This window comes from Nothoprocta perdicaria, unplaced genomic scaffold, assembly GCF_003342845.1.
Source record: "Nothoprocta perdicaria isolate Ctin4 unplaced genomic scaffold, notPer1 scaffold_49, whole genome shotgun sequence".
Lineage (NCBI taxonomy): Eukaryota > Metazoa > Chordata > Aves > Tinamiformes > Tinamidae > Nothoprocta > Nothoprocta perdicaria.
Genome location: NW_020455743.1, coordinates 2,176,802 through 2,465,159, shown reverse-complemented (window position 1 = coordinate 2,465,159; position 288,358 = coordinate 2,176,802). Strand labels below are relative to the sequence as shown.

General features: G+C 35.8%; 1 protein-coding gene across 1 annotated transcript; it reads left to right on the top strand.

The window, feature by feature from the left end:
• The first annotated feature begins 50,207 nt into the window (after positions 1-50,207).
• On the top strand, positions 50,208-240,600 carry LOC112954168 (dystrophin-like). Its single transcript, XM_026047309.1, has 11 exons — positions 50,208-50,460; positions 53,493-53,554; positions 142,006-142,098; positions 142,729-142,806; positions 145,739-145,831; positions 151,769-151,941; positions 161,186-161,304; positions 208,963-209,144; positions 234,938-235,126; positions 235,512-235,693; positions 240,432-240,600. Exons 1-11 carry the CDS (start codon positions 50,208-50,210, stop codon positions 240,598-240,600), a joined length of 1,593 nt encoding a protein of 530 aa, XP_025903094.1.
• Positions 240,601-288,358: the final 47,758 nt, after the last annotated feature.

Sequence of the window (288,358 nt, the reverse complement as noted above, 5' to 3'; positions counted from 1 at the left end):
AGTTTACACTGACTGTTGTAAATGGTACTGTGTATGGAAAAATTTCTTCATGTAGCACTTTGCTGGATTATTTTTTTAAGCCATTAAGTTAAGCCATTTGGAAGGTGCTGAAGGCAGTGTGATGAAGGACAATATTCAGTTCTGACCAAAATGGCTAGCAGTCCTATGCTAAAACATGATATATCTGGGTATATATGAGAGTATGTATATGATGTGTGTGTGTGTGTGTATATATATATATATATATATGGTCTTATATATATGATGTATATATAAGAGTGTGTATATAATGTTGAACAAAGTAAAGGTCTTAAATATAGATAGCCCTGAGGATGTTAAAAATGTTGATAGAGTTATTTCTACTTAATGTATGCTTAAAAGAGTTAATAACTTTTGAAAAAAATGAAAAGAATTTGTACCTGGTTTTGTCAGGTACCTGATGGTACAAGTCACTTCTCTTGTGGCAGATGAGTGGAGTCTCATTAATGCTCATTGCAGGAATAGTTATTCCTGCTAAAAAAAAAAAAAAAAAAGAGTATTCACTTTAAGCCTTCTAGGAGGTTTTCTACTTCAGTTTGTTTAAGAGTTAATTTTGTATGCCTAGCTAAATGTAGCAATGATGGATTGAAGGCAGAGTTTCTGAGGAAAACATCTTGTCTTTCTGCAGTATATTCCCCACCCACAAGAATAGGATGTCCATCTCATGAAATTCAATTTTAAAGTAAAGATTACCTGGCATGTTAAAGTCAGCAGTTCAGATGGTTATAGATGGTTAGGTCATAAATGCAGGTGCACTCAGTGCAGAACTTAGGTGGAAGGATAATACGTTGTTACTAGTCTTTCAGAGGTTATAATAAAAAGGTCAGGCTATCATTTTATTGTTAAAAAGTAATAGAGACAGTCAAGGTTGATTCTCAGTACTTTTTTTCCTTCAATGCAGATTCTATATGTATGCAAAAATGTACTTAAGACATTTGATTCCATAAAAAGAGAACAAAAGTGTATTTTTATGGTCTTGTTAAACACAACAAAGGCTAGAGCTGACAATAGATTGTTTTGAAGACTTTACTTTGGGTCAAGGGTAGGAACAAGCTTTCTGAAAAGCTTGATTTCCCATAGATAAAATTTAATCTCTGACAGAATCAGGGAAGTGTCATTGTTGAGTGGGTAGCAGGGGGGAAGTGGTGAGTAAGCAATTTTCTTGCAGTAAATGGAACATAAAAATAATCAGAATAAATAATTGGAGAGTTACTTGTCTAACTATTTCCATTTCTAACTATTTCCATAAAGGAAAAGATAAGAAATTTGAAAATAAAAACAATAGCTTCTTTTTATTATTATTTTATTTTATTTTATTTTATTTTATTTTATTTTATTTTATTTTATTTTATTTTATTTATTTAATTTTGTGATGTCCATGTTCAGGCAAGCTGTCATACCACCAGTTTTATAACTATAGTAGTGAAAGAAAACATAAGTTCTGTTTTATACATTATTGACAATGTAAATGCTTCAGGCAGAAGCTATTCTTCTTATGTATTTTATATTGCCTAGAATAGTAGACACCAAGTCCCCTAGGTGCTAGTCGTAAACACAAACATTATGAATAATATAACATATACTTTGAAAAAGATTTACCATTTCAGAATGGCAATCAGATAAACTGAAAAGGTTAGGATAGGTCTTGAAAACTTGGCTAAAATATGTGAAACGAGTGTATAGTTTCCCAGGATGGTAACTGGGGAAATTGGCTGTGAAACATCTGCTGACTACTTCAAGTAATATCTTAATATCTGTTTATTTGCTAAGGTGATTTTTTGTCATTAATTTATGTTCATTTTACTCACTCACTATTGATAATCTTCATTAAAATTTTCCTGACAAAAAACTATTGCGTGGCCATGCATAGCTTTGAATGAAGACATGGCTTCTCTTTAATAAAAAGTTGCACTTGTAATTCTTTTTTTGTAATGGCAGTGTAGCAATATATTCAGGATGTGTCACTGCTAAGAATCACAGTCAATGGAAAATCTTTTGCCACTCACTTTTGCAGAGTCAAGGCAGAGTCTGCCAGTACCTTTACTCTTATTCTTTTTTTTTTATCTCCTTACATTGGTCCAGCAAAAACTGTTGATTTTGAAAACACAAATGTAAAACCTCTTTCTTCATTCAGGATTTTCTTCTCAGAAGGTAGTGTTAGGTCACTATGTTAGGAACTATGTTTAGAGACAGGTTTGTGGGTTAATCTCTATAACATCACTTTTTTTTTTTTAATACATGATTCCAGACAGAAATAAAACATTGAGAAAATACATATACCTCAGTGAAGAAATGAAGGCCAATGACTGTTGTTATTTTTATATGTTATTATTTAATCTGATAATATACTCAGATATTCTGAAATGATTGGGATTAAGCAAACTGCTCCCCACTGGTAGTATTATTTCTGACCTAGTGAAAACTGAAGGAGCACATATGTATTAGGAGGAGGCTATACATTTATTTGTTTGGTATGATTAATGTATATGTCACCTATAGAAAGGAAGAATTCATAATCACTGATGGTAAAATGCAGAATCTCTTAGCTCTGGTCAGCAGTGATTTGCAGACTATTTGTGGTTGCAACTCCTATCCTAAATGATTTATATCCAATCTGAATATAATTACCTTCTAGATGCCTCATATTTATTGGCCCTCCTAGTTTCATAACTTCATCAAAAATATATTTCAAAATCATTCCTCTTTCAGTTTTGATCTTTGCTTTGTGCCACCTCTCACGCAGGCTGCAGTTAGCATATGGTTCTTTTTCCCAAGCCTAGATCTATCCTGAGCTTTAGGCTCAGGATACCCATGCTGGAGATCCACAGTGGGCTGTGCTCCCAATTGTTCCCCTTTCCTGTGGATGTGCTCCCTGATCATGTGGGGAGCCCTGGTCTGGTGTACAGATGAGCAGGGCACCCCGAAGATCTGGTCCCCACTTGGGACAGGCTCAGTCTGCCAGCAGGGCCGACGGGGCAGCGGCCAGGCATGCATGGACCTCCAAAGCAATAGCAGTGCAGAAATCCTCGAGGCTTGGTCAAACTTTTCCACCCACAGCAAAACCTGGCACTCATCAGATCCTGGGAACTGCCCAGAAACAGAATTAAATTTCGTGTCAGTGATGAGAAGAAAATGAATTACTTTATCCTTCATCTTCAGAGAGGCGAAACTAAATCTTCTTGGAGTCAGCTTGCTCAGATCTAGCAGAGAATTGAAGACCTAGCAGACATATCAAGTTACTTTATTTCTGTGGTTTTCTTTTGACCACAGTGCTGATTTCTCTGAGCAGCAAGTTCCTCAGCTTACTAAAGCCATATTTCACCATCCTGATGAAATGTCCACAATTTCAGAGAGTGCTTTCCCATGTAAAATAATTCAAAACTTAGTAGTATGTTGCCACGTGGCTGTCACGGGTTTCAGCAGAGGTCTGTGGTGAAAGGAGACCAGCCCCGCAACAAGCAGTATTCTGAAGGGTGTCATGGAGATCACCATGGGGTTAATTTGCAATTGTGACATAATGGTGCCCTTGGAACATCTACATTTAAAATCTCAAGTATTTATGAGCTGAGAAAAAAAAAAATGTTTCTTTTGTTTTGGAATTATGTTGCTTTCTTTGAAATTTAAACCAAGTTCTTGGTTGTGATGCAACTCCTGAATTTGTGTAGATTGCTGGCCTTTTTTTTCACTTGAGCTGGATTTATGCAACTTGTTCCTAATGTTGACCTTTTTGCAAAAGCAGTTAGGAAGAGGTAAGACTCCTGTTGTCATCACTGGAATTATGAAAATACTTGTGAGGAATTGGTATTGAGAAGCAGTAAATTTTACGCCATGTGACAACACAGTAGATGTTCGGGTGATTTGTAGTAAAAGAGATGCCAAGTAATCTAATGTATTTCATGAAAGAAGTGTGAGTACTTTAAAAATGATGGAACACGGTTTTGGCTGTAAGAATTTATTTTCCCTTCAGCAGTAAAGAGAAAGAGAACTTACTTGGAGATGTAGGAGGGAAAATAAGTAAAGCTACAGCTTTAGTAGCATAGCAAAACTATGTTATGAACATGAGCCAGTAGTGCAACATCTCGGTGCAGAAGGTCAGCCATATAGCGGGCTGCTTTCCATGCTTTTGAGATCCCATCTGGAGTGCTGTGTCCGGTTTTGGGATTCCCAGCAGATGCTGATGCACTGGAATATGTCCAACATATAGCTGGCAGGGATGGTTGTGGGCTGAAGCATTTGAAGTCGAGGAGCTGGGTTTATTCAGCCTTCGGAAGGGAGGCTCAGGGGAGAGTGATCTTACTGATGTCTACAAGTACCTGGTTTGTAGAGAAGACAGAGCTGGGCAATTCTTAGAGATGCCTGGCAATGGAACAAAAGGGAAGGGAAGAAAAAAAAAAGTCCACCACAAGGGGAATCAGTCAGTGGAATAGACTCTGGGGTCACTGTCCTTGAACACTTCCAAACTGTGAAGGGATTGTGGCCCTTAGCAATCTTATTTAGTTGACCCTGCTAAGAGAAGGGTTGGGCCAAATACTTTGAGACTTCTAGCCTCAACTATTCTGTGATACTTTGAACAGATTTCATATAAAATCTTAAAATAGCACAATTCTTGTTTATATATATATATAAAGTGAAAGAACATTCCTAGAGCAAAGAATGTGTTCTTTTGCTGTTTTAGGAATCAGAGATCCATATATGGTCTGAGTAAATAAAACTGAGAAAAAAATCAAACTGAAAAACAAATAGCTCTGGCTAATATTCTGGCTAGGATATTTTTAAATTATTTTCTTGAAAGAAACCATTGATGTTTGAATCCCAGACAAATTTTCCAGCAGATTCTTCCAGATATTTGGAAGAATAGGCAAGTGTAAAGAATTGAGAACTGAGTGTGTGACCATGTGCAGTAAATCTTTATGTGCAAGGGCAGACATCTGTATTATGTTGAACCTTAGGAGTTTAACCCAGATCAGTGTCTTGAGCTGAGCAACATGCAAATATTGTGTAAGAGCAGTGATTTGAAAAAACTGTTACTAAAGTCTTCATCTTTTAATTTTGGTTTCTTAGCAGCTGGTCCTTAGGCTGCCTAATTGCATTATAATGGTTTTATGCTGCACCAGATGCTAAAGGGATAACATTTTCTTTCCTGGATAGAAATGCAGTCTGTATTATGCTTGGAATTCTGCTTCGTGGTTGTCCTTGTGCTTGCCTATGCCACAGACAAACCACAGGAACTCAGTTCGGATTTCCATTAAATAAACACAAGTTCTTTGAAGTTCTATGAGATATAGAAATAAAGATCTAGATAATTGACATAATTTTAATAATATTTTAATTTATAAGTGGAAATAATTTTATTAATGTCTTTATATGTGTTTAAACCTTTCTTTAAAAAGCAGAAATGATGATTTATCTCCTTTCAGAGCTAGTGTTTGCAGTAATGTTTTGTTTCCTTTCATATTTATCCATCTTTATTAAATTCCTTATATCTGCCTTACTACACTCGTGCAGTGATCTAATTTGTTATGCTGCATGGAATAAAGTTTTATGAGAAGGAAGCAATCAGTCGTTATGGCTAATTGCAGGGGCAATCATAATTCATGAAGACTAGGATCGTATTATGTGTTTCCACAGCCATCCTTGCCAGCTTCTTAGTAAAAAGAGATATTTTAAAAAATTAAATAAAATAGAGGTGTGAATGCTGTTGCACTTTCTGTTACAGGACAGATATGTTACCACAATTTGTCTTAATATATGATTGTTCTATCTGCTGTGAGTAGGAACGAAGTAACATTGTAATAGTATGCTTACAGCTTGAAAGAAATCTCTAAATTTGAAAATAGAAAAGTAATTTTTTGCTAAATGTGATTCTTATGTTAATAATCACCTACTATTAAAAGAATGTAAGTAGATAGCATTGCAGCCATCTTAAATGTTTTATAATTTATTACATAGACCAGGCAAAATGTGATTTATTAATAATTGTATAGTTATAGTATTGCTTTCTTTTGTGTAGAAGTAATATACTGGAATAATTGATAATTACATTTAAAAGGACAAAAGGACAGAGCTTATTATGGAAGTATTTTTGCTTGTTCGTCCATATGCATCCATCTGGGCTATCAACCTAAATAAGACAGAGAATTTTAACTACTTCCTGTAAGCGTAATTTATTGCTTATAAAAGAGCATCACTTTCTTAAGAAAAAAAATAAAAGTTTTTTTAATGTTTACTTTTAAAATATCTCCTGACAAAAGAAGATGCTTTTGGCTTTCAAGACTAGTGGGTATTAGACACATACTGAACACTTATGAAAGAATTTCCTGGCAGTGGCTCAGTGGCTGTGTGCTTCAGCTTTTATCCAGTGGTTTTCAGGTCAGGTCAAGTACTAGCCAAACCTTTATTGAAATGTAAGCTTATCAGGGAAGCTAAAGACAAAGTGATGATTAGCTATTCTCCCTGCAAGTCTGCCCCCAATTATTTTGGACAGGAAATAACCACCTGTTTTTGTAAACAATTGAACAATTGGGATCTGTGGTCACAGAAGTGACAAAATAGTCCATTTAAGGCCATTATTACATAATTATTTACTTGCTTTTCTCTCTCTCTCCTTTTTTTTTTTTTTTTTTTTTTTTTTTAAAGCATGGCAGAAATTCAGTTCTGTAGTTTCACAAATTTAAAGAGCGCATGACCCCTTTAAAAAATGCTTTTACTAGCTGAATTGGAAATGTTGACCAAATCATCTTACGAGAACCAAAGCTGATCTGTGTGTGGGTCAGAGTCATGTTGAGGTTTTACAGTTAAATTTCAGCTTCTGATTAAGACACCTAAATGTAAGCATTGAAATGCATGTTATTCCACTGTAGTCAGTGGAGATCTTCTATCATTTAGTTACCCCAGGTCAGGTGTTTTGCATTGGTTTAAGCACCTTGAAATGTCCTGCCTGGCATCCAGCTGCTACTCTAGCAGGATGAGAGACTCCCTCTAGTGCCATGTCTCCCAAGCAGAGGTCTCTTGGATCTTGACTCACCACAAAGTGAGTCAAGTGCTCTGTTTGGCACTATAACCACTAGTCAGTACAGGCTGAAAAATCTGGAGAGAAACTTTAAAATGGGAACTTTATGGTTGTTCAGCTCTCTCATTCTGCCATTTGGGACACTGTAGCTTGCCCTGTTTGGCTTCCAAATGCTGATATAGAAGACAGCATCTCACAACTATCACATCTGCCAGTACTGTTAACCTGTCCGAGACATCCCAATAGCATGAAGTGCTTATGTTGGGCCAATGGTCTTTTTAAGCAGTTATTTCCTAGACTGTAATGAGATTTTAGATATCTCTTAGATCCTAGATCTATCTTAGATCTCTCTTTTAATCTCAAATTGAATCCCACTCTTTGAAGTTTCTTTTCTTCAGTTTTGAGGAAAACATTTTTCTTGTATTTGTTTTTGTGTGTCTGGAAATTCACACACATTCAGGCTTAATTTGTGATACAGTTTTCAATCTCTCATTTTGCAAATCAGAAAAAAACAAAGGCAGGAGAGCAAAAAGGCCAAAAAGTGGGAAATGAACAAGAGGCAAGCAAAAGTTGCATAAATCTTTGCATTCATGAATATCAGGGAGAAAGAATCTCTGAATAGATGGAAACTTTTGAATACTAGTAAAATGGAAATAGTTTCAATAATGTGTCTTACATCTTCTGAGCAATAAAAACAATTTAACTATGGTTTCTCACTACAGTGACTAGCCTACAGTTAAATACTATGAATAGCCCTCATCCCTCATGAATGAGAATTCCCTCCTGCTATTAGTAACTGTCAACATGCATGATTGTTTCTGCACTAAAAGTCTAGGTAGAGTTCCTCATTAATTAGTTTGTGTACAAACATGACTCTACCTCTACCCGTGAGAGAAATGGCATCCCATTTCAGATAGAGCCAGTGAAGATCTGACTACCGTAGATGAACCTTCACTACAGTCTCATCGTATGACCTTTGTCAACATCCCAGGCTTCATTACTCACACAAGGTTGTTCCCCTAGATTTACAGAGAGAGCTTCAGACACTTGTTCTTTTGCTTTCTTACTCTTCAGTTCATTTTCTTCCATGTGCATTCTGCTTTCCACCGTTCCACATATTGCCTCACTAAGGAGTGAAAAGTCACACTGGTGCATAAATGTATATACTAATATACAGCTAGTTTTGAAATCCAAGTTGCCAAATAGCAGAAGAACCAGTGACTTTTTCAAATTTAAATTTAAAGATTTAAAGATTGGTATATCACAGCATTGGTATATCAAAATATCCATTGAATTTTTATATAGGTAGACAAAGTGGAGGGTTTTGTTTGTTTGCGTTTTTTTTTTTTTGTTTGTTTGTTTGTTTTGTTGTTGTTGTTGTTGTTGTTATTGCATCTAGGACAATGAGTATTTCCTCCTGGAAGAGTAAATAGTTTGCTTGGAACATGTACAAACACAGTGTCATAGTTCTTATTTCAATGTTTTCTTCAGATAATGATTGCCTGTCACTGCTGTTTGAAAGGTTACCTTGGGAGAAGGAGATGCTGTTTGGTAGCTTTCAGCTGCATTGTGCTCAGTTTTAAGAGTCATCAAGTGGTTTAGTGCTGGAGCTTCCCTGAACTTACAAGCATATAAAATTAGCTTGATGTTAGATTGTGAGATTGTAAAGGAATGAGTCCTTGGTTCTGGGAAGAGCATTAGTGACTTTTTTTTGTTCTCAAGCCTATTTAAAACAATATTATACTGCAAATTGTGGCATTACATAAGGCTGATGGGGATCAATATATTACATCAAGCCACATGGGGTTCTGTGGTGCCTCCAGGGACAGCCCAGAAGAAGGATTTGGAGGTTACGGGTCCCTCGGGTCCTTTTTTTTTAATAAAACAACTATCTAATCAAAAGAGTTTGATCCAAAAGCTACTGCAGTTCAAGTGAAAGCCTTAAAGAGCTTGATTCTAAAAAGGGGAACTTGGCAGAGGAGATGTAAGAATATAGCAAAACAAGTTATTGTGAATCATTATTTTATGGATCGACCTCAGTTCTGAGTATATTTGTTCCGATGATTTTTCCAAGAGTTACTTGCTGTTCAGACGGCAGATGGATTCATCCTTGTCATGTCGCCTGAGAAGCCAAGGGTCTAGAAGCTTCTAGAGGCTTTTAGGTTAGCAAGATGCTGTGGTTAACAACATCTCTTTCATCAATGAGAGTCTTCAGATAACTTTTAACTGGGTTTTGCCTGTGTCCGAGCTGGAGAAAGACCTGAATGTCGTTTCTCATTCCTGCTTTGACCTTTCTTTGGATTTGGATCCATGGAGCCTGGTTCAAAGACATCCACTTTTGTCATGCAAACCAAGTTGGGAGAAAAATGGTCAATGCCTTATTGACCACAGAATGGTTTGGTCCACTTGATTTATTTGCTTGCCTCTATGTCCTTGTGTGAAGAGGCTGTTGACAGCAAGATGTGTAGGGCTGTCTGTTAACCTTTCTATACGGTGTGCTAATCCTTCTATTTGTCTCCATCACAGTAACACTTGTGTTGTGCAAAGATTCACCTAGATGCATCCTCATTAACTCAATGACAGAATAGTAAAGTAGACCAGAACAATCCCTCAACAGATTGAGGCAGATGATCTGTATAATGTGGAACTTCAAATTGCTCCAACTTCCCCAAGAATAACAAGAGCATCTGACATCCTTTGCCCATCCTTTGCTTGGAGTGGGGGATACCATATGCCAAAGCAGTTTAGCAATTTAGCAGATATGTGTTGTCAGGAAGACAAGAAGACTTTTGTTGGGTGTGGGGAGGGAAGGTATTTTGTTTTATTTTTGTGAAACTGGGTGGCAAAGAGAAACACTGTGGTCTATGGGGTTCATTGCAGTAGTGGAGAGGGTCTGCTCCTCCCTGGCATTGTAATCCCTGGTGGGAGAAATAAGGGGTAGTTGCTGTTACTTGGGTTGGAACAACTCTGAGCGCTGAGCAAACAGCCCTTCAAGGCCAGACTTCAGGCATGTCTGGACTGAGTTAAATTCTCCTGAGGCAACTTAAACACATAGATGAGGAGATTGTTGGCTGCCCTGATTCCCTCACTATCATGTTGCATCCCATTCATTGGATGGTAGGTAATGTGAGGTACTGTGAAGTGGTAAGAATGAGCTTGTATATTCATTCTTCCTTAAAGTACAAGTTTTGTACATACCGCAGGACCAGATCCAACCATGTTGTACATGGTGATGCTACACCAATAGGGATGCCATACTGTATCTCAGGCTGTATTTCTCAGTGCTTATGAAGTGTGAAGATATGCTAAGAAGATTGCAACCTCACAAGCCCACCTCCTTTCAATGGAGCTTTTAGATCAGGCCTCTCAGCATGCTTTGGGCATCAGCATTCTGTCAGTACAAGGAGGAACATGCACCAAATTTACACTCTCTTTAGAGTCCTTTCAATTAACTGGATACTGTAAAGAAGAGTTATGAAAAGTTATGCTTTTTGGCTGGACTGGTTATTTATCATCTTAAAAGTCTAGTTGCAAAAATTTTAGAAGTTGTAATTCCATTAATAAAAAGCCGTTTTCTTGAATGTCTTGAACTGTTATAGCTTAGCTATTGAATTTGATAGATTTATAAGCAAACATATTTTCATTCTAGAGGTCCATTCATCTGCATTTTACTAGAAGATTTACTATGTCAAGTAACTTTCAGTGTGTGAGGAAATACCTATCAAAATGGGCTAGCAACTTTTCAGCTACATTCATGGGAAATATGAACTCATCCATTTTGCTCAAATTGTTATTACATTGTGGAAGTGTATGACATTGTGCTAAGTTATTTCTCCCTTCAAAATTTAGAATGATCTAAGTAAATATCTCCATAAATCCAGGTATCATAAAAAGTCAGTTTGACAGCCCAAATTTTGTGTTAATTTGGGAAAGATAAAAAAGTCTCAAATTACGTAGTACAGGAAACTAAATTATTTTCCTTCTTAATTGTAGTTGTAATTGTGTATCCTTTTTCATTTGTGTATTATAATTTTCTTAATTATTATGATATGTTATTATATGTTATCTGTCAGCAGTTACCCTTAGAACTTTTATTTGGAAAAAATGCTATTCTAGTTGCCTGACTCTTGAAGAGGTTTTATAAAATGCTATCAAAAGATGTAGTATGCAGCCCTTTGTGAGATGATGGATTTGTTGTTTGTCAATTACGTACACAAGTGGTGTCTGAGTAACATGATGAATGGAGCTGACATATTCGAAGTCGAGCTTCTCAACTTGGCCATAAGGAGTTAACAGTATGAAGCACTTTTATGCAGATTGTAAATTGGCTGTAGCTAATTCTCCTGTCTTCAGCACTTGATGTAGTATCAATTAGCAAATATAGGTTTTAATGCTTCCTTTAATATTCATGATTCTTAATTGCCTTTGTTAATTGAGAAGAAACACTCCAGTGTAGACTGCTTGACAGGTAAGAATTATTATCTGCTGTTTGTATTGGCAGATGTCCAGAGAAAAGTAGGTTACTGATACATAAGTACATGCAAAAATCTTACCCAAGAATCTATGCTTTTGGCTGGGAGTTTCCCTGTCCTTATCTCTTTGATAGAACATCCGAATAACCTAGTTTCAGGAATCAGATGTGCAGATTATTTTATAGCAAGGAAGAGCTGTAAGGAGAACCAGTTTTAGATCTGTAAACATAGAGGTAATTTATGCAATTTTAAGGGTTGAAGAAATGACTAAAAGCAAAGGAGATGATAGTATTATTCATGGTGAAACTTCTCTGATCAAGGTATTAATATGTTTTCTTTCCCAAATATGTCAAGTTTGTTTTGTATATGTGTTTGGCTTGTATGCTTATATCCTTGGAATATGTCTCACGCTCAGGTCTTTCGATTTCTGTGCTGTACATGCAGTTTGGCTGTATTATGCTTTCTTTATGGTATTGCAAATTGGCCTGTATTATTTCGTATGTCCTTATAACTATTCAACTGTTTTCAAGACATTTGCAAGAGCCTTCTTTCATTTTCAACCAGCTTGAGCTATTGCTTTGTTGTATGTTTAATAAGCAAACAGAGATGACTTAGAAGTAGGGACTATGAAAGAAAGACAAGACTCTTGCTTTAAATCAAAAGCACTTGAGTGCCAGCTGCAAAAATGATTTAGGAGATGCTCACTGAAAACTAATTGGATTTAAGTTTATGTGTTTGCCTTGCAAAGAGGTCTTAAGATCTTGATTTATTTAAATGCTTTCATACATTCTGTCTCAACTCAATAATGCTAAAAATGTAGTGAAAGTATTATATAGTATGTGTAGTAAGGCACGATTAAGCTCGTGATGAGGAATGCTTATAAATGAGGCTTTCGGTCATTATTTGTATCTTGACTGAGAAGAGTGGTCATTCTATATGCTGTTAGTAAAAGAAATGGCTTCATTTTTTAATGTTAATTAAAATTAAAGTGGTTTTTTTTTTTGGTTTGTTTTTTTTTTTTTTTGTTGAGAGCTGTGAAATAATTGAACTGGAAGCAGGTTGCAGGAGACTTGCCAGTTGATTTTATTGTCTCTGGTTTGGCTTCCTGCCTGATAAAAGTAAGTAAGTTGCACATGTAATTTCCCATTCACTCCTCTTGGGGTTAGCACATGGAAATCACAGCAGCGTTGCAAGCAGTGGTCGGCTTTGCTCCATGTGGACTTCCAAGATGTAACGGTGGGAATGTTGTTCCCAGCTTGGCAGCCACTTGGTGGGCTTCTGTGGAGGATACTGGAGTGGGAGTCTCATGCTTTATATGGCAAGAGCTGTGGAAAAAAAAAATCATTTTCAGCTGTCACATAGCAGTTTTGTGTTAATATCAATACTCACTGTTGCAGTTAGGTGTGTTGGGAGCATCTCTTGAGTAGCTACTCCTGTGTTATGGCACTTCTTGATATTTGGAGATGAGGCAAGGAGTGATTCTGCTGTATTCTCGCATCAGAACAGTTTAGAGTGCTCCAGCTTCTGTGATTGTTTGGATGATGCAGAGCATAAAAGAGACTGATTAATAGAAAAGTTCAATAGCAGCAGTAATGGACGCTTTCCTGCAGCCTTTCCAAGGGTAACTATCATCTGATTGCTGGGAAAAGTAGCCTAATTACGAGAGGGCTACTCAGCTGTCAGCTCTGAAGGGACGTTTGGAAAGACCGGAGATCACGGCTGCTCCTTCTCACATACTGGTGACTGTGCTTGCATAACAGCTTGCCCAGCTTCAAGATTGTAGAGGTTTTTGTGTTAGGAAATCATGTCTGAAAAAAAAATATATTTTTAGGCATTGCATTGTTTCCAGTAGTGACAAAATACAGTATGGCTGGAGAGCAGCATTTGCAAGCAAGAAACTGTGTATCATGCTGTAGAGTTTCTTCTGCTTATAGTATTTCTTTTTTATTTAAATGATTTTGTTTTGATGCACTACTATATATTATTCCTCCTCAAGGAGCACCTGTTGTGTTAGTGATCATACAGCATGAAATGATGTATCTGTCCAGGGAGATTATGGATGTATTTCCAGTGAAAGATTGTCCTGTGTATGCAGGAATTTCAGCCTGCTAGCTATACGCCCTGTGCACTCACAGTTGGTTACAGTGGTAAGGATCATCTGTAATTGGAAATGTGTGACTTAGAGAAAAAAGGATATTGAGGGCATCATAGTGTCAGGATTACCTGGAAGTGCTTCAGCCTTTGAAAATATGCCTCTCTTTACCCCCTTGAGAATTTTCTAAGTTCTTCCAGAATCTGTCCTTTTCCAGCATCAGAATCTCATGAAACCCTCACAAAATAACCCCAACCTCCCTCGCAGAATTATTGTGTCATATCTGTGGAACTTGTGCTTATTTATGGAAGGGAGAAATAACAGTTGGGTTAATGTAATTCTAAAAATTTGGATGTTTGGGTCCCTGTAGCCTGTCTTTTGCTGGAATTCTTTTGGCTTTTTTTTTTTTTTCTTTTTTTTCCCCCCCGGGTATATTTGTTAATCCAGTGTTCTGGCATATTACAAATCAGAAATTTTTTTTTTTTTCTTTTTTTTTCCATTTGCATCATTCAGTCAGGCCTAATGTTCCAGGTTTGAAAGCTGTTATAAAAGTTACCTTTGCCCTCAAGATTTCTGCCAGTGATTCTGGTAGACCATGACTGGTTTATCTAAACCTTCAGTTTAGAGTTCATGTTTTTAAAGACACCTGGCTGTACTTTTAAAGATACTTCAAAGTATATCCTTAAAGATACTTCTTCCTTTGATACATGAACAGGCCTTATTTTTATCAAAAGTCAATATCTGGAAAAACATGATTTTAAAAGTAGTGAAGTTATAGTTAAAATTATAAGAGGTAAGTTTTACAAGACTTTTTTAGAACTGCCTTTTTCCTCTGGAGAGTTTTATGGATTCTCTAAGACTTTTCAGTATGTTAGACTGTGTATATTGATTAAATCAAGATTATTAGGGCTGCGTAAGGCTTACAACTATGGAATTTTCAAGTGATTAAACAAAAGGTATTTTACATGACATTTCCTCTAAATGTTTAGTAGTTCTTCTGGCTTTTTGTTCTGAGCTGCTGGGAGTTTATTTTGCTTTAGCAAGATGTGCTCATTCTTGTTTGTTGCCAGCTTGGTATTAGAGCAGAACAGCTTCACAAATGTCCTTTTAAACTATCTCAAAACCCACTGCCACAATCAGCATCTAGTCTTTCCCAACACGTTCATATACCTGACGGTTTGTCATTTTATTACTTGGCACACCAAAATCAAATGACTTTCTCAGTGACAAAAATTAATTATCCAGAAATCATTCCTGAAATCACTTGTTTCCATTTCTGTTCCTCCTACCAACAGCTTCCCTAAGCAGCTAAATTTCTAAAGAGGCCAATTCCTTTTTACTGATGTATGTACAATTGCCAGTAGCCTTCTGTGGTCAGTAGTGTATGTTTCAATAGCATATTAAAAGTTTAATGATTTCCTGTGGATCTCTCTGGAGAATTATTCTGATAGGATTGTGCTATATAATATTAAAATCTTAGAGAAGAGATCTAATCTTCTTCCTAAAGACAAATCTAGAAAATTGATTCATTGATTCAGATAAGGGCTCAATTTTCAAAACAAATCAAAATACTTTCCTATTTGTAACTGCTAGTTGTTACTTCATTTGGAGTAAAGACAGACCAGTTTATATTCCAGTTGTTAACTAAATAAAATGATAAAACGTAAAAGAGCAATAAATACTCAGATGCCCTAAAAGTTGATTAGTTTTAAAGACCTTAAAATTGAAGGTCAGATGGAATGGGCAAATTGTTTTGAGATTATTTGGGAATGCATTGGCTTTTTTTTTTTAAGATAATTTCAGTAATTAATACCCCAAGATTTGAGTAATGAATACCATACATACAGAAGACATTTAAGTTATGATGTAAAAAGATGTAAAAGTTTTAGCATTGCTTATGAACCACTCTACTTCTGGTTGCGAGGTTGAATTGTGTGAGATAACTAAAATGATGTAACATTCACGGTTACTATGGATAAAATATTTATTATTATTGCTATTAAAGCAGCAGTTACAAACAAACCAGAAAAGTTGTTGTATTTTATTAAAGCAGAAATGGTTGATATGGTATATTATCTAATTGTTCCCTGTTATGAAAATATCAAGTGGAAACCAGATCTGCTCATTATTTAAATAGTAATGTTTCTGAATACTGCTTTTTTTGTGTGCAGTTGAATCACTTTATAGCATAAATATTTGTGTAGCAGGATTTATTTATAGTTCTGAGTGTAGGCTAGATTCAATAAGAAATGGTTGGGAAAATGCCTTCACAAAGAGAAGCCCTGTAAGAATCTGGGTACAGAAATGGTCAGAATTTAATTTATCTCAAGAAAAATTACTTTTATTTTGTTCATTAGTCATCAGAAAAACAGTAAGAATTTTCTGAGCTTTATTTGCAAACAGAGAAGACCATGTTGTATAGACTTTTTGGTAGCTCACCAGGCTTCTTTTTTTTTCTTTTTTGCCTCTTCTGAACCCCAATCGTAAGCCTCAGCCTTTGCCACCCAATCCTAACATTGTGGCAGCAGAATTTTCTGGTGCAGATCTTCTCTCTCTTCTGTTTGGAAGTCCATTATTTCCCAGGAAAAACATAAATATCTACTTGGCTAAAGAGAAAGAGACAGAGAGATGGGTTTTGTTGTCTGAAGCTTAGGGATTTCCCTGGGGTGGAGATGGCTCTAGCTCAGGTGCCCACTCAGAATCAGTCTAAGCACACTGCCTTGAAGTTCCTGTCATTGAGCAAAGAATTACCTTATCTTTATAGAAATGGTATCAAAACAAGCTAGCCTCCAACCATTTCTGTGAGTGAATGAATTGTCATGCTCTGACATGCAAATATCAAAAATATGGGCATAAATTTTTAATTGTCTCTAGATGTGGATCACAGTGAATCTGCAATTAAACACAAGCTGTCAGTGCAATCCTGTCAGTAAAATTTGTAATCCCTATGTGTATAGACAAGGAAATTGTCAGAAGAAGCTGAGAGATGTTTGATACTGTGAATACCAAGGATGAAGGAATTCACCCACCATCTGCTCTGCCAGTTGCATCTCATCCAAACCTGCAAAGCAGCTTTTGCATTGTGTTCTATGACAGTCCTGAAGGGTTCCTGGCAGGAAATCGGATGCAATGAGGTTAATTTACCGACAGCCAGCTTCTTGCTTCTTTCTTTGCTAAAAAATTCTCACAGACCTCAGTGGTGATTTACTATTTGGTGACAGGTATCCAGTAAGTGTTTGAGGGAAAGGGCTTGTCCGTGTCATTAGGCTGGGGATGTTGTCGTGATGTCCTTTTCCAGGAGGAGATATCCAAGTTTCTCTGTTACATGACGGACCTCTTCTGGCCCCAAGGTGTCAGGGTGGAGGGAGGCATATGCCAGCACCGGCACCTCCTGTATGGAGATATTTCTTCCCACCACACTCCAAGGGTGTCTGGTGTAGGGAACACAGTGGCTGTCTGGTTTCTAAGGGATATAGTAGAGGAGGCAAGTGACAGAAAGAATGAACTGAAGAAAAGACTTCAGATGAGGTCCTTTCAAAGTAAAAGGAAGCCCAAATACTTAGTTCACATTATGTGGACGGACAAAGTTCTAGATTGTACTGTATTTCTCCCCTAGAAAAGAAAAGCAGAAGAAAAGGAATGGAGACAAATTCTAAACACATAAGCGATGAATAAAGCATGCATTTTTTTTTTGTTAAATACAAAGATAATTAACCGCTGAAACAGATGACCAAGTTAGATTTTCTACTGTTCACTGTTTTCAAATCAATAACAATACCTTCTGAATGTTACATTTTAGACAAACATTTTTTGACTCACTTTATGGATAAGTAGGTGAAACTTAATGATTTGTGAAGAGGTTGTATTAAATGACAGAATGGTCCCATCTGGCTTTGAGCTCTATTTAATGAGAGAATTACATTAATAGACACAGAAACTATCAAATTGAATGCTGGTTCTTGTTCAAAATATCTATTAAATTTTGTAACAGGGAAAAAAAAACACTACTCCACTATTTCACTCCTCTTTTGAGGTTTTTGCACTTGTTGGTTTTAACCTTAATACAGCTTCCTGTTCCATTAGTTAGAAAATATTACTCAGGATAATGTCAAATTGTGGTTCTTTTTTTCTAAATTGTAATTATGGACTAAGATTTTAGGCTAGGTTACATGAAACTTTCCATTGCAAGTTTTTGTTTGCAAAGCTGTGCTGAGGGTAAGCTAAAATTTTCTAGATTACTTGGCTGCTTCATGTTGATTATTTTTGCATGGTTATTTTGAGGCTTCATCTAAAATGTTTCAGCCATTTCCCAGAATAAGAGGACGAAAAAAAATGTTTCCCTGTGGTGGCAGAAAAGACAACCCTGACATTTTCTCAATGAAGTGGTTGCATTCCCTGGGAAAAGAGAGTCCATGGAGGAAATGATGTAAAGGAGGAAGGCTGCACTTACTAAACAAAGCTCTGTTCAAATTTGGTGGTGATCTTCTCTGCAATCCTGATACTGCTTTAATGTAATCTTTACAAATAATATCCAAGATTTTAATCTTAGTTAACATAGGAAATTAAAAAAAGGATAGAGCATATTACAGTAACCATAAATCACTCTTGGGTAGGCCTGAAGCATGGAGCGATATTGGGGTGTAATGTTGGATGGTTGGTTCTGCTTAGTATTGGTAGCTGTTAATAATGCTGGTGGGAGGAAGTGAAGTACATTTTGCTGATTCACTGGGACAAGAAGATGACTGCTAGCTTCTGCTCCTCGGATAACAAGGGGAAGAAATACAAATAAAACAAAGCATAAGGACATAAGCAAAGGAATAATTGGAGGGGGCCTGCGCTAGCTTGACTGTTATTTTGTTACTAATTTCTTTAGCAGGCAGGCTGATAGCCAAAAAGAGGAGTGAGGTTTACACTGCTTGATTTTACACTGCTACGTCAGGATGTGGAAAATTATTTACACAACAGAAGGTAGACTTTTAATTAAATAAAGTCTACTAGCTGTGCTTATTGGCTCTCTTAGAAGAAATGATGGCATTACTTCAGGAACATCTACTGAGTGAATGAGTTATAACTAAATATTTAATTTGATTTCAAGTAACTCAGACTCTTGTAAATGCCTTTAAAGGAGATGGACAGTGTACTGCGGTCCAAATCTCTTGAATTTATCAGATTTATTGTTCTGGATTTCATAGTTTCTATTTCCCAGACACTTGCCATCAGCTGTCTCATGGAAATAATATGCACCTTGTAGCTCTCCTGTGTCTTGGAGACAACGATTCTGCCCTCTTGTCTCTGACATCTTCCCTGCAGCCTCTTGGGGAGCATTTTCCATCTCAGGAAAGGGTAAGGACAGAAAGTGAGAAACCCAAGCCTGGAGTTTGGTAACAGTTTTGTCTCAATGCCATCTATTCTTCAAACTGAGTAGTTTTAAAGTTCTGCAAAGTATGAGGTTTTTTTCACTGGCTTGGATGAATTATGAGTTTGTAGAGCATGTGGGTTTTGATGTAGAAGTCACTTAAGTTTCCACTGAGAAGAAAGAATAGTTTCTAACTGATTTGTGATTGGAGCTGGTGTCTTCTGAGTTTTTGTAGGGTTATGAGTATTGAGTGTGACAATATGGAAGATACTTTGAAGCTGAAGGTTAAGTTTGAATTCTTAAACAAACTAAAGCTGTGATGCTTAGTGCAACACTTGGTTTTAAAATTATTCTAATGCATGAAGTAAAAATTCAGAAATAGTTCAGATAACTCCAGTGTTTGGGGCTTTTTTGAGGATTGTTTTGGCAAATGGTGGAATATTGACCAGATTAAAACCTCTGTGGATGGCCCAGCAGGGATGGAGGCAGCAGTGAGAACATGCCTAGTTTGCATAGAATTAGGTTTCGGAAAGGAAAAAAAAAAAAAACACACAGTGTGTCAGAATGGACACAGGTCCTTGAAACAACAGCCACATTATACGTTCTCTAGATGTTAGGAAACCCAACACGCGTGAAACAGAGACACCTGTGTCTACAGTGGTTTTCTCTGCCCATCCTCAGTCTAACTGGAAAGCCTATAGGGAGGCACAGTTTTATGTTTTTATGATGGTTCTTACACTATTTTCATGTTCTTTATATTCTATATTTATGTATAAGCTGGCTATATCCTGGTTTTCCATAAATCATAACACATCTTTGTCAGTTATAATCAAGGCTATTGGGTGGTTGTGCCAACTTTGAGTTTAAAACAGTATTTTTTAGAACAATCTTTGAGTAATTATAGAGAGAGAGAGAAAAAAAAAAAAAAGAGAGAGAGACAAATGCAGGCTCTGGTCCCTTTGCTATTGCAGTGTTATTTTCCATGAAACTAAGAGTGTGTGTGAAGTGGACTGTTCTTGATTCCTAGACCTTTATACACGATTTAAGAGATTAAGGAGGTAAAAGAATGAGGGGACATTAATAATATAGGTATTACATTTTAATATAGATGGATTTAAGTGTGATATTACCAGCTTTTGGAATGCATAGGTCTGTGCAAAATAGATCCAATAGCCTCTTCTCTTTTCCATCCTGAAATGTTATCTCAAGCTGGGAGGTAAAAACAGTGTGGCACTGTTTCCCTCAATAATTTTATCTCTATCTCATACCAATTAGATATAGGTCAATGATTAGACTGTAAACGTAATCCATCTACAGAGTTGCTCAAATTTACCTCTTTGCATTTCTGATAAACCTGTAATTGAGAATACGAGGTGATTGTTTTAATGGCTGGTGAGTCATTTATGTTAAACACTAGAAAGAAATTATAGCATTTTTAGTGTTCATAATGTCTGTGCTCTTTTATCCTTGATAACTCTGAATTGATTAAAGGGACCCTATGGATTTTTTTTAATAGAGGCAGATGTAACATTAGTCCACTGTGTAATGTGCGCATATAATACTGTCTAAAGTGAGAAGTCCGTGTTTTTATATGCATGCAGCATACTCTGTGTCAAATTTTAGTAGGTTATTTTTAGTAATGACTGGTATGATTTTCTGCTATTAGATATTATATTGCTTTTTGGTTGGGGTTTCAGGGTGTTAACCCTCATCACCTGGCAGAAACTTTGTTGTGGTGGCTGTACTGACTATTTATTCCATAAGTTTTACCCAAGATTTTCATCTCCCACTCAAATAGTAACATGAGTGGCACAGAAGGATATTTTGGCCTAGTAGGGTGTGTGCTGTGGTGGTGGGCAAGGGATTCACTTGTCGGGTTGCTTTGAAGAAGTTGTGACTGAGAGCACTGTGTTAATATAAGCTGTTGGTACTAAAATCAGTAATTAGAACTGGTGGAAGTGATGCAAAGCCATGTGAAATTCAAAATGTAATTTGATACATGAATATTTTTAAGCAAATGGGAGTGTATGCTTACTTTGGGTTATGTTGGGTTATGTGGGTTATGAAGGAGGACCCGAGTAACTACAGGCCGGTGAGCCTCACCTCCATCCCCGGGAAAGTGATGGAGCAGCTCATCCTGGCTGCTGTCTTCAGCCACATGGAGGAGAAGAAGGTGCTCAGGAGTAGCCAGCATGGATTCACCAAGGGGAAATCCTGCTTGACTAAACTGATCACCTTCTACGAAGGAATATCTAGCTGGATAGATGAGGGCAGAGCGGTAGATGTGGTCTATCTGGATTTGAGCAAGGCTTTTGAAACTGTCCCTCACAGCATTCTCCTGGGCAAGCTCCAAAGGTATAGGATAGATGAGTGGACGGGGAGGTGGATTAGGAATTGGCTTAATGGCAGGGTGCAGAGAGTGGTTGTCAATGGTGCGGAGTCCAGCTGGAGACCTGTACTTAGTGGTGTCCCCCAGGGGTCAGTTCTCGGTCCGGTCCTGTTCAACTTATTCATTAACGACCTACATGAAGGGCTGGAGTGCTCCCTCAGCAAGTTTGCAGATGATACCAAACTGGGTGGAGTAGCTGATAGCCCTGAGGGCTGTGCTGCCATCCAGAGGGACCTGGACAGACTGGAGAGTTGGGCAAAAAGGAACCTCATGAGGTTCAATAAGGACAAGTGCAGGGTCCTGCACCTGGGGAGGAATAACCCCAGGCACCAGGACAGATTAGGGGTCGACCTGCTGGAGAGCAGCCCCACAGAGAGGGACCTCGGTGTCGTGGTGGATGACAAGATGACCATGAGGCAGCAGTGTGCCCTGGTGGCCAAGAAGGCCAATGGGATCCTGGGGTACATTAAGAAGAGCGTCTCCAGCAGGTCGAGGGAGGTGACCGTCCCCCTCTACTCAGCCCTGATGAGGCCACATCTGGAGACTGTGTCCAGTTCTGGGCTCCCCAGTACAAGAGGGATGTAGAGCTGCTGGAGAGAGTCCAGCGCAGGGCTACGAGGATGATCAGGGGCCTGGAACATCTGCCATATGAGCAAAGGCTGAGAGAGCTGGGTCTGTTCATCCTGGAGAAGAGAAAGCCGAGGGGGGACCTGATCAGTGTGTATAAATACCTCAAGGGAGGCAGTGAGGAGGAGGAGGCCTCTTTTCAGTGGTGGACAGTGATAGGACTAGAGGAAATGGCTTCAAACTGAAGCATCAGAAGTTCCACAGGAACTTAAGGAAGCATTTCTTCACTGTGAGGGTGACAAAGCACTGGAACAAGCTGCCCAGAGAGGTTGTGGAGTTTCCTTCTTTGGAGATCTTTAAAACCTGCTTGGATGCAGCCCTGTGCCACGTGCTCTAGGTGACCCTGCATGAGCAGGGGGGTTGGACTCAATGACCTCTGAGGTCCCTTCCAACCTTGGGCATTCTGTGGTTCTATGTTCACTCTATGCAGTGATTTGTTGCAGTGGTAAAGGAAATGGAGATTTTATAATGAACCGGCAAGACCTTATTTGCTTAAAATAGCTTTATGCTTTCCCTGTGGCTTGGTAAAAAACATAATACAGGTTTTTATATGTGATACTATATGTTGAAGTCTACAGGACTATTTTCTTAGAACACAGTTAAGGGAAGGGTGTTATTTGCCCTATGGTGAAAATAGTGCACAACAGCTTTATTGGAAAATGTCCACCCTTGGCTCTGAAAAGCCTGCTCAAGCCGAGAGCTGCCAGGCAGGAATTGAGGTGGTCCTGCAGTGGCTCTGGGAGAGGCCCTGCGGCTGCTCCGGGCACGGCAGCTGCTCCGCTCTGCCCTGAAGGCCTCAGCGGCAGCTAACGGGCCAGGCTGGCGGGACACAGGCCCTTGTCCGTCTGTCCACCCTCAGCTCCACTCCAAGGGCACCATCCCCCAAGGCACTGAGCCACAGCTCCGCTCGTTGCATTGGAGCCTGGTTAAAATAAATGATTAAAAAAAAATCACCATTTGAAACTCCTTTTTCTTTTCTGTCTCCCAATAAATGCCTTTAAATTCCAGTATCTGTTTAAATCAGAGATCTTTGTTTTCATTTTAGTAGACAGTTATGAGTGACAGCTGTTTACCGTGAGAATGTCAGGCCTTTTATTTTATTTTTTTTTCCTTCCCCCAATTCTTGTTGAAAGAGAAAGAATCCAGGCTCTGTTTTAATCATAGTTTCTTTTGCTTGCAGTCAGTAATTGTTACCTCGCTGCAGTGTTTTTGAGTGGAGACAAGTAGGGAAACTAAACTATCTGTTAAGCTGAATTGCTTTTCTGAAGTGAGTTCATAGACACATAAGCATTTTGTATGTAAATAACAAGCTGTTCATTATGAGATTTTAAGATGATATTCTCCATATATATGATGGATTTCATTAATATAATGGATTTGAATATGCAAAATAATGCATATATGAGAATGATATTGGAGGGAATGTATACTTTATAAAAATTTCTGTTCTTTCTAGCAATGACTAGCAACATTAAGGAGTAAAGCTGTAGGTCTGGGTTGCAGCTGTATCCTTCTGTCTGTCTACTAGCATCTGTGGGTCACACTTTTGGTACTTGCAGCAATCTGTGTTTGTGATAAAGACAGGTTCATAATGAAAATGCTAATTTCCTGTCTGTTACTTAAATGCTGTCTCTGAATTTGGATAAAACACTTAATATCTTTATGCCTCAGTTCTTCTAGCCATTCTTTCAGTCCATTTCTTTTACTAATATTCTGGGAATTGCATATTGAGATGCAATACTGTGTACAGTACAAGCAGTATCTGACTCTGCAGGTGTATGCGTGCACATACCAAAGTGCAAATTGCAGTTGGATCATCTACATACACTGTAATGTAAAACAAAATTTTGAGTTAGGAGTTGTGAGACAAATAAAAGATATGATGAACACTGCACTTCTGTTAGCTGTAAGTAGAAAAAACTAATTGAGAAGAATGGGATAGTTAATCTTCAATTAAGAAGAATAATGAGAAAAATTTTGCCTTGGCAGGTTCTAGCATCACAACTGAGCTATATTAAAAAGTTGTAGGGTTATCCAGTATTAAAACAACTGGCTCGCCTGACTCACCTTTGTCATCTTCTCTATTCTTGGTCTTAGGGGCAATTCTCATACTGCAAGGATGTTATGCGCTTGATAGAAAAGGCAAATTACCAATTTGGGTGTTATTCTTCTCCCTGGCCTTCTGTAATTATTGCCATTAAATAGCCAAGGTAGTACTGAGATCAATCACTTACTCCCAGAAGCAGTATAGGTAAGACTTTCATCTAGTTCTTTTTTATTTTTTTTTGGGGGGGGGAAAGCTGTAACAGAAATTTAAAAAGAAAAAACATAGAACTTTAGCATGAGGGAAAAATAAAGCAAAACAAAACACAGTAGTTTGAATCCAGGGGAAGAAATGGGAGCTTCCCACCATCTGCAATTTAAAGAACATGAGTTTTTTTTTAGAAAAGGGTAACTTGTGGATATATATGTACATGCATGCATGCACATACACATACACACACCTTTTTATATAAAGAGAAAAATATAACCACTGATATAGCATACACAGTTTATTCTAGTTCCCTGATACAAGCAAGCAAACCTGTATAGTTCCCTGATACAAGCAAGCAAACTCAGCTACAAGCTGAGTACTGAAAGTACCCCGTGATCTGATGAAAGTGAACCATTTATGGCTGAAAAAATGGTGAAAAAAATTGTTCACTGTTTACACTGATATTTAAAGTATGAAGTAATCATGAAAACCAAGGGGAAACTGTCTCTTGAAAATTATCTCTATAATATCTCCATAATTTCCTTTGTTTGTTTGTTTTGTTTTTTTTCTTTTTTGCAGTAGAAGCCAAAATAGGAGTAGTAATACAAACTTTGACCAGTGATTTTTTTTTTTTTCTAATGAAAAAGATTAGAGCTACTTTTCCATGATGCTTCTTTGCAGCTGGCAATGCTGCTTACACCCGGAAAAGCGTGCTGTCGCTAAAAGTTGATTGCCATTCATAAAGGTGGACGTAAACTTAAGGACTTTCTCTTTTTCAATCCAGCAGCTATTGCTGCTGACCGCTGATACAAGTTTCTCCCACAGAGAATGATGGCTGATGTGAATGCTAGTTGGAGAAGGCTACTATGCAGTGGAAGGAAGTGACTTCTCTTAGAGAAAGTCCATTTACACATAGCATTTAAGAAAATTGACTTTTCTAAGACACCTAGTGTGGCAGTAATTTCCTGACAAACAGATTTATTAGTAGAGTTGAGGTGTGCAAAATCATGGCCTGTGTATTTTTCTGAATGAATAGTACTTAGAACATCCTTTATGTATTAAATTAAGGGCCTCTTAATCTTTGACATCGTTGTTCCTTGAAAATCCCTGAACAAATTAAAACTGCATGATTGATACACTTTCAGGTAAAACACCAGGTCTTCTGCTTATAAATCAAAGACTTTCTAGGCAGAAATTAATGTGAGTATTGAAAATCGAAGTAAATAAATTTGCAAGCTCCAATAGATATTCTTGAAACCCCCAGATGTATTTAATATATTATACTTCTACTTTCCACATGTATATTTGCAGCAGCATGAGTAAACTCTGAGGATAACATGCTAATGAGTCTAGGAGGTTGTCTTGATGTGACACTATGAAATAAAACCAGTGTTTGAAAGCATTCATCATATACAGTCCTTTCAAATTTGGCCATTCCAACTAACACCTGTTATTGATTACTTAAATATGCCTAACTGTAAAACAGAACAGTACTAGTAGTGAAGCCAGTTAATTATTTGAGAGAAGTTTGTCTTATGTTTGTAATAAGTTTCTTTAGCAGGACCCCTGCAGCATTAAAAGCTGCTATATTCATTATGAGCAAGGGCTGTGTTCTCTGGTTAGAACATTCTTTCACGAACATGTGTTCCTTAGTTTTTGTTTTGTTTTTGCTTCATCAACATTTCCTTTCAGTTCGAAGTAAAAATTAATATTCTGAAAAAACACCATCTAAGTTCTTTGGAGGAATCAATTAAAAGTTGCACACCAAAGTTACCTTGATATCCTGTCCATTCTTGTCTCCATCCTAATGATCTTTTTTCTCTTTTGAATACACATATTCATGTCAGCTGGCACTTATTCAAATTTTGTCAGTGCCAAACAAATTCTCTGAGTTCTATACACATTATATATATTATGGAGTAATATTACATTTTGTTTCTTGATTACCTTTTTTTTTTTTTTTGATATGTTTTTGTCACCCTAGTAAGAAGAAGTGGCCGAAGAAAGTTGTTGACATAGCAAGGGAGGGAGTACAAATGACAACTGTACATTGACCAAGTGGGCTGTGTAGTCTGACCATGTTTGTGCTGGTTTCTTTGCCAATTAATTTCTTCCTATCATTACTCTGGATTTTCTCACTTTAAAAATATTTGTTACTTATGTTGGGGAAGCTTGGAATCTATTAAATCTTTACCAAGCAAAATTATAAATAGTTGCAGTTAGATTGCTGGGTAGTCACCGTTAAAATATTTTAATATTCACAGGAACAATTTAAATTGATTTGGAGAAGATGCTGGGCATTGAGTTTTATATGGGAATATCACAAGTGACAAGCTCTCCCTAATGAATTGCTGCAAAAGAAAAGTACCACCTGTCTGACATTACTCTGGACTTAGTTAATTATCCTGTATCACTTGCGACAACTGCAGAAAAAAAAAAGCTGATGCTTCTGACCTCTCTTATGAAGAGATCCTTCCATCCTGATGTTGCTTTAATCAAATAGTACAAGGTCTCAGCATTACTAGACCATAACTGCCAATCAACAGGATTGTATCCTGTATCACAGGTCCAGATTCTCTCCATCCCTGTTGCTTTGCTTTCAGTCCCTAAAAAAAGTGTGAAAAAAAATCTTTATTTTTTACAATAACTTTTTGAAAAGAATATTTTAGTGGAACTCTTAAATAAGCATACAAAGCATCATGTTTCATTTTTTTTTCTTGTTGGCTTGTAAAATAAATGGAAAAATAACTTTAAAAACTGGCCCATATAAGAGAAAGATGAGGCAAGATAATAACTTATAGTTCTAATTGCTCAATATTTTTCCTAATTTTTGAACAAAATTACTTCTGATCACAATTTTAACCTTTTTTTTCTCAGTGCATTTACAACTACTTGTTTTTTTTTTGCATAATTGAAAAATATCTCTCACCATGAAATGTTTCTTATAAAAGTATAAATGATTCTGTGATGAACTGAATAATTAATTGAGTCTAACTATATTTGAAATGGTTGGAAGAGAGTCCATGTGTGTCTATGGCAACTTTCTCTTCGGTAACTTTTCTTTTTAATGTCAAAATTCAAGGAAGTCTGTAGTTAACTAAATTAGGCTAAATTTGAAAGATCCCTTCAATGTATTTCTTATAGATAATTTAAGATGGCCTTGAGTTTTGAAGTCAGTAGCTAGGAAATACTATACGTGTGCAACTTTTATTTATTACCATTGCTTTTGTGCATTATAATATATCCGTTCAGTACTCTGTGACATATGGGTGCTCATTCTTATTATGATCCCAGAGTTTCACAGACATCAGTCGATCTCTTTTCTCATGCTGCTGAGAAGGTGACCTGGCATTAATACACCTGCCTCATATAGAGGAGAAGCCAAGGGACAGGGCTATTAAAGTTAGGAGTATTCATTAAATTTGGATTTCTTAGAGGCAGATGCAGTTTGGTTTTATAGACTAGAGAGTGTTGGATGCCCTTTGGTCTCTTCTGAACCCAGAGCCTTGATTTTATTTTAGGGTGCAGTTTCTGAGCGCTTGTGCTATGGATGGGTGGTTTTCATTTGTGTAGTGGCGGGTTTTCTTTTTAAGAAGCCTGAGGAAGTTCTTTGTCCCCAGGAGCGGAGCGGGGCCAACATGCACTTGCATCAGCTCAGCCTGCAGTTTGTGCTCCTTGAATTGAATTCCCAGGAATTTGTTGCTCTCAGTAGACTACCCACTGGAGCAGAGCAAAATGTGTCCCTGAGGGTATTTGACACAAGTATTTGACAACTCAGGAACAGGCTATCACTCCATTTTGCTAATTAATGACTCTCTTGATTTCTCTTCTGCATTCTGTTGCCCTTCCCCCTTTCCACCCACCCAGCCTTCCTCGTTGCTGGTCTCCATGACCATTAGCTGGCCAGGTCAGGCTCTGCTCTCCAAGATCATCTTCCAACAGCTCCAGTTCCCTTCCATGGATTAAATGTTAATTCAATTCATTTTCATTAAAACTTTTTTTTTCCCTAAAAAAAAATTCTGTCAATTTTTCATTTTCTTTTTTTTTTCTATTTCTGTTTTGTTTTCCCTTGCCTCTATGCCAAGACATATTTTTCGTTCTGTTCTCTCGTTTTTCAGAATATTTATCCGTAGGTTCCCTTCCAGGATTGCTTTCTCCTTTCATTCCTCCCCATTATTTTGTGTTTGATGGAAGTGCTGGCAGAGGGAAATAGCAGAATAGTGTTTTCATTTTCTATGTCCATTGTCATCAGAGCCAACATAAACTACGAAAAAGTAAAAAGATATGTTCTGTCCTTGCCATGGTGCACATGCACAGTGCATGTGCAACATTCAGTGTCTCCTGAAGACACCATCTTCATGTTCTTCTCATGATCACAATTTCTCCACTATTTCCTCCGTCTCCCCTTATGGGGACAAGAAGGAACATATCCTAGCCAGGCACACTAAATTCTCCACTCCAAGGACTCATTAAAGCTTCTCAGGAAAATACTTGGATTTTTTTTTTTTTCCAGGAGAAAATAAAGTTTTCCTTAGGCTGACTCTCAAAAACGGCTAATCTACTTTCAAGTGTAAATTTTAAAAATTAAAGCAAAAACAATAAAAGGAAAAAAATGAGTATAAAACTTTCAAACTGAATACACCATACTTGATAAAGGGGTGGAGTGGAAACCTCATAATGGGAGTATCAAAGATTTCTAAATAGTTTTTATACAATATCAACCCTGTTTATATTAATCATAGTTTGGGGCATTTATAGCTTTACCAAGAAGGATCTTAGCATCCTTCACAGATACAAATAAATTAAGATGAATATCAGTGGCTTTCCATTTAGAAATGGAAAGAAAAGTACAGAATTTAAATGGCTTAACTTGTACTTTGTGGCAGAACAGAATTCGGATGTTTTGATTACTGGTTCTTGTTGCTTGGTTGTGTTTTAACTAAAAGAACAATCCATTTTTTATAGTAAATGTATTCCATTCCAGTTAGTTATAATTTCACACCAATCAAAAGGCAGTTTTAAAACCATCTTGTATGCTGCTTCTGGATGCAAGTTCTTATTAAATCAGTAGTTTTGGCCTCTCACGTGGATCTTTCTATCACCTCTGGGATCATTTCAAGCACAGAGTGTGCAACTTGACACAGTACAGTTTCCATGTTGCATATGCTTTCTCCAAAACGGTGGGTTTAATACAGAAATTTGAATGCACATGGGTATTTTATCTCTTGCAGTGGGGTGAGGTACTGATATGCATAAACACCTTTTAATTCAAGCTCTTTGCTCTATATTGCCAAAATATTAGCCAGAAACAACTATTGCATCAGGAGCACCGAAAAAAAAAAAAAAATCAATCACCTTATCTTTATAGTTCATGTATAATTTGACAAAAAATACATGAATGTAGTTCAGGTTAGGGGAGAAGAATCTACTTTTGCATTTAAACAGTTAATACAATATGGTGTTTGTAATGCATCACGCTCATTTGCATGATGATGGCATTAGCATAGACTTTGCAGTAGGTATTCCATGCCTTACTGTTCCTCTTTTCTCCTTCTTTAGTTTCTGTTTTCAGAATACAGAACTGTTTTCCACAAAACAACTATGTTCAATACTGAAAGCCACTTTATAGTGAGAGACACTTAGTGGAAATATAAATTAGTTAAATGAATAGCTTAGAAAAATACTCTGTTTTCACCTTAGCATTTTTCTGGTTTTTTTTTCTTATGTATCTATTAGCATGCAATAACAATTTTAGAGTTTTTATATTTTTTTTTTCCTGATGAGTTTATGCTAGGCAAGCAGTGAGAAGAGATGATGGAACTGCTCCTTTTGTTTTCATTTAAGAGTTATACAGGCTTAGATTACAGTTGCCTTTAAATGGGGAGCAAAGCAGCCTATATATTTAACTGGTTTCTGCAGACCATCTTGGAGTAGGCTTTCTGGGAGCGAACTTGCTTGGTGAAGTGGCTGCTCAGCTATTACTTATTTTTCAGAAATCATTAAAGCTGCTGTCCTTCCAATTAGGTAGTAACGAGGTTCTCCTCCCAACAGCAGGTGTTGAGCTATAATTGGCCATTAGGAAGCCCTGTTTTGCTTGGGGACTTTTGAGAGGGTAACAAAGCCATTTTGTAGCAGTACAAGTTCGTATTACAGCTAGGGAAGAGCTCCAAAACAGGTCAGCCTGGTCACATAGGTGGTGACATTTTTTTCCCCCTAAGCTGAACCAAATAACTTCCTTGACTTCAGTGCTTTATTTCAGTGTAAAATGCTCATTTGTATAAAGATATTGGGAAAGCTGATTAGCATGTAAATAAATTATTTTTGCTCTAAAAATAATTGAGTGCTTTATTCTCTGTTTTTGTAATTAAAAAAAAAAATGCAGAACTGTGTGCACTGTGATTGCCTGTTGTGAGTAAAAAGCTTAGTCCATTGGTTATTGTTAGTATTTAAGCTGAAAAAGAAGTGCAGTTTCACAGTTAAAAAGATCACCTGTTGCATTTTATTCTTCTTCTAGTTTGTTATTAATTTCCAAAGACTGTTCAGGATTTTATTCATGTAGCTATAATAAATTTATGGAGTGGAAGTAGCAAATGAGAGCTACTTTTCAGAAGGCTCAGGCAGGATGCTGTTATATATATCCTGATGCCCTTGGTGTATACGATTTGGAGAAACAATGTTGTGCTGTGACTTGCATTAAAATTGTTTTTTTTTTTTTTTTATAATCATAGAAGTGATGGATTTTCAGCTGTATATGTCTGAGCATTATTTTTAAGTATCATTCATTGTTTTTAAAGGTGCACAAAGCCTTTGCTTTAGGTAGTAGCTATCTCCAGATGAGCTTTATATGCAGGTAGTTTTCAGAACTGCTTGATTTCTGTGGAGGGTTGCCTCTCATTCCTCTAGAAGGCTGGCCCAATTTCTGTGGCCAGTAGTGGGACAGGATCTGATTGTATTTTGTTCTTGCTGTAGAATCTGAAACGATGACAGAGTACTGAATTTTGAGGATAAATAGTGATGAAATCTGGCTAAAAAAAATAAATAAAAGTTGCTGGATGTTTTGTTTCATCATTTGGACTTTTTTCCCTTTCCATTTCAAAGACTGGAGAAAAGTTTGACAGAACTAGATTAAGTAATGAGTGCACTAATGCTTAAGAGCTGCTTGCTGGTGCCCACAATGTTGTGGCAATCTTGGCACACTCTTTCTCCTTGGTCCTCCTCAGTGTCTCCTGGTCTAATCCATGGTGGCATCACTGCTTCATGGGCACTGCAGGTAGGATTGGAGCTAGGGTACATGTGTGGCACCAATTGGTAGAGCAAGTTTGGAGGCATTGGGTTTTGTAGGCAGCGTGAAAAGCTATAAATTAACTGTATTCCATATTGGAAGGGGCTGGGGGTTTGGTAGTCCCTGGCAGGTGCTACTCTGGCATGGATTCCGTAGTATTACAGAGCATGAGGAGAGGTGGTTTTTGTTCCTTTAGTGAGGTTCTTCAGTGTGAGAGCATTGTTGAGGCTGTGTAAATACTACACAGAAAATTAATCCCTTCTTCATACCGAACATTCTGAATGATGTCTTCAGTTATCCAATAATCCTTTGATGACACTAATCACAATGATAATTCAGTAAATAAAACTTCTTTCGTACGTTCTGCTGTGGGATTGTACTAACACTCATTTAGTTGAGGAATATGCATATCTAATTAAATGTATTCAGCAGATGAAGCAAAAATTACTAGTCTCATTAATATATTTTTAAATTTCCGAATTTGGTATGCATCTATCATGTTCAATGCTTTGTGCCTTCATGCACTGGCAGCCTTAAATAGCTTCAGCTGAGCCATGCCTAAAAGAAGAATAATGGATGTTTCTTTACTTCACAATACAAATAAAATTTGAGCGTGACTTCTACAATTCCAGTGCAAATATAATTTGTAATTGCTGAAAGAGATGGAATATTTTCCAGTCTGAGATAACATGTAAAAACTGTGGGCAGCATTAGAGGAAGAATAAATCTTGTGGGAAAAAAAAAACAAAATCTATGTGGAAGAAAATAAAAATGGCTGCAGAAAAAAAAATGCAATTAAGAATGTTTAAAAATATCTTTAAAAAACTTTAAAAATCACATGAGTTCATTCGTTTTCCTACACAATGAAGGCATTATTTGTCAATACAATTCTGAATTTTGTTGATAACTGTCTTTTATGGAAACCTGCACTGGCTAGAGATTTGAACATATGTGTTTAATGGAATACGAGTGTGTTGAGGTTCTGGGAAATGACTTGTTATTGTATAGACTAGTCATTAATGTAATGCTATAGAAAAGCCAACAGTTTTTCTCTTTCACGTCTTGCTTCATATACTATACTGAAAAATTGTATAGAATGTTAGTATTATGTTTGAATGTTTCAAAAAAAGACTGTTTTTTTTCAAAAGAAGCTGAATTAAGAATCCAGTTCATTTCAATCCAGTCATATTTGTAGAAGAATCCTTTAGATGGAAGGTTTTTGTATCAACCTCTGAAACTGTTTTTTTTGTTTGTTTGGTTGGTTGGTTGGTTTGGTTTGTTTTTTCCTGTTCTTTTTTTAAGGTCTTTTACCCTTGAATTCGGACATGAGAAGCATTTTTTTTTTTTTTTTAATTAGGAATAGATGACTTCATGTGAATGATTTCTCCTTTTACAATCTCCTGTGCTGAAGTTCTAGTAATTCTCTCTGTAAAGTTGGATTTTATGCGTTTCTTGAATCTTTTTCCCCTTTCCAACAGAGTTAAAATGGCTTCAGTTTTATTCTGTAGGTGTTGCACTTTTACTCATGCAGAAATATCATTGGAGGACCTGCAAATGTATTGTTGATATGTAACCATTATAGGTAATTTTTAACATGATACAAGACAATGAGAAGCTGCAGACCGACCTTTTTCATATCAAGTCTCCAAGTTCCACTAATTACACTGAATATCAATTCTAATTAGCCCTGAAAAAGGAAGCACTTTGGGAATTGGGTAGAAAGGCACCATAATTACCTTGCATACTCTGATACAGACCTGCAAAAGGGAACTAAGCAGCAGAGAGACGCTGCTCTGGCAATCTGCATGCTAAGAATGCATAATTTTAGCAATCACGGGCCTGAATTGCTGGGAGGGAAAGGTTACAGAGAGCCAAAGCAATCTAGTCGTCAATGCTTTATATTTTCTTTTCATGCTTTAGATTGCTTGACTTGTGAGATACAAGCTGCCCAAGTTTTAGTGTAACAAGCAACAGACAGCATGTGTGTAATCAACCTGTTTGGGGTTTTGTCATTTCAGAGAATCGCCCTGTGCACCTCTGTGGGAATACGGGGTCACATGTGGTAGGACAGCTTATGAGATTACTGCATTACAGATTTATGCACTGCTCTTGAAATGTGTATGAAAATCCATTTCCCCCTAATCTTGACCCATCCTGTGGGCTTTGAAAGATTACCTTTCCTCAGTGGAAAAGGCCTCAAGAGCTGACGAGAGCACAGGAGAATGTTTTATCTATATTTCCTGCAGAAATGCAGACTTTGTGCCTTTCCTCCAGACAAAAGCATGCTGGAGGATAGGAGTCCCTTTAAAAACAGACCTTTGCCTTGGGCAGAGAACTGACTCAGTGGGACTACTTGTGTGCTTGAAGTGAAGTATGTGTGTAAATTGTTCAAAGCAGCAGAACCATAGGCATTTAGGTCCCAGTAAAAGCTCCAACTTTCTTATGACTTTTTCATATTTCCCCTTTTGTAAGGGGAATTAATTTGAACTATATAAAAAAATATTTTATAGCATTTTGTAGTGATCATCAGCTCCGAGCATCTTAGGTTTATTTGTGCAGGAGGGGTAATGTCAGGATGAGTTTATGGTATATCTGGGTCTTTCTTGCTATTGAGTCATTTATTCTTGTTTCTGGATTCCTTCGGGCACCAGGGGCTCCAGCCGAAGCAAGAGCTTGCAGAATTTTGAGATCCGCATATTTTTCATAAGAAGTCCCCAGCATTCTAACCAAAAATCTTTTTAGTGTAATTTAAACATTGGTAAGAAAAGTACATGCATGGGTCTTGTGGACATTTAAATACTTTAATACAATTTCTCATGTGAATGCTTGTTAAGACATTTAATTTTTAGGTATTTAAATGTCATGAAGGCAAGAAGTGGGTGTTTTTCAATATGTAAGAAATACTGCCATTCAAGTCAAAAATATATCAGTGACTGCAATACTTTTGCACACAAACAACATTTTTATATTCTAAGGAATTCACTGAAATAGATACTATATAAACTGGAGTTTGAGAATATGGATGAAAAGTGATCATCTCTAAGCAGTAGAAACTTATTTTTACGACTGTAACCACACTAAATATAATCACAAAAGTTTATTTCTCAATAGACCACAGCTATCCAAACCTTTAAATTCTTTTAAATAAAAAGTAATATATAAATATTGGTAAAATTACATGAAAACAATTTCATTTGTACATTTTTATCCTAACAATAAATAATATCAATAAAGACAAGAGATTGAATTGGCACTGCTAACTACTTCCAACCACTGAAAGTTGGGAAAAAAATGAGCTGTAATGGATGCTAATGGAAAAGATAAGGCTGCCTAATAAATAATGCATTTCCAAAAATGACAAACTGAATTTTTTTTGAGACCGACTTGCTTTTCAAGGCTGTCTCAAATGTAAACTTAGATTTTTTTTTTTTTTTTTTTTAGACAATGGCCACTTTTTTATATATGTAATTTGACAGAATAGTTGCAACTGAAATCACATCTTGTAGTCCAAAATATTTTTAATTATATATCAGGGTTGTGTATTAGTCCATTTGAAATATTTCTGTTGAACGCCTGTAGACCTAACAGAACAGATGGTTGAGTAGCTTCATAATTTTCAATCTTCTTCTAATGAAGATGTCATATGTTTATTGATGATAGAGTAGCTAAGTGTTAGTGGTGCCTCATATCTACATATTTGTTGTTGTAAATCAGTGCAGTAAATTAATCTAAACTGTCATTAAGAACAAATGATGATTCTTAATTTTTGAAGGTATTGCATGACAGATTTTCATACCACCTTGATGTTATTCACTTGTTTTCACTAAGATGGTTTCAGATGTATTGCAAACAAAGTTGGAGAAGATAGAAATTTGTAAGAATAAATTTTCTATCCATTTGCAAATGCAGGCTATAAAGTCTTATTTAATGGAAATGTTTTATACTTAGGAAAAATAGGAAGTTAGTAAGTAATGGGTTAAGAAGTTACTATTTTTGGCACTATACATCTGCTTAAAATTCTCTACTTATCTTTTGGAGGCCTCTGTTTATGCATAGATTACAAAATTCTTCAACACATTCATCATCCACAATTACTCAAATTTCAGTGAATAATTATTAACACACTGATGAGGATTTGCAAATATTTGTAGTTCTCAATTCATATTTTAAAATTAACTGTACTAATTCCTCATCTACAAATCAATTTTGAACTAGAGTAATATATATTTCCAATTATGTTTTCAGAGCTCTACTTTTTCAGCTATAGATTTTGTAGTTTTAGTTTTACACTGTTAGCTAAAAACTCGAAATATTCCTCTCATGAATGATTTTTTTTTTTCTTTAGTTTATTCCATCAGGAACATTTCTAATGAAAAACCTTGAGTACCTACATGTTAGCAAAACAAGTGTGTCTTTGAATTTGGAATGAAAATTTGCAGTATGTGGCTCAGTAGGACAGGTACTTGAATACTTGCATTGCAGCTCTCCGTGCTGCCCTTTGCAGTCTTGGAGTAAAGGTCAACTCCTTGTAGATCTCAGGCAAGTTTGATGGTTTATGTGAGTTTGTCACCCTTGTAAGCCAAGCTTTTGACTTGCATCGCTAATGACAAATTAAAAAAAAAAAAAAAAAAAAGCAACCAAAGACAGAATTACTCATGGCTGGATACTGTCTTCACTTCTAGGTGTCTTATGGAAAACACGTGCAACTGCACAGCAGCTGCTCTGTTGCTGCCCTCATCTCCCCACAAGCCTTACTTTCTGCTTGCAGGAAAGCTGTACTAGACCAGAGTGTTGTCTTGCCCTAGCCCTCTTTCTGCAAGCTGTAGGAACCACTGCTAGAACCATTAGCCAGAATCAGTGTCTAATGCATTGAGCTTAGAGAAAGTTTAGCTGGGCGTAGTAAGATGGACCAAAGCAAAAGCTCTCCTTAGCAATCCTGATGCATATATGCATGTGGGGGAGATGCATATGTGTTCTTGCACATATTGGTTAGCACCTTTAAAATCTGTGCCTCTAAAATATATATCATATTGGTACCATTTCTTAATATAAGATTTCAGAAAGAGTCCTTAATTGTATACAGTAATAGGCACTGTGTGCCTATGTGCATGTATGCCTAACAGACAGAAACTTTGATTTTGTTTCTGTTAGTGATTCTTGTGTCTGTTCAGTTTCTTTATCCTTTCGGCAGTGGAAGTAACAGTCATGCCTCACTGAAAGTTTGTGCTGTCTTCTGCTGCTGTTAGTTGTTGTTAGTGCAGCCATAGATGTCTGTTCTAACCTGATCTAAGACTCATGCTTATTGTCTTTGTATATAAAGCATATGGAAATTAATTATATTGCTTTCCTACTTTGCTGATTAGAAAATAGAGTATTACAAAAATAAAGTTATGGTATTTTAAATTTATTTCACCTACTTACAATATCGAGAAACAAGACTATTTAAAAAATTTTCTTTTGTTTTTTTTGTAAGGAGCTTGTTTAATACTTCATTCTCATAGTAATAAATATCGAACAGACTGAGCAGTTCCATTGTGTTAATTAAAAAGCAACAACAGTACTCTTTATTCAAACATAGATAACATTTAAATCAATACATGATTTTCCTACTTGCCATAAAAGAGCAAATTGTATTTCTAGCAAGTAGTCTCTTTAATGGCAGTTCTGATGGATTCACCTTTGATGAGTGGTACTTCCACTTATTTAATGAATGGAAATAGAGAATAAAAGTTACACCCTTGTTTAATTTTTAAGTAAACAAACATCTATTGCTTCATTTCTCCCATCAATGCAAAAGCATTTTCCTCTGCTGCATAGGATGGAACGTGTTTCAGAAATGGTTCTGTAAAGGGAGTTTTGGGACAGGTCACCAAATGTCTGCTGCCTGTCAGCAATACAAGGAGTTCAACAACGTCTGCAGGACACCGTCCCATCCAGAGTATAGGTCATCCTGTAAGATTAAGGCTGTTTAGCCCAGCTTGACTGTAAATGCATTGTGAGGAATGTTTAACTACACCAAAAAAAAAAAAAAAAAAAAGAAAGAAAGAAAAGAAAGAGAAGACACACACAATGGCTCACTGCTGCACATCGCATCATAGTTAATATCCTGTATTATTTCATGGTGTAAAATTTTGGCATTGATTTTGGTGGTTTTGGTCAGCAGTAACTCCATTGCTTTGGCACTTCCAGGAACAGCAGCTTTTCAGGGGCAGAAAGCTGCAAAATGTAAAGAAAGGTGCAGAGTTTTCACTGAAGTGGTTTAGGAGGTGGAGAGTGAATCCATAAAATATTCATGAACTGCTGCAAGCTATTAGCTAAATTATGTTAACGTTTCCACAGAATTGCTGCTGGGATTACACTTGCAAAGTAACCCCAGAGTCCTGGCTGTTTGACTTCAGTGCTTGATAGATTTGTTGATAGGTGGCTAATTTACCACAGTCCTGCATTAATTCAGCAAAGCCATCATGAGTACAGATCTAAACGGGTAGGCTGGAGTTTCTATGCCTGTTTCCTATAGGTGTAATGCAGAGAAACACAGATGTGCTAGTTGGCTGCTCTGATTGTGGACAGGTGTTTCCCGAAAAGTAGTCAGTAGTAGGAAAGGTCCACGAGAGAGATGAATAACAAAGCTCATAGTTCATAGTGCAGACCAGCTCCCAGAAATGTGCTTCAAACGTTTTAAATGTCAAGCCTACTTGCAGTTTGGTAAGTAAGATGACAGCTAATGATAACATTAACAAAGAGAACTGTCATCAAATAGGCAGTATGAAATGGAAAACCCAGTGCTTACACGTATAGGTTAATATTCCTTGATTAAATCATGGATTAAGGGACAAAAATCACATAGAATAGTCACTTCTCTGTCATTAGAATTGAAAATGATCTTCATAAATATTAAGAAGAGGAAAGATACTTTGCGCTTGAAAGGTTTAATAAAAGTAATCAAAAATCATGGCAAGTACGTGCCACTTTTGGAAGTATACAGAAAGCTGCATTAGCATATGAGTAATACAGAGACTTGTGGCTTCAACACTTGTACAAATGAAAATCATGTATTTGGTTATTTTGTTTCTATCGCACTTCTGGTCAGTCATAGATCCCTGATACACCTGAAGGTCAAAACTACTCACAAAAATAACTTTACTGCTTAAAAGGAAAAATATGCCCGTTTAAAGGGCTTCTCTTGTCACACACTTAAGAAGCATTTTGTTTGATAGAAATAGCACAAGATTTGAATATAGATGCATCTGAGAATTACTTTTTTTTTTTAATGTTTGTAATTTGCTTCTGGATGCGGGTGTCTTTGTTTTAATAGCCTTCTGACTATGCATAGAATGTCAGTGTTAATTAATGCTCAGTTTGTCTAGCTGGATTCCAGTTTTTATAGAACCATAATAATTCCCCTCCAGTTTTTCGTCCTTATATCATTTCACAGAATATGTGAGATTAATATACATAACACTTAGAATGTTTTTGACAAAAAATATAAGAATTAAACTTATAAAGTGCTTATATTTCTCACAAAGCTCACGGGAAAAATCAAAGGCAGCTTTGGAGTATTTTTCTCTGCTAGTCTCCCTGCAATCGTAGTAATTGTTGCATTACTTAAGGAATCACAACATGCAGAACAATTTTTAAGGATGCAAAGTTCTGTTGAAAAGTACTAAAACAGAGAAAACTATTAAGCTTTACAGACTGTAATGGGATATAATTCCATCATTTGCTTTTTTCTCAGCACTTGTATTCTAGTTGCTGCAGGTATTTTAATCAGTACTGCTTATGCTGCCAAGACTGTAGTCCTCCCAAGTGGCACAGGCATCATTTCGAGCAGTGGCACTGCTTTCTTCCCCTCCTTCCAACCAGGAAGGCTGTATGTTTGCCAAAGAACTGTGAGATCTGAAAAGTATCTTTTTTATATATTTTTTTCCTCAACTCCATGCAGTATATATGTATTTATGTGTTTGTTTATTGCTCCAAATATACAGCAGGTTCCTCCGTGTGCGTATGTTTTAGCAGAGCAATAAACTTCTGTGGAGTGCTGCGGGGAATATCTTGACAGTAACAGTAAATTGAAAAGCAAGTGTATTTTGATCTTTTCTTAAAAATAAAAAGTAGCCAATACCTTTAAATACTTTCCTTCAACCAAGTATATTTAAATAAGTCAGTAGCTGAAAGGAATTTGTTACTTTGTTACCTTGGGCTATCAACATTTTCAGTTTTGAAAATACTTAAAAAGTTCTGATGACAAACTGTTGCATGCATTTACTGCATGTTTTGTTTTGGTAATCCTCATTGAAATTATGCTCAGGCCTCAAATAAGGTTTACATGGTACAAGCCAATAAAAAGACTGAGAAATACCACAGAAAATATAATGAAGAACATTAAGCCAATAAAAAGAAGAGCAGTGAGTCAGTATTTCTGTGACTAATCAATTATTCACTGTTCTTTGTTGGGTTTTGTCTCAAAATTTCACTGATTCTTCTGATAGTGTGTAAATATTTAGAAAGCTGTGTCTTTGTGTTAAAACACTTCTATAGGAACAATATTGAAATACTAAGTCATATTTACATGTACTATAACAACACTTCTTTTTCTTTTAAAACTCAGAGAAGATTCTATATTTTTTTCCTGATGATAATTTAAGCCATATTATAATACAGTCATATTTTTAAAATCTTGTATTCATCTTGCTTCCTTCTTCTCTGCTCCCAAATAATAGTTTTTCCAATATATTTTGCTCTTAGCAGTGGAAATTATTTTCTCCCAAACATACTGATCTTCTGGGGAAAATGAGAAATGATCTTGAAATTCTTTCTGCATTTAGTTAGTAGCAAGACTAACTTTCCTAGTCCAAGCATTCAGTCTGTTTTCAGGGTATTTCCTTAGGTGTTATATAAAACATAACAGTAGGCAAATATATGTGTTTTATTATGTTACTGAATATTTGCATGCTTAATGCAATGTGGGGAAAAAAAGCTTAAAAGATGTCTAAGCTTTCTTCATATTATGGGTATGAGGTAGGGTTTCAAGAGAAATAATTCAGAAGGAAGAGTTTTTATGCACAGTGGTCCCTTTAGATATTGGAGTAATTTAATATGGAGAACTGTATATTCCCAGAGTCCTTTCTCCATTCCAGACTGAACTATGAACAGAGAAAAAATGTTCATTACTTGAAATACACTCTAGCTTCATTTTAATAGGAAAATAAAGTAGAAATGAAGAGATTTTTAAGAGTGTCATTTACATTGATGAATATATGATGGTCATGTCAATTTGACCTCTGTAAGTTGTTTCTCATTCGTTAGAAAATTTTTCCATGATAATTTTTTTTTACTCTAGTTTCCTGCAGTAAAAATTTCTACTACTTCTGTTATAAGAATGGCAGTATTTTGAGTTTCCAAAGCTAGTGTTTGGTTAAAAACTCTCTGGATTCTGCTTGAATGTCATAGAAAGACTGTGTTTGATGGATGATTAGATATCCAAGGACTTAACCTTTGCATGTCATTGTCATCAAGCTGATGATCCTGATGAAAAATGCCTGACAATTAGTCATGAAGAAGTGCTAAAATAACATAGGCCTTATTATTTCTGTGATTGCTAAATTGTTTGTTAGGCCTTACCCATTATTAGTGGGGTATCCAGCTTGCTCTTCACTTCCCCAAATTCCTAAATATGTGATGTTCTTTTTGTTCTTGGGCTGGGTTGTACAAAGAACAGTTCTGGTGGCGGGGGGGGGGAGCAAAGGACGTGAGTACTCGAACAGGAGCAAAGCACAAAAGTCTATCTAATATTCTTAACCCCAGTTTGCACTGAATTGGCCCAAAGATGTATCTGGTAGTAATATGGAACAAGAGTCCCTTATGTGATGAACCTCTCAGCTTCTGGGTATCAGCAGTTACTGCTGGAGCTGAGGACTGCCTTGGGATAATGGAGTTTATATGCATCTGATCACCTTTCCTCCACTCTTTTATCTCTTTTCTTCTTTTTTTTTTTTTTTTTTTTTTTTTTTTTTTTTTTTTTTTTTTTTTTTTTTTTTTTTTTTCTTTTTTTTTTTTTTTTTTTTTTACTTTTGGCCTCAACATTTTGTACCATAGTGTTCTACAGTGCAAATGGGAAAGATAAAGGAAGGTCTATGGAAAGACAAATTAGGGGGTCTTAATATCACAGGAGGATTTTAGGGAAAAAAAGGGTATTCTGTTCAGTATGGACAGAGAAAGAAGTAGTACATTATTCTTGCAGTGGACATATTGAACTTTTGGGGAAATTTATTTGTAAAAGGATGCATAGTGCTTTGTGAACTTATTGTTTAAATAATGGGTAAAGAAGCATTTCATTTGATCCGTTTTAAGCCAACATGTTCTTATATCAGCAAATTTTCCCTAGACCCTGTACTGCAAATGTTTAACAGAAATTCCACGTGTAGGTTATTTGCTTCCTGCATGCTTTTTAGCTGTTCCTTTCAGAGCTGTTTTAGGTATAAGATATTGTGCTTTGTCCCTGTGTCTAGATGAATTTGGACAACTCTGTGTCTAACCAGAACTGAGTATTCAGAGTTAACAGATGCTTGATGTACTGGTGCCAAGCACATGGGTTCCAGATAGGATTTCTTAGTATTTTTGGTTACTCCTTCAGTCTACTTAAAAATAGTCTGTGAGCAGTGTCTGCAGAGTTGCAAACCATATGCTCCTGTATGTGTATTTATGACTTTGTTATGCAATACGTAGCAAAGTATGTTGTTTTAGTGCTACTGTTGAGTTAAAATATTCATGACTGAGACCTACGCTCAACTGAGCAAAAACCCCACATCTCCCCTGTTAATCCTAGGCTGCCTAGTTCTGCATGCATTCCTTGATAGAGTTAATGTTGGACCAGAGAGCGAGTTTGCAGACTGTATAACTGAGTAGACAAAGGTGGCCTGTCATCTAAAGAGCCTCTCTTGTCTGCCGTGACATAATGCAGTGCGTGGTCCATAGCAGATTCCATTTATTCCCACTAGAGTCCTAAAAGGAAGAGCTGGAAGGATCAGTGGCTCTGGGAACAGTGCTGAATTCTAAGTTTAGCACATTTGATCTGCAAAAATTCTGAAAAGTATTTTCTTTGTAATGCTGATCATCATATTTGTGATGAGGAGAGTAAAACTAATTTCTGTTGTGTTCTCATTTTTCAAAAAAAAATAGTAGCCAAAGGAGGGAGCAAAAATCCCTCACATACTCACATTTCTGAGTATTGACATTTAATGCAGCTCTTTCTCTTTTTGTGAGCAGATAAATATTCACTCACTAACTAAAACTATTAGAAGAAAAATGAGGAGCTTCAAAAAGAAGCTGTAGGAAGAACTGCTCCCAGTCCATAGTGAATATGATGGCCAGTGGTGAAGTGTTGTTTGCAAGTGGTTTAGAAATTCAGTAACTTTTTCTCTCTTTTCTTTTTCTTTTTTTTCTCTTTCCTCCTTTCTAGGGGAACTTAAAATTGTGTGTTGAGGAGGGAGGGGAAATGTTTAGCAGGCTTTGTGATCCAACATTTCTATCCACTACCGATATTCAGACTGCGTAACTGGTGTGATCTGTCACGATCATGAAGTAGTAGCCGTTTTCTCAAAGGTGGGGCAAGCATACCTAGTATACCGGTTTGTTAAATACTCATTCCTATTTGTGCAAATTAAAGCTGCTTCATAGTCACTTGAATAAACTGAGCTCATGTGAAAGGTGTAGAACTAGCTGGGACACTGGAAGAGCTGCAGAGGAATTTAGTTCAGTAGTTTGCCCGCATGTTTATTTTTTAATCATTTCATCTTGCTCCTCGGATATCCTTTCTTTTGTCTCCTTGGGAGAAGGGAATGCTTGGAGATGACAAGAGAACACTAAGAAACCTTGACAACGTACAGTCTGTAATAGCTTGCTGTGAATGAAATAAATTGCTCTAATTTAGACACATTCATCATTAGCTGCAAATAAGGTTAAAAAAGGAGTGGAAAACACCGAGTGCTTACCTTTAATTTATACAGCTATTCTTAGAAGCCCATTTCCTTTTCTTTCAAGGTTCTGCAGGTGGTGAATAATATGGTGTGAAGCTTAACTGAGGGCCAGAAAGTGTTACCATGTCCGCTGTAGTGACAGTGTCTTCAGGGGAAGAACAGGGTTCATCTGTTGTAAACAAGTTCATATTAACACGTTGGTCTCATTAAAAGCAAACTTCTCTCATACAAATCTCAGTGGCAGCTTATACTAATTAACTACGGCACTAATTAGGTCACATGAAATAAAGTAGACAGCAGTCACTCAAGCAGACTAGAACAGCCTGTTCCCTAATTGGTTTTGATACAGGAATCGGAAGCGACTTGAAATACGACTGATGAACATTAGCTACCAATGTGTGGTTAGTTTAATGAATATTCTCATACGAATGGAAATAAATGTTGCTCCTCGATGTATTGGCATCCGTAGCAGGAAGACAGCTACGCACATGTGGCTTTGTGTTCCCAGTGCATTTTGCAGGTTTGGGACTACGTAAGGCATGCCTGACTTCTTTTGGAAAAAAATTTGGAAAAATTGTATGAAAACATATAAAAATTAAAGAGCTTCCAGTTTTGCAAGGATGTATCACTAGGTGGCATTTCTTGAAAACAGTGCATTAATTTTATTTTTACATAGGAAGCTGGTATGAGATACTGGGTAATATTTTCATAATTTGGACTCTGATTACCTATTTGAAACCCTGCTGCTTAAATTAAATTCAGATTAATTTGTTATTAGCAGGTGCTAAGATATTAGCACATTATCATTCAGAAAGTTGTGGCCTCTTATTTTCCCTTTTTGATGTGTCTGCCTCTGCCTGATTTGTGAATACGCCTAGCTTGCCTTGGTCCCTTGTCTTTTCGTGTTATTAGACAAAATAAGAATCTTGATAATAAAAACCTCCAGTTATGGAAAACTATGAGTCTAACACCACTCATTTATCTGCTCTGCTTTCTGAACAAAACAAGAATGCTTGGATATTTTTTCCATAAAGCTAAAAATATGAACATGCTGGGTACTTTAGTTACATAACCGTTTTTTTTTTTTTTAATTATATTTTTCTAGCACAATAATACTCCCACACATTGTTTCTGTGACAACTTACTTCAGGGCTGGCAGCTGATCCACCAAAGGGTGATCAGCCCTCCCAAATTAGCAAATGAAAGGAGCAGAGGGAGGGGAAAAAAAAAAAAAAAAGCAAGCAAACAAACAAAACTCCGTGTTAGCAGCTAGGGGATTCTGCTTCCCCTTGGGGTTAGTTTTGGCAGTTCTCAGATGGTCAGTGCAGGGGAGTGCCAGTATTTAACGCTGTGCTATCACAGCAGGTGCTGTTTTTCATCCAGCCCTAGCGCAGTGCAGGGTCAGAATGATTTTATTCCTTGTTAGCTGATGAGGATTTCCATGGTGCTTGCTGCAGATGGGGGCTGTCAGAAGGACTAGGGGCTGCTGTTGCTGTGCGGCTTGGCTGGGCCGATCACCCCCCTTCCCTTCTGTTTCTCTTCCCTCTCTTCTGCTAGTTCGGCCAGTTTTCTGTGGGAAGGGTTAAAAATAAGCTAATATATCCAAGACGTACTCATTTGTTTATCATATCTAGCCAGTCCTTCAAGCACAGTATACTTGCTTCTTTAAAACATGACTTAGACTCTACTCTTTAGTCAAGGTCGAGCTAACAACCGAAGTTGGGCTCAGCAGCAGCTTATTTGCTTATGCTACTTCCCCAGTCCCAGAGCCGATGTCATCCGTGCTAAGTGACCTTTCTAATCCACAGCTGCCTTGGGGAGATGAGAGGGCCAAAGTATCATCTATCAGCTGTGGTGAAAACTGCAGCTTTGGGTTGCTGAGTTCTAGTAGGTTTTATGTACAGTTTCAGAAAAGTCTGTGTAGCTAAAGGTACAGCTGTTGTCACGCTACAGCAACAGGATGTAACTCAAGGATCTGTAAATAGGGATAGAAATTATTTTTTATTTTCAAAAGAATCTGTCAAAGGGAAATGCTAAAATATTTCCCCCAAGTGTACTCATTTGGCAAGATGAGGTGAGTATCTGTCAAGAACCGCCAACATTTCTTGCACTTTTTGGCAACACTGATAACCATCTCCATATTTCCTAAGTGAATTAAGAATGGTCTGTAGCAATAAATAGACTTAGCTTGCAAACACATTTTGTTTTGCTGCTATGAAATAGGAAGTGCCTTTAGATCATTTTTATGAGTATTTTTTCAAGATACTCAGAAGTACTGGCAACATTTTTTTTGGTGTGTGACTTTAAAAAAGCTGCTAGTTCATTTGTAAGATATTCTGCAAGATACAGTGGTTTTCTTGCTCATTTTATATAGTGCTGTGGGAATTATAGCTTAATAAAGTAGGGAGCTTAGCCTAAGCAGATGATGTGGTATAGCACAGAGCATGGCGCTCGGAAGATCTCGCGATATTATGGGAAGTTAGGAGCATAATTAATACACGTAGCTTATGAATAATGAAGCATACTATACAAGGCAAGAAGTAGAAATTAGCCTCCTGCTAAGTGGGGGAGCGGGGGAGCTTCCACATTTTACTGGAGTATATATGTAGACTGAGCAATGCAATAAACGCCATTTACTGCATCCTCATATTGGTGTCTGTGCCCTGGGGTGAGGACAACCCCAGGCCAGTCCAGCTAACGAACGAGGCCTACCGACGCCCTTCGGCAACTAGTGCTTTTAAACATTATAGAGATTTGAGTGAAAGAAAGCGTGTAACACCATGTACAATAGGTACATATATAGATAAGAATAGGTAAGATGGTAAGATACATGTACAGTATTCAACCAATACTCTAGCTGTGATGACAGTATCCTAAACTAGCATGTGCTTCTACTGACTTTACTAGGCCTAGTTTTCACATGTCAATGCATGTGGGTGATATTGAAAAAGAGACGATAAAAGGAGCATTGTTCATACAAAGCTGAATATCCAAATGAATAATTTAATGTATCCACAAAAAGATAACTTTATGACATGGACTAAACTTGCCCTTCCTTTTTAATCATCAAATTCAGTATTATTTTTATTACAGTGGAGAGATTTTTCTTTGGGAAAACATTCCTAGATCTGAAATAACTGCTGGTTATAAAATAATAAAGGGAAACCAATAAACAAGGAAAGCCAAGCTTGTGTTCGCAGCGCTGTCAATAGCTAGGAGACTAGGATATTTTTGGAAGAGTGTGAGTCAAGCCATCTGTGGTTTCTCTACTTCTTTTGCAAGCTGAACAGCTAAGTCACCAACTTAACCAACTTTGCTGACCCAAAAGCAAACCATGACCAGCCCCTGAAGGCCTCTAGGAAGGTTTCTGACCTACTAGCAGCTCAGCCACTTGCCCCATGGCAAATCCATCGCCGTGACCACTGCAATTGCTTCCTGAATAGTGTGGCTGTGCTAGAGCACAGAGGGACTAGACCAGCTTGTGGTTACTGTTACCACTGTTACTAGCATATGAATCACAGTGGAATATCCCAAATTGTGTATGCTTGTAAAGTTCTGGAAATGTGAACCAAAATGCCGAGGTTTTGCTTTGTGGTGGCTTTTTGTTGTTTTTTGGTGTTTCTTTTGGAATTGTACTTCAGCTGTTGTATTGAGAGCTGCACCTGTTGCTTTTTATTTAGAAAAAAGGGCTGAGAAATGTTTTGTGGGCTTTTTTTGTTTGTTTTACACAGCAATATTTACAGAATTTGCAGAAAATCTCATGAAATTCTCTGCACCTCAGCAGATCTTTACATTTCACAACTATCTCTTACAGGTGTAGGGCTTGTTTATACCTCCCTGGAGCAGCCTGGTCCTTGTGAGTGCAAGGCTTGCCACATGTGCTAGACACTCTTCAAAGCCACTCCTTCCCCCTATGTGATCTACCAGGCACTGGCTACTGTCTGATGTTCCTGATGTTCTGTGCCTTGTCGGTTTGTCTTTCCAGAAAGAAAGAAGTGTTCATCTCCTCTTACTAACCCACCTTTGATTCTCATTCCCCATACTTTTTCCCCGCCTTTTTTTCCCCACTAAAACTGGAGATGAGTGTTCTGCACCCTATATGTACTGCGCTGTTACCAATGCATTTTCTCTTCTATTCACTTTTTTTTTCCCCCCCCTACCCTTTGGCTTCCTACTTCTTAGAAGTAGGCTTCCTGGTCCTCAGAAGCCCTCAGTGCTTTTCTCTATATAGCTAATTGGGTTAAGCTGCTCAGAAGACTGTGACCTTATTTAAACAGCTGTAATTCCTTAAAGATTGAAAAAAGAACAGAGAAGTCTGGGAGGAATTTTCCTTAAACTTTTATAATGAGAGAACAGTTCCAGCTAACATAATGAAATGAGAAAAAAATATAAGGTTTTCTCAGACTGAATTGTAATCTAGGGCTATGGCGTTGGTAGGAGACCTGTGTGGTCACACAGATGCGCCTCCTTCTGTCTCCCAAGCAGCAAATTTAGTCTTTATCTTTGAATTTCTGTGCTTGCAGAAGGGGAGGAGCTGAGCTGAGATTAATTTTATTTAGTATGGTAATACCCATGCATATTTTCTACAATTTCACTTGGATTTTACTGAGTGTCCTTAAAAGATAATGATATCATACTATTCCTGGGAGGACTAGGTTAGGCATATATATATATATAAAATATATATATGTGTGTGTGTGTATAAAATAAAAAGGGTATCCCACATGCTGTAGCCTGACATTTGTTCTCAGCTTCAAATGATGATGATTTGACTGATGTTCCACAGTAAAATCAGGAGAGAGAGTTCATGGAACCGGGAGCCTTAAGAGAATTCAGAGAAAGTCAACAGGCTGCTCATCACTATATTTATGGAAGACGGACAATGACTTGCATGTTATATATTGCCTTACATAAGCAATAGACTGGAAATCATTGGCTGTCTTTCAAAGCAGTCCATTGTGCTTTCTGTCAGCCTGTGAATGTCTTGGATGACCTCAACGACACAAAATCAAAGCTAGTCCACTCAAATAGCACTCAGTCATTGTACTGCATTGATTTCCTCTTTCCCCCTCAGATAAGCAAGAATGGCAAAAGAACATTTCTCAGCAGTTGTAGTTACTGGCAGAACATTGTAACAATGTGCTGGTAAATCTCTAAGAAAGTGAGTCAATGGGACCAGAGTATCAATAATGTGACTTTCTGCGGCCTCTTTTGTTCCTCTGCACCCACCATTGCTGGCACTTGCTCGAAGACTGAAGCAAATCCTGGCCTTTTCTCAAGCTGCTTTGTTTGGCTGCTGGAAAATCAAATAGCAATTTTGATGGTCTTATTTTCTAAACCGCCATGTTCAAATGAACCTACAGTTGCTCTGAAAGAAGGAATTGCCACCTGCCTTGTCACTATTGTTTCAAAGTTTCCAGCTGGGATGCGGACATTCCTCTTTGCCCTTATTCTTCCTTTTTTTTTTTTTTTTTTTTTTTTTTTTTTTTTTTTTTTATGATTCCTGGTGAACAGGTATCCTGGTGGATAGGTATGTAGTAGCTGTTTGACCCAGCCAAAGACCACTCTGGTAACAGGCCAAGGCGAGCCTCCTCATTTCCTGCTTGTGTTCCATCTCATGATGGAAGTGCTTCCCTAAAAAGCCCTAAAAAGGCATCAAGTCTTGAACCGCAAACTAACCTCACCTCACTGCCTGTCTCTGCAGTGACTGAAATATTCTGCTTCTATTATGCCGTCTGTACTGCCATCTTAAAGACACTTTTTGTTTGTTTCAAATTAAAGCTAATAATTAAGAACACAGCTCGTTTCCCCTATCCTTAGTGTCTCAGCACGTTTATTGAATGTTCTCCATGTTTTCAAGAACATCTTTTCTTACTCTAGTAATTGAGGTGACTTCCTGAACCACTTGCAACAGAAACCACCATCTGTGGAATGAGAAATTCGGATGCTGAGGCAAACATACTTTTTGTCTTACAATCTGTAAGTGGAAGGTAGTATTTTTTTCAAGTGTGTTAGGAAGAGAGACAGAAGATTCTCCAGAAAAGTAGGGAAGGGTGCACAGAAGAATAGGACCTTCCTTTCCCTACACCCTGTTGTCTGTGGGAGAGTGGCTTATTTCATAAAAATGGACTAATGTGCTTTGTATATAAACCATATGTGGCAGAACTTAGTACATTTCAAATATTTGTCAGCTTACATTGTTTAATGCTTTGTATTATTTTTTAACATGGCTGTATGCTTTCTGTGCTTTCAGAATACCCTGTAGTCCACTAGGTTTTTAAAAGTTTTTTTTATTAATTTTGCAATTATATGCATAATGTGGGGTATTGCAGAGTGTTAGTTCATTTTTGGAAAGAAAGTGTAGCTTAAAAAAGGAGGTAAGCACACAATGCTTTTCTTCTGTGGAAAATACAAGGAAGACTCATCCGAATGATAGGGTGAAGAGAGAAAACACTTCATTAAGTGTCAGGGCGAGTTGTGTGGTAACCACTTGCCATTAATAGCAGTATCTTTGTTCATCTGAGTCCTGATTGCGCGCTCCTAAGCATTCTCCAGCAACCCACTTGTGTCTCCATTAGCCTTGTCACCTGATTGCAACTTAGCGCTGGCCTTTGGCAGCTGATTAGCTCGCTCCATTAGGGCTGCCCTCTCCCTTCCCTCCACCTAACTTCATGTGAACTGTCGACTCCGATAGTGCTGCTTCTCAAGTGAGATGGCCGGTTTGCTAATTCAAGAGGTTCGCCTTCGCAAGTCGCAAACCCGGAGGGTCATCCTGTCTGAGAAACGCTTGCCCTGCACGCTGCCAAAGCGTTGCTGTCAGCGCTTGTCTCCTGCACCCACACAAATGCCACTGCACGTCCACGTCTTGCATGTCATCCATCAAGCTGAGCAAGCAGGACATCTTAACAAGCAAGCAAACAAACAGACACCACAAAATCTGCTTAATGTAGAGAAATCAATACCATGTATGAGCAAAAGGTTTGTTCTCCTCTAGAGGAGGCTGCTACTTCCGAGACGCTGGGCTATAAACTTGTCCAAGCAAGCGTCTGGAACTCAGCACTGTTAGGAATGAGCTCTGCATGGAAGGTAGCACCAGTGTGATAGCTCAGTATCTGCAAGGTGGCAGAGCATTAGTGAACTCAGAAAAAGTTTCAAAGAAATTCAGATTGCTGCCTTAAATCTAATTTTCCTCTGGAAACCCATATTTTTTATTAGCTCCATGGACTGTAATTAATCTCTGATTAGCAGCTCAGTATCTTGCATCTTCATGTGGAAAACTAACAACGTAACTGAATATCCTATACAGTAGCCTGGGGTGGAAAAGATATTGAATTTGGACATTAGAGGTGGGTGTTTTTTTGCTTCTTTCCCTTTATCTCCTAAATCCCATATGTTCTCCTCCACCATTTTAAGATTTTGTTGGGAATTTTATTCAGAGATGATTTACTAGAAATAGTTACTTAAATATCTAATGTACTATATTATGTTGCTGAAGAATATTGCAATAGAACATCACATTAAATGTATACGAGGCACCAGCACTGTGTATCTGTCCTTTCCCGTGTAGGTGCCTGGAAGAAATTAAAACTTACATAAAAGCAGAAAAGAAGGTGATACTGGAGGAAAAGTAAAATCTTAAACAGAGATTTAGCATCATTTATTATCAGAAGCTTATGTCTTCTTCATGTGCTTTTGCATTTTGATGGACTTCTGGCTTTTCAAATATCACTTTCCTCCAAGGAAGCAGCAAGCAGCATTATTTGGGATAGAAAGCAATAGAATAGGGAGAACTCTAGAAAGTTTATTGTAGCAAATGCTGCTGTAATATTGATGGAATGCATATATATGCCTTTATCATCTCTGGCTTTTATGACATGTTTCCAACAGTATGATGCTATATTCCCAAAATAAATGGGCAAAAGCAGTTGCAGATTCATTTTATCTTCTGCACACCATGTAGTGCCAAGCATCTTCAGATGTATACTTTTAGACATGTGAGAAGAAATAGCTCTTGTATTAATTTGTCCCATGAGACACTGGTAAACTTCGAGCAGAAATAATATGTAAGGGTTTTTTAGTCCAAATAAAATGTCACCCTATATTAAATTCACAAATAATTGTGCAGATTTCTAATTGATTCTTAATTAATTCTTAAAATTAGTGTATATATAAATAGAAAGTTGGTCATTTTTTAAGCATGCACTATATATCTCTGATAAGCAAAAAGAAATTATTCAGTGGATTTGGATATTGCAGAGGGCATTGACGTTAGAAATTTTAAAGATTCCTCCATTCTGTCTTTGAAACTCTGCTTTTTTATGTTCTAAGATTTTAAGAATATTGAAAAGAATAATATGACTAGAATTCCTTTCACATATTAGTAAAAGCACTGCCTTTCTTAATTTGTTTTTATTCTACATTTATTTGTAATAAGGCTCTATTGACATATAATACTGTTTCACTTCATACTTCTCTGTGTACTAAATATTTGCCACTCAACAACAGGCTGTTAATTTGCTCTTGGAGAAAAAAAAAACAGAATATGCTAATGATAACAACAAATGGCACTGATTTTCTAAAAAAAAAGTAAAAATGTAAAGATAAATTGAAAATGCCATCTTAAATTCACTTTCAATTTCCTTGTCAAAAGCCTCAGTGCCTTGAAGACCTATTGCAAATCTTTTCAGTCATGATCATCTGAAACCAATTAAAACATGTTTCTTCCTGCATGCAAAAGCTTTTGTAACCAAATAGTGACTGTGCAATATCTTATTATTAATTCTTCACTAGCATACTGTATTGTTGCAAATGAAAAACATTCTGCAGGAAAAAAAAAATTTACTGATGAGGTGAGGTTTTAAGAACAGAAATTATACTTGTATGACAAGGTTTTGCCTTACCATGTCTCTTAGGAGGGGAGGTGAGAAAGGAGGAAGGTGAGAAAGCAGAGTGCATTATTAATGCTGCGCATTTCTTACGTAATTCATCTATACTTGTCTTTCAAATTCATCTGAATCCATTAAAATTATTAATTGCTAAATATTTCAGATGGGAATTTAATATCCCTTTTTATTCAAGAAGCATGGAAGATTTTATTTTAAATCAAATGACTGATAGCATTGACTGGACTTTATTAAGTAAGCATTTTGCAGTCCTGTTTGCATTTGCCCCTGTGTTAGTTTGGTTTGACATTGCCACACAAAGTGATTAGATTTTCTGTTATTTCAGGGATGATGCCTAACAGATCTTTTTGAGAAAGTGGTTATTAGGTTCTAAGATGAAGATATCTTGCATTTTCCCCCTAAAAGGTGTATGAATTCTACCTCTGTGTCCAATTTCAGTCTGTATCAAGACAACATTCATTATTTATATACAGAAATTATATTCTGAAATAATTAATTTCCCTCTAGAATCCTGTTTGTATTAAAAAATTGAGAAAAACTTGGATGTATTGCCATCAAACATGTGGCTTTGTTTTTTATTTTGCTTGTTTGTTTTGCTTTTTGTTTTTTGTTTTCTGTTCTTTTGTTTTCCACTGGAGGATGTGTATGCCACAAATTATAAAAAAGCTGAAAGACAGAAAAGGGAAGAAGAGGAAAGACAAGGAATGCGGCTACCAATGAAGACCTAGTATTGTGGTTAAAAAGGCTTTACCTTGATAATGCATTTCTGATAACTGCATGCAATTAAAAGTCTTAGCAGATTATTTTATATACTCTTGTAACATGTTACTTTCCAGGAAAGGAGTAAGAATCCCACAGAATGAATAAGATGAGCCAAGGACATTAGAGCTCATTTTCAAACCATTTTTGTGAAAGGGAAGCTGTGGGCTTTTAATGATATTTCTGCTAAAGACAAAATACACCCAAATAGGTGCCCTGCTTGAGTTCAAATTAGCAGTAGTGGCTTCACTGCAATCAAGACTGGTGCTTTAATCCATGATACTGTAATGTTTTGTTCATTAATTCTAATGAAGTGCTTTACTTTTTTCTGGCAGATGAACGAGAAGATGTTCAAAAGAAAACATTCACAAAATGGATAAACGCACAGTTTGCTAAGGTAATTAAATACATTTTTCATCTATAAATCTGTTTTGTATATTTTCCCGAATGTCTATGTTCTGAGGTTTAATGTTCAAAATAATAGTTGTTTAGGTGTTGCTTAAGGCAGTTGACTGAATTATTAAGAAAAAAGCATATGTCCTATTGCCTTGAATTCAGTAGAAATTTAAATGTAACGGTCGAGCCTCTTCTTGGCCAGCTGTCTGCCTAGGCTTACTTTGCTTTTCCTCAAACTGGTAACACAAATATGTTAGTATTTATTTATAAATACTCCTTTATTATGTTCCCAGTGCACAGAGGGTTTTCTTCGGTTGAGCCTGTCATATTTCTAATTGCAGTCACAAATTTAACAAAATGATCTAAACTAGAGGGAGAGAGGTAAGGTAAAAGATGAGAGATACGATCAAGTCAGCAAGGGATGAAAATCTATTGTAATAAAATTCTGCAGTGGTTGTATCTGTGAACACTTGGAGAATGGTAAAGACCTCAAATATACCACAGAAAAGGACAACTAGCTTATTTATTTAAAGGAAACCCCTCCCCCCCAGCAATACCCATTGACTTTGTTTTTGAGATCAAATTATTAATTTGAATAAGCATTTTTCAAGTTCCTACAGGATAATTACCAACCTGTATTTGCCAGTAGTAAAATAAATCAACCCAGTAATCTGTCATTTTATGTGCTGGAGAATAATTGACCTACTAACTAGACAATAATGAAATAGTAGGTGTAGTATGTGATGTTTTTTGGACATACTTTTGATAATGTCTGATCTGATTTTCCTCATTAAAAGGAGGAATGTGACTACTATAATGTTGGAAAACATGCTTGGTAGTGAATCAGTCAAACCCGGGGGTCCCACAGGTTTTTTGTATGGATGTTGAGTATTTCCTAATAGTGACTGAAATGATTTAGAGAGGACACTTTATTGTGTGTGTTCAGCATCTGTGCAGGATAGATGGCCAGGAGTTTGGAGGGCAGGAACATGATGAAATATGAGGGAGTGATCTTATATTGATGAATGAAATGTGAAACAAGTGCGGAGTATTATATTTAGAAGTGAAATCCATCTCTGTTTATAGTTATGGAATTGGTTTTCATTAATGGGCTACTCCTGGGTAGTAAATTTTTGTCATTATTAGCTTTGTAAAGTATTAAACAAATAGCTTTCGTTACAGAACAGGTTTGCATTTACAGGTTTGCATTTACAGGTTTGCAGGGTCCGAGAGGTACTGTCTTTAGAGGATTATCCTCAGTGGTCTTTATTGAGACAGAGGAATATATTATATCACTCATTTCTCTTGCATTTCTTCCCTGAAAATTCAGTGTTCAGAATAAGTTTGGAAAAAATACTCAACTTTGTAAGCTACTTTCCCATTACTAGCAATATGCAAATAGTGGTTTTCATGTCAGTAATACTATACTTGTTATTAAATTAATTTTGTAATTTAGAGATGATTGGTATAGCCCAAGAACCTGTATCTATTCATTACTGGTGAAAGAGAATCTACTTATTCAGGTTGCAGGCCCAGAGGTAAATAGCAGATCTTTTTCTGCCCATTCCTGTCCTGGCACTGTGCCTTTGGACTCCAGTGCTTTGAGCTCAGCCATAAACTTCTACTAACTCCTTAATACGGAATCTGTAACGAACTCACAAGCACATCACCTTGGAGGCTTTCTGTCTGCGATATGCAAACCCTAGGAAACCTCTGCGCTGATGCCATGGAGCTTGTGATGGGGTATCTAGGTAAGGCCAACAGATCTGTCAGCAAGCTGACAATTGCATTGGGTAAAGTACTACCTCTTTCCAAACTTTCTTGGTGAGCCGGCTGGGGAGGCTCTAAACTGAGAAGCTTACCAAAAATGTAATTGCAGGTCTCTGAGCAACAGTTCCTCCAAAGAGCAAGGTGCTCTGTAATTTTTCCTCTTTTTACTAGGCAGAAGGCAAGCTATGCAGAAAATCTGTGGTTTGGAGATTAGGATATGTGACTTGTCTAAATAAGCAATTCATCATTGTCAGTAATGTGGGCTAAACTTGGACTTTTAGTGTTTGTGAGATAAACCCCTAAGTAAATCAAAGCTATAAAAGAAATTGGAGAATGTAATCTGAGCCTTTTGTTGTTTCCCTGTACTAAAAATTAGACACCTTGTTCATGTGTTATTTTATTTAATGATACTTATTTACTCTCTAGATGGTATGCAATAACTTGAAATACAAAGCAACTTGCACAATCTGGAGCATATTGCTTTAATATCACTTTGTTTAGGAAGAGTTCTTTTTTGTATGTCCTCAAAAGAGGTTTATTTATAAAGCCATGAAGTTCTGCAGGGTGTATATAATGGTAGCAAGGGAACGTGTTGTAACCTGGTTCTTAATAACAGAACTATAATTAGAGCACTCAGAAGACATGTAGCTTGTCCTAGATATGATAGCTGTTGCTCACCTCTCAGCTTTTTTTTTTTTTTAATTTGAAATGATTTTACATATGAAACATGGAATCATAGCTGTATATTTTGGGATAATAGGGAGCTATACAATACGAACACATGAAGAGAGGGGTACAGTTGTGGGCGGCAGGGAAAGAAAAAGAAACAAAAAATGTAGATAGTGTTTATTTTGTTTCCTTCTTATGATAAGGGTATCTCAAAATACTGGCATTTTAATGTAAGTAATTGAGTAATAAAAGTATCTGTCATGGGAGCTAGAGATAGAGCAAGCAGCTAAGTGAGATAAGTTTTTGGCAGCTTGAATTTTAGATTATACCCTTGTGGCTAAGTATGGTTTTGAACTGATGTTCAACAGCTTAACTAGTAAGTGGGTTCCATAAAAGAACACTAGTTTGTGAATGATTTTGCTACATTTTAATCTGTAGTATCAAAAAGCAAACATTCATAAAATTACTTTAAATTAAGAGTTTTAAAGTAATTGTCCACATTTCTGCAACAAAATAGCAGAAAATTACAGTTCATTGTCAAAGAAGACATTATATATGACAGGGCACTTTTCATGAAAAACTGAAGTTTTCAATGAGATTGAAGCAAGAGATAATAATGAAAAAAAAACAGATTGGAAGGAAGGTGTAATTTTGACAGTTTCTGGATCTCAGGCTTTGATTTTCCTTTTATTTATTATTGGAAAAAATACAGAATATGAAAATAGTAAATTTAAAGATACCGGTGCTTAATCATTCAGTTTCATGGAAAACCAAAGCCATTCAGTAATCTTTTTAATGGAAAATTCAAATTATGAAAAGGGATGATGGCAATTTTTAAAAGGAAGGAGGGAGCTGGGTGGTGCTTGTGAAATTACATTCCCACTCTGGTAGTAATTTTTAAAGAAACAGATTGAAGTGAAAGGTTTTGCCATAGGTTTACAATGTAATTTAAGACATAGGTAGGTAGTAGAATATTAGCAAAATGAATGACACATTTTTTATTTATTTATGCTAATAAAGTTGGTTGAATAGCAGCTAGATGTTTCAGGCAGTAGATTTATGCAAGGATAACAGGAATGCAGAAGGGGACATGTCATACTACTTCATGTGATCTAATTTGATAGTTGTCAAAATAACTTTTTAATAACTTCATAATTACATACTGTTTATATGTAGCTTATATGATAAGGTGAGGTCACAGTCTTCATGTGCTTCATGTGTTGTTGGGTTCATGGACAACCCAAGGTTATTCAACTCTCCCACTTTAGGCTTTAGTAGCCTCTTTGGATTGTAGTTTAAATACCTTCTGCATATCATAAAATGAAAACTGCTGACGCAAATGAAGTGTTTACTGACCTTTGGACAAGGTACATCAAATATTTGAGGTACAGAGAGGCTGTGCTACCAAGGGTTTGACATCTGATAGAGAAATTTGCACTTCTTTTGCTCACACACCTGTTCTGCTTCCTGTGCTCGCACTCACTGTGCTGTCTAGGGCATCAAATTAAATAAATAAATTAATAAACAATTCTCAGGACAAAGTGAAGAGAGTCCAAAGAGATGGGAACTCTAGGATAAGAACCTGGAAGAGCTTTGTGGAGAAGGCAGTTTGGTTTGGTTAGTCAAATCTTTTGGATATCTAGCCTCTACAAAAATGTGTTAGCCATTCTGAATAAGGTACTTCAGATTTCAGCAGTCACATCTATTTCTTTAGCCACATTTTGGAATATTGGACTATAATTAGTAAGCAAGAAAGGGAGCAGGGAATGAGAGGAGACCCCTAAAACATAGTTAAAATGTTCAGTGTTAGTCAAAGCTACTGTCTTGGCAATTAACCTATATCTCAAATGGAGACTGCTGCTTAGCTGGCTAAGTGGTGAGTAGGAAAACTGCAATTAAGTCCTATACTAACAGGTTCACGTCACTGTTCCCAGGCTTCACTGATATCTGCTGGTATATCTTCTAAGAGCAAAAAAAGCAGAGTAAAAAATGCATATACATTTTCAAGAAAAGAGCAGAAAACATCCACAACTGGCACATAATAAGAGCAATCAGTAGGGTACGCTGGTGTCGCAAGATTTCAATATTTAAGAATTAAGATCTAGATAGCACAGCAACACTGGCTTTGCTGGATAGACTTTAATCTCATCACAGGTTCAGAGAAGTTCTTTCAGCTGTGGTGCTCTAGCTGCTAACACTGAATTTGGTTCATACGCAAAAGCCTGTGAAGGCAACAAAAGTAAATAAATCTTTGCAGAGCTCCACGTTGCTAGAAGTAGCCTGAAACTATGCCCAGGCAAAAGCATATGCATCTAGCCCAGTGTTTATACTGCTTTTTGAACCACTACCTGGCACTACAGCATAACTGTATCCTCAATTTGTGTTACTCAACCCTTCTGGAAGAGCCTTTCAGTGAACATGTGAAACCCCACTGAACTCTTCCTACAGTATTTGGCTGAGATCTTTACATCATCTGGTAGAGTAACCTTTCTGGTTAGGGCTAGAACTGGGAGAGGCAAGAGGTCTTTAAACATATTTTTTGTTTTTACTAAATATTGGGCTCATTTGAACTGGTCCTTATTTACAAGAGAAAAAAAAATGGGAAAAAAAAAAACATATTCCTTTAAGATAAAAGGTGAAAAAAGTTACTGAGAAATTTCTCTGAAGACAGTAATATTGGTCAAAGTAAGTATGAAGGCATGTTGACTTTGCTCCAAGGGTGAAAGGATAGTACAACTGAGCAAGCAGCATTCACTAAGAGCCTATATTTTACCAGTCATGAAGTAACATACATTGTAACTTTACTGCTGGAACTGAATGTTCACACTACAGCTTGCTACTAAAACCTCTAGTTTTGTGTTCACATCCATTTTTTTTGTTTGTGTCAGTAGCGTTATGCTGAATTTCACAAGTGATGAAATTCTGCTGCTTTTACCTAGGATGTGTTAATTTGACTTGAAATCAGCTTTTCTATTCTGAACATAGAAACTCTAAGGACCAACTTCACCTACGTTATTTCAAACTTTATTAAACATAAACCTGAAAAGCATTTCTAAGTTTTACATTGCTTTACAGGAAGAATTTGATTGTATATGTTAATAGCCAAGAAGAAAACAGTGCATCACAAATTATATATAGGTCAAGGGACAAAGTGGCTACAAACATGAGAGATAAAGCTAGCCATCTTTTATATATCTACCTCTTAGCCAAGGACACCAGCTCCAGGACAAACAACAGATTGAGTGTTAAGTAAAATCTTGAAATTGTATCCATGGTGATATCCTTATCAAGTCTTTAATGGCTGCATACTGCATATTAAAAGTACATATTAAACATTTGCTGTTTACTTAATCCATTAACTAAACATTGATAAACTCTTTTTGAGCAGCCTCAGATTTTTTTTTTTCAAGAAAAGTTTCATTAAATCGTACTTTTCCAATTGCAGCTATGAATAAACTCATAGTTGATAATACTTACATGTTGGTAAGACACCAAGCTTCATATGCATCCATCCTAAGTAATTAATCTGTTTTGTCTCTTCCTCTGGTGCCAACATTTTTAAGTGTTTTTCACTGTAAAAGTTTTGAGAGAATCATTTTACGAAGGTGGGAGCCAAATGACTTTTCTCTGTTACCACATGGCAAATGGCCAGAGCTCTCACTGAAGATTAATAATGCTTAACTTTGATTTCTGGCTCTTTGGATCTGCACTCCCCCTAGGATGCTTACTGTTTTAAAATAGTAATGATGTTCCTGATGCCAATAATCTCTTTAGAATATGTCTTGCAAGAGCACACCAAAGGCCCATCAGGTCTATTTTGTGTCATTAAAGTAAAATTCTTTTGATCTTTTTTTCAAGCCAAATGCTATTTAAAAATATAAAAAACACATTACACTGTTAAGCATTAAATTATTTTTTTTTTTTAATATCTCAAGTATAAGTATACTTGGAGGAGAGGCAAGGACCAGGCAACACATATACTCGGAATTATTTTCACTGGTGTATAGTAAATTACCCAGTAGGTCTCCATATTCTACTTCTTTTTTTTTTTTTTTTTTTTCTCATGAGGCAATGAATTGGTACAAATGAGCGTGAATATTTATTATGTTTTAAGTAATTTGCTTTGGAAGAAAAAATAGTTTTGTTTCTATATAGTTTTTTTATGGTAATGCCAATGGAAATGCTGTCATTGATACTACTCAGAATTTTGTTCTAGAACTTCTGCTAATCAACGGATACATTTGTTGAGGTTTTGTGTGGCTGAGAGAATGAATTACCAGGAAGAAAAATTAAGCACAGCTTAGAGGCATAAATATCTTTATACATTAGATTTTGTGCTTAACATGAAATCTGTGTGTAAGCGTCTAAATTTATAAACTTGTTTCCAAAATCGCTTTTCATCTCATGAGTAAAATACCTAGGGCATGTCCTTTTTGTAAAGGATTTTTAGTCACAGCAATTCAGTAATTATCAATAGTACAGGTAAATCCAGATTAATAAATAAATATGTTAATTAATATGTCCTAAAATTTCTTTTCTCAGATTCTGATTTAAAATAAGAAAAATCAGTGACATTGTCCAAATTACAGAAGTGTTAAGCAGAATTTTAAATCTAACATTTATTTCTTAAATTATAGATTTTAATATTCAAATATGAAAAGTAAAACACTAAATACATAAGACTATGCTAGAGCAGTCTATGGGATGGTATAAATAGTAGTTAGCTCCTCATTAAAGAGGATTTAAGAGAAGATTTGCATACTGGCCAAGAGGAACAGTAAATTAAAAAAAAAAAAAAAAAAAAAGAAACAGTTGCAGTTTCCCTACTTTCATAAATCATTTTGAAATAGTGTTCATAAATTTTATTTCTATAGAAACTTATGACACCAGTTAGGTAATCACTACAAAATTTTCTATTATGCCTTATGACAGTTTATAGGAGAGTCAGGTTATTTTCAGCAAGAATAATATAATCCTTCATAGCCTTAAAATAAAAAGGAAATATTGTCCTGATATTTACCCCGGCTAGATGAAGATGGTTGAGTGCTGGCAGGGATTAAAACAGAGGATTAATCCTTTGACTCTTAACTGTGAGAGCAGGGAACACCACAAACTCACAGTTGTCACAGTGCAGCACGACAAAAGCAAAATGCCATTGAAGAGGGAAGTCTTCTCTGTTTCCTCTGTTCTTGCAACATCAGGAGTGCAAGCTACATGACCCGCTCCTGTAGTCACACAGCTGGAGATGCCTTTAAAGCCATCAGTCCTCGTCCTTTTCATTGGAAACCAAAAAAGTACACAAATCTGTTTGCTTGTGCTTCAAAGCCACAAATATAGAGGTTTGAAGTAAACAAAAAGCTCAGAGGGCTATATCTGTATTTTTCTTGGTCATATTTTTTTACTGTAGCTTGTATTATGTTTGTGTGATAGGATAGGATTCTTGTCCAATTTTTGTCCATTCTTTTATCTATTTTTCTATTGCTCTGAGACCTCATAATTAGTCTCTTTTTTTTCCCCTAAAATGTCTAAATGACCACAATTAAAAAAAAAATATTGAAAAGCATTTTTCCTCTTTCCTTTGAAGCTTCTCCTTCCACTTCATTATCTCCATAGTTTTGGCTAGCTCACAGAGCTCGGTTTATTTGCCATGTCAGACGATCCCTCAGTTGCAAGTAAGGCACAGCTCTGGCTGCTGACAGAGCTTTCTGTTATGGAGCTGTTGCTGCTGCAGTCTACACACTGAAGATTATGTAGTATTTTTCACAGTATCCTTTCTTTGCATGCATTATGTTACTTTTCAGAATCAAAATTTAAGAATTAAAGTGTTTTCTGTTATACATGACTTCTCTTCCCCAAAACATTCAAGCAGATTCTTTAAAACAGTGGCATCTGCTTGGCCATACAGCTTCACCTTTAGAAAGATCTGAGTAATTACAGATGACATTTTAAACATTTTAGAAATAACATACTGTCCCAGACCTGTAATTTGAAAGTTCAGAGCACATTAGTAGAATTGAGAAGCTTTACTGAAATATACACATTTTTATTATGTGAAAATTTGTTGTCTTTTCTATATTTTCTATATTTTCTATAGCTTCTTCATGCAGAATAACAAAAGCTTTCACGCAGAAGCATTAGACACGCTAAGCAAGCAAAGTAATGACTAGCGATAGCCATAGAGGACTCTGGACTTGCATTTGTAATAGGTCTTAGTGAGAAATAAAACAGTCAATTGAGGTCCACTGAGCTTTTACAGCTTCTCAGAGCTGGACTTTTATCTCACAGTCCTTTATTCAACTCCTTATCTGTTTATATATATTTTTTGCACTTAAGTCAAAAAAAAATCTTCTAAAGAATATTTTATACATGCTGTTTTCTTCAAGTTATTGTGTAATATCTTGTGGGGGGGGAGAGAAATAGGAGCAAGCTAAATATAGCACTACAATATTGGTCTCAGTGGTGCATATGTCTAGCTTGCAAATTTGTAAACATTTACAAATTTGCATGATTGTTGCTGGCAGTAGACATCATCATTTCCGTGCTCAGAATTCATTACCAGTACATCTGATCATCTCCAAAACCTCCAAAGTAACACTCTTCATACAGGCAAATAAAACTTCAATGGGTTTACGCTACATTTAGGCTCAAAGTTCAAACTTGAAGGAGAAGGAAAAAAAAAACACTTTCAAGATACCAATTTTTCCAAAAGTCCTCTTGTTTAAACATTTTGAAGCTTGAGGAAATCGTATTACCAATTCCCCGCTGTTAGCAGTACAAGCATCACAGGCCTGAAGTTTAGTGGAGAGAGAAGAAGGGAGTGTACACATGCGAGCATGTACACTTAGCAGTGGCTCTGCTACCTCTTGGGAGCTTTCTACATGATTGAAGCAGATCCAGCTCCTCTGCTTGTGTTGGTGCTACCTAATATTAGAGTGGGCATATCTTGATTTCTCCAAGTAATGCACCTGTTGCTGGCTGAGCTGCATGTCTACTGCAGGAATAGGATGTCCAGTACTGCCCTCTCTTGCCCATGTACACCAGCTGAAAACTCCCTTCATCTGAAATATCCCTCAGGTACACATAGATGGCTTCAAATCTGGAAGTGTGGCTACCCTTTCTACGTGTTTATTTATTTATTTGTTTATTTTTTTCAAGCATATTGCAAAAAGATCTCACAGACACAGAGTCAAAATACTTAATTTGAGGGAGACTGTGCTCAGGTTACAAATTATATCTTTTGTTTCAGTATCAGTGACTGAGGTCCTATAAACATTCTTGCATATCACTTTATTCATTAGACCCTGTTACTTTATTCATTAGGCCCTATTATTGTGTACAAAGACTTTCCATACCTTCAAAGGTATGGACCATTGATGGTCATGATTTTGATGGTCCTGATCCATATCAAGCTGAACTTTTCTTGAGGTCAATTAATTTCTTTAAGCTATAAGTCTGCCTTTGGTCCTCGGCATATACGTCAGCATAAAGACAGAAAAACAACATTATGAAAGATGAACCTATGGAAGATGGACATTGGTAGAAATAGGGAATAACCTGCATGACCTTGCATATCTGCCTATTACATATCAAGGGGCTGATTTAGACCGTGGAAGCAATTCTGTGCCAAAAAATGTTTGTAGCTGCTTTCCTTTGTTCTTTCTCTGAATGTGAATACCAGATGTTTTTGAAAGAAAAAGCTGTATCTATGTACTCCATATCTGCAATTATTTCTCAACAGCAGTATTAAATTTGGTATAGGCACCCTATTACATTTTTGCTTAGAGATTTAATTATTTTGTGTGTGTGTGTGTGTGTGTGTGTGTGTGTGTGTGTGTGTGTTTTTAAATACATTTCTTGTGCTTTAGAAGAGATACCTAATTTGTAAGGTGTGCTTCTCCCTCCTGCCTCCTCTTTTAGTATCCTAGTCCAATAAATATTGATATTCACATCATTGTTAAGACTTTCATTTTTTTTTTGAAGATCCACATGACAGAGAGTTATTACACCAAGCAGCCATTTTTCTTTTTTATCTTGCTGTTCACAATGTGTTTGATTGATTTGCCAATTTAAGCCCATTGCATTTACTACCTGTTAATATCAGTTATTAGCTATTATATAAAGCTATTGGCTGGAAATACCAGCATATGCTGATAACTTACAGGATGCTTTTAGTTTGCACATGTATTTAGTATTATTTCTGTTGAAAACAGGATTTTAGAGCAATGCAAAAAATCTTTTTCTTCACTCTGTTATGATTAAAAAGAATGGGAATTAGTGAAAATACTAAGATATTAGTAATACTAGAATCTTTCCCACAAAAAAATTGTGATTACACAATTATTCCTCAAAAATATTAAACTGAATTACCAGTTCCAACTTGAGTATTGGAATCTGTTCAAAGTTTTGAGAATTTAAAAGGTAAGTACTGCTGTCAAAAAGGCACATGAAATGACTCCTTTGCATCTTTTCCATTTTGCTGCCTTTTTTTAAGCCACCAAAGAAAGCACTCTGCAATGCTTTTTCTAAAACCAGAGTTCTGTATGTTCCTAGGACTGAGTTACTATGTTCTAGATTAAGAAAAAATGCAAATGTGTTGATATTCTTTTTCTTTTCTCTAAACTCCTTGATGATGTACACAACTGCTTTTTAAGTTGAGACGAGCTATCTTTCCTCAGAAGGAAATGTTGGAATTTGGTAGAAAGAAACTAGACAGGAGATAAAGATACTGGCATCAGGTATAAGGAACATAGTAGATCAAATTGATAGGAATAGGGTTATATCATAGCACGTTATATCCATTTAAATAACATACCAGATATTAAAATGCCATGTCCAACTCTAGCATTATCAGAGGCTTGTTCTCCGTACTACTCTGATAGCAGTGACTCTAAAATGCTAAGGAAGGTCAGAGAAATTGCCCTGAAAGATTCAATGGTTATTTGACAGATTTTGTAAATGCCATGTATAAAAACAGAGTCAAGCTGTAGATTTTTAAATACCGTGAGCTGTTCTTAAAGCAGCTAGTCAGAAATTGCATGAGAGGAATAGCCACCTTTGATTCAGTCCAGAGCAATACACAACACTATTGCACTCCTGAGGGTTTCTGTTGAAGATGTGTGTTCAAAAGCAGTCTCCTCATAGAAGGAAAGAAAATGAAATCCATGCAGTAACATTTGACTTCAAAAACAAAAGTTAGCAGAAAAGAGGTTGATTAAAATGGGACTAAAAAGAAGCATTTAGCTGTGCTGAACCCTGGAAAAAACAGATTAGAGGCCTGATGTAAACATGTATCACCTATCAAAAAGGTGTATCACCTATCAAAATGGAAAGCCTACCTCTGTTTAACAACCAATTTGGTAGGATAAATAGGGCAGTAAATGTATACTGACCTCCAGACATGAGCTGCAAAGTCATGAGAGTTCTAATAAACATGAGAGTTCAAATAAAATAAAAAAAAAACAGGCTTTTATAAGAACTAATTAAAACAATGTAGGTAATTCATGACCTACAGGGATACGAAATATACGGAAAAGCCAATTATGTGATTACAAAAGGAAAAAGAAATATAGAAATCAAGATTAAAGATTATTTCAAGGAAACATTATCAGGAAAGTAAACTAGAAGGGCCTAAGTGCATTAAGTTTCAGGAACGATATGGTCATTTGTATATAGGAACCTCTGTGTGAATGTTACTTGTCAAAGGATAGTAGCCAATGTCAGACCCTCCTTTTTGTTATTGCAACAAAATAAAATACCTTAATTTATATGAAGTTATTAGGTATGGTTTTACCAATTTGTCTCACATGCTTTAGAATACTGAATACTTTATGCTCCTGTGCTTTTGGATAGTTCAAACATGTTGCTTGAGGGAAAGCCCCAATACATCGCTTTCTATTTTCTGATCTTGTAACTTCTGCTTAGATCACCTTAAAGCTAAGTTGACCTTAGCTGTCTGCACTAATCATTCGCACAGGATATATTAGTATTCATAGTCTTATCCTTATCTTATCTATATATTATATTAGCAGCAAGGTACTTAGGTAAGTTAGAATTAAATGTATCTATGGAGGAAGTTAGAAATAACAGAATGATCTTGAAAAAGTGTGAGTTAATTGCAAAAGAGTCAGAAAAAAAATTGTCTCTGCAAAGTGGTAATTAAAACAATCAGGGAGTCTAAAAAAGTATTTTATTTATTTTAACTTGTATCAGAGCAATGGAGCATGCTGATGATGTTAACATTTTTAAGGTGCCCAGTATATACTCGGAGAATTATAGATTCTTAAGTCTATATCTGGCAAATACAGTGGAAATTATTAGATGTATGAGTAAATTTGATATAATGGAGAAGATTTAATACAGTTTTGAAAGAAAGAAGTTATATCTCACAGTTGCATTAATTCTTCAAAAGAGTCAGCAGGAATGCAGGTATGTGACTAGATTACTGTGAAGGTTTTGGCAAAATTTTCTCATAAAAAAAGCTGTTTGAAAAGACAAGAACATGAACAAATGAAGTCAGCTTGCACAGTGGAGAGAGATTAGCAGTGACTTGCTTGCAGATTTATACCGAGATTATTTTTGTTCCAAAAATGTGGTAAGGGAGGGTGGCAGAACTACTGATAACTGAATTATTCAGGTCAGATGAAAACAACCACAAGGACTTGCAGAAGGGCAACATGATATTGAGTAGGTAAGTGATTAAATGGCCTATGATATTCATTATTGAAAAAGAAGAGGAAACCCTAATACACAAAGCTTAGGTTCTTTTTCACTTGTGCAGACTATGATATGCCCTGAATGGATGTTATCACTCTGAGCTGTCTACAAGGAGCCACAGATCTTTTTCTACAAAGTTTAAAAAGAAATTTCACTTAGTTTTTAATTCTTCATTCAAAAAAGTTCAAATAATTTCAGAAGTGGAAAAAAAATTAAGAATTGCTTAGAAGATAACAGAAAATGTAAAACTATCACTGTGACAGTCTATCTTGAACATTCTGAGCGCCATGGAGCCTTGGCCTGTGAAATTCTTAGCCATAATTTCACAAATGTAATGAATTATACTGAAGAAATATGATTTTGCACTTGTCCTTTTCTTACAGTCTTAAGAATTCTGTATTGGCCAGCGTCAGAGACAGAGGAACTTAAGAGCCCTTGGTTTGCCCAAAATAGTGATTCTTTCATTATCCTCTTAATGTAATTTCATGCTAATTATGCATTAGAATACTTAAGAAGAGTTTTTCACTTTTAAGAAAGTGATGTTTTCTTCCCCATTGTGAGATACTAATGACATTATATTTAGTATAACTTTAAAATGATCCTGATAGCCATGAAAATACTAATTCAAAAGCTGAGTATAGGTTGAGATTCCATTAGGAGTTGTACTTTTGGATGTGCAGGGAAATTTAGTGAATGGAGAATCCAAAGTGGGTACTTGATGGACAGATCTACTTGGTTTTACCCCATACTAAGGACCAGCTTTAAATTACCTGGCCTAGTCTGTGGTGATTTATCAGCTGGCCAAGTCCTAGGGATGCTGGCGCATGACCTCCTGTGCTCCATAATCTCCCTATGCCTTTCTACCCACTTCAAACATATTGCCCCCTGCATCACCTCTCACTGCAGAAATGGAAAACAAAATGTTTAATGCAAGGCTTGGCTTTGCTTCAGACGCAAACTGAGAACAGCTCTGCATGCTCTAGGAGGGAGAGCTCTAGTCAACTGTGTGTGATCAATCACACTCCACAAATTATGCTCTAGAACAAAAAGCCTGGCAGTATCAAGCAAAAATGTAAAGGTATGGTAGCACTGGATAGAGTATGTTATTGACAAGAGATGGTAGAAATGATACAGTGCTAAAAGCTGATAAATGAAACAGCAAAAGTGAAACACATCATGGACTTGTGATAATTTTCATCACTTAAAAATGATAAATCATTAGATGGAAATGTAAGGTGATGGAAATGCAGAAAGCAAGATAGCTGATGCTTAGCGTAGAGAAAGAAAAGGGTACAATTCTGACATGTGTCCGAGCCTGCATTAAATTGTCAGTTCAAAATCAGTTTTCTTTTGTAGTTTTCCTTCATCCAATACTGTAGAAATTAAGGGTGGAACCCAAAATGATTCTTATTTGTTTCCAGAGAATACTAGAAATGCATGTTCCTGTTCAAACAGCAGTACCAGCATGCTGATTACATTGCTTTGGAGCTTTATTGTATGGCCCCTGATTAATTATCTCCAAATACTAGATGGTCACAAAAGTGCATCGAACTTTGTCCTCCCTGGGATTCTGAGATGGTGAAGTTGCCTTTTGGAATCTTAGAATTAACAGTATCATTTGTACTTAAGCGTGATGTTGAACATGACTCAAAAAGACCTGCTCTTGTCAGTGACCTAAGCCATGCAAAGCTATTCAGCCAGATTTCCTCATTGAGTCAAGAGAGGGTAGTAGTGTAAAATAAGCTTTGTTTTTTTTCCCTTGTGTTTTTCTGGTTAACTGAAGATGTATTTGGCTTGTGGGGGAAAAAAAAAAAAAAAGGTAGGTGAGAAAGGTCAAATAGGTTATAGGCATCTTTTAAAGCTTATATTTCCTAGTCCTGTAAAACTATGAACAAAATGCTCAGTAATAAAAATATCCTCTTTGTATTATTCCTTTATCTTTAAAGAAAAAGAACATATTTAATAGCTTTCCCTACTTCTCTTTAGTTGGAATATCATTTTAACCTCTTCAGAATAGCTAGGTCACTTAGGCCATACAGCTATTTTTAGCTCTTTGGTTGTTTTCTACTCCTGGAAATTAATTTTTTTTTCCTTGCTTTATAGGCTGTGCATATTTGAAGTCTCCAAGAGTAAAGATTATTGGATCACTGAACGATCCATGTTCATAATTATTGTAGGTTTTGCTCACCCCCCACCCTTATCTTTCCTAGAAGGAGGATATCAGAGAGTAACAATTGTCTGGAAAAATGGTTCTGTGTTGGTACAGGTCTTCCCTGGTGTACAGAGTTAGGACAAACTGTGATGAATCTCTGTGCCTTCCTTCCTAGCAATATGTCTTCTTGCTTGCATAGGCTGCAAAGGCATAATGCAGTGATGACTGTCTTGGGGGTATGAACTTTGATAAACTGGTTGATGGGGCAGAAAACAGATTTTTGTCCTGGGCTGGCTCATCCTATAGCTACAAATTGAAATGACAGTTCCATGTGGAGTTGAACTGGTTGTAAGGCAGCGTTGCTACCTTTGGTTTTGATTATTAGGTAGAGCTGTAAAACAGAGACATCAGAGCTTGGGTGTGTAATGTTGGTTAAAACAGTGTGAAATTTAGCTAATTAGTCTTACTAAGAGTCTTGTATAATGAATAGAAGAAAGAAGTGAACATATTTAAAAGGATGATTCAGAATTGGTTAGTCTGAATGTTTATCAAAGCAATGGCAATGAAAAGAAATAGAAGTAAAAGTCTTCTGTTACTGTTCGCCAGTGAAGARTGCTTTTTTTTTGGAAGTAATCATCTGATTGCTTGTGTTACTAATGAATATGCTGGTGGAAGAACTTGATATTGTGTATTCATGAATTTGGCTTTAATTATAAATAAAAAATGTATAAATAATATAACATCATTAGCTCTATACAAATCTTTCAATAAATGTTAATGTTTTAATTCAAAATAACACTAACATATACTTCATATAAACATAATGTCAATCATCAGTTACATGTCATGTTTACTGAATGGTATTGAGCTAATCTGTTCCAGTAACTGCATTTTTAACAACTGGTACATATACAATTTTATCTTATATTACAGTTTTGTACCCAAACAAATATGAACCCAAATTCATACTGTCACACTGTCAGAAGAGGAAGAACCCATTGGATATTTGGTCTTCTTTCACACATGTACAATGGTGTTCCTCAAATATTTTGATATTGACTTTTGCCTATGGTGAAACCCTATTTCGAGACCTATACTTTCACATGAAACGTATTTAGTAAACTCAAACTAGGTGTTTTGAGCTATCCAACAAATTAACTGGAGTTGCTGGATTTTGCTTTTCTTTATGTCATAAGAAGCATCCATAAGAAAGATATGAAGATGGTTGGATGGTCCAGGCACAGATATGAAAGATAATTTTTCTTAAGTAGTATTGAAAAGAGAAGTCTACTAACATAAAAAATGAATGATTGCAGAATAAATATTGTTTTATATAAAAAGGCTACATTTAAAGTGAAACCACCTATAAATCCCTAAAACTCGGGCTGAAATATTAGAGAAGCTCAGGAGGAACATTGGTATTAGGCATAACATAAAACTATGCTTTTGATATTTTTTGTGACTTTTTAAAGTCTTTTTCTATTTTATTATAGCTCTTGAATGAATTTAGCCATTGTGCTTCTAAAGCACAACTTGTTTTTGTTTTAAGTTTGCCTGGAGTTTAAAACGAATAAAAATGACTGAAAAGCAGAAGGAAGATCAGTTCCGCAAGAGTGGTGAATCAAAATGAATTACTGTAGCAAGGAAATCTCTTAAGAAAATTTTAAAGAAAACTGTCATTTGATATATGTTCAAGGACCCCAGAAGTTGGTATATTTTCCTTTTAATCTTCAGGTATCTGACTGAGGCTAGCTCTATGTATTACTAGCAAGGTTTAAAAAAGGAGAGGATCCTGTGGCCAGTAGCTTATGATACCTGCCCCTCTGGCAAAAGGAGATCTATAAATGCAAGAAAAAGTCCAATTTATTTGCTGTGTGTATTGTCAGTTAAGCTAAGGATATTGCTAATTGTTCTTCATTTGATGTTTGGTATTTATGAATACATGATAGCCATAAAGACCATGTGAACCCTCTTGCTGCTCTGCCTTTACTTCTAAGCAGACATCTTCAAGTGTTTAGAGGGTTGGCAGTTGAGCTGTAAAATCTGGTATTTCTAGCAATTGCATTGCTAATAGACTTGCTAAGTCTATATGCCTGTACAAAGGATGGATGCACTAGAATATTACCAATTGATATAAGGTCTGGAGAGACGTGTCACAGTCTCTGAATTGTTTATTTGTTGGTAAAGTCATTATTAGGGCAATGTGGAAAACTACCTCATCCCAATACCATGCTAGTCGCTGGATGTAAAGCAATTGACTCCCAGCAAATTATTAAATCCCATGCTATAAAACTCTGCATGTGAAGAGACTGACTTATGAATTGTGAATCTTGGATTCATGTGATAGAAGCAGCAAAGTGTTCAATAAAATACTTTCCTAATAATTGGCTAATAGTTTTGCTCCCACATACCGTGGGATGTATTGTATTTTCTGATACAAAATATATTTGCTATCCTTACCTAAATTTTTGTAAATTATGTAATTATGTACATTACTCACATATATGTTTGTGACACATCTATGCAATATTCTTCATCTACACAAAGGGGAAGCTATACAGCTGAAAATATCCATCATACTAAAACCAGAGACTGGTATCCTGATATCTTGATAGGAGATCGTATATAAGTTTCACAAGCAATTTCTCTGTTGGGAAAAAATGTTATTCTCCGTGTGCCTCCATTGTATGCAGTACTGTACAAACATGTTTTTTCCATCTCCTTGAAGCCAGTACTACTTATTTTATTCAATCTTTTATTAAGTCCTGTATTCATATAGTGCAGGAATTTAAGCTTCATCTTAATGGAGCTAAATACCTTAAATTGAGACGGGCATTTTCAAAATTTTGAGTAATATTCATGTGGAGTTGAGGTGACCACTAACACCCTTAGGCAAATACAATGACAGAAGATACGTGAGGTCTGGAACTCCTAAAGAATCCTAGCAGGAAATTTGTTTTGGTTTATCTCTTTTGGAAGTGTGGCAAGAGGTGTGAGAGAAAAAATGGGTTGTTTGTCTTCAGAGGAAAATGAAGTCTGTTCCTGCCAATTCCAGAAAGAATCAATATGCCTGTCCCAAGAGTTTGGCAATTAGAACAAAACATGAGATTAAGATCATAATAAAGAGAATTAAAGTAATGGGAAGTGATTTGACTCACTTCAATTAAACCATAAATTTGAAATATTCTTGCCTCAATCCAATAGTTCGGAAGGATTCAAAAGCTCTGAAAGGTCTATTTTTCTTTGTTTTTGTGGATTCTTTTTGCTACGTAGATTTTAATGGATTGCCTCTCACCTGTCTCAAATCTAAACTGCAGGTCTTTGCTTTCAAGTATTTTTCAAGTTTTTGCCCTGAACAAGAAAAAAAGTTGAATCCTGCTTGTGATTTAACCCATTCTGTCGTGTTCACCACTCATATGTTAAATTTCTGTTCTCTGCTTTTTTTCTCTGCTATATTTCAGAAGAGCTCCACATACATACAGTCCCCTCTGTTGTCATTCTTCTAACCTTTCTTAAAAACATCTTTTTTTTTTCTTCTTTTAATGTAATTCCTGCAGGTATATATGCTATAGTTTTTGGAGATGCTGTTACTCATTTTTCTTATTTTTCTCTTGCAATCTGTTGCAGCCCTGTACACTGCTACTTCTTTTATTAATACTCAGGTAGTGAATTCTCTAGATCAACAACTGTCAGGTGTTTTTCAATCCTTCTGTGTTTATACAGTGCTTAGCTCAGTAGGGTTCTGATCCAAGATTGACTCTTAAGTACTAAAGAAATACCAATTATAATTTTAAATTGGATATCAGTGCTATTATATGAGTTGCAGTTGAAGTTATAAATACTGACCTTGGTACCTTGCTTGACTTTGTCTCAGATAATATTCTCCTCAGCAAGCTAGGAATATATGGGCTAAGTGAAATAAGTATGCAAAACTTGCTTTCCAAGCCAGTTATGTTGCACAGTTGAACTAGAAAGGATATATCGATGAGATATATTTAGAGATTTTTTCTGTCGTTTTCGTTAGTGTTTATAACAGTGGATCAGAGAATACCAATATTAAATGGCAATGAACTTAAAGAGATTGTGGCAACTTGCAATTTGGAGGGTAGGATAAGCTTTGGAATCACTATAATGTGTTTTGAGAGGCTTCTCTAAATATATATGCTCTAAATATATATGCTCTAAATAAAATACATAAATATGCATACATATAAACATTTGCTTTCACACAAATACATATTCTGTATTACAGAATCACCGAGTGGTTGAGGTTGGAGAGGATTTCTAGCGTTCATCTGATCCAACCCCCCTGCTCCAGCAGGGATACCTGGAGCATGTGGCATCAGATCCTGCCTCTCCCTGTCCCTACTAGAGCTGAGTAGAGGGGCAGAATCACCTCCCTTGACTTGCTGGCAACACTTCTGATGCAGGCCAGGATCCCATTGGCCTTCTTGGCCACAAGGGCTCATTGCTGCCTCGTGATTAACATGGTGTCAACCAGGACGCCCAAATCCCTCTCCATGGAGCTGCTCTCCAGCAGGTCAACCCCTAACCTGTAATGATATCTGGGGTTATTCCTTCCCAGGTGCAGGACCCTGCACTTATCCTTGTTGACCTCATGAGGTTCCTCTCTGTCCAACTCACCAGCCTATCCAGTTCCCTCTAAATGGCACAGAATTCTGGAGTGTTGTCCACTCCACTCAGTTTGCAAAACTTTCTCATCTTGCCAACCTGCATCTGCAAACTTGCTCTGGATGCACACTGTCCCCTCATCTAAGTCATCTATCAACAAGCTGACCAGCACTGGACCCAGTACGGACCCCTGGGGGACACCACCGGCCACAGACCTCCAAATGAACTCAGCCCCATTTGTAACCATCCTCTGAGCTCTGCCATCCCATCAGTTCTCAATCCACCTCACTGTCCCCTCATCTAACCCACATTTCCTGAGCTTCCTCATTAGGATGTTACGGGAGGCAGTGTTAAAAGCCTACTGAAGTCAAGGTAAACAACATCCATGTCTCTCTCTCCATCTGTCCATCCAGTCATTCCACTGTAGAAGTCTATCAGGTTCATTGATAATAAAACACCTTTTCTTTTTTTCTCTCTCCTCAAAAGTGTTATGACTTCAAGTAGAAATGTTTGTTGTACTTGACGAAACGTGACTTTCAGGAGGGGAACAGTATGGAAAGTCAGAGATCCATGGTAGATACACATATGGCATATTAAAGACTTTACTCAAATTCTAAGTTAATGAAATATCCTTCATTACTGCTGAGGAGTTCGGCACAAGGAAACTTGTGAGTACCATGTGAATACCAGTTATATCAGTATTAACCCTCAATAGAGATTGCGTATTCATGGATATCCATCAATCATGGTAAGCAAAAGCTATAGAATTACACATATGCAGCCTGTTACTTCTCTGCTGTTTTTTTGTTTTGTTTTCTTTTTTTTAAGTCTTGTGGAGGCTTTGTGGTAGTGAAGTTGTCGCTGGAGCAGATACTCCAGATAGTTCAGTCTGGGTACGTTTTCATGGATGGCAGCAAAGCTGAGCACCTAAATGCAGTACATTAGGAACCCCTGCACCGAGTTAAAGGTCACTGGAAGGATAGTTGCTGATTTGATTTTAGCTCTGTGGGATCATGTTCATAACAGCTTCTCTGATGTGGCTTTGCCTTTTGGACAGGAACATTTTGTCAGCCAGCGTGCAGTCAGCTCAACGTTCATCAGGATGCCCCTGAATTCAGAATGAGACAATTGCTTCCTGTGGGTCTTCCCTGGAGATTTCTCTTTGATGTGTGTTAGAAACGAATTGTGTGTTGAATGCCAGTTTTTAAACCTTCAAGAAATTTGTTGGTTGTGAATCAAATTCTTACGAATGGGCTGCAGGGCAAATTGACCTAAGTGAGGAGACTGCATGATAAACCAAGCGTTCTTTAAGCTGCCTGTTTTATTTAGCTCTTGGAAAGAAAAGGACGGACAGGCAGAAGAGGGACATGGCAACTTGTAAAAATAAAAACTCACCATGCAAAACCTCAGCAATTTCCTACCTCAAAGGACAAAGTAAGTAAAAATGGTTAGAAGCAGTCTGTTTTAACTCTCTACAAGACTACTTTATAAAGAGAGGAAAAAAAAGAGTTAATATAAATCTTTTAATTTTTTTAAGAGTTCTCTTTGCTAACTAGGTACTGTAATACTCTGCAATACAGACTTCATTCATTGTTCTATGGCAAAGACTTAGCTGTTTAATTTTACAGAATCACGGAATGTTAAGGTTGGAAGGGGCCTCTAGAGATCCTCTAGTCCAACCCTTCCACTACAGCCCGGACACCTAGAGCATGTGGCATAGAGCAGCATCCAGGTGGGTTTCAAAGATCTCCAGAGAAGGAGACTCCACAACCTCCCTGGGCAGCCTGTGCCAGAGCTCTGGCACCCTCACAGTGAAGAAGTTCTTCTTCACATGCAGATGGAACTGCCTGTGTTTCAAYTTGTACCCATTTCCCCTTGTCCTGTCACTGGCCACCACTGAGAAGAGCTTGGCCCCTTCCTCCCTACATTCTCCTCCCTACATTCTTATACATATTAATCAGATCTCTTCTCTGTCTTCTCTAGGCTAAATAGGCCCAGTTTGCTTATTCTTTCCTCATAAAATAGATGTTGCACTCCCTTAATCATCTTTGTTGCCTCCCTCTTATACTGGGGAGCCCAGAACTGCCCTCAATACTCCAGGTGAGGCCTCACCAGAGCTGAGGAGAGGGGCAGGATCCCCTCCCTCGACCTGCTGGCAACACTCCTCCTGATGCAGCCAGGATCCCATTGGTGTTAGCTACAAGGGCGTATTGCTGACTCGTGATTAACTTTCAGGTATGCCATTCAGATGATCTGACAGGAAAAAGTGAAAAACAGGCATTAGGAAATATACAAAGTTTTGTTTATCGTTTAGACTTTATTTTTTGAAAGAAGAAAAGGCCAATGGTGAGCGGCTAGAGGAGAGGCAGGACCTTGACAGCACAGCACTCTGGTATCCTCGGTCTATCACAAATATGGCCTGAATGGAGACATAATATTGGTTTGTAACAGAGAATGAAGACTAGGGAAAGGAGGCAGGAAGAAATTGAAATTGCACAGTTGCTTGCAGTAAAAAGTAAGATTCGTCACAGGTGAATAGACTTACCTAAGATACAGTTTTGATTAAAGATCATTTACTGTTTTGCTCATAAATCTGATGATACCCCTTTTATTATGGCTGAAGGAAATGTGTGGGCAGAAGATTTAGTAACATAGCATTTTACAACTGTTTTACTGTATTGGCTTACAATGACAAGCACAACTACTTTGCCTTCAGCTCAGACATCTGTCTGATAGTTTTAATCTCTATGAGTTGTAAAAACCTATTATTCTGATGGTATGTGTACCGCCAAACAATCCAATTGGTGGCAAACAGACATCCTATTTTTGGGATAAAATTGATACTACCTCTTCCAACATAACTCTTTATGAAAACTCCAACAGGCATGTCTCCCTTTTTTTTTAGGCCTGTGGAGGTAGGATACTGTACAGACTGTCCTCGTTGACAGGGACCAGTATTTTCCTAAGAGATTTCCTAGCTGTCTTTTAGCAACTTTGCAGGTGAGACGGGTTCCTGTAGCAAAGGGGCTGTGATAAATTCTATTCTGCTACGATGATACCTTCTAATTTTTGGATGGTTCATGGCTGGAAACCTAGCATAGGTATATGGGATAGCTTATGCTATTATTAATTACTGAGAGACAAGGAATTGGTTAATACATATATTGTTTGCTATGGAGAGATTATTGTAGTGAGAGGCTATGTAGTTGAAGAAATTTGCTGTGTATCATCGGAGAGGGATCCTGTTTGGGATGCAGTCTTCCTAGAAAGCAGTGTATTGCGGCCCCTCCTTTGGGCTGTTGTTCAGGCTTCTTTAACAACAAAGAAGCTGTACAAGAAAGATCTATACAATGCTAAAGTATTAAAGTAAATGTGTATGGGCTACTACACAAATATGGAGTGTTTATTAGTCCATGTAGAAGGACCTTCCTGCAGTAGGTCTTTCCTGGCCAGGCAGGCACCGCTTATGAGGAGAGTCAACCGATCTCTGCAGCTCCATCTGCAGGAAGCTCCATCTGAACATGAGGCAAACCTTTACTGTGAGGTGACAGCAGGGAAACAAGCTGCCCAGGGAGACTGTGGAATCTCCTTCTCTGCCTGGAGAGACTGTGGAGCCATCTTGCTGTAGACTTTATCTTACCACTTTTCTAGCAGGGTGAACCAAGGTGGTTTGCAGAGCAGTGTCATTTGGGGGCTGCCATGTACAGCCTCAATACCCAGGTGCTTACATTCATGGAAGGGGTAGAGGAATATTGAGAAGCTTCATTCATGGAAGGGGTAGAGGGATATTGAGAAGCTTGTGGCAGGCGATACAGGTGACTATGCCCTTGCTGCTGATTAATTTGTCTTCGAGTTATTTCTAGAATATTTTGTCTCTTGTTAGACATCACAGGATTCTTCTAAAACACAAATATTTAAGTATGTAAGACTGAGAAGTATTTCCGGAACATTGTTGATAAAAGTAAAGCCTAAGATCTGTGATGCTTTTGCTGACCCAAGGTGTGCTGTGTCCCACTCCTATCTGAGTCTAAAGGACAGAACAGAACATAGGTGAAATATTTTTCCTTCACCAATCCCAATGAAAGTACCCTCTAAATATGCTGTATGAAATGCTCAGGTCAAAGCACGTTCTTGATTTTGCTTAAAGAAGACGTGATACCTCATAATACTGTCTTGTCTTACAGAGACTCAGATCCCACTCTTTTACTTCTTGCTTTACTATTTGGACTCAAAACTAGCCCAAGATCAAAGGGTATGAATTTCTGCAAAGTTTTCATCTTTGCATAGATTTTGCTTTTCATTATCTCTATATAATCTGTAGCTTACTGTTTTTCAGAAAGGTTGATATTCATATTCGTCCCCCTTTCATTATTATCTCAAAACTTTCTTGTTTAGGTAATTCCATTTGACAAGGGTCAAAGAAAATCTAGGAGTTTTTCCCAACAGGGGTCAGAACTGCCATGAAGCAAATCTTGCCATCTTCTCTGTTGCTGTAGAAGATACTGGAGACAAGAACTAGTGTGGGTCTGTGTGGCAGGAAGATTAGGAAATTTGGAGTTAAAAAAAAAACTTCTGAAAATGATATTCAGAGTTAGATTCAAACAGAATTGCAACATATGGTTGTAAAGAAAATGCCAAGAAAACTTTGTTTTTTTTTCTCTTATGGCAATGATTTTTTTCCTGACCTATTGCAGAAATGCCAAGATTAATTTGTAGGCAAATGCCATTTGGGAGATGGTTTTTACCCTTTTTGCCTTTGTAATACCTGTTTTTAGAAAGTTTTGTCTTCATATTGTTTGAGATCCCTTTCTCATGGCAATATTTGTGTTAAAAACTTTTCCCCTTCATTTCTTTCGATCACAGCTAGCTTTGCTATAACATTTAAACTGTGACTAACACTTCTTGTTAGCACTTAGTCCTTTAAATGATACTTTAAAATGGTTTAAAGCAGTGTTTTAAATTGAACAAGGCCTTAGAGCCACTCTGTAGGACTGTATCATTAACCTGTAATTGTACAGTGCATGAAGTACTATGTTTTCATTACTAAGGAAAAAAAAAAAAAAAGAAAAGAAAAAGGAGTGACCTTGTAATTGACTCCAATATTTAACATTTTCATCTGAGCTTTAACACCATTAGAAATAACTGCTTCCATTGACCACAGAAGGAGCCAAAGAAGCAATGTACTGTAGTCAAATCTAATTCAGTTTCACGCTAACAAAGTTAATAATAATTGGTGATTTAACAAATCAAAGGCCTCAGTTAAATAAAAGGCAAGACTGATGCTTCTTTTTCTTTTGTAGATGCCCAACCATGCATTTTAAAACATACTGTGCTGAATTTTGATTCTCACATCAGGATATCTAACTATTGCCTTAAATATTAACCTATGCCATCTAAAGAGTGAGCTAATTGAGTATGGGGAATGTTCTTTTTTGTGAGGAAGCCCTGTTCTATGCAGCAGTTGTCAAGCAAATACTCAAGATCTTTTTTCCCTGTATTTGCCTAGAGTATATTTTCCTACAAAGACTGTGAGTACTAAATAATCATCGAGCCCCATAGTCTTTTTTTCATGTTTATAGGCAGCTTGAAAAGCCTGCTGTTCCTCCCATTCATCTGGTATCGGTACCATCAGGCACAGGGAAGGCAGGGCACGCTCTCCGAAACAGCTGTCATTTCGAGAAGCTTGGGACTCATGAAAGCAATAAATAATGATGACTTTGCTGGTGTGACTAAGGATTCTGTATCGTGTGAAAGATGTGTTTCACTTAAAACCAAGAAGCTTGGCAGATAGACTTAGGAATTGCTAAGGCACAAACAAAAAGCAAATATGGTGTTTTGAGGTGGTCTCCGTGCAAACTGAGCTCTTCCACAGTTACGTACGTTCTTAAAGAGGTAAGGAAAACATATTAGGAACGTTATTCCAATAGCAAAAGCTTTTTTTGTTTTTGTTTTTGTTTTCTACAAAATAAGTAAGGCGAGATCTGTTTGCTTTCATCTCCCATTCCAGAAAATTTACACTTTTTAAAGCTTTTGGGTTGAGTAAAAAAAAAAAAATCTGCAGTGCTGAGATGAAGTCGCAAAGTCGCAGAGTTAATTTCTGTAATATATTCAGGGTATCTCCAGCTTGGAAAACTTATCTGTAAATATATCATCCAGAGAGAACAGCAGCTGAATAATCTACAAATGTTTCTCTTCCTTATTTTTCTGTATCGCGTGTGTGCTTTCAATTCCAACAGTCAGGAGATGAGAGAGGAACAATCCTCAGAAAAATCTATTTGTGTGGGCATTTTTATTGATCATGAAATGGGAGTTTAGCAGCCACAGAATCTTCCAGTGAAAACCTTTAATAAATGCTTGTTTTCTTGCTGGAGTAAAGCATAAGCTTTTCTTTTTTTCTTTCTTTTTTTTTTTTTTTTTTTTAAATCAAAGACATCTAAGTCATGTTGTTTTCCCTTGAGTGGGCTTGTGACTCAGTTTCTGTTTCCCCAGGCCTGATCTTGCTGTTCTCAGTCATCCCGTAAAGCTTTAGAAAGGGCAAGCTGTCACCTGGGCTGAAAGGGGCTCACTAGGGCAAGAACTAATGCCAGTTCTCGAGTGGCTTAAAAGAGGAAAGCAAGTGCTAAAAAATGCTCCCAGATACTCCTAGTAATTTGAAGGGGGCTTGTGTCTGCCTTCTGGGCAGTGAGCTAGAGCAAATTTGGGTCATCAATAATCCAGGTACCGAGAAAGGATACTTGCATTTTGCACATCTTTAAAATCAGCATGTTATCTTGCTCCCTATTGTTTGTATTTTTAAACTGTTAATTAAATCCACTGACATTGCAGCTGTTTGGTATCGCTGATATTTGAAAATAATTAGATTGCTAATATTTTTATGATCTCATTAAGGAACTTTTCACACTGAACTGAAATACGCTTCATTTGAAAGGCAAGATAGTATATTCAAGTCATGAATGTTTATTGTAATTAAAACAAGTCTTTTATAGTTCAGGCTTTGCTTTGAGTTTTTGGATCATATAAGAAACAAAGTATTTCAGAGTCAGATTTTTTTTTCTTCTACATAGTTCTGTGATGATTCATTCTCACAGAGATTCACAAATGTCATAAACAGCCTGAGGCCAAGCCCTTTAAAAGTTTGCCTAGCTCTGAACAAGTATACCACCACACAGCTGAATGGAGGTTATACCATCTAAATACTGGCCAACTTTAGCATTAAGAGACAGCATACATTTGCACAGTTTTTAAGAGTTTCTGTCTTAATGTGGCAGATGCTAAAACTACTAGTTTGAAAAAACATCCTAAAAAACATTTGTATTGATGTTTGCAATTGCATGTTGTTTTTTTTTCTTTTTCTTAAATGAGGATTTTTGTCTGTTTAATGTGTTGTGTGTGATAAATCTTCCTTACGTTATGAATAGCTTTCCGCTCCAAGACTGTTGTTTCCTACTGAGATTCTTCCATGGTGCCACAATCTAAAATCTATGCATTCACATTTCATTAGCAAAGAAATCCTGCATGCGAATGAGACTGAGCTCATGAGTCCACATGAGCTACCATGTGGACCACAACTTTTCTGTTTCATCCTATTTTTGTTGATAACAAATGTAGAAAAGGTGCTTGAGAGTAAAGTGGTAAATCACAGTAGTAGCCTACTAATGTGGTGCTGAATAATGACTGAAAATAAGAAAGAAAAAAAGAGAGAAATATAGTGATTCATTTCACTTACCTGAATTTGCAAAGGTGGGATTTTGCAGTTCTAAATATCTCATATTTAGAAAAGACCAAGCATTGCAATCAGTAAATATTACTATTGGATGTCTACTGTGAAAAGTAGCAGATAATTGTCATTTTGTTATGCAGAGTCTTTGCTGCTTTTCTCCTTTCCCGAATGCTGTCCCTTGTGATTCTCATAATACTTGAAAGAAGGCTGTGTATGCCAAGCCAGCAAGCCACCCTAAAGCCATATCCCACCAGGGTGCAGAGCAGAGCCTGCTTGTAAGGAGAGATTCCAGTGAACTGTTCCGTGGAGACAAACATGGGGTGCTCTGTGTGATTTTACTGTTGTATTTGTCATCTCCATGCATTTTGTGCAACACCTTATTAAAGGACTGGCCTAAGTGCAAGACCCTGGGCAGACTCTCACCTGGAAAAAGAGTGGAGATGCAGACTGCAACAAGAACTGAAGATCTGAGTAAACTCGATGCTGGGAAACAAAGCTACGTGACTGTATCACAATACATTTCCTGTTTTGGGGGCACCCCCTTTAGAAGTGCCCTGAAGATGATATTTAGAAAAGCTAAGCAGGATCTAATGGAATAAAACATGCAGCTTTTGAGGAAGAATTCAACATGTTACTCTGAAGTGCAGAATTTCTTTGACTAACATGATGTGAATGGCATTTAGCTTTGGTTAATATGCATTTAAATACAGATGTTCTAAATGTTGGTACTATTGGAAAAGATCTCTAGGGAGCAATAATAGTGCAGAAAAAAAATCAATTTCAAGAACTGACCATAATGACTATAGACAATGTAATGAATAGCAAACGTTTTTCATATATAAACCCACTAAGATTATAGAAATGAGGATCATCTGGGCAAAACCCATAAAATAAAACATGCTATAGAATAACTTCATAAATTAATTAATGAACCTTTTGTAAGCAAACTGCAGTGAGTTCGACCCTAATGGTTTTGCAAATATAAGGTTTTCTTTGGATGACAATCTGCAGCAATTTGTAGTGGATTAATTTGTGATGAACAGAAGTGTCTCTGTTTTTAAGCTGTAAATCAGATAATACTGTATTTTGCTTGGTTGTATAAAAATATTAGTGCTTCCATAATTGTGTAAGATGCTATATGGCACATAATTATATATAGTAAACTTCATTAGGCACATGCCATAAGGACAAAAAAAAGTAGTTTACAGTACTTCCAAAATTATATATACTAAGTGGGTGAGAAAACCAACCAGTTGAATATGTTAAATCTGTAATTTATACAAATTTATACATTAATTTGTATGAAAACACTTATTGTGTCTACACATTAATTCTACAAGAACTGAGGGAAACAAAAATCTTGGCTCTGCAGACTTGAAGCACTTGTTAAGTACTCATATTTCATGGTTTTTAAAAGGCATTTTTAATAGAGAAATACAATAGACAATATTATAACTTAGATGTCCTTGTTCCTATAGTTCAATCAAATTGTTGTTCGACACAGAGAGTAATAGCAGTTGTACTGCAAATCCTTTTCCCTGCCCTTCGCTTAGGAAGGTCATATGTTTACAGCACAAGAAAAAGAAAGAAATCAGCTGTCTGCATCCCCTGTATCCAAATGCCATGACATCAGTTTATCGCATGTACTGGCTCATAAGAATAAGTGAGGAAATTGTTTTCTTAGGTGGAGCACAGCTTGAGCTGTATCATGGGATTCAAAAATACTTTTCACTGTTGCTTTTTGTTTTCATCTGCTCTCAACTTGGGAGTGTCACCGTGTGAGTTTTTAAATTAAATTAAATTTGCAAAGTGCTGTTTCAAGGAGGTTTGTTAAAGGGGAGAAATGGAGCACTTTGAAATTCTGAAATTCTAGAATTAAAGCTGCCAGAGCAATCTTAACATTGGCCTCGTGCTCCTGTGCTATCATACAGCTTTTAATTACAAGGTCACATACTGTTCCCTGCCCTCCCTGGAGTTGCATTTCATTCAGCACGCAGGAGGGATAATGCTCGGTTAATGAGCGGCTGCCCTCAAGACTGGGATTTATCCTCCTTGTTCTGTGTGTTACTGTAGGTTTTATTTACTGCGCACTATTCAAAGTACGGTCTGATGACCAAATTATTCATTTCCTTAAGCACTTTTCCATGGTTCTTATCACTGTAGGTTTTGAGTAGTTCATAAGTGTTAGAAGTTTGGGGTTTTTTTCCTTTTTTTTTTTTTATTTACAGTACTGCTGTCAGTGTGGAGACAGTATTTCAGGTGAACAGTGGAAGTACTAAAAAGAAACACTCTAAAAGTCTCACTAATTTCGAGTGCTGAGGCTGTAACAAGTTGTGTCTGATTTTTCAGAATACTTTTTTATTACAAACCGCTTTATCTGTTCAGGGCAGAGATCTTTGCCTCAATTGAGCTGCCTCAATTACAGCTATGGGTTTTTGGGATTTCTTCAAATTCAGTACCCAAAAGATGAAGAGTACATGACAGTCACCCTTAGAGGTCTGGTTTAAATGATATAAATAATGTGCTGGATAGAATCCAGTGCTTAGGGCAGCACTGTCTATAGGAATATTGTTTCATTTCTCATCTGCTGCATGGCTGCCATTCTCAGCAACAGTTCAGAGAGGGGCACTATGGAAACAACTGCACTATATATCCTGATTAATATATCCAATTGGATGCCAGTGCCCATTCATTTAATGGGAAGATGCTGTGACGTAAAGTATGTATGTTGCTTAGGACTGCAACATGATGGATGCATTATCATGGATGCTGATCTGGGGCGGTAAAGGTTTTCCATGGCATGCAGAGTTGAAACAAAAACACTGACAAGAAAGGGAAGTGAAATAATCCAGGGCAAGTCTCACTAGCGCTTTGATACGTGGAAGTGGGGCTATGTGTATACAGGAAGATAGACTTCTAGTGGTTGAGCAAACCAAAATTGCATGAGATGGTGCAGGTACAGGGGCAGTCTGATCCTCTGTACCCATCAGGACGGGGAGGTCCACTCCCAATTTCCAGACTTCCCAGAGATCTTGGGTCTATGGACTCTCTTCTGGTCATTCCTAAATTCCAGATGGCTTTTTTATCCTTTTTCTTTTCCCAAAGTTCTTGCCTTACCATGCTCCTTGACCATGTCTTCTTTTCCTTCTTTCTTATTTTATGCAAGCAATTGAAAGATAATTTCTGTTCTACAGAGGTATTTGCAGAGGCTTTCCGCTCCTAGTTTTCTGCCTTGTTCTATTCTCATCCAAAACTGCATGTGGGGAGGAGGGAAAGAATGGGAAAAAAAAAATCAAAGATAATTCTTAAGATCCTGGAATTTTGGACCACTTAGTTTCTTTGTGTTGCTGGCAGGGCGTCGATGAGTTTTTGAGACATTCAGCTCAAAATATATTAACTCTATATTTAAAAACTATAATAAGTTTTTAAAAATGATAATTTTGAACCTATGCTGGGTAGATTTTTCTGCCCAGATATTTGGGCAGATATTTGTGTGTTAAATTTTTAAAGTTTACTTTAAAAGCACCTTTGAGTTTAGATTACTGTGGATTCTGTAAACTCCCATTTTAGCTTTGAATAGTTCTTTTTCATAGGTATCAGCTGCCTTGGAATTAGAAGAAAAGGTAGCCTCTTACAGCGGTAATCTTGAGACCTCAGATGACCTTGCGTGATGCTTCTGTCTATTGCCTTCAGTTTTATGAAATGTTGCAATTTTGAAATCTGAGCTTGCTCAGCTCATAACCTTGAGACTCTGCGTGCTTTGGATTTGGTTTTCTACACTAAGGTGTCTAGATCCCAAATACTGAAAGCTTATCTGTAAAAGAGGTAGAAAGTTCCCTAGTTAAAAAGGGGGGGAAAAAAAAAAGAACAGATGGGAAGACACCCACAACAGCTAGGGCTTGTCATGCAGCTGGCCAAAACACAATCTATCTGGGATCTGGGAAAAATGGTTTTTCCTTAGTTGCCATATAGCTCATTGGCAAGCTTCCTTTGTAGCTGTGTTGACAGATCTAAAACTGCCTCTCTCTTTTATCACATGATCTAGCTGCTGCCAAATTCTCCACTCTTTCTTGTTCCAGTGAACATCATCATGCTTTACTGATATCTGAATGAGAAAAATCCACTGGAATAAACATACCTTAAGTTGTGCATGAATTTGTCCAGATGTTCACTGTGGGTTGGGCACATAGCAAGGTTTTTTTCCGATTTATTCCTTTTAAATATTTTGCATTTCTACTGCAAATTTGCTTTGTTATGGACAGCAAAGAATGGTCTCCACATGCACTTTGCATAACATATTTTGCCATATGCGAGCATTAAACTTCAAGTAGGATGCAGGAAGTTTCCAAGCTTTTAGTGTTTTTACCAATTGAAATGCAAGTTGCAGTGTGGATCTTATGAAAAGGCCAGATGACTAATTGGAAACTAGAAAATCTGTGGTTTAGCCATAATGGAATGAACGACAGTATGAGGTTTTGGTTGGGAGAGGTTTGAAAGCTGAGTGAAGAAGAGGGAATGAATGCAGGAGAGCAAAGAGCTCAACTGAGGGGTGGCAACTGGGCATTGCTGGCCATCTTTCACTGTCATTAAGGTACTTGCACATACAGTCACCCAGCTGGTTTGTCTCGCACTTAGCTAAGCAGCAGCTTGTTTATGAGACCAGAAAATGATAACAGCAACCAAATATTGGCAAAAGCACAGCTTGAAAGTTGCATTCCTGTAGTGCAGCGTACAGAACCTGGGCAATAGCACTCCATAAGCAGGATAACTTACACCACCTCTTTTTGTGACATTGATAGTCACAGAAATCCTTGGACTGGGATGCCCTTCTATGTAATTTCTCAGTCTTGTCACACTTTCTACTTCTTAAGTGGTATGGAACAGCTTTGCAATAACTCCAATTAAAAAAAAAATAAAGAAAGAAACAGAATCTTGTTCTGATTCCTTTTCTGTAATTGGAAAATTTAGAATTAAAATAATCTTTTATTTTTTATGTTTGTTTGCTTGCAGTTGCAGCTTTCTTCTGCTGCTAACTGTGTTAATCTGGGTATATTATCTTTCCCATACTATTGGTAAATCCACACATTGTAAGGGGAAATAAAGAAAAACTTACTTGTCTTAGTTACTGAAAGAGCAAGAGATGGACCAGGAGATGCAGTAAGAAGAGGAATGGAAGAGAACAGGATGCTAAGTGAAGCAATACTTAAGTAGACAGAGACTGGGATTTGAAGAGGGGGAAGAAAAATGATATGGATTGTCTCAGATCCAGGAAAACTGAACTGACTATTCAGGCAATTGAGGCATGAAGATGATGAGAACAGTAGCTTAATGAAGAGATTTGGAAGGTGACTGGGAAAAAGAAGTTGAGGGAAAGTGTATTTAATGAGAAATGGACTTTCATTAATTAGTAAATTAGTGCTGTTTGTAACTCTATGTCATACAGCCCAGGGTAGCAGCTCCTGAGGTCTTTCCAGGAGTCTGGAAAGTGGATTTCATGGTAAGAGAGTGAATGGAGATGGAGAAGTGATATGGAGTAGCTAGCTGCAATCTAGAGAACATTTTGGAGAGTCTTTTCATGATCGGTATACATACTACTTAAAACTGGGATCTTATGCTGGACACTCCTTTAAGAGGAACCTCATTTCCTGTCTCCCTCCTCCTCCTCTAATGATGAAGTTAGCTTTTGATAACATGTTCTTTCATTCTTATTGGTCTGTTTGAAAGCCTATATTAAAATCAATTGGAGTGTGGATTATTTCCCAGATAATCTACCTTTCATGCATGTGTTTGTTTTCTGTATCTAGGTTCAAATTGCCTTTGGCTCATATAGGCATTCTTATTTCTCTAGTACAATGCAACTGGAACACTTGAGATAACTTCTGAATAATTGGTACATTATTCACCATTTTAAAGCATTTTGGCATCCCTCATTCAACAGGGCTACAGTATGAAGAAGTATTTATATATTTAGTAACACTAAAAATACATTTGATTAGCATTAATAATGAGCAAAGAATATTGGCCCTAAAGGCAGTTGAATGGAAAATATTTTAAAGATCTTGTGTAGGTGGAACTCTGTATTCTAATTCTAGTTTAGAAAAATACTCCAGTATTTTATTGGAATTCATGGGTGACAGATGCAAAACATAAAAATAAAACCAAGCTTGCTTCAGTAACTTTAACACATCAGTCTTAGAGTTGTTTGCCCTGAAGTTACCTTTTAAATTATATTGCAGATTTTCATTTAAATGTTATAATGTGAAAAATAAATGACAATAATGAATATTTCACAAGACTTATGCAATTGAAAAACAGTCATATGAAGTACACAATTTTTTTTTGTTTTGGCCTTACTAACAGGGGTAATTGTTTCCCCTTGAGTACAAGCGATGCTGCTGTTAACATAACCCAGTGTGGTGGTGACAGCCTTTGTTGCCAGCTGGCTCCTGTCCAGCTTGCAGCCCAGTAGGGCCTCCCTAGGTGCTTTTCCACAGAGCTGCTCCCCAGGCAGTCTGTGTAACTGCACAAGCTTCTTCCTTCCCAGGACTTCACATTTTCCTTTGTTGAATGTTGCAGAACTCCTGTTGGCCCATTCCTCCAAACCTCCTAAGACCTTGAGGTCTTTCTTAATGGCAGCTTTGTCCAAGAGTTTATCAGCTACCAATTTAGTATTCAGGTCATTGATAAAGACAGAGATATTAATGAGAGCAAGTCTCAGAACAGACCCTTGAGGAAGTCCAGTTCTGCCTGACCTCCTGGTAGTATATGAGCCATTAACTACTACCACATAAGCCTTAACATCCTTTTCTGTGGATCCAGACTAACCACCTGGATACAGGGATGCTCTGGGAGACAGTGTTTAGAATTTAGTGTTTAGTGCCTTTTCTGGTCAAGGCAGCCAATATCCATTGCATTCTCATTCACAGTTTTAGTCATTTCATATAGAAGGCAATTAAGTTGGCCGAGCATAATTTACCCTCAGTAAATCATTTTCTCAGAAATGATTTCCAAAAAGGACTTTGTCCATGATGGTCTTGGAGTCCAAAGAGAGGCTGATCATCCTGTTGCCCCTACATTACCCTTTTTGTGCTTGTTGGTTGCAGCGTTTGTTTTTCTCCAGTCACTGCATCTTCCTTGAGCTCCAGGCTTCTAAGAGAAAGTTTTTGCAAGGACATCAGTTCCTCCTGGGACCCTTGGATGCAGTCCAACTGGCTCTGCAGAGTTTAGTCAGTGGAGATTTCTCAAGAGAACCAAAACCTCATCTTCTTCCACTGCTAGTAGCTCTTGAACCCTTGAGGCAGAGAGTCTTAGAAGACCTTTGTGAAGAACATGCAAGGAAGGTGAAGAACAAGGCAAAGAAGGCATTGAGAACTTCAGCCTCATCTGTGTCTGCTGTCAATCATTTCCTTGGCCATTATTTTTTAATAGTAATATGGGAGAACAAGCACTTCTTGTTACCTTTGACATGTCTTGCCTGTTTCAGCTCTAGTTGAGCTTTACGTTTCCTAATCCAACACAACCTTTCTATGTTCCTCTTTTGTAGCTTGCCCTAGCTCCTGTATGTGTCCTTTTTGCACTTTTTGCACTGGAATTCATTCACTGTTCAGCCAAGCTAGGCTCCTGATATTTCAGTTCATTTGCTGGAGCATTAGGTTTGATTGCCCTTGTGCATGAAGGAATTCTTTAAAGACTTTAAAGAGTCCCTTTGCCCTTCAGAGCCGCCTCCCAGAGGATGCCTGAATAAGCTCTAGAAATGATCCAGATTTATTTGAACTACTTCTTCAAGTGCAAGGCAGTTCCCTCTCACCCTCCTTCTCTGCCTGCCCTTCCTATCCATCCATCACAACACTCCAGCTGTGTGTGCTGTCCCACTTCATCACAGCCTGCCAATGATGCCACAGCTTTGTGTCTGTGTATATGTAAAGTTCTACCTCTTTCTGGTTTCCCAGCCTTTATGCATTTCAGCCTAGGTACTTTGAACTTATTCCATCTTTTCTGAGAGCTCATTCTCTCACATCACCCAGTCCAGGTGCTCACCACACCTGACATCCATTTCTCTTTAAAATGCAAGCTATTGTCATCATCCTTTGATACACCTCAATCAATGTTCTTGTGAACAAATTCAGCTGAAAATGAAAGCAACCAGTAACAGCAGTCATATTTTATTGCATCTTCAGGCTGCATTTTGATGGTGATAAGTTTGAGCAGATAAGCTGATACAGCAGTTCTGGACCAATTTAACAGTTCTGTATGAAAGCACTGAGAATCTCTGCAGATACCTGTTATATGCTATTGGAAACTAGTTTAGTTTAGGCTACTCTAGTTAAATGTGAAAATACTATTACAAGTAACTTTTACTTTTATTCACTCTTGAATAATGTCTTTGGTCTGATCTGAATTAAAATGTTACAGAAAAATAAAAATTCAATTATTCAGTTGTGATTAAACACACTCACTCAGAAGCACTATCACGGTTTGAGGGACTGTAGTTTGAACTCATAATCAACTCTCCTTTTACTCTTTTAAATTTGCTTAATCAAAAATTGACTGCATTTGTTAAGAAATTTATGTCACAAGAAACATCTACTTTCCAATTGTTGACTAATTAATTAGTTACATTTTATGTTCTGCTATGGTCAGTTCCCACATTACTTAAAATTTTCTGTCAACATTATATTAGAAAATATTTAAATATTTTTTACTAAATAATGATCTTTAAAAGACCTCTACTTTCACTTCTGTGACCTTTATAATAGCTATATATCCCTTCGGTGTGTATTTAATAATTCTAGAGCACTCAGGAGTCTTGCCGAGTTCACTAGGACTTGTGGCCTTTCTGACATGATCTCAGATACAATTAAGGATCATGACCAGATTTTTTTTCAGATTAGGAATGTGAAAGAAACAATAATAAGAAGAAAAGATTTTGTCCCTTTCTTCTCAGTATTTGCCTTAAAAAAAACGTGTTTCTACAGTTTAGTAGTAATGATAAAGAAATTTATGAACTGATTTAACATGTGCTGCTATCTAATCTAGCACTTAAAATTTTCTATTCAATTATTCTTTACAGTGTACGAGGATTCACAAGGAAAGCTCAAAGGATTTGCACTGTTTCATGTAATTTCATTAAAATCATTAATTATACTTTCAAAGTTTATTTCCATCTCTAGAAAATCACTATGATACAAATAATTTACTCATAGTTACTTTTTTGTTCTTTATGACTCATCTGAAAGATACATCTAATTATGTTATTATTGTTTTTTCCTATTTTTTCTTAATTTCCCTTTTGAAATAGTGGTAGTAAGTAGGAGTACACTTAATTATTCAATAGTAATGTAAAAACAGCTTTCAGTTTAATTTCTACTACATATCGGTCAAAATGCCAGGTAACATGGCTTGACCAGAAGTAACAGAGAAAATAAATTTCAGAAAAATTTCACAAAGTCATTTCCTGCCATTCAAAACATTATATTCTTTGGTAATCTATTTTGTCTTTGTGTGTATTAGGCTTGAGTTAAATGTTCCACATTTTCACAGTGAGAATTGTCATCAGTAAAACAGAGCTAAGACAATCACATAGTTGCATCATTTCAGGAATTAGACTTCAAAGAAAAGCAGCTTGCCAATGCTCATACTAATAGTCAACTGCAAGAACTGGTAAAAGTAGTAGGTGATTTAAGGCTATGCATTTCAGAGACAAGACTCTAATGCTGAGAGTGCCAAGTTGCTCTCTAGTCTAGAAACTCTTCAACCTTTAAAGGCCATGAATCTCTTCTCAATACAAACCATTTATTTAAATTGTTTACAGGAACTATTATATAGTTTTAGCATTAGTCTTTCTTCTTTTCTATCTATATCAAACTCTGTTTAAAGGGTGGGATTTCTTAAACTAGCTTTTCTAATTATGAAGATTATGATAATTAGCAGTGGAAATAACCTTTGAGATGTACACTTTTTTTGTGTGTGCAAATTAAATGTTAGTGTCAGATAAAAGATTTCAATTTACATTGCTGAAAGACTGAATGCTTGTATACCTTTTTGTATATTTACAAATGTACAGTATGCTGTATACATACATGCAATCATCTGCAAATTAAAAACTCAGGTAAATTTCCAGTAAAGAAGGCATAGACAGCTTGTGCAGCCGGAGGTGTTAAATATGGTTTCTGTGCCAGAGCTATGTCATGGAGTGGAGTCTGCAGCTGCTATGTAATGAAACTTAAGAAGAATGACTTGGACTGATGTTGCTGATTGACCATGGCACCTTCCTGGAAATCTAGATTATACCCCAGACCTAAAATAGACCCAGGATTCCTGAAAGAAAAAAGAAATCTAATCTGTTTGTGAACTCTTGTCAGAGCTCCCTTGTTCATTTTTCATGATATGCAGTACATTTGTTGTCCATTGGTTATTTGAGTATTTTGGTGTGCAAAGATCTAGGAAAGCTGATGTCAGCAATAGTGAAGGAGTTATATGTCTCCAAACATGATAGCTGAGATCTGAAAACCCTGCTGGCATCACACATGTGAAAAATCTTTAAAATTGAACAGGGGATATTGATGTTCTTGATGTTGTTCTCCACATCTGATTATGATGTTCTCAAGAAGAAGAGACCATAAGTATGTGTTTAGGGCTAGTCATACCTCAAAGATACTGTTGGTAGAGTATCATATGATATGGAAATACTTGAGTGGGCACCACTCCCACATTCAGAAAATAAATAAATTGCTTTATGTGACTGTACTTGCTGACAATGAGATTGCATGTGTTGTGTGCTTCTTTGACCTGGAAGTAGTCCTGAGACAGTGACAGCATCATTTAACAGTCTGACTTAATGCAAATCTCAAAATATAATAATATAATGTAATAATAATGTAATTGTGACAGATTTATTATTATTTATTTTATGGTGTTTTTCCTATTAAGTCTGAGATGGAGTAGACATATGCCATTTCTTTAACCATTGAAATGTAAAAAACTCAAAAAGGCAACTAGAAACTATTTAACTGTGCACAAAAATAGTATCTACCAATTTTAAAAACATGAGAAGCCAATAAAGAACATCTTGGAAGTGTTTTGTAGGTGTAACAGGAATTTCTTCTTCTAGAGCTGCACAAAGGGCATATACCTGAGAAACAGTGCCATAGAAATATCCTCTATTGACAGCAGCAACAGTAGCAGAGAGTAGTATACTCTTTCCTTTCATGCATATCACTAAAGGAATGTTGTATTTGTGAGTAGAATGAAATAACTACACTAAGACTTTTGGGTTACCCCATATATCTTTAGGTGGGACAGAATTCAATATTTTTGATATTCTCATATTTTGATTTCAAGAACTGTGCTAGTTAATAAATAAATTTGTTTCTATTGGATTTTTATTCACTTCTGAAGGGCAAGAAAGGGAATTAATATTTAAATGGAAAAGTAAAATAATTTATAGAAACCTAAATAGCATACTTCAAAATAGGGAAAGTCAATCCACATTCTTAATGAGGGTTTAAATAAAATTTCTTAATAAAAACAGGGAAGATTCCCTTCCCCCTCCCCCTTAGTTAATTATATCTGAAATAGGAAGTGTGAAAATGTTGCCATGAAATGATTAGACTACTGGAAGGAAGCAGCAGGAACCAAAAGTATATAATTATCTGTATGTCAATTTTCAGAGAACCCTTACCACTAATATATTAGAAAAAGGGTTTTTTTTTTTGCCATAAACTGTCATAGAGAAAAGAGAAACTTGGACAAGTTTACTACTTTAAATTCAACCTCTTTGTAACCGCTGAGGTTATGTCACCATTTAGCAGAATTCCAAGAGAGCAAAGCATGTTATGACAGAGGTAATGAAAGCTACCAAATAGTAAGGATACTGTCATTACATATTAAAATCTGGTGAACTGGAATAGGAAGTATTATCTTTGTAGTATTGCATTTATATTATACTCCATGTCTTCTATATCAGTGAATTCAGTCATAGCCATTGAAAATGCTAACTAATAAGCATTTTTGTGAGCATGAGGTAGCATACTGAAATCCAATTAATTCACATACCTACTAATATTCTTACACAAGTGTGATTGGATAATAACAAAATGATATGATCTTCCTGAAGGAGATAGTGTCTAAGTACTAGTCTTTGAAGGAATTAGTTAAGTTCAGAATGGTTTAAGAAGAGGCTTTATGTGTTTTCCTTGTGTGACATCATTAGAGATATTGAATAATCAATCATTGGATGATAAAGTACCATCAAAGCCCTTGATGGTGAATTTTAGCTGTTAGTCTAGTGATGTTTGGGATATAACAGTAAGTTATATGATTATTGGAGCCAAATAAACTTCTGTGCATAAACAAGCTGGACATTAAGAACACTATTCTTTATGGAAAGTTTGTGACAAAACTGACCTTAAATATTTTAGTTTTGAGTAAGATTTTGCTTTGCAAGTGGACTTGGCAGCATGTTGATAAGCTGTCTGAAAAGAATAAAAATAACATGAGACATTGTAATGACTCTGCCACATACAAGGATGTCATGAATATTCAGTCTTCAGGTTGTGAAAAATTGAATAATTTTTTGTACGGCTAAGCCACACAACCTTCATCCTAATCTATTGTCTTTCATCTTAACCAGTTTGGACCTTTTACATATTGACTAATACTTTCCCATAGTATGTATACCCATATTTAATTGCTTAATGATAAAGCAGTTTTTCAGTTTACAAATATTAACAAATTAGACACTTCTGGTTGCTTACAAGTAAATTTTTATACTGTTTGGATATATTTTTATTATGTAAATTTTCTGAGAGATGTATAATTTTAAAACATTCTTTTTATCCACTTTTCAAATTTGTCATAGTTTTTTTTCTTATATTTTGTTATATCTGCAGTACATTTGGTAATGTACCATTGACTGAATGCTTGTAAAATTTCTATTTTCATGATATCAAGCAGTGTTCATTTCACGAAACTTTATTTCTCTCTCCATGTGCAAAAGCTTTAAAAAAACCTTTGTGACGGAAGTGATCCATACATATGCAAAAGCAAGTATGCGTCCCAGGCACTCGCATGACCCGGTGGGCTTTTTTTTTTAGCTTGGCTGTTTCATGTTTTTGTAGCATTTATACAATGCTAAAACCATCTTAATAATGAAAAGTGATAAAATTAATGCTAAAAATCCATGTTGTACAATACTGTTGAAATTCATTTGAAGTTAAATTGAAATTATTTTTTCAAAATATAATGATAGAAATATAATAAATAATTTCAAAATATTTGAAGTTAATTTCAAATATCACCCATTTTAATCACATCAAATAAAATGCTTTCCTATTTCCAAAAATAGCTACAAATTCTTGTTATATTCTGGTTGAAAACCTAGTAAGGATATTGCTTTCTCTCCTAATTTAGTTCTGAAAACTTTCTTTTTTCCCTGTGTACTGTTTCCCATTCCCAGAATGAGAATAATTTAGGTTGGAAGTTCCCTCTAGAGGTCATCTTGGCCAGCTGTCTGCTCACAGCAGGGCCAACCTCAAAGTTCCTTCTTACTTCAAAGTTAGATCATGCTGCTCCGGGTCATATCCAGCCAAGTTTGGAATAGATAAAAGATTTTCAATAAATGTTCCTCCTTTTACTTTCTAATGATGATTGCTGTTGTTGTCATTTTAATTATTTTTTGGGGTTTTGGTAGTTTATTTTTAAGGACAATGGCACATGAGTAGAGGTAATTTATTGTTTTTATTGTTTATAGTGGAATTTCTCTGAAAGTTTTCATTGGATTTCCCATGGTAACTGATAATGAAACACAAAAATCAGAAGCAATGAACCCTGGTCAGTGCAATCTTAGTCTGTTATTACATAAATAAAAGCTGGAAATGAGAAGTACTTTTGCTTCAAATGTTAAACAGTATGTTTTTTCAGGCAGCCAAAACAAAAGTAACTAAGTACCTTAACCCGTAGCTAAATTGTTCCTTGAAAATAGGGTTACTAATCTAAATATTTTTTTTTAATTCCATGAGCATCTCATAAAATAGAGACCTATTACAAATAATGAATTTGCTAAATATCAGCTATGTTTGAAAAATAGCAGATATGCTAATTTAATATCAAAATCATATTGGAAAAATGTTAATTTGCATTTTTAGTTTTCTTAATTCAGTTGAGCAGCAGGTAGTTCATGTCAAATACAGGTGAAGATAGACCCAGACTTTTGAGACATGTGCAGTGGCAGAATGAGAGTCTACAAGGACAAGTTGAAACATGAGAAATTCTGATTAAAAATAAAGAAAAAAGTCTTCTCAATGAACACAGTCAAACATTAGAACATGTTGCCCAGAGAGATGGTGGAATCTCCATCCTTGGAACTATTCATCTTCATTGGACACTGCCCCGACCAGTCTTTTCTTACACTGATGTTGGTCCAGCTTTGGGCAGGATTTAGTACAGATGGCTTCTGAAGCTCCCTTCCAGTGTAAATTATTTTATGATTATATGAAACTTTCTCTGAAGATTTTGAAAACTTTCAAGTGTTTCCATGTCAAGCACTTCCTGACCCAGAGGTAGTTTCTGTGTATATTGTAATCCTCAAGAGATTTGTCTTCCTTTAGCCCTATCCCGCTTTCCCTTGCAGTTTTTTAGCTCCCATGGTGACCTGCAACAAGGAATTCAACATCTTAAATGCACATTGTTTGAAGTACCCCATTGTGTTTGATTTTAAGCCTGCTGCTTAATATTTCTTTCTGGTGCTTGGGCTTCTTGCAATAGAACAAGCAGAAAAAACATCATATCTTCCTGCTCCATATTCCTCCCTTTTGGTTTCCTTTCTTCCTGACTGAGGAGTCCTGCCTTACATATTTGTTCCCCTACTATTGATCATCTGTTTGTTGGATTGATCTTTTTTCCTACTTTCTAATCCATCCTCCTTGACATGGAGGAGACTAGAGCTTCTTAGAGTATTTGGTAAAGCAAGTCTTACTGTGAAGTTAAAAAGTAAGGTTCTAGGTTCTTCTGACTTCCTTGTTCCAAATTTGCCTTTGTGGCAGTATTGAGTTCACATATTCATAGCATTATGTATCACAATTCTTGGATATAATCAGCTCAGTTTATATCTTTACATGTGAAATTAAATTTTTTTATATGCATCAAAGAACAAAATTGCATAATGATTTGAATGAAGATAGGATTCTTAAGTAGACAGAAAGACAGATGGAGCAATTTGAAAACCATGTTGACGAAAACTACTTAAACCCAGATAAAGTTGTGCCTGTTCACCTATAAAAAGATTAATACTGAGCAATTGTAACACTGTCACATCTTCTCCATGTTTTTTTAGAGTAAATTCTCAAGTTGGAAATATTGGTTTGCTTCCTTGCTTTTTTGTTTTAAGTAGTACTTGACCTCAACTTAGGCAAATTTAAGTAATTTATTTTCTGTGTGAACTGTATGATGCTTCATCTTTTTCAGAGCTTGTAAGATATCATTGGAAGAGCAATATATCCCATTTAAATGTAATTATCTGTTCTTCAAGTTCTTTTCCATCAAGATTTAGCATTTTATAAGAACCTTTTCTCTTCTAACTTAGTATTTATATATTCCTTTTTGAAAGAAACATGAAAAAATAATACTCATAATTTTCAGAGTATTTTTTCTATATTCTTTTTTATCACTTCTGAATTCTATTCTGAGATTTAGTTCAGTGGGTACAGACAGATGCACTGTGCTTGCTAATTATCATCTGTCATTGGAAAATATATTGAATAAATGATGATATTGGAAATAATGTAGTGTTATAGCTTAGAAGTTTGAGGACAATAAAGCAAAATCGTGTTTGAAATTGAGTACCAATTAGAAAATAAAAATATTCATAGGCTGAATACAACAAATATAATGTATTTAAACTGAAATAAAGTCTTTTGCCATTTATGTTATTAAATGCCTTCATGAATTTGTTAAATATAACATGGGAAAAGAATTTAAGTTTTAAAACCTAAAGGAATTTTCTAAGTTTGTCTCCTCCATTGACAGATTGAAGTGTAAAACTATTCCTTTTATACCTAAGTTAAAATGCTATCTGAAAAGAAATACTTTTGTATAAGTTATGTACTGTACTTGTACTCCTTTCAGATCTAAATTCCATTTACATAAGGGTTATTCCTGCCCTTAAAAGGCAGACATGCTATGCAAAAGTACTGAGGATAATGGGGATTGAGAATCTCCCTAAATTGAGAATAAGTCAGAAGAGAATTTTATTTCTTTTTTCTTACCATTTCTTTATTTCTGCTCAAAGGTACAGGAAAGTTATCCTAGCCAGTCTTATTGTTGAGTGCATCAATATGCGTTTATGGTAATTAAAGCAGACTTCCCCAGAATTGTTTGCAAAAGAATATTCAGGCATTCAAACAACGTCTTCATTGGAGGTGCTATAATTTCTGCTTGCATACTTTTGCAAAAAGAAAGATTAGAAAATTGACCTTGCTTAGCAATTTTGTAATGTGTGATGATAGGTGTGATGATGTCTAGTACATTTTTATGGTTGCCAGACACTTCAGGGAAGTAAAATTTTCATAGTCACTTTTAGCAGTTCTGAAAAAAAAATCAGAGAGGGTTATCTGTGTTTTGGTAGCTTGGAAAATTTTCATGTCAGGTAGATAATACCAATTTAGATATTTCAAATAGAATTTTATATTCTAGATTTTGTTTTTATTTTCAACTTCATTGATTAGTCATCCATAGTTTTCTTAAGTGTTTGAAAGCCTGATAGAGGTAGTAAATTTGATTTATAAATTTGATAAATTTGATAAAAAATATCTTTCATTTCAATATTCCCTAAAAATTACAATCAATGATAATCTGAGATGATTTCTGAATAGTAAACCTTTCTTAAAAATAACGAAACTTAATCACAGAATAGTTTGGGGTTGGATATACTTCTGGAGATCACCTGGACCAACCACCCTGCTCAAGCAGGTTCAGCTAGAATGGACTGCCCAGGACTCTGTCTAGTCAGGTTTTGAAGGTAGAGACTCTGCAGCCTGTTGATTGTAATGTTTCACCATTTTTACTGTAAAAGGGTGCTGTCCTATGTTCAGGTGAAATTTCCTGTGCGTCAGTTTGCACCCATTGCCTCTCGTCACTGGGCTCCGCTGAGAAGAGTCAGGAAACATTCTGAGTCAATGCTCAGATACATCTAGTTCCCGTTGGAAAAGAACCTTAAATACAGGAATATAATTGTGTGTTTTCATAACATTGAAAGCAGTCGGCTAGATTTTACAATGTATCATTGTTAAGTTTCAAAATAATTTTATGGAGAACTCGTGTTGCTAGAAAATATAAAGCAATCAGGAAAAGAAGTGTATGCTTTGTAACAAGTAATGAGAGTAAAACAGTCAATTGACTTGCACTTGGAAATATAATACATTTCAAGCAGCAAAACAGGAATGTTTGAAAGCATATATGAATGTAAAAGGTTGGTTGATATTTTTCATGTAATTGGAGGTCTGGTCAGAAGTGACAGAAGTAACATCTAATTAGTGCTTAACAAAAGGAATGTGTCTGCAGATATGTAAGTAATAAGTAGCACCTTAAAGCATAGTAGAAAGAATAGGTTTTACTGTGCTGGACACTCATGCATCAAAGTGTATTATCAGTTAGGTCACCTTGAAATCCATGTTCTTTTTTTAATAAATGAAAGTTTGGATTATATGCTAAATTACTATAAATAGATACATGCAATGTAGGATAGGACAGGGGAGGGGACATTATTCCAGGGGAAAACACAGCATCTAGGGGCTCAGAGAATTTCAAGCATCCAAAATAAAATAACTTAGCTTTGGCAAATATACACCCAGGAACAGTTGTATGTACATTTTAATTTTGATCTATTTATTATCTTACAAGAAAAAACATTGTCAAATGTGTGTATAATGATACACGTTATAATTATTTTTTAAAAATGTGACTTTTTGGCAGGACTTTCCATTGAGCAAACAAGCCAGATTTTATTTGGAACAAGCTATGGATTTTATTTTCAGATTAATTTGAAATTAATTTGAGCAAAATCTAGCAATTTGAAATTTACTGTTTTTCAGCCAATAAGATTGACTTGTTTAGGGGACTGAATCTCAAGTATAAACAATGAGGGTCTGTGTTGTAGGTTTCAGTCAGCTTGGTCTAAAGTAGCTTCCTTATTCTCTATGGTCATTTTGGAGGACTTCTGGAGGACATTTTTTTTTCACCAGGAGAATCCGAAATAATTAGTAATATGGAGATCAAAGGACAACAGTGTCAATTAGCCATGACTGGCAGCAAACAAGACTTTGTAATCCCAATATCGTTCTGCATGGCTATTATAAATGTGTTATATGCAATTAATTGGCAAGTTTCAAATTATTTTGGCTGTATATGTGGCATGAAAGTGTTATATTTCCTTCAGAAGAAGTTCAGCTTCTTCTGAAAAGTTGCTGTTAAAAGACAACGATTAATGTGTGAGGCTGAGGATCATGAAGGAACATTTTAGTTTGACTGAGATTTATGTCAGAGTCTGTGGGCTGATTTCTATTATTCATTTTACGATTAAAATGCAAATTACTTATAAGAAATCTTTTTGTAATTTAATTATCAAAAACAAGCTTTTGTATGCTTGTGCACAGCGAGTTGAAACTATATGGCTTAGGTGAAGGAGAATGGCTTTTCAGTGTCATGGTGTGAGTTGTTTGTGGCAATTGGTGTAAGCCAGGGATAGCTCAGTCCCTAGTCTTTTATCCCATTTTATTTTTCTAAATGCTGGATAAGAGTCTCATTGTACATACTTCTAGTCCTAGTTGTTAGAATCCTTTTAGTTCAAAATTCAGTCTGGTGAATGCCAGGGGCATGGGAAGTAAGCATTTTGTGGAAAATTACCATAAAATAAACTGTTATTGTGAGGACAGATATGGGGGTAAATAACCCCAGAATTATTTTTTAGTTTCATCAATACAGTTGAGCTCAGAAGGTCTAACAACAACATTTTAGCTTAGAACTTGTGATGTTTAACTGGTAGATGTGAAAGACTAGGCAGAAAATGTATTCAAGTTGGCTTCAAGAAGGATATAGAGGCCTCTTTCACTGTGCTATATTTATTGCATAGTATGTGATGAAGTACTGTGAAGTTTAAAGTAACACTTCTGACACGGCTGTGTATTGTGGTGCCATGCTCAAACTGTTGTCTGTCCTACAGCTTGCAGTCTTTTACAGTCTCCAGAATTGGCATGGCTACAAAGTCATGGCTATGCAGGCCACAAAGATGTCAGTAGTTTAAGAGACTGTTGGTATAGAGTTCGAATCCCAAGCAGTGCTGTGCAATAGTTTCAGGGCATTTTAAAACAAGTACCTCTAAAAACAAGTACCTCTAAAACTGACATATAGTCATAGCTTCAGAATCTGAATATGTTGATTTTTTAATCAATCTTTTTAAATAGGATAATTTATTCATAGTTCTAGATTCTGTGCAGTGAAACATAATGTGGATGAATGTCAAACAGTAGCTTCAAAGTTCCAGCATTTTCAGCTCCCTGTTTTGTCCATTTGTGCATGCTGCACATTTAGTGTGCTGTGTGCCACTGGTTTGTTTGTAGCTGCAGTCACATCATTCAGTAGCAGTTTGTGCCTGAGTGGTAGTTTATTTTGAAAAGCAATAGTCTGATATGGTCCATTTCTCTCGCTGTGAAAGTAGAATTGCTTTATATCTACCATTTGTATAATCATCACATCATTGTATTTTAAGTCTGTTGTACTTCGGGGAAGTTAAAGGAGCTAATAGTAGTGGCTGAATTTAAACAGGTATTTATTAAAAATATAATGGGATATTCTAGGAACCCTGTCTCATTTTCAATTTATAAAGTTTAAGATCCTTCACAGACAACACTGAGCTAGTATAACAAATCAAGCCATACTTGTTAGAGTACATCCTAGAGTATTAAATTTTGAATAGAACCTCTAACATACTATAATTTATGAGGATAAAGTTTTGGGTTTTTTTTTTTTTTTTTTTTCTGTGTATTGTTACAGAAATGATCAAAACAAGATCTGTTTTTTTTTTTTTTCTTGCTTAAGGGAGAATTTGAGTAAGATTTATTTTTTATACAGATTCAAGATACAGACTTCTTGAAATAGTTAAATTAAGAACCAATAGCAGACACCAAATTTTGGACTGGAGCAAATAAAGCTTTTTGCTTTTCTCCTTCAAATTCTTACAGTTTATTTCCTAAACTAGGTATATCAAATTAGCAAATCTTTAAAAAGAATCTGACAGGCAAATTGCACAAGAAATGGGAGAATAAACAGCGGCTACCTAACCAAGCCGTTTTTATGTTTTTTTACTATGTTCATCATCAAACCTAAGAGCTCACAGTTTTTTACAGTCCCCAAACAGCAATTTTATGGAGGTGGTAGTGTTTATATAGCCTACATGTGAGAGGGGAAATTGTTTTTCTGCTTCTCTGTACAGACAGTACATAGCTGACATATTCAGTTTCACCAAGGGAATCTTTAGTTTTAACAAAACATTAAGTGAGTCTTTCACAATTAGTTTTTCACATTTATCAGAAATTGCTTAAAAAAGCCATTCTAACCATGATGACTGTCTCAATTTTTTTTTCTGCTATGAAAAGCCACTTTACTTAAAAGTAAATTTTCAGGAATCTTTTATTTTTCTTTCTTCTTGGAATATAGTCATGAAACTGTGACATCACTGCGGTTTCCATAGCAGCACCCGATGAGGTGTTACAACAGAAGTCGTTGAGCTACAGGACCAAAGGATGGCCCTGCAGAGGCAAGGAGACTGTAACACTTTAGTAGCTGTATAAATTACTGCATAGATAGAGCAAACATTGTGAACTTTCAGTGCTAAAGATACCTTTTGTTATTGTTTAATAAACTGGTTTTGCCAAGTCAGGCAGGTTTACCAGCCAGACTGTCTTTGTCAGTGGGTCATGGTCGGTTCTTTCCTTTTCTTTACCTTGTAGTAGACACTTATACTCTGGGTGCTGCCTTCTTTCCATCATGTTTTATAGGCCAGGGGCCTTGGCACAAGTGAGGGGGCTACTTGTTGCTGCTCTGGTACTGCTCTTTCCATAGCGATAAGTTGTAACATTGGTACTTTCAGGGAGGCAAAGGAGGTGCTATTTATGAATCAGCGATGCAGACACGACTGTAGATATACATGATGAAGTATTACGAAGTTTACAGCAACACACTGACAATCTGACAGTCTGTCTGGGTATTTTGGTGGCTCTCTACAAGCATGTTTTCTCCTCAGCATTTCTCGTTATATAATGCCAAAACAAGCATATATTTATAGCAATTGCTCAGAGTAGGAGGAAAGGGAGGGCTGAACGGTTATTTTTCCTTTAATGCACATAATTAATATGCATCTGCAGACTACCAGTTGCACTCAGAGTAGCAGCCACAGGTGTGGACATCACAGATCATTAACTAAGCGCTATTACCTTATTTTTGCTGCATCCAGGTTTATTCTAACTATTCCCATGTGGGAAGGTGGGGCCAGGAAACCCACAGACATACATGGACCCACATTTCGAAATTCTGTTTAATTTACTGCAATGAAACAGTAAAAGATAATATTGGTGTGAGCATTGAGCTGCAGTTGCAAAGTGTGTCGGATAACAAGTCAAAAAGCTGTTCCCTTCCTCTATCAAAGGGGAGGGGGGACCTGCATTGGTTAAGTAGTGGTATTAAGTAGTCATATTGATAAGGGATGGCATCCTTTTTAGACTGGAAACACAGCATTTTAGGTAGTTACACATTTACTATCTTTCCTTAACACTACAGTGCAAGCCTTAAGTTTCCAAGCTTGAATTGTAAGAATGGTTTTATTATCGACCTTGTGCAGACTGGCCTGTTACAGACTCACTAATGTTATATTTTGGGTGAACAATCTCCAGGCATATAACTGCAGTGTTTTTGATTGACTGTTTCCTACTGCAGTTTATGATTACTTGCAAAGAGTCACTCACGGTGGAATTATCTGCTCATTCTTTGTCAGTTGTTCCCTGAGTTGCAATAACCCCGCAGCTGACAACAAAATTAATATCTTTCCATGTCAACAGAGAAGCTTCATGCCTCATGTTTTCTCTTCCAGAGTTCACACAACCTGCTCTCCAATTTACATGGGTTTTTATTTGTGTGATTCGCTTTTTCATCACCCTGTGGTTCTCAAATTCCTCTTTTGTGGTTTAAGGAGAACTGTTACAATTTCACCCTTTAAGCATGAATTCTTCCCATTTATTGTTGGAAAGGTGGATTCTGGAACCATACTAGTAATTAACTCGAAGATTTCTCTCCACTGACTTAGACATTAGACCGAATGGAGAGAAATAAAATAAATACAATTACCTAAGAAAGAATATGCATATTTTTCAATTAATTAAATTCTCCTGGAATTATTAACAGATATATATAGACATGCATGACATATATATATATAATCTAAAATCTGTATATTATAACATGTATTACATTGTATATAATAACAAATGCATATGAAATTACTGAGATTAGTAATAGAACATGTTGCCATATTGTCAATGGCAGTTCCCAGACAACATCAAAAGTGTTTTCCACCTCTTCCTCCATATTTGTTAAATCAAATGTTTTGACTTGCAAGAAGTTGCCTAAAGGCAAGTACTTCTGTTGATTTCATGAAAATGGACAAGAAAATAAATTTGCAATTGCTCAGGCGTGTAAGTGAGCTAATTTACCCTGATTTCTTGAAACTAATTAAAGGTAGAACAATGCAGTTAGATTAAGGTTGCAATTTAGAACAAAATGAGCAATAAGCTGGTTCAAATGATCTAAGATGCTTATTAGTAAAACAGATAACCAATTTTATTTAAGAGGCTACCCATAGGAAAAAGAAATGGCAGTTTTCCATTGAGATTCCTGAGGAAGGAGTCGGCTTCTTTTCAGTTTGAGACCCCTGTCAATATTTTAATCAAGAAAGCTGAAAGACCTTTCTGATGAAGAATGTAGTTTTTCCTAGGGTATAGCTGTTCATACACTACAAGTAAATTAAATACCACCTGGAAGAGATGGCCCAAAGGATAGAATACTGCTGTATACTTACTTGAGTCACTCCTCTTTAGCTTTACCTTCAAGAATATTCATGTTACTTTTTCTTGTTTCATAGATATTATTAGCCTCTTGTTTAGCTTTTCATTTTCCTCTTGTTCATACAATGGTGTGACCATATGTCAGTAATGGAATGTAATAATATTTTTTCAAACATAAACACCATTAAACCTTGTGTTCAGTTGTGTAAACCTTGTGTTCAGTTTTGAAGCATCTAGGAACTAAAGTCAATGAATTGCTGGTCAGTGCACCTGTATGATTCAGCCCTATGCATGGTAGATCCATTTTTCCTTTTAATGAATTGCTTCTTATTATTACTTCTTAAGGAAAGCTTATCAGATTTAGAGTTCATTACCCAACCTCAAAAAGTGGCTGCTGTGGCCCAAATCCCTAGTGTGTGGCACAAACTCTTGGTAGTAGTCAGCGTTTACACCTTGAGTTACTATGAAAGAAAACTAAATTTAATGATTACTATTCTTAAAAAAAAAAAAAGAAAGAAAAAGAAACGGAAGAATAAACTATAGATGTACAAAAGACATAGACTAAATGATGATGTAGAGCAGGCAAAGTAGTAAACATGTATGAATCATTACAACATATCAACTTTTTAGCCAGTGGCTTACAAAAACATTTGCATTAAGTTCATATCAGAATCTGTTAAAGCGTGTTTATAATTTGATTGCAAGCTTTTTCATTGCAAGTTTTCTGCTGTAACAATTAAATAAAACCAGAACATGCTGCAGTGAAACAACCGTGAAGTACTGTGTTGTGCAACTTGAACACTAAATACCCAAAAGAGATGAGAAAGGAAGAAAGCAGTTCTTCCTTCCACCAAAAATATGTAGTTTTAAGCCTCTGGCCACTGACAGCTAACTGGTTTTATGCTTTGGTCTTGAAAAATTGAAAGCCCTTTGCAGGTAGAATTTTCTTAACATTAGTTATTCTGTTTTCTCATCTGAAATTTGATTATTAAAATCCAGAGCATTAGAGTGGTGAAAAGTATTTTATGATGAAGATATTTTTGTAGGAATGCATGTTTCTAAGCTAAGCAAAAATATAAATGTACAGTATAAAAATATAAATCTCCTGGGATTGAAAAAAATGAACTGAAAGCTGTTGCCAAAGCTTACAAAAACAACTTCAATGCAGGAGGTTATTTTGTTGTCAGCAAAAGAATCTTTCATTCAATGTGTTATATAATGTTGTCCTGATAAAATTGGTCATCCAAGTAGACATTACATTTTAATATACTAGTGGGGAAGGAACAGTAATTTCCTTAAAAGAATAGGTTCTTTCAATGTGTCTTTATTTATAAATCTTAATTTCTCTTTGACTTTTATCTTCCTACTCTGTTGCCAGCAAATTGTTCTAAAATACCGTATTTCTAATAGTATAATGTATAAAATATGGCCAGAGAAATATTTGAAAATATACATTAATAGCGTTTTCCCTTACTGAATTTCCAGTTAAGAAAGGATCATGCATGCCCTTACCATGGGTTACTTTTCAGTGTATAGCTATCACTGTCTACTTATATAAAACACATACAACCAAGATATAATTATTTAATTTAATACCATTAATACTGTTATCTCTAACTTCTTATTATGAACTGCTCTGTCAAACACATCCATTTGTATTTTCTTTGCTGTATTGGTCTTGCCATAACCAATCATAATTCATGTACTGTAGAATCTGCAAGATTTCAACATTTTTTCACAAATATACTGTTGCCTATGTGTATGTTTGTACCTTTTTCCCTTGTAGAAGTAGGCCACAGTTGGTGGCAATGGCTAGGGAATGACATACTATCCAGAGTATTACCCTAACTAATGCCCTAACTCTTAATATTTCATTGGAAGTATTGAGTGGAGAAATATATAGTAAAATTAAAGAAAATATAGGATAAAAGGAAAAAAGGACAAGCATCCAATTTGTGTCTTCTTTTACTTACAGACTTTGAGATTTGTCCCAAAAGTTAATTTAAACTATTTTTTTAATAGTCAATATCATTTTAAAGACATGATGGTGATTGCATAGTCTCATATTATGAGCTGCTTGAGCACTTGTTTAAATATTTATCTTATGAAATCATTTTCATAAATTATAATAAGTGGAGCTACAAAACTTGGGCATTGTCTCTTTAGAAAAAAATATGTTTTATTCCTTCTCCTAAGGAATTTGTTTAGTTCTTAATGATGTTGCTCTTTTCTTTGGAAAAATGGAGCAAGCAGAGAAGTGAACTTTATAAAAATTAAAAGCATTACTAGTTGCTTGCTCCATGGATATTATTGTTATTTTCAGTAGATATATCCTTGCAGAGATTAAACACTGTCTTGCTTGTTCTAACTGGCTGGAAAATCAGCTTCTACTGTTGAGTGCACCTTGATCTGACTTTTGCTGATTGCTGTAAGTGAAGAGGAATCATGAGAGGGATAAAGAGCCCTGAAAGGGTCTATTCTGTATGCTCATTTCTACTTCATACATCACTCTGCAACATCTCTGCATTGTGTATGTTTTTGGAGAGTATAAGGAAAAGTGGATGGACACTCACAGACTTTGCAGATGTTTTATGTTTTGTATCAGCAGTTTACCCATTTCTTTCTGTCCTTGCTACTAAAGACCATTACTGCTTTCATATTGACACATATTGAAGGCCAAATTAAATTATGTGTAATTATCTGTAAATATGATCACTACAAGTGTTTTTTCCTGCCAAAAATATTGCTATAATTTAACATTGAGTTTGACCTGAAATGCTAATAACATGCTTTTAGAGAAAAGCAACAACAAAAAAACTCTAACACATAAGCCATAATTTACTCCCTTAACATTTACAAATTGAAATATTTTAAGATTGTTTAAATTTTATTTTTTGATGCCTTTTTGTGGGTTTTATTAGATAGCATTAGTGATCTTATATTACATATGATGTCAATAGCTTTATTGAAAGAGGTTTTTATATTTTCTATGTGTGTGTGGTCAATACATAAAACTTTCTGCTTCACCTGTACCAAACCTATATCTTATAAAAAGTGTAATACTTTTTGCACTTTGGGACACTCTATCCATGCATTCTTTGTTTACAGTTGCTGCGTGTTCATTGAGGCAATCTTGTACTTCATTACATGTTTATAGAAGTGACAGAATTTTCCTCCTGACTGGGGACTTTAAATGTCCTTGTAGTATAACTGCAAAAAAAAAAAAAAAAAAAAAAAAAANAAAAAAAAAAAAAAAAAAAAAGTGAGAGACAAAAGCCAAAAGGAGGGAACCGACAGCAAGCAGTGGTGTAGCTGGTGCATTCATACATATTAAAGCAGTTACGTATGAAAAGGGAGTGAAAAAGAAGAAAAAGATCAAATGCCATGATAATTTGTAGGAGAGAGGCAAGACAATTTTCTTGCAATGACGGAGCTGCTAGAATATCTTCTTTGTTAATATAACTGATGCACTTAAATAGGCAAGAATTAGCACTGTGGAAATAATCACAGCTAGATAAATTGTTGAAGCCTATATTTTCTTGTAGCTTAGCCAGTTTCATTAACTCCCATGAAGTTACAGTTCTTTGGAGCAGACCTAGATGAGAAGTTAGTTGCAAGAGCCACATGGCAAAATTCCCGCGTCTGCTGTGTTATGCATGAGCCATGCTCATTTGGCCCTCACCGTGTGCTCCTGCGCACAGGAGCCGCTGCCCTTCAGAGGCTGGCAGCCTCCACCGCGATGGCTCTTCACGCTTCCTCAGCCTCATCTGCACAAATCCCCAGCGTGGCAGAGAGATGCTGAGGTTAAGCATCAAAGGGATGCTCAGCTCCTTGGGAAAGAATAAGCTTCTTGGGAAGGAATGAGCAAACTCAAGTAAAGGTATGTGGCCTCCGAGCCCCAGCCTTGTGCTGATCCCATCATGCAACCGATGCCACCATCACCCCCCAAATGTCACAAGTCTGGCACAATACACAATGGAAATGCCTTTTTTTTCTTTTTTTCTTTTTTCTTTTTTTAAACATTACTGGTCATATGAAGTGACAAGCAATGAACTAGAGAAAGTTAGGATGTTTTAGCAGAAAATAAAGTGAAAAAGTAACAGCGTAATTGTGAAAAGACCCTAAACTCTGATTAAGAGCAGGAAAAGATCTCCGTAAAAATTTCAGTTAGCATTGACTGGATTGATTCTTCAATAAAGGAAATTCTTGTGATACTGCTTGCTTTTCCTGCTTTCCTGTATACGATATCATATGAAGTTTTGTGGATTTTTGTTAAGTATTAATATTACCTATATTAAGTGTGTCACCATGTTATTAAATATAAATTAATCACTTAGCATGAGTATCAGTGTCCTTGTTAATCAGATGACAGCTTTTTAATGCTTTTTTTTCCAATTAGGGACCCACTAACATTCATCAGTGTTGTTAACTAACTAACGGAACTAACTAACTGAAGTTAGGTGCCTTCAGACACATTGTGACTGTTTAGGAACTGAGGTTTTGTCAACAGCAACCGTCATTTTCTTTTTTTTTTTTTTTTTTTTTTTGTGTCAAGGTTGCTATTCTTAACTTGTTTGAACACAAAAATGGATCCTTGTGGTGTGAATGTTTAAGCATATTTTTACGTGGTTCTAAACTCTTCTATGTGGATAAAATCTACTTGCAAATAACAATATATGATCCTTTATATAAATTATATAAATTATAAATAAAGACAATGCACTTTGTTAAATCCACCTCATAATAAAAGCAACATAGTGTTTGTATAAGACCAATATTGGGCTAATACATCTGCTTCTCTCTATGCATTTTGGAACTAAGAGCTTTTCTTTATACTGTCTGTGAATTAGCCCAGTGAAAACCTCATAAACATGAGCTTCAGAAATAACTTTAGAAAGGAGTGAAGGAAAGCTAATGTGTATGAACTAGATGTAAGTGCTGAACTGCGAAAGTGATTGTGACCATTGCGTTTGAGTCATGAAAATTGATTATGTTTAATGAACCATTGCCTCTGAATTCTTTGAGAGCAGCTTAGAAGACTTCCAACATCAGAGCCTTTCACTTCAGGCTACAAATCTGAAGAATTCTCTAACATGAAAGTGTCAAGAAACTTACAACAGAACTGATAAAATTAGGTGTAATAATTCGAGAGTGGTACATCTACTCTTTCCAGGCAAAATTGTTGGTGTTCAACAGAGTTCTGAAATTACTGACTGCTAGGTGTATTGTGCAATGTACAATTTAAATAGACCATGGGATAGTAAATGAGATGCTAAGTTTTTTTTTTTTTTTAATAGCTCCAGTTATGAATGAAGAAGTCAATGGAAGAAGTAAAATAGTTTCTTTGACTCCTAGAAAGGCAAGCGAAACTGTAATGAAAACTTGAGTTAGTAAATTAATGAAAAAAATACGATTAAAGAAGAGGCAATACAGTTTTAGGAGATGGAAGTCATACCTCATTACTGTTAAAATTATGTGAAGGATTAGCTTTTTGGATAGCATGGTCCTAACTGTTGAGTATATGTCTTCATTAATGTTTGCTTTGGAGCACTTTAATTTATGGAGTTTCTTAGCTGTACTCATTTACTGTTTCTTTCTTCAGTTCAAAGAGTGGTTTTAGTGTATTTGAAATAGATTTTGTTTGAAGCGTATGTGAAGATCTAGATACCAGCCAATACACTTGCCTCCCAGGTGGAAAAGGGACTAACCAGTGTTAGCTCTCAGAGACAGTTTCAGTCTATGTTTGTAGTAGGCTCCTTAAGTCACTGGATAATCAGAAATAAAATTTCAGAACCACATGTTTAGGGAACACAGCTTTAAACTCCTGATCTTTTCTTTGTCAATTATTTGGTAAAATAGCCATAGCTTTGGCATACTTTCATAAACAGTTTCTTAAACTGTCAGCATAATCTCTTCTCCGGGAAAACTGTTACTTCAAAACAATTTAGAACAAGTAATTTTAATATTTAAAATATAATCTTGGCACAGGAGGCAATCACTGTACTTTTGCTAAATAGTGCCCATGGTAGTGTTGCTTGTTTCTGAATAAAACATAGGGGTCAGAATTCGGAAATATGTAGGTTGCAATGTAATTTTGTTATGTCATTAAAGATGCCATTGCTTTGGTTGCCGTTGGTTTCTGTGATGTAACATATTCCAGCTTTGCATTGTGATTCATTTAATTCTCTATGCTTTATATAGCTTTAATATTCTTATTAAACAAGTAGCTATGAGCATCTGCTATTTTTAAAACCCCAAATAAAGCAAAAGTGATCATATAATAAAATACACTGTATACAGCGTCTTCTGTACATCGTCTCTACCTTGGTTTTGGCAGAAAGTAGTTGACAGAAATTTATAGAATTCACTGAATTGCTTTACTGTCCTGTACTGACAAACATACGGCTCTTGATCTTTCTGTTGCTTTTCTTCCAATTCTCAGCTATTAAATTTGTCTCTTCCCTAGAAAAATAATAAGCTAGCTGATATAAGGGGAAATATATATATATTTGTGGGTTCTCCTAGCTGAATTTCCTATAAACAATTTACTTGGTGATCCCTTCTCTCCTACACAGAAATAATCTGTAGGAAATGAAATGTGACGGCCCCAAAATGGATGCAGAGCATAATCTAATGTGTAACATAACTCTTTATTGAGCAGATGTCTTTAGTGACAACCAAAAACCCTCCACTTTCATTACAGAGCTCTGTGTTGCTACGGATTGTTACTTCTTTTTTCTCCCCTCTTTGCAGCAGGACTCATTGAAAAGCAGTGTTTTATAAAACTTCCCAAATGTCAAAGCAGAGCAAAGTGCAGATACAAGGCCCTTCTTCAAAAACGGGTACCTGCATTCTGACCTCAAGAGCACTGCAGATGCCGCGTGGGTTGTTGGTAAAGCCCTTAAAGTGCATGGGAGAGCAAGAGTGAATGAAACTTACTTCCAGTGACAATATTGAACATAGCAGATGACAGGATGAAGCACATGCAAATAAAACTTTCCATAATGGTCAAGAACTGCGACCTGATGGCTACCTGTAAAGATGCCAGCTAGCTTCTGTAATCCAGGATAGAGATACTTCGACCTTAAAGTATTACTCTGAATACAAGCAAATATCAATATCAAAGAGTGTTTACCACAGATACTTCACTTTCAGTGCAAATGTATCTGAAAATAGTTATCTCCCCCTGCCCTGAAAAATGTCTTTTTTAAGAAAGTAGTGCTGAATATATGTGGCGACAGTATGGTACTGCTTTTTGATAATGCAGGCTTTAAATATATAACAATACAAATTGCAGACTTAAGAAATTACTAAGTTTTATTGAGTAGATGTGTTGTCTTCCATGTGACATTGTCAGATATGTTTTTCAGATTTCTCACAGTTATAGAGCTTTCCTATTTTTTTTCCAGTTTAACCGTGTAAGTTCGCTATAATGGGTACTGAATTTGGAGATTCACGGATGGATGTAGCTGCAGACCAGATGTGTGCCTGTGGCTGGGGGCAGGGGGATCATGAGGGAGATGAAAAGTCTCTCTCCTACTACATGTTCTATATTGCACAGTCCAAATGAAGAACAGAAGACAATAGCACCCTTAGAATTTCTCGTAAATCTGCCTTTCGGATTCCCATAATAGTCTTATTAGTAAAAAATCCATTGGTAATTCATTTTTTTAATTCCTACTTGATATTTTCCTATATATAAAGTTATGTTTCACACAGTTTCTCAGCCATGTAGGAGCCAGATATAGGTTGCGGTCTTATTCCCTGCGAATCCTAAATACTTTTTAATATCCCTGTATTTCTCACTGTTATCCTCCATATTATGCATATGAAAAATTCATCTCTATTTCCTTAGTTTATGACTTTGCTGTATTGAGATGCATATTTGTCCAATGAGTTCCTAATAACAACAAGCTAGACTGGGAGAATACCTGGAGGCTAAAATTAAGACCAAAATGTAATAGAGGATTTTAATTGTATTTTATATTGGATTTTAGTATTAGATTTAAACTGGCTTATTATTGGCTTGCACTCCATAAAAAAAAAAAAAAAGTGTATTCTATCTACAGCAATTTTATGATCTTTTCAAAAGCAATTCTAGTTGATATGCTAAACCATAAACAACCTTCAAAAGCTTCCTGCCTTTGGTGGCACAGCACAATCAAATCGTCTGATTTTCTGTCAGAACAGAATTTATGGTAAGAAAATTCTTGGCAAAATATCCAGGAAATTTGTCTTTGGCTGTGCCTCATGTAAGGAACTAGCATGTAGAGTAACTGTTGATTTATCTGTCTGGACAAAGATTCTTTTGTTACTGTTAAGAAACGTAGTCCCCTAGGAAACCTCTTAATTTACCTTGTCTGTGGTTAACAGAGGGACGTAGGCACTCTGTACAGAGCTGCAAACATTTTCAGAAGATTTTTCATGCAGAAAGCAATTTATAGAGGCTAATATATCATAGGTTTCCAATAAGAAGCACTCTTGATCAAGAAGAATTTGATCTGGCTATAAAAATGTTTAATATAATAGTTTGATTTTGGAGACACATTCACAAATACCTTTTAAATGTATATCTTTGCACATAAGTATCTTATTATATGAGAATGTTATTTGACAGTACATTTTTAACCTACTTTTATCCATATATAAAATAAACAAGAGTAACTTGCTGCAGCATTGAGAGACATACCTATATGGCATACTGATGACGCATCTAAGGAAATCACTCACATTTACGATATCTATTGTAGTGAAAAGTCATCCCAGAAAGCTTTGGAGTTTATGGTTCAGCACTTGCCTATTGGAAAATAAACAAATAATATAACATATCTATTTTGTTCATTAGACTTTGACAAAGGCACCAAATTCTTCTATAGAGCAGTTTTGCAATTAATTGCCTTGTCAGAAAGTCTAAAATATAAGCTTATTATTTTATAATTTGACAAGCCTAAATACTGACTTTTTCTATAATATGGGGTCATCTCTGCAGCACTTCAGACCCCTTTTTTGAAGAATTAAATATAAATAGCTATGATTGTTTTTTCAAAGTGCTTTTTGTTTTGCTTCTAGTGCTGTGCATTTTAAATGAAGCATATTAAGTAAGTCTATTATGTTGCATACATTTTTGCTGACATACTCAAGTTTAAATCACTGTCTTTTTGACTGTTCCTGAGGATTTCTCTTTATCAAGCAAAATACAAGTCTGAAGAGTCTGATCTCTAGTATTGTGTTTAGGGGAAGGCTTAAAGGAACTGTAGTTGTTAGCCTAAAAAAGTATGCTCTTTGAAAGTCAGGCTGCTTTTACCTTCATGGAATCTTGAGTAGAATGTCTTCCTTAAATGTTAAGGAATTAAAAAAAAAAAAAAGTTTGATGTTTCATCCCCCCAAATATGCATTTTTTTATCCCAAATACATCTTGAATACTCAGATTCATTCCATTGGCATGATCATGTTTTCACACAAAGCTTAACCATGTTACATCCAAAGGTTCATTAGTTCTAATTCTATATAAAGGTAAAAAAAAGTTTCTGAGGCTGTTTCTAAGCTTTTAACATTCTTCTGGTATAGCTTTCTCTCTGGCAAATGTCTTTTTTTTTATGTTGATATAGGAAAGTGTTCTTCTTGAGTGATTCTAATAATAGTTATAAAAAGTGTAGTTTTGTTGAAATAACAACATTGGTTCTCAGTGCTTCCCTGGGCGTAGGTATGAAATCCAGGTTTATGATTCCGTATATCCGTTGTCTATGCTTTCTGTTTCCACAAGACAAGGAAAGGATAATTTGTTCTTACATCAGCAAATCACTTGTACTGTAAACAAGCCCTGAGTGAGGGTGTCTTTACTGGTTTCTCAGTGATTAGTGTACTTTTTTTGTGATCAGTAGTATCTACTAATCGAATACAGACAATTTATGTATTTGTAAAATATAATTTTGTCAGATATATTAATTATATTAAATCTGTATCCTTAAATATAGATCCATTTTTCTGTTTTGTATTCTTTATTGCCAAGGCACAAGTCACCTCTCAGGTGCTATTGATAGCTTAGCATTTGAGCAGACTGGTATAATGGCAGCTTTTTTACTAGGTGGTGTTCTGTCATTATTGGTTTTTTTTTTCAGAGAGCTCTAATTATAATCCAGACATTTCAACTGCTGTGGGTGGAAACTTGGCAGGTGGAATATTACTGTGGGACCAATTTACTCTTCCAATTTTTGAAAATATTGGTTTAGATGCATTTGTTAAATTGTGGAAATGCCAGTCTATCTTGGGGTATTTTAATAGCATATTATTAAAGACCCTGTAAAATTAAGAGGGAGTACTTAGTATCTCATCTGCATAATCAGCACTGGCAAATCAATGAAAAACTGGAGATTACTGAGGAGGTATGGCGTGAGGGTCTCCATTAAAAGGTAACTTTTCTTCAAGTCCCCAGGAAGAATAATAAAACTATTTCTTTCCATATGTAGCTCAAATAGCCAGTAAAGAAAAGACTAATTTGTGGTTCTTGCAGCTTAGGTCTTTCCATGAGCAAAGGTAAAGAAAATTGTCATCAGAAAAGTCTTTTTTTTTCCAGCTCTCCAAGTCAGCGGGCTCTTGTAAAACACTCATTGCTGAATCTTTCATTAAAATGAAATATATATATAAAATATACACAGAAGGTTTGTCTTACAGTGGAGAAGATGGCATTTTCTAAGTCTAAATGACTTATTCTTCTGATACATTGAATGCTTGTTGTAAGGATATATTGATATGGATACTATATTTCATGGAATATTTGGAAATAAGCTTTCTGCGGTAAAATTCTGCAGTAGAAATAAGGAATAAAAAGGAACTAGGTAGTTTTGTTTTCTTTATCCTCAGTAACTTGCAACATTAGAGTAAGTTCTGAAGATGATTCTGGTACAAAAATAGAGAAGAAATAAAATGCTTAGTGGCAATTACTGCTGCATCAACAATCAGCCTCCCTCAGAGCAAGCTAGAGCATCTGCTGCAGCTTTGGGCCACTGAATCTGGGGCCTCCTGTACCTAAGTACCTGTGTTGGAGAAGGTCTGTTTTCCTTGAGGCTTTCATGAGCCTTTTTATACTTCCATTAAAACAAAATCTTGTCTGTAGCGCACATTTTACTTATTACTTACTTTTCCAACATGATCAAATGAGACTATCTGGGAGTTATTAGAGTGGGGAGGGCCTTTGCATATGTGTCAGGAAGCAGTCCTTTTACTAACAGATCTTCCATAGGTTTCCCAGAAATCTTCACCCAATTTTTTTTTTATTCTGCGACTTCTTTAAAGTATCACTGTGCCTTCAGCAAGGCACCTGAAGCTTAGATGTGTTTCCAGCACAAATCCTTGAGTTTTACCGTTACTGCAGTCTATAAAAGCAGTGTCAGTGGTGTGCTTGCTCGCTGATTGTCTATGACCTCTACCAACACCAATGACATGTCTTATTAAAAGAAATCCTACTGATTCCATTCTTTTGGAGATGCCACATACGTTTCCACTGAGATTTTTCCATTAAAATATGAAAGAACTCTAACATTTGAATTTACAAAGCTGAATCCTTGTATCCAGGCTACACAGTTTTGCAAAGCAGTTTCAGGAATCATTACTTCATTAAGAACCTTCACAATGTAAAGCACTGACACAGTCCAATCTAAATACTTCAGAGGCATATCAATTTGTGTTAAGACTAAGGTTAAACCCTTCAAATAGCTTTTCCTATTTTCTCATAAAAAGAAATTCAATCTAGAAGGCCAGATTTAAGCCTAGGAAACAAGACTTGAAAGATACAGGCTTTCACTGCTTTCACTGCACTTCAGCCACATTTTTTGCATACTAGATTACAATGTGATTAGAGAACAGCTGTATTCCACTCACTGATGTGCTCTTTTGAAAGACAGCATTTCTGCCTGATGTGGTTATGCTGGGTTTAATGTTTTAATTTGCAAAAATAAAATAAATTGAAAAAGAATATATTTTTTTTGCCTCATGTCTCTGCATAGCCATATTGTTGTATTTTTTATGAAAAGTGAAAAACTTTATGTAAAAATGACAAAGACTGTGCTCTTGCTTTCCTGAAGCCATTTCTTTTCATATCTCTTGAGTTTACTCACTAGGCCATGCTATACTGAGGACAGAACTGTCTTTACATTCTAAAAAGTTTTTGTTGATCTTTGAACTTGTTTAGTAAGAAAAAAACTATACAAGTGAAAAATCAGAAGAAATACAGAGGATTTAAAGAACAAAAGTTGTCAAACTGACTTGAAATTCTTCACATTTCTTGTCCTATCTGTGTTTCAAAAAAATCCTTCAGATTGCCATGAATTACTCTGTATCTATTGTAGTTCCTGTTATTTCTCAACAATAGAAAAAAGCCTGTAAATAAATCAGCCATTGAGTTCTGTTTCTCTAACAGAAAGGTTTCTGTTTAAAGGTTTCTTTAACACCTGATTTTTAATGTTTTATTTTCTCTTTTTAAAGAATAAAAAAAAAAAAAAAAAAAAACCACATATTGTCTTGGGAAAGGTTTACTGTTTAATTAGCTTTTCAGATTAAGATGCTTGAAATAGTCCAATCTGACAACAAATGCAGTGAACAGTTGCAAGTTGAGGGACATTTTTAAGATACTTTCCTAAGAAACTTGGTCACCTTCATGAGTGATATTTGACTATTCCGTGAGCAATATTTGGAGCCACTCTCCATCATCTTCAAGAGGCCATGGAGAGCAGGAGGTGCCAGAGGACTGGAAGAAATCCAATATCACTCCAGTCTTCAAAAAAGGCAAGAGGGAGGAGCTGGGAAACTATAGGCTGACCAGCCTCACCTCCATCCCTGGAAAGGTGATGGAGCAGCTCATCCTAAAGAGCATCTCTAGGCATATGAAGGAAAAGAAGGTGATCAGGAGTAGTCAGCATGCATTCATCAAGGGGAAGTCATGTTTGACGAACCTAGAAGCCCTCTATGATGGGATGACAGGCTGGCTGGACGAGGGGAGAGCCGTGGATGTTGTCTACCTTGACTTCAGCAAGGCTTTCAACACCGTCTCTCATAATATCCTCATACGGAAGCTCCAGGAGAGTGGACTAGATGAGTGCACGGTGCGGTGGATCAAGGGCTGGCTGGATGGCAGAGCTCAGAGGGTGGTGATAAATGGGACCGAGTCCAGTTGGAGGCCTGTGGCCAGTGGTGTCCCCCAGGGGTCAGTGCTGGCCCCGGTGCTGTTTAGCTTGTTCATCAATGTCTTGGACGAGGGCACAGAGTGCACCCTGAGCAAGTATGCAGACAATACCAAGCTGGGTGGAGTGGCCAACACTCCGGAGGGCTGTGCTGCCATTCAGAGGGACCTGGACAGGCTGGAGAGTTGGGCAGAGAGGAACCTCATGAGGTTCAACAAGGACAAGTGCAGGGTCCTGCACCTGGGAAGGAATAACCCCAGATATCATTACAGGTTAGGGGTTGACCTGCTGGAAAGCAGCTCCACAGAGAGGGACTGGGAGTCCTGGTTGACACCAGGTTGACCATGAGTCAGCAGTGCCCTCGTGGCCAAGAAGGCCAATGGGATCCTGGCTACATCAGGAGGAGTTTTACCAGCAGGTCAAGGGAGGGGATCCTGCCCCTCTCCTCAGCTCTGGTGAGGCTGCACCTGGAGTATTGGGTGCAGTTCTGGGCTCCCCAGTATAAGAGGGACGTGGAGCTTCTCGAGAGGTTCCTGTGGAGGGCAACCAATATGATTAAGGGGCTGGAACATCTCTCATATGAGGAAAGCCTATTTTCTCTGGAGAAGAAAAGATGGAAAGGGGATCTTATCAACATGTACAAATATATCTGAAGGGTGAATGTAGGGAGGAAGGGGCCAAGCTCTTCTCAGTGGTAGCCAGTGACAAGACTACGGGTAAAAGTTGCAACGCAGGAAGTTCCATCTCAATATGGGGAAGAGCTTCTTCACTGTGAGGATGACAGAGCCCTGGCACAGGCTGCCCAGGGAGGTTGTGGAGTCTCCTTCTCTGGAAATCTTCAAAATCCACCTGGATGCCATCCTGTGCTGCAGCGGTGGCACAAAAGGAGCAGGGGCTACTGGTGGGATGGTCCAGTAGTGTTTATTTCATAATCAACAAATCCTTATATACTTTACAAGAGAGATCACGCGAGCCACACAAATACGCTACATATCTGCCTTGCCAATCCTGGTGTGCCAGCTTCACACATCTTGGGGTACCATCCAATCCTTTGTAAGTTTACCTATAAGGTCCTGGATACAATACCTTTTTTGGCCTAAAAGCAAGTGCGCCACAGTTCCTAAGTATTACACTAGGACTGTCTAGTCAGCTTCATGGTCACGCAGCAGCCGGACAGCTGCCTTTGGTTTTGGTTCGCTGATGGAACAAGTACACTGTCAGCCTTGAAGTTGGTTATCTACTAACAAGGCATCCTGCTTGTTGATAGACACTGTACTTGAAGTGGGCCCCTACACTGTGGGCACCTACATGCTGTAGGTGTCCCTGCTGGAGAAGGGGGATTGGGCTAGATGGTCTCTAGAGGTCCCTTCCAACCTTAAGCATTCTGTGGTTCTGTGATTCTGTGACTAGCCAAGCTACAGAGAAAATGCTGATCCAGAAAGAAATATTTTCACTTTAAAAACCCTTGCAATACTCAATTTTATGTGATTTTATAATGCTTCAGTGTGCAACCATTTTGTTCAGGAATATACATCGCTTTTGCTTCCCATTCATCATGATGACCCCTAAATGTTTTTCCTTTATCTGTAGATTGTCGACATTTTTTCTTTCATCTTTCTAAAGGTGCTAGATGCTACCTAAAACTGAACTGTCAGACTGTGAGCTAGAGCTGCCTAAGTGTTCAGGCAGTTCAAATTGAGGTCCAGTGACAGGCATCTGATGGAAGATTATTGGGGATTTTTAAATCACTGGAATCACCAGCTATAGTGGGTGGTGACATTCTAACTCTCCAAACCAGTTGCAATATCTACTCTTCCTCATCTTAAAATACAACAGCTAATATTTTTTTTCTATACTTATCCATACAACTTTTGGACCTCACATTTGTGAAATCAGATCTTGAACTGATTTTAGGATGATTGAACTGATTTTAGGATTTTAGGACATACTAAGACTTTGGCATCTTGTTTATAGGTTAAGACTATTTGGCCATCATGATCTTTAAATTAAGATTGCAAGGTTGAATAGGGTGTTATCAACAGAAGGGAGCTACATAGGGAAAAGAGTGGGCTTTGGTTTCTACTTATAAACTAAAATTTCACCTGAATAGCTAGTATGCTGTTTTGAAATAATTTAACAACTGACTCTAGGGATGGGAATGTAGGGACATCCCTACTGGCTGTAGGGATGAGAATGTAGGGATGGGAACCAACTCCCCACGTAAGTAGATATATATTAGGATACACAAACTATTAGGCCTGTCTTGGATGTGCTTTAGTAGTTTAATGCGCACCGTAGATGTTGATGGCCAAAGAAGGCTTTCAGAGCATCTGAGGTGTGTACTTATGGTTTGCTAAAATACACCGCGGCATATCTTAATGTTGTAGAATAAGACATAAGCAGGCGTTATCTCTGTTTCATTGTCTGCCCATAAAAATGTGAATTTAAGGTAAAGAAACACCTGTGGGATTCTTGAGCATTTTTGATTTTTATTTAATCCATCTTTGCTCTTAAATCTATTCTCAGTAACCTAATGAATGAGAAAATATACTCCATCTGCCTCTCTACCCCCTGCCTGCTGCCTCCATCTTAGTCTGAATTTATTTTTAGCAAACATTAATGAGAAGTTAACAGGCGCTTTTAAATAGACTGAACAGACTAAAATAATGTTTTAAGATTATAATTTGCATATCTGTTAGTCATTTGTATGCTATAAAAATAACCATGGACCTACATCTTCTTCAATGAAAAAAACAAGCAAAAGTCACAAAATGATTAAATAAAAAGGAGAATTTACTGTCGTTGTGCAATGAACTAATAGAAACAAATTTCTATTATGTTGTTAGAGCATGACAAAATAGCTGTGGAAGGTGGAATATAGCAGAGAAGGAGAAGTAGTATAAAGACTAAATGGAAGGCTGAAACTGGAACTAGTTTGAGAACTTACTATTTTGTGTCTCAATCAGGAAAATAATGTTTATCACAATACCTGATTCTAAAGGCAGATGGCATTTGTCCCCTATAGCAAATAATATGAGTAAAATGTCTTGCAGAGCTGTAAGTTTTAAGTGTTATGTGAGTTTCCATGGAAGATATAAGAGGAACATCTGTGAGGCTGTACTTTATCTTCCATTCTGAATGAAATACTGTAAAGTACTACTACAGGTTGACCTTAAAAGCCACTTGCTTCTATGAGCTTGGGACATGAAATCGGAGGGAGTTCTTATCTGAAAGAAAACATCCCGATTTTCTGCAATCATCATCATCATGACAGCTTGCCTTTCAGGTGCAGAGTTCTCAGTGCTGTATATGACAGGAATGTAAAGCCAGAGCTTGACCTTCAGGAACATAACTTTTTATCAGAGAAAAGAAGCCAGAGGAAACAACTTGTATTCACTTACGTAGTAAAAATAAATGAATAAATAAATAAAGCTTATAACTAGTTATGAAAGAGCTAAACGATGTTGCTTTTTAATCTTCTGGTTCCATCATACTCTTGCTTTTATTTAAAGTTCTGGCTCTTCAGGACCATGGTCATTCCTTTATTTGTGCATGTACTGAGCATGATTAAATATCATTGTTGTGTTTGGCTGAAATTCTCATATGCTAAGCAATGCTAACTAATGCTAATACTAATAACGGTGTGAACTACCTTCTAAAGAACATATCTAATCTCATGTCAAGATGCCAGATCTTTAAGCAACTTACATCACAGCCATAATTAATTGATCTGTCAGGATGGTGCCACACTGATCCCAGGGGATTTTCTTCAGTTGTTTCCAGATAATTCAGACGGTCTCGGTTCTTTCTCTTCCACCACATTTTTGTTCAACTGTAGTTTGTTAGGGAATTCCTTACAAAATTTGAAAAATAGGTAGATTGTGTATTCCTTTTCTACTGACTCTACTGACTGGTGAGCACAGAGATAGGTGATTTCTTATGAATTAAGTTGTTGTCTAGAAGTGGCTAACTTGCTTTCTTCTCTAATATTAGCTTAGATATTAACAATGTAATTATTGTCATTTAATGTTTTTAGATTGCCCATCAGTAGCTGTGGAAAATATATCCTTTAAGAGGCTGTAGCACACACAAAAGTTGGAACTTATAATTACATTGTTCAAAGTTTCATATTATCTACTAATTTATTAGAGATATGATAATGTATTTCAATATATAAAACAAAACTTTTTCATAGTTTCTGCATCTCTGAATGATTACTGAATAGATTTTAGATACGGTTTCAGAGTCAGAGATACTGATAGACATCTTAGTATTTTGTTTATAATTTTTGCTACTTAATACTTCAAGTCTTAAGATTCTTTTGCCTGGAAAAGGGCTGGTGCTATGGTTTACTTAATGATAAGAAAAAATTAAATAAGTACAAAAATGTGCATGTTCATGATGTCTGAGTTTTGGCATTCCAGATTTAGAAATACTCTGTTTCCAAGATATCGTTTTCTTGTTACATATGTTCATATTTAATAATCCAAGATTATGTTTTCTTATTTTTTTTCAAGAAGGACTAAGTTCTTAACTATGTTCATTTAGAAATCTGGATTTCTGGATTTCATTTGGAGCCTATTTGAAAATTCCTGATGTTCACTAAACTTCCAGATAGGACATAATTTGCTCAACTTTTCTTTTCTTGCTTGGTATAAAACTGTTGATGAAATATAAAAACAATATATGTGATAATGTTAGAGCTTCTGTAAGCATAACTGCGTGCCATGTTCCATTAAGATAGATTTTGCTGGAGATCCAGAAAATGAATATTGAAAAAGCTATATGTGGTAACTAGACATAAATTCCTAGGTTTAGTGTAACAATATTGACATAATCTTTGACTACAATAAATAAATAAATAAATAAATGATCAGTGACATGAGTTCCTGTCTCTGGAAAGGAAAAGGAAAAGTAAACCAGTTAAAAAAAAAAACAAAAACAAAAAACAAACAAAAAAAACCACATCATGAGGTATTTCTTTCAGTAACCTTGGAGTCTCCAAAAATTGAAGAAATGCTTCCTTTTATTATTTGTACTGAAGCTGCCACCTGCCAGCTTTTCCTGGTGCCTCCCCAACTTCTTTCACTGGGTGACACAATGTACCATTAAATGCTGCTTGCTCTTCTCATCACTTATCACTGCACAGATCTTCTGAAAAGCATTTAATAGAAAAGATTTTTGTAAGGGTAGTCCTAAATCCCATAGTTCCTTGAGCATTTAGCACTGGATGGCACTTCACCCATCTTTTTTATTCTACACAGCACAGCCCTGAACTGCTTTTCTTGCAGAAGGGCGAGCGAGCAGCTCCAGTTCTTTATGAAATCCTCTTCCCCTAGTTAGATCTTTTTATATTGCTTTGGAATCAATATCCTGGCAGTGTGGTATGTGCATCTGTCCCTGTCAGCTGCCTTTCTTTGTGTGGGGGATTCTGCTCACATTAGAGGCAATTTGGTGTGAAGTAAGGTCTACCCACAAAAGTGGGATTTTATTTATAACAGAACAGAAATCTATTTTAATTATTCATGAATTTAATTCACTGTGTGTTGCTTTGAGGCAAACTAGTGCTAAGCATATAGGAGGGATAATGTTAAAAATGTTTTAAAATTAGTTCTCATACTAAATAGGATTTATATTTTGAGGTTGTTAGCATAGTTCTTATTTAGAATGTGAAAACAGATGGCTTCATAAACTTCTCTGTACATTTAGAATTAAGAGTTTGCAAGCATGTTTATTTCCACTTCTTGAACCCACTTTATTAATTATCTACTTGATAACAACCCTCAAATAATTGTTTTCTTTTCCTAACGTTCTTGAGTATGACCACATCAATTATTCATGCTTGTAAATTTTGAAGGTTATTTGAAGAATAGCATTTAGCATATAGAAAGACCTGATCAGACTTACCTGGATGATCATCATTTTGTAATATTCCAGCCCAAAGGTCAAGACTTGTAACAATTATTTATGTGAAATTGGAACTTTAATACAATTTTTATTTAGAAAAGTCTTGCTTGTATAATACTTTAACCGTCTTGCTCCAAGAAGTGTGTTCCCATTAAGTGGAAGCTTAAGGTGTATGATTTCTTTCATAAGTAGCATGCAGCACTTTTAAAATAATTCCCTCAAAAAGGATCAAGATCACAGAATAATAGAATAGCTAAGCTTAGGAGAGACCTTTGAAAGTCAAAACAAAGCCAAATTAGATCCATTTGCTCAGTATCTTGTCCATTTGGATCTTGAATTCAATGGATCCAAGATGTTGAAACATGTTGAAATCTGCTGAAGACCATCACTGTAAGTCACCCGTCTCTCTAATGTACAGATCTCAGGATCTACAACTCTGCCATTTTGTGGCCACTCCTCCAAGGTCTGCAAGGCAGATCTTTCCATTCCTGGTGTTTTCCTAATTCATAAGTATCATATTAAAAGAGTGCCTGACCTTGTTGCTTTGTCAGGCCTGGCCTGAGTCAAGAAATCATCTTTGATGTTCTTCAGAGATCTAGATTGTTTGTGCCCCACCATACAGCTCTTCTAGCAGATACTGGTATGGTTAAAGATCCTTGTCAGAAGTAGGGGCTATGACCACGAGACTCCCTGTGATTGCTGAAGGAGGCTTCATGTCTTCCTTGCCTTGGCAAAGTGGTCTGTACCAGGTGTCACCTAGGTGCATCTGTCCTCCCCACCCACCATTCTGAAGTAAAGCACCCTGCACTTGAGCTGGGTTCACACAACTTTACATTCACACAACTCCTCTTCCACAGATACCAGTACCAGGCATTGGATAACTTTATTCAGCATCAGTGTGCTTTATCATGTTTGTGGTTTTACTCACTAGCTTTTGGTATCAGAGACCAAAAAGACAGTAGTAGAACTGGAAAGTAGAGTATTTAATATGATATCCAATGGTGACTATGCATGCATATTAATAGACATGTCATGAATTAGCTTAATTGCCCAGATTTTTATCTTTACTGACAAACAGCATTGAAAACTCAGGTCTAATAGTGTTTTTTTTTGCTGCAGGACAGGATCAAATTTACAGAGAAGACTAAGGATACAGGGTTTTTGTCACTCAGTGGAATTCAATAAAAGCTACTGATAGGTGATACAAGGAAGACCAAAGCCTTATTTCCACTTTAAAACTCAAGTACTATAGAGTGACAGCTTTGCAATTGCTATCTGTGACAAAGACTTTAAGAATCTGCTCTATCTCAGTTGATAGCTACTGATAGGGTGATGGACTGCTTTAGTCCCAAAGACTTTCACTTAAACCCTGTTACTCCTTTATAGCCCCCGTGGCATAGATTTTTTATGTTATGTTATGGAAGTTTAATTCTTTTATGTTCTTTTATGGAGCTATGTTATCCATTTTCCTTGTTGTATGAAATGAGCCTTGGCATGCTTTCTGCATGAATGTGAAGACTACATGTACATTAAGATGTCTGCAGATTGTACTTAGCTACACAGGAAAAGCTACTTCAAGAGTTTTGAGGACTATGCATTTCTATCATCAGCCAAGTAGAAGTATACCTACCATTATGTTTTAGCTGAGACAGCATATATGGACCATTTCATCTTGAAAATTTTAAGCTTTGATCATTTATGTTATAGTCCTTTTACGTCTTTTTATGGAGGAATTAATTACTGTAATGTAGATTATTTCGAAAGGTTTGGATCCCATGATTTTTTAAATGTGCATGTTTTAAATGGATTTCAATCAACTCAAAGACAATCAATAACTTGTTACTGGAGTTCGCTAAACACACAGTTGTTCTAAAATGTCAGTGAACCAACAAACTTGGGGCAGAGAATATCTGAATGAATAACAATCCGTTAGCCAAACCTTTTCTTAAAGTTTAAAATGCACCCTTGATTACTGATGTCTTTTCATTTTGTTTTGCATACATTTGAGCTAATTAACAGCAATTTATCATGCAAGGTTCTTAAAACAGGAAACAACTATATTTCTGTTTTGGAGGAAGGAAACATGCTGAAACATTCTCAATATACATTTCTTCTATGTCTTTAATTTTTATGCATTCTAGAAATTGCTTTTGATTTATTGCTGCATGATTTATATTGGTTTTAGTAGCTGGCAAATAGTGTTTGACATCTATCTTAAATATTCCTGTTGAGTTTGTCACAGAAATAGTTTAGAACTACTAATGAAAGTTTACATGCGAAAGCCTAGTGAAGCAAATGTGGGACTCAGTGGAATTTGTCCCCATACCTCCCATTTGTCGATTTGATAGGTTTACAAAAGCACAGGTGTTGTATTTTCAAGTACCTCTACCGGGGGAGGAGTTCATGTTGTCTCAGTTTACCAGACCATGCAGCCTATTTAAGGTTTAATCCTGTCTCTCTGAGATCAATAGCAAAATTTCTGCTGAGACTTGCATTCAGTTTTCTCCAATGCTGTAGAACAGTTTTAGAATGGAAGCTAGCTAACTATAAATAAATAAATCCAGGAAATTCCATGAAAAGTCTAAATCGAAGGGTAACACTTGTCTGACATGTTGTCTATATGTGGGGCCTATGGTCAGTTTGTAGAACAAAATAGCTACATTTCAGATACCCTACTTAAACAGTTTTCTGCTTTTGAGGGCAACAGCAAACTTAGCAATAAGAAACTCTTGCAAAATGTTTTTTCATTTTTGTCTCCGAATAAAAGCTCATTATTCCACATTGATTTAACACTGTATGACACTAAATAAAACCTGCATTATTTCTACATTTTTTACATTTTTTTTGGTTTGAGTTCCAGCATTCAGAGAATAATTAATGTCAGAAAGTTGCCTGAACAAGTCTGCACTCTACAGTAAATAGCACTTTTTAATTAGCGCTGATGTAGATCGGATACTGAGTATCTGATTATCATGCATAGCAGCAGTTGAGGTTAAACATCATGTATTGTATGAAGACAAGACGTTGTATAACCCACTTTCCCACAATATTTCAAATGCTGTGTCTGTTTCCATTACCTGTATTTTGTTGATAAAATGATGAGCTGATGAGCTGTATTCTGAAGCCCAATAGTTCTGCAAAGAGCCTGCTTAGTCAGACATGAAGTTTGCTTTTACATGAATCCTCAGAGAAATGCTGTGAAGCCCCACAGGCTGTTTCAGAACCAGTATCTGGAACCTCACCCAGGCACCACAAGAGCCTCTTCCTACACCTGGATGAGCATTGTGATGTAAGCCTCTAAAGCCCAATGCTTGGCCTTTCTGGTCCATAGCTCCTTCTGTAAATCAGCTGTGTTCTCTGCATCGTCATATGATGGACCTTCCAAACTGCAGGAAGGGGCTAGTTTGCACATTGGTTATTGACTCTAAGCTGTATAAAAGAGAGAGAAAGAGAGAAAGAGAAAGAGAAAAAGAGAGAGAGGAGAGAAGGAGAGAAAGAAAGACAAAGACAGACAGACATCTAAAAAAGAAGTAACAAAATTCCATCCAACACCTTTTCCCTGAAAAAAATGTGGAACAGCTCTTTGGGCTGCAGATAGCTGATGTCCTGTTGCTGCATTAGCTTAGACAGGAAGCTGCTGACACCAACTGATACATTGTGCAACAAAACTTCCTTTAACAATTAAGGTTTGGGGATGTCCGTGACTCCAAAGGTGGTTTATGTGACAGAGGGGATTTGGTTCAATAGGCAGAGTGCACTGTCAGGGTAGTGCCCTCTGCAGTGGATGATGTAGCTCAAAGTTCTGTAAATTATGTTTTTTTTTACATGAAATTAAGCAGGCATTTACTCACAATCTATTCCCTTAATCATCTTAGTTGCTCTCCGCTGGACCCTCTCGAGAAGCTCCACATCCCTCTTACACTGGGGAGCCCAGAACTGCACACAGTACTCCAGGTGCGGCCTCACCATAGCTGAGGAGAGGGGCAGAATCACCTCCCTTGACCTGCTGGCAACACTCCTCCTGATGCAGCCAGGATCCCATTGGCCTTCTTGGCCACGAGGGCACACTGCTGACTCATGGTTAACTTGGTGTCAACCAGGACTCCCAGGTCCCTCTCCGTGGAGGTGCTTTCCAGCAGGTCGACCCCTAATCTGTACTGATGCCTGGGGTTATTCCTCCCCAGGTGCAGGACCCTGCACTTGTCCTTGTTGAACCTCATGAGGTTCCTCTCTGCCCAACTCTCCAGCCTGTCCAGGTCCCTCTGGATGGCAGCACAGCCCTCCGGAGTGTCGGCCACTCCACCCAGCTTGGTGTCATCTGCAAACTTGCTAAGGGTGCATTCCGTGCCCTCGTCCAAGTCACTGATGAACAAATTGAACAGCACTGGGCCCAGTACTGACCCCTGGGGGACACCACTGGCCACAGGCCTCCAACTGGACTCGGCCCCATTTATGACCACCCTCTGAGCTCTGCCATCCAGCCAGCCCTTGATCCACCGCACCATGCACTCATCTAGTCCACTCTCCCGGAGCTTCCGTATGAGGATATTATGGGAGATGGTGTCAAAAGCCTTGCTGAAGTCAAGGTAGACAACATCCACGGCTCTCCCCTCGTCCAGCCAGCCTGTCATCCCATCATAGAAGGCTTTTAGGTTCGTCAAACATGACTTCCCCTTGATGAATGCATGCTGACTACTCCTGATCACCTTCTTCTCCTTCATATGCCTGGAGATTCTCTCTAGGATGAACCGCTCCATCACCTTTCCAGGGATGGAGGTGGCTGATGGGCCTGTGATTGCCCGGCTCCTCCCTCTTGCCCTTTTTGAAGACTGGTGTGATGTTGGCTCTCTTCCAGTCCTCGGGCACCTCCCCCTGCTCTCCAGGACCTCTCGAAGATGATGGAGAGAGCCTGAGCAATAACCTCGACCAGTTCCCTCAGCACTCTTGGGTGCATCCCATCTGGGCTCACAGATTTTTGAGTGGCCAGTTTGCCTAAGTGATCCCTAACCCAATCCTTCTCAACACGCGGAAGGTCTTCCTCTAGCCCATTTACATCTCTTCCACTTGAGCCCTGCAGTTCATGGGGGGTTGTCTTAGCAGTAAAGACAGAGGCAAAGAAGGCATTTAGTAACTCTGCCTTCTCGGCATCCTCCGTCACCAAGGCCCCTTCCCCCCCCCTTCAGCAGTGCACTAACATTTTCCCTCGTCTTCCTCTTGCTGTTGACATACTTATAGAAACCTTTCCTGTTGTCCCTGACATCCCTCGCCAACTCTAATTCCACCCAGGCTTTGGCCTTCCTCATTTTGCATCTGCATTCTCTGACGATGCACCTATATTCTTCCCACGTGGCCTGTAGAGTCCTTTAACTTACAACCGTAAACCATATATGGAGAAAAAGGGGTAATAAGATGATTTAAACTCTATTCATTAATGGAAAAATGGACAGCCTTATTTTTTTAGTCCCTTCATTGCAATTCAAGAAGATATGAACAGTTTTATTTCTTAATGATAGCACATGTGAGGGTATGTCATTATCAGCTAGGATGGTTGCAAAGGCTGTGATTTGATCGCCTCCGTTCTTAGGACTGTGTGTCCACATTGCAGCTGTTCAGACAAAGGCATTCATCCGATGCCAGTCACATGGATGACCCTATGTTCTGCGCTAACTGCAGGGAGACCTTGGATCCTGATCACCCATGTGCAGGACCCTGTTTCCAGCAGCAGGGTCACGGCTTGAGGCGTACCGAGAGCATGCTCAAATGCATAGCACAAGGTTTAAAGTGCAGATGCAAAGCAAACACACTACTAGAAAGAAACTCTCAACACATTTTGTGGCTCAATAGATGCACCTTTGTCATGTTCTGCAACATCCCAGTGCACCCCAGGTTTTTATAACTGTCTGAAATGATGGTTTCCACTGCTGCACGTCTCAAGCCTTCAGCTGACATGCAGGTTTTTAAAATAGAAAACTGCATGTTTCCTAATTAGTTTCATGTGTCCATAGCTTTTCTGTCAGTAAACTGCACAGCTTTTTAGTATATTACTGGCGTATGTTAGTAGAGTACTAATTATAGCATATTTAGTATATTACCAAAATATATTACTAGAAACAGTAAAAAATGAAGCAATCTGAATAATGTCCATAAATGTTTTTTCATTACATGAAAAGAATCAAAGAGTAAACCTTTCCCAGTAGTTACTTGATCCTGAGATACTTTCTTAGTGTGTTCAACATATAGCTTAGCGTATATTCTTTCATGATACTCATCACCCTGTTTTTCTTCCTGTAGCTTACTGACCTCTGCATAACACATACTATTCTCTTGGTTGTTATACAATTTCTCCTAACACTTAAGAGGAACTTCCATGATTTCAACTGTGTGTCCCTGTTTACCATATCCCTCTAGTTATTAATAAGCTGCACTATTAGTGTTTTTTTTTTGTTGATTTGCTGATGGATTAGCATAGCTACTTGAAGTAAAAGTACACATTTCTACTCAGAACTTATTATAAAGCAAATAATGATTTACCTGTACCCCAGTATTTCTCTGTGCAGAGACATTTTAAAATACCTTTTAATTCAACATTTATTAAAATATACATTGATCAAACTAAAACTTCTTAATGTCAAAATACATAAGCTTTGCAAGTGCATAAGCTTTGGCTTATCCATTCAGGAATATTTTTAGGGATAATGTCTTCCCAGCTTCTTATGTTGATGCTGATTTTTAGAGGGTAACATCTGCAATGCCTACATAGAGCTTCACTAGTTTATCTTTTTTCTGTTTTGTCTTCTTGCCTTTCTTCAGCTGTTACTGTGATTACTCCTGTTCTTTAGTCAGTTATTTAAAAACTAGAGAGTCTAATGTGTTGAAATGATTGTTAGGCACTCACAGACTTCTGTAGTAAGAAGGGGATCCTGAGAGACTAAGACAGCAGGCACATTTCAGAATTCAGAAGCATTTATCAGTGCTCAGTTACTATGCTGTCAATCTGTTAGCCACCAAGAATCACGCATTAGCCAACCATGGTAGTCCAGCTGTAGATTCATGACGTGGTTAGCTCTGATCGCCACAGACTTTGGTGTTTCTGTGTGGTTTTCCATAGGTTAAAACCAGCCTGGTCCAAAGGATTGCTTCCTCTTTTCATAGGTCTGAACCTGTCTGTGCCAGCTAGTCCAGATGGGTGCTAGCTGTAGGATGAGTGGGAGAGAACTGCTGTGTCCTGCAGCAAGGGAGCAGCTTGTCACGGAGAGCTGAGCTGCTGCAGCCTCTTAGGGCAACAGCTCATGCTGTGGAGCCAGTTGCCGACCAGCTAGCAGGTTGCCACGCACCTAAATTAGGATATGTCAAAAGTAATAGGGCTTATCTTTGAATGTCTTCCCTTCCTGCTGTTTCACTGTGTCATACAAGTTCTATTGGCTACCTTCCAGAGACTATTTCCTTGCTCTTTTTTCCTTCTGAGATTTCCTTCTGACTGAGATGCTATGTATAAAAGATGGCTTCTGGAACGATCTAGCAATCTTCAGTACTCTTTGAAGTGCAAATTATCCTTTCAAGCATGTTTGATTTTGTTTGTTTTGTAAATATAAGCTCCCCTAATTATTCATACACCTTTAGGTAATGAACTATATATATAGTATAGCATACTTAAACCAAACTTTAGAATGCAGAGGGAAAGTCTATGCTTTCTGTAAACTGTAGCTTGCTTTGAAAACTCTGTAAGAAGCTTTTCAGTCTCTCTAAAATCATACTTGACTTCCCCAGATGGGGAAAAAAAAAAAAAAAAAAAGGAGGAACACATTTTTAGACTCCTACTTGTGCTCAAGCAAAGCAGGAGTACTTGCTCATTTAAGTATGTCATTTAAATTAAGTACCCCCCCCACCCCTCCATGGCAAACAAGCTTGTTGGGAATAAGTGTTGTGGATACAGGGAAACTCCCTGAGCACTTCTTGATTGTAATAATCATGCAGTAAACCTAGCTTGTCAGCTGGGTGTTAACATAAGACTGAACATGCATACTTACTCAGGCACTTAAGTTAATGGAGTAACTCCGTTCTGCACTGGTAAACAGGGGTTGCCCTTTTCACCAGGAAGGGATCGCCAACAAGGTGGGATGTGGTTGCATGGATTTTCTCATTGAACTGTAAAATCTGCAGCAACTTTAAATACAGATGCTGAAAGAGAAGCTATACTTGATTTAACTATTTTGTGTAGCTAGATGACACTGAGTGTTGGCTATATGCATGTGCCAGAAAATGTAAAGAGTTTGGTTAAATACTTTTGATGCTGTAAAGAGGAGGATGAGTCACTCACTCATGTGGCACTACTGCTCTCTTGAATCAATAAAGACAAGTAAGATTGAAAGCAATGCTACCTTGGATGCACTAATGTTTTAAGTTTTGGACTTTGCTGCCAAAATATGTTCTTGTGGACAACATCTAATTGGCACAAGTCCGTAAAGCTCATTTCATTACTAATTTTGTCTCTATATGATATCTCTCATAGTATTTGTCATTCCTTTATAAAATGAAAACAATGCTGGGGTGTTTTATGACTTTCTAACCAGGGAATATTAACATAATATGAAAAAAGAAAGTAGGAGTTAATAGGGCAGGAGCATGAATCAGAGCTAATTGCATGACCTGTTACAATCATGTTGGTCTTATCAGTTGTCCCGTGAAAAAATTTCCCCTCATTCATTCCAAATTGTTGAGTTGATGCTGATAACCTTACAAAGGTGTCAGAGACAGTGGGAAGTGAAAGTTGAGCATGCAGAAATAGCTGCATGTTATTTAAGCTTTAATGGTCAGAATACCCAGGACGGTAAATGATAGCCAAAATGAGTCTAAGGTAACTAAATGGGGAATTTCACTGATGGATTGAGGCCATAAGAACCTAGCTTCATTGTGAGACATAACTTCATTGTGGGCTGAGATGATATCTCCTCCTAGATGGTTTATAGCAAACTATCCAATTCTTTCAAGTTTTGGGAAAGCTGACTTCTCAAGGAAAGTCAAAAGCAGTCACAGTGTATAGTGCCACAAATGTGAACCCTTCTATAGCAGTAAGTTGAATTGCATCCTAAATCTTCAATCCAAATTACATCTCATTGGCTTCTTCCTCATCTTGGACAGTCATCTTGGTTAAATCTATTTAGGGTTTATATGGGTTTTGTAATAAAAATAAGAACAATACCTCATTATTATGGAATTTGTTCTTTTTGTTTTCGTAGTGATGAAAGCTGATCTATTTTCATTTTTTACAAGTAAACATTGCTTAAATGCTTTTTGTTCTGTTTATTCTTAAGGATCATATTGTATACTTGAAGTATAATGTCAGAAACTCAACCCGAAATTTATACCCCCAAATTTCTTTGCAGCTAGGAATTAAGCTCTATACTGATAAAAATGTGATGCCAAAATCTGTCCCTTGGTAAAAGTAAAATCGAAACTCACTCACTCAGAAAGGACATCTTCATACATGAAGAAATGCAATATAATGCAGTATTCTTCACTTCCTGGTGTCAGTTTTAAATTGCCTTATAAAATTCATGATATCAGTAATCCCGGAAGTTAAAAATTCAGAATACTTCTCCACTGTACAAGATTTTGCACTAATATTGTACTTCAGCTGAGCCTGAAGACATCCCCTAGTGCGATGAGTGGCGTTTGTGTTCTCTGGTGATCACATCTGGAGGAAAAAATGTACTTGAACAAATGTTTATGAACACGGTCTACTGTGAAACTCATCCCCCCTTAAATGAAAACTTTAGCCAGAAATCCAGCATTTGGCTCCTACTAGATCCAGTTTGTGCTTCCACACAGGGAAGCGGTCTTTTCCCTTCCATAACCTGTATTGTCATCTTTGCAGCTCCCATGGTTTAGAGGAATTGGCTGTCATGAATCTCTACCCACTGTGAACATAAATAAATAATTCTAGAACAGGGTAATTTAATAGATTTCTTCCTTGCATGTCCATTTTCAGGGGTGGAAAAGGCAAGTACCTACAAACTTGGAACCAGAAGCTCATTGTAGGCAAATGGCTCGATTGCTCCAAGCTAGCTTCACTCTTGGAAGAAGAGCCCATATCCTTGACTCAGAATTCATTATTCATTCTTCAGACTTTGTAGGATCTTGCTGGCTGTGTTCATACCCATTTCCAGAGGATTTCTTTTCATCCCATTGCTAGCCATCCACTCCTTAATGACCTTGAACATCAATATACTGGTAAATAATGAATGTTTCAGTGACATTAGCTGGCAGATTAAATTGATGAAAAATACAGCTGGCAGATCTATTTCATATTACCCTGAAAGTTATGTATTATTTAAAAGAAAAGGAGAAATGTCAACACTGTGTTCACTGCTAACTAAATAGGAACTCAGTGTAATAAATGCTGTGTGAACTAGCATAGGTATCTCATTGCATTTATTGAGCATCAGCTTAATATTTTTGAAACCAGTTAGTTTTTGTTCCATTTATTTAAACTTTGACAGTTCCCTCACCACTTACGTTTTCTGGCTGATGAGAAACCTAAGAAGAGAAGTGCTTTTTAATGCAGAGGTCATCGAAATGTTGAATGCTTCTGTTACTAAATCAGATTCTTGTTCAGCATGCTAGCAGAACTGAAAAGCTATCACAAAAGACTTTGAGATCCTAAATAATAGGAGTATGAATTATCTGCGAGGTCAGTGTAGCTTTCGTGGTTCAACTGAAGGGTGGAATAATGCTCAAATTTGTGTTCCTATCTTGTCTGAAATGCTTACTTCTCTTTGCCATTATTTTGCCTGATTTGTATCTCAGTCAAAGCTGAGCTGCAGTGGTGATAGAGGTAACCTTTCATAAAAAGATAATTTTCCACAGATCCTGTCACAGTGGCAATAGCCTATTTCAGATTTTAAAGGGACATAGATGTGATTCTTTCAGACTGTCAATCTGCAAAGATATGATAAGCTTTTGTTTATTTCTCTGTTAACAGATATCCGACTACTTTAAAACATACCACACTCAAGTGTGGGTACCAGCACTGTCTCTCCCCACTCCAGCTTAGAACTGGCTCATGAAATTTTGCTTTAAAAGTTGTTCATGATTTCATTTTCCTACTTATAGTTTGCACATGGTGATCAGTCTCCTTCATTCATAAAATAATTTGGGAGGTAGGGAAATGGTTAACTTTTCAGAAAATAATATAAAAATTCATGAAATTATGTATTTTTATTTTGACAATTCACATTATGGATAATACTCATTTTTAAAGCTTATATATAGTAGTGTATATATTGTAATGTAGTATTGTAGTATTTTCTTCATCTAATTGGAGACTGAATCAATAGATTTTATTATCTTCAGTTTTTGCACAATACCATGCTGCTACAATTAGTAGCTGTTCTTAATCATTTTCAGTCCTCCTTATTAAGAATATAATACATTGAGTCTAGAAAAAAAAATCTGGTAAGTGATGTGATTCATTTCTAAATCTCATTTTCAAATGGCATTAATAGATAAGATAGAACATCTGGTTAGAGAGAATTTAAATTGTATTGAATAAACTCCATAAAGAAATGGTATATAAATGTGGGGTAGATAATGATTTTGGCCCTAACTTTCAAAGTGTCATATGTCTAATTAATAAATAATGGCTTTCCTTTGCTTTCAGAGCAGGGTAAGTAATTCAATTTCATTAATATTTCACTGATACCAAGAATGGGGAGCATTTCAACATAACTTCAGGAAGTTCTGCTATGCATGATAAAAATTCCACGAGTTTAATGATAATACAATTAATCTTACAGCAGAATTCAACAAAGGCAAGATAAAGTAGAAGCCTTTTTTTCACAAAAAAATTCTCAGTGTTTGGGTCTCAGAAAACCTTATGTACTGATTTGAGATAACTGAAGAGATGATGCATATAATCTATGATGCATCCCTAAAATACTTGGAGGCCCTGGTGAGGCCGTTGTGTCCTGTACTTTGCTTTCAAAATTGCCAACACCTTTCAGTCCTCCCTGGGTGAGTGCTGTAACTCTGAGGAGGTGCATAACTCCAGAGTGAGAGCTGACTGCCCCAAAAAGCAAATATAGGATGTTTCCTACTATGGCCAATTAAAACTTATCTCCTTTTTCTTTAATTTGCATTTAATTTAGAGATAAGTGAATTTACAAGTGAAAAGAAAACTACCAATTATCTGTATTAAGATAACAATGTCTGTCTTAATATCTGTATTGCTGTCATGGATATGTGTGGCCCCCAGAGTAAGATTCCCTGGTGTATTTTAAAAGGGAAATAATGAAGTATTCTTCAGAGCCTTAAGGTTGCGTGAGTGTTTTTTTTTCTCTGTAATGACACTAGTGTAGTGCAGTGACTCCTTGTGTTGAGGTAAATTAGACTTTTCCAAAACTTAAGCAAAAGGGCCTAGGGTCTTCACAAAAGTATGTGAGAGAAAGTCTGGATAGGAAATGGGTTGTTACCCTGGATCCTGATCCACAAGTATGAACTTTCTTCAGTCAGTCCTGCCCATACATTACTATTAAAGGGACTGGGTTTTTTAAGTCTGCTGCAGAATTTGTAAGCATTACCTTTCTGAAATGCATGGCAATATTTAGATTGTTACCAGGGAGAAATGTGGTAGCTATAGACAAGGCTTTTTCACCTTATTGCAGTAGGTTGCTTTCTTTTAAATATCAAGAGTTTGTGTTAGTTGCTTCTCAGTGTAATTCCCTGAAAGGTAAAGTTTGGCACAGACTGGAAAAAAAAAAAGAAAAAAAAAAAAAAAAGCTGTATCTCCCACAAAAACTAGAAAGAGTACTGGAGAAGCATTTTCTTATAGTATTTTTGCAATGTTTGACTTAATGAGGCAATGTAGAGTTTCAGGAGTGGAAGAACCTCCACTCCTCCTCTACATTGCAGGAGGAAAAAACGATGAAGGGAGAAATTACGATGTGCACTACCCTAGTTATTGCTCTGGGATTCCCACAATTCCCTAAAGCTGTGGCCTAGTTAAATTTTGCCCTGTGTCACTTTCTTCCCTCGTGCCTGGGACAATAACTTTTGCTGCTGTAATAGTAATCTGGCGTCAGTGAAAGAAAATGTCAGTCAGTATTCTGGAACTTCCCAGTAGAGCAAAACAACTCATAAACTAATATGTCAAAGAAAGAAATTCAACCTTTAATATATTTAGCGGAGCAAGAGCAAGTATTAATAATCCCTCTTTTATTAAAACTGCCTGGAAAGATCAGTTGAGATTAGCTCAATAGCTTTTCCTTATTGTTTCAAGGAGTGAGGCATCAAATATTTTGACTGCAAGTAAAGGGTGATTACTTGACAGCCCTACTAAGGGTAACATATATAAACAACCAAGTTTTTATTTCTTCTTCCTTCTAAAAAAATTCCCTTTATACTAACATCTGTTCAGCAAAATTTACAGATTTACAAACTGAATTTGAGATTGAATTACTTGGAGACATTATTTGAAGGACTGTGGCCTTGGCTCTTCTATATTTTTGGATAGTGTCTTCATTTTTTTAGTAATCAGCGCTCTGAGGTTAGAGCCAACAGCAGGGCCCTTAGGATCTTCCCACTTTCAGCTGGAGTCACAGCTGGAGGGCACTCCAGCTGCCTTCCAAGCCCTGCCATCTGCTTTCATTGACCATCTTCAAGGCCCAAGTCTTGTCTCAAGCTACAGCTGTAGTTATATAACTGTCCTGGGAGTCTGAAGGACTTCTAGGTCCACTGGTTTTGATGTAACCTGATTTTCCCTCGTTAAGTCTAATGTAATCATAAATCCCCTGGTTAGTGTATCATGCCTAACCTTGAATTCTCTGTCTTTACAGTATCTTTTCTCCTTTAGTTCTGTTTCTGTTTCTTTACTCTGTTGCTAGTTCTTGTTGCTAAATTTCAGAGCTGTGCTTATAATAATAAGCCAGTAATATCGCATAACTGCTTAGGAAATTGCATCCTATGTCGGTCTTACTAAAATAATTCTCTTACGTGGCTAGTCCACCATCAAATGAAGAGTGTAATCTAAATGTATACTTGTCTGGAGAGGAAAATGAAAAGTCTGAGATTTCTCCCCCAGGCAAATTTTTACCCTCTATAATTTTTATGAAAAATGAAAAAAGGTTTATGCCATATGACAGTTTTATATCAGGAAAAAAGTATGTATGTTAAAGAACCTCTAATAGCTGTGTTACAATTCTGTATCATGTATTTTCCTTTATATTAGGCTATTATCTTCCTTTCCCTTGCCATTCTTTCTCTTCCTTTCTTTCTCTTTCCCTCTTTCCTTTATCCTCCTTTCCCCTCTTTTCTCCTCCTTTCTTTCTAGCAGAAGTATAAAATAAGCCCACTGCTGTTTGTCCTATCTTGCCATAGAAAGATCCTGTGCAAGTTAATTCTAAAATGTAATATTTGATAATGATGTTAGATCTCTGTTAATCTCAGAAATTTTAGAGCTTTGATTTACAATTTTTGAGTGCCATGAAATAAGTCACTCAAAAGTAGGTGTTCATGAACGGATGTCTTTGTATCTTCTTTGGGAAAGATATTTTTCAATTATTTGGCATTCTTTTTTAGTATCATATTCATATATTAATGGCATGTGACACCGAACAGACAGACTTTTGCAGAAAATACTGTTTTTTTATGTGAAGCTTTGGTAATACTACTTTCATAATGTTTATGATGATTAAATCATCTCCTTGTTTAATATGATTTATTAACTAGAAGAGTTTCTGATATAAAAAGAGTCTTTGGTAAGAAGAATACAGGAATGTGGCAATGAAAATAATAGATAGCAGTGGGATGAATTAAGTGAAGTTTGATATAATAAGATTGTAAAATGTATTCACAACAGGTTCACAACTACATTTATCTATCAATATTTTTTTCCCATCTGTTTCCTGATTTTCTCTATAATGTCTTTTCCATTTGCTTTTGTCTTTTTAGGTAACCTTCTTTGTTATAAGGCTGGTTCAGTTCAGACTTGGACATTATTTCAATCCAAATAATTCAGAGAGCATCCTACAATACATACATGCAATTGCATTAATGTATGGGATACTCTACCCCATGTTTCACTCCTTTATAACATCTGGGGAAGATACTATGGCAAGTGGCCATGTTTTCCTGAAATGTTAATTGTCTATTACACTGTAATTCCAAGACATATTCTACATGTCTGTTATGCTGTAATTCCTGTTTAGTTGGCCAAGGTGTCTTTTATTTGTTTGTTTGTTAGTTTATTTATTTATCTATTTATTTCTCCTGAGATACAATGGAAGTATTTTGAGAACTCAGGTCTGAATTCTCTATAGTCCTTATTGGAGTTGAAGGTTTAAATTCATCCATCATTTGTCACAATTTTTGTGTGTTTTAATAGACACCTTAGCTTTTCTTCAGCTTTTCTTGTGTTATGTAAAGATTAATCATTGCCACCAACAGTCATAACAGCTAAAGCAAGATAATGGTATTTATTTTGACCTTTATACAACAGGAAGACAGGAGGTTAAAATAAGACTTAAAACACTGTGATGTGTTTAAATTCTCTCTAGTCATGAAGATTCCAACATTATAGAAATATAAACTCCTATCTTAGATTTCCTTTCTCAATCTCATTTCCAGAAAAAATGCTACTTCCATTTTTGCATTACTTTAGTTTTACAATTACTTTCTCTCATTCTTCTTTTTTTTTTCTCACTTTCTCATACCTCCCTCCAAACTTCCCAAATCCTTGTATCCATTGCTGTTTTCCCTGAAGTAAGCAAATAAGGGAGAGACAATAATTCCTTTGCTGATCTACTTGACTAATGTTTTCCTTGTGCAGACAATATATATAGACTAGTACCATAAAACTAAGCTTATCTTCAAATTGCTGCCATTAGAATTGTTGGGGAAATTGCTACCCTACTAAAGAAAAGTCTCCTTGTGACCTATGGGCAGTATCTACAGTTCTGCCTCTGTTCTATCCTATTCCTGCTTTTCCCCATTTCTTCCATTTTAGAAGTATTTAAGAATGAAGTATTATCCAACAATCAAGCATAGAGCTGTTTTACATTTCTATCTTTTTCTCTTTCTTGCATTTATAATTTATGGAAAGTGATAAGTCATCAAAATGTATGTAAAACCCCAGGAGATTCTTCTGAACATTTTCATTTTTCTCTAAGAAAAGTATGTATGTTTTAGGTCATATCCTAAAAACCATCTTAAATAAGGGGTATTTATATTAAAGGATTTGACATCTATTTGACTACCCATTTGCTAACCATGTATATTTTCACTATTTCTCAAGCTTTGTATAATTTAGTATGTGTTTTTTGAATGTCCTTGAAAACGTATTGAATTTCTTTGCTGCATCTTTAAGCCCTTTGTTTCAGAAGATTTAGTGCAGTGTTAGTACACTGAAGATATTCAGTCTATTTGAGAAAGAAGACTTAATTTCCCAACTGTCAAAGCAACAACAAACTTCTTCAAGTTAGGGATGAAATGTGTGGCAGCAGCATACTGTGTCTTAAGGTATTTTTAGTTATTGGTTAATGAAAGGTGTACTTCCAAGACCCTCAAAATCAATGGCAACTTTTGTCTTAACGTTCACTTGTAATTTATTTGTAATTAAAATGTTCTGCTAGAAATGCTACCATGCTGTGGCTTTATTTCCTTTCTGAAAGCTTTACCCAAAAAAGAAAAAAAACCCTACATTATTTTGTCAAGTAGAATTTTATGCTTATATTTCAACCTAAACTTTATGAATAGCTTAAATGGCACAAAATGGAAGACAGACAGACACAGGCAGTTGGGAAGGCTACTTCTATTTCTCACTTATGATACAGAGCAATATAATTATATTCCATTACCAAAATGTCACTGTGCTCATTCTCCCCGAATGATTCACTAATATTAGGGGCAGAATACTTCCAGAGTGCTACGTAAGACCTATTGATTGCTTGAACCTTCTCAAGGGTGTTAAAATGCTCCTTTAGAAGTGCTTAGCTCTTATGTCTCCTCTCTGCAAAAATGACTTTAGTTCTACAAGAGCACAGGAAAAAGAGTAAAGTTTCTCCACTATATTTCAGCGTAGTCGCTATGTCAGCATTTTATATTTGTGCCATATAGATAAAGTACAACTTTAAAAATATGACTTTAGGGATACTGTGCATGCTTGAGTTGCATAAAGGGTTGAGCAGAGTGAGTAGATAATACTTGAATCTCTTCCAGTACTGTTTTTCAAATATTTGTGGCAATCAAATGGCAGCCTAAGTAATAGGTAGAAATCAGCTCTTAGATGGAGTACACTGTGGAAGTGGGCTAGAACACAGAGACAAGTGCTGCAACCAATTTTTGATGTTTTGGATCTGTTTATTCCATGAAACAGAAACTAGGTCTTACCCAAGAAAGAGGGAGGAGAAAGGAGCTACCACCTCAGAACAGTAAAAAACTTGGAAGAGCGAGAATGTCACGACAGCATATCCAAGCTTGATCTTGGTAACCAAGATTAATTGTCCTCTGATTAAGAAATCTTCTGAAGGAACTGATAATTTATGACAAAATAATTTTTATAAAGTTCTAGCTAGCTCGAATGAGTGTTGCAACAAGTAGTGATAGAACAACTCTGTTGACAAAAAGCAAGTTGTTTCCATATAACAGGGACTCCTGATTCTACACCACTCTGTGAGAAAGATGGAACAGAATAGCTGCAGTATAGGTCAGTGTGGTGTCAGTACTCACAAACTAAAGTACTCTGAAATTAATGGAAACATCTGTGAAACTTCCCAAAATAGAAATAATAGGGACAGGAGAATCAACTTGACTCTGACAAAATAATCTCAAAATTTTGTTCTGCTTCTCAATAGCTGATATATATGAAAACACTGCATGCCAGAATTCATAGCTGCACATAAAAGTTACACAGTGAATAAAGTATATAGCAATTATATTTGTCTTGTTAAAAACTTCATGTATTAGCCAAAGCCCCAGCTCAGAAACTTGACTTTCATTTTAGAAAGAATAAATCACCATTTTTTCATTGTCATAAGTCTGAAAATTTGAATTATTTCTTTTCTTCTGTTGATGATGTTGTGTTGAAAATGGGAATTGAGTTGTAGCCACCTGCAGTAATAATGCCATGATTCAATGCTATTCCAAGTATGTCCTGTTAAGATAGATATGTTTGGCAGATACTCAACAGAAAATGCCTAATACTTACCTTTTCTATTGGAATTCCAGGTTTGTTTTACCTCATACAAAGGAGGCTTCTAGGCACATAACTTGATACATCTTTCTGCTTGTTTGTTTGTTTATTTCCTCTTTTCATCCTGAAGTAGTTTGTTAGTATTTAGTTCTGGCTTAACAGCATGAATTGATGTGCACAATTTATAAATTTTTGGATTTGCAGTATTGTAATTTGGAATAGCAATATTATAATTTGAAGAGGGAATGAAAGATGTACATTTACTTTGTGACATTCCTGTTACATTTATTATTTAATTAGAGTAATCTTTTTACACAAGAAATACATTGGTTTGTATGACAGTTGCTTTCTGAGTAGAATTTTAGCAATAGTGCTTCAGGATTTTTGTGGGGTTTGTATTAACTAGAGCCATTGTTTTATTTCAGTTTGGAAGACGTTGCATTGAAGATCTTTTTAATGATTTCCAAGATGGACGAAGACTTCTGGAGCTCCTGGAATGCCTTACAGGCCAAAAACTTGTATGTGTATATGAATGTGTATACTGTACATTGAAGTCATGACATTGTTACAAGTGATTAAGTGTTCTTCATTAAATTCCTCCTTTGATGAGGGCCTGTGGAAGCATTTCTAAAAAAGACAGATGAGTTTGCTCTTACTAATCTGTAAATGAGAAAACGACAGTTTCAGCATGTTTGAATGCTTGTGTTCCTGCTTGACTTTTGTAAGCTTGAAGTCTTTTTGTGAAATTTTCTCATAAAAGAGTAAGGAAACAGGTTGAGAGCTTTGAGAGTCAAAGCCCAGAGAGGATATGCTTGTAAGTATTATACAATGTTTATCTGTTTGGTTGTCATAGTAATGGTCTTAAGTTGTGTCACAGAGCAGAAGACTCACTATAATCAAAACAGCCTACATTTATCTGATTTTGTATACAAATTTACATTTATTCACTGAAAAATGTCGAGACACCAAATTAGCTTCCAACTGTAGATCCAGTGTGTTTCATAATTATTCTTACTTCATATTGAGAAGCTACATAAGTACAATGTATTATAATATCCTTACTAGTACTATCATAATTGTATGAAATATGAAACTATGGGTTTAATGCATTTTTGGATTATATACAGTGTACTCTATTTGTTTTACAGGCAAAAGAAAAAGGCTCCACAAGAGTTCATGCTCTGAATAATGTCAACAAAGCACTACAGGTTTTGCAGAGAAATAATGTAAGTAATCAGCAGGACAGGGTCAGAACCTCCTGTAGACAGTTTGCTTACTGCTTTGTAACTGTTGAATCAAACTCTGACAACAATGCACAGTTTGGGGAGTCATGGCAGTTTTATTAATGTGACTTAGGTACTTTCAGATCCCGCTCCAGAATGGAATATATTTCAAAGAGTTTCAAAGACTTTGCACCTGCTGCCAGCAAATGCTTGAATAATATATCTATAATGAATGCTATTTGAAGACTGATCAACATGCACAATCTTCTCTTAATGTGTGATATTTAAAATATTTTAAAAGGTTAATGATAAGAAGTCATCCGTAGCTGGTTAGGGGGAGCCACCTGTCAAAATTTCTACTCATGAAACTCTCGAGTGTTATGAAATACTCAAAATTGTTTTTTTTTTTTTTAATAAATATTTAGGGGTAAATTTTCATTGCTATCTGTTCCTTATAAGTCATAGCATTAAGAAAACAAATGAGATCAAAACCACTTTCTGTGCTGGAAATATTGAAGTAAATATTCCTATATCTTCCTTATGCAATCATTCTAATGGACCCATAACTTTACTAGACTTTCTCAGTGGCCACCTAATTATATTGTATCTCTTCCTCAAGAATAAATTAAAGTAAGAATAACATTTGTTTAAACTTAACAGTAAGGCGTGATGGAACAATGATAATGTATTCTGTGCTGCATATTATATTGAATTTCTTGATAACTGCAGTAGGTCACCAAACATGCTTGAGTTCAGCTGTTGAATAAAGTCATCGATTTTATAAATCTAAGGTAATGCTTATACATCTGAAGATCTGTGCATAAATGAAAGTGACCTTACAAAACTGGCATGAAGAGCTCTAGCTTGAATTTCGTTTTAACAGAATTTTAAGTAAATAAAATACAAAGTTTCTAATTCTTCAGTGTTTGCAATAGTTGATACCACTTTAAAAAATCACTGATAGGTTATTTGTCAATATGCAAGACTTCTGTGGCATTTCTAGAGTGCCATTACAAATTTTCATGGTAAGTGCTTTTAAAAAATATTGATTTACTAAATATCAGCTAAAACAATTGATCTGCTATTCATTCAGTTTCCAGAATGCCACTATAGTCCCTTTAAAATGCAGAAAAAAAGTAAAGCACTTTTGCTTTGATTGAACATTACCGAAAAAAAAATCATATTTTTAGAAAATAGGATAGCCATCTAGCTTGTCATCTTTTTTTTCATATATGAAGATTTCATCAACAATCCAGAATATTGTGAATCAAATCAGTATTAAGCCAAAAGATCTACCTCTGAAATAGATTCCCCAACCTTCAAAATTGTTTCAAGAATGATTTCTGTAGGACTTCAGGAATGCAAGATCAATGGGTCTAAGGCTATTAAACATCTCTGACTCATCTAGATTTATCTTCTGGCGTATGCCATCCTTCCTCCAAGGTTCCTTGCTGCAATTAGCTAGGTTGTAGCAGACTGAGAAATGCTCCTGCTTCCAGTGAATCCATCAAACAGGTTTCCTTTCTATGGAAAAGTGATAATGTTTTGGTGGTGGGGGGGTTACCCCAATATGGAATTCTACAAAACTGAGGCAAACTGGGGAGTGTTCCTCTATGCTAATAAAACAGATGTAGTCTCTATTAATTCAGGCTTCCATTTCTGAAAACAGAATACATAAGTGGTATCTTAATAAACTTATTAGTGGATCAATTATTTGGATGTCATTTGACATTTGGGATATGAAGTCGAAGTTCCACTTGGGAAGCGTTTCAAGAGACTGCTTGCTGGAAGGAATCACAAGTCATATGTGCTGCTAGTAATACTTGATTAATTTCTAAAGAAATTAGTTCTTAAGAGATTTTTTAGGGTTCTTGACAGTATGTCAGCTTTGAATGTGGTTTGTAAAAATGACCTATCCATAGATGCATAGAAATTTTAAAAGGAAAAGGCTTTTTTTGGGGTTGTCTTTAGTCGTCCTACAGACATAACTTCAAATAGCTTCAGACGTACAGTGGAGATATGCTGACTATAATTTTACCATAATGAGGTGAAAACTGGTGACTGTGTAAATCTTTGTTTATAAATCTTAGTTCTGATCATGAAAAACTGCATCCATTAAACAGTGAGGATGCAAATTTTAGAGTTACAGTCTGCATCCTAACGTGCAGGTTTTACCTTCCGCTTTCTTGCACATCTCTCAGTTTGGCATTCGTACCTAGGTAACACAAAAAGCAGGAGAGGATAAAGGATTATTTCATATGTGGAGGAAAGAACATGCTAGGGTGACAAATGCAGATGTATTATGAATTTGCAAATATATAATATAATTTTGGAAAGACAGCATTACTGAACAAAGTAATGTGGAAAAGGCTTACCTAGCTTACAATCACTGTTTTCTCTCTTCTACAACACGTCCTGCTTTTATTTATGTATTAGAAAATGTAATAAGAGCAAAATAAGCTCTGTTTTAATCTAATTATATAGAATAATACCTTAGTTCTGTACATTATTGCAGAGTTGTTATTTACAACAAAGTATGTTATGTAAACAAGGTGAAGCATGCAGCATATGAGTTTTTCTATCATCTTTTGGTTTTGTGGTTTTTTTTTTATGGCAGAGACTTAATATAAAACATTTTGAAATTATTATTAACTGTTGTGTTAATGGTATATTTTCACAATATTTGAACTGGAATAATTGGAACTCCAGATCACTATCCTTTGCTTTTTACCAGCACATTAATTCTCCCATTTATAAAACATGATTTTATTTTTTTTTTTTACCAAACAGTAGAAATCAAATGAGATATTTCCTAGCCCACCCCTTTTATCCCCTTACCCCCAATAAAGTCAACACCAAACATATGAAGCTAACCTTAATTTATTATTATAGTTCACTATTCATCTATAATGAATATTATTTGGTTCTTTAATAGGTTGATTTGGTAAATATTGGCAGTTCGGACATTGTGGATGGAAATCATAAGCTGACTCTTGGTTTGATCTGGAATATAATCCTCCACTGGCAGGTGAGTGGCATTGCTGCATGCATACTCTGAAATACCTTTATTCTGTTGATCTTTTTTCCATCATTATCCAAGCACAACCTACTAAGTAGACAGAGACATTGTAAACAACATAAATCATCTACAAATCACTCATGACTAAATTAGTAAATCTTATGGCAGTCTGTTTACATGTTTTCTAGGATATTAAGAATCTTAGGAAGATAAAACAGTATTTGAGCATTAGCTGTTTGGCTTTAATCTCATTGAGATATTGCAGTAGTACATACAGTACTAAAATGAATAGACAAATGAATAGACAAAACCAGCATGAAGATACAGCTTTCATAGTCACTCATCTTTAGTCACTCATCTTTTTTTTTTAGTACCTTAAAAAGGAGTGACTTTCATGTTTTAATTAATAGTAATTTTTGTTGCTTTTTCATTCATGCTTTGCCATGCCTAGAATTATGGTTAAAACACTAAAAGCTGCTACTCTTACTATTAATGAAAGCAATGTGACATATTTAGCTTCATTTCTCTTTAGAGAGAAAGGGGGAAATATAATACAAATCTTGTAGGAACAGTCATGCTAAATACAGTCACTTAGGTAACTAGTTTTGAAAGAGCTGTATAATAAAGTTCAAAATAAGTTAGCATCTATATTCTCTGAGTCTGGGTTTTTGTATGAGACTCAACTGAGAGTCACTGTTTGTGCTGGTTCTGTTTCCCAGACAATAAGCAAAGACAGGAGGAAACAAAACCTGAGAGACCTTATATTTACAAACTGTAAACTCCTCTCAAAAAAAATATACACATCATTCATGGAAATAGGAGCAATTCCTTTCTAATTTTATCTGAGTTGCTGTAATGAAAGCAACAGAGAGGAAAAGCTTCAAAATGCTTGTTAATCACTCCTATTGCTCACTCCCACTCCAATATTTGCTTTGTTTAAGGGCAAAACACTGCTCTAAATTTCTCACTAAATGCAGATAAATTTTGAAACTTCTACCAGTAATCACTCTGTTTCCATTTTTATGAATTACAGCCTGGCATTAGAATTCTTTTATGAAATTTATATTCTTATTTGTCCACAAATGAAATTTGAAGTCAAGTGGAAAAAATACATACTAATGCGTTAGTATCAAGAATGTGCTGATTCGTTTTTCTTTCAGCTTTTCCTGGGATTCCTCTTAGGGCATACATGTGCATATACAAAAGACAAGTATGTTCACTTTCTGGTATAGTCTGATGAGATTTTTGACTACAGGCATATACTTTTAGAGTGCTTGCTTACAAAGCTTGGTTTTGAGCTACTGATAGCTATTACAGCAACTATGTTAGTACCAGTGACTCAGTTGAACTACTTGTTTATGGAAAAGTCAGGACTGTATTTGCAAAGTATTGATTAAAAGTGAGAATGTGCAATACTTACTATATTTACCCATAACATTTTGGTCTATGTTATTTCATTTTGCTCTTTTCACACTGAAAGGAAGTGGCTAGTACATTATGGACTTCATTTTTTATTCATTTTTTATTCAAAATTGTATAAGTAAATTTATCATTTGCATAAAATTTCTTCCAGTTTCTTTTCCAAAGACAAAGTAGAAGATGATTGATGTTTTTATGTTAAAAACATGTTGCTGTTGAAAATTTAAAAGAAAAAAAGTCAGGTATTTTGGCCTTTATCTCTTTAAACAAAAGTCAGGATATATTTATGTCCTGCTTTTTTCTCTCAAAGGACAGGAACACTTCAAAGTGATTTTTCTTATTTACAAGAGATATCTCCACCTATTTATGGAGAAAACTTCTGTCTCCTTCCCTTCTCAATTTTTTTTTTTTTTTTTTTTTTTTTTTTTTTTTTTTTTTTTTTTTTTCAGGTGGTTTAAACAGTATCTAGTTTGTGTTCCTGAATATTCTACTGTGTTTATAGGTTGATGCTATGGTAGATCTTTACAGTACTTATGGTAAAAGGCTATAAACTGCTTAAGAAGGCAAAGGATTTTTTTTGTGTGTGTATGTGATCATTTTGTGTATCACATATTACTCATGGAACTAAGAAGTTGCAAATTTGACTGATTGCTGTTAAAGGGTAATGTACAGCCTGAGAACCATCAAAGATACTTGCCAGTGTAGCCAGTGTTGATTAAAAATGCACAGGCTGGTTGATTTAGTGCATGCTAGTGGTACAGTTTGTGCTCGAAGGTGTGATCCTGCCTTTCCAGATCCTTTCATTTTCTGATTCCAAGAACTTGCAGTCCTGGAAAGAGTCACCTAGATGAATTATTTCCGTATGCCTGTGTGAAGCAGGTACAAGTTGTGCAGACTGTTAAAGAATTTTATTGCAGGCGATGGGACAAAAATATTTCTCCACTCTCACATCTGTCTGTCTGGACCATGCTAGGGCAGAACTGTGCTTCTTTATGGCCACAGGACTGTCTCTTACAAAAATGTCAGTCTCTCAGTGTGAAATATAAGCCAGGAGATGGTGGCAGAAAGGCACTCCGAAGGAGCTATGAGATAGAGCAGGACAGAGAGGGAATGTCAGCCCTGGAGGATCAGTGACCACAAGAAGCATCGGCTTCTGCACCAGACAAGATTTGTCGCCTTCTTGCCACTCTCATCTCTACGCGCCAGAAATCTCTTGGCTTTCAGCATCCCCCGTGGCGATTCTGTCCTTTCTTATCTAGCCTGCTTCCAGATTATTATTAAAAGTTCCTCTCGACTTGAATCCCCGCTCCGAGTTGAGCACCTGCTGCCAAAGCTCTTTGTGGCACTGAGGCTATTGCAGCTTCCATTGCTTTGAGGCTGCTGCCCTCTCTCTCGCAGTTCTGCACTCCTCCTTTCGCCACTTCATTAACATTTGAACAAAAACAAATCATTAATTTCTCAACTGTTACATTTGACAAAGAATATCTGAACAGTGGGAAAAAGCTATATTAAAAATCACGTGAAAATTTTTTTTTCCCAAATAAAAACAATCCTGTTTTCAAGGATAGGATGAAAGAAAAACCTTAACAAACATCTTTTGTAAAAAAAAAAAAAAAAAAAAAAAAGAATGGCAGCCAAAATCCTGGCTTTCTTCAGGAAAAAGGGAAAATAATAAGCAGGTATTTCAGAGAAATGCTTTCCAACAGTTGTGCAGGGAGAGCTGTTAAAAGCACTGGGGCTAGAGGCATGCTTGTTGCAGAACTGGTGCTTTAACTGGAATTATCCTTTTATTTTCTCCTGTATTATAGTGGTGGAAAGAAAATCCTCACAGTTCTCTCGAGCCACCTTGAATCAATGAGCAGAGAGCATCACTTATTTTGATGGATGTCTTGAACATCTGCAAAAATATTCTTTAAAGAGTTCTTTAAAATGTCCTTTGAAAGAGTTTTGAGGATTATGGCTATAAAAAGTAACCTGTACAGTCAGAAAGTCTGAAATATTGCAGGTAAAAAATGCTTAGTCATTCTGTCAAGGAGCTGTCGGCTTCTTGTCTGATTGAATGAGGTGAAAACACCTTTACCTTGTGAATAACTTCTCCAGAATCTTTCTTTCTTTCTTTCTTTCTTTCTTTCTTTCTTTCTTTCTTTCTTTCTTCCTTCCTTCCTTCCTTCCTTCCCTCCCTCCCTCCCTTCCTTCCTCCCTCTCCTGTAAGGGTAGCAACCTGAGCCAAAATGCCAGTCTTGTAAAATGTTTGGCCTTCATCACAGGTGAAACAGATGTGATGCAAACTAATTTAGCAATGCGAGCTTCATACCATGCAAGCTTTCTGCTTGCCCTTGCATGCACAAGGTGTCTTGTTGCAGTGGCAGAATTTTTCCATTGGTTTTCATCAAATTCCTACACAATGAGGCCTTCAGGATGAGATCAGACCGTTTTACAACAGTAATTTAAACATTAGCTGAGATACAACCAAAAAATCATAAATTTAACAGTCTTCACTACTGCAGAGAAAACTCAGGAAAACAAGAGTAAATCTCCCTTTATCCATTGTCAAAGTATTAAATCAAATAAGGGGAATTTTAAGGTAGCTTGTATCAGTTTATTCAGAAATAGAAATAAAAAACTTTTTGACTTGTACTTCTTTAAAGCAGAAGGAATTCTAATTACCCATTTTTTTTCAGTAATTGCCCTTCTTTTGGGGTTCTGATGTTTTACCTAACTTCCTCTCTGTTCTATGAAGGGATCTTTTTACAACTTTCTTTTCTGTATTTCCTGATTCTTTTGTATTTTTACCTCTTAAGTTTCTGCTTTCCTTCAGCTGTCTGTCCATTTATAGGAATGTGTGTTATATTTTTCAGATATTACAGTTCTTCTTGTATACAATACTTCTTGTATTCAGACAACTCTGCACTTGTAAACACATGCATGTGATAAAAATCTGAATAATAAAACTCAGGGCAGCTTGTCATTGTTTCAGTATTTTCTTTTCAGCCTTTCATATGAATTAAGTTTGAATGATAATGCTAAATGATAATCTTGAAACCTGGATTCATGAAAACAGAATTCTGTATTTTCATAGTGGTGAAAGTTTTTCATGTCTTGAAATAGAGTAGACTCACCTCTGAGCTTCTCTCTGAATTATATAAATTATTTACCGTGGGAGTTATCTATAAGGAGAATATTTTCTCCTGGAAATATTAACCAGACATTTAAGATATTCGCACAGATAAATAAAACATTTGAAACTAAATAGTATATTTCCTAATTTTCATCACTACCTGTCTCCAGGTAAGGGAGAAGAAACTGTAGTATTTCATACTCATTTTCAATGGTGCAAATCACAATGAGAGATTAAAAATTCATGGATGTGTCCCAAGAATTCTGTAGAGGATCAACTTATTCTCTCATGTCAAAAATGATGAGTTAACTTTCTGTATGAGCCTCAAAAGGAAAATTGAGACTATTGATATTCTTTTGGGTATAGTGCATTTTAGATGTAAAAACAAGAAATTCTTTTAGTAATTCTTATCTTCATTCAATAATTACTCAAATGATTTAATTAATTACTATTGCACTATCAAGGAACATATACTGAACAATAAACTGACATCTGCTATTTTTCTACTGGATCACAGTAATTAATTTTTTGTTGTCGATTATCCTTTGAGATAATAGCTTCTGCATGTTTCTTACAGTCTTTACAATTTCAAAATGGTCATATCATGAAGTTGTCTCTGTGCTAAATATAGTTCTTCCACTGAAACCGGTGATGAGCAATTCAAGTGCAGAATTATAATGAAGTGACATATTGAATGAGCTACTTTCTGTTTGTAGTTACATTTTATCTTACAGAATGTTTTAAAAGAGATGCTAGGCGCAAAGGTTTAAATTAAGAAAGCAGTGACTTAAAATGGAACACTTTAAAGAAAAATAGTACTATAAATTTTGGTGCTGTTTGGCCAGTAATGAAGCTACTATGAAATCTGTCAATGGTTCTGCTAGATCAAATTCCAGGAATTTGGAATAATATGGAGTAAGTTTGAAGCATAATTTACTGTCTTCTGAGCACACTTGATTTTCCTTGGTATTTTTTTCAAACCTGTCAATACGAGAAGAATGGCTTTCCATCATTTTCTTAACTTTTCTATAATTTTCTATAGTTTCTATAACTAAGGATGTGTTTGCCAGAAAAAAAAAAGAAAACCACAAGAAAAAAATGCTTATTTCAAATGCACTCTGTTCCCATAAATAATGAACGTAAATGTGCCTTCTCTATTTCTTCACAGAACACTTTATGTGTCACAGTGATGAATGTACTGAATGCATTAGCAGAGATGACCAACAAGTCAACATCAGCTGTTTTTAAGAAGGAAGATTTCACTGCTATCATTACACTGTGACACCAAATAGGCTCTGTAATTGCATAGAAAGTTTTTCTTTAAGGCAGCTGGAGTTTGAGGGTGTCAAAGGAAGAGTCAGCTTTTAATGAATTTAGCATCATTGCTAAAATTCTCTCTCTTCTGGTAGGTCAAAGATGTAATGAAAAACATCATGGCTGGATTGCAACAAACAAACAGTGAAAAGATTCTGCTGAGCTGGGTCCGCCAATCAACTCGGAACTACCCACAGGTCAATGTTATCAATTTCACCAGTAGCTGGGCTGATGGATTGGCTTTCAATGCTCTCCTCCACAGTCACAGGTAAGAAAACTGCCTCTCGTTATTTTAGTAAGAAAGGGTTCTAGGAGGACTTGAGGGTGATTATTTTAGCTGTTTTTTAGTTTTATTGTTTTCTTGTATGTGGACTTTTCAGCAGCCTTCTGAGTCTGAGCTTTCCCACAGAGCAACAGGAAGTGCTCAGCTCAGATGGTTTTCTGGTATTTCAGTATATAAACAGAAGGTCTGAAGGAGGAACACAGGTGTAGGAGCTTTTGAGAAGAGCGATGAATAGATCTGAAGTCAAGCCTTTGAGGTTGTTCTGCAGGGGAGAGGAGATTTTTCTGTAGGAACCTAGAAAAGGTAGTGTTTATTCAAAGTGCTAATAGTTGCTGGATTAGAAGAAAGGATTTGCCTTGAAAGAATACAGCAGGAAAAGGTTGGCTAGTTTTCTGGACTTTTCATGTAATTCTCAAAAAAAACCATGTTTTATCCCACCTGCAGAAGTGATCTTGTTGTAGATTATACTATTAAAAATGATAATAAAATAAATTTAGAAAAGTTTCCAAGTTTTTTGCTGGTTCTATGTACTTGGCTTTAGGAAAAGGTGCAGGCAGCCTATCTTCAGGGCTGAACTGCTAAGGTTCCTGCCACGACTGGTTCTAAAACAAAATTTATTTTCTAATGTTTTAAGCCCCTAATCCATCTTCTTCAATTTCAGTAACTCCGATACCTCTTTTAAAGGGAATTGTCCTGAAAGGTGGACTGATCCAAGTTATTACTAAGAATTGAGTTTTTGAACAAATAAATTGGTAAGAACAGATAAACAGGTAAATTTAGAAAGAGATTACAGAGGCTTACTCTATAACAGTTCAAGTCAAGCAATATCTTGGTTTTGTTTTGATATTTAGGTGCATTAAATACTCAAAATCAGGTAAAATATTTCTAAAACACAGACTTAGAAACTGGAATATGTATATTGTCTAAAGCAAACAGCTGCAAGTATTTCTTTCCAAAATTTGTCACTCGCTGATGTAAATGTTTATGAATGAAACTTTCTGATAAACTGTCCTTTAATACTCCTAGGGCTAACACGCCTCTTGAAGTTGATGTGAGGGCTTATACAGGTTTTGGGGTAACTGTGTTTGGGGAGCTAAATAAGAATAAAAATAAATAAAATTGCAGTCAGTGCATCTTTCACCTTGTGCCCCTTGGAACTAATGACAATGGTACTAGGGGAGTTATTTGGGCAAGGTAGTCCACTGAAAATATAAGTATATAGTTATCTTATATGTTCTTGCAAGTTAGCTTTCTGTCTGGTCAGACGGACTTTCTATTGCTCTGCAGTCCTGTGATCCACTGCAGGGAATAAATTGAGAAAGCATGCACCTAGGCCTTAGGCATGAGGACTGAAGAGCAGAATGGGGCAGAGCAGGGAGGAACAATATTGCTTCTTGTTGTGGCGTCCACAGTTACACCATATTAGATAAAATGTTAAACTGTATCCTGAGGCTGATGCCCTAAGTGGAAATACCAGTCTGTGCTGGATGAATTAACCTGGAAAACTTCATCCTTACCTGGGCTCGTAAGGGTATAAGTACTTCATGCTTCTCCATCAATGCTTGCTGCATCTCCAAAGCTGTCCTGATTACATGATGATGATTGCTTGTGGGGATAAGTTGCTATGAGAAATCAACCACTTAATCATATAATAACACAGCTTATTAGCAGGCAGATAAAATACACAGTGACCATAATTATAACATGATATTTTTAGATATATTGACTTTTACCTTGGTAAATATATAGTAACCACTTAATTCGTCTGCTACTGAGATGGGGAATCAAAACAGTGATATTGTATGATCTGTAATACTGCTCACTTATCGCATCAAAAGGTTGCTTTTAATTGAGCAAAAGCACTGCAAGTACTTCTTTGAAATATTTGTAACTCGTTTGTAGAATAATTCACTAATGACACATCTAAGGCTCATGGTAGGTAAATTTGGAAGAGGATTGCATATTCTCAATTGTGCATACAACATCTTACAGTTTGTTTTAGGTGAAAGCTCATACAAGAAGGTGAGTTTCTTATTAAACAGGGAGAAGGCAATTCATGCATTTGCATACTTTCTTAACAGACTTTCCTGACCTAACTGTGAAAAGCAGTCTTTAGTGCAAATAGTAGCTGCTGCTTTTGATGCTGACATATTTTGAGATCAGCTTTCAGTTTAGCCAGAAACACTAGCATTTTGACCTTCGGGTTGCAACATATGTGCCCAGTCTTCATTATACGTAGTTGCCTTCTGGAGTCAGAAAAAAAGGTCAGCTATAGCTGGAAAACCTGGTGTGATGATGAACTCAGATGGTGAACTTGGTGCTAGCATGTGTTTCCTAGCAGCATGAAAGTAATTTGTTTTTGATGTCAATCAAAAGATGGATGTCATGCAATATAGGGATACCTTCTTTTCTAAACTCAGTCCTATTTAATTTGCTTACAGAAACAGTGCTTCCTAATACTATTATGCTATAATATTAAGAATGGGTCTTGACATCAAGTACTAACCTGTTAAGATCACTTGCTACATTATGTGGTTAGTTCTACTGTATATCTAAATAGCACTAGTATTTTTATTTAGTTCCTTCTTTTTCTTTAAAATGTTTCAAGCTTTTTTTTTTTGATATAACTATATCAAAGGATATGATACAGTGTCTTCTGTATATTACCACTGCCAAAGTTTTAGCTGAGCGCTCAAATTTTTAAATTGTAGTTTACTAGAAATAGATTTCATTCACATCCTACTTCCAGGAAACATTGCATACAGTAAGCAGAAAAATTTTTATATGTGATGTTTTAATGTATTTTCAAAGAAATAAAATAGTTCCTTTGCAAACTCAACTGTCTTACATCTCTCAAGAGAAAATGCCAAGTAATTTTGAAGGAAATGCCAGTAAAATTTAAATAACAGTACATACTGTATACTATGTTTACAGTACTTGTTGAACCTTTGATGTATCCTTCAAGCAGCTTTCATGTTCAGCATCGGTTTATAGCCTCTGTTACAATTTTGTTGCAGTAGTTTTGTCTGTGGACAGTTTCTTTTTACCTCAGGAAGAGAGGAGAGTATCAAGAGGAAGTTGACAGAACAGATGAAGATGGGAAATAAATTTATCTCCTGGTTTTGATGTTAATACTGTAATTGATACTATCTATGCATATTCCATCTCTCCATCTCATCTTAACAAAAAAATCCCTCAACTTATTTTACATTATGTGTATGGTTTTTGGGTTTTTTTTATGTATACCATTTCCTTATGCATTCAGTTGTTACCGTTTCACCGAAAAGTACCGAGACACAGTAATGGTATGCAATGTTTAATACTGGACACTGCATGATAGAAATTGCATTCACCATAATCACCTCACTTAAATTTCACTGTAAAACAATAAACAATAATAATCTCACTGTAAAACAATAAACACATGGTAAAATACTTTTTTTTCTTTCTTTTTTTTTTTTTTTTTTTTTGTGCACTGTTATATTTTAGGTACTTACCCAAAAGAAACATCTCAGGTAGCACTATGTCATCTGTATTCAGGGATAAGATGCCAGAAACTCAGGAATGTAGAAGGAGAAAACTCTAATATAACTTTGCTGAGGTCCCATGACAGCATACCTACACAAACACAAATACTCCAACTCAGAAACTCTCTAAGCTCCTGATAGGTAGAAGACCCCTTGAAAATGTTATTTTCATTCATTTTAATCAACTTTATGTGAACCCCTGGTATGATCTAGTATAGTTCTTTTTACGTTGATAATAATGAAATAGCTACAAGTCTTAAAAGTAAAGCAGAAGAAAATCAATCCCTCTCCTTTAATTGGTGGTATTTTCACTTCTCAAAAATAATGTTTTATGCAATAGATGGTTCCCTTTTGATTTTAATAGGCTCAGAGATTAGTGTGGAATTCATATTCATATGTGGATGAAAATTTTCAGTGCCTTTTTTGAAGGAATTATAAGAAAGTGAGGGACTTACATAAATGGCTGTATATGTAGACGTAATGTTCTGTAAGAGCAGTGCTCTCACTGGGAAGCATTATCTCACATAGTGTTTTAACCTAGCCATTCCTTGCTTGTTGCTGGCAGGTTTGTTTGGATCAGTTATTTCTAATGCCCTTTCTCAGGTCATTTTTCAAGAGCCTACTTTGAGTAGATATTCCCACTTGTGTAATTACCTTCTCTCTATGGATATTTATGCTCAACAGCTATTGCTTTCTTTTTAATACCACATGTGAGAGGCAGTGGAGATCAAGGTGCTTAGCAAAGCTGCAAGGAGCCCAGTCGGTGAGCCTAAAAGCACAATTTTTCAGAATAAAAAAGATAAGCTTGGGATGCATTTCCGTGAGCAGTATGCTCTACTTTGTACTGAATAAACAGGACCACAGCTGTGTAGTGGCATCAGCTTCCAAGGAATATCATAAAAATAAACTGTTGTGTTAAGGAGAAGTCAGTCCTGCTGCTCTTGAAACTGACCTTACTTCAGGCTGAAGATCAGAGACCTTTCCTTGTTAACTTAAGATAGTGCTTTTGCTACATAAGGGTCTCAGAAAGATCTCTGTGTCTTTCCTCTAGCTTTACTCAAGCTCCTTCCGGCCCTTTAATCAATTTTTTTTTTTTTTTTTTTTGAAGTGGGAGCAAGATGCACTCATTAGCTTCCTTTCCTTCTTGCTTCTTTAAAATCCTTGGACTTAGACCAGGTGACTGTCTTAGAATTCAGCACTTCATTGCAGCAGTCTCTGATTCAGGGTTACAGATTATGGAGGGGAGAGAATTAAAAGGTTTTTTTTAATATAACTTTATGCTGTTTTGTGTTACTGGCTGCTGCTTTTCTTGTATAGATAGAGCTAGTTCACTGATGAAGAAACAACTCTCCTCTTAAAAGGAAGGCAATAAGTTTTATGACGTGAATGTGGCTTATCTCCACTTACACTTACGGAAAGTTTTTCTGAGTTTTGGAGCCCATTATAGCCTTTGCTCCATGTTAAAACTGCTTTAGGAAATGGCCTGTTAGCCATGGATGATTCTATTTTTTTTTATAATGTTCATAATTACCATTGTTTAATTTTTTTTTTAACTGAAAGCCATGTAAAACTTATGAAGATTAAATACTTAAAGGCTTCTGATAAGCTTAATTTAAGAAATACTAAAAAAATGAAAACAATAAGACTATAGCAAAATAGTGATGTGATGTGTGAAAGCACCTTCAAAATATTTCACTCCCTTCCTTCAAAATTCTTCCTTTGAAATATACTGAAGGAGAGGCTGGAGGAGAACTTACTGATTATGCCAGTGTTTATTTCCTCCCTATTTCCTCTGATTTTGTTTTTTTTTTTCCTCTTTAATCTAGAAATTGAAATATGTCTTAAAATTAGTACCGTTACAAGGTTAGCGTTTTGAGTGTGCAGTATGTCTGACCAGCTTCATTCTAGTTGGTTTTCCTTACATTCCTTGGATCTTTACATCTCAGCAGAATTCATCACCCCTCCAGGATTCACTACCATACACATTTGAGAGGAATTATTTATTTCCTGCCTCTATTGAAAAACCTAATTTGAATGAATGAACGCATCTAAAGTCATTAAAGAAGCAGGCTTTCAGAAATCCTGTTTTTTTTTTTCTTCACTGCTTGTGAACTGCTTTTCTTCTTTCTTAATGTCTATATTTGCACTCCTTTCTTTTTATTATAGGTTTAGAATTAGCTTTCCATTTTTGACAAAGATCTAGTAGATGCTTTCTGAGGAAGAATAAGAGTAGGCCTTCAATAATCTAAGTTTCTCTTAGAATTCTGCTTGGAGTTACTGAGCATGGTCATCATCTGCCTCTGAGATTTATTATTTTATTGCTTTAAATCTGATGGTGGCCTATTGCTTTTGTGGTGGTTGGGATTGCTCTTAGCCATGACTTTAATTTCCTGCATTAGAGGCTTAGCTGGATTTTCTTGTCTTGAAAGTTCTCCTCCAGATTTGCTTGTCTCACCTTGACTAATCTACTGTCCCCATAGGTTATGTGACTGTAATAGAAAAAAATGCTGTTTTTTTTTTTAACTTTCTATCTAGTTATAGGATACAACTGCTAAAACAAAAAATACATGAGACTCAGTATACCTTTTGATTTTTACAGTATAAAGTTTCCATTTGAAACACTAATACTTTCAATTTGGGTTCTCTGTCTGCAGTGTTGTTATAAACCACGACAAGGTCAGGGCTGCTTTAGCTAATCAACTAGTGGGTTGCTGAAGCTCAACATGTTACAGCTACTCCTGACACTTTTGCGTGTGCGTCTGCTCCTCAGGAACTGGAGTGAACTCTGCTGCTTGTGTCTGCTGAGCTCTCCTTCCTGCCAGAGATGAATCAAACTGCAGACTTGAGAACAAATCTCCTCTCTCTTGGTACCATTTGAACAATACAGAGAGAGAGAACAAATCAAAGGTTTAAGAATAGCTATGCCCTTTGATATCTCTTCTTGTCTACTATTTCACACCTGCTTACACCTGCATTTAAAACTCTTTAGTGAGCCCGTTGTTAGCTGAAACTCTGTTCTGATGTTTCAGGGATTTTTAAAAGCTATTTGCCACATACCACAGTCCTTAAAATCTTTATGCTCTAATCTCTCGCCATAGTATGTGGCAGTATCACCCCTTAAATACAGGTCTGAGACATCATATGAGAAGCTGCCATTTCAAGCTGCCATGATGATACTGATGATGTTGTAGAGATGGTATCACTGGAGTACATATTTACCAATGTATTTTTTTTAAACAAAGAGAAAATTTGAATAGGGAGAACTTTCAGATCAGTTGGTGGGTTTTTGTTTGCTGTGGTTTGGTTTTTTTTTTTGGTTTTTTTTTTTTTTTTTTTTTTTGTTTTTTTTTTTTTTTTATTAAGTTACTAACCTGAGGGCTGAGATGCAGTAAATGGCTGTATACTTTTGAGTTGGCTTGGAATTGACACTCTCTTTTCATTTTATGTTTACAATATGAAGAAAATTTGTAAGAAAGCAATTAGTACTTTATTGAAGAGCACTTACTACTTATCTTTTACAGTCATCTCAGAGAATTCCAGTTCCTACCATCTGTAATAAGTATGAAAGAGAAATGCGGTATATGTGATGCATGCTGTATTCAGACACATATGTCACAGAGCTACTAAGCATGCAAATTCAACCAAGATGTTCTTGAAACATGTTATCCAAAACTTCTTTCATACATAAACTTCTGCATGTAAGAGTATTTGGAGGTTTATAAAAAAAAAAAAAAAGACAATGTGTCCTCTGTGTGTCTTATATTGGGATGAGATGCTAATAATTTTGGCTTGCCTGGACCCATTAACTTCAGATTTGCTTCCTATATTATGCAATGGAGAAGGTAGATGAAATTCAGTGATACTGAAGCTTCTCAAGAGGAATAAAAAGCTTCTCAAGAGGAGTAAGACAATACCATGCCATCCTTTAATGAATAGTACTTAATATTACTACTTTTCCCCAGGGGAAGGGTTAGGAGAAAGCATATTCCTATATATAGTACTTAGACAACCATGGCTGTTTTGATGCTCTATAGTTAATGTGCTGCTCAAAGCAAGACATGTGTGATTAGGATTTCAAACCAAATCACTGCAAAAATATTATGGAAGAGAGGAGGTTCTTCAAATTCTGTCTTTGCTTGCCTATAAACTTTGTGTCTTTCTTTTCAAATCATTGTCTATATACATTTTTCTTGAGCAAGACTTCCCTGTAAAGTTTTGAAGAAGTCACAATACAGCTCTATGGTTATTGTAATGTTCCCTTGGTTAATTTATTTTATGAGCTTATGCATTCTGTGCTATATGCAAGCCAAAGTATTACATTTGGAGAGAATAAAGAAAGAAAAAATTTGCATATACCTGTGGAGTAAGATGTAGGCAGAAGGAAATAAAATGTATAGATATAATCCATATCTTGAAAATGCCTGTATTTTAATATAAAAACCATCATCTGTGAAACTAGAGTACTTATTACTAGAAAACAAGCTAATCACCTTTTAAGTTTTCTCTGCCTTCCCCTTCCTGCTCCCAGGAAAAAATAATATTTTGATGTCTTTTTGCATACAGCAAGGAGAAACTAAGGGCAGTACTGCTACTCTTAATTAAGAAACTCTGCACAGAGAAGCAGAATGGTTATAACTTTATTTTTACTACGTAAATCTCTCCTCTTCAGAAGAAAACAGAGAGCAAAGGTTGGCAACTGGAAAATTACTACCACATATAGCATTTTTACTTTGCTCTCTTGAAGTTATTGCAGTATGATGCAGTCAACGTTTTTTGCCATCAATTGTAACTGTGGGAGACAGTGTTTAAAATGAACTTTTAAAATTGCTAAAAATGTAAGTAAATCCTTCATAACTAATTACAGCATTTTAATTAAGTATGTAGATAACATACTTGATTTATCTCTAAGTAAAATTACATATTTAAGTGCTTTTTGATTTAGAACAGTGTCCAAATCGCATAGTGTAGTTCTTTTCCTTCATATTATTATGTGCACATTACAGAATACTTGATTAAAATTTTCTTTCCCCAAATGCCTGATAACAAATTCTGATTTCTTAATGGATAAATATTAGCTGAGAAGCTCACAATCATAGTGTCTTTTAACATCATTTACAATGTAAATAATACAAGTGATAAAGCTAAGGCTCAGATTGTATGTCTGGGCTGTAATTCCATTTTGTTGGCTTGGCCTTTTCCTATTGAAGTATTTAAATTGTGCCTAAGCTTTTACTCATGTCAGTTAAAACCTATGATGGTACTACACTTTCAGACTCATCTGAAAAGTGTGCCTTTCTCAGAAGGTTTTCCTGTGTTTACATATGTCTCCCAGTTGTAACTTTTGGAACGTGTTGACAAATTTCATTCAGATGTGAGAGCTGGAAACCCCGGCAGCAATAACATTCTTAAGGACCATGTTGAAAACCTACTGGCTGGAGAGCAAAGGAAGGCAGAAAAATGAGCTTAGCAGTTCCCTGTCCTGCTTCATGTGCTAGTGTTGGATATGGAAGAATACAGGATTCATTAGATACCAACTTCTTCATTCCCAGTGTTGATCAAGCAAGTTCTTTGTTTATAGAAAATAGTAGTCACGGATTCTAAAGGACGGTGGTAAAAATAAATAATTATATCTAATTGTGTGCTGTAAAAAAAAAAAAAAAAAAAAAAAAAGAAATTGACTGTTCCTTTTATGTTTGCTTTAGACCAGACCTATTTGACTGGAATGCTGTTGCTTCTCAACAGTCACCTATACAGCGATTAGACCACGCATTCAATGTAGCCAGACAACACTTGGGGATAGAAAAACTTCTTGATCCTGAAGGTTAGTATCGGTTATCTTCTTTTCTCTATATAGAAAATAGGGTTTTTTTTCCATTTTGGTTGTAAATGAATTTTAGATCTTTGCACAAACATCTAGCATTTTGAAAGGGATAGTAAACTAAAGCAAAATGCTTCAATTATTTATGTTCTAATGTTAATACTCATTATTGAAAGAGCCTAAGAATGCCTTAAACGTGCAGACTCTGCAGCAAGCTTTTTTCAGCCTTGGGCCAGAGTTTTAATATGTGTGCACTGAAGGTAAGCTGTCTCAGTATCTACCTGATATATGTTTTAAAGATTTAGCACATCTGCAGCTTTTATATCTTCAAGAGAGAGCATGAGTTTGAATAGCCTTTTATTATATGTTAATATTCTCAATTTAAATTTTAAGTATTTGTATCTTAAAAATATTGCTTTTATATTTTCTATATATTTAGATATTTTTTAGGATGACAATGTTGAAAATTTGCAGACAACACCAAGCTAGGAGGAAGAGCTGATATGCTTGAGGGTAGGAAGGCTGTGCAGAGGGATCTGGACAGGCTGGGTCTATGGGCTGAGGACACTTGTATAAGTTTCAACAAGGCCAAGTGCTGAGTCCTGCTCTTTGGTCACAACACCCCTATGCAGCACTACAAGCTTGGGACAGAGCAGCTGTAGAGCTGTGTGGCAGAGAAGGATCTGAGGTTGTTGGTCCACAGGCAGCTGAACATGAGCCAGCAGTGTGCCCAGGTGGCCAAGAAGACCAACAGCCTCCTGGCTTGTATCAGGAACAGGGTAGGCAGCAGGACTAGGGAAGTGATTGTCCTCCTGTACTCGGCACTGTTGAGGTTGCACTTCGGCTCCTGTGTACAGTTTTGGAACCCTCACTACGATAAAGACACTGTGGCGCCAGACTGTGCCCGAAGGGCAACAAAGCTGGGGAAGAGGCTGGAGCACAGACCTTATGAGGAATAGCTGAGGGAGCTGAGGTCATTTAGTCTGCAGAAGAGGAAGCTCTAGGGAGATCTTACTGCGCTCCACAGCTTTGTAAAAGGAGACTGTATTGATTGAAGTGAGGGTTGATCTCTTCTCCAGAATAACTACTGGTAGGACAAGAGGAAATGGCCTCAAGTTGCACCAGGGGAGCTTCAGGTTAGACATTGATAAGAATTTCTACATGGAAAGAGTAGTAAAGCATTGGACCAGGCTACCTAGGGAAGTGGTGGAGTCATCATTGCTGGCAGTGTTCAAGAAGCTGATGATGAGGCACTTAGGGACACAGTTTAGCAGGCATATTGGTGGTGGGTTTACAACTGGACTATAAAATTCAACTACAGTTGAATATTCGATGGCAGGAAACAGATTTTAGTAAAATGAATGAATGAGTCTAAAATCTACTATCAAGTCCCTTAATGTTTGACTATAGCACTGTATATGGCAAGATTGTGCTAATACCTTCTATCTGTTATATTTGCATGTGATGATTACAGGAAAAACCTGTCTACCTGTGTTGTAGTTGAAGGAGCAGAAGTTCTCTGCTCCTGCGCTTGAACATATGAACCCTACTGCTCTTTAAAGTGAAAAGGAGATGTTAGAGGAGTGATGTTTTGTACAGTCCATAATTAGAAGAGAAACATCACATCTTAGGCAGCTCTTGCATTTGGAAGTTTTCAAAGAGGACAAGGACTGTCCACCTCAATGGTGACAGCTTAGTGAGCATCTCCTGTATTTCCTTTCAGTGTGAAGTCAGGCAGTTCCACTTATGCCAGCAAGGTATTAGCTATTGAAACTGCAGCTTGTGGAAGAAGTACTTGGTCAAAACAGTAAAGAAGTGTTTGCTAGTGCATCAACTTCCATTGCAAACCCTGAGTTTTTGTGGACTATCAGAGTAGGGACAGACTTGTTATGTACTAAAGCATTAAAGGCAGCTTGCAGGCTCTGAAGGAACTTGGGACTGCAAACCTGATTGCACCCCTGATTAGATACAGCTGCAGTCTTTGCTATATTTATTTGAACTATCATCTTAAAATACGTTAGTGAATAGGTTATTTTCTGGTTGCACATTTTTTAATTAGACATTTTATTCTGTTTTTGGCAAAGATATTTATTTGCAGTTGTTTAGCCAACAGCTGAAAAGATTGCCAACGCTGATGTTTTTCCAAATGTGTGCTAAAATTATTTACTTTTTAATAGCATAGAGTTGTGGACCTTGCCACCTATTTTTTTCTCCTCTTTAAATAAAAAACTGCAAATGTTTTAAAAAGAATAATGAATTATGCACCTGCTGATAATGAATTTGTTTAAGTCCAACAGTTTGGTTTGCCAATACTTGCTGGCTACCTACATATTAAAATCCATTTAATCTTGTTATTTGTAAAGTAAATTTAGTATCTCTATTTTTACCAGTTCAGTGCATTTTTTGTAAAAATCATTTTGTCCATCTCTGATTTTTAGATTAGTTGAATTATACTTGTGTCTCTTCTACCTTGTGCTAGAGGACAGGTGTAGGTGATTCTCAGGAGCAAAGAAATTTGTCTTGAAAGTAGTAATTTGTCCCTAAACTAGAATGTAGCACTACAGAATCCTTATTCTGTAGTTTTGTCAGGTATATTTGCCACCTCTCTTAGCTTACTGCATTATAACAGTATTCTGGCTGTTAATTCAAAAAGACCTATAAAACACTCAGAGAGTAACAACAAAAAAGGAGGTCTATGTTCAGTGATGAAATATTACATTAGCATAACTTGAAATTAATGTGTCAATATAGGGCACATGTGCGCACACACACACAGACATACACGTAATCTAAATCTAACTTTTAAAATTGTTTTGCTAATTAAATGTGTTCTGTTTTCATCATTTGAAATATAATAAAGGAAAAGAGAAAAGGGTTAAGACATCTTTGTTTCTGTTCTGAAATAAGTGATTGTAGAGAGTACATCTTGAAACAGATGAATGGGGATTCAAGTTTAGCAATTACATTTTGAGAAGTGAATGTTTTCCGCCAGCCAAATGTTAGCTCGCTAGGCGGTATATGAAGTTGAAAGTTTGTTTCCAAGTCATTGATCATGAGTAGCTATTAAAACATCGTTTTCAATTTTCATATTCATTTTAGTTATCAAATTGGTTAAGATATAAACTACACTTAAGAATTTTTGGAAAAGGTGGTGTTCTACTTTCCACTTAAACATGCTTGTTAGTAAAAACATATATTTTGGTTTGCAGGAAATGATTGTTAATATTTTCTTCATTCTTATTTTGGTGATGTATGCATATGTTTGAAGTTACTTTAGGATACACAACAGATACAAAAAATTCTACTCAGGAAGTTCCAAGTGCTGTCCCGCTCAGTGTTTGTACCTTAGTTTGCTTTATTTTAAGCAAGTACATAATGAAACTTACATTATACATTGTAGTTATACTGGTGATACAAGCATCTTAAAATACAGAGCAAAAGCTCCTGTAAAAGGCTAATTCTGTGCCCTATTTCCTTTAAAAAAATATTTTATGCACAAGTCCTGACTCTGACAAAATCAATTTGTTCCTGTTTGGTGACTTACCTTTTCTGTGAAGCTTAATAACTAAAATATCTTCTCGGAGTAACTTTACCTCATTAGCTTTTTTATTTTCTCTTAAAAAGGGCAAGCTTTATGTGTGTATGTATATATATATATATATATATAGAGAGAGAGAGAGAGAGAGAGAGAGAGAGAGAGAGAGAGTATTGCTTTAAATAAAATTAGTTGTAAGGAAAGGTTGCAATTAATCCAATGTTATCTTAAGATACTATATTTGCTATTAATTCCCAAAATAGATGATTTATTTTATGCTGCATATGTTATACAGATGTCTTCTGTAACCATAATTTTCATAATGCTGGGATAAGTTTGCAAACAAGCTTGTCTGCAGAAGTAAAATACATATGCTAGATAGCCTTTTGCTGTACAGACATCGTAAGTGACAATGCTGGCCCTGTTTTAAAGAAAAAAATGTAAAATACCCAGTTGTATAATTTTTCCTGATGGTAAAAGATGTAAGGGTGACTGTGGAAAAACATGGAGGGATCGGGTTTTCACCTTTTTTTCTTCATAAAGTCTGTGGAAGGTCATCGCTTTCTTTTTGATAAAATCTTGGCAGTGAGTGAAGTGTAAGCAGCCTTATATCCTGTGCTCCGTACAATAGTCGAGAAAGATAATCAGGAAAAAATAAGAAGTTGTGAGGGAAATTGATGGATGGTATAAACTGTGCTTTAGAAGAATTAAATAAGAGCAAAAGACTAGTGGACAGGATTCTAAAATAAGAATGTTTTTGCAAATTAAACTTTTTGGCTAAGGAATGCCTACGTTGCTCATAGTCCTTTTGCTTATAAGACATTTTTGATTATGCTGCTGAGTTATTTAAAAACTTGGTAATACTTTTTGTGATCTTTTAAGAAGAGAAAAGTTACTTCCCTTTGCATCCTCAGGATGAATGTTTGTGAGCATCCAGTCATATTACATTCCACTCAAAATAACATTCAATAAATGTAGCCCACACAAGCCGCTTTAAGATAGCAGTTTTTGTTCAGGTTTGAGTGGTAGAACCGGCATGTTCAAAAATAATTCTGTAGTTAAAAAAAAAAAAAAAAAAAAAAAAAAAAAAAAAGGCCTCTAAAAGATCTCTTAGTGCAATTAACTTGTGAAAAAGTTGAACAGGTTTTCTGCACCTTTGTGATGACTATTGTGGAGTTCTGGTATTTAAAATAATGTTGCTGACCTTTGAAAAGATTTTGGAAAATTGTTTTCAGTATAAATAACTCAAGTCATTAATACCCAGCAGCTCTCTTCAATTTTGAGCATCTTAGATATAATTAATATAATCTTCTGTGAATATTTTTTTCTGAAGATTACGTGCTTGAAGGGAAACATCTCCAGCTCCCTTGCTTTTATTCTATATTACTGTTATGTCTGAGGAATGAAAGAGGTGTTGAGATATTTGCAGTGTTCTCATGTGTTTGTTTATTTTGGTGTGTGTTAACTTAGCTCGTTTCCTGTGTTTTTTAATAGTGCCTATTACCTGTTTTTATATCTTTTAATAGTTAATTTCTGCAACTCCCATATAAGCTCAAGAAAAGACACTACACATCGCTGTGTTGCTTGTTCTGTGTCCAGTAAACCCAAACCCTGAAAAAATAACACTGTGTTGTTAAAACCATTCTTCCTTTTTAAAAAATAAAAAAGAAAAAATTCCCCAGACGGAAATAGAGTTTCTGGTTACCAAACAGAACTTAATACTGCACGATCTGTGCTTTCATATCTTCCTGAGCTTCCATAGGCTTCTGGAAGACATTTGCAAATGTCATAGAATTGCAGAACACTTTGAATGTAATCATTTGGTCTGTTGACTGTCAAATTTTATAAGCCTGTGTTAGCAGAAAAAGAAATGCAACTCTAGTGAAATGTGATTTTGATACCTGCTTGACTTTGTACGTAACTTTTGATACCGAGTGGACAATAGGTCTGGACAGAGAGGAGACCTATTTTGTATTCACATCATTGTTTTCAATACCCTCAAACACAGCCTAAGTTTACAGCATGCTCAGCAGCATGTGATAATTAAATGTTATTGGTGCATATTTAATTTTACCTGTGAACCAAGACGGTTGTTGCCTCCAGCACCTAATCTCAATAGCTAAGCAAAATGCAGAGAAGTTACAGCAATTATTTAGTTTACTACCTCCCACCAATTTTGCTAGGAAAATTTGCAATAGTTATATCGCTACTGTCTGCTATAACTTTCCTTTATCTTCCATTTCTTCCTCCTTTAAGCATGCCTATTTTATATTTAAACATGACAGAGTAATCTTTAAAGTGATACCTGGCTTTTAGGCAGAGGTTGTATGGGCTGGTAGGGAAAATGAAGACATCTCTGTGGCTTCCACCATCCTCTGCTAAGCCACATAGCTGTCGGAGAAAAATGCTCGGGCAATTTCTGTGTATGCCAGTGCTGTACAATAGCAACTGTTCTGCAGCAAAACTTATCGCCTTGTGCCGTGGGTGCTTCGGCCAGCAAGAGGAACTGCTCATGTGCCCCCTTCGAGCAATGATCATGCAGTTTTTGCTTTAATGAGCTGGTGCCTGCTGTCTTTTTGGGAGGTTTTGAGCTTGTTTGTGCTAGCCCAATAATAAATAGGCTGTAGTGTTATGTGGCAGTATTTCAGCAGCCTTTTTGAGGAAAGTAATTATGCAGTTTCTTATGATTTACTGTGTAGGCTGATAAAACCTCGTTTAATCTATCTCAGTCACGTTTTCCATATTTTTCCCTTAATTTGCACCAGTGACATGGGCTCTTGGCACCATTATTAAGTGATAATGAGACTCTGCCGGTTTTCCATTTGATAACATTTTTGTTTGATCCTGGTTTTACATACATCTGCATCCCAACAGTACATGAACTCTTTGGTACCTATAGCACACAGAAGGGGGGAAAAAATCTGCCAACATTTCTGTCCATGAAATGGCTAACCCTTTCTGTACCCAGTTGTTGGGTGTGTGGGCAATACTATTGCCTTGTTTACCTTGTTGCTCGTATTCTCATATAGGCTGATGTCAAGGCAATACAAAGTGAGCACATACTTGTTTTCTAGGACATGTCCTGAAGTTAGAAGGATTTTGTCTAGTTAGTGCATGTTTAAAAATTAGGGAGGAAGAGAGTCAGAAATGGTATAGTCAATATTGTGCTGCTGAGAACAATGGAGGAAAATGCGAAAACAGAATTTGGAAATCATTACTTGGGCTGCACAGAAGCCTCAATGGTTAGAAAATAAAAAGGATTATTTCCTTCAGGCTCCCTTTGCTTCTTAGTTCCTGAAATAATGTAGATAATAATAAAAAGGTATATTGGAGTCACAATAACAAATATGTTACTAGTTACTGAATTTTACCACTGAGCTATATCGGAAAATATTTGGAGAGGTGGAGGTTGGGAGTTGCTATTTAAAGTAATGCCAGTGACTTGTTACTAGCAGTAAATTCCCAGTGCTCAATTCAGCAACTGGCATAGATATTGTTAACACTAGCCAGGGGATTAAATGCAAATCTGCAGAGTCTTCACTCCCATTGCCAAGTTTAAGATTTATCCAATTGCAAAGTTAGTGCATCTACTAATTCCTAGTATTCATAATAGATTACAGTCCGATCAATGTCACTTTTTTAATGCACTTTTTCTATATATATATATATATCCACAAGCAGCAATTTGAGTGTTTGGCTCATTTTGTCTACTTGTTGGTCCAAATATTCAATGTTCTGTCAGTATTCAAGCAATTGTATAAAAAGTTAGGTTAGATAAAGCAAAATATATTTCTTATCTAAGAGTTGGACAAGTTTAGATTAGTAATAAAAGTCATAGATGTTTTATATGTATATATAACATCTAGCTTGTATGTCAGAACTAGGAGGATATCAATTGCAAGGTGGCTGAATGCAATAGCTTTAATAGTTTATTTAAGCATGTAATTTGCTTTTCATGAGCAGTATCACCTGGTTTATTCAGATTTTCTACATCTGTGCAGTTTGAATGCTTCCTTGAAATGTGTGATTGCTGGATATTTTTGGTTCAGACATTGATTTCCAAAATTATGGCCCATTTCAAAATAGTCAGTGAGTGACTGTTAGCTTTAAGTAGTACTATTCTAAACATGAAAGTAATGCATCCTTTAGAAGGAATGAAGAATTTCTAATCACCTCCCTTCTCCTTGCTGTTTTTAATCTAAGTCTTAAATATCCCCTTTTAAAAGAATGCAGGAAAGAATATGTTGAATTAGTCTTTTCAACTCATACTCAGGTTCTGGTGTGTATGAATTCTGTTAATCTCTAAGCAGCCATTCTGGTGGAACTGTGGTGGCAGGTGGACTTGTATTAACGTTGTTACAGTATTAATGTACAACACAAAAAGCACAACTCCGCAGCACTGCTTTACTGCATGTCACTACAAATTGCAGCTCTAACTGCTGGATGTGTAATCATGCCATATCTGCCTCTCTGTGTTAAATTCATAGCTCAGCTCTGAAAACCAGAGTAAGAAAGGCACTGTGGGAATGCTTTCCAAAGTGGAGATAAGAACATACAGGGAATTTCATGTTCTTATTATATGTAAGCAGTTCAGTGAAAAATCTAATGAATCTATAATATGAACTAGGATTTTCAAAGGGTACCCAGTTACTGGTTAGATCCACATTTCATTGTGATATCTTATTTTAAATTTCCTTTTTAGATTTATTCCCTCTGCCTACATTATACTGCAGTTCTTATTTTCCTAGTGATATGATGAAAGTCCAGCCTTTTTTTTTTTTTTTTCTCTCCAGTCTCAAGGAAATAGAAATATCTAACAAAAACAGTTAATTTGCTGAGCTCTGAGCTTTCATCTCAATCCACTTTAACCTCCATATTCATGAATAGGTTTATTATCACCTCATTGCCCTGTGAGCAGTTTAACTACAAAGAGACAACTTCACATTTAGTAACTTTTACAGGTTTTAACAGAAATAATAAGTTATTTGGGGGGTACTGCATTAAGTGACTGTTAAGAAAAAACAGACCTTTCCTCTTATCAGTGGGAAAACCTGAAGTAACTGGGATTTAATTTTGACAAGGCACATATGTTGTAAAGGAAATTATAAAGATTAGCACAGCAGAATTCCAGTTTATAATATCACCACATGGAAAAAAAAACTGAATTTGAATTATAAAGAGCTCTCTAGTATTGTCACATTGCTGCTACTCTTGCAGGCAGCTGTCAAGCCTATAATTACTACTGTAATCACTATCCTTATTTTTTCTGAAATATTTGCATCTGATCATCACTGTTTTCATTAAAAAAAAAAAAAGAACAAAACAAGATAAAAGGGGTTTAGGAAACATTATTTCATTGTTACAGTATTAACGAAGATTCATCCTTAGAAATAAAGAATGGCAGCATACTCTTAAGCAGTCAAGAAGTCTTGCATATAAAACAGAATAGACTCCTAATGAGTGCACATCTACCTGCGCATTTGCCAAGGCAAGGAGCTCTGCATCCCTGTGTCTGTTGCCTTCTCATTGTCACCCTCACTATTAATAAATTTTTCCTTAAGTTCCTGTGGAACTTTTGGTGCCTCAGCTTGTGGCTGTTTCCTCTAGTCCTGTCCTTGGCCCCCACTGAAAAGAGGCCGGCCCCCTCCTCCTCACTGCCTCCCTTGAGGTATTTATACACACTGATCAGGTCCCCCCTCAGCCTCCTCTTCTCCAGGATGAACAGGCCCAGCTCTCTCAGCCTTTGCTCATATGGCAAATGTTCCAGGCCCCTGATCATCCTGGTAGCCCTGCGCTGGACTCTCTCCAGCAGCTCCACATCCCTCTTGTACTGGGGAGCCCAGAACTGGACACAGTCTCCAGATGTGGCCTCACCAGGGCTGTGTATACGGGGACGATCACCTCTCTCGACCTACTGGAGACGCTCTTCTTAATGCACCCCAGGATCCCATTGGCCTTCTTGGCCACCAGGGCACACTGCTGTCTCATGATCAACTTGTCATCCATTTGTCAACTTGTCCTTCCTGTTGCAAGAACCTCAAAGCATCCTGAGATTAACATTGAAATATCTCAGGCATAAACGAGAGGTTTCACATGAGAAGATATAAATAGGAGAATATTCAATTTATTGCAGATCTTCTGTGGAAAAGGGAAGCTTATTTCCGTGCATGTAAATAAATAGATTTTAACATTTAATTGTTCCTTCTTGGGTCTATATATCTTGTTCTCTGTTAAGACAGGAAAGACCATGGATTCTGTGATTGCTAGAAACTATGGAGAGCTTAGGCTCACAGGAAATGCAGAAATTTAAGAGATCGTGTAGATTATTTGAACAGAAATAACTGAACATCAGTGAGGAGGAAGGGGGGCCTAAAGCTGGCAAATTTGGGTTTTTTTTTCAGGGAGGAAATTTTGGAGATGTACTCTCTTTTGGATCAAGAGAGTTAAGGCATTTTTTATAGCTTGAAAAAAATCTTTTTTTCTTTACCACATACAGGATATATCCTAAACTTTTATCTACACATCTGTGTGTACAAATGTGTGTCTATATATTTGAATAAATACACAATTTGTCAAGAATAAATATAAAGTAAAAAAATGGGGAAAGAAAGCTCAGAGTGTACCAGGAATGTACATGCCATGTGCATGTCCTGTTACTCTCCTCATGACTGTAATCATAGGAGCACAGATAATACAGACTCTAGTTAAGAATCTAGTAAGCTTTTTTGGTAAATCCAAATGCATAAAAATGATGAAATAAGAAATGAATTAATATACCTGTAACAGTAATTATATTTATAAATCTGTTGCAGATTTGTACCACATTCCTCCTTTTTAAGGATTTTTCTCATAAATTTTGTTGATTTTAGGCACATCTTGTGCATCATTTTAAATACTCATTCCCTCATGCTACTTCTGAAGTAAGAGACCATACTGCTGTAGCACATGTTCCTTTTCAGTACCCATGGGTTTACAGTTCTCCACTTGCTTAGTTGTTTTTTATTTTCCTGAGTGTTTTTTTTAATAAATGTGTGGTTTGATATTAATATTCTGTAGTCACAATGCCTCAGAATTGTCCATCAAATTGTAATCATTATTGTGCTCTCACAAATAATCACACTGATTTCTCTGCTACTATATCACATTACGTGTATTTTTCTGTTGATCATTCCTCATGCTGTGTTTAAGCATTGTTTTTCCAGGTAAATCATTCCTGCAAGCATGTTAAAATATTCATCCTGATTGAATCTTGCGCTATTGCTTCATAATTCTCATGTGTTTTAATTACTTATGTATTTTGTCTTCCATTGGGACTTGCTATGCCCCTAATCCACTCTTTAAGCTAAAATTATTAATGTTTGTTTATAGATTTTTTTTTTTTGCACCATGCCATATAATTAATGAAGCCTTTTGGAATTGTGCTTGTCATGATTACTCATAAAAACTGCTAAGGGAAGACAACTAAGAAAAGATCAGTTGAAACGGAATTGCATTGCTTGATGCATGAAGACAAGAAATTAAAAATATGCTTCTCTTAAAATCACAGAGAAAGAAGATTTCTGATTTATTTAGTTTTGGGAAAACACTGGCTGTATAATCTGATAGCAGTTTCCAGTGGCATTTCTCCTGTCACTAACAGCAGTGCATATATTGTTACTAGATATTTTGTCACACCATAATGTGAAAGTGTGAAATGATGTGAAAGTATTGTAGTTGGTAAACTCATAAACTTCTTATGATTTTTATTATATGTGTATAAAAGTTATCTGATAATTGGAGTAATTTCCTTTATTTAAAAAAAAAAAAAAAAAAAAGCCCATAAGGAAGTCCAGATGTTCCACTGAAAAAATACCACTAATAGTCTGTTCATTAATCTGGACTTGAAAAGCTGATTCCTTAAAATACTTAACCTGGAAGAAAAAGTCATTAAGTAACTTCAGACTTCTGGATTCTTGAAGTCCTCTATCATGAGAATGATTAAGATACTATTTCAGAATATTTAAGGTTGGAAGGGACCTCTACAGATCATCTAGTCCAACCTTCCTGCTCAAGCAGGCACACCTAGAGCATGTGGCACAGGGTGGCATCCAGGCGGGTTTTGAAGACCTCCAGAGTAGGAGACTCCACAACCTCCCTGGGCAGCCTGTTCCACTGCTCCGTCACCCTAACAGTAAAGAAGTTCCTCCTCACCTGGAGACGGAACTTCTTGTGTTTCAGCTTGTGGCCATTACCCCTCGTCCTATCGCTGGCCACCAGTGAGAACAGCCTGTCCCCTTCCTCCCTGCATTCTCCCTTCCTGAACTTATACATATTAATCATATCCCCTCTGAGCCGTCTCTTCTCCAGAGAAAACAGGCCCAGCTCACTCAGCCTCTCTTCATACGAGAGATGTTCCATTCCCTTAATCATCCTGGTTGCCCTTCTCTGGACCCTCTCCAGAAGCTCCACGTCCCTCCTATACTGGGGTGCCCAGAACTGAACACAGTGCTCCAGGTGCGGCCTCACCAGAGCTGAGTAGAGGGGCAGAATCACCTCCCTTGACCTGCTGGCAACGCTCCTCCTGATGCAGGCCAGGATGCCATTGGCCTTCTTGGCCACGAGGGCACACTGCTCACTCATGGTTAACTTGGTGTCAACCAGGACTCCCAGGTCCCTCTCCGTGGAGGTGCTTTCCAGCAGGTCGACCCCTAATCTGTACTGATGCCTGGGGTTATTCCTCCCCAGGTGCAGGACCCTGCACTTGTCCTTATTGAACCTCATGAGGTTCCTCTCTGCCCAACTCTCCAGCCTGTCCAGGTCCCTCTGGATGGCAGCACAGCCCTCCGGAGTGTCGGCCACTCCACCCAGCTTGGTGTCATCCGCAAACTTGCTCAGGGTGCATTCCGTGCCCTCGTCCAGGTCATTGATAAACAAGTTGAACAGCACTGGGCCCAGCACTGACCCCTGGGGGACACCACTGGCCACAGGCCTCCAGCTGGACTCGGCCCCATTTATGACCACCCTCTGAGCTCTGCCATACTGATTTATCATAAGTGAAAGAAATTAACTGATAATATATTTGATTAAAATCTCTGGATTTGAAATGGAATAGAAGACATGCTATTGATTTAGACTGCCTTTGATGCACGTTATCATCACTAGTCCTCCACCAGCCAGTATGCTGAGAATTATTCCTGGAAACAATTGTTGATTTATGCTGAGAAATGGACCACTTTGCCTAAAGGATGAATATGAAGTAAAAAATAATTCTTTCCAGATTTTGATTTGAAGGTCAGAGGTTTTTTGTCTCTGCTACTTCTATTAAAAAAAAAAAAAAAAAAAAAAGTATAATTCAAGCATTCTACTGACATAGCAGCGGCATGCATTTGTTTTCTGTTGAAGAAATTTTCAGGGAGAAAATTGTTGAGCTGCAGAGTGCTATAGATGGTGTTCCATAGCCTCCTGATAGTATTCTACTTTTTTTTTTTTTTTTTTTTTTTTGCTATATCTCGTTTGTTGGATTTTTAATCCTCCCCTATAGATAAGTTTCCACTAAAACAAAAATGAAGCAAAACTGGGAACCTGGTGGTCTGTGTGTATGTGTGTTTGTTTTATTATTCATAAAATCTATCTAGTGCTAGATCTCTTTCTGGTCTGTGGGGTCTAATGCGTTAGACTATGTAAGGCAGAAGCTAAACTCTCTGTTTCTGGAATTTCAAGCTTATACACTGTAGAAGATAATGCATATAAAAATCACAGATGAGATACTAGACTGATCTTTCTTTTTATTCTGCTTCTTAAACTCATATTTTTAAAATGTGGGATTTCTTGTTTAGATGATGAATTCCTGTTAGCTTCTGCTGTGCTACTTTTCAGGCTAAAGGATGATTGATAAAGGAAAAAAGTAATGGATTGGTGATAGTTTATGGAATACTTTATTGAGAAATAAGACACATGGAAATGCTGTCATTTACTGAAAATAACATGAGGAGCAGGAGAATCTCGAAAAATTATGACAAGAAAATGTAAGCAGTAACATCTGAAATTTTTACATCAGAAATATCTATAGAGAAAATAGACTTCAGCCCGTTTAAAATCACTATCAGTTACTGGTAGTACAGAACAACTCTGCTTCTTCTAACAGTTCTTTTCAGTTGAAAAATTTCCATGATAGGGAAGATTCCATTCTTCTTTTCTAGATTACAGACTGTCTCAACACTCTGTAAAGGGAGAGAAAAAGATCAACAAAAAACCTGTTACTGTAGATCATTGAAGTCTCTATCCAGTAAAAAAAAAAAAAAAAAAAAAAAAAAGACCTAAGTGTTTAAATGTTTTGTTTCTTATTCTGTCTCTTTTCTATAAGCCAGAGCTATAAACCTTATTAATTGAGGAAAGTGAATTTTCAGCATATGAAAGATAATTTTCTCAATTTCAGAAGCCAAAGTTTTCCAGGGATTTAAAATTCTCCAAAGCACTGAGGAAGAAATATTTCTAAAATTTTCTTGCAGCACAAATAGTGTGACATTTGCAAGGACTATAAATTGAAATAATAACTCAGTGCAAGTGGGCTGTTATTAAAGCTTTTTGGGTAGAAGTCCATGGGCCTCAGCTTTAAAACAATAGATTTTGGAGAGCTCTATAATATATATAAATTATAGCAGTGTTTTGTGAAATGGGGCCATGTTCTCTGACTATGCTGCATTGTAATAATAATAAAGAAATCACTTAGAATATGTACAGTACTTTCTCTTTGGAAATTATTGAAATAATGTGTTAGACTTGATGATTTCAATTGTTTTTTCTTGATGGAATATTGACAAGTTTTAATAAGCCAGCTACTCTGAAGACCAACCAGTAAAATAAATTCTTCGGGCAATCTGTGACCAACCAAAATGAACATTTCTTTCAACTATTGATTTTAAACATGTCTTTTAAGGTCATGAAATGTGCACACCAGAGCTGCTGCAGTCAAGAAGACAGAGTCTTTCAGTTAGAAAGACAAATGCTGACTCTGGTGTTTTCTTTGGTAGCAGGAGGAAAGGAGGACTTTCTTCCAGGCTTCAAGTTATTTATTTCCCAGGCTTTTACAGAGGGAACAGTTGCACATCTCTGTACTCTAGTAAAACAATCATTATTTGACAAAACTGTCTGACAATACAAAATATTTCTAGGTGCACCCAAGCTGTCTGATCTGTTTGCAGTGTAAAACCCACTAGAAATTGGCATCTTCTGTTGCTTCATTGGCAGGCAATGAATCTTTGCTAAAATAACTCTTAATAGTCAAAGTGACTGTCTTTGTAGTCTGAAATATGTTTACTCACTGGGTGATGGAAGAAACAAATTAGAGTTGAAGGTTCTGGGTGAGAAGACGAGGGGAGAGTTGCTTGTGAAATTTTGAGTACAATTCATGTAATTAAACCTTGACCTCTACAGTAGATTTATACATCTTAACTAGTTTTCCAGACACTACGGTTAGAGAAGATCCAGACTTCAACAAGGATGAGTTAGGTCCTAAAGGACAATTTATTGGAGAGAAAAACATAAAAAATAAAGTGCAGTGCTAGTTTTGGCACTCTGAGGAAGTCTAAAAAAATACATATGTTTCATATACATTCTACATACATACGTTTGCATAATGTACATATGTATAATACATGTATAAACCCAATCTTCTGTGAGATATGTCCCATCCTTTAAGCATGGCTTTGTTGAAAGTAAAATTTCTAAAAAGACACTCAGAGTGATAATTCCCTTTATAGTCATTTGGACCTTGCATTGATCTTTTTTATTCCTGATGAGATCTTGTATCTGAAGCCTTAATTAATTAAGACTGTGTTTCTCCTGCACACAAGACCTTCTGGGTACTGTGTTGATGTTTTGGTGCAGAAATCTGATCAGAAAATAAATCTTGAAAGAGGAATTTCCTTTTTCCATACATAAGTATTAATTTAGATTCATTCTAGAATTCTAGATTCATTCTAGATTCATTTCTAGAAGAAAGATCATGGTAGCACATAATAAAGACTGAAATGATTGATTTAGAAAGAGAAAAAAAAACTTCTTGAGTCAATTCTTGTATTCTTATGATATTAAAAAGCAGATGTTTGGAAAACAGATCTTCAAGAGATACTTAGTTTTTCTCACACTTTTTCCCTAATTTTTTTAGCTTTGAGGTTCACCATGGAAAGAGGAAGTAGCAGTAGTGTCACAATCTCCATAGAAGTTGGCGGATTTATTCATTTTGTGACAGTTCTTGAAATTTGCTTTGTGAATAGGGCAAAAAATAGTTTCAGAAATTGTAAAGTTCCTTAGGCTCCTGTGGATGATTTTCAGTGACTTCACCTGAACAGTGCAGCTTGAATAGCCTTGGTCTAGTCAGCAAATTTCAGACAAAATTCAGATAGGATTTATGGAAAGATCTGAGACATTTTGAATGGTAAATACCAGTTGCTTATTTGGATTTTATGGTAGTCAATTTCTGGAAAGAAATGGTTTCAAATTGATGCATCTTCAAATTGCAGTATGTTGACTACTATTCAGTAGATACTAGAGAGAATTATAGTGTGCACGTATATAGGTATGTGTGTGTATATATATGTATATCTCTAATATCAAGAGTGCCAGACACACTGCTTTCATCTGAAATCCAACCTGGAGTTCCTTCCAAGGAACATTTGTTTTCAGACTTAAAATTTTGTGGTTCCTTTCTCTTCATAGTTGCAAGGCACTGCATTTTGTCAGGAGAATTGTCATCTTTTATGCAAAATCTTGCACTGAGCGATACTGGTACTTCTGATGGCTTCAAAGGAAAATTCTGAAACCACTTAGTCATCCAGCAATAAGAGAGTAACAGTTACTATTCCTTTAATTTCAATAAGCTTCTTTGCTTTAGTAATGAACAGATAAGTGCTCTCTGAAAAGCTTTCTTTTCCCGCTTCATGAAATCCATGCTTGATTACATTTTAGACATGTGTTTTAGGATTGCATAATTTCCCTTAAATAACAAATAGCAATGAAACTTGCATGATTTTTCTACAAAGTTATAAATACTTAATATTTCTACACTAATGTATTACCACGATTAAGACTTCAACATTGGAAGCAATGACGTATCTTGTAGATGATGCCTTTAAATATGACAGTGGCTTAAACAAAAATACTTGTTTCAGCTGGAAAGGCCACAGTGATCTATCATACTAAATTTACTATATAAAGGTCATGAAAAGTGGCACTTTTTGCCACAGTTGCAAGACTACATGCAGCTCTGAACTTAATGAAAAATCACTTCTGTTCTTGAGTATTCAGTACGTGGTTTCTCCGAGAAGCAGTCCTAATGGCGTCTAAAACGTTGAAGTTTCAACATCAGTCACTGACATAATACTTAGCTTATTCAAATGAGAAGAATTGATTATTATAGTATTTTCTTACTCTGACAGCCTCCCTCGCTTCCCCGCTACCACACAATTCACTTAAAATTCCATATACAGAGCTGTAACAGTTAAAATATCAGTCAGTAATTTGCCTTACTACATGCTTGTTTAGAATTGGTCATGCTCAGCATAAGATAATTAAAGCTAATGGAGGTTGTAACTCACAGCTCTTTTCCTTTATTATTCTGGCCAGGAATCACCATGCATCCTCTATTCCCTCCATGGTCAGATTTCATGTGTAAATACACCCATGTCATCTGGTGCAATCACAATGTGACCAGAGAAAGCACCTGGACCCAGATGCAGCCAGGAGCTTGAAAATTTTTGCAAGCATCACCAGTAATTCAATTCTCAGAAACATTAAATTGAAAATTATGTTGCTTTGTTGGTACATCCACAACCTACAAGTCAGGATAGAATACATTATATTTAATTGAATTAAGCTGAATATAATGAATTAATGGTCTGCATGTATGCTTTACTTCTATTTTCTATAAATTCTGTATTCCAATGGTTCCTTTCTGTGGCTACAAACACGAGTAGATTATCACCAAGGAAATAAATATCTTTTAGAAACACAGTTCTCAAGATTCACATTGATAAATGGTTGGACTGAAGTCAGAACAGAAGCTTCAATTTGTGAAGAGTGAAAGGAGATTGCTGATGGGACAAACTTTCAGAAAGACATTGCAGAAAGTAGAGGCATTGTAGGTTATGGACAGCCTAGAGCCTGTAGAAAGGTCAGTTGCGCTGCTGCTCCATGGACCCTATGGTAACTGCATATCCATTCCCTCCATGTCATTAATGTTATATTAGTCAAGGTTTTTGTTCCTGACTATTAAGGAAAAAGGTTTGGTTGCAAAAGTGAAACTATAATAGAAGAGACTTCTCTAGTGAAATTAGAGAAATTACATATGGGCACATACCCTTAGAATATTATGTGCTGGATTCTACTTTGTAATAAATGGAATCATAATAGAAAATATCCAGGATGGCACAGAAGAACTTAATCATGCCTTTCCCAGTTTACATCCTCTTCTTCTAGCATTATTTTTCCTCTAGCTTATTTCTCTAGCTTATTCTATGAATATTTTCACGTTATACATAAATGCATGTTTACTTATGCCTTCCCCTGTGTTTAAAATACAGCATTCTCATTCTTTTTTTCCTACAATTGGACACAGTACTGGTCTTAATACGGTTTCTGGGAATTGGTTGTTGGAAATGGAAAAGAGTATTCCAAATGTTATATCCATTATTTTCTTATGCAAGGATAACACTATTATATATAAAAAGTTGAAAATAAATATCTGGCATCTCTGACCTTTGAAACTCAGCTCAACCTCATTGCTTTTGACCTTCAGTATTATATGAACTATATACCTTGGGTAGGTGAAGCGCTGCTTGAATAATTAATTCCCTGAGATGAAACAGATATTTCTCCCGCATAAGGAATGCACAATTCACTTTTAACTTTAGGTATCACAAGTCTTGAAAATCATGCAAAGAGCATTCCAGAGCTATTTACTGGGGATTTTTTTTTCTATATATTTATCTTTTATTCCAAGTGATGTGAAAAAAAACAAAGTTCTGTCTTTCAAATAACCCAGCAGGAAATTCCTGTTCTGAAACACAAGTCATCTTGGATACTAAGTTGGGATATATACACTTAAGTGAAGAGAAAATGGTGATGAAAAGGAAATTGGCAAGTGTGAACCTTTCATTATTCTCTAACTGTAATCTTTTTTCAGTTATAATTGGTAGATGAAACTAATTCTTATCAGAATTCTCAGGAGGCAGCAATTTTTGGAAACTCATAATAAGTAATAAAAAATACTTCTGCTTGCCCTAAAAATGCACTAAAGTCAGCACTTGAAGAAACTACCAGCTATAATGTTCATTTTCCAGGAACGAATTTTTGTGAGCTGACTTTATTCATGAAGTTTATGCATCAGAAGAAAGAGTTTTTGGCATTTTCCTTGGAGAATGCCTTTCAGAAGTCCAGATAGACCAAATCAATTGTATTGCCTTCCTCCAAATAGTGGTTACCACTGTAAAGAATTTCAGTAGGCCTCTGTAAGCACCTCAGCAGCAAAAGGAAAATTAAGGAAACTGTGGTCCCAGTGTTTAATGGGTCAGGCAACCTCATAGGTAAGGATACAGAAAAGGCTGAGATGGCCAGTGCTGCATTAGCCTAAATTTTATGGTCTGTCTTCAAGCTTCTTAGCTTCAAAGCAGAACCTACAGGAGTGAAATACTGCGCGCAGTAGAAAGATTAAGTCGGTGACCACCCAAGCCAGCTGGGCACTTCCAAACCTATAGGACCTCCAAGACTTCTGAGAGTGTTAGAGGATGTCACTACAAGGGCACTATCTGTCATCTTTAAAAGTTAGTGGTATTCCTGATGACTGGAGAAAGGCAAGAATCAAAAGAACAAGGCTGTGCTGCCATCCACAGGGACCTGGACAGGCTGGAGATTTGGGCAGAGAGGAACCTCATGAGGTTCAATAAGGACAAGGGCAGGGTCCTGCAGCTGGGGAGGAATAACCCGCGGCACCAGTACAGATTAGGGGTTGACCTGCTGGAGAGCAGCTCCACGGAGAGGGACCTGGGAGTCCTGGTTGACACCAGGTTAACCATGAGTCAGCAGTGTGTCCTCATGGCCAAGAAGGCCAATGGGATCCTGGCTGCATCAGGAGGATGTTGCCAGCAGGTCAAGGGAGGGGATCCTGCCCCTGCCCCTCCCTGGTGAGGATGTACCTGGAGTACTGTGTGCAGTTCTGGGCTCCCCAGTATAAGAGGGATGTGGAGCTTCTCGAGAGGGTCCAGTGGAGAGCTACAATGATGATTAAGGGACTAGAACACCTCTCATATGAGGAGAGACTGGGTGAATTGGGCCTGTTTAGCTTGGAGAAGAGAAGACTGAGTGGAGATCTGATTAACATGTATAAGTTCATGAAGGGTGAATGAAGGGGCCAAGCTCTTCTCAGTGGTGGCCAGTGACAGGACAATGGGTAATGGGTGCAAACTGTAACACAGGAAGTTCCATCTCCATGTGGGGAGGAACTTGTTCACTGTGAGGGTGCCAGAGCCCTGGCACAGGCTGCCCGGGGAGGTTGTGGAGTCTCCTTCTCTGGAGATCTTCAAAACCCACCTGGATGCCACATGGTCTAGGTGTTTCTGCTTGAGCAAGAAGGTTGGACTAAATGATTTCTAGAGGTCCCTTCCAACCTTGAACATTCTGTGATTCTGTGAAGGAGAAAGAGGAAGATCCAGAGAATCAGCCTTATCTTCCTCCCTAGAAAGACTAAGGAGTCAATTTTCTTGGTAGTTGTATCTAAGTACATGAAGGATAAGGAGGTGATGGGAAAAAGCCAGCATGTTTTTAGAAAGAGCAAACTGTCTGACCATCTTGATCATCTTCCTTGAGCAAGTGACTAGCAGAATGGTTAAGGGGAGACCCGAGAATGTTGGTTAGGTCTCCTGTAATGTCCTTAAAGACAGATCAGAGATGTGGGTAGAAAATTGAGTGGACCTTTGCTTTCCAGAGGTTGTAGTCAGTGGTACAAAGTCCAGCTGATAGCCAGTTACAAGTAGTGTTCCTCAGGGGTCGATACAGAGGCTGGTGTCTTTGATGTCTTCAGCAATTACCTGGCCAGTGGTATGGAAAGCACCCATGTTTGCAGACAATCCATGGCAGAACATGAGCTAGTAGCTTTGCAGCAAGGAAGGTCAACCACGTACTGGGATACATTAGCAAGTGCATAGGCAGCAGGTTGAAAGGAATGATTCTTCCCCTCTCCCCAAACTTGGAAGGCTATATCCAAAGCAATGTGTCCATTTTGGGGCTCCATAATAAAAGAAAAAAAAGCATTAGCATAGTGTAACGAGTCCCGTGGAGGGCCATGAAGATGGTCTGTGTGTGATACATGAAGAGAAGCTGAGAGAACTGGGTTTATTTAACCTGAAACAGAGAAGGAGTCTTGGGGGAAATCCTATTGCTGTACCCTGCCAGCTAATGGGAGGGTGTAGGAGACATAGAGTCAGGCTGTTTTTGGACAGGTTGCAAGGGAAGGGAAATAAGAATTTGATGTATTTTTTTTTTTCACTGTGAGGGTGGTCAAACACTGGCACAGGTACCTAGAGAGGTTAGGGATTTACATTCTTGGATATAACCAGAACTCACTGGGCAAGGTCCTGTGCAACCTGATGTAAACTGGCCCCATTTTAAGCCTGAATTTGACGAGATGATCTTCAGAAGTCCATTTCAACCAAAATTACTCTGTGATTCTATAACTTCTCTTTACAAAAGCACAGTCGTTTTGTTCTTTATATTTGTATTATGCATTTGTATGCAGTTGTATTTCTTACTACTGTTAGAGTAGTAACTAGTGGAATCTTTTAAACGTTGTCATCCTATTTGCCACCTTCCAGGCCTCATACTCGGAGGTGATTTTAGACCAGATGTCACACATCACAGTTTGTCATTCACTGTTTCACCTTAACACTCATGTAGAATTTTTGGCAACTGACGCTTGTTTCTCCTGAGCTGTTTTTCCTGTTGTAAATCCTTTATACAGCCTCTTTTAAGCCTTGCTCTGAGACAGTTCCTCCCCCACACCCTGCCAGAGGATTTCTGCACAAGAAATATTCATTTGATGCTTCAGAGAAGTCATTTAGTTTTTCAGCAATTGCTTTGTCTATGCATATTCCTGTTACACTGGTCATTTGTTGGTTCTGCAGATTTTCAAGGAAGGATGCTGCTCTTGATATGACTGAGGGACACTGAGGGTAACATCTATTACTGTTTTTTGTGTGTTCTATTAGTTGGTCCTGGCAGCATCTTTTTGACTAGATATTTTTTGGGTTCTTTGAGAGCTTTTTTCTATTTTTTTTTTTTTTTTTTTTTTTTAACATTGAGCCTGTTTCTCCATTTGGACATGATTTCAGATTCCTGAATGGTGTTTCTTTAGCTAGCTTGCTTTTGTTTGAGCCTTTATTCATTCCCTTCATCTCTGCTTTTCAAGGTGTTCATTTGCTGCCTGCTCATTTGCGATTAAGCTTTAGTAATAGACTGAAAATCCTGATTTGCGTTTGGATTCTTCTCTCGAATCTTAATCTTACAAATTAGGTATGGACATTGTGCTGCCTACTTGATAGGAATTCTGAGCTAGAAGACATTTACCTTTTTTGTTTTCTTCAGCAGCTGTGCTTTATGGTCTTGGTTACTGATTCTTTTTTGGTTTTTCTTTCTCTCTCCTGAAACTGCTCTGTTTCCTTCTTTCTGCTTGCTAGCCTGATGAATGTCAATGGTCTTTTGTTTTTCTTCCTTTCAAATATTGTTTTCAAGCTACTCCTTTAGTTGTTTTTATATTCTTTATTCCACCTTCTTATTTAGCCATTTAGCCACCTGAAATACAGAAACTAGTGGTCTTTCTTTTTTTTTTCTTTTTTTCCCCCCTTAATATTTCTGAAATAAATGATACAAGAACAGTGGTAGCTATAGCTGTCAGCAAAGAGGAAGGCTATTATGTATGGACTATTAAGTATTTTCTCCTTCTTACTCTGTATGGACTATTAAGTATTTTCTTCTTCTCATTGTCTGCACATTATAAGATGCAGACTGCTTTTGCAGTCTCTGTATATGCAGTTTTATTTTTCCTTAAGCCACTGAGAACAAAGGGATTTGATTGCTATAAATTGTTATTTAAATTTTATTCTTATTTAATTTTTAACTTTTAATTATATTTCTTAGCTATTCTGTCCTTTTTTCTGGCTTTGTAAACAAATCATTTGTCTCTGTATTCATTTTTATTTTTATTATTATATTTTTCCTTTTCTCCTCATCTATAGCTCCATTTTCACTATAAAAAAATATTGTTAGCATTACACCATTACACCACTTTCAGCCATTTCAAAAATAAAGTTCTGCATCACTAAATTTTTTTTTAAAAAAAGGAAGGCAAAAAGTCATCCATTATGCCAAAAATATTGGAAAATAATTTAGACTTTCTAATGTGTGGCTCTGAGTCTTCAAATTGACTTCTTTTTTTTAATGTTTGTCTGCCAAGTCTTTTGATAACTGGCACCTGTTGTCTCCATGCCAAACAGACAAATGCTTTCTTTGAAATATTCCTGTTATTCCATTACATTACAAGCTAGGTAAGTCTCCATGGGTTTGACAAGAGGATGGCTGATAAAAAACAAGAAGAGCACAGCTGGATTAAAACAGTAAATAAAATGCTACATGTTCTGTTGTCTGAAATTTAAAAGGTAACTATTCTAAATTAGTGTAATAGATCCACATGGAATAGTGCCAGGATTAGAAAGACCTGAGTTCTGGTTAATATGTTTGAAGATCTCCACATTATTCAGACAAAAATTCACATAGATTCATACTTCATTAGTGCAGGACTTCATGCTGATTCCTAATCAGATAGAAGGAAAAATCTTCTCTCTGCCATTCATTATAGTGCTGGAAGGCTGAGTGACAATTCTGCTGCTGATTTCTAACAGCAGCTCGGAGTTTAATCCAACTCCCCATGCCAGAACACAGGCTCTCGCATGCCAGGAGCCTCATTCTCACCTGGCATGCACCCGACGCGGACAACGCAGCCACCAGTCAATATTTATCCGAGGTGAAATAAATCCGACACGGCACTGGGCACTGAATACGGGAGGCAGAGGCAGCCTGGAACATTTTGTCCCTGGCAGTCTTGTATCAAATGTCAAATACCAGCTGGGTGTGTGAAATTTCTCAGCATACAGGCATTATTCTTTCTGATCCAGCCTTGTTTTCAGGTTAATTCTAAAGAAAGCTCAGATTGCACTAACCTTACTGAAGGAATAAATTTTTTTTGAGCCGAAGTCCAAGGGAAATTCTGATGTATTTGAGGGAGTATTGGTAGGAGTTCTTGAGTTCAAAATAGCAAAAGGATAAGCTATCCTGAGAAGAAAGAGTGAGGATTTACTAATCTGGGAAATAACCATGAATAGACTTGAGTTCTGTAATATAAATAGTGTGTGGAAATTTAAGGGAAGATGTTTTCAAATCTTCCCCATTACTGCTAAAAGTTAGTTGAAAGTCATCAGAGCAGGGAGAAGAAGGGGATTGTAATGAAAGATTGCAGTTTAGTTATTACACAGAACTGAAGTATATGATTTTAAAACATTATTCCTACTTTGCAGTGATACTGCAGTGGTTTCCTCGTTTTGTTATGAAGAATTTACTTTTCCAAAAGTAAAGGAATAATGAACTCAGCTCTTATTAATGTTTAATCTTCAAAGCACATTAAAAATATTAATTAATCCTCGCCAAAATCCCTGTGAGGGATGTGCAAAAGCATTTATCATCGTTTCACAGATGGTAAAAGCAGTTAACGTATGGTGAAGCTGAAGAAAACAACTTTGTGTCTAGAAGCCCATCCAGTTCTGTTAGATTGTTTATATAGCTAAAGCCTAACATTACTGAGATAGCCATGAAGTGGAAAAACATGCTAGATTGTCAGCACTAGTTATATCTCCACACCTCCAACTTAATTTCAGATTTGCCTAATGTGCTGCTATGAATTCAAGATTTATTTTTTTAAAAAACTTCAGAGTAGTAGCAGTAAATTTTAGGCATGGATGTGATGGTTGTAATCCAGTAGCTACTTTTCTGAGTGGGGACTGTCGTTTAACTGAACTGGATAAAACTCATTGTTACATAGTTTGATAAAATAGTAGAATAATGTTTAATGTACTCTGTTGTCCTTTAAATTAAAATTACAGCTTTAAAATGCTGGTAACTTCACAGCTTTGACAATTTATGAGCATTTAAAAAAGCAATTTATAAAGACTGATTAATAATTACTTTTTTGTGTGTGTGCAAGCTTAACTTGAAAACTAATTTTATGTGACATAATTTTCACAAAGTTGCCAGCTCATCTATAATCAAGTTATTTATTCTTTCATTTTTATATGACTCTTGAGTACTGAATATTCTCAAGTCTCCAGAAAATTTTTTAAATATCATAAATTTAATTTGGAGATTGACTTTTATTGTATCTTCCTCTACATGCAGATTAAATAGTGAGATGCATTTTGTACATTATGGCAGTAACAAATAAGATCAGTTGATGGAGTCAACAATGTAGGTCTCCACGAAACAACTTTAGAGAATCTTTAGTATCTTTAGAAGATGCTTAAGCCTTTTGAGAACTAGTCCTTTAATCTATTGAATATGCTTTGTCAGTTCTAAATATAGATACTAATAGCTTGTGCCTCACCTGTTGGACTGAGGCCTTTCATAACTAAAGCCTTGCACATCATCTAAGGATGCTCAGTATCAATGAAGACAAAGTTGTGGGTTTTTTTTTTTTTTAACATTTAGTCCTTTGCTGTATTTGAGTGGTGTTTAACAAGTGCTATAACCAGGTGGCCAGGTGCCAGGACTGCTCTTACTCACAGAACGGGCCAGGTCTACCCAGCTCGGTCCCATTTATGGTGCTCAGTGTGAGGAAAAAGGTGGGTGCTGGCTTTATTACCTCTGCTTGTAAGTGCACTTGGCTTATATTGCCAGGTTATATAGTATATTTCTGCTGCAATGTGAGGTATAAGAAACTGCAGCACTCTTATCAAATGCCTGCTGTCCTTGATTGGCAGATGATTGCTCAGTGTTATGACAAGGTGGCCCTTTTTGGAAGAGGCGCCAGGCTGCTTTGAAGTGTCAGCCATAAGTAGAAAATCAATGATTACATGCTGCTCCCTTAAGGACCTCATCTCTCTCAGTTATATGGATTGGGAACATGGCATGGAAGAGAATCCATCCTGTTAAATGCAGACTGACAGCAGAATCAGGGTTATTATACTTAATTTACTTCTGGAAATATCAGTGTTCATATAAATTTATTTTAGCTGTGTCTTTTGTTTTGTAAGCAATCTTCTGAGGGTTGTAAGATAAAATTGTCATTGGATAGTTTGCTTTGATAAATTAAAACACAGAAGCACAGAATTATTGTGCTACATAGTGTGATTTTTAAATCTTTGCTCTGTGGAGCGTTCATCACCTTTCCTCAGTACTGTTTTAATGCATAATCAGTTATCACTCTGCTGACAAGTATTAGCCCGTTAGTGACTTATCATATGCTGACAAATGTTGGAGTTCATCCTCACGTTTGTGTCAATGAATAAAATAACTGGTTTCAATGACAAAAATACTGTATGATGATATATTATTCTGACCCCTTGCTTGACATGAAAAGGTTTTTTCATTCAGTTACAAATCAATATGTAGCTGTAAATATCATTCTTGGTGAGGATTCCTTGCAAATGTTTGTTTCAGGGAAAAAAAAAAAAAGCAACACAATACTATGTTTCTTTACAATTGCTTCCTGGCGCTAATTGAAATTTTCAGAATTTTATCAGTTCCTTTTAAGCTAAAAAGAACTCTAGGACTAAATATACTTATAAGTTAAAATTTTGGAATTTCAGTGAAAAACTTTAATGCAAGCTCAATTCACCTTAAAAAGTGTATATTAACAGTTTGGGAAAATTGCAGATGTTAATTATATGTATATCAACTTACCTTTATAACTCGCTATATTATATAAAACAGTTACTGACAGTTACTGCTTCCTCATCAGGGAGATACATTATTAGAAAACATAGTAATCAGTCTCAGACTTCATTGCCTGTTATTTGTACTATGGAATTCTTCCATAGTTTTATCAGCAGTACTAGAGGAAAGATCTCTGGGTCACTGGTTCTCTGCTTTTTTTAAAGGAACCACCTACGCCAAGTTGTATTTTATCTCATTTACACTGAGACACTACAATGACTCCCAGTCCTTGCTTTCCAGAGTCTTTCTGTACAAAATTCTCTGCCATATTGTGCTGTTCTGTGCTGGTGGCCTTTTCAGACATAGTCTGAACATGTTTTCTTCATCTCACTTATTTATCTTGCTTATACAGCCATCACTTTCTTGCCAGGTATTTACCTCTACTGTTTGGCTCATCGTTATACTATCTGGACACTTCATAAAATGTAAATAGTCTGCTTGAGTTATCATTATATAATTTCCTTTTTCTTTTTCCTTGTTTGAATAGTAAGTATGTAGAATTTCTAACTTCTTTTCCTTATGCCTGGAGTTCTTCCATTTATTTCTTGCTGTATATGTTCTACTTATGACTTCTGGACTTTGCATCATAGTTCTTTGGTTGTCCTTCTTACCCCCTCACCCTTCTCCTCCCACTCCTTAAATCAATGACTAGCACTTGGATCACTTGTTCATATTCTGCCTTAATAAAGATGGAGTTGTAGTGAGATAATAAACAAAAATACAGGACTTGCTTTTTGTCTTGAAACAATTTTGAGAGAACTATTTCTTTTTTTCAGGCCTTTTGAGATAACAAAGAAGCAGATTAATCTGTTTAATTATGACTTGATAAAGATGAGAAAAAAAGGAGTTAACCTTCTGCAATCATTTGTTTACACTCTAGAACTTACAGAATGGCAATCAAAACTTGTTTTACATGTTTATAGATACATTGATCTATTGATCAATGATCTATTGATCTATTGATCTCCTTATATCAATACAATTTAAAACAAAACTTAGTCAATGTAAGTTATGCTTTGATTGTATCTTTTACTAGGGAGTTGGAATATATGTAGTTGCATGTAATTCACAGTCACAGGAATGACTGTGTCACTTCACGGGATGTCTTTGCTTCTGTTAGTGCTTATTGCAACTGTAATAAATCTTCATCTGTAATAAGTCTTCATCTGAGAAGTAAGAAAAAGACTTAAAGTATGTTTTTTTTTATCAGAATCTTAAACAGCTCCATGGTGTGTGACTTGAGTTCTTGGACTAAAATTAGAATATAAAACTAAAAGAATGATCCACGGCTTTAAGGTCATGCAGCAGTCTGTGCCTACAGGGCTGTAACGCATACCTCTGTAATGGCTTATTGAGCACAGTCTAATAAAGGATAAAATTGCTTCTAGGTCTTATACCAAGAGCCTCCAGTTTACTGAATATAAATAAGCGTTTTACCTATTGAACTACAGGAGCAGAGAAGCTCAAGTAAAGAGCTTTGTTTTTGCAAACAAAAGCCTCTATTTTGTATGGAACCTGTTTCTTATGTGATGTGACTCTCCTTAGTGATCTGAAAGAGCAGTCATCAACTTAGGGACTACATAGGATAAAAAGGATTAAAAATAATCATAATCAAAAATCAAAATAAGGATAAAAAATTATCAAAAAAAAGGTAAAAAATGTGATGGCACAAGAAGAATACAGATTCACTTTTGAGAGCAATTTTTTATTTGGTTTCCTTAGTCTCAGAACTGTTTACATACTAATGGATTTTTTTTCCTTTTTTTTTGGCTTAAACCATACAATACTTTATAGTGTTCCAGGGATCCTTTTTGTGGCTATTTTATTTTGTCAGTAAAGGCAGACATCTTTGCTATATAATAATTTGCTAAGGAAAGGCTATATCATAAGACCCTAAGAACCACATTTCAAATTTTCAAATTGTCTGTCTAGATCTCCTTTTCTTTTTTTCCCCTTCTGTGTATGTGTGTAGTACTATGCAAAATAAGAAAATAGAACTAATTGACTTTTAAAATAGAAAAGACATAAGTACTGTTGAGTGAGAAGGAATGAAAGCACTGAGTCCTTGTAAGCCAAGGGCTTCCTCAGATTTGCTCGCTGGCAACCAACTTTTAGTGCCTTTCTGTAGTTACTTTTAAAGGAGCAATAATATTTTCTTTCACTCCACTGCATCCAGACTGCTTCAACCAGAATGAAATGGACAGGAAAATTTCTTCATGAAATTAAATAAAGGGAAGTGCAGCTTCCTGCAGCTAGGGAAGAGTAACCCCATGCACCAGCAGAGGCTGAGGGTTGTCCTGCTGGAGAGCAGCTCTGCAGAGAAGGACCTGGGAGTCCTGGTGGACAAGGTGACCAGGTACCAGGAATGTGCCCTTGTAGCCAAAAAGGCCAGTTCTACCTGGGCTATATTAGCAATAATGTTGCTGGCAGGTCAAGGGAGGTGATCCTCCCCCTCTAATCAGCCCTGGTGAGACCACATCTGGAGTACTGTGTCCAGAATGCCACACGAGAAGACACTGAGAGAACTGGGACTGTTCAGCCTGGGAGGGAAAAGATTGAGGAGGGATCTTTTCAGTATGTACAAATAACTTAAGGGAGGGAGTCAAGAGGATGGGGCCAGACTGTTCTCAGTGGTGGTCAGTTATAGGACAAGAGGCAACAGCCATAAACTGAAACATAGCAAGCTCTGCCTGCACATGAGAAAAAGCTGCTTGTCTGTAAAGGTGACAGAGCCCTGGCACAGGCTGCCCAGAGAGGCTGTGGGGTCTCCTTCTCTGGAGAGAGTCAAAAACACAGGCCTGGGCAACGTGCTTTCAGTGACCCTGCTTGTGCAAGGTGGGTGGGCCAGATCTGCAGAGGGCCCTGCCAACTTCAACCATCCTGTGATTGTGCGATATTAGATGAGATTTATGGTTGGCTTCTTTCTTATATCTGGAAATATACATATATATTAATTAAAGAACTAGGACAGCCTTTCTAACACTGATAAAATTAGATTGCTTGATAGAATGGCGTTACTACTGTCTTTACTACTTTGTATTGTATTGTAAATGTATTTTGCTATTAATTGCTAAATAGGTGAATATGATTTTCTCTTCCAAGGTTTACTTATCATTTTGTTACTGAATGAAAGAAAAAAATTCTACTGTAGAGCAGGAAATGGAGGCTCAGGAAAGTGCAGAATATCAATGGAGTGTTGGCCCTGTATGCTAAGCATTCTTTATTTATTTATACAGAGATTATACTTTCTGATGACAGGCAAAAAAAGAAAAAATAAGTTGTTGGCTCCAGTAGAGCATGATATACTGAGAGCATAATAGTATACCTTTCTCCTTTTATGGAAGGTATTTGTCTTGCTCATTATTTTAATTGGCTTTATTTGCAAAATAAGAGGACTTAATTTATAATATTACAGAATGTGATATAAAGCTGCAGTAGGTTATTATTCCAGAGCAGTAATGATTTTGATGATTCTGCAGATCAGCTCTAGCGCATAGGTCTGCATGGTGTGGACATAACCCTTACCAGAAAGCAGGGTGGAGGAATGGGGAACGCACAGACAAGAACTGAGCAGGGGGACTTGTTGAATTAACTGAGTTTTCCTCAAAGATGGGAAAGTGCAGTGCTGAAATCCCTTCAAAACAGTTTTTTTACATCTCCCCTCTTCTTAAATAATTACACAACAGGTCCACTGGGCACCATTTGAAAATGCCAACATCTGCCACTGTAAGGGTTTGCAGTAATTGTAACACTTTGCTGAAATAGTTGATCGTGGAATTGCAACAATGACGTTTACAACTAATCACCTGGAATTACAATAGCAATCTTGTCTGATGTCTAAAAAGATGAAAATATGCTTGTGTCTGGTAACCTCGATCTGTCTAATGGCATTTTTTTTGTGTGTATGAGATCAAATTGAACTGAGAAAACCTTACCTGAATATTAGTAAATTCTATGGCATTTTTACTTTTTCTTCTAGAAGCATGGGAGAAAATCTGCTTTTTTATTTGTTTTCTTTGACCAGATATTTAATGCAAAGTGATTTTGGTAATTGCTTTTTTTTTTTTTTTTTTGGTTTTTTTTTTTTTTTTTTTTTTTTTTGTGATTCAGAACTACAAATGTACTGTCACAAGAGTATAATTTTATGTTTTAAATCATCGTAACCTCATTTCAGTCAGAAAGTTTAATTTGTTAGTGTGACAACAGAGCGAGTTTCACAGTAGTTAAGCCAGTCGGCATTCTCATGATTCATTCCTTCCTTCAGCATCAGTACTTTTATTTCCTTGCAGTACAACAGTTCAGGAGCTAATCCTATTGATAAATATTTTTTTTTCCTCTTTTTTTTTTTTTTCTTTTTTTCTTCTTTTTCTATTTGGGTTGATTTTGTTCAGGCTTAGCTTCTGAATCTATTTTTATGGACTGAAAGAACTGCCAGCCCCTACTCTAAGAGAATTGGAGTTGTGCAGCAAGGTTTAAAAGGCAGGGATTATGAAAACTACTGCCTTCGTTCTTAAAGCTAAGGTGGCTTTAAAGATTTAACTATTGTGAAAACTGCATGCTGAGCTTAAAAATTATCAGCATGTCAGATAACTTCGCACAAAGAAAACTATGTAAGAGTTCTTACATAATCTAAAGCAAAGGTGCAGATTAAAAGAAAAGTTTTGGAGTAGCTTTCCTATTGCAGTAGGTGCATACTAACATCCACTCTCGAGTCACTGCATGATTTATTTACATCCAGTTCCTTGGATGGCAGGACAAAGGACATGCATACTGGCTGACATATCAAAAAATAATGCAAAGAATAGTAGTAGCAATATTTAATTATTTCTGCTGTTTCTGATGTTTTATTTGTTGACTAATATTTTATTGTTGGCTGTATTTTTTTGTATTTTGTATCACCATAGTTTTTCTCTATGTTCTTAGTATGTATGGCCAGACTAAAGTATCATGGTTACACTGTGTGACCTTGTGCATATTTCAGAAAAAAATTTATTTGGTAAATTACTTCATAAAACCTGGCTTTGGCAGGAGCTGTGTCTTGGCCTTTACATGACATATTCCTGTCATCTGTCTAGATAGAGGCCCTCCTGGATCTTATTAGAAAGCCTTATTGGGGTTATTTCCCTCTGTTAGATAACTGAGAATTAATCTCCTTCATGAGCCCTGCTGTGATTTTATTTAATGCTCCATTTTATCAAGATGTAATTCTGGATTAAATCAGATGCCATCCAAGTTATGAATGAATTTTAATGTTTTTAAGCATCCTTATCCGTTTCTTCTAAAATTCTTGGGTGCAGGTTAATAGTAAGGAAATGTTTAATAGTGTGCTTGAATACATGCACTGATTGTTGATGTAAAGGAGGAATTGAATTACTTTAAATTCTTTATTTATTTATTTCTTACTATTCTAACTGCTCTAAAGAAGTCTGGAATCTGATGTGACTCCATGGGCAGCATATGTTATATGCTGTAAAACCCATTCGTGTTTTATTCAAATATGTGACCTAGAGGTGCAGGATTTTGTTGCAGAGCCCTGAGTTATTTAATGTTTTCTGAAAGGCTTTTAGAACAACTACCTTGTTATTTGACTGTTCTGAACATGAGAGAAATAGACAGTTTCTGAATCCCTCATAGACTTTTTTCAACTCTCATGAAACTTATACCATTATGTTTCATTCAGTTATTTTTTCCAGAATTGTATCTGATATAATGTTCAATGCAGCACTAGGAAAAGAAGCAATTAGTAGTTCAGAAAATCAAACTCTTTAAGCTCTTAAATCAATAACTCATTGTTGGGAAGCTTGATAAGATTGAGACAATTTTATAAGAAAATATCACTGTCAACAGCATATTAACATTTCATTAAAAAATACTTTTATGAAAACAATCTTCCTTAAAATATTACCCAGAGATATTGATCCGCCTCTTTCATGTTTTCTGTAGTGGCATCTGAGAAAAGCTGTAAGATTAGAATAAAATCTTAGAGATGTTATAGTAGAATGCAAACATGACAAAAAGAAGCTGAACAGTAAGATCTATAAACATTCTTCAGTGATAATACAGTATTAATTGCCACTATTTGTTATCTGCCAGGAGCACAGACTCTACAGAGAACGGCTTTTCATAAGTATTCTTCTTTGATTCTGCTTGCTTTATGTTCTTCTAATTACCTGGAAGGATATTTCCTGTTTGTGTTAGTTGTATATTTAGTGTGTTTCCTACAAGTTGTCATGTTAAGCAATACCCTAGTTACCACTGCTCTTTCAGTGACAGTTGTATACATTTGCATACAATCTAAGTACTACTGCACACGACAGTTGTATCTCGCATCCCTCTGAACTGAAAATCCCAGTTTAAAGGAGACCTAAAGCTTTATTACCAAGATAATGTTCTCAGCCTTCTGGGACTGCAGAAAAATGGTTAAGTTCTAGAGGCATAGAGTTTGCTAACTACTGGTTGACATTCCTGACTCTTGACTCAGTTCTGCAGAAGAATTTTTTTACTTGCATCTGCTGTATCTACATCTACTGAACAGATTTGTCAGTTGGGTGATACGGAGCTTTCATATGTTAAGATGTTCATATGTTGTTTTAAGATGTTTTAAGCCTTGTTTCAAAGCTTCAGGTCTTCAGAACATGCTTAGTTCATTAAGATCTCTTCTTTTACATAATTTTTAGAGGATATATATTTTCTTAGTAAATCACCTCTAAATCCTATCTTTGCCTTTGATTAAGATAATTCCTGCTTGCTCTGGGTAATCAAGATAAAAACTAATTGACCTGTACTGTCTTCATTTATACCCCCAGATTCTGCTCCCATTTACTGTGATTATGGATGCTGCTTATTCTCATCCTGTTTGTGTTTGGGTCCTTTGCCAATATCATTGTTTGTTTGTTTAGTTGTTCAAACCAGAGAAATCAATTCTAAAACCAACATGCAGAAATTTTGAAGGACATCATCTAACCATCCTTTCTTTTCAGAATGCTAATGACATTCTGCATTGAAGTTGTTTTATTTTAAAAATATGTTATATTTTAAAGAGCATCTCTATGCAATTCTATTTTTAAGATCAGGTTTCAACTCATTTTTTTTCATTTCACTCTTATAAAGTATTTTGAGCTAAATTGTCATTTTCAATGATGAGCCTTCCAGAACTTGGATATCTGTGTTCTTTAGACCTACAAAGAAAGCTATGGGGAGAATCAAACATAATATATTTTCATGCTCTTAGATTTATGTTTTCCTCCTGAAGATGTGTACTAGAAGAGGAATAGGAGGCAAGAGAAAGCAGATTATCAGTGTGCTCTGATAGACTTACAGTAGTGCAATGCAAGGTCCCAGTGAAAAGAACAACAGTGGGAAGGGAATTACACATACAGCTATGAGAAACAGAAGTGAGCTAATGGGACATTCAGATTAAACTCCAACAAATAGACATTTGTTGGATTAGTGCTGTTGTCATTTCATCCATTTTAAACAGAGAAGAAATTAATATCTCAAAGTTAAAAGAAGAAGGGTTAATAAACAAAGCACAGAACTAATACTGTTGCTATCTATTTCCATGGGAATATATTCTCTTCATTTTTAAATATATTTTACTTTCTTTAGTATTTGTTGTATTACACGTTTTAACATAATTTTAACACAAATGTAGTGTTTATATCTAACCTATTTTTCTCCTATTTATGTTACTTTGTTTGCAATAATTTATCTCCAGTTTTCTTTCACATGTTTTGTTGATGTGTTATTAGTTGGTAAATGTGTAAGCTATATATGTAAGGGCTGTGTCATACCCTGTATCTGAAACTTTATATTATTATAATTTTTTGTAGAAGTTTTCGCTTACTTATGTTTGCCAGTAATCAAATAATTACAAAACATCAAGGGAATGGAGGTCACAGAAAGAAACAGAGGTGACAGTGACACTCTCCAGCAGTAACTTGTATTAAAACTGCATAGCTGAAATGTTAATTAGCATTAACTATAATATAAAAGGAAGAGGAGGAATGGAGCAAGAGGGACTTGATCCATTGAGCCCATTTAACTGCCATTTCAGGTAAACATCTCATTATAATGCTTCTATTAAATTCCTCAAGTTCTGGCATACACCCAGTTGAGTATTTTGCTCCTGATCTTTCCCTTGTTTCAGAATTTTATTCTCTTTATTAATGTATTGTGCAAGAAAATCAATATGGTGTTTCTCAAAGATGAGTCAGATTTGTCTTCATGAGTTGACACTTTGGAGAAAAAAAAATAATCTTTTTAAGCCTGTGCAACTGTGGTTCCTTGAAAAATCAGAAGTGTAAGATATTTTCAGGAGACCATGCAATATAGAATGCCAGATGTATTTGATATAGTTGCAGCTATCCTGAAGAGTTTCAGACTGATATGACTTTGTGAGTGCTTCAACTTACATGAGATACCAGCTTTAGTTCTGCCTGCCTCTGATCTCATACACTATATCTGCATTTGCTCAGTTATGGGCCACCACTCAGGCTGTGAACTAGATGTGCTTTATTTGATATGACTTTTTCATGTGAATAGAAAGGTGGTCACATTTGATGTCTTCCAGTAGTCATATTAGTACTAAAGGATAAGGATAAAGACTACAGGATAAGTCTTTAGATAAAAATTTGCTTTCCTCTGCGGCTACACCACCTTTATGGTTTGAAACTATTGTATAATCAAACCATAAACATTTCTCCTCACTTCTTCAGTTAAAATATCTCTTGGCTGGTTTGTCATCTTTGATCTTAATGCTTATCCTTTCTTTTTCTTTTCCTGATGAGGTATTTGAGTCCAAATAGACTGTCTTTGAATTCTGCCATACAACCTATCTTTCTGCTCACAAACTGCACTGCATTGTTTATATAATGCCTAATATACTGTAATGTACTAAAGGATGTTGTATTTTATATAGCAAATTATTTTGGACGTCTTCCAGGAGAGGCAAGAGTAAAAGGGAGATTTTACTTTTGAAAATGAATGAATGATGAGAGATGGGTTTGATTTATTTATTTTGATGAAAACTTTACCACTGGAGTGAAAGTATTTTTATTCTTCTCACCTGTACTTTTTATCCAACAGAATACATACTCTCATCTCTCTTTCAAAATCTACTTTTTTTTTTCCCAGTAGTATGAACAACCATAGCTTAGAAGAAGAGTAATTATGTCAGCATTGAGTGGAGATGACAAGTAGTGATAGAATAGTATAAAATAAAAATAAAAATAAAATAAAAAAAATAAACATAATACTAGTTCAGATTTGTAGGAATTTCACTTGAGCAAAGAGGTAGGCTCCCTGTTGTGTATTGCTCATAGCTCTTGAAGTCCCTGTGGTATTCTTCAGTCTTATTTTGACTAGAGAAAGGAAGAGCAACCAGAACCTTCTGGTAGCTTCTTTTAGTCCATTTCCCTGCTGTCTTCCTGTTTAAGGATGGAAGCGGCCTACAACTATCAGAGAACAAGTTGTCCAGGTGGACTTTCTTGTAGTTCCTGCAAGATCTGTGCATTAGTGTTAATTAACAAGGCCATCCACTACAAGGTTACACTTCTTCTTTAATTGCTTCTAGGCTACTATTGTCATAAATCATTCCTGGATTTATCTTTCAGAATACCAAAATCATGTTATCCATTTGTCTCTGGGAGAAAAGATTTACACTTCTGAGTTGAGGAAAAATGTGGGAAAATCTTTTTTTCAGTGAACTGTTGATGCCAAACTGATTTCAATAATCCCGTGTAGGCTTTTCCTCAAAAATGTACCTTTGCAATCATCTACCGACCCTTGAATCCTCTAGTCAAGAAAATGGTACAATATTAGGAATGATTTTCTTTATTCAGTCAAACAGTAATGCATGCTATTCTGCTGACAAAAAAATAGTGATTAGACCCTAACTGTAAGTAATTAAAAAAAAAAAAAAGAATTTAGTAGCTATGACTTTGTTTTTAATATACAAAATAAATTTTAGATATTATATTGAACTCATAGGATTTGCTAGTTATTTGACAAACTCATAGTATACCACTTGGCACTCTGATCAGGTCGGAGTCACTTTTTTTTGCAATATTCCAGCTTGCAAGTAACTTGCATTATAGATACAGATGTCCACAACCCTAACTTGGTTCATCTGAAGTGTAAATTTTGTTTTTTTTTTCCTAGCCCATCAACTCTGTCTGCTTTAACATTTTCACTTTTCTTTTAGAGTCTCACATGCCAATCCATATTTGTCCATGTCATGAACACTTATCTTTTAATCCATTAGGATTAGGCTAACATTGGCTAAAATAGAGAAGACCAATTCTGCCGTTCATTTAAACAGTGCCACTAAAATGTTGAGTTTTTACTCAGTCTTTAGTTTAGGTATTGATTTCAAGATTATCTCACTTTTTGAACCCTAGTCACGTACAAAACTACATTTATTTGGGATTTCTCAAAAAAGTTCTCATTTTGTATTCATATTGTCTCTCCACTGTTCGTTCGCATCCTGAAATGGTCTTGACACATCACATATGGTTCCTTGGCAGAGATTCATGGAGAATTCTCCATTCTGAACCTTTTTAGATTCTGATGAAGCAATTATATCTTTATTTTTCCCCTACGTGCAAGCCCCCTCCTCACCACCACCCGCACTAACAGCTGTTCTGTCTGGTAACTAGTTCACCAGAGACTATTTGAAACACTCTTTTTTTAAAATGTTACAGATACAGAAAGCATCATAAAGGAGAAAGCAAGAAATATATCATGTCTGTTTCCCTGAGAAAACTAAAAATCCGATTTTAAAGTGGACAATGAAAGAAGAGATTTCAATAAGCTATATGACATTATGTGGAAGAATATGTAAAAGAAATGCTACCTCAAAACATATTACTCTCTTGGAATCACAGATCATGTTGCAAGGAGTTAGTTTCACCAGTACTGACTGTATTTAACAACTTGATCATGAAGTGAAAAGAGGACAGGAGACTAGAATTTAGTGCACCCTACACAGGACAACACTCCATCCTGTGTTGTGATAGACCCAAGGCAGCCCTCATTGCAAGTCTGCTTGTGATAAAATTTGCACTTGCAAAGTGTATTTTTCCAGTCTATCTGGATGAGAATGCACTAGAAATGCTAAAAAAAAACTTACTTTTGCACAAAATGTGAGCAGATGTTTCCAGCTGAAAAAGTTTTAAAAGATTTGACATATGGGCTTGAGACAATCTTAGTGTCCAGTGTGAACAGTTCTCTTCCCTCACATAATTACACTTAAATTGTGAAACTATTATGCTTAAGTAACTTGCTGGAGGAAAAAAACACATACAACAGGTAACCATTTGATCAAAAGTTGCAATTTTAAAAGTTATCTGCATGACATTTTAGAACATTTTTTCTCATCATCAGCTTAATGAAAAAGATCAGCATGTTAATCTATTTGCTGCGTACTCAGTACTAATAAACCCTCAAATGTTATAAATCCCTTCCCTACTCCACTAGCAAGAAATTTTTCCATCATAATTTTGATCATGTTAAAGTAAGAATAATTATGGTCATATATAAAATCAAATCACTCTAGCTTCAGCTCCTTTGAAGATTAATCTTTATCTGTATTTTCTAAAACCTGCCTTTAAAAATAGGTAGCCTTCCTTGAATCTCCTATAGTTTACCTTTTTAATGACCTCGTTAGTCATTTTGACAAAGTGTGAGTAACATAAAGAAAAGCCAATATTAGCTAAGTGTCTACATTTAGATGCAGAAGCAACACATAGAGTGAGGGGAAAACATATATGTATATTGTCAAAGGAGACAGTAAGAAACCTGCTCTTGTAGTTGAAAATGGACACATGGCAATTTAATATATGTAGATCAGTTCCTGATAGTGGTTTTTTTTTTATGTTAATTCTTGAAAATATAACTAAACCTTAGTAGTTCATACAGTTCTATAATAATAATCTCTTATAACAATATTGGAAAACTTACATAGCCTATGGAAATATGATGAGTGAAATATGAAAAGCACATATCACATTCATAAACAATATCTGGACCTAATCTAGTGAAAAAAAGAACTTGGGGTATTATTGTACACTACACATACAAACTTTTTTTTTAGTTTTTAAAAGATACTTGTAATCTAATTTATACTTGAAGTTGGCTTAAACGTAGGAGGTTTTCTATGTGAAAATTCAGTTTTATTCCTTAAACTTTGTTGCCTGATGGATCAAAACAAAATAAGGATAGCATAGTTTGGATTCTTTATCATTTCTTTCTTGTTCATTTTGCTTTTCTCAGATATTAAAAGAAAACCAGTTGTCTGGGAAAATAGAGCTGAGGTTAGAGAGGGGGAACCTCTTAACCTACCTGCAGTAACATCCGTGATTATGCTCATTAGTGTTTGCAGGACAAAATATTAAAGTCAGTTGACAACTATCTTGTCCCAGTCTTTAAGATATCCCATTTCAGAGGAGAAGTAAAGGAAGGCATAAACTGTAGAGGCAAGATCCATGTACCTCTGCAGACATCAGTGCAGCTTCTGAGGTGCTTCTCTCCTTTTCAAGATGCAGTGGAATTTCTTCTATCCTAGCAGTTTATCTTTTCACCTATATATACATAGGTCTTTATATAAGTAATATAAGATCCGTGGAATGAAATCCTGTACCTTATTGGGTAAGCACATCAGTGCTGGAAAACAAGATTTTCCCACAGATCTCAGACAGAAGTAGTAAATCATTCTTTATGTTAGTAGTATGCTAATAGTAAAACAAGAAAATAATATAGGTCATTTTAATTTCTTCATAAAAGAGTTTTTTAAAAAAGGTTCAAACTAAGTATTCATTCTGAACATCCTTCTGTTACCTGAACATCCTTATTACCTGAATTTCTCATTTTCAACTGTAAGATATTGTTTTGGGGAAAAAAAGAGAAATATTAATAAAAGATGAAATGCTTCCACTTTCATCTTATTCTTTCTATCTCGATTTAAAATCTATATCTTAAAAAACAGAATGTTTTCCATTTGCCTTTGACTAAACTTGAAAAGGAACTATTATATTCTAATATAAAGTATGTATTACCCATCCTGTATGTAAAATGTTTTATTTGGTGTCTATTCAGAGTCCCTTATGGTTTCTTTAATTTTCCATAGTGATTCTTATATTCTTTTCTTATGTTAGATTTAACAATGGAATGAAAATAATGCATTTATTTTCAAAAGAACTCATCAGTGCTTTAGAGTTTCTGAAGTTCTTCCTCTAATTTATTTTTATTACAGCTGCCTTTCAGGATTACTGACTATGAAGCACCTTACATACAAAATAAATTCTCATAACCAGTCCGATCAAAGCTATTACGCTGCTATCCACCCCTATCTGAATTTATAATAGGTATAATTAACAAGGCTAAATGTTAATTTATGCATTTTGAGTTGTCCATTTGATTAGCCACTTAATTAATTGGCATTGATCTCATGTTTTAGTTCACTGATGATACTTTATTTCAGAAGTAGGTATATCAACTTAGCTCCTCAGTTTCTTATGTGTGTTACTTTGCAGCAGGTAAGCAAAGGAATCTTCATAAGATTATGGTTAGAACTGGATATTTTTATTTTCTGTGTAAGTACGGAGAGTCCACAAGGCAAAAAAAATCCTGATATGAGGTTAGTAGGTAATTTGGAATCAACTGGAATTGCTACCGTTTAACTTGGGCTAGAACCTATAGATTTTTAAATAAAGTTTTATAGAACAAATGCTTTCTTAGTCTTTGAGAATTGTCACACTTTTCCTGTAGAAGGAAGTTTACTTCTGACAGGAATTCATATGAGAGAAATGTATAAAAGTCAATAAACTTTTCTATACAAGATATTTTTTAAAAAAAAATCACAAAATGTACAGTATTTTTAAACATTCATTTTCTTGCCATCTCAAATATTGTTAATAAAATTACTGTTTGAATGCTACTAATGGTAGCTCATACTACCATTTTCATACACTATTTCATGTGCTTTTTCTGATGCTGAGTATCAGCATTGTTCTCTTCAATATGACATAGGTGTTAGGGTGTGTTCTAGATTTTTGGGTTTTGTTTTTGTGCATGTGAGTGTGTGTTTTTCCACATCATCTCACTGCATTTGAAGTTGAGCATTCTGAATAACTGAACTGCAGATACAAACAATGTACGACCACTCAACTAAGAAATGTTTCCTATCAGCCTGAGGGTCTCATACAGCATACTCATACTCATACAGCAAATTAGAAGAAATACTCAGATTTAAGGTGTTCTTTGCCATTAAATGTTTTGATTTCAGATATATTTGACTTTCACAATACTTCAATCTTGTAAATTCTGACTTATCTTCATAATTCGTGAAGGCAAGCACAACTGTGTTACCCTTCTAGAAAGACTTCACACTATTGCTGTGACATCATTCAGCAGAGCCTACAAAACCCCACTGCGATCAGCATTTTGAAGGTGCTCTGTAGGTTTTAAACGTAGGGTTTACAACATTTGCATTTACTCTCTGAAGGCAAAGTCTGTTAGAAATTTAACGGTGTTTTCTGCAGGGGGTTTTATATTACTTTTAGCTGAATGAATATCCAAATATATTCCCTTCAAAAAAGGAACAAAATGAACAGCATCATTCACTGCATTTAGGTGGCCACTTGGCTGTCCTCCAGGTTTCCACTCTTATTTCATTCTCTGTAGGTATTTTGTGCCTTCCATTAATGCTACCTTTTGTAAGGTACAAATTTTATTCTGCTGAACAATAGGCTGTGGTCAGCATGCTTAATCACGCACGTCACTGGACGCCCTTCCCATAATTATAACTTTTAAGTAGTTCTATAATAGTTTGGTTGTCTGTCTTTGTCACTGACAATAACTTAAGCTATCGAGTCTTGCCTTTTTTTTCTCCTTTAAACTTGTATAAGATTGAAGATTAAATCAATTACTTCTCTACTAAGAGGATTGTTATTCACTCTTACTACCAATGGTGAGCTGCAAGATACAGACTCCCTGTTTAAGTTTAGGCTATGTTCTCCCCATGGCACTGAGCACATATAGACTCCTGTGTAATTAGACATCCTTCTCTCAGACATATGCACTATTATTTTAGTGAAGAATTGCCAGAGTTTAAGTTTTCAGAGATTAATATTTATGGTTATTTAGTAATATATAAATTATTTCATTTTTCTCTGTCTGCAAATCCACCACTACATCACTTGTAACGATTTATTTTGTTTTGATTTTAACCTGTTGTCTATTGAAGGAGTATAGAAATAGAACAGAAAATAACTACAGGTTAAGCCAAAAATCAAAAAGGTCAATAATGGGAGAATAGACACAACAACTACCAGATGACCTTTTAGAAACTGAACAGGTTTTATTGCTTAGCGGTCTTACTGACAGCAACTGAGTGTCAGCGGTACAAATCACAACAAATTCCTCTCCTGTTTCTACCATGATCCATACCCTTAGAGAAACCTCTTTCTCAATGTAGCTTAGAAAAACAACATAGTTTCAGGACTAGAGGATAATTGAAGAAAAGCTTTTCTGTATTTAAGAGAAACAGGTTTTGGTTTTGGATGATCTTGTCTCTTGATGGTCAAATAATTAAATGGGAAAATATGCTCAGTTTCATACTCATTCAGGAAATGTAGAGGAACTCAGTGAGAGGAAATTCAAGCTCCTGATTGTGTCAGAGGTAAATTCCTGCAAAAAGATTTGTTAGTAACTGGCAGAAAATTAATTAATTTGGTCTGTAGATTACTTCTTTTTTCCCCATTTGTTTGGGAGATAATACAAACATTTTTTTCCTCTCTTAATCCACATCAAATATATATGGAAATGAAATCTTACTTGTTTTGCTTGCAATTGAGAATTGCTTCAGTTTCATAGAGTTTCACACAATTTCAGTTGAAGGTTATGGTTCATCCAAGTCAAAAAGTGTTCAAGGTGTCTGGTAGGATCTTAGGAAGCTCTTTCAAAGTGTGTTGGTGAACCTTGTTAGATTACCATAGGTGTTTTAACATTTAGTTGAAATTCATCATTCCTTTTGAGGCTAAAAGGATAGAAGACATAACCTTTAAGACGTCATTATTTGTAAATTTTTTTCTGCAAATAATGTAACAAAAAGTAATAATATGATTATGATAGATTAGATAATAATATGATTATGATAGATTAGATAATGAATTTTGAGGGAATTAGGAATTAACAAAAGATGTACAAGTGTTCCTTTTTAGCATTTTCAGAAAATATAGTTCTAAATTAATCTTTCTCAGGCTAAAAATAATCAATTTTCCTCACATTTTGACTTTTTTTTTCCCCCATTCATTAATATTATAGAGCTGTCTATCAATTCATAGTATATCCCTGTCCGGAAACTGGTAGTAAACTACCAAAGTTGCCTGTGGTTTAGGTAGTGAATTTTTCTCTGTATTTCCCTGTGGGTTTTTGTTGTTTTGTTGTTGTTGTTGTTGTTGTTGGGTTTTTTTCCTTCAGTGTTGCCCTAGGCTGCTGAGTAAATACTGATGCTAATTCTTCTGAAGGTAGTAGCCATCTTGACCTCTTACATATAATTCATTTAGCTGATTGATAATATGGCTGTATTAAGTCCTTATTTCCAAAACATTTTTTAATAAGCCTGAACAATTAAATACTTTGCAGGAATACACAAATGTATGCATATGGCTCTTTTTTTCTCAAGTGTTGCCCTGATGCCTGACTCTGAGGAATGTTTCCAGATAGAATCATTAGCTCATACGATGGAACCATCACAGCTGCTTCTGTGTCCTCAGCCTTCACATTGAAAGAGGACTCAAAGAGCTTTTGTATTGTTCTGTTTTTCCACTAATTCTTAGTTAAAATAGCTTGCGTCATTTATGTCCTGGTTTGCACTACTGTGTTTGTAGATATTTCCACTTTGCCGTCATCGTGGATGCTCCAGTTGAGGTTGGTGCCACAGTGGGAGGTACTGCATAAACATGTAAAAAGACTCAGTCCCTCCTGTAATGTGTTTATATTACTGAAATTAGTATTTTTTGTACTAGCTAGGTTCTGTCTTTTCTCGGTAATCTGATAGCTTGTTCAGTTAGTTATCTGTTTTACTTATAAACAGTTGCATTTGAATATAGGTGTTTTCAGAAATTCTAATAAATGTTAATGTTCTGTTAGTGTCATTAGGTTTTACAATAAAAGATTATGTTTGATAGCAAGAATTAAAAAAAAGCTTCTTTTTCAGGAAACAAAGAAGTTATATGATCTCTATTTCTGAAGTTCAACTCAACCTTGAAAGTCTGCTTCAGTGTTGTAGAAGTGAGAACAATGCTTTCTCAATGCACAGCACACAAAAAGGGTGTGCTGTCTTTAGGGTGATGGAGCGCTGGCACAGGCTGCCCAGGGAGGTTGTGGAGTGGATCTCTCTCTGGAGATCTTCCAATCCCGCCTGGATGCTGCCCTGTGCCCCGTGCTCTGGGTGTGCCTGCTGGAGCAGGAGGGTTCGACTAGATGATCTCTAGAGGTCCCTTCCAATGTCAACTATTCTGTGATTCTGTATATATGGTATTAAAAAAATCCTGGATTTTGTTGTTGGTAGGGAGACACAGCACTTCTTAAAATGGAGATTATTTAGCCGGTTTGTACCATCCTCACTTTCAAATTCTGCAAAGTGCTTCTTTCCACAAGAATTACTTGTAGAAAATTGCTTATTGGCAGAACGTAATGTGGCAAAGAGAAAAAAAATCTTGTAAAATTCAAGGAATATCAAAACTGACTGGTAGATCACTCTTAGAAGGGTTGAACCTCTGCCTTTTTCTTTGGCCTGTATTCAGTTTCAGAACATTCCAGGTTTATTGTAGCCACTAATCCTCAACAAACAACCAAACTGAAGTAAATCGTAAAGACTTACTGTTTCATGCATGGGAAAATGGGCAAAACTTACTTTTAAAAATCAAGCCGTCATGAAAATTCACAAGGCCTATTTCTTTCTGAATACAGTCTATAATATCTCCTTTGCAGGCAGCAGTGCTTAAACAGGGATCACTGTTTCTTTTACAGTTTAAAGTTCTTCCTTCTCCTTTGGGATTGTAAACCAAGTAGCTGCAACTCCAGATGAACAAAATGACTTAGTTCATGAAAATTCATGTTGGCATTCTAGTGCTCTTGTGTCTTCGTATTATCAGACATGTTGTGCAGTCTGTGTCTTGGAAGCAGTGGTTTTCCTTTTTTCGTTTCTCTTTGCTGTTCCAATTTGAGAACCAAAAGCTATACATGACGTGACAGAAGAGGAGAGGGAGAAGGAGGATGTTCACTGGAGACCTCAGCTGGACAGGCTAGTCTCCAGAGCTTTCCAAATAGCCAGAGAGTGATGGTATTTCTTCAGGAGGAGCATGTAAAGTGAGGTAATTGGCATCCTACAAAGTAGTTTCATTTCTTTTGCTATAGATGATTAGATGATGCTAAAGGAAAGGATGCTATCTTTCAAAAGATAGGAGCTCATGAATAGTAAGACATACCAGAAACTCCTTCTCTGGACAGTATACTTCATCTAAAAAACACTCTTTTTTTCTTTTTCTTTTTCTTTTTCTCTTTTTCTTTTTCTTTTTCTTTTTCTTTTTCTTTTTCTTTTTCTTTTTCTTTTTCTTTTTCTTTTTCTTTTTCTTTTTCTTTTTCTTTTTCTTTNTCTTTTTCTTTTTCTTTTTCTTTTTCTTTTTCTTTTTCTTTTTCTTTTTCTTTTTCTTTTTCTTTTTCTTTTTCTTTTTCTTTTTCTTTTTCTCTCTCTCTCTCTCTTTTGTTTATAGTTTTAAATCCTGAGTAGTTGCTGTCAAGAAAGTGAATAGAACTATCTAGAGTATTGCTTCTGATTTTGATTTGGAGAAGACATCTTGTTCTTGAAAAAGTTCCCTGAATACTTGCTTAATTGTGTGTTTCTTTTTCTCTCTAAAGCATTATAGACCACATATGTTGATTCTAATGTAAATTTCTGTATTTTCAGAGATTTGGGGATTAGTCATTAGAGGGTATAAATTAGCTTGAAAGAATTTGCCCCAGACAGCGGCCTGACACACATTACGAAGGAACTGATAAATTTTCTTGCAAAAAGTGTTTAAATTCAGGGTTATTTTCTAGACACCTGTTAAGACTTCAAATAGCCGTCAGTCTAACAGTTGGCAAAGAGAATATATTAGATTGGCGTCAAAGAGAAAAAAATATGAAGGCCAAGCAGTAGTGCAGGATAACAGAAATCTTCCCTGCTCTGGTAATTCGGGAGACTGCAAAAATAATTTTCAAATGTCAATTGAAATTCCAGGCCCTGTAACAATGGTTACTTTTCTCTTTGATATAATAATTATAATTATATCTTTTCCTATTTGACAATGAGTTCTGCTAGATGTATAAACATATTTGTCAGAATGGATAAACAATTTTCAGCATGTATATTTTTTGCAAGCTGTATGCTTTATTGACTATATATGATAAGGATATATGATAAGCATAAGGAAGGAATTTTTAAAAGGAAAAGGAAATATAAATATAATTTATAAATATAAATATAATTTATCTATTTTATATATAAATATATAAAAATAAGGATTTTTTAAAAGGAAAGTAACGAAGAGCAACATTGCTGCCATTAATGCTATTTCTGTGTAGACCCTTTCTGTGTATATCTTGCTTATAATGGGATTGATATTCTTGTGAATATAAATCAATATTAGACACCAAGGAGAGCAAAATGCTTTTTGTTAAATTATAAATGAAAAGACAAGAAGAAAGTGCTAGCAAAATGTTTCCAGACTGAAATAATACTACAGAACTGAAGCCTGTGGAGGCACAAGCTGTACTTCGGTTGGAAAAGTCATATATATTCTAAAGTGAGCATACTATGACCACAGACATAATAAATATTGGGGGTTAAGGAGGAGAGAGAGAGGGAGGCAAAAGGGGGAGGAAGGTGAGGGACATTTCTCTAGCCAATTCTAAACAGAACTAAGTTTTCGGCTCTCTTTTCTAAGGTATCGAGCAAAGCTAAGGAGTTAAAACAGAAAGCCAAACCAAAAATACTGATACTTGTCCAGTTGCCTTTTCTTGATCTCCAAATATGTGTGGAGAATTTTAGCACATTGTAGGAAGAAAAAAAGAGATGCTGTCTTTTAGTATTATTTCATCTGCTAGAATATATATGGATTGCAGTTTTTCTTAGATATTGTCAAGGCCCAAATAAATCTATGATAGTAAAAATGCACAGCTCTTGGGTTTCTGCCAGAACTTATATTTAAACACTTACGGGTTTAATGATAAGTTTCTTGTACAACAGTCTCTGTATATCTTGATTCACTCGACTGACTGATGTAAATTTTAATGCCAAGTAACAAAGGAACTACTGGAAAGAACTGCCACATAGCTAACATTTTTACAAATTGTTATTGACTTCAAATGTTGAGTCAGATCAACCATTTTTCCCACTGGTAAATCACAGAGCACAACTTGCAATCATCTTTCTATTCCTGAAAAGATACTTGTACTTACTGCTTATGTCCAACTTGAGCACTTAATGGATTTTTTTCCTTTGGTTTTCAATAGATTTGTTATATCATCATGAAGTTTAGAAGTTTTAGAGTACTTAGAGGATGAGATATGCTCCTTTGTCAGAGGTTGGATTGCCTAAGTACCTTGTATGAACCTATTTAGTAGATAAACCTGTGGAGCTTTTACTTCCTGCATTATTGTCAAGTCCAGTGATTAAATGATATTAAGAGGACATGCAAGATTAAAAAATAAGGACACTCTTATTTACAAAGGGGTAACTGCAGCACAACGTGAGGAGTTAGACCCTTTCCTATTTATAGTCCTGTCTAATGAGGCTCATGCAGTCAAATCGCATTGTATCTGCATTTCCACTGGAGAAGAAATATAGGAGGGAAGCTCACGTTGAATGAGAAAACAATTACCTTTTTAAACTTTGGCTCTTTCTCACTGGTATGCAGATATGAAACTGATTATAAAGCTCTAATTAGTCTCTAGAGAACTAACATGGCCAATAGTTTGCTCATTAGTCTATCAACTCTCCATGAACTTTATTAGTTATCTTTTCATGCACATTATCTGATATAGAAACTGATATATGCTAATCTGCTTTCCAGACGTTGCAACTGTCTGTCCAGATAAGAAGTCCATCTTCATGTATGTGACTTCCCTCTTCCAAGTTCTGCCCCAGCAAGTCACCATGGAAGCCATCAGGGAGGTGGAAACATTGCCACGACCCTCCAGGATCACTAGAGAAGAGCACATACGAGTTGATCATCGACAGCATTTTTCGCAAGGAGTGAGTTGTTTCACTTATGCACTTTCATGCTCCTGCTTTAAAGTAGCTGTTTTCTTCAGTTATGCTAAAAGCTTGCTGATGGATGGGCAAAATACCCACAGGCATAGTTTTAACCATGGTGAAGAGACTTTATCCAGGACATCCAGGATGCTTGCCTGCAGGAACTGTGTTTGTGTACTGCTTTTCTTAGGCTTTTCATGTAAACATGGACATGTAGAAACTTCTTACCATTTCTACATGTTCACTGTGTACTTTTAATTTTCTTATTATAGTATTTTATTTACAGTAGCATTTTAAGATCATCTGTTCTTAGCTTGTAATTGGCTTCACAGAAAGCTCTTGTAGAATTTGTGGCATTTAATTATGTTTGCTTTTGATTCAACCATCAGCCAGTTTCTGCTTAAGTGTTTCATAGATTTTAGACTTAGCGTACTTGTTCTCCGTTTAATCTCTATCTTGCTTTTGGGAAGCTGTTTCTTTACGGAGTACTGAGCAAATGAATGTTGGGTTTGATTATGTAGGACTCACTACAAGATTACTTGTTTTTCATCCATTGCTGGTAAATTGCAGAACTTCCCTTTGCCGGGATATTCTGCTGGGATTGAATCCTGACAGTTGGCAGTTTTCCTGATGGGATGTCAGATTAAATGAAAGCCTTTCCTGTTGCATACCAACCCTGTCCTTGAAAACTGCAGTCGCTAATGGCAACTCTCCTAACCCAGTCCCACTTCACCTTTTCATTTTTTCTTTTACTTAGCAATGTTTTACTTCTATAATCTGCATTTCAATCCATAAATGCCTGTTCTTTCAACCTCTAATTTCTTCATAGATCACGGTCAGTGTACCCCAAGGCCCTTCATCTTCTCCTAAACCTCGATTCAAAAGTTACACCTATGCTCAGGCTGTGTATGTTACATCTCCTGACCAAAAAAGGAGGCAGGTTCCTCCACAGGTCTGTCCAGATTGCCATGTGTTTTGAAAATTCTTCTGTTAACCTTGACTTGGGATGAAAGCATGTGTGTGTTTTGCTTATATCTGTTCTTGATAATTTACTATTTTCTGTCTTTCTCAGCACCTGTCAACTGGTTTTGTTTTGCTGTGAATTTCTGCTGCATGGTTGTCAAACAGGCTTTTTGTTGATTGTCAGTGAGCAAAATTCAAAAACCAATTATTGGAATGCTTCCTTTTTCAGTCATTTTCAAAAAGTATATTGACTTACAGTCAATTGACTTATACTAAGTATATTGACTTAAAAGTTTACTAAAAAGTAAACATACCCTAAGTTGTATTTGGCAACATGCATCTCTTTTGTTAATAGAAAAACAAGCATTGACAATTTTCTGTTGCTTCTCCTTAGCCCCTTATTTGTTAATGAATACGATGAATGATAATATTTTTCAGAAGATCACTGTAGTTTAGGAAAAAAGGAAAAGGAATATTAAATGCAATATTCTTTATATGACATAGAGTCATATATGATATATGATAGCAGCTGATAACAGCTGGTAATTTCATCACAAAAGTTGCCATGCCAACATTCAGCTTTGTGCTTTTTTTTTTAAGACTTTAAATAATCACAATTTAATAAAGAATATCTTAAGTAACCTTTCTATTGAGCATTTTGGTAGTCCAAATTTTTATAACTTTTGACAAGTTTAAGTGCCAAAGGTCATATTGCATAACATGGAATACACTCATTATTTTTTGAAAAGGAAATCTACATTTATTGGCACTACAGTATGAGTTCTTTAGTGAAAACTTAGTTTTCTCTAACCTAAAAATATATCTACTCTAAAAATGCATTTCAAACTTACACTTCTAATTCAACATTTTTTCTGAATCTGCTCTTCAAGTGACAGGTATTGGACTGAGCAGTGACTTTCTTTAGATACTCCAGGAAATAAATCCTTTGCATGTCTGCAGGAGTAGGTTACACCAACATCAAATTTGTTGTGGTGATGATTAGTGTGGCTTTTAAACAAGATGTTTAAAGCTCATATAACTTTCTTCTAATTAATTATTAAATTAATAGCTCAGACTAGAAACTCATGACAGCTTTGTTTATGAGCTGCTCTTATTGTAATTGATTTTATTTTTTATTAACATCAGACATACCTTATGAGCTGGTATAATTAAAGCTTATTTTCCACAAAATACTTATTAATAAGTAGTAAGAAACCAGCTATTTATTTTTCAGTCCACATCTCGTATATTTGTTTCCAGACATGGACTTGCAAGTTATCATAAGCCAATTTGACAGAATCTAAAGGCTTGAGTGGAATTGGGTCCTATTGTGCTAGAGTTATCAGCTGAAAACGGTTCTCTTAATAATCCCAAGTGAAAAATACCAGACACAGAATGCTACTAATATAGCGTCAATTCAATATCTGCAGTTCTTAATCTGTGGTATTGATTTTTGATTCTGGTCTTGTATTTCTTGAAGAACAAGAGTCATCTAGGTACTAAAATAACTTCATAATCATAGTAAAATAGTCCTTTGTTGATAATTTTTGCTTTAGACATTTGAAGCCAATATACTTTAATAAGCCCATTTATTTTATCCAAATTAAATGTTCATTCCCTAACATTAAACAATAAATACTATTCCTTTTGAATTCTTAATAGCCTTCCAATTTTCCTCCAGCTATTTTATCATCTTTGAATACTGTTATTGAAATAGGAACTACTACTTCAATGATTTTTAGTTACATCTACTGTACAGAAGAGACTGCAGTAGGCACATCAGGGCTCAGACAAGAGAAAATGGTGCTATCTCAAATTGTCAATTTTAGGAAGCTGTTTCTCCTCTTCATCTAGTGATTTAAGGAAAAAATGCTGTTTTCAAAATTATCAGAGATACTATCGAGGTTTGAAATTTTTGCTATCCAAGTATGTAGGTTGTCTATGTAAACATAAAAGTAATGTATTTGTTTCAGAACTCTACAAAATTTCATGATCTATGCAAAATTTAATTTTACAGGACTTAAATATTCTACTTGCTAAAATTTGTCTTAAATATTTTTCTATTTAATTGGGTGATGGTTTTAAAGTTCTGTATTGGAGAGGATAGTCCAATAGTTTTTCACAGAATCACAGAATGGTTGAGGTTGAAGGGGTCCTATAGAGATCATCCAGTCCAAACTCTGCTCAAGCAGGGACAGTTGTTTTGTAATCCAAGCATACACCTCTGAGAATAAGAACAAAGTAAATGAAATAACTCTATTTAAAAGATGTTATAATGCATGTTCATGTGCCAATTTTAGAAACTGTAAAAATGAAATGATGCTAAAGCTCTGTATCGGCAAAAAGGAATAATGTTTTTTTTCTAAAGCTCATTGTTTTCTCAGTATAAAGTAGAATCTACATTAGGACGTAGAAGGTTTCGTAATATAACTAGAGTACACTGTCTCTGCTTCACAAGAGCAACATTAATGGAAATGGTGGGGATTATGGTGGGGAAAAAAGGGTAATTCTGTTCTCCCACCACCCCTTGACAATCCACAACATCATGGACCACAGTCACAGAAGGACACCCTTTGAGAGTTTTACAGTTCTATTTATGAACATTTGTAAGGAACGAACAAACATTCCTTATGCAAAGTTGATGTAGCAGCATCTAGCCTCTGATACCACTCATCACCTCTGGTGTATTGGATTTCCCTTTTTGAAACCTTAAAGCCCACTTCTTTAGCTGTGTGCCTGGCTTCCTAGCACTTCCCACCATCTGTCAGTCTCCTATTCCTTTATACCCTCCATCTCATTTCTTCTTGTCTGTCACATTTCACTTCCCATTCCCCATACCCTCATATTTTTCACACTTTCTAATAGCGTCACCAAAACTGTGCAGTTGTCTTTAAATCTCTACTTCCTTCCTGGATTCTTAATCTGTCATGTAGAAATATATTTGCAAGACTAACAGTTTCAGTTGCACAGTCTTGGCTCAACAAGTCTCGCTTTCCTTAACTATGACATACCTTGGATTCAAAGTACCAGTGCAGTCAGTGCTGTCTTCTTCAGTCTGTTCTTGACCATATCCGGCTGTAGAAGTTGAGCCTTTTAAAATGTTGTTACTATCGTGAATGGCAGTTCTGCCAAAGCCAAGGAAAAAAGTTATCCTCCCCTACCTTATTTACTTAGAAAAGTGTTTATAAGCTTGTGCAGAACTTAAGATAGGAATTCACTATCAACATCTATAATCTATATCCTTGAATCACCTGTATATAGGATTAAGAAAGGCTCAAGAGAAAGTATTTATTTTGTCAAGTTTCAGATGGCAGTTACCTCTCAGCAGTTACCTGCTGTGCTTTGCAGCTCCTTATCTTCTCTCTTGAACTCAAACTCATTAATCAGTCTTTCTAGCTTCACTTAGAAAAGAGATCCTCAGTTTCCTGAAATATTTCAAAATTCCCTTTTGAAATTATTCTCCAGCTTTTTTTTTTTTTTAATTTGTGAAAGCCTATTTGTTTTTGTTATGTCATTTCATGTCATTGATACATGCCCATGATTTTTTTTTTTTTTCCAAAAAATGTTTTCTGTCCCTATCTCTCTTCCCCACCTATTTGAAATCCATAGGAGATAGAGAATACTGTCTTGGGTAGCTAAAATTCCTTTTTAAAGGTAAAGTAAAACAGAAGTTTCTATAAAAGCTATCTGGATGCCTTAAGTATACAGAAGTAGTGTAACATAATTTTCCCTCAGTCCTCTGTTTTGTGATCTTTTCACATGAGTTATGAATGCAGTAATTAACCTGAAAGGCCACTGGAAATTCATTGCAACTTCAGTTGAATTTATTCACAGTACACAGTGACCTTGCCTGACCTTGAGATTTCTGGTTTTCTCAGCCTTTACTTACCACCCTGTTGGCTTTCTACCAGGTAGTTAACTTCTTTAAAAGTGCTGTGAGACATCTGCTCTGAGACACTTCAGCATTCATCCATGCAGCAGATTTTAGCATCACAATATGACAATATTGCTCTGCCTTGAACCAAAACAAAGATTTCTTGTACTTAGAGGCTGGATAAAAGCAACTTGAGTTATATCAAAAGAAAAATATGTCCTCTACATTCTTGGCATAGCATTTATTCAGCCTGCTTTTTTCTCCCCCACCACTTTCAGCTGGTAACCCAACTTTTCCACACCTGGATAAATCAGTATTCCTCATTATTGATCATATTTTGAGGATGAGTCCTCATTATCTCAAAACTATCTGTCTCTTTACAAGGATAGTAAGGATTATATGTTTTTTACCAGCATAATGTAAGCCCGATGATTGGAGCTCTGTTGCTAATATGGTATAAACACTTGACCATTTCAGGCTGGAATAGAAAGTTCAGCCTTCATCTGGGAAGGCATTCAATTATTTACGTGCTTAATTTAAATTAACCCCCGTAGTGACTATTGAAATATCAATAAAGTGGCCTAATACATTAAGAAGGGTGAACTTTGGAAAAAGAGGGATTATGACCAACAATAAGAAGATCCTGAATACAAGCTTTTAAAAGGCTTTTTACTGGATAAATATTGCTAAAGGATAAGGCTGTTCTGTTTTCATTCATGCTTCAATGGCGAATATCTTCTTAGGGATTTTTAAAGGAGATCTCCTGAATACATTGTTTTCAAGGAACAGTTTGCAAAATAAAGCAATTTCAGACATATTATAGTCTATCTTTTCAATTGCAGTCTAGCAAACTGATGGCTTCTACAGGACTCCAGGCCTGAAAGTATGTCAATGTGACACTCTGGTTTTGTGTCACTGCTTCATTTATAGACTATATTTCCTATGTAGAGTACATATAGTCTATATATATTTATATGTAGACTATAAATGCTTCATTTATGGATTATATTCTGTCAGCGAGTCTAATTTTTGTGACTGCTTTGTGTGCGATATTGCAGACTCTTTAAAAGTGTTTTTGCTGCAGAGAAATGTTAGGATACTGTCAGGGGTAAGACGAGGTAGGGGTCTAGCTAGGGATTGTGGCTAGGGTACTCTATCTAGGCAGGTGTTGAAGAGCTGTGAAGATTGGAGCCTTTCCCCTATGTGTTCATCTCCTTTGTCCACTCCCAACAGGGAGTTGCTGCTGGTCTAGGAGGGTCAGCCCAAAATAAGTTTATAAATATAGAAGTTTATTAATAAGGAAGTTTTCCCAAGCCAATAGTCAGCGAGGAGTAGCACAGCCTCCTAGTTAGTTCTTGTATCTCTTGGCTCTGCATCCATGTAAAGATTTAGGATGTGCCACTCTTTAGTCCAGGTGTCCAAAAATTTGCAACCCGTCTCTACCGTCCAAAAATTTTAGTCCAAAATTTGCAACCCGTCTCTACTGATTGCAGGTACAAAGTTGCAGGTGACTGCTTGAGAGTTCAGAAATTGTTTTGGTTGTTCTCCATTTCCTCTACGCTCCACGTTGTCTGCTGCCTGTTCACAATTTAAACTATTCTATCATTTCCAACCAGTATGGATGCCTCCCGGGCATTTGGCTCAAGGAGTAACTGTTTTCCAAATTTTGCATCTCATTGAAACTTTCCCTGAGTTAACTGACCTTAAAAATCTTATGCTATACTTTTTTTTTTTTTTTTTTTGGAAAGACTATTTAAAATGTTTTCCTACATAACCTAGTAATAAAGCTTTTTTTTTAGCATAGGAGTGCTTCATAGAAATGGAATGTGGTACATCCCATGGGAATTATTAGACTGTGCCATACAGACTCATAGAAAAAGAACAATGTATTATTCAGAAAGCAGAAAATATTATTGATAAATATAATTTTATTTCCTGTGTATTCAGATTTAATCTAATAAAGGAAATACCACATTAGTTTACCTACAGATGGTTAGATGCAAATGATATGTGCTGGTTAGAAAAAAAATGGTAATATGTGAACTTGATTTGGATTATTTTAAAACTTTTTTTCATACTGGTAGAAAAATGGCAAGGTTATGTAGATCATATCCTGATTATTGTATCAGTAAAAATATTTCTGTACAGAGAGCTCTATGTACTTTAAAATAGTATACTTTGTCCTTGATTTTTATTTCCCTTGTGGATGGTTAAATTTAGATGCTTTTTAATAGTTTGAGTGTTAAAGTTTCATTTGTAACTGTTTTGAAAAGCAGGCTTAGGAAGAGTTCTTAATTTTAAAGCTGAGCTACGGTAGAAATATTACTCATTATTCTTTATTTTTTGAAGAAAAATGTTTGCATTATGAAAGTGTTGATCTTCCATGAAAATCTTGTCCTGTTCTTAAATTAGAGACTTCATAACTGTGACCAAAAGCATTCACTTCTGAAAATGAAAATTTTCACAGAAAGAATTTTACCATTTTGCCTCTCTTGTTTTGAGAAGAAACCCATTTTCTATGGCTTTTGAAATGGTTTATGTTTTAAGGCACAGCAAGATAAAAACTAAAACTCTATGTCAGCTATTTCTATGCCACTCAGTATCTTGAATGCAGTTATCGATACAGAGTATCTGTGTGTATGAGTGTGTGTGTGATATGCCAAAATTAATGCAGCTACATCAGATGAGGACAAATACACTGATTCACTGTAAGGATTTTTTTCATATTCAGAATGTCCCTTTAACATGTCAACTAAGAGATGTGAATCCTCTTCTGGGCCATTACAGTTAAGGTTTACACAGTAGTACAGAATACTGCTGTTTGTATCAGCAGTGGGTTTGATGCAACTGAAGAGGTAGCCGAAACGTAAAAGACCACACTAGTGAAAATCCTTCCTGCTAGGTAGGCTGGTGCTCAGTTTTCCCTGGTAATCTAGAGGTTGAAATTGCAGCAACTTGAGGATTGGTAGGATTTCAGATGTCGTCATGCATCCCTATTTCAGACCTTTAAAGCTCTTTGCCTTTATGCAAATATGAAAAGAGAATTTATTCGGGGACAGAGAAAGCAAGAAATTGGTTGTTTATATTCTCTCTCGGGCATTCCTGTAATTAAAGTGTAGCTGTCATGCCATTTTCTAACTATAAGACAATGTCATTTCAAAAGTTTAGACATTTAAGGATATATGGAGTAGAGCACTATATCTAGGACTCGTAAACTTACTTGAGTATTTACCTTATGTGCATTAAAACATAGATTCCTACGCTGCACTCCTTTATTATATCTAGTTAAACATTCAAAATGCAGAAATGTGAAAAGAGAACCTCCTCTCTTAACAAACCTCTGTAATCAACAATTTTATCAATTTTTTAACATTTTTTTTTTTAAATCTTAGAGATGAAAACAATAATACGAACAGTTTCTCATCTGATTAATATTACATTAGAACTAGTCCCTGTATATTAGGTGAGCTTCTCAATGGTATCATAACATTTTGGTTCATAATTTCATGTATCCATATCTTGCTGTCAAAAATCAGCTTGTTAACAGTTTTTCTTAATGATTCATTTATCTAGATTTAACAGTAATAAAAAAAGGCAAAGATGAGACTGTCCACTCAGATGTTAGCCTGATCACAGTTTTATGTCTCCAACTGAGGATTATTAATAAAACAAAATCAAAGAAAAACAAAGAAATACTGCAATGCTGATGTGCTGATGGCAACACCATGTTTTGTACGTATCCTGTGGAAGTTTGCTGCAGTGCTGCTGTTTTCTGAGTGGCTCAGCTATGCCTCATTACCCAGAAGATGTTTCCTCGAGCCCAGTAGTTCCATCTGAGTTTCCTCTTCCATTATTTTCCATAAATGAACAGCAGAGATGACTTCTGTACAGATGTTATTGCATTTAGAGGGTTACTTGAAGTGTGAGTTGCACATACACAAATGTCTCTGTAAGAATAAGAATTGCCCTTCCTAGTTATACTACGTAGTAGTTGCATCGCTTACATAGATTTTAACTTAATTTCCTATCCATTTTGTAAAAGACTGGGGGGTGCAGGGGCAATACTTCCCCTCTGCCCCATATTGCAATAGAACTGCAGTTACATGTTTTGAGAGCCTGTGGGAAATGTTGTGGCTTGTTTGGGAGCTCACATTTGTAAGTCAGGCAGGTCTGCATGTTTACAAGAAGTATTGACCTTTGGAAAGTCCGAACTACTAATCTCTACTCATCATTAAGTGCCAGGATTCTCTGTTCTTGCCCCAGTGGTTCTGCTGCAATGGAAATGGTGTGTTGCAGTTCTCATGCAAAATACTCTCCCTCTTAGATTTTGCAACATGTACTTTATGTTTCTTTACTGTATATACAGACTCTAGATCAAAGTATTCATACTGATTTCACATGTTCATTGCAAACAGCAAATGCATTTGAGTCTGTACCTATAACAGTACTAAGGAGTTTTGTTTTGCTCATTTTGACACTAAGTGCTTTGGTGAGATTCTTGGCGTATTCTAAGAAATATGGTTATTTTAGATGTGCCAGTCTGAGATCATCAGTGAGGTAAGGGAAGAACAGGAAGAATGATTTTTAAAATAATAACTAAGAGGGAGAATGGAGGAAACAATTTTTTGATGTTCTCACTCTTCAGAACTTTCTCTAAAGCATGATAGAATATAATGGAGATTGGACCTGTAAAATACAAAATCATATGGAAAAATGTGCTGGAGTTTATCCATTCTATCTTTGCAGTAGCATTTCCTTTGCTAATAATTAGGTTACTTCTAGCAAGGAAAAACTATAGTACATATATTTAGATGAGCTAAAATTCTTAAAAATGCAAAAAGAATTTAAGTAGTCTGAAAGTAACAGCATTGGAGTGGAAAAGGAAAAAAATGGGGAATGCGGATATTTTTATAGATATTAAAATCCTCCTTTTTGAAACCTGGGCTATACTGGCTATAAATGAAAAGACAGCACTAAGTTATGCAGAAATGGATAGTGATACGGTATTTGGACTGGTAAAGTGAAACATGGAGATGGTACAGAGCACTTATAGAAAGTAGAATAGGAACTTAATTAGTTTAAACTCTGGAAAAGATATTGTATAGTTTATTTCTTTTTAGAATAGAAGTTATTTATTATTAGTTCTGCAGGAGTAATTTCTAGCAACGGCAGATGTTAAGAGTTCTTATTTTGTGTGTTTTATGACTTATTTTATGGGCTTTCATTATTGGTTTCTAGCTAAGGCTTAGCATTTCAAAGAATGGTACTTAACACTTTCAGAGGAGCAAACATCTTGAAGAATTTGCTTAGAAATCTGTTTTTCAGTTTAGTTTAACTATCAATGACATAATGAGATATCTAATTTAAGAAAACAAAAATATCTTATTTTTAAAGGATGGAAGATGTAATCTTGCTTACGGCGCTAAAAGATGAAAGCTATTAATAGAAAAAAACAGTAATTTCTATAGAATAGCTGCGAAGAATTTTTAAGTCACTGGGAAAATCTAATAAAATGAAATATATTTACCTTCTGATCATAAATAAACTAGAGAAGAAGCAAAGTATAAGTAATGTTTTACCAGTCATTGAGAGAATATTTTAATTTACAAGCATATTGACAATTAATGTAAATAGAATTGACATGTTGACATGTGTGTCTAGTCAAAGTTGAAACCAGAAATACTATAGGCAGGAGATACATGGTGTGAACATTTCTTGTTTGATATTTCATGTAGACAGTTTTTTTTTTTTTTTTTGACAAAAAAAATACAATTTATTTCTGTGCTGCCAGTTAATAGATTATGTGTGTCAGCTTGTAATTGAATGGCAGTTTTCTGCATATTATGATGATATTTCATCAGTCTACGAAAATATAAATTAGATTTTTATCCCAGTCTCTTTGAAAAAAAATCTTCCACACTTTCTGTTACTTTGAAATATTTTTCTTGAACTCTGTTCAGTGGAGAAGACCTTTCAATTTTGTTTTTATCTTTTGCAGAAATAAAGCTACTCTAATACCAATTTGTCTCTAGTTTCTTTGCTTCCAAAATATGAACAAAGAAACTCTAAAAAATATTTTTTTTCAGAAAGAAGTCTATACCAGAAGAGGGAGAAGGGGTATATAGAGAAAACAGAGGGAAGCAACTAAGAAGATATTCTTCCTTAAAAAACAAAATAAACCTTCATGTGTTCATGCATATTCTGACTTTGTCAGTTTGAGGTGAGGGAGCTCCAGATACAAATCAAAAATAGTGAGGCAAGGGGAGAAAGAGATGGAGCAAGAAGCTGACTTTGTGTCATGAGAAGTTGACTTTTTGTCTTTCAAAAGAGAATTTATTCTCTGTGTGCAATACACTTTTATTCAGAGTTCATGTTGAGATGTTACTCTGTTCAACATAGCTCACTGGTTAGAGTTTCCTATCTTTCACATTCCATATCCTTAACAAGTGAACTTGATTGCCAACATACTATATATCTAAAAAGAAAGTAATATTTTTCAGTGTTAATTTAAAGTAATTTAGTTATTCATGGCTTCTAACATTACCTAAGGAAAAAGGCTTGCATTGTTTTTTCTTTTTGTAGAATCGTATTTCTGTACAGAGTGAATGTATTGGGTGTCTTTGCATAAAACCTGGCTCATTTAAAACATGTTTGTTTTTTCTTAATCTTCATTACAACTTTTCCCTAGGGATTTCATTTAATAAAGATAATGACATTCAGCTAATGCTTATTATCTTTTCTTGAGGACAGAAATGAGAGAAGGAGATAGGACTAAAAGGAGATCGCATTGTCAAGTCTCAGAAAGGTGCTCCCCACGGCTTTGTGGGATGTCTTGAAGATCTGTGGGTCAGTGGTAATTGGTCAATCTACTCCTTTAGCAATGAGAGTTATCATTTGGTGGCCATCTAATAATCTTTATTTAGTCAGGTGAGATCTCTTTTTTATCTAGAGAAAAGCCGCATGTATTTGTACATACCTAAGCCTTGTGTTTGCCTCTTGAGCAGTTTCTTTTAAGTTTCATTACTGTTACCATTATGCACTTATTCTGTTGCTAAAAGAAGGTTTATACTGAGAAGGCTGTCAATGAATAGCTTATCTAGACACCTAAATAATGGATTTTCTTGCTATTGCAGAAGCACGTAATCCCTGATAATTCACTTAAAAATGCTATTTAAAGTTACTATATGAAGTGCAATACTTTTGACATATTAAACGGTCCCAGGGAATTGAATGTACAACCTTTTTTCATTTTTGAGGAGGAACTAGAGTCAACGAGACTCTACTAGAGCTTCACTCTGAAGCTTGAGAGATACACTCTGAAGTGTTTGCAGACTTTGCATTTTTGTTACATTTTCTTTTTTCTTGCCATTTCTGTGTTTTCATTCCAATGGTACAGTATTGCTAACCTAATTCAAATAACTTTGAAGAGTAAACTAAAATAATGTAGGAGCTTCAGGCTCTTTATGTTCAAATACCGGACTAACTTGGCAGATCAGTGCTCCTGACCGAATTATTAGAAGTGTTTTTTTTTGTTGTTGTTTTAACATAATGTTACTGTATATGTTACTGTATGCAATTCAGGATAAAATGTTTCCTGGGAAACCATGCAATGAAAATATGGTAAGAATTCATATCAACAGAAATGATTTAGTTGCTATTATGTGAAGACATGCATTTTAAAATATTTTCTCATTTCACTGTCATAAAAGTTTGCATCCAGAAGTAGAACACTATTACAGACAAAAATCTTATAGCTTAAAGCAAAAAAGCAAGTAAGAATGTAGGAGTACATATTGATGGGCATAAGTGTATAGATGTATAGATAGTATCAGAAATAGAGATCTGCAATAGATATTGCAGTTCTCAAATTTTGAAATATTGTCTCAGCTTTAATCAAAAAACATAGATGTGTATAAAATGTTCACAGATTCACAGATTCACAGAATATTTAAGGTTGGAAGGGACCTCTACAGATCATCTAGTCCAACCTTCCCGCTCCAGCAGGCACACCTACAGCATGTGGCACAGGGTGGCATCCAGGCGGGTTTTGAAGACCTCCAGAGTAGGAGACTCCACAACCTCCCTGGGCAGCCTGTTCCACTGCTCTGTCACCCTAACAGTAAAGAAGTTGCTCCTCACCTGGAGACGGAACTTCTTATGCTCCAGCTTGTGGCCATTACCCCTCGTCCTGTCACTGGCCACCAGTGAAAACAGCCTGTCCCCTTCCTCCCTGCATTCTCCCTTCCTGAACTTACACACATTAATCATATCCCCTCTGAGCCGTCTCTTCTCCAGAGAAAACAGGCCCAGCTCACTCAGCCTCTCTTCATATGAGAGATGTTCCATTCCCTTAATCATCCTGGTTGCCCTTCTCTGGACCCTCTCGAGAAGCTCCACGTCCCTCTTATACTGGGGAGCCCAGAACTGCACCCAATACTCCAGGTGCAGCCTCACCAGAGCTGAGCAGAGGGGCAGGATCCCCTCCCTTGATCTGCTGGCAACATCCTCCTGATGCAGCCAGGATCCCATTGGCCTTCTTGGCCACGAGGGCACACTGCTGACTCATGGTTAACTTGGTGTCAACCAGGACTCCCAGGTCCCTCTCCGTGGAGCTGCTTTCCAGCAGGTCGACCCCTAATCTGTACTGATGCCTGGGGTTATTCCTCCCCAGGTGCAGGACCCTGCACTTGTCCTTATTGAACCTCATGAGGTTCCTCTCTGCCCAACTCTCCAGCCTGTCCAGGTCCCTCTGGATGGCAGCCCAGCCCTCCGGAGTGTCGGCCACTCCACCTAGCTTGGTGTCATCTGCAAAATGTTAGTTATGCGTAGTCCGTATTTTTTAACTGAAAGCATTAATTCTTCAGTTTCATATATATATATATATTTCACTAAAAGCATTTCATCAAGAAGGGATAGATATTAATCTTAAATGGCAGAAAAATAAGGTAGCACAAATGCACAGCTAAATGGAAGCCAATATGGAAGGTTTGTAGAAACCTTTAGGGGAAGTACAGTGATCTTGTGCTTAGTATTAATTTACTAGGAGTTCAGTGGTTGAATTACTGTCGGATCGGACAGTGTAATGAAGGAGTAGAGATTCTGCAACATTGTTTCCATTTTAAAGGATATTAATGTGATAAGCAATGTACACTGGGTACAAACACAGTGCAGTTTTCCTTCATTATTATATAAATATATATTTTTTGTAGATATTATGAGAAGTAAGAAGTCAATTCTTGTGTGCAATCTGTAGTTTGATTTGACCGGTTTATTTGCCTTTCTTAATAAATCTTTTCTTGACCTAGTGATTTTTTTTTTGTATGTCATTCCAGCCCATTTATGTCATTATGTAATTTTCCATACAATTACCTTTTTAGAAATATTCTCTAGTTTACCTGTAATTATCCATTCCTTTTCAGAATACATTCAATTTCTTTCCTAATGTTTGTGATTGTAGAAAATTGGCTTTATTATTTCTTTGATTTCATTATTCCTTCTCACATCTGTTCTTAATCACATTGCTTTTATATCTTCTCTCTGGTATCAAGTAAATGGTTTCTCTTTTATGCCATACCATGCTTTACTACTACTGCTCCTCTCCTCACTCTCTTACTCCTTTTAAACTCAACTCCAAATTTACCCTCTGCTATATTTATGGCCTTTATACTAACAGTTCGTCTATGTTTTGCTTCCTAATTTTCCCAATTTTAACACCTCTTTTCATTGTTCAACCTCTTTTCTGGCTTTCTTAGTGTTCTGTGAACATACACAATGGCTGCTGTAAGGCTTTGTGATTTAATACATATAATTTAAATTCATGTGTTAACATTTTGTTAAAAATGAATACATTTTATGTGATAAAGGGAAATATCACTTGGCAAAATCTCATCTGTAAAACATTTGTAATTCTTTTCTCTCACATGAGGAATATCAGGCAAAAGCGTCTGATAAAATATGTATGGATTCTGTTTCAACATTTTGGTATTCATTTGAAGAAGTAAAATAGTTAATTTAGGTCTAGAAGATTATAATTGGTGTGGGGAAAAAAAATAAAAAAAGGAAAAAAAAAAAAAAAAAAGAGGAGGAGCCCCAGAAGATCTACAATTCTAGTCATTCAAAAATGGCTCTTTACTGGATTGCAACTGGAAAGTGGAAAGAGGAAGGCAAGAATGAAGTGTTGAGGAAGCTGGGGATAGTGTAGAGGAGAATGTAGCTGAAAAGAGTACATTTATATAATTATAATGCATTTTTGAACTGATTTTTTTTATTATTATTAGCATGAAAGTGTGTTAAAAAATTTGGCAGCTATGCAAGCTACTGTTGTATATAGTCTCTATTAATGGAATTGAAGCTCTAAAAAGCATTGCTGTTCCTGAAGTATTCTTCCAGGCCCATCTCACCAGTAATTATATCTGAAAAGGGATTTTAATTAAGTGATTTTTTTCCTAACAGAACCTGAAGCTAAATTCAGGTCACATCACAAAAAATGACCTCGTTATTTTTCCTTAATAAACACGTAATATTTTAGTCAGTTAACTGTGGTATAATTTAATGTTGCTATAAAAAATAAAGGCATGAAAAAATAATAATCTTTGAAGTAATTTTGCATTTAGCTATTTTAGGATAACTCTGCTTCATCATCTTGGGCTAACAATGGAGTATAATTGTATTTGCAAGAGAATAAATGATAGGGGTTTAGTAACTTATCATATCTGCTACATGTATATAAAATGGAAACACGCTACCTTTGAAATAATAAATGTGGGAATGGAATAATGCTTCTCTTTTATGTCAAAAACTATTTTGAATTTTTTAACATGAAAAATGCATGATATCCCTGACTGAAAAAAAGGCTCACAAAATAGAGATTATTTCAAAAATATCTGATGTGATTCTGTTACCATACATGTTATTTTTCACATGTGAGTTCACTATGCAGTACTTCATTACATAGTGACTAAGTAAGGTGGCAGTGACAAATTCTTTCAGCTATAAAAAGATGCATTTATTTTTGTTGAAGATTCTTTTATTTATTCTTTAATTTCATAGATGACATCTCCTCAAATTCTGAGGGGAAAATAAAGGCCAAATGACAATGTAATTTTAAGATGTGGGAGGTAAAAGGAGTCAATAATAACTTAAACAGGCAATAACTCTTTATGATCAAGATGTCATTAGTTCTCATGGAACTTTGCAAAATTTCTCAAAAATAGACCTATTAGTTTTAAGATACAGAGCATAAAAATAGCCTGTTTCTGCTTTTGTACAACAACAGTTAGGTATAAGAGGTTCTTCAATAAGTCTGCGCAGTGTCAGGATGGTTTTAGTTAGTCAGAACAAATTTTTTAACAAGTATTGTCCACTATTTCCAACCATGACCAATAATGGATACGTAAGAAAAGGCTACTTACATATGTAGAAGCCCCTGCAAATTTTCTGAGCCAGAGACAGTATATTTAACAGCTATCAATGAATTACTCTCTTATTCTTCCACTCAAATACTTTTGTGTCTCTGTAAACATTTAGGAAGCTTTTAATATATTCTCCTGTATATCTAGAAATACTTGATAATTCTTGGTTTTATTATTTATTGAAAATATATGTAATAACTTCGATATTGTTAACTGATTTATAAAAGCCAGACTATACATTCAGAAGAGAAAGAGAGCTCCATTGAGAGATGGCTAGTTAGAATTTTTTATCATTTTCAGCCTTTGATTTACTAGTCAGAGTACGTAGAGCCATGTGAGGTAATCACACTACAGCATTTGTAAAAAACAAAATTATACCACCAGAACCTCTTTGGCAGCAGCAAAACTTGTTTGCTTTTAATTTTAAATTGAAAATTTATTCTTTGAGGTATCTGTTTAAAAGAAAAAAAACTGTTAAAATTCAACAGAGGTTAAAATGTTTATAGGAGAAGTGTAATAGGAAAAGTGTAAGTTTAAAGAATAGAACTATGTACTCCAAGATTTTAGAAGGCTGTGGAAAACACATTTTTAATAAAGACTTCCAACTATAAAAGCACATGATACTGAGTACACTGAAATTGTCAGATCCTCACCGTCAACCTCCACAATGAGATCTTATGCCTCAAAAAAAAGTTGTTTTTGTAGATGCATCTTTTTATATTTGATTGCTTGTGTTGATGATTTTTAAGATATTTTGATACTGTGGTCATGTGCAGCAGTAGAAAGCCCTAAGAAATTCTGAAGAGAGTTTCATTTGAAACATCTGAAATTGACTGCAATTAAACTAAAAATTAACAAAATCAATTTGCATTGTTTGCATTTACGATTTTATTTTAACTAAGTCTCTAGCAGGTGACATTAAAATGGCTTAAAAGCTGGAAAAAAATCTAACTCTTCAGTGTGCTTTAATATATCAAACTAAGCAACATTTTAATGTTATATGTTAAATTAAATCTCTGTTTTGCTTATCAACTTTCAAACCTTTTTAAACAAAGATCCTGAAAAGAGCCATCATGGCTTGGTAACTCAAAATAATAGTAGAATCAGTAGCAAGCTCTAGTGATTAAATTAAGCTGAAAAATTATCTTTGGTCCTGATCCATCTTATATCATCATTTTAATGTGATATAAAACAATATAGATTATGACTATAATATATTTGAGGTTATGACCTGCATAATATGTTACAAAATATACTGCTTAATAGTTGCTTTTGCTAGTCAGAAGTCATGGAAAAATAAGTATGCATGGAAAAATGCAATGCAGCCTACAGGATAGATGGAGTAAGTTTCTTACTCTTACAGTTTTTTGAAGACAGGATGTTTAAGTATCCTGATTAGAAGAATTTTGTTTCTGTCTGTTACAGTTTGGGACTTTTTGTTCTACATTTGCTAGTGTGACTGGTAATTTGGACTTGAGGGAAGAGACCTTGATTGAAAGTAGTATTATTTTTCTTTTCTGTGAATTCTAAATTCTTAAAATTCCCAACAGTATAGACAACAATTAATTTGAATAGAAAATTAAACTTTATGTGTGTGCTTCTGCCCTTTCCACTACCTTCTTTAAATCTGTCTGTGCCTTGCAACTTTTATTAGATTTACTTTAGCAAATGTGACTGCAAAATGTCTTTTACTCTTTTACATTATCTTAAGCAAACAAATGTGTAGCCATGTACAAGAGGCTTCAGAAAAACTCCATGTTTTCTCTATTGTAGACAGTCTGGGAATGCTGCCAGTTAATGTGTAATTTTTCTGCCCCAAATCCATATGGTGTTTATAGTGATACTAAATATTCATAATGTCAGCAAAATATAGTGGTTTTGAAGAAGGATTATTGATTGTGTTTGCCTCTTGCAGGACTAAAAACTTTAGTCAAAGCAATTTACCTGTTAATGAAGATTAAATGAGGAAGCAATGAACTCTTTTTTTTTTTTTTTTTTTCTGTATTATAGAGTAATAGATTTTTTTTTTCCAAAGCTCTTACACCTCCTTATTCTATGTCTTTTAAGTTGGGCAGGATATAGCTGTTGTTTCAGGAAAGGACTCAGATTTACCTGAGTTAAAAAGCACAGCAAAATTATAAATTTCCCTAAATTGAGCATAGATGTAGATTTTAATAGCTAAACTCGAAGCCACAACCTGAGCAACCTGAGCAGCAGAATCAGGGCTTAGCTACTGTTAAGAAAACTGAATCTAAAATGATTGCCAAGAGATGGGATTCCTCTTTTGAAAATTACCACCTTCCTCCCTCCCTCTCTTTCCCTCTCCTCTGGAAATCACATCTGGAAATCACATACACAAAACAGAGAAAACACAAAACAAAATACCATAAATTCATGGTCTTGTGTAGATGCATTAGGACAGAGTTTTGAATTTCAGAATTGGTATCCAGTGAACAGAAGGAACCTGTTCTAAAAGTGAGTCAGGGATGTGTGGTGAGGACGACTTGCTTTTAAGGATCACTGTTAGTTAGCCATTGCACATCTCTCCTCCATAGATCAGTACTGCAGATATGCATTTTTGTGAAAGGTATTAAGGAGAGAGGAATTGCAGCATTTAATGGATTAAAATAGTTTAGTGTTGCTCAGGAATATTCTTTACCTTACCACACATGCTTCTGTCTGAGCAAGGTAATCTTCCAGAGATGTTTCTGAGTTTCTGTGTGTAATGTGAGATATAAACTGAGGAAGCATTGAGCAGTTTGGTACAGATGGATTCCCTGAGAAGTATGCTTCAAAATAATAAAATATTGTGTAGGATCCTGACTAATCAGGCCTTACATGTCTTGAATCAGTCACCTTGAACTAATGTATACTTTAGCCTTTTTTCTAGTACGTCTAAAGTAGAGGGAATATATATATAAGATGATGACGTTTGGGGACTACAGGAAGAACCCTATTAATTATTGAAGAGTTCTATATAAAAATAAGATGTAAAAACTGCTCTGTGAGACAAGGATTTAGGTCTACGTTCTGAACAACAGCTGTAAAATACAATATTAAGTAGACCCATTCTTTGCAGTGAGTGAGGCTCAAGTCTATTTTAAGAAGTATTAAGTATATTAAGTAGCTATTAATAGTGTTATATTTGTGCATCTTCATAGTCTGTCATGCAACTTTTCCTCACAGTCCCTTCAGGGAAATTGAATCAAGGAGTCAGGACAATTTCCTAAATGAGTCAATGTTCTTATACTCTTATGTTCTTTCAGTATTTTACATTTGCTAACAGGTCTTTCATGTTCTCCCAGTTAATTAAGATCAAAATTATTGAATGGTCTTCTAAACGGTGATATTTACTCTTTCAAATCTCTCTTTTTTTTTTTCCCTGCATACAAATTCTGCTTATGCATGTGTGGGTACCTGCTGCCCTCTGCATTGTCATTTCATGAACTTTTAATTAAGTCCCTGAATGGACTAATGTTGACACTATTGGATGCTATTTATTCAGCGGACTTGATGGGCAAAAAAAAGTTGTGGTAGCACTAGCAGGTGCAATAGATTGTGAATCATATTACCTGCTTATGCAAAATGTTATGTTTACTTGCTGATGGGTTGCAATGGAAATTATTTTAAGATCTCCCGTCAAGACTACTGGGAGGCTGCAGCACTTGACTTTTTCTATACTTTTTAAAAATTAAGTTGTAATTCTCCTTTCAAATCCTATATCCATTCTTTTGACAGAAAAATAAGCAAGAATCTAACCAAGACAGGATTTATAAGGTCCAAGAACTGTTTACTGAATTACAGGCAGAGAGAGTATAAGCATTTTGCAATTCTTTATTTTGTAATAAAATTCACAAAGTAGAAGACGACTTTATCTGATTGCAAGGACAATATTAAAAAAAAAAATCAGCAAAGAAATTTTAAGAGATAATGAACTATTTGGAGACTTTTTTCTATCATAATTTATTTAGTAAAATTACTACAGCTGGTTGATTGCTATTTCTTCCATTCAACTCTGCAACAGGGAGTTGTTACTTCTGGTCAAAGATGATAGAGTAGTTTTTATTCTGTCCTTCCTCCTTTACTTAAAAATGTATAATGGCATTATATTGTGATTATATAATATAATTATAATGTGAATTAGGTGTTCAATAATAGAAAACAGAGCCTGGTATCAAATCAGCTAGATATCATTCTTGTTTCATGCTCAACTGCTTCAGTTAGCTGGAAGAATGTAATGCATTCTCTTTATATTGTTCTGATTGGTTTGGGTTTTCTTTTGGTTAGTTTGTTTTTGGGTTTTTGCCCTTCGTTGGCTGAGACCCAGCTTAAAAGGTTGGAATATCTACAGCAGACATCCCACTGCTTAGGTGTTGCCCACATTGACAGTGTGGGAGCAAGCCTGAGAAATAATTTTCAGGCATAGCACAAAAACACATTTCTTTTTGGAAAAGGAGGTAAAAAGGGATTGCTTTGGCAGAAAATAGCCCTCAGCAAAGGTAATAACAGGAAAACTAGGAGCATTGTGTTGGTAGCTTGAGAACTGCAAAAGTCTTACAGGGTGAATACAAGATTTGAATGAAAAACTGAAGGAAATTAGGAGTTAGTCAAGGTAATCAGGAAGGAGTGAATAAGTGTGCCTCTGTGTGTATGTGTGTGTGTGTGTGTGGTGTTGTGTTAGATCCTTGTAGGAGAGACATCAAGCTGAGCAGGGAGAGCAAATATGATACTTGGATGACTGATGTAATAAAACAAAAAATGCCATGGGGCAACATTGATTTTGGAGTAAAAGAGAGAGAGGATATAAAATAAAGAAACAGAGGAACTAGCAACAACTAAGTAGGATGGTGAAAAGAGAAGGCTGCTTAACCATCTAGAATGATGGAGCAATAAAATTGGAGATGCATTTTCATAGTGGTATAACTGTAAAGATATAGAATATGTAATGAAGTATATCTGAAAACTAATAAAGCTTGATTTTCTGTTTAACTTTTTACTCTTGGACTACATTTCTGTAGACTTATTTTTGAAATCTGCAAGCTTATTTCAAGAAAACAGCTTTTTGCCTTTATTTTTCTAATTATCAGTCTGTCTCTGGTTAGAAAAGTAATAAAATCTGCATTTTTTTCTATGTCCCCTATAGGACACTTTAAAGAAATAATTCTGCACTTTTATATTTCCTCTTCCTAAGACAAAATTCACGTGTCTCAGTCCCATTCTTCTGTTTATACATTTGAATAACTTTTCTATTTCTGGACTTCTGAAAATATTATTATTGACATAGAATGTTTGAAAGATCTCTCTGAGAAAAGCCTACTTTAAAGTAGCTATTACTCAAGTCTTTAGTACGTTTAGAAGTTACATTTTTTAAATGATAATGAACATGATTCTTAAATCATTTTCCATCTTGAATTCTTTCTCATGTGACCACATGAAACAGTATGAATAATAACATAAATTTTAGGTGAAATAAGGTGAAATAAGTATCATTAGTGGATAAAATTACATTTCCACTGTTTTATGTACAAGACTTAAGCAGCAGCTATTTTTAAAGGGAGAGGAATCAGCTGATCTGAAGTTACTCACCTAGTTGTAGCACTACTGGGAGCAGACTTGAGGTTTTTTTAAGTATGACAGAACCCTGTTGTACCTAAAAGCCTAATCCGGTTCAGTTTCTCATTCAATAGAACCCTGTTACCATTTAACATTGCTGGAAATAATTACCAGAGAGTTCTGTGAAGATTCACAGATAATAATGGAAATGTATCGTTAGGATGAAAATCTCCCCTTCCTTTATGTGAAGAATATCTTACTTGTGTGTTATTTAGAGACCAGATGATCTCACAGGCTACTGCACTAAGTGACAGCTCCTGAAAAATAATGTCCATTAAAATGTTTCTTGTTCTGGAATCAGTAAAAATATGAAGCAATGAAAAATGGTGGGGAAAGTAAGCATTTTAACAACAAGAAATCATAATTTAAATGGTGAAAATAAGGCATTCAATCACAACCAGTTGATTTAATGCATCTACATCAAATTGTATTACTGTTTGGATCAATGATTCTTAATTGCTTGAATGGAAAGTGCCTTCTTTAGAGCGGCAAATATTGTGTGTTTTTACATCATCAGTAATACTTTAAATAGCAATACGTTATATATTCAGCATAAAAAAATCAGTAAAATTAAAACACTTCAATAAGCATAGGACAAAAAAAAATATTCCTAGGAAGTTAATAAAATGAATATGCTTTGTTAAGCTTGACAGGGAAAAAGAGTGAAGTTGTTGCTGTGCAAGACTTGCTTTAATATTTATTTTTAAGCATGACTGTCTAGAAGAAACATGCCAAGTAAAAAAAGCTTGATATATTTTTATATATATATATATTTATATTTATATTTATATAAATGATGCAGCTTTTAAATTGTTAGAAAAGTTTATTTTTCCAGGTGCCTAGTCATTACAGGTGTCCAGCAGCCTCAGTTTCTATCTCTTAATAATTTTGTACTTCTCCTTAGCTCCCAGTCTCATTCCTTTCCTTAGTCATCTCACCCAATTGCTTCCAAGTTTTTCTCTTGCTTTCAGTCGATCTCAGTAGACCTCTAGACTCCCAATCACTGGGAGCCCAATTTTCCTTTGCAGCTATCAGTCAGTCTTTGTACCAGCTACACCTAATACAGTGAGCAGAAGAGTTTTCCCGCTCCCCTTTCCTGGCAGTAGTTTAAGCATTTCCTTTGCTTCTTTTTGTAAACTACTTTCAGCCGCACTGTGTGGCTCTAGATGTTTCCCTCTTGACATGCATGCAGGCTCAGCTCGGTTAAGTTGTCATAAGCTAATCGTCTCCTGCATCTCCAAACAGCAGTTGCAAGGACAGGCCAGTTCATCTAGGTGGAAGCATTGCCAGTTGAAACACCATCACCAGGAAGATCATCTACTAAAAATCGAGGCTGTCTCAAATGCAGTTTTTCTGATTTATGATAAGGCCAAATTAGGCAGATCTTTCATATGAATGGCAAAAAAACATTTCCCCGACCCAAGACCTTTTCATTCACGAAGACATCGTTTGAAATCCTTGATAAAATGAAAATGCTAGCCTAATTTAGAACATGGGTATGGTCAATATAATTCTCACAAATGTTCTATATGACATGTCTTCTTGGTTTTATTCCTAGAAATGCCTGAAAATTTCCGATTGAAGGTATCTGTTAAAAAAAAAAAGTACAGTATTAATTCTTACAGGGAACTTTTTAGCCTATACAGTAATTTGGCAATTTTAAGGAAGCATTAAAGTATGATTTTGTAATGACAGACTGGGAGCAACTGGAAAGATAGGCAGTGGCATTAGTCCCACCTGCTAAGAGACATGATTAAAGAGTGATTAATATATGTTACTATTTAAAGCTATAATCATGCAAAGGACATTTTCAAAAAGATAAAACTATTCTGGACTTAAATTACCTTTCCTAAGGAAAAAAAAAATCCTTAGGAATCCTTAGGAAGAATTCTTTTTTTCCTAAGGGAAAAAAAAATCTCATGATTATTCTCTCATTGTTACCCTTTCATATGCCTGATATACATAAAGATGAGATAAAATGAAACTTTATTAGGCCTCAGTATTTGAGAACTGTTAAATCATGATTATATCCATATATGAGTGCTTTCATTCCTTTTTTAACCTTTCCTGCTCCAAGGAAATTATCCCTTTTTCAGCTCCATCACCTCTTAGCTGATCTGAGCCTTGTTGTTGTGAGCAATGCCATAAGCTTTGAGTGAGGGCAGAAAAGTAGTTGTTGCCACACTACCCTGGATATAGGGATTACTGACACTATTCCACAGTCCTTCGCTTATACATCCTCTAAACCATTGCTTCTTTCTGCCTGCTGGAAACTTGACCTTTTTAAATGAAAACATGGTCTGCAATACCTGCCAAGAAAGTCTTTTGGTTTTCATTTAGAATATTTGTTGTTTCCTTTATTTTCCTGCACTCTTAACATTTGTTCAAGGTTTATTACAAGATATCCTTCCAGCCATAAATTAATCTGCATCATTCTGCTATTGAAGGTCATGAATTCATAATTTCTCAATACAGTTGCATGTGTTAATGTATTTATGACATGGAAAAAAAGCAGTGTGATGACTGGTCAAAAATATTAGGGAAACAGGAAAAACTTTGCTGGGTATTCCTTTCTCTCAGAAAGCATTGTTAGCATGCATTTGGTTCGGCATTTGTCATGTATGAGACAATATTCCATACAGGATTTAAAGGGGGAAAAAAAAAAAAAGATTTTCAGTTTTCAGATGGAGATTTTTCAAACAAATAACTTACAGAGATAATCAGATCTGTGCAAGCATTCAAACATTATTTCCATAATCTCACTCAGCTATTATAGCATCTGTAGTACTAGATACTACAGAAAATAATGCTGCTGCTGCAATATAATATAGTTGGGTAACTTCTTACTACCTTCTACACTACCTAAAATGAAGAGTTGGACACCATTTAGACAGTCATTTTTGCCACAGGAGTATGTGTTAAGCATTTTTTATACTACATTATTTGCTATAATGTAATGTAATGTAAGTGCTATAATATAATGTGTAGCACTGCTATAAGACAGTGCTCTGTTTAAAATTAAAAAAATTATATTGATTTATTGATTTTTCCTGTTCTGGATTTGCTTACTGAACATTGATTTTTCATGCATGAGTGACAACGAAGTTATGCCAACTTCTTTAGAATTCATTGACAAATGAGTTCTAAAAACTAGATATCATCTAAAATATAAAAATATCTTCTAAAAACTAGGTGATATTTTCTGTAACAAGGCCCCTTAAGCCCCCGTAACTTTATTGCTTATGTTGTCCCATTTTGTCCATTACTCCAGTGATCACTAAATTGTTACTGATTTCTTTTGACTTCAACATGTAAAATGTGTAAATTCTGTGTTTTGTTTGGCTGCTAAGGAATAAAAGTGTGACGTTAACCCATGTGGGAAGAGAAATGAACATTTTTTCCCCACTTTTGTGAAAAAAGAATAAGAAGAAATATAGTTTGATTTTCTGATGTGATTTCTGAGCTTTTTCAGCTCATGATATTAATGAAATAGGATTGTATGGATTGTTCAAATTTAGCAGTTTTTTTAAAGGGTTGTTTTCCTTTCTGTTAGCAATTCCATTAGCCTTTCTTGAGGTTGTGGAAAATAAATATTTCTCCCTCATTTCCAAGAGAAAATACCTGAATGTGAAATAGTAAAGTGAAAAAATATAGTATTTATTGAAAAGCAAGTAGAATAACACTGTGCAAAATAGTTGCTAACAATTGAATTCTAATGTAAAATATCTAATTTACTCTGATTTTTGTAATTTCTCTCTCCATCTTGGCAGATTTTTTTACAGCTCTTATACTGACTCCTTCCACTCATTAGTCAGATAATTATTTTTTTAATGCTGTTTTGTGATACAAGACAATGACATTCCATTTGTTCGTTTGTAGACTTGTTGGAGTAGATGCTGTTTGCATTACTCTAAATTTTTGTTTTTGATCAGTTTGTAGAAACCATTGAAACAAAGACATTTAGCACCTCACTGACGGGATCAGAAATGGACCTTGACAGCTATCAAACTGCTTTAGAAGAAGTACTCACATGGCTTCTTTCCGCTGAAGATGCATTACAAGCACAAGGAGACATATCCAATGATGTAGAAGTTGTGAAAGAACAGTTTCACACCCATGAGGTACATATACTAAACTTTCAGTAGTCTTATATCTGGTTGTATGCTATGATTCAAGTCAGAAATATAAAACAAGAAAAATATTTCTAGGTTATTTCCACTATTTATTCTTTGTTTTAAAATTTGATTTGGAGAGTTCAAAGATATTGCTAGAAACTATAAGACTATACCATAGGACTGTACTAGAGACTATAGACTGCACCATATGCAAAAAGTCAAAATGTTTATTTCTGTTTGTGTTACAAAGTTTGTAGCAGGGAGCAGAAAAATAAAAAGGAAAATTTGAAAATCAGCTTTGGAAAAAAAGGTGAAATTGAATATTTCTCTGATGTCTTTTTTATTCTTCACAAGAATTGAACTTAAAAGAGAGTTTTCATCTTGTTGTCAGGGTTTTATGATGGAATTAACAGCCCACCAAGGACGTGTTGGCCATGTTTTGCAAGTTGGAAGTCAACTTCTGACACTTGGGAAGCTTTCAGATGATGAAGAAAATGAAATCCAAGAGCAAATGAATCTACTTAATTCTCGATGGGAAAGTCTCAGGGTAGCCAGTATGGAAAAACAAAGCAAGTAAGTAATATTTTATCAAAAGTATTATATTTGTGGTTTGATTGGAAAAGTCCTGAGTTTTACTAACAGTTTTGATTTTATTTCACTTCATTCTGGGTTAGACTCAATCTCAGATCTTTCTTATCCTAAAATGTAGTATGTATTGACCTCTAGATTTGCAGATTGTTTGGAGATGAGCACTGTCAACAGCTTGGACAATAATATCATTTTTACCAGAATTTATATAACCTACCTCACTTTTTCTCATTATTTCAGCAAGTATCACACAATATTGTGTGATATAACTACTATTATAATAGAGGCAATCTTACTGAAATACAAAGGGAAACAAATCTTTAAAACCTGCAAAATGTGATCCAAATATGATCCAATAAAAATCCAGTAAGGGAGTTTAGCTTACCAGAAAATATTGCCATATGGGTTTGTCTGGCAGCAAATTACACCATTCAAAAGAAGTTCTATAGGTATTCAGTATTCTCATAGGAAATACGTAATAACTACACATTTTAAAGCATTTGGTATGATGGTGTCTGTTTTCAGTAGTTAAAATTCTGAAACTAATCCTAATTTTACTTGTGAGAAATTGCCATTTAGAGGGAATGGTCCATTGATTATCTGTATAGTCCATCGTCTTTGCTGATATATAGTCATTTACTGTATGTAGGAGTTACTTAATGTGCAATACAGAATAGACTACTTGAACATAAATCTTTAGATTATTCCTGTAATTTAAAATTAAAATAAACTACAATAAGAGTAATACAATAATGCATATTCCCTGTTACAGAAGAATTAGCAATAAATGCTATTGCGTATTTTCAAGTCTTGAAGCTAGACATCATTAAAGTCTAACCACTAAGATCTTAATTTTTCTCTCAGAAACACATATTGCACTAGTCCTAAGTGAGCAGCTCTTGTTGGCGCCTTCATTATAGCTGGAGAAAGTCCTTTTGCAAGCGTGATTTCAAGAAATAGCTGAATTTCTTTGGTGGTCAGGCCATTGTCCTGACAGGAAGAGAATAAGAGAAGAAACGGACAAGCTTTAAGGGAGGAGCACAATATGCTGAACCAATACTTCTTCATTTCCTGTCACCATTGCTGGAGTCTGAGTATTGGGCTGTTTGGGCCATTGCTCTGAACTAACAGGACATGCCCTTTATTACAAACTTGTCTATAAGACTCTTAGAACCTCCACCTGTTTTCAACTAAGGGGACTTCTTGAGATGGAAATAGCTTTGTGTGTTTGGTAGCCTGCCATTGGTTTTTCTCCTAGCTATTAATTCAGTTTCTCCTTGAGCTGAAACATTGTTTTCAGTGTTTTTGGTGTTGCTGTTTTTCCTTCAAGGCTCTTCCCCTCCCTTCCTGTCCTGTCCCTCTAGTCACTATATTGGAAGTGATGATCGGCTGTATATTCCTCAGTTTCTCTATGTGTATATATAATATATATGTGTAAGTTTGTCATCTCTTTTCCAGACTCAAAATTATAAGCCTGATTAATTATTCCTCATGTGGAGGTTTTTCTATGTCTTTGATTATCCGTATTCCTTTTTTTCTGATCTATTTTTCCAGTTCCACCTTGAAAGAGGACTAAAAACACACCTAGTATTAAAGAGCAAACCAGGACATTATTTAATCACATAATAATGCCATCTTTTTGTTATATGTATTCCAAAATGTTTGATTTACTTTTCTGATTACCACTGGATGCTATATTGAGATGTTGTTTTTGTACTTCTATCTGTTATAATCTTACATGCCTTTGGAAGTCTCTAATTCTTCATTGTTAATGGACTTCTGATGTCTCTGAAAGCAACTTCCTCCAGCTGTGCCCTTTTATTTGAGAAGAAAAATCCATGATACTTTGCTGTAGGCAGTTTTTATTCACTATATTTTCATTTAATTCAACACATGCAAGGAGTAGTCTTATCTTTGAGTTGTACAATGTCTACTAAAATGTCTTTTTAGATTGTTGAATTTGTCTCCTAGGTGCAGCTACAGGTCATTACCCAGGAACTCTAATATCTTCTGATACTAGAATATTTGTGTAATATTAAACCAGAGAGAGACCTAAAATAAAACGTGATAGTACGCAAGAATTTAAGTGTTATTAATTCCATGAAACTCTGATTAGGGCAAAATAAAATTTTGCAGGGATGATATACTTGACGATGGCAAGTTTTAATCTATTGTGTCAAAAACAGAGTGCTAAATACCCCCTGAAGGATTATGAACTTGACTGTGAGCTTTCATATCATTACATAATGTATTTCTGAGTTAGTGTACTCTGTTTAAATTCTAAGGGACATGTCTTTAGCTTCAGTTTTATGTGTAATCTTTCAAGCATGTTACTGGCAACAGTGATGTCTCTGTCCAGACACAGAGATGGAATTCGTGAAGATGGGAACATCAACTATTAGTGGCAAGAGGATATTCAAGTAAAGCAGCCTATGCTGTAGCACAGGGAAAACAAAAGCAAGTGATCAAAAATAGAGTAGAAAGAGTTATTGATAAAGGATACTAAAAAAGTAGACTCAAGAGTTGAAGTGGTTTAGTGGTGTTTGGGGAACACCATCACAAGGAGGTTGAGACACTCCGATGCCATATTTAAAAGCAGCGCAAATGGGATTTACGTTGTAATTACTATGTACTGAAAATACAGAGAAAATACAGAGCAGGGTTTTTCATTTCTTTCCCCTCCTCTGCCTCTAAATAGAATTCTTTGTAGGAAAGCAGCTCAGAGTGATAAATGAACCACTGGAGAGGAAAACCTAATACAATTTGCCCCTTTATGGAGGATTCCGCAACTATTAAAACACATTAAATTCACTGAAATAGTATTTTGTATTTGAAACACGAGGGCCATACCATAAACAGAGATTACAATAATCTCCTGAGGTAAATAAATGGGTACTAAAACCTCTATCAAATGTTTATCGGAGTAATTTGAAAACCAGAAAGTACCTGAAAAATTGAAGAAAAGAGAAACATTCTTCTACTTAAGAATCAACTGTGATTATTTCATTTTTTAAGTTTATGCTCCTAAGAATAATATCAGTGTTCTTTATAGTAAGTATTCAATCATATCTTGTTTTTTTAAAACAAATTATCTTTATTTTCTGGATTTTCTAGATTTCTATAGCAAAGATTTTCCATAGCACTTAGGATATTATTTCATTTATCACTAAAAAATAATCTGTAGTTTTTTAATGGAATCTCCATTAATGGAATGGAGAAATTTTTTGATGGAAGTAAAAATGGCATCTAATATGCATTGACTCCACTGATAACATTTTAAGTTATTTATTTCTTTTCATATATATTTTTTGAAGTACGCTGACTTTAGTGTATTTGATAGAAGGGAGCATTTAAAAACTATGATTTCTCCAGCCATTTTTTCCACTGCTGTTTTTTGCAAACCTGTCATTACAGTGATAACAGCATATTGAGTAAAGATGAGAATGAGTAGAGAAGAAATACTGTGAATAATATTTGGTATAGGTAGAGACTATCAGCCTTGAGTGAGTCACAGTAGACAAGAAGCCAGTTAAGAAACATATGAAATTAATTAAAAGGAGAGTGGGTTAGAGCCTTACAGGACAGTTTTCTTCAGTGTGAAAGTTCCATTTACATTTTCAAATATCCAAGCTGAGCTCAGAAAGTAGTTAATGGTAACTTTTTGCTTTAAGAGTAAGTCATATAATGTAAAACATATAATAATATTTCAAATGTAGTTCATATAATATATCAAACAATGGTTTCATGAAGTTTGACATGTGTGAGAAAAAAAAATGAACTTGCTTCTTAAATATAAGTAGAGTTATGAACTGGATGTCAGATGAGAGAAGGGCAATACAAGTATTTTAATTCCACTGCTTAATTCTATTGCATTATTATTATTATATGATTTCAGTAGATAATTTGACTAGATTAGAAAGAAACAAAAGATAAAAATTATAGAATTTCTGAAGATGGTAAGTATGATACGTCAAGGATTTGTAATAGATTTCTTGACAGATTGTTTTCAGTCAGTCAAAATACTTTTAGTTGAAGTTGATATACTTCCTAATTTTGAACAGTATTATGCACTGAATAACTGAAAATGCAATAATATTTCTTGTACCTTTATAATTTGGGAAAAGATCTTAAGTAGAGCTATCTGAGTTTTTTTTTTTTTTTTCTCTAAGTACTTGTATTAGGGAGTATAGCTATTGAGAAATCAGAAAATATAGTTATTGAGAAAGAAGAGAGTATAATTTTTTGAGCAGTTCTAATAGAAAGGCAACCAAAATTTGATAACATATAGTTCACACACAGAACTTGCACCTTTAATGGAAAAAAAAAAAAATCAATGACTAATTCAAAACAGCTTCAACCAAGTTTCAGTTACCTGTTTGGTAAGAGAATGTATTGTCCTGTCTTGAGTTGTAGCCTCATGAACATCCTTTTAACAACTGAAATGTCACAAGTGTTGTTTTTTCTATCATCTCAGCAGAAATGATGGATTTCAGTAGTGAAAGCAAAGTCTCTGCTGAATAGATTTCCTTTATAAGTATTGAGATTGCGAGAAAAAACAATTTGAGTAAACCTTTTGCAAAACTATTGCACAGTCTCTGTGTCTTCCTTCAAAATCAATTTGAAAGTTTGATGAGGATAATTGTGAGTATGCAGGGCGGACACTTTTGCCTATTGCTCTATTGCTTTCTTTTATGTATAAATTTCTTTTTTTTTTTTTTTACAGTTTACATAAAATTCTAATGGATCTTCAAAATCAGCAGCTAGCCCAGTTGGGTGACTGGCTGACAAAAACAGAGCAAAGGACAAAGACGATTGATTCAGAGCCCTTAGGTCCCGATCTAGAGGACCTGAAGCATCAAATAGAAGAACATAAGGTATGTTACAGAATTTAGATACTCTAAATTCATATTTAGGCACTGTATTGCTGAAATCAAGTGCAATTTCTGAAAACAAAACAAAAACAGTGAAATTCTGACATTTTAAAAGGTCTACTCTTGACACTGGAACACGGCACAGTGATGTGAAAATTTGTTTTACCATTCATTGCTTTGTACATTAAAAAGGTTTTGTACAGTGATTGTGTTGCTGTAGAAGGCTTTTTTTCCTTGTGTAAAAAATTAATATTATTGAGCTGCCTAATATTGTTTGGACTTCTAGGACTCCAAAGTGTAACCCTATAGTGCTGCCACATAGTCAGAGTGAAGTTGTTTACTTTTTAGAAGATATATTTCAGTACTGTCTTTAGTCAATGAAAAATAACAAACCAAACAGTAGTATAGAAGACATTTTGACTATATTTTCCTCTTCCAAGAAAGAAAAACTTATTTCATTTACTGGATTAAATTGTCTGTTTTCATGTTAATTCATTTTTGAAAATAAGCCTTGTTCCCTAAATGCATGTACATATGCATATTTATTTGTCTTTGTGTGGCATTTGATCTATGTAATATGTAAACTTGTTTATTCATCCATGACAAACATGATTATGATAGGAAGACATAGGCAAATATAAAAAGCACGGAAAATTTGTGAGGTTGTGGAGGTCTACAGTCATAATCTATTGAAGTTTCTACATCAGTGGTTCTGTACTGTCTGACAGATTTTTGCCATTTGATGCTTCACAGCCTGTGTCAGTCTTGGCCAAGGTTCTAGAGGGCAGATCTGCCCTGAAAATCATTTAAAACTGAAACAAGCTTTTGCAATCCTGTCAAAAGAGAGGTCACAAACCGCAAGAGACTGCGTGATCCACTTCTAATTTAAAGGTGATTTTTCTGCCTTCGCAGTAAGGCTGCTGAAGGAGAACAGAAATTCTAGGCCTGATGCTAGAATGGCCTGATGGTTCCATGAGGGCCAACAAGCTTGCAAATATTTCAAATAAAGAGTGAAAAGTTCAGAGAGTTTTACTACATATTTTATGTCACAAAGCTACTTACCATAAAGGCAAAAATTCTGCAATGTTAGTAACAGTTTTCTTTTATTAAATGTTTCATATCTAGTTCATTTGAACTAAATAAGTATCAAAATAAGTGTGTGTGTGGAGGAAATAACACTCTAAGCCTTTCTTAAAATATCACATGACTCTGAACAACTCAGTGTTAATTATGAAAAAGTTGTTGGGAGAAACCATGACTTAAAAGATAGGAAGCCAGGCATTATTACAAATTAAATAGATTTTAGCAAAAATAGAAATTTTGTGTGCTTTTAATACAACTGATAGATTATTTGTTTATTATTCTACATTTTATTAATTTAATTTATTTTACAATTTGTAGTTATAGTTTTCAGCAACTTTAAACTGTCTCAAAGTGACTAAGCTGTTTAAGTAATTGTACTTTGTCAGGATAGCTATGTCTTTTTTTTTTTTATTACACCACTGGAAATTTTGTTTGTGAGGATTTTGCAGTACTTTAAACAAATTGGGGAGGTAAGATAGGAAACTTACTCCCTGTTCAAATAACATTTTCTTTGGTTACTTGGATACCTTAAGCATGTATTTGTATACACTTTCAAGTAGATTGTCTCCAAGTCATGCAGTTTGCATGCCGGTTGCCAAAAGAGAAATCCTGGTTCAGCTGTGATATAAGCACTGCTAGGCAAAACAGGAATTGCTGTTCTTTGAAGAATGCCTCTGTGATGTCCTTTATTAAAAAAAAAAAAAAAAAAAAAAAAAAAAAAAAAAGTTGATTTTGAATACTTGGGATATTGATCAGAATGATCATAGCAGTGGCCAAAACATTACCAGATGAAAAAATGGAATAGTCCTTCCTGAGAAAGGTCATACACCAGTAGGAATTCAGGACTTCTTTATTATAGATTTCCGTATTTCCTTTGAAGCTCAACTACTAATTGTATTTTGTGTACTACATATTGTTACATTTCCTCTTTAAATAACGTCTTCTCTCATGCTGAGAATAGACCATTCTGTGGTGAGTTCTTGCATCTTTGTGCTATGGTTGGTGCCTCTCATAAGGCTTTACAATCAAAATATTGTCTCTTAATCCACAGAGACCCTAAAATTGGAAAAATTATCAGTTTATATTTCAGAATGTTTGGCTGATTTGTTCCTAAATGTAGGAAACTCCCATTCTATTTTAGCTATGTAATTAACAGTATCTTTAAGCTCTTCTAATTAAGTACCTCAAAGGCATACATTTGTTAATTTTGGTGCCAGTGGCATATTTTGAGCTTCTGGGCCCCATACGGATTTTCATATATTTGAACATTAGTTGCATGTGGCAGTACATTCACAAAATATATCATTAATGGTCTGGGTTTTTTGTGTTTTTTTTTTTTTTTCTCCCTTCCCCTTCTCCAGTCTGTAACATTAAATTCCAATATTTTTTAATATGTCTGCAGTAAGCTCTAGTGTCCTTGTTGCAGAGCATATACACAGGTGTTTATAAGCATGTGTGTGTCTCTAAGTTTCTCACTTTGAGCCCTTTATGTCACTACAAGGAATGGATGGGTTCTTATGGAAATAAAAATTTGTCAAGAAAGATGCTGCTAGGTAACCTTGTGTTAACATTCACATTGAAATGAATGTTCTGGCTGTTAGCAAGCACTCTGGCCATTTTCTGGTTTGCAGTTAGAGGACTTGTAGGGTTGGCTGCTACTGTTATTGCTGTCCCCATCGCTTAACATCTACCCATATTTTAAGTCTCTGAAACATTGCACTCTCAACAGGCTCAGGAGAGCTTGTTAGAAACTTGCATTTAAATGATTTGATGTGAGCATGCTCTAGTCTTAAGGCTGTCCTTAGTAAATTCCTGTTTCAGCAAGCTCCTGTACACAAATGATTCTCTCCAGTGAGTTTCATGGTAGAAGTAGACTCTCAGCACTGAGTTTAAAGAATAGTCATATTAGCTCAGGGAGAATTGTATCTGTCTGAGGATCAGAAAACTGCTAAATTTTCAGATTTTGTGAGCTAGTTGGCTTTTCAAATGTTTTATACTGTATGCAAGACACAGACATCCAAAACACCCTCTACTCCTGCGCTTGTAGAGGACTGCACTTATCCCCTTATTTTGCTCCAGGACGCCTGTGGATAGATGAACACTGATCAGGAAACAGGTCACCTTCTCCTTAGCTGTAGATTTATGAAGCAATCCACTTACTGTCATGAGGCTGAAATAAGGTATTTGACCTAGAGACAAGAAAATTGTGGTATGCCATCTGGTTTAGGAGCCCTCTGCGCTCTCTTCCTTGATCAATTGTTGGGTCGTAAAAAGCTGCGAAATCTGAGTTCTGGGGACTGTTCTCATGGCCTGGCACATGACGTTGCAGTCATAATCCTCTGGAGCAAGCCACAATGTCATGTGTGAACATCTGGACAAGGAGGACTTTTGTGAACACATTGATGCAAAGGTTCTGCGCACAACAGAATTAAGACTCTGAAATGTGTTAGAGTATGGGATTTAGAACTAAGAAATATACTAGAGTCAGCAAGTTTCTTTTCTGAGGCCCACAATCCACAGTCCATAGTTGTGTGTGTGACTTTGGAGCAGGCAACAGGTCCATTTCAAGAGGGTTTTTGAAGAAACAAAACAACACAGTAAATTTTCACAGAGAGGCAGATAAATATTAGGAGTTTAAAATGGGGGAAAATTGGAGTGTCACAGGAATTCCATAGTTAGGAACTATTTAAGTATCACTTTGGGCAGGTTTGAGACACGTGATTTCCCTTCCTGGAGCTAGTTGTTTCTCAACCAGAGTTTTTCTCCAGAGGCTTGTTGCATCTCACCCTAACTTAAAGAGGGGGAAAGACATTCTTTTTTAGGCATGCAGAAATCTTAAAATCCCTCTCTGTCTCGTTTCTGCAATAAATGCTGCAATTTTTTCTTGACCTTGAGTCAGGTATCCTGAGCAGATTTATCCTATGTTACTGATGTGGTAGGCATGCCAGCCAGAAGAGAATATGTGACTGTTTAATGAAAGAGTATGTAATTTTTCACATTTTTGTTGATCATTGCAATATTCAGGTATTTTATTATGGTAATATGAAGAATAAAATCTAAACTAGTTCTGTTTAAAAAGAGTCAGCTATAGTATGCATGCTATCCTGGTATCTGTAAGCCATCACCTGCATTAACTTCAGAAACCAAATTTTGTCAACCCAAATTTCAATTTGAAATTTTCTATGACAAATTTGGATTTGTGAGGGAGTAATAGTAAGTAATTTTCTTGAAAGTCATGCCAGTTTCTGAAATACCCTCATCTTAACCATATATATGTGCATGCAACAAAATATAATTGCAACACTTATTATTTACAACAGAATTTATAGCGCTCTCACAAGTGTTCATTTTTTCCTGTTGATCAGCCAGGGAGGCTTCAAATGCGCAGTGTTTTTTTGTGGTTTGCAACACATTTTCTGATACATGTCTGTTTTAATTGCAGGCATTTCAAGAGGATTTGGAACAGGAGCAAGTCAAGGTGAATTCCCTTACCCACATGGTAGTGGTGGTGGATGAAAACAGTGGAGACAAAGCTACTGCTGCCCTGGAAGAACAGCTTCAGGTAAAAATTGAACTTCACTCTCAGAGAATAAGCAATCCATGGCAGTAAGTGTAGGTGTGTTCCTGAGCAAAGGAGATACTTCACAGTGCTTTTCTTAGTTTGACAAATCAACAACTGGTCCAGACTGATCCAGTATTATTATTTCCTTTTGATTCCTTCACTTCTGTTCCTAAAAATTCTCAAAAGGAGGCTGAGAATAAATCGAATAAATCATATTTGAAAATCTTGCCACTTTCACTCCTCGGTCAATTTTGTTTACAGTCATTTTGCAGCAGCTTTATTCTGCCTTTTTCTTCTTTTGGTCCACAACTCTTATTTGTTTCATAGAGTTTTGAGAAATAAATTGTACCCAGTCCATATTTAACAATGTTCATCACAGTTTGCAGAATATCAGCTATCCAGTTAGGAGCCATATATGACTGATTACATGAAATTGCTATTTTGCAAGAATGGCAGGTCACTTAGCTTTCTTCCAAACTATTGCTGATGGCTGAATTCTGCCCCCTCAGTGTCATGCGCCTGTGGTTTCAAGAAGATAATGTCAATAACAGTCCTCTGGATTTGGCCAGTCTTAGTCACTCTGATCTGTCAAGGAAAATTCTATCTATCTTGTTTTCTTCTAGTATTGACCAATATATAAAATATAAAATATTATCTCTAAACAAATGTCTCTTCCAGAAATCTCATTTTACTTGCCCTATTTGAAATGGTCTTACTACTTCTAGATGGAACTGGACCCAGTTCCAACTAATGCTAAGGCTCTTCCTGATGATTTTCAAGTAGTAGATTTAACTTTCTTTATGTATAGCTAAGATCTTAAGACTGCATCTCCAGTTTGATGAACCCAGCAGTCATAGGCATCCAGTCATAGGATCTGGATCAGATCCAGATCAAGGATCTGATCAAACTGTGGCATTAGAGGAAAAGAGGAAATCCATTACTGACTTTTCTTTCAAAATATAGTGAGGAGACTGATTTGAAACACACGTAACCATGGAGCTGGAAAATTGGTCCTACTGTTCTGACTGTGTTTGAATGCCTAATATGCCTAATATTTAGAGACATAAACCATTAAAAAAACTACGTATGGGAATTTTGGCAGAGGGTAAGCCTTTTGCATCTAGGCTAAACTAAGCAACTTATAAACTTATGTTGTTGTGCAAAATATCAATAATTTCCATTTAAAAAATGAGCAACCTTTTTACAAACATGTCACGTAAAACCTATTTATCTTTGTTAAATTGTTGAATAAGAGAAAAAGTAGTATCTTATTACTGCAGGAAGGCATGAGACAGTTTAAGGCATAATAAAAACCTTTATATTGGTAGGAGAAAATTTATATAGCTATATGTAAAGGAAATACGTTTTCATAATTGGAAATTAAAAGCTATAATATGGTCAATTTGGCATATATAATTTGCAACATTTTCCTTGAAACAAATACAGGAATGCTGATTATTGCAGCTGAAGTAGTTTGAAGAGAAAGATAGTTGTATTCTGACATTCTGGATAAAAATTAGTGCTCATTTTCCCCTTTTCTGTTGTTACTTTCCTTCTTTAAATATTGCATAAAATTTCTTTTTTTTCTGATTTTTTAATCTACATCTGTAGTTCTGGAGGAGGATCTGAATTTATATTGTGCTAAATAAAACTAGCATGAAATCTATGATCTTATAATCAATATTTTAATTGCCCAGTTTGTGAATCTTGGCCTTCAAAAAAACTTCTTAAAGAATATTTCAGTTCTTACTAAAACTGTACTCACCCAGTGTCCCATTTCTGATGACTGAAGGATGTATATAACAAGCTTAAGGAAGTTTGGTCATACACAGTTATAGGGATTCACAGAAGTAGTTATCTGTTTCATATAACCTATATGAAAAAAAGGCAAGCTTTAAAAACTTTAAGAGGGAAACTAAAAATAAACAAGTAGGAAGTAATTTTGAAGTATCTGAGAGCCACTTTCTTCTTTGCTACAACTCCTTTTCGTTCACCTTCTTTATCTGTATTCAAGACCAGCAAAAAGAGTTCGTCTGTTATTTCTTAACTTTCCTTTCATTACTCCTGACAGAAGTAATGTGATTCCTCATTGCAGTCAGGGAGAGGGATATTGCACGTAAGGAATCTGCATTATTATGCAGAGTGCAATTTTACTTAAGAACAAGAGATTTTTCTTCTGTTGACAAACTCTCGCGTGTGATATATTTTTTGTGCGACAAAATATTATCATCTACTCGCAGATGTTTTAAGGCATGTTCGTTTTAAGCGATACCCAATACATGTGGCTTCTTTTAGCTAGTAATGACTATATCAAATTGACAGAGGATTTTTTTTTAAATAAGTAAGATGTGATAGTGAATGTATATCCATACATGTTTTTTTTTTCAGCCAGATTATTGTTATCAAGCAATTCTAAGTACACATTGTTTGGAGGAAGGTCGATCATCATTTCTTTCCCATTATTTTCACAAACAAGAAAATTGTATTCACAGTCATGTGACCTCTGAACATCTCAGGGATGAGATATAGATATGTTTTAATGTTTACTTTCTCTGAAGGTACATTTATAGCATTATAAACAGAAAGTCTGATGTTGAAGGAACACTAGAACAAAATGAAAGGGCCAACTTTTAAAGTAAGCAATGACAGAACTGAGTTTGTTTGTGCGTATGCATCATAATGCAGCCGTTATTGAGTGATTTCTGACTTTTCACATGTTCTCTGTCTTTCTTGGTATTCCACTTTAAACTATGCCTCTTCCCAAGTCCAAAACTTTGATCGCTCTTGAATTAGTGTTCTTTTTTTCATGTATCTGTAGGATATCCTTATACTTGCGGCACTCCTCTCAGACTGCGTTTAGACTAGGATTTACAACAAACTTCCAAAATTTCTCTCACTGTGAACTACTACTTCTAAGAAATTACCAGTTCAGGCCCCTGTCCCAGCACTGCCAGATGCGAAAAGAGTATCTTCTAGTGTGTCATCAAATGCACAACTAAACCAATCACTTTTTTTTTCTTTTGTGAAATGATCTTTCTCTATAATTTACTGCAATGTGAGATTACATGATAACTTTTTTTATTATTATTCCTATACCTCCCACAGAGTTCCAAATGCTTGCAACCCAAACTTGTCCTAAATTGCCTTTTGACTCAAAGTGTAAACAACCCACAAGACAATACCATCCCATTTTTTAAAGGCAATTATTTGAAAAATCCTGTATGAATGACGTTCTAGAGGTGTATTTGTGACAAAGCTAGTAACCTAGATGTTCGAAATGGATGTTAAATTTTAGCTTTTGTGTTAAGAGAGTTAAGTTTTTCGCTGTCTCTCATACTTAAAAAAAATGCAATGCTCTTTTCCATAACTTCATAATTAACTTAAATGCAGTAGTAGTGGGACGTACCAGCTGAAATCTGGACAAGGGATCTTACACTGGCAGTTGGTTTTCCAAGTTCACAGTTCAAGTAGGATATTAGTATTAGAACTACAAATGCTTTCACTCTTTCAGAAAGAAGGAAGTAATTTTCTTCATTTTCTCTTTACTACCCAGGAAAGTGGTAAGATTTCTGTGTTTTTTTTTTTTTTTTTAAAGTCATTAAAGCACAAAATTTATGTAGAGAAGCTGTCGATACAACTAGCATTTCGGCTGGGACGTATGCTATCTTTATTCTGTGTAATTTGGGTATCAGTAGCAGCAAATTAGTCTGGGATTGAGAATAGTACATGTTTGTCTGAGATGCTGGGAACTGACACTTCAAAAATACTGAATGCTTTACTGAAAATATTTAGTCACTTGAAGGAATACAGACCAGGCAAGGAAGCAAAGCACCATCCTATGATCTGTCAGTTATTACTTCCTATTTAAATTTGTCTTCAGTGTCTAGTTATGTGAACTTTGGTATCCCAAGTCAAAATGATCTTAATCTTGCAAACTTTCTTACCAACTGTCTGTATTGTGTTCAACAGTATAAAGCAAATCCCTCACAAACATATGGTTCTAGAAAATAAAGTGAGGAAAATACCTTGAATGGAAGACAGAAAAGTTGAAAAGAAATATGAAAATGAGTAGAGAAAAGTTTAACCAAAGAATTATTGTCTGTTGTCAAACAGTAGATTCCAGCAAAAAAATCTATGCTAAATTTTCACACACACACACACGCACACACACACACACGCACACACACACACACACACACACAAAATTTACTGCACTACATAAATCTGGATATCTATAACTGCATTTTTATTAACAACATGGAGAAAATAAAAAAGTTGAATGGACTGTGAATTACTGGACATGTTTGATCTAATTTCACAGTATGGCAAAATCACATGTTCTCCAGTAAGCTATTAGATCATGACTAAGATCTAAAATAAACAGTACACACCCCGGCATAAGCAGCAGAATCAATTATTTTTAAATTAGCCATGTGAAGAAAGCCAGGCAATCCAAATGGATGGAAAGTGGAAAACATTATAGTATTACAGTTGTAACATAGCATTTGTATCCCTACAGAAAAAGATACCTAAAGCAAAATTGATATCCCTCCTCCAAAAAAGCAATCTTTAAAAGCAAAATAGGGTTGTCAATTTAAGCATCAGTAATAATGAATGAATCATAAAGTAAATAGGGCTTTTAATAGTTCTAATTTGGACATTTTGTATCTGAGGCAGCATTTTATGAGAGTCTACAGTGGGCAAGTAAATGCAAAACTGTGAAAGAAATATATGCAAAGCTATTGAAGAAATATATAGAAATAGATATGTGTAAATGAAATACAAAGGAACTGTTTCATTTGTGACTGCACGAGTGGAGAGATAACCTGTTCCTGGGATCAAATATGCCAAACAGTTGGCATTAATAAAACCAAAGTACATAGATAAAGCCATTGGGCTTAAGCCATTATGAGGAAGTGTGCAGAATTTCATGCCTTTCTACACAGGAGGACTGTTACCACAGTCCATTTTCTGTCCTTACAAAATATTCTCTCTCCTTTCTTGAGTGTATGAGAAGATTGTTTGGATTTGGGCATGCAGTGGAAAGGGGAGTTTCATGTGGACTTTGCAAATTGAATGTAAGTAGAAGAGAGGTGATATGTTGGCAGGCACACTTGTCAGAGCACTTGACAGAAGAGCATAGTAGAGCAAAGCAGAGCAAAACAGAACTGTGCAGTTATGCAAAGACTTTTTAAAATCATCTAAGTGAGATATTGATCAGATTTTGTAGAAAGTTGACAGTTATTGCTGTATAGTTGCCAAAACTGCCTTTTCCCAGCTGTTGTAATTTGGCTATGTGAAATCTTCATAGCAACAAAGATAGATTCTTCTTTTTTGAGGGATTGAGATGAGGCTTCCTAAACTATCTTAGGGACAGAGGCAAATAAATGAGTGTATACATAAATTATATAAAGGGTATTTATGCATTTTAGAAGTCTTAAAAGACTGACAAGCAAGAATTCACATTGACTCCAAACTAACATTGCAGAATCTGTTAAGATTTATTCCATATGCCAAAAAAAATGATGTCTTATTTTATTTAAGAAACACTTAGTGGTACAGAAAGCAAATATTATTCATAGATATGTTTACATTGCTTGGAAAAAATAGAGTAAACATAATTAAAGTGCATCTTATAGACAGTAGGTAATTTGATTACAGCTAGCCTGAGCGAGTGTTAAATATTAAATCTACTTTAGCAGTACACACTTGATATAATAGTATGTGACATTTTGTGAAGATCTATGCTTATGCTACTGCGGTGACATGGTTGGCAACACCCAGACCCCACTAGACTCATTCTAAAGACTTACAAAAAATTGCAGCTGTGGAATAAGACTTGTATCTGTGTTTAATGCTGTTATACCAGAGAACTGAACCAGCGAACAGCTAATGAAGTAGTGTCTTGTTTGTTTTGTTTTGTTTTTTCAGGAAAGTATGGGAAATTAGGTTAGCCCAGAGAAATCCCTGAATATCGTATAGATGCCAGGAAAGGCAGGGAGTTTTTACTCTAATTACACCCAGCAGAGAGAAGATTCCTGTAGGACTCTTGGAGATTGTTTCAAATGAGAACCCTCCTAGGATTCAGGGATCTGTGCTGGATGGAAAGATGAGAGATGGACCAAAGGCCCTTCCCCCTTTTGAGGGAAGGGATCTGACAGTGTTATTCTCACTGTCCAATATGTACTCATATTATTCACAGTATTATTTTGATTTTTTGATTGATTATGATATATGGGTAGTTCTTTTAAGAATATTTAAAAATAATTAAAGAAAGCTTTTTTTTTTTTTTTTTTAACTGCACACTCTGCTTATTGCAGCACAGGAGAAACTGAGTGAATATATTAAATATTTCTCTTTATTTTTAGTTGATTTGGCTTATAGATAAAAACATATTTCCACCATTCCTCATTAGTGTAAGGAACCCTTAGCCTTGCTTTAATGAAGTATTGATAAACTCTTCTCTTAGTTGCAGACTTACAGCTTGTTATTTCATTTTTTTTAATACATTCATTCTACTGTTCCCACTCCACTGTGTTGTTTTTATTCATCTTACCATATTCCCATGCTTTTTAAATTTGACCTTTTTACAGATCTTTTTTTTGCCATTTTTTTTAACTCTAGCTTTTTGTATTCATAAGGAACACTCTTTCAGATGCCTCTTATTTATAGCAATAACAAAAAAAAAAAGATTTCTTTTTTAAAGGCAGATTTTTTCTGAAAGACATTTGAAGAGAGCAAGAAGGTTTGATTTTTACTCTGTATTCAATCCATTTCTCAAGAGATTTGATTTCCCTGCTGTTAAAATTCTTGGTGAAGAAAGAGTTACTAGACACCACTCACTCTTCTTCTAAGGTGAAATACCATTTGTTGTCAACAAGTGGATAGGATTGCTGGTTTAGTATGATTTATTAGTTATGTATACCCATATAAAGGGTCATTTTCATGCTTCCTTGGAAAAAATATTATCAAAATAGAAGTTTGCATTGACTTAGCAAAACTTTTTTAGTATACAAACCCATGGGTTTCTTGGAGTAAAAGCAAAGGCAGGAGGTATTTGATCTTGTACTGTTGAGTTTTTAGCGTTTTTTAGATCAGAAAAAGTACTTGTCGAGGTAGATCATAGTGCCACTGAAAGGTGATCTTGTTGCCACTAAGAGCAAACTGTTTGTTATTCTTTGCAATGCTGGTTAAAATGTGCTGCTCATATATACGCTACTTAGAAATTATTCAGGTAAGTGGTGTTTTAGAAAAGATCCTTTTTGTAAATAAAGGATTTCCTACTTTATAAAGCCTGAAAAAAATGTAATATAGCAAAAGTCTGCAATATGAAAAGTAGCAGAGAAATAACTAAACTGGGGGTTAGACTATGAAGAGTTTACTGCAGCACAGTGCATAGCTTTTGTTTAAGCAAACACAATACATTGACATATATGAAGGGCTAAAGTAATTGAAAATTTACTTGACAGAACTCTTACTATTGGTGCTACTACTATCACAGCAACCAAGGAAAATGATGATTGTATACCAATGACCACGGCATTCACTACATGTGATTCCTTGATCTGTGAGTGGTTACAGCTTACCCACACATCTCTGTGGGAAGTATGCATTAATATGGGACTGTGCTGAATCACACAGTTAGTGGCAAAATAGGAGCAATTTAAGTGTAGCTTTACTCTTCCTAGGTGGGAGTAAATCCCTCCACACGGTGCTGAACTGTGTGGATATTCTAACATCAAGTGTCTATAATGATTCTGTGGTGCATGGAGGAGGTAGGGCTTAAATATACTTCCATTTAATCCATATTCTAGCAGAGGATGTTTATGATGTTCTTCTTAAAAACAGTTTGGAAAAATAAATACTTATATTCTCTAGCCAGTATTTGGAAAGCAAATAAAGAATGTAAAAGATAATTCCATTTACATAATTTTTTTTTTTTCAAAGCAATGAATTTTACGGAGAAAAGAATTTGGGGAATGTGCATTATCATATACGTAGCACTTAGGCTTCATACTTACTGGGTCATGGATTTTTTGTAAAAGGAGAAATGAGATTTTTTGATTTATTTTTCAGCACATATTGCCAAAAACAGTAAAACAATAGAATAATATGGGAGAAGAACAGTATTAAAATTTTCTCCTTTTTTTGTGTTTTATTGTTTTTCCTATTTTCTCCATGACAGTCATTTCAGACAATGGTAATGTCCACTTCGATTTGACGCGGTACATATTTTAGGACTTAAGATTGTAAAAAGGGAGTTGTGAAGATGTGTTTTCACAAAAAAAAAAAAAAATGCTATAAGAAGATGTGATGGCCTTGTTTTAAAAAAAGTAAACAAATGCAGATATTTATCAAGGATTTCTTTCTTTCTAGCACTTTGGAGAACGGTGGGCTGCCATCTGCAGATGGACAGAAGATCGATGGGTCCTTCTGCAAGATATTCTTCGTAAGTGGCAGCATTTTGCAGAAGAGCAGGTGAGTGGTGTTAGCAGTTATAAATTAGAATGTTCTTCAAAAAAACTGCACTTAGGAATGGCTTGACTGAAGCCTTTTCATTCTCTCCAATTTTCTTTCAGTGCCTTTTTGATGCCTGGCTTGCTGAGAAAGAGGATGCTGTGAGCAAAATTCATACAACTGGCTTTAAAGATCAAAATGAAATGCTAACCAATCTACGGAACTTAGCTGTATGTATTTTTTGTTAGGTTTTGTGTTTAGCTTTCCTATCCATTAGTCTGAATGCACCTGATTTTATCCTGCTCTAAAATGGTATTGTTTAACCCAACAACTTTCCATACTTCTAGGAATGGATGTTATCTCAAGGGCATGAAATTGTGTGGTCAATGGTCTTGTTCATGATTGAATGAGCAAGCAAAGTTTTTTTTCTTTGCCTGTCTCTTCAGTCAAAATTTTATGAACTGAAGTAGCATGCCTGTCTTAATAAGACTTCTTTTATTTTGGAAATTTCTTTGCTGATGTTACTGTGTATATGTGTATGTACAGGGACACATATAAATTCACATATATTAATAAGTGCTGATCATGCTTCAAAACTTGATAAATTTTCCTTAAACTTGAAAAGACTCAGAAAATGTGAAGTACTTTAATTAACATGAGTTTACAGCACTACTTCAGCGGTGCGCACATATAATACACCTTTTTTCAAGTGTCATCTACTTCACTCTTCAGAAAATAGCCTTCATCATCTGTAAGTGGGGAAGATACTTCTGAGTGGTCTAGAAAGATGCCTAGCCTGTAAAGCTGGGAAACTTGGCAGAATCTAGACTTCTAGATGCTTTTATTGCTTTAGGGGCCTTAAAAAAGAAAATGGCATATTAGGCTGTATTTTTATAAATAAGAATGACTATTTATATTTATATATTGAATGTTTGTGCGTAAGTAGGTAAATTGTCACTAGAATAAATAGAAACTTCAATGGTAAACTGCTTTTTAAAGAGTCATTACTATCGCAGACTCATTGCAATACTATTTTGCAGTGCACAGACTAGAATTTTCAGGCACGATCTATTTTGACATTATTACAAACAATATGATTATGCGGTAAGATCAAATTTAGATTAAAAAAAATTTCTTTCTCCTTGTGTGTCTAAATTAAAATTAGAAACGTTTGAGCTTTAGTCTGTGAAAATCTTATGATGTTACTGAATTAGAAGCAATTCTCTGAGGTTTTTAAGGTTCATGTATTTTACTGGCACATATGCAAATGTAAAATTTTTGGTTTGTTTTTTAAACAAAATAGATTTTTTTAAATTTTTTTAATTGTGGCTATCTTATAGCTTGTTCAGAATCACTGGTGGAAAATACCTTCTGATTCATACAATGATTAGGTAGTTAATATTTGTTGAAATTTGTAAAAATTAGAGGCCCAAAATTATGATTGCTGGTGAAATAACAGTTAAGAGACTGTAATTATTATGGTCTCCCTCTTCTTTTTTTTCTTTTTTTTTTTTTTCCTTTCAACTATATAACCCTTTCTGAGCTAATAAGTAGAAGTGTAGACATTTGTTTTCATTGAAGTTTGTTTAGGATTAAGCCAACTTCTCTGTAAAGCAAAGTCCATTTTCTCAGTGTATATGCTTCCTGCAAATTCTAGTAATTTCACGACTAACCAGTCCTAAGGGTAACTTTGTGCCAGTCTTTTATTAATGAGTAATTAACTAGAGGTAGCACAGTACATTTTAGACCCTACATAAAGAGAAAATTATGGAGAGAAATTCAGATTTATTCAGTAAGGTAGTACATTTGGGAGTTGGCAAGATATGGAGGAGAGAGGAAGTGGAGTTGGAAACATCGCAAGTTGTGAAAGTGCAGGGCATAAAAGGTTTGAAAATGTTATGGATAGGACCAGTTTGGGTCTCTCTGAAAATTGGTTGGAAATGTTATGTCAGGACAGAGATACTTTAATAATATTTTCATAAATTTAGTTATGAATGAGTTTAGTGAAGTAAATATGCATTAAACAAATTATTAACCATTAATTATGGTGCCTAGTTAAACTCTTCAGTGTTACTGTAGGTAAAGCATCACCATTCTTTCATGAAAGTAAATGTTTGAACCTGGTAGTCAATAAAGTGATTCCTCAGTCCCCTTGAACCTTCAAAAAGAAGCATGTCATCTGTGGCAGAATATTTTTTTTAGTAGAAAGTTAATCTTCTTTCTTTGCAGATGAAACTGCAAACAGAAACAAACAGAAACTTCTGCTTGTTTAGAACTTTTTAGAAAAAGCTGTTCTATTATATAAGGATTTAGCTGTTTAAATGCTGATGGTATCCTGGAAAATATTTGACCAATTTAATCTATATGCTTTGTAGCAGAAAAATATTTTCTGCTACACACAAGTTCTAGACACACTAGCAGTCTTATCCAAATTATAGTGGGTACATATTTTACCGGCACATGATAGCAAATTTCAGATTTTGTAGAGGAAGATTTACTATTTTAGTCTTCTCCAAGGCACAGGGAATTTTCTATTAATGCATTTCCCACATTGATTTTTTGCCATTCTTCCACTATTGAACAGTTTTTTTAGAAAAAGAGATCATGGTATCCTGGCACTGAGCATCGTATCCTGACACTGAAATTCAAAGCATATTTTTCTTTTGACATATGACATTTTAGACATAGAGGTGTGTTTGAATGTAGTGAAGGAGAAGCTGTCATGAAAACTCTCCTTTATAACTAGGCTAGCTTGTTCCACAGTTGTAATGATAGGTTTGTAAGGCAATGAGCAGAACTTGTATACAGTCTTTTACAAATACAAACAAGAGATTTACACTGATAACAGTATGGTAGCTCAGGCCCTCTGCTCTGTAATCATTTCCAGCAGCAAATTACAGTATTAATGCCTCCTTTCAAAAAGAAGCTCAGTTAGATCCAGCCTCATATTTTAAATCTTGAGAATTACAAATTTGGTATCATAATAGAGTATGAGACATTCCAGTCCATTTTTCTGGTCTCTCTCATGTCCACAACCTGGCACAATTAAGGTCATATTCTTTATAGGTAGTTTTGAATCTCTTAAGCCTGAAGGCAATTTCTAATGATACTTTGTTAAACCATTTAGTATTATGACTATTCATTTGAACTTCAACAACTCTCTGAAGTGTCATAAATGATCTTTATTTGTTTGGGAGTGGCAGGTGGTTATTTTGAGTCTGTGAAGATGCTGTTGAGATGTGTGGAAAAAAATATAGTCTTATGTCATTAATAAATATGTGGTATTTACATAGTTACATAGTAATGAATGCAAAGTAAAATAATTTCGTAGGTGGTAGTTTTCAGTATATGTGCAGTTCAAGATATCTGTGAAGAAATCTGGGTTTAACTATTACTTGCTAACACAGAAATACAGAGTATTTTCTTCTTCACAGTGATTTTATCTCACATTTCTCAAATGGGAGGAAATACACTTCTATTTAAGAAGGCCTTTGAAAGTGAGGACTCTTATTCCTTGAAGTAGATTTTCATTTTCCAACATTCCCTAAAGTGATATTCAGTATTCATATATTTTCAGACTTTAATAAAGATTTGGAGCAAGTGGAAGGAAAGGGAGGGAGTCTAAATCAAAGTCTCTACATGTGGATTCCTTTCTTATTGCTTTTGTGCTAGGAGATTTTTTGTAGCCTAAATTGTCCTTGTTTATTTTACTTGGTATAAACAGGCATATATTTTCCCCCATAATTGATTCTTTCTAATGTTTTGACTGCACACTTTCCATTTCTAACACATAATAGTTCTTTGTAGGTATATAGTTCTTTGTAGGTATATTGTCTAGGTATATATCTGGGAGAAGAAGGGAAGATAAATCTTACTTTTAATAAAACTGTATAAATTAAGTGTTATTATTTAACTTGGCATACCCTAATGTCTGGAGACTGGGATACATGGAGCAGTGGGAGACAGAGTTTCAAAATCCGTTTAACAGAGAAAATATTCTGACTGTCCTTAATATTATGGTGTTGTCCCTTCTCTTTCATCGCTTATACCACTCAAGTTCTTTTTGTTGCATCTGAAATGAATGAGTGGAAATACTTTTTTGGTTGATGTGGTAAATCATTTCATTCTAACTCTGCTTTTAAACTGATACCAAGTTAGTTGATTTCTTCTTATGCACAGTACCCACAATGTCTATTTGTCGGAACTTTTGTTCAGATAAAACTCATTATTGCAAGAAATTCTGTGTGTTTCTAAATAATCACAAATGGTTTCTTTCACAGGATTTGTTCAGTATTTGTGTGTAGAAGATCATTTCCTTCGTTATTAACTCTCTTCTGGGACCTAATTAATCTAAAGGGCAAAAAACACAATGGTTTAGGCATTGTTGCTTTGCATATGCATTACCACTGACTTCTCTTTGTTTGTGATGCTGAGGGTTACTTGCTCCAGTAGTAAGATATTTCCTTAAAATAACTACTTTTTATTCTCTCCTCCCTCACCCCTCACACCATTTGTTTACTGTCACTATCATTATCTTTGCCTTCTTACATGAGACAAAAGATGGAATAAAGCATGGCATGAACTGAAGGATATGATATACTGAGTATATAGAACGTAAATACATAGACTGAAGTAAAATTTTACTGCCGTTTATGGCATGAGCTTCATAAGTTATTTTAATATCCTGCACCTAGATTTTCCAACACGTAAAATGTAGGTAATGATGTTTTTCTATTCCATAAAGCAGGCTGAGATACAACAGAAAAGGTAGATACTGATATTTAAATTAGGGACCTCTAGAGATCATCCAGTCCAACCCCCTGCTCCAGCAGGGACACCCAGAGCACGGGGCACAGGGCGGCATCCAGGCGGGTTTGGAAGATCTCCAGAGAAGGAGACTCCACAGCCTCCCTGGGCAGCCTGTGCCAGGGCTCTGGCACCCTCACAGGAAAGTTCTTCCTCACATGAAATATTCCTTCCCAAGTGCAGGACCCTGCACTTTTGCTTTTTGAACTTCGTGAGGTTCCTCTCTGCCCAGCTCTCCAGCCTATCCAGGTCCCTCTGATGACTCATAGCAGCTGGAAACAGGAATTTCCAGGTCCCAACTGCACAGCAGCTTTCTTTGCACCTTCAGGGGAGCTCCAAAGATTCCTAAGGCTTCTGGATTCCTTGGCAAGCTACTGCCAGATACATAGGCCTGGCCAGCAGAAATCCCAGAAAGATGAGAAGATGAGGAATGTATTCATCCTAGTTTTGGGGTGTGATACTATTTTTGTGGAAAACTTTTTTTTTTTCTTTCCCCCCAGTATGTCTGTGAAATATTGATACAGTTGTTAACATTAATGCAGTTTTAAGGTTCCTAAAGTCACACAGCCTTCAGTTTTTTGATTTATATTCCAACTTGAGGCATGCTGTGATGTCTGGAATTGCTCCACCTGTTATGTTTTATTGCTTTAGGAAGTATAATGTGTCCATTCCACTATGTCAGCTTCTCCAACAGGTTTTACAATAACAGCACTGTGGAAACATAGGAATTTGTATGAAATACTCTTACTCATTTTTATTTATCATGCTTTCTTTAGATATTTTTTCTAGTATTTTTCTGTATAAATTACACTTCTTGCTGATACTTTATTTAACAGATTCTAAAAGGAGATGTAGAAATGAGAAGACAAATGCTGGGTAAGCTGAATTCGCTCAGCCAAGATCTCCTCGTCGCTGTGAAAAATAAAACTGTGGCTCAAAAGCTGGAAAGTCGCCTCAAAAATTTTGCTCAGCGCTGGGAAGGCCTGGTGGAGAAGTTAGAGAGCAATTCTAAGCAGGTTTGTTAAAAGCATCTTTTTGTCAGTTGCTGACAGTTAAATCCTTTGCCAGTCAAATGCCTGAAGTAGTTTTGGTGCTGTTTGTCATGTTATTTTAAATCTTTTCCCTGCATGATTGCTTCAGACACGTTTTATTTTTAGGACAGCAGAATACAACTGTTATATAACTTTCAAGAATGTTATTTATCTATTTTTTGATTGTACTTCTTTATGATGTTGATAAATTTATAGGGTTTTTAACTGTGTTTATACAATCCGTAGTGAAAATATTTCCAGTTAATTTATTTTAACCTATAATAGCTAATCACTTCACATATACTGTTTTTATGGCTTTCTATGTGGAGTAGCACTTAGTTTGAAATTACTATTAGAACCATTTAGTAGTTAAACCAAAATTATTTTTATTTCTCTTCAACAGTGAGGGTTTATGCAATTAGTTTCACTTCTACTTATATTATCCTGACTTACAGATTTTTTAAAAATGGCCTATAAAAAGAAAAGTTTTTTGAAAAATAAAGCAACCCATAGCTATATCCAAATTATCAATGAAAAAAGAAAATCATCCGATGTTATCCCATCTTTTTCTGTTACCCATAATATATTGAAAAAGAAAGCAAGGAACTAGTGTGTCACATTTGTTACACAAGCTCAATCCTTTGGGGTAGTACTGCAAAATGCATCCACTTATTTTGTTCTATATCTGTCAACATCTTTCTTAGTGGAATTAAACCAAGGGCAGCTCACTTTTTCCATCTCATTAATGTTCATTTAGTTTCATACCAACAGAATTTGATTACTGAAGTGGAAGAGGGCATTTTTTTTACATAAAACCTCAAAAGAAATTTATGCTATACAGCAGTGGAAGTGATAACAGTTGAAGATTTGATTCAACTCTTGCGTATTTGCACTAGGAGACTTGTAGCAGAGAAAAATCGAGAGATGCATTTTGAATCTGGGACAGCTAAGCTCTCCTGACTTGAGGAATTTAATATGTCAGGTCACAGGTTTGTGGATTTTTGGAACTTCTCCAAAGCGTAGGTTCTTCCCATCTTCTACAGAGCATACTGCACTCCAGCTTGGATTGCTTTAGTGACCTTTTTAGTGCAAAGAAGAGATGTATTTTTCCTTGTTTGGTTAAAGATTCCAGCAGAGCCTGGTGCACAGTCTGTGCAGCCAGAGCATTTCAAAGCCTTTGGCTGCCCAGCTGTGCACAGGATTCAAGCCCATCTGCACCAGAGGAGAAACTGTCTGTGTGAACTTCAGAGGCTGAGCATGGTCTCAAGCTTGTCTCTGCAAATTTGTTTCTCACAGTAACTACAGAACAGGGCACTCCATCAATTCTTTTACAAAGGTGGTTTCTTGCAAGTTGCACAACTGTGGTATCCTACAAAAAAAGGAAGTGCTGTAGACCAGTGTTCATTTATTTTGATCAGCTTATACATGTACACTGTGTGAGAACATAAATTTAGTAGTTCAAGCAGCTTCATTTTTAGAAAAATAAATCCATTTAAGATTACTTTCTTCCTCTTAGCATTCTCATTCTAAATACCAGTAATAACTGACACCTTAACCACTCTAACGTATGCACAGTTACAACTTTTTTCATTGATTTTTATTTCATAAAAGCTCTATAAATCTTACAAGGTAGAGGGAAGTTGGAAGAGGGTGACAATGTAATATTTTTCACTAAAACTTATCAGAAGATACATGTATTATACTTCAAACCTAGATACGGACTTGAAAATGAACTTTATTGCTTAATTAATAATTTATTCTCATAATACTTTCATAATAATGCTGTCATTAGTTATTTCCCCTCCCTCACTTACTGTGATGTCACTAAGTGATTAATAATTTAACAAAGTAAAAAATTATTTGGAATAGGCAATCTCAGCCTTAACTCAAAACAGATTTTCCACTTAAGACATCGGACATAATTACACAACCCAAAGGAAATATTTTGAAAGTGGAATGTGAGTCTTCCACAGTTGGCTAAATTTAAGCATCTAATGTGAACTCATGGCTGAAACTTCTGCTATAATGAGTGGATGGCGAAGAGGGGAGAGAGGCTCATCTAAATTTCTGTTTATCTTCACCCTGAATGAGTGTCTGCTTTTCTTCATTGACCACACAATGGAAACAACTTCCTTCAACTAGATGCATGACTTTTAGACAACAAAAGCACCCACCGTTAGTGAGTGCATTATGCTTCTCTAAGCTATACTGAAAACCTTCCCAAACTAAAGAAAACACCATTCCTCATCAGAACTTCCCCACTCACATGCACACATTTTATCAAAGAAGGGATGACAGCTCCAAAAGTGAGTGTTAAGGAAAATTATATCAGGACTGAGGGCATTTCCAAAGGCAGCAGTAAATGATGACATTAAAGGTAGGCTGCAGTATAAAAGAGAAATAAAATGGCATAAAATTACTGAAGTGTTATATGTGTGTTGTACATACCCTTATCTATAGAGGATGAAAAGGAAGTTGAAATTTGTCTACTCCTTTTCTACCCTGAAAAGAGATGAGTTTTACCACATTTCTAAAACAAACTTACTGATGTGAACCTGGATGCAAGCACTGTATTTTGAAAGCCTTTTAATTTGCAGTCTTGTGAGCCATCTTAGCACTTTTCACGTGATTTTCCAGTGGGTTAAAAACTGAGTCTGTAGCTCACCTGCTCAGATTCACATCTGCTTGTCAGGAACTTAGAAGGTTCAAGAGCTATACTGTCATTATTTGGCCCATCCTTGAATGAGCATCCATGAAACAAACCACTTCCGTGATAAGATGGAGAGTCTTCTTTTCTTTGCCAGAGAAGCAAGTGAATTTTACTTCCTCTTTTGTAAGTTTATAAGGGTTTTCCTTTACCTGCTAAGGAGTAGTACTCTAAATGTGTACCAAGTTCTTAAATTTCATCACACGCAGCTACATGGCAATGTGTAATCTTCAGGACCTTTTAGTCTTCCCTAAACTCTGTGGTTAGAATAATTATGCACTTCAAATGCGCATCTCCATTTTCTCTTTGAAGTATGTAGTATTGCACCTCCACTGTTATTGATTAAGCATGTAAAATACTTTTTTGCCTTTTTTTTTGACATGCAAATCATTACACCCTGCAGCATCGTGACTTGACTGCTCTAAGCACATGGTAATGATGCTGTCTGCTTTGTTTGAAGCACAGTTCCCCATCACCAGCTGGAGCTGTTGCTGCTGCGTAATTGCTTGTAGGCTGCAGATGATGCCTATGACATTCCAGCTATGGTTTATCTTCTGTTTTCCACCTTCTTCACTCTAAGCTGTGCCCTGATATTGATCAGCAAATGGAAACATGACAGGATATGGCCACAGGTGTCAGGCACATATCCTGCCATTGATTTTTAGATAAACTTTCCCTGAAGACCATAAGAATTTTGCGAGAAGGGCAAAGAGAGCCTGTGACTGAGAATCCACATATGGATTAAGCAATGATGTGAAGTGCTCTTTAGCTGCAGGGACAACCCAGTGACAGGTGACCTCAGGTGTCTGTAGAGATCTAGACCTTAGAAAATTTAATTTGCCCCTCTCTTTCCCCTCAGAAATAAAAATTAAAAACAAAATTGAAAAGAATATTGCATAAAATGTTAATAAATATGTTAATGTTAATAAATCTGTATCAAAATGTTTCCTTTTTATTTTCAAGATCTCATTGAGGGAGCCAAAACAAACATGTTTTTATATATATATATCCATATATACATATATATACACAAGTGATTAAAAAGTAAACAGGATGTTTTTCTCTGCCATAGAATTGATATGATTCATATGTTTCCGAAGTCCCTGCAGTTCATGAGCAGCTTGCTCTAATTAACATTCTTAATCCAGAGATAAAAGTTTTCCTATGACTGTTAACTTTGTAGTCTTCTAAATAGTCCAGATTCTTCTCAAAAACCTGAGCAGACACTCAGTTCTGGAAAGGGAAATGCAGCACTGAATTGACTCCTGTGAGTAAGGTTGTCAAAATTAACATGGTAATTGACTTTTCTCCTCGTCATTGCCATTGGTGCTCTGGACAAAGAGCAATACTTTTTTATTTAGCAGACTACGTGAAACATTAGGCAATGCGGTCAGGAAGTCAGGATACTTCAGGTGGGTTTTTGGTTTTGTTTTGTTTTGCCTTGCTTTTCTCATATTGCCTGCTGCCAAGATGCCAAGGTGCTCTTTCCATGTCGCTCTAGTTTTCCATCAAAGGACAAAGTGTGGAAAAGGAAGTGTTGTTAAGTACTTTGGTCCACCTCTTCTCTGTTGTTCATTTAAACACTGATACCTCAATAACTAAGATAAGTCTTTGCTCTCGCTGATTTTCTGTACAAGAATTAATATAATATTCATGTACCTGTATTTCACTGAATCTTAAATGCTGGCATTGCTCTCTCTAAACTGGGAGAAAATTCTCATTCTCGCACATTGGCAATGAGCAAAGAAGCAGAATTCTTCTGGCCCAGAGCTTTCCCCAGTCATAAGCTCTTCCTTTTTATTTTCCATTTCACTACCCTAAACTATGAAATGGTCATTGGAGCTGTAACCAGAGCATTTTAATAAGAGCCAGCATCTGTCGGAACAAAAAGAATTATTAATGCATTAAGCCACTCGGAGAATAGATTCTTATGTTGGCATGGGAATTTCATGATATTGTACAAAAGCAAAGATATATAGAGTTGGTTTGCGCACAATTACAGTATTTTAATGACATTGATGTATATTTTCACTTTATATTTCAAATGCATGAGGAGAAAATATATACGATTGTACCGTTTCTTACTACTGAAATATCTTAAAAGTTCACTTTCATATTACTGGGCAAAGTAATTGCCCTAGATTGGTAGTGTTTACAGTGTTACATATTAAAATATTAGTATCTTTTATGAACCCCTTTAATTTTTTTACTATGAAATAATATTGAAGCAAGTTTACTTGTCTGTTAATGCATGTGTTCTTCTTTAAGATATCCTGACAGAAAACTAACAGCTCTTTTACAGATGGGTTGGGATGAATTATATCCTGGTTCAAAAATTAGTATAAGCAGTAAAAATAACGATTGGTAATTTAGTGTCACAAGTTTTCTTTATCTCTCCTAGGGAAATAAATATTTAGAATGGAGACAGAATGACGTACCAAAATAGTAACATTTTATGTATTTTCAAGCTTTTAATTCCCTCATGAAATTGACCTTTTCTTTGCCATTTATTTCTTTTCTTCATTCAGCGTGATTTAGAGGGAGCCATAAATACATTCTGCTTAGGATTCGCTCTGATTTTTATATTGAATTCTACAGATGTTTTATTCACATAGCATGACTCAGATAAAACAATTTGGTTTCAGTTCAACGTAGTGTTATTTTTTCTGAAGGTCAGCCTATGAACAGACAGGAGCAGTTTCTCATTATTTTCTATTGCCACTCCAAACAGTCTTTACCAAAGTCTTTCAAGCAATGTGTGACCTCTGTTTCAATACCTCTCACAGATTTCACAGGCTGCCACTACCACTCAGACATCACTAACACAGACAACTGTAATGGAAACTGTAACTATGGTGACCACGAGAGAACAAATCCTGGTTAAGCACGCAAAAGAGGAACTCCCACCACCTCCACCCCACAAAAAGAGGCAGCTCCTTGTGGATTCGGAAATTAGGAAGAGGTGAGAATCATTAACAGATGGAGAAAGAGTAACGGTAGCATTTGGACAGGAATGCAAGAACAGTCCTTTGGCTGTAGGAGATTGCTGTGCACTTTTTTGAGATGAAAACTACATTTATGTACTCTGGTTATTGCCTTTTTCAGGGGTATGGGAGCAGGGGGTGAACTGAGGAGGATGGGGGTTTTTATGCCTCCAGTCTACCAAATAACTCTTTTTTTGCTGTAGAACATCAAGCATTACATCAATTACAACATGCTGTTATTTTATTCAGTCAAAGTCCTTAGGTATGACCATATAGGGTCCCACTTGACACTTGTCTTGAAACTTGAAGGACAAGAAAGGATTTTTTCGGCTTGAAAATTATTTTTCTAATAGTGAGAATGTTAGTGGTGTGGATATTCCTTGCTTTCTAAAATTGAAGTTATATTCTTTCTGTCTTGTGACTCAGCAGTAAGAATAATGGTTCTGCAGAGACAGAATTATTCTATGATCAAACATGTGGTAACATTATTTTCAGAGGTTTTCCATGTGTAACTAAAGTACGGGATAAAATGAAATAAAAACCAAGACAGAGCACAAAGACTGAGTCCAAACAATAAAAGATTCCTGATCATTTGAGGTATAGCAGACAATAAGGACAAGTGTAGGATCCTGCACCTGGGGAGGAATAACCCCAGGCATCTGTACAGATTAGAGGTCGACCTGCTAGAAAGCAGCTCCACAGAGAGGGACCTGGGAGTCTTGGTTGACACCAAGTTAACCATGAGTCAGCAGTGTGCCCTCGTGGCCAAGAAGGCCAATGGGATCCTAGCTGCATCAGGAGGATGTTGCCAGCAGATCAAGGGAGGTGATCGTGCCCCTCTCCTCAGCTATGGTGAGGCCGCACCTGGAGTACTGGGTGCAGTTCTGGGCTCGCCAGTATAGGAGGGACGTGGAGCTTCTCGAGAGGGTCCTGAGAAGAGCAACCCGGATGATTAAGGGAATGGAACATCTCTCGTATGAGGAGAGACTGAGTGAACTGGGCCTGTTTTCTCTGGGGAAGAGAAGGCTGAGAGGGGATATGATTAATGTGTGTAAGTTCAGGAAGGGAGAATGCAGGGAGGAAGGGGACAAGCTGTTTTCACTGGTGGCCAGCGATAGGACAAGGGGTAATGGCCACAAGCTGGAGCACAGGAAGTTCCGTCTCCAGGTGAGGAGCAACTTCTTTACTGTTAGGGTGACAGAGCCCTGGCACAGGCTGCCCAGGGAGGCTGTGGAGTCTCCTTCTCTGGAGGTCTTCCAAACCCGCCTGGATGCCACCCTGTGCCGCATGCTCTAGGTGTGCCTGCTGGAGCGGGAAGGTTGGACTAGATGATCTGTAGAGGTCCCTTCCAACCTTAAATATTCTGTGATTCTGTGATTCTGTGATAACTGGTTAAAGAGATGAAATAGTTTATGAATATGGTACTAAGGAATCAGATTTAAAATACCTATTTTAATGTTCATTTTAGAAATGGCTTCTGATACTGAGATGAACATATGAAATTCTGAATTTGTTCCAAGGCAGCTGATTCAAGGACTGGGAAGAATAAGAAATTGAATTCACTGTCTCATTTCTGCAGAATACATCTTAACTTAGTTGTGTATATTTTAAGTGATAACTGTCAGATATTTTGTTAAAGCTATTTAGTAAAATAACTTTTCTTAAAAAAAGCCTTTAACTATGTTACAATGTAGAACTAAGCATAATATTAAGAGAAATGAGACCTACTAATAGTAGGAGAAATCTGGAGACTGTTTTAAATGCAGTAGGTATGTCATTTAAAAAGTAGCCACCTAGGGGCAGTTTGCATTATACATATGTATCCAAAAATGCAATTCACACTACTTAACTTTGACCATTGTAAATGTTAGATTTCCAGTTTAACCTCACATTATTTGGGAATGTTTTTATACATGGTGTGAAAAAGAATGATGCATCCCCTTTCCTATCAGGTTGGATGCTGTTACTAGTGTTCACAGCTGCACAGCAAGATGAGTGATGGTTGTATTGTCAACAAGACATTTCCATTTATATATATAAATATATATATACATATATACATATATATTTGGCATTTCTAGAAGAACAGATGAAAAGAGACTATATTTCCTTCATTTCTATAAAATACCAGAGGATGTTCTGGACTTGGGAAGCCAGTGAATAAATAGCTTCAAATAAATAGTGGACAAAGGAACTTCAGGGAATGAGTTTCAGCTTTCAATGATAATAATTGTCATGACTGGTTTGAATAAAAAAAAATGCAGCCTTAACAGACTAATGCATTTAACATTTTGCTGTTGTCTTCCTCCAACATAATGAATTTAATCTGAACATGAGCAAACACAATGATAGGTGAAGAAAACTAACCTTAAAGTTTGAGTACCTAGCTAAAATATCTGCATGTGTAGGTGTTTAGATATGTTCTTCATCAATGATTTTCTGTGGTGAGGATGTCATGGTTGTATTCCCCTACAGTCAAGTTATTTTCTGGGTCTGTTGCTGACAGCAAGATCTTTCATTTTTGTGTGTGTATATACTTGGTCCTATAGACCCAAGGGAGAAGCAAAACCAAAGTATTGCATAGCTTTTAGTTTTTGAACTGATCTAGAGAATGGGTATTCCTGATCAATCTCCCCCTATATCATTCCTTACTGTGTGCATTTAAAATACTGTTCAAAGTGCTATTTGCATTCAAAATTGAACTCTTGAAGACTAAGGGTTGATGATTCTATGACCCTTAGTTTCTGTTTGATTCAAGAAAGCTCTGGACATCGAGTGCCTGCTGGAGGTTTCTGAATGTGCTCAACCATATGGTGTTGGTGCTGGCCATCCTCTGGAGTTGCACTCCAGTACACTATGTGTGGGGAGAGTTGTTTATTTTTTGGGAAGGATGTGAGAGCTAGAGGATTGAGCCTTTTTTTGTGGGTAGAAAGGACACTGCTTCCCAGTTTTCTCAGCTTCTTTCTTCTGTTCTTCTCAGGGTTTAGTCAGCTTTGTTGCTCTAAAAGAGCCTGCCTAAACTAAATGCATCATTCTCAACTGCCACATGTTTAGGAAGTCTTATGATCAGATTTCCTTTCCTGTGTTCTGAGTGTTTTAGAAAGAACAGAGCATGTGTTGAAAATGAGCTGCACCTGCAGTATGAATTGCTGGGTCCTCAGTTTCAGGGAGGGGTAACGACTTGTTTGGCTCCTCTGTCATTAACATGTTAGTGGACTGTGTAACCCTGTGCTCTCCTGCAGCTTAGCTGGGAGAGACAAAGGATGACTAGGACAGAAACATCAAGCTGTCCATGAGATGCTTTCTATTTTTACACTTTCAAGTGTTCTGGAAGGATTAGAACTGTATGAATCTCATTTGTATTGATGAAATTGAGGACAAGCAATATGACCTAGTAGACCAATTGACAGAGGAATTGAATTCACTTTTTCATGGTTCCTATTCGCAACTCTCTGTGCTATGGCATAATGGCATGGGCAAGAAGCTGTTTTTTTCTTCTCCTAAAGCTGTTTGCCATATAAATGGTAGATAGCAGATAAAAGAAGCAGATGACACTTAATTCCTGAAAATCCACAGGTTTAGGGCTTAAAAACTTCAGAATGAGTCAGGTATGTGCTAAATTCTGTTGCTGGTCAGAGAAAGTAAGCTCATTTTCCCAAAGAAATTCATTTCCAGCTGAGAAGTGAAAAAAATACTGGAACCATATAATAAAAGTCATAGAAATATGTATTAGATTTTAGGAGTTGATAAAAATGAAATGCAAGTGAAGTTTTAGAAGAAAAAAACAATGTAAATGATGTCATTTTCCTTTCCATACTATTTACATATTCTAGAGAAAAAAAAAAACAGGTCAGGTGTATAGCATAGAAAAATCTGAAATTTATTCTATTCCCAGAAGGTTTTAAAATAGCAAACAAGCTGGAGCTGCTTAGCATCTAATGTATATGTATATTTATTATGAATGTTCTTGATAATATAACATGTGAGATATACTTTTCTTCAGCAGTTAGTAAATAACCTTGTCCACAGTTCCTAATGTTTCCAAGGAAAGATTATTTGTCATAACATTGTTATAGATAAGACATTGAACTTGAGATCTGAAACTGATTTTTACCTTTTGAAAAGAAAGGCATTTTAAAACAGGATAGTTGCTCCATCTAGTGTTTTGTATTTAGTGTTAACATACCTGAATATTTTTTAAAACAATGAACTAGTTTTCATTGGTTTAAAAGTGATTATATTTGAGGGTTTGGTGCATCATCATTTAGCAAAGTTTGCAATGTTTTTGTTTAGAAAAATTGTATTAAAGGAAAAGTTATGAAGTGTTGTGGCTTTTTTTTGGCTGTTGTTTCAAGTGTGCCCCTGCTGTAAAATGAATTATGTTAGTCAGAATGAAATGCTGTTAAGCACTTTAACAGCAACTTAGTGGCTTGCTTGACCCTCACACTCTTTTTGAAATGTAGCTTTTGCAGTTTTCTTGTTATGCAACAGAACTTAGCAAAGCTAAAATGAAGAGAGTGATATGTTTGTAATGGTGGTCATTGCTTGCAATGTTGTTTCTGTGTCTTTTGCACCAGAGAAAATGAAGAGGTGACTGAGCACATAATAAGATAATTTTCTGTAATTTACAGGAGGAATAATTTATAAATGTTTTCATCTACAGCAGAGGAGTAGGTACAGATGTAATACAGAATTCTGTAAAAATACCACTTTGTAATTTTTTGTGCCTATTGTTTTTTAATCCTTTTTAACCCTTTATCCTGTTCATGGAGCAGAAAATGCCATAGTGACAAATCCACTGTGAATGTGCTTGTTTCATCTCATTGGGTTTTTGAAGTTACTACTATATCATAGGGACAAGAGCAGTTGGCGTTTACAGGGAGGCAGGATGACTCAAGTAGACAGCTTTGCCTCTCTAGACACTGGACAGTGGCTGAGGACCAAAGATGGTAATAAATTTACCCTGCCACAGCCTCCAGGCTTTCATTTGCCTCAGTCTTCAGTGATTTTTCTGAGGTGTGAGAAAGGCAGTGAAACTGTGTGAATTTCTGCTAGGTGCTCTGTGGTTCAGGCTAGGATTGCTGGTTAGGCTGTGGAAGGTGTGGCCTGTTGCAGGAATGGCAAGAGGGCTATTTGGCTAAACAAGGCAAGAGGTTGAACTATGAGGCTAGAAAAATTCTTCCTCAGGGAGATTTGCTGTAGAGCCAGATTTAATATTTTTTTTCAATGCCTTTGTATGTGATATGGAAATATGCTAATAATATTGTGGAGGCTAAATTGAATTGCATCATGAGGGTACAAGAGGGTCCAGACTAGCATTCATTAGGAGTTAGGAAGATAAAAATGCTATTAGGACAAATAAGCTATTACATTAAGAGATAGGAACAAGTGTCTGTATCAACTGAGACTAAACAGCTGCAAGAATAGTGGAGGAGGTCACCAACCTGGAATAGTTCTGCTGATAAGTGTACTCTAAAGTTATTTTTAGGCATGTCTCTAGTTAACCTGGAGGTAGGAGCAAAAGAGCGCTGCTAATCAACTGGTTGGGTATGCACCAACTCACTAGATCTGAGTTGCATCATTACCTGGTAGCTCAGTACAAGGCAAATTACTTTACTTTATGTCTGCCCAAGGTATAAAGATTGACATGTCCGTTGTGGAGGTAAGAGAAAAAAAAGTGTAAAGGAAATTGATAGGCACATTCTATCCACTGAAAAAAAATGTCATTCTGGAACTACTTTGTAGTAGCTGTAGCATAGTAGCGATTTTAAGATGAATTTTGATTAGGTTAAAGGAAAGATAAACATGGTCATATGGCAACAAAGTGACTTGTGTTCCCATGTGAGCCTGCACAACATTTGAGCTATATGTGTAACTATGTGAGAAATTAGTGCCTACATGTGATCAGAGAAATCATCTCTGTGTAATACCGTCTGTATAAACCATGGGTAAAACCTATGAGTTTAAATTTCTCATAATTCTTTGCTAGGTAATGCTGGTTGGGTAAGAACCATACTATATCCTTTATAAGATATATAGTACTGATGGAAAGTTTAGAGTCAATAAGTTTTTATATTACTTACTTCAAAAAAAAGTATATTTTTATTTTGAAATATAAACTAATGATTGATGTCATTTAGTAGTTTCTGAAAGGCAAGGTTGGACAGGGACTTCGAGTCAAAACCTGAATATCAGATATGTGGGCCAGAGTTCCATGCAGAGAAACAGAAACAGAAAAAGAAACATAATGCAGTTATGAAATGTCTTATAGTTCAGGTTTATCCTGTGTTTAATTCAGAAGAAGGGAAAGCTGGAACAAGGAGACATTTTCAGTCTTCTGTACATTTGAAAATCTCAGCAAGAGAGTTTTGAAAGGGTATGTGACTTAATATGGTAAAGAAAATGAATTGCTTTAGTCACCTGGTGGGGTTGCACGCATGCATGCAACATGTGGGGTTCACTGCATGTAACTTGCAGTGGTATGGATAAAAAATATCATTTTTTTTCAAACATGCTGTGGACTAAAATGAGACCATAATTTCAATTCATCAGAAATGTGTTGACTTATACACAGAGGGCAGAGAGAGCTGTAAAAGATTTCTATTATAGAGAATAGCCAAAATAAAGGCTAATTTGAAAACTAAACCATGCGTGCCACATAAAGAATTTTAGAGGCAGTAAATTCTCTTCTGCAGATTGAATTTTTAGGTAGACAGCAAGCTAACGTGCATTTTAAAGTGAGGTGATTACTTAGAGAGATTGCCTCAAGTGATTTGGTTTTAGTGTCTTCCATGGATTTATTTTTAACAAATTCTACACGCACTCAACTTTATTGGTCCAGAAAGGTAATATTTCATTATTTTTTTCATGTCCAAAGTATTGTACTTACAAGATTTAAAGACTGTATTGATCCTTTGCTATCAATCTAGAGTCAACATAGTTTGTAATTGAAACTGTTCTCAGAAGTCAAATGTCTAACAGTCATAACATAACAATTAAATGCAGTATGCTACCTGCATTTCCTGCTTGTATAGAAGCTAAACTTAAGAGATATAAATCTTTTTTTTTTCTCTTGTAGCAATAAAAAAGATTCTGTAAACAATGGTAAATGCATTTATGCTGTGCAGAAGGCTGTCCTGAATCAATACTCAGCTCACTTAGCCGTTTTCGCCCTCCTCTTTATTTAACCCTTTTTAGGAAAGGAGGCTTTGTTTTCATCTCCAGAGGAAACCTCTGCTGACAGAGCAATGTTGCCCATGACTATCTCTGTCAAGAGCCTGCATGCTGTGGCCAATACTTACCACCATCACATAGATCTCTGGGCCATGTGATGCGTTACTGGTCATTTTATGTGCTGTGGAGACTCTCCCCAACTCCCCCATTCCTCTTGTAGATAACACTTTCAGGGGTCGATGAGTCAGAAATAAATGGCTTTGACCAGAGGCAGAGGCTAAGTCTTTTGGTTTAAGAAATAATCACTGACAAACATTTTGCTTTGGTCTTTTCCTTACTAAAGCAGGCTCATTGAAGATTGTCCTTTAGAGAGCTTACCTTGATGGCCCTACTTAACTGCAGCTACAGAGAGGGACAAACAACAGAAGTAATAAAGTTTTACCTGCTGCCCAGGGAATTTAGTACTGAAGGACTGGTAAACATGTCTTCATTGCTATCATTTATGTGATGTTCTGTGGTCTGCATTTCACCACCAGCAGTCTAAGGCAGCGATTTCGCCACAGTAGCCTGCAATGGCAATGCTATAGAGCTAACTTTAACTGTAAGTTTAAATAAGGTGAAAGAAGTGGCAGTTGCTTTGTACGTTATTCGCATGTTTTTCCTATCCAGTTGCTGTCTGCAGTGGGAGCCAGAAGAGGGGAGTACTGTGGCAACACTTTCCTTCATCTGGGCTGCTCATTTTGGGGGGAATGGTTTGTACACTGCTGACTGAGAAAATCAGGGATGATAGGGTGGCAATCCTGCGTATTTGGATGTCCAGAGACCGCCAGCTAAGCTCTGTCTTGACCCTTAATACAGGTCCTACTGCTGCTCATTTTGTCTCTGTTATTGACAAGCCTTGAACCAGATGCATGAGGAAGTACAGCACTAATATTGGTTTGTTTTTTTTTTTTAGAGGTTGTTTTTTGTTTCCTTTTTTGCAAAAAAGTGTACACTGGGTATTTGAGGCTTCTTTGTATCTCAGCACTCCTCAAGTAACATAATAGGTAGTTGTTGTAACTTAATTGACAGAAACTCTGTCTTACCTCTGTAAAACTTCCCGTCATTGATCTTTCGTATATTGGGCGGAGGTGTTACCATCTGCAGTAGGTATTAAACATATTGAACATAGGGAATTTCTGGACAGATGCATGTTAGGCAGAACTTCAAAATTGTTAGCTTTTTAGTGTAAACCAGGCCCTTGGTTTTAAAATCGAGTGTCCTCCATTTTAAGCTATGTTGAACAGTTCTGAGTCATAGTTTAAAAAAAAAAAAAAAAAAGAAAAGGATGGAGGCACAAAATAGCTTTCATGATTTCCCCTGTTGAAGTTGGTGGGATTTGATATGCAGAGAGTGCTTGCCAATTTGTTGAACAAATAGCCTTCCAGGTTTATGTGGGAATGTTGGCTCTCATAGTTTAGTTTGTCTCCTAGTCTTAGAATTTCATGAAAGCATTTATTAAATATAGAGCTACTATATGCTGAAGAAATGATAAATTTCTATTTCAAGAATAAGAATTGATGAAATATTGTACAAGCTAAGAGGTAATGCTCAGGTAGGAAACTCTTGACAGCAGTAGTGTACCATTTGCTGGATTGGAATCCAATACCAGGATGGAGATTCTCTGAACAGAATGAAAATTCTCTTTTTGTTTTGTTTTCTGCCTCTGGATTCCTGATTATTTATAAAATTAAATTTCTGTTCCTTCTATTCCATCTTAATCATATCTTTTTTTTCTTCTTCTAATAAATGTGCAGGTAGTGTTACTAGGATTGTTTATATTCTCATTGCATCTAAGACTTGATGATTTAAATGTAGGCTATCAGGCTGAGATTAAGAAAGTATGTGATTATTCTTTCTCCTACTTTTATTTTTTACTACTCAGTCTTTCACATCTTGTTGTTAAATGAGTCACAAATTGCAATCAATTGTTAAGGCAGTTGATGAAAGAATTCAAGCTTTATTAAAAACGACTATGCATTTAAAAACTGCTTAAAAATGTATATGCAGAGAACTGAGGATCTTAATTTTCATTTCTAAACTTTTAACTGTAAGAAAGTTATAATCTATTGCTCATTTTTAATTAACTACAGCAAATTTGTGTCAATTGGAAAAGACTCTTTCACTGGCAGATTTCCTGTGTAAATATCCTTCACAATATTAATAGAAGCTATCACAGAAACCATGTAAGTGTAAAGGCTGCATTTAGTGAGCCACATAGGCCTAGTATCTTCAGCTGAGCCAACTGGACTTGTGTTATACTTTCTTTAACTGAAAGAGCCACTTCTTATGTATCTTCTACATCACAATAAAGAGCGGAATTCTGGTTGTTAAAATTATTTTATCTGTTCAGTTGTCAATCCATGTTTTAAAAATGAAACAATAATTGTAGATTCTCAAATTTACAGCGAATATTTGAAATATGGACCACCTTTGAGAGAGAAAAATTGTGGCTTATACACTTATTTAAACAATTGGTTTAACATTTTTATTGTCAGTGTTACTTTCAAAAATACTTTGTGGAAATGAAATACCTTATTACACATTTCTGTCTCTTAGGTTTGACGCGGACACAACAGAGCTCCATAGCTGGATGACCCGCTCAGAAGCTGTCCTGCAGAGTCCCGAGTTTGCAATATATCGAAAAGAAGGAAATCTCTCAGAGCTCAAAGAAAGAGTCAATGTAGGAAAATGTGCTCATATATATGTTTGTCAGTTTGTATTAACTTGTTGAAGTGCTTTCAAAGTCCAAGTATGGAAGAGTTCAAATGTAGACTGACAAGCATTGATTACATATGGTCATATGCAAGAGATATTTAGCAGTCTTTACTATTTTTTTATATTTTAGATTTTAACATTGCAATTTCTTCACATTTTTATGAATATAGAGATCATATTTACTAATATCTACATTTAATTGAGTAACTCTAGATTCATGAAAATCTTTGGGAAAGGTGAATCAAATTCTGTTAATTCTCATATGCACCACACTTCTATCTTAATGGATTAATTTGCATAAATTGAAGGATATGAAAAATGTCATATTTTAATGTTAAAGAATATCTGTGTAATTTTTTTTGTAGATGGTTGCAAAATACTTGCCTTTTCTGAGTAAGAGAAGGGAAACTTCTTTGTACAGGTTACTATGTTTGTATAGATTACTATGTAGGTTACTATTTTAGAATGTCAGGGAACTTGAGGTTGTTTCTTTAAAAATAAGGTGCTATTTACTCATAGAACACAAACAGATGAAACAAAGTTACTATAGTGAAGTTAACTTTTGGCTGTTGTTTTTTCTCCCTTTCTCTTTATCCATTGCAGTAAGATGTAATAAGGCGGAGGAACACTGAATTTCATTGCACTAAATATATATTTTTAAATTTCTTGTTAAATCATACTTTTCTTGCAATAGTTTTAATGTTGTCATAATATTACTGACAGTATCTGTCTATTACAATGTAATATACTCATGAATTTACCTCATGGCACTTCGTGCCGTGTGAAGATATAAATATATGTTTATAATATATATTTAAATAGAACTAGTCAAATATACAGAGATTTGGTAACTTCCATACTATACTGGAGGTAGGTGAACCACAGAGCTCCTCTGGTCCCAATGGGAGTTCCCACTAGCTTGTGTCATCTGTTGATGCTGAGGCAAAGCACTCAGAATGGGACACCCCCAGGTATGACATTTGTTCAGATCTCATTTAGGTTGCTGAAAACATACATAATATTGGAGGAGGAGGCAAGGAGAAATGTAGTTACTGACTATCATTTGATTTTCTGTCTAAAGTTGTCTTTGTTGGCATAGCACAGAACAGCTGTGCCTGATTAATGTCCGACCAAATTTTTTTCTTCTTTTTTTTTTCTACCAGGATAGTTGCTAAACCCCATACCATGTTCCTAATTACCTTCTTTTCTGATTTTTTTTTTTTTTTTTTTTTTTTTTTTTTTTTTTTTTTTTTTTTTTTTTTTTTTTTTTTTTTTTTTTTTTTTTTGAGGATGGTTTACTAGTTGGGTGATTTTTTTCTGTGGTGACAGCTTGCTCCTGGTCATCTGTTTTGTGGTATGAGGGACGCTTCCTTTTGATATAATGGAAATACATGTATTTCATGATGGGGGCACTGAGACTTCAGAAGAGACAGCCAGAAGGAAAGCTCTTTTGCCATCGCTGATGATTCATCAAGTTCAAAAGCCTGCTCCCATCCCAGCTCAAAGGAGGCCTGGGGGAGATGGAGCCAAGAGAAGGCTGTATGAAATGTTTGCTAAAGCAGCTGCTCTTCAAATACTGGCAGGAAATTAGCTTTTGGCAGATGCACTGTACAGATTGAATGTACTAGATATGCACAGAGAATCCATCCCTACATCTGGGGAGAGACAACAGTATTTTTAGCCCTCCACAGCCACAAGAGAAAGGCCTTGCCTGGCCTGAGAGACTAGACACCAAAGGTATCAAAGTTTAATGTGAGCTAATCATATTTCTCCATATTACTTCAATGAAGGTGTCTAAGTAATTATGCCATAAACATAGCTGCATCGCACTGTTAACATTTTTCACTTAATATGTTTATTTTACTTAAAACAGGCTCACCAATTACATGTACTGTTTTTGTTTCCTTTAAGTCATAATGACCTTCATGGACTTTTGTTATTGTATGTGCAAATATATGAAAGTTCAAGTGGAGAAAATTAAAACTTACTAGTTATAAAACCCTTTTTAATAAGAAGTTAGTTTTGAGACTATGCATTGGTAAACTCAAAAAATGCCTTAAAAGGAGTTTTGGTAGCCAAGAAGCATCTGGAAATTCAATATTAAAGGGAAACAGGTAAGAACCTGATTTAAGGAAAAATGTTAAACATTGCAGACAATTAAATGCGTTCTCTTGACATTCTCAAATGCCCAATTCTCATTTGTTCATTTTCTTTTAGTGACCTTTTCCAGACATGCTTTGTTGGGCCAGGATATTTGAAAGCTAAATCACTGTTAAAGTCAGTGATGATAATATTGCCATCTCCTGCCCACAGGGGTAATTGATCAGACTCACAAGAGGTTAGGGAATTCTGCTTCTCTATATCCTTCCACAGAGCTCGCAGAGTAAGATTTTGATTTGATATGAATAGCATCCAAATGCCTTAGAACATCAGTGTGTCTAGGTTATTAAGTCATTTAATGCCAAATAAAATCTTAGGGTCAAATAAAACTCTGAGAATGTTGCAAAATTAGCCCATTAATGTTCAGCTGGTATTTAGCAAAAGAAGAATTTTTAGATCATTGAATCAAATATAATAATCTGCTGTTAAAACTAGGTCATTATATATTTTTATTGCCAGTTACAAAATAGTCTTCAGAGAGAATTAATCTCCAATTGAAAGAAACTCTCTAAATGTATTTTTGTTATAATTTTTCTTTGTTGCTATAAAAAAGTATAAAAAAAATTAATTTTAATTTAAAGTTTTGCGTTTTCAGCAACTTTTCATCAGAAGAGTGTTATAACTACAGTCTACACTAAGTTTAAAAAAATCACAGTCGTCCCTCAAACTTATTCCAACTTTTGTTGTGTCGTGAACCTAAATCTAAATCTGGAGTATTGTCCCAATAAAGAAAGAGAATGAAACAGAGCTAAGGAGATAAATAAGAGATGTTCAGAAGACTCCTCCTGCATTCATTTCTAGGCACATTATATTTGCTTATGGAAGTCTTTATTCTAAGGAGCTTAGAAATCTAAGACAAAATTTATGGGTTCAGCAAACCATTGAAGGGAGGATGGTAAAACAGTGCAAGTAAGTAGGGTGCATTTTCTTCTTCCTCCCTAAATGCGGCAGTTTATCCCCATAACAACAAAAAGGACAGCCTTACTTCCTTTGGCTAGCAGTATGTTTTTTATGTAATCAGTGTAATCATGTCTTCCTGTAATGACTGCCTGAAAGTTAGCCCTCCCTTTTTAAAATGTATTCTAATTATACCAAAAAAAGTGACAAAAATAATGGATAAAAGTTCAGTGTATTTACTGAATGTGCCATTTTTTATTATATAAGTGCTTCACATTCACATATAGTGCACTTCTATCAGGATTTGGAAACATTAATCTTTTACTGGACGTAGAAAGATTTCTCCACATTTTCATGGACACACAGTATATTACTGGACATTGAAGAGTTCAGTGCCACAGGCTTCAATGTCATATCATTTTTATATTTCAAAAAAGTTATTTCTGTATATTCCATGTTTTTTATTATTCCTTTGTGTTCACTACTGTCACATTCATGATAATTACACATCTGGTGCTATAGACCGAGTAAGATTTTTTCAGTATATTATAGTGTTTTTATGATTCCTTTGAGTTTTCTATAGTTAAACTTCTGCTAATTACACCTGGCATTATAGGCAGAGAAGGATTAATTAAGATTCCATAACTAATTTTGAAACTCTACAGAGACTTCATAAAAGAGATCGTTTTGAAATTCGGAAAAATACTTAAATTGTGAAGTGGAATGGTAGAATGTTGGAAGATTTTGACCTACAACAGCTACAAAAAATATTGATACATTAAATTAGTTGGATTAAACTTTGCAAAGTTTCCCAGAGAATTTAGGAATATAACAAATGGAATCCTTGTAAAATGTTCCTTCTTCTCTATATACTCTTTTTTTAAAATTCATTCTTTATACAAATTTATATCATGAAGTTTTTGGAAGATTTGACTTATTGCCAGAAGGACTGGCATTTAACTTTTCCTATGTGCGTGAATGGATGGCATCTATAAGTAGACTGTGGACATATGCAAAGCTATCTGGAAATGCTTCTTTACACTCCCAAGTTTTTTTAAAGGTATTTAAGAAAAAGGTATTTTTGTCCCAGGTATACCAATGTATTTTAAAGTATTATAGTATTATCAATAATATTATAGTATTATCAAGTTTAAGTGACTAAATGCATTCTTAGACACCTACATGAGGGAGTTTGTTTGTTTGAGTTCTTTTCCAGTTGAAAGGAAACTTTTAACCTAAGACACAAGTCAGACCTAGTATGTGTGATTTTGCTGTAGACATAAAGAAGGTGATCAGCAAGCTTAGGGTGGTCAGCCACAAGAAGAAGCTCTAGCCAGCCTTAGTATAATCTTCTCATACACATCATATAGGATTTGTGGTGGCATATCTTTTTGTACAGGTGTATGTGCCACAATTAACTGGGATACTTTTGGGTTGTGGCAAGTATGTGTTGGGCAGGATATCTGGGAGGTACGCAGACCTCTGGTTTTTGGTGTCGTATTGAGTATGGCTGTATACTCCTTCTCCTGAACTAAACAAGAAATTCTGAGCAACTGAAGCAGGGCTTCTAAATTACATCTAGGCAACTAAAGTAGGCTAAAATCCATGGTGTGACTTGAGAATGTGAATTACAAGTCAATATACATGTCCAAAATATATTTACCTTCCTGTATATTGTTACTAACCCAAATGAAATTAGGAACTCCTACTATATCCTGCAGCTTTATCAGCTATGTTTGGTTGACCTGGCTGGATGGGGTTTTATTCATTTTTCAGTATAGATGGGTATTATGGGCAATAAATAACTGGAAGCCTGGTTTAATTCTGGAGCTGTCACTCTTATGTGATATCTTACACATAGATGTCTATTTTATATGTTAATATGTATGTTAGTTATTTTATACTTTAACACACTTTTTTTTCCCCCAAAAATAGAGTAAAATAAGTAATCCAGTGGTATATGGGCACAATGCTGCAATGTGCCATGAAACCCTGTGATTTGCTTAATTTTCTCAATTGTAACTAATACCAATAGGAATAGAGAGTGTGTTGCATAAGAAATCTATTCCTTCACAACAAAATTCTATTGAATATGTATATATTTTATTTTGAAATATTGGGCTTTGAATAGCTCTTAATTTGTATGTTTTATCTGTCTGTAAAATAACGACATGTAACATTTGTCAAACCAGTTGTGCTCTTATTCTCGTTTTATGTATTTGACGTTTCTGACTGACTTTTTCCTAACATTGTGTCCAGCGTGGTGTGATACTTGATTCTTTGATTGTCAAATCGGGAGGCTAGCAGGGCAGCGAAACAGGTTAAGTGATCTCAAGAAGTCAGAAGACATCCCTGAGATTAATTACTTTCTTCTTCAAAATCCCTCTGTTGAAATATTCACCTTTCCTGTCATGCTGCAGGCCATCCAGCGAGAAAAGCCTGAGAAGTACAGAAAATTGCAAGATGCCAGCAGATCAGCCGAGGCCCTGGTGGAGCAGATGGTGAATGGTAATTACATGGGAGTTGATTTAGATAAGCTTCTTAGGGATTTGAAAAACATACAAGCTCACATTTATTACAAGAATTATATTAGCAAATACTAAACACAACAGCATAGTAACATTGTCTTATATTTCTTTATTATTTCTGAATGTTAAAGCTTTTAATTAAAAAAGAGAAGAAATCTTATAACTTTAGTACCATGAAAAGAAATGTGTGTAAAATGTGCTCACAGTAATGAACTGTATATTAGCAATCTGTTCTGCACAGAGACTTAAGTTGTAATCTTATTTTCTGACTATGCTAAGCTTTTGAAGGTACGTTAGCTTTTCTAAGTTTTTTCAGAGAATGCTGTGAAGGCAGTACTCAGAACATTTTAAAAAGTGTTTTCTGACCTTTATTATAATATACAGTGTATATTTTGTAATATACATATTGATGTAATATTTTGTATTATAGACAAATATAAACATTTTCTGGGTTTTGGAAGAGGTTTTTGGAACTTGGCTTTTCAAATATAATAAATGTCAAGTCTTATGCAAACTTTAAGAAAGAAAATTAGTTGTAAGTTTCCATTTTTATTTTTCCATTCCAAATTTTAATATTTTATCATGTCAAGTTTTGAACTTCTAGATACTTCAAAAAAAAAAAAAAAAAGAAAACTCAGCGATAGATGGAAGTAAAATTGTATGTTATGTTATTGTTCTTTAATATAAAGAATGTCTAGCTTTTCAATAAAATATTAAACACAGGCCAACTTCTCTCATATTGAGTTTTATACAAAAAAAGTAGGGATGTTGAATACATTGATCTTTAGAATATTTATTTTTAAGTTGTTTTAATAAAGAACTAAGAATTTCACTGCTAATGATGGAATACTTAGGCTTTCAGATGCTAATTAAGCTGGCTAAACAAATTTGATGGAAATCATGGAATATCTTGCTTATGTATAAACATTTTGCAGTTGGCCATCCTGGCATTCACTCAGTGGGTATTTAGTTACTATCACATTCCTTAAATAACTACTGTAAGGGATTCTCTTACCAGACTTTCTGAATAGTCTGAAAGGATTTGGTTTGTGCTTTCTGTTAAATCATTTAGGCAGCATTTTCCAGGACTGAACATACACAAAATACCTGCAACTTTTTCTGTCGTGCTTTCTGTGCGGCAGTGTTGGTTGCATAGGAGTATTTAAGGCAGTATTTCACAGTTGTGTCCTGACGTGCCAAGGTGATTATTTTGGGCCAGATCTGCATAAGGCCATTTAGCAATGTCCTACTCTTCCTTGGGCCAGATGCAGACCTGCATCTTCAGAATTGCAACTTCAGTTTTAATAGTTTTAATTAGCATTTTCAAATGACCAGTTTCCATTTTAGTTGCAGGACACATGAGCAAAATATATTGCTTTTCCTGTGTCTAACTACCTACCATGTCCAGTATCAAGCAGATTAACATTTCCTTCCTCAGTATTCTTACATAGTTCACCAGCAGGGATATGGGTACAGGATAGGCTAGTTAAATCAGCATAACTAAACCCGTTTCTTGAGAACTGCTGTGAACTCCAGATATCATGTGATATATCATGACAACACTGGTCTCAAGAATATTCTGGCAGGAGAGACAGATTAGATGTCTGTAGGAATTAAATCTCCTTTTATTTATTTATTTTATTATTTATTTTTGATTTATTTTTTGATGTGTGTGCATGATTGTTTTAGGGAAGGAACAACTCACTTGGTAAGGAAAATTACTCCCCCAGCCTTTAAGCCTGAAATGTTTTTGTGGCTTGCAGGTCCTCCACAGTCTCAAAGGCCATCCCAAGATAGTGTATAAAATGGCTTAAAGATGCAGTAATCACTATGAGGTGAAATTACTGTCTGAAATAGCCAGTAGAATCTAATAATTAACATCAGTTGAGGAAAACTGTAGGATGATTTTAAGAAGCATTTTGCCAATGCTGTATCTTGCTGAGTGTTTATTGAATTTAACTTAATATGTAGAGGAAGTTCAACCTTTGAACTTTTAAGTACAAGGAATTTTCTATTTATCTTTTTTTCTGGTCTTATGCAATTACAAATAGATTATGTCAAAATTGTTATTGAACTAAAATAAATTTTAATAAGTAGCTCAACATTAATCCTACATCTCAAACTATAATGAGCAGCAGCTTTATATTTTCCACAGTAATTCAGATAAGCTGTTTTAGTCTCCATAGAGCATGTTGAAATTTGTTTGGGACATGCAGCCCTAGTCTCTTGGTTAATTTTGTTGATGTCTGTTGAATTTTTCTGATCTCACTAGAGTACAGCACAGGAAGGTTTGTTTAATGAACCTCTAACGTAAAGTTCAACAAAGCAGATTGACTAAACCTACATACCTTTCTCTTCCAATGCTAGAACTCTTTTTCATAGAGTGGGAAGGAACAAGACTTAAAGCGCATTTTTCTCTCTTGAGTTTTTTTTCTATCTGTGTTTAACACATAGTGTAAGGAAGATGTATAAAGTTGTCTTCAATGAAAAAACTTTTAAACTTTTTGCAATCAGAATTTGCATGTGGTATTTGCTTTAGGGAAACCATTCAGGGAAATAATTGACCATTGTCATGCCTGTACAGTGTAATCTGTAGTTAAAAGACTGCAGTATAATCCCTCTTCCTATAAACAAAATTTTGAGTGTAATAGACGAAGAATGCAGAAGGTGAAGAGATCTGATGCATAGAAGAGAGATGTTCTGAGAGATGGTGAATTTCATTACTAGATCATTTGAATTTATTTTATTTTTACTGTGATGGGAGGGAAAAAATAGGATTCAAACTATAGAGAAAACAGGGTAATTTGTATAGAGTCACTTTTTTATTCTTTAGCACAAAGGAAAATTCTGCACTGGAGTGTTTCTGTACAATAATGTTCTTACGTAAATGCTTCCAGCTATTGTCAGCAAAAGGACTGCGCTGTAGGAAGAACTGTGTCCTTAGGCACAGTAGCTATTCTTATGTTCGTAAGCATGTGTCTGTCGGGATAGTGCTTTAGGAAGTATATTTCCCATCTCAGGGGAAGTCATTGATTCTTTTGGTGGATTACTTGCTACACAAACATCATCTTAGGCATGGACCAGCTCTCTGTTTCCTTGCTCATGCTTTTAAAGAAGCCTACAAAGTCTGATGATCACAACCAAAGAACACTTGCATCTCCTCTTTTCCATTGTTTTTAACTAAAATAGAAACATATCTGCTTATGAAGCAGTGAGGTGGTTCAGGAGATTGAACGGACATTTTAGAAAAAATAAACAGTGCATCAAAAGGAGTACCCCGAGACCTTTGATAGGAAACATTAAAGCAAACAGAAATCAATTTGTTATGATAAAACACTAACAAGTGCCACTATTCTAAGGAGGAAATTTATTATCTTATTTCATTGTGAGTTACCATTTCACATATGATTATGAGTCAAAAGCTATAACAGCACAGATACTATTACTTTATTCTATCATAGAGCCATAGTAAATGATAAATGCACCTAATAAGATATACTTCATATTAAGTGGCAATTCCAAAGTACTTGCATGTGAGGTGCTGCACAATTAAAAATATTCAAACACAATTTGTTATGTGCAGTACACAAGGTAATAAAATTAATGGATGTACTTCAGGTAATGATCTGTTTCCTCTGGGTACAATATATTTATTCACTGATTATATCAGGAGCTTTTAGAATATTAAACATGAAAAGATTGTGAGCCATTATTCATAAAATAATAATGTTTTACCAGAGAATAGGTTTTACAGTGTTCCTTCGCTTGATTGTCAACATTCAATCTTTCTCACTGTTGTGAGTGAAGCAGAATAATAGGATTGATGTTAGTCATGAATGAAAAATGTTGGTTGATAAAACTACTAAAGATAATAAAAGAATCAATACATGCTTTGAAATTAAGTTTCAAATTCTTGATTTTTACCAATTTAATTATACTTTCATTGCATCAACTGGCCCGATAGCTATTAATTTGTCATTTTAAGAAAGAGAGGGGACTAACTCTTCAAAATGAGTCAAATGTAAAGATCTGGACAAGTTCCAGTTCTGAACTGCAGTTTGAATCAATTGATAAAGCAATTTGAATTGTTTTGTGTAGAAACATTATTTAAGTGAAAGCCAGTGTCTATGAATTGAGAGATGTAAAGCAGCTTCACATGGAGTTGCATTTTGGCAATGTCTATGGCACAGCTCTGCACCATTCCATTTCTGTGCTTCCCACTTAAGTTAGGTGAGCAGCAAAAGCATTTCTTTGTTGGTCTCTGGGCTTCTGAAATCACATGTAGACTCAAAGTTTGGGTGCAAGTTAAAAATATTTTCACATATTTAAATGCTAAATTAAGGGAAGGAGGGGAATAAAGGGAAGAAAAGAGGATCTCAAGAATCTAGATTTCGATATGAAGCATAGTGCTCTCTGAATCCTTGAAAAACAATAGTTACAGGGAAAAGTATTACTATATAAGGAGAATCTTACTATGTAAGGAGAATCTATGACTGCATCCTTCCCTTGGTAATCATAATCTCATCTGAGAGTGCTTTGGAGACTGTGAGAATGTAAAAGGGAGGAAGGGAAGAATAAATAAAAATGGTCTTTTAATCGCTTCTCTAAACTCCTAGGTGGTATCTTCCAGAGCACAGAGGTAATCATGAGCACAGCATCAAGGATATCTGCTCTCTCTTATGAGTACACAGTGTTTGTATAACCAGTCACAACTGGGAAGAAGCAATTGCTGAAATGCAGCATAATTAAAAGCTGCTCTCTCCCATACATGTATTTATTACTGCTGTTCGTGTTATTTGTTATCTAATTGAGTGGTCATCTTTGATTGTTTTTATTCTGACATGCTGTGCCATTCAGCTTTATGCTATCTTTTTACGTATCGCTATTTTTAAATAGATGTTAGACATTAAGAATATGATTTTTTTTTTGCATACCACATCTGCCGATTAGAGAGAAAAAAAAAAGAAGATAAAAGATAAGACCACTGGTGGATTTTACTGCTGAAGATGTGTCAAAATATTATTTACCTCTTTATGCTTTATAAGCTTCATTTTATGCCTTTGATCAGCCATTAAACTGTGCCATCCATTTTACACAGTGTAGTGTGTACATGCAGCTTCTGCAACCGCACTAATTGCCATTCCATCTCAGTCATGCTGGGCCTCCTATCTTTCTACATTTTTGTTTGTACTTTGTGCAATCACGTACAATTTGCTTGGCTACAGCAGCACCCCAGAAGCAGAACATGTCCAGAGAGCTGCTATCAGGTACTGCACAGCCTGCTTCCCAGTTTCCAAGGGATGCTGAATGCAACAGCCCTGAGCTGAATCCACGATGGCATTTACTGGGGATGGTGAAGCTCCACAGCAGGCAGTGTGTGACCCCAGCTGAGTGTTCAGCATGATTTACCAAAAAGCATGCATTTGAGTAACTCCCTGCAAATTTTAGTATAATCTCTGATCACTTTAATATTTTGTTTAAGCCCTTTAGCTACAGTTAGGATGCCATTTTCCAACTTCTAACCTCAACAACTGCAGATGAACTTTCCTATTTTTGTGTGCCCAATAAAGAAATTTTGCAGCAGATTGAGAATGAGATGCAAGCATAATATAAACCATATTACAGGCATGCCAAAATCACTTAAAGAGGACAGAAGTTTTTTGTTTTATTTGTGTCTAAACTTGGTTTTAAGAAATAACACCCCAAAAGAAACCCTGACTTTGGTGATTTTGATAGTAACATAGCTTTTATTTTACTGTATTATTACTGTATGCATAGTCTTATTACTATATGTATCATTACAAGTCATGACAGTAGAAAGAGGTTAGGGTTATATTTTAACTTTCTTTGAAGAGTGAAATAGATGCTTTGGTTAATATTCATTTGAACTTGTCCTGAGTCCTGAATTTCTGAGAAATTGTAACTGCTGTAAGCCCTCTCGGTTCATCCTTGGTCTATATTGCCCTCCTTTCTTCACACGGTATATAGAGCTTTTTTGCCTCTAATTAATTCCAAACAATATTCTTGTCTGTAATAACCAGGGTCACTTTTCCCTTATGAACCTTAAATTAATAATGAACAACAAATGGAAATAGGCACTGTACACTAGTGAAAACAACGCCTGGCTGAAAATAGCCAAATAGCCAGGCTTTCTTTACCCCTGAGCTTGACTGAATGTCTCCTTATGGCTACTGTCAGAGACAGTGGCCTGGCCTAGGTGGAAATCTGATCTGAGCAGTATAGTTTTTCTTCAGTGTAAATGATTATTTCCTAAAATAGTGTGTAACCCAAAACTTAAAGCGTTGAATTATTAAAAACTCCAAAGTAGCTGAGAAATCTAGTTTTCATTCATTTGAAATTAGTTTTTTTTAAATCTAGATCACCCAAAACACATAAAACCCCAACACTTCTAATTATTAAAATCTAATCATAATCCAAATTGTGTTCAGTATCCAACAGTCAGGATTTCTCAATTCTTATAGCAATTTTATTTATATATTTTATCTCCACTTTCTGCTTATTCCCATTCTATTATATGAATGCGCTTTGTAATTCATTCCTAGAGCAGCCAGAACTCCTTGACAGAAACTTTAAATATTCTGTACTAATATACAATGTCTATGTTTTCAGGGCTGTTATTTGATGATAAGTCATTACCTGGATTTATGAACTCTCAAATACAGAAATTGAATTGTGAAATATTTTGTTTTCTTTGTAACTTAGTTATCTTTGAGTATCTAACTTTTCTTCTTTTTTTTTTTTTTTTTTAGAGGGCCTTAATGCTGATAATATCAGGCAAGCCTCAGAGCAGCTGAAGAGTCGCTGGATTGAGTTCTGTCAGTTGCTGAGTGAAAGACTGGCATGGCTGGAGTACCAAAATAGCATCATTGACTTCTACTCCCAGCTGCAGCAACTGGAGCAGACTGCACTTACTGCAGAAAACTGGCTGAAAGCACAACCCACACCAGTAACAGATCCTGCCACAGTAAAAACACGATTGGAAAAGTGCAAGGTTACAGAATTTTTAAGTTTCTTGTTATATTGAGTTTCATGTGTTATAGTGAGTCTCATATGTGTCCCAACAGTTAGGTGGATCATGGTGAAAGATCAATATAAAAGTGGAAAATGAACTTCTTACCCTTCCAACATGAGCATTGGCAATATATATATATTCCTGGAAAGGAACCAATGTTCAATAAAAAGAGGCAATGGAATATCGTATGTGGATATTTATAACTGAGCCCCCAATATTAAGTGACTTCAAGATACGTGGATTCCTAATGTTAGGAAATGTTAGTTCTACATTCTATAGGATGGATTGTGTACTAAAATGGAAGAATATTCTCTTACTGTCATGTGACATATTCTCTTATTGTCATGTGACAGAATCACAATAGCTGTACAAAGCCAGCTGTACCAATTCACTCCCTCTCCCTACAAGTTTTCAGTTGCATGCTGCACAACCATAAAAGCTTGTCTTCTTTACTGCAGACAACTCTGTGAGAATCGTGTCATGACAGTCACTCTTCTTCTATCTTGCTTTTGATCACATGAAGATTTTTGAAGGGAGTATAAATAAAACACTGGTTTTAGAAATCTGCTTAATCTCTGAGGACGGACATAATGTTGAGTGC

Coding starts and splice junctions, on each gene's coding strand:
- LOC112954168 (XM_026047309.1), top strand. CDS start 50,208: ATGGCCGGTTTGCTAATTCAAGAGGTTCGCCTTCGCAAGTCGCAAACC. Junction 142,807..145,738: donor AGGTTTTGCAGAGAAATAAT/GTAAGTAATCAG, acceptor GTTCTTTAATAG/GTTGATTTGGTAAATATTGG. Junction 209,145..234,937: donor GACAGCATTTTTCGCAAGGA/GTGAGTTGTTTC, acceptor GTTTTTGATCAG/TTTGTAGAAACCATTGAAAC.